The 247,775-nt window shown below is 42.3% G+C and overlaps 1 protein-coding gene and 1 long non-coding RNA gene across 2 annotated transcripts; one reads left to right on the top strand and one right to left on the bottom strand.

The window, feature by feature from the left end:
* The first annotated feature begins 22,721 nt into the window (after nt 1-22,721).
* On the top strand, nt 22,722-30,942 carry LOC106007402. Its single transcript, XR_001182114.2, has 3 exons — nt 22,722-24,566; nt 25,825-25,952; nt 30,300-30,942. It is a non-coding gene; the product is annotated as an uncharacterized LOC106007402 (long non-coding RNA).
* Nucleotides 27,664-129,667, bottom strand: SDC2 (syndecan 2). Its single transcript, XM_004768523.3, has 5 exons — nt 129,098-129,667; nt 41,012-41,123; nt 34,750-34,883; nt 29,855-29,990; nt 27,664-28,941 (listed from the first exon to the last, which is right to left on the bottom strand). The coding sequence occupies exons 1-5, from the start codon at nt 129,155-129,157 to the stop codon at nt 28,778-28,780; spliced, it is 606 nt and encodes a 201-aa protein (XP_004768580.1). The 5' UTR covers nt 129,158-129,667; the 3' UTR covers nt 27,664-28,777.
* Between the last annotated feature and the right edge of the window lie 118,108 nt (nt 129,668-247,775).

The raw sequence follows: 247,775 nt of genomic DNA, 5'->3' as shown, positions 1-247,775 counted from the left end.
GATGGGAAAGGATACACATGAAAAGAATAAACCCTATATCATATACAAAAATCAACTCAACTGAATTAAAAACTGAAGTATAAGACCTGAAGCTATAAAACTCCTAGAAGAAAATATAGGGGAAAAATTTCATGGCATTAGGTTTGGCAATGATTTCTTGGATCTGACACCGAAAGCACACAGAACAAAAGCAAAAATAGATAAATTTGACTTCGTCAAAATTAAATACTTCCGTATAGCAAAAGACATAATCAACAGAGCAAAAATTTCCCCCAGCAGAATCAGAGAAAATATTTGCAAATCATATATCTGATAAGGGGCCAATATTCAGAATATATAAAAACCACAACAACAGGAACAATGGATTAAAAAATGGGCAAAAGACTTGGACATTCCTCCAGAGATAATAAGCGAACGGCCAATAAGCATATGAAAAGATGCTCACATCACTAATTATTAGAGAAATAGAAATCAAAATCACAATGAGATACCACCTCACACCCATTAAGATGGCTATTATTTTAAAAAACAAGGAGTAAGAAATGTTGGCAAGGGAATGGAAAAATTGGAACTTTCGTGTACTGGTAAGAATGAAAAATGCTGCAGCCGCTAGAGGAAACAGTATGATGGTTCCTCAAAAAAGTAAAAATAGAATACCTAGGAGCCAGATACCCCACTTCTGGGTATACATCCAAAAGAATTGGAAGTAGAAGCCTGAGAAGATTATTTGCACACCCGTGTTCATAGAGGCATTATTCACAAGATCCAAGATCCAAGAGGTGGAAGCAACCCACGTGTCCCATCAGTGGAAGAATAAATAAACATGTATACACATGTGGTGTATACATGAAAGGGCTACTATATAGCCTTAAAGGGAAGGAAAATCCTGTCACATGTTACAACATGGATGAACCTTGAGGACCTTGTGCTAAGTGAAATAAGTAAGTCGTCAAAAACAAATACTGTATGAGTCCACTTATATGAAGTATCTAAAGCAGTCACAGAAACAAAGTAGAAATGGTGACTTCCTGGGTCTAGCTGAAGGGGAAATAGGGAGTTGTGTTTAATGTATAGTTTTTCAGTTTTGCATGGATGAAAAAGATCTGGAGATCTGTTGCATAACAAAGTGAATACATGTAACACTACTGAATAGTACTTAAAAATGTACACTTAATAAATTTTATGTTCCGGGCGCCTGGGTGGCTCAGTGGGTTAGGCCGCTGCCTTCGGCTCAGGTCATGATCTCAGAGTCCTGGGATCGAGTCCCGCATCGGGCTCTCTGCTCAGCGGAGAGCCTGCTTCCCTCTCTCTCTCTGCCTGCCTCTCCATCTACTTGTGATTTCTCTCTGTCAAATAAATAAATAAAATCTTTAAAAAAAAAAAAAAAAAAAAAAAAAAAAAAAAAAATTTTATGTTCCATGCTCTTACTACAATTTAATACCTAAAAAATTTTAAATATTTAGACTCACTCATATTATTGTACATAACTATGACTCATTCATTCTCATTGCTATATATATCCCATTATATATTCCACAATATATTTGTCCATTCTACTGTTGGTAGGCATCTGGAAGGTGTGTAGATTGTGGCTATTGTAATTAGTGCGCAGCATTTTAAAATGAGAAAAATAAAAATCTATCAGATTTTAAAAGTTCAGAAGGCACTCATAGAGCACTCATAGTGATTTTAAATGTGTTAAAATATTCTCCATCCTTGCTCTCAGCTTGTATGACCAACTGCTAACTTAAGTTCTTCCTTTGGCTATCTAACAGACATTTCAAACTTAATCATGTCCAAATCTGCTTTACCTGAAATGTTCTTCATATCTGCTGGCAACTCCATCTTTCTGGTTGCCCAGAACAAACTTTGGTAACATCTTGATTCCTTTCTCTCACACCCACATCCAAGGTATCAGTAAATAATGATGGCTCTGCATTCAGAATAAATCTTGAATCTGATGACTTTCTATTATCTCTACTGTTATCCTATCACAACACCATCATCTCCTGCTTAGATTGTTGCAATAACCGTCCCAGTCTTCACTTGGTACTTGACCCTTCCCATCCTGCCCCCCAGCACCCAATCTCTTCTCATCATAACAGTTAGAGGAGGCATTTTATATTTTCCCATTTTATTTTATTTTATTTTTTTTTTTTAAAGATTTTATTTATTTATTTGTCAGAGAGAGCGCGAGTGAACACGAGCACAGGCAGACAGAGTGGAAGGCAGAGTCAGAGGGAGAAGCAGGCTCCCTGCGGAGCAAGGAGCCCGATGTGGGACTCGATCCCAGGACGCTGGGATCATGACCTGAGCCGAAGGCAGCTGCTTAACCAACTGAGCCACCCAGGCGTCCCTATATTTTCCCATTTTAGCCAGAAGAATACCTCCCATCCCATGTACTCTTTTGCAAATGACCTTGCCATCCTCCAGCTAGAAGAGTCTAAAACACCTCTTACTAATCTGGACTGACCTCTGAGACGTGCTGGAACACTAGAATGAGGCAGAAGTATCCTTCTGGGATTTCTATGGCTAGTTCCTGAGAATCCTCACAGCTTTCACTTGGGTCTCTGGGGATGCTTGCCTTTGCAGTACTCCCCCATCATCCCAACGTCCATGTTTGAGAAGCCCAACCTTTATCAGGGGGTCCTAGTCAATGCCTGAGCTGGGGACCCAACCACCTGCCATCTGACTGGAGACCCCAAGGAAGAGCTGCCTAACTGTGCCCAGTCAACTCACAGAACCATGAGAAATAATAACACATTTTTTTTTTTAAAGTCAGGAAGATTTGGGTGGTTTGTTACATAGCAATAGATAATGGGAACAGAACTTTTTACATTGTAAGTCAGGTAATGTCATTCATCTGTTCATAATCCTCCAGTGCCTTCCCACTGTGCCCAGAGTAAGAGCCAAAGTGCTTCTAATGGCTTGCAATATACTGCATGGTGTAACCTCCACCCCTGCCTCCCCTCTCCATGCTTACTCAACTCCAGCCCCACTGCTTTCTCTCTTGCTACTCCCTAAGCACCCCTGCTTTAGGGACTTTGCACTGGCTGCTCCTCTTCCCTAGACATTACTTGACCAACTCCCCTCATTCACTTTCTTCAAGTTTTTGCTCAGAACTCATCTCCTCCATGAGGCCAACCCTGGCCACCCATTTAATACTGCAGCCAGCCCCCCCTCCCCACCCCAGAGAGCCCAATTACCCTTACCCTGTTCTACTTTTTTTTCCCATAGCACTTACTGTTTTCTAACACACTATGTAACACTAGTTATTTATTATGTTACCTTATACTGTCTGAAAGTTCCTCAAGGAGAGGGAGTTTTCTTTTACTCCTTTACAACTACTATATTTCCATCACCTACAATAGTACCTGACACAGAGTAAGACTCAGTAAATGTTTGTATTGTTTGTCCTAATAATAGCTGAGACTGGGCTGACCAAGACAGCCATGAGGGTAAGGTAAAGGTAACTGGCAGAGCCATGTAAGAAGAGATAAGTAAAAATAAGTAGAGGGGAATGGGTTATACTTCTGGAATCCTGGTCACCACCCATTCCCCCATTTCTAGAAGAGAATAGCATCTGGAAGAAAGCATTCAGCTCATGTGAGAAACCCAAGATGGTAACATGTCATGTAAGTCAAAGCCAATGTATGAGTTGAGCTAAACTCCATTATAGTACTGTTCCTAATTACAGGGAATTGCAGCCAAATTACCCTCCCCAAAACTAAATAAATATACAACATACCAGGTGGTGGCCCTGTTTTCCAACATCAGAGTTTCAAGTGAACTGCCTGGTATTTGTTTTGAATGTGCTGTTCTGCAATTATCTGATTAACAATTCAGTTTTCTCAGAATTATAGGACCAAATCCAGTTGTTTTTTTCCTTGGTCTTATGGGTTGTGAAATATTACTTAATATATCTTTAAAATACAGTCATAGTTTGGGATCCTCTAAAATATCAACCAAAAATGTAAACTTGACTTTTCAGGCCAGTAGAGTATGAATTTCAAATTATCTGTAAACATGTATATTAGAACAATAAAAGGCATCACAGAAGAAAAGACACATTTGAGTGCTTTAAAAAAAATTATACAGTTCCATATTTGAAACAAACATGAAATACCAATGACTAATAAACAAAAAAATTCAACTTCACTAGTAATCAAAAAAGGCAAAGTTAATGATGATAAATCTTTTCATGCAAGGTGCCAAATATATTTTTTCTTTTTTTTTTATTTTTTATAAACATATATTTTTATCCCCAGGGGTACAGGTCTGTGAATCACCAGGTTTACACACTTCACAGCACTCACCAAAACACATACCCTCCCCAATGTCCATAAGTGACTCTTAATCTCACAAAACAAACTGAGGGTTGTTGGGGGGAGGGGGTGCCAAATATATTTTAACTACTGACACTGATGTGGGCTTTTGCATAGAGTGCAGATGAGTATATGCATTCACAGTACATTTCTAGATAGCAGTTTAAAAATAAGTGCCAAAAATAACCCAATATACAAAGATATTTTAAAATGTATATTTGTTTATTAATACTAGCTGCTGAAACATTGACCCAAAAATGTAGTATAATCCTTCAAACAAAATAGAAGTATATTTCTTGTTCAGTTGATATGACAGAACTATTTCAGGTCTCTTGTGTGTGTGTGTGTGTGTGTGTGTAAGATAAAGAGGGAGGTGAGGGACACTGGGAGGGACTCTACACAATTATACAATCATTCAGGAATCTGAAAATAATGGATCCTTGGCCAGCTTCAATGGAGATGTCCATGGGTCATTCTGCAGCAGTAAAAAGAGTACAGAGAAGTGTGCCTGTAATGTTTTATGGGGAAGCCTAGAAGTAACTAACATCCCTCTGGATAGAATTCAGCTATGTATGCACCTTTCACTGCAAGGACACTGGGAAATGTAGTCTAGTTATGAAAAAGAGACAATAGGTCTGTTGAAAAGCTAGCAGTCTTTGTCACACTCTTTTACCTAAATAATGTACTTCTAATGTAATAATGCACTTTTACCTAAATAATGTACTTCTAGATGTCTGTTCTAATCACCATAAACACAACAGATTAGTTTACTATCGCAAAATACCAACAGTATATCATATGACTAATAATACCAAACGGCTCATAAGTTTCAGAACATCTACTTAGGGAAATATGCAGCAATTTATTTAGAAATAATTTTTTTATAACATGGAAAATATCAGCATATAATTTTTAATTAAAAGCCTTAATAGAGGCCATATTTATAGCATTTCAATTATATAAATATATAATTTCTTATAAATCCTATCCTATATCTTCCCTAAACAAGGATATGATTAAGTAGGCGATACATTCATTGCTGTGTAATATTCCTCTTAATATTATGTTCACAAGGATTACAATGGAAAAAATGTTTCTTTTTATAATATTAAAGCCTAAAGCAGGAAAAATGCTTTATGAGATTATAACCATGTAAAATAGAATTATGAAAAACATGGACTAAATTGTACCAAAATGCAACAGTGGTTGTCTGTGATGAGACACACAGACAATGAGATTGAATGTGTTTGTTTCTTCTTTTTCTGTATATGAAATTTCCTTTTTTTTTTTCCTAGAAATAACTTGTATTACTTTTAGATTGAAAATATTACCTCCTCAAACAGACTGATAAGTGAGAGTAAATCCTTTAATAAAGTCGAGTCTCTGCTGGAAAGTGGATGGTGATAATTCTAGAAATGGAAGTTAAAGCTGCTGTCTATGTCCTTTAACCCTTAAGAGGTGACAAAGGGAGCAATCACTAGTCATTGCCATTGTCTCCCTGAAGGGCTGGCTGGCACAGGAACCCTTGAACATGGCCATATGGGGAAGCATCAATGACTGGCGTTGGTAGAGTCCCCCAAGTGTTGGAATAAAGCCTCAGCTGTAAGCATTTTGCCAGGACCCCTATTCTATACGTCTCTATCCTATTCCTGTGACAAGGGGTCGGGGTAATTGAGAAGCACAAAAGGAGAGCACTTGCCTTTTCCTCATTGTGAGCAAGGAATCTGATTTCACAAAGATTGCATGTTACAGTAGAATAACAACTAAACTAACTCTCAGAAGACGTGCACTACTGATAACTGTGTGGTTCCAGCTCCAACTCCAGTTCTAAATTGCTTGTCGTCCTCCACCCTACTACCGGGCTCCATGCTTCTATGCCTTCACTTCCCTAACTTCTGGGAGGACTGCTGGTCAACAACCAGCCCGCGGCTATTAGCCCTCTTTCAGAATTTCCTTCCTTGCAGGTGGTCTTATTCATTGAGTACTTCCATATTTCTTTAGCACGAAAAGAGGGTGTGATGCATTACAGAAATATGGAAGAAATTGTAAGAACACTAGAATTGAGTGGCTGTGCTCAGGCAATAGACAGTGGTCGAGAGTGATTAATTTATAATCAAAAGCTAAGTGTCGAAGACAGCCCACTCCTGTGGTATCATATAAAGAGGCTTTCATCTCCCACACAGGAGAGCGGAAAAGCCTGATGACCCTCCTTAATCATTACAGGAAAGCTTCAAAGCCAGTAAAATTCTCAACTGAGGCAGGTCTGCTATGCAAAGATTAGGGCTCTGGATGCCCTGGGCTGGACTTTGTATGGGAATAAGGGATTACAACCCAAAGCCAATGCAGGATCTGGCTAGTATGTACCAGCAGGAGTTCAGAAAATAATCAGACTGTCCCTAAAGATTCAGGGTCAGGAAGGATGGAACATAGAGATGAATAAGGGAGAGTTTGTTGATATGGTAGCACTTTCCACTGACACGGGATTTAACACCTGGCAATGACCTCAGGAGATGATACTAACATGCAGCTAAGTTAGCTTTTTGGGAATCTGGGGGAAAATGATGCTCCACACTAAAGGAAATGCAAATGCCAGAGCTGCCAAGGCAGATGGCGGAGGAATGGCTTAAAAGTCCAGAGAGATTACCAAATAGATGCTAAAGATTACCAGACAGATATAAGAGATAAATTACCAAAGGCAAGAAAGCCCACCAACCAACCATTTACCCCAGCAGTAAGGTTGTGCTGATGAGAGGGGCACTCTCTCAGGAGAAGCTTAGCAGTGGCTACTGTCTATAGGCCAGGCAGGAGGTGTTGTTAGAGAATTGAGCTCCTAAGAGGGGTGATAGAGACCCAAGGTATCAGTGACAGGCAGCAGTGATTAAATGTCAGAAGAAGGTGGGTACAGTCATCACAAAGTAGAAATTGTGGCACAATGCTAGGCATACAACAAACTGCCAGGAAATGGATACTAGAGAATGATTTGAATTAATTGGACGGAGAAGGAAACCAGACATTCTAGGAAGAGGGAACTGAGTACACAAAGGTGTAGAGGTGTCAAACAGCATGACCCATGTGGAGACCCGACATAACGGGTATGTAAAAGAGGAGATGCTGGGGACCGTCAGGGAAGGATCAGATCCAAGACTCTTTAGAGGTCAGTTAGAGTGTGGACTTCATCATAAAAGCTACAGGGAGCCATTAAGGAATTATATAAGCAAAATAATGGTACCTGTCATGTTTCCATAGTAGCTGAAGAAGTGTTCTAAAAGGTCATCTCAGTCTGTGACAAACCATCTCAGTGTCATAAAACTGTATTCATTTATTCTTGCTCACATATCTGCAGGTTGGCCAGGCCTATCCTAGACTGAGCTTGGCTGGCTGCTCGGCTTCAGTCTGCAAACTTAACCAAGCTCAGTGCCTTGCTGTAGGGTGGGCTCAGATTTTCTCCACATGTCTTATTCTGAGCTCCAGGTTCAAGGGGAAGCATCACTGAGTGGGGCTTCTTTCATCCTCCTTGATGTAGCTGACTATCCAGGGCATCTCCTTCCCATGCCAATGGCAGAAGCCTCAGAGTACAGGCAGAAACTGTGATGTCTTTTAACACTGAGGCTCAGAACAGGCACATTATCTACCCCCCATTCCACTGGCCAAAGCAGGTCAGACAGCTGAGTCCAAAGTCAAGAGACCAGGAAGTACTTTTTGCTTCTAATGAGAGGAACTATGAACTCACTTTTGAAGGGAGAGATGAGAAAGTGGGGCTAATACTTCAATCTACCATAGAGGCCATTTTTACTCAATACATAGAGGAGCTGCATAGTATAATTATATATAGAGAGAGACAGGCTTTCCATAAGTTATTGAAAATTCTTCAGACATCAATTTTCTCGTCTACAAAATCTAGACTGATACCCCTCTCACCTTCTAACTGATTCTAAGTATCACATGCAATAATGTCCATGGGTGTGCATTTCAAGTTTCAGTACTAATTAGGACCTCTCTGGTAGTTACAGCCAGTATGCCATGATTATTAGTAAAAACCATGTAGAGGGAGGTCAGCAGTTGGACTTTGGTGCTTCAAAGTCACCGTATCAGAGAGAAACAAAAGTCCAGCAGAACCCAGAATGCATGCCCCAAGATATTAACCACCCCTCTCCTGGCAACTCTAACTATTCTTCTTTGATGAAAGATGTATCTCCCAAAACAAAGGCCAGCCATTTGCTATTAGGTGTTTGGTATGACAGTTCTTTTACATATCCACTTCATTCTTTGGCAGCATGAATTTTTGGTTCATGAATAAGAGGGGTATTTACCCCAGAAGGATCTAGGACCAAGCTGGGCAGGAGGACACAAATGGAAAAAGCACCTCCTGGCATTGCTTTAGAGTTGTTCTCCCTGAGTCTGCAGCTGCTGCCCGGTCCAGATGGCCTCCCTTGGCTGAAGGATTGTGCCAAAGACAATATCCAAAGTGCTCTTATTTATCTTCTCAGATTGAGACAAAATAGCCCAACATCACACAGCTCTTTGAACCCAAGCCTCCTGAGTCCCACAATGATGCTCTTTCTCCTGTTGGTATAAACTAGACAGGCAAAAAGCTAAGCTGCTGTATAAAAGACACCATAAAATATAGTGGTTCCAATAATACTGACATTAATTTCTCTTTCATATAGTCCAGAGATGGGCAGGCAGTCTAGAATGGGTTGGAAGCTGTGGTCCCTATGGACTTCCAAGAATCCAGGTTCCTTCTTGTTTTGTTTAGCTTTGTTGTTTTGCTCCAGCATCCTCAAGCAGCCCTTCTCAATGGAGTTTTCACAAAAGAATTAAGTTTTAATCCTTTAAAGCATCCATTGTGTTAAAACTTTTTCCCTATGTATCTAGAACAGTATAGCTTTGTACTGTCCTTGGAATAGTGGAGATAAGAGTTACTTAAGTTATTTTCTATAAGGCTTAATTCCCTTATAGGAACCCAGTTGAGATAGGCTACCAGAGTATGGTGCTTATCCTGTGGTCGAAGCACCATATCTGCACATTCCAAACTATAGGAAGGGGAACAAAAGAAGTGAAAAAGGAAATTCTTTAAACAATGTCACCTGGGAGTTGCATACACTACTTCTACCCACACCTGTTGGGGATTCTATTACTAATAAGAAGGAGGATGGAATAAATAGGGAGATAATTATCAACCTTGGCCACATTTGACTATTATTCTCTAGACAGTAAGTTTCATGAGAGCAAGAACTGTGTCTCATTCACTAAGGACAAATAAGTAAGTATATATTTTTTAGTATAGTATCTAGTACACAGAAGACCCTTAATGATTTTGATTGAATTCCATTTACTTACATCACAATAAGGTAATCCAGACACTTAAGGTGTAATTTTAAAAGGCCCAGACACTAAATATGTCAAAGAATACTTATTTAACATTTTCTTCTTTTTTGTGATGGATGAGAGTGATCTTGAGCTGTACTGAGTTAAGTTTGTCTTTGCTAGTTTTAATTTTTGATTACTTTGACTTTCCAAGTCTTCGGAATCAACTTATGGACTTTCATAAGCCTGATGAAGAAAACTTCTCCTCAACTGGGACACAAAGTATACCATTAGGATGTGACGATTATGTGGAACAAAGGAGCTGATATTTACAAAAAGCACATTAGAATGGTGTCTGACACATAATGGATACTGTATCATCATAGATAATAGGAGATAGAGAGATGGATAAAAGGATGGAAGGAAGGACAGAAGAAAGGGAGGAAATGCACTGAGAAACCAACATTTCCTCCATATTTTGGAATAGATTATAACATTTTCTACTACAAGCAGAAACAGTCCCTAAGCCTCTATAGTAGGAAACATCTCACCAGAGACCTGAAGATTCATTTCTTTGTTTGACTGACCTTGGATGTACTTTCCCTACTACATGTGCTATGGCCGAGCTAATTGCTTACTGATCTCTCAGGGGAACACTAAAATGGCAGGCAAAAGTGGGCCAGAGTGGACATTGGTTTAACAGGACACTGGTTTAACAGGGTTTGACTCAGAAGAAGGCCAGTGCCACAGCAAGAAATTCTAGGATGTCTTATAGAATCCTGAGCCCAGGGGTCCCTGTGTGGCTCAGTTGGTTAGGTATCCAACTCTTGATCTCCGCTCCGGTCATGATCTCAATTCAAGATCATGAGTTCAAGCCCTACTTTGGGCTCTGCCTTGAGCAGGCAGCCTACTTTAAAAAAAAAAAAAAAAAAAGAGTCCTCAGACCTGCCTTCTAGTATTAGGGATCATCTAGCACTCAGAATATATCAGGATAGCAGCTGTCTGGGGCATGTAAAATGTGCCCATTCCCTGGTTTTGGTATAGTGTCTGTAATGGATGTGTGGTTTTGCATCCATTCTTCCTTTTTCTGGTGATAGCACTTTGCTGCCCTTCTAGGGATCTTTTCCACATGATTCTGATACAGTTGTGCCAAGCCCCTCCCAGAACCAAAATTACCACTCAGAGTATGCCATCTTCCTGTCCATGTGATTGATTTATGAATGAATATATGACTCAAAGTGTTCTAGAGTCATCCTTAAAATTTAGTAGAGACAATGGAAGAGAAAGGGGAGATTCTTCTGGAGAGACGAAGAAAAGTGGAAGTAGCCCTGTTCATACAAAAGCAGACACAGAGATCAGTGGAACAGATTAGAGACCTCAGAAGTAGACCCTCAACTCTATAGTTAATTAGTCTTCACAAAGTGGGAAAGAACATCCATTGGAAAAAAGACAACCTCTTCAATAAATGGTGCTGGGAAAACTGGAAAACCACATGCAGAAGAATGAAACTATACCATTCTCTTACACCATACACAAAGATAAACTCAAAATGCATGGAAGACCTCAATGTGAGACGGGAATTCATCAAAAATCCTAAAGGAGAGCACTGGCAACAACCTCTTCAACCTTTGCAACAGCAACTTCTCTCAATTTTTGTCTCCAAAGCAAAGGGAAATAAAAACAAAAACAAACTTTGGGACCTCATCAAGATAAAAAGATTTTGCATAGCAAAGGAAATAGTCAACAAAACTGAGAGGCAATCAGCCAATGGGAGAAGATATTTGCAAATGACATTTTGGATAAAGGGCTAGTATTCAAGATCTATAAAGAACTTATCAACATCCAAAAAATTTATCAACATCCAAAAACAATCCAGTCAAGAAATGGGCAGAAGACATGAACAGACATTTCTCCAAAAAAGACATACAAATGGCTAACAGACGCATGAAAAAATGTTCAACATCACTAGCAATCAGAGAAAAAACCACAATGAGATACCACCTTACACCAGTTAGAATGATCAAAATTAACAAGACAGGAAACAAGAGTTGGCAAGATTGTAGAGAAAGGGGAACCTTCTTACACTGTTGATGGGAATGAAGCTGGTGCAGCCACTCTGGAAAACAGTATGGAGGTTCCTAAAGGTGTTAAAAATAGAGCTACCCTATGACCTAGTGATTGCACTACTAGGTATTTACCCCAAAGATACAGATGTAGTAAAAAGAAGAGACCCATACACTCCAATGTTCATAGCAGCAATGTCCACAATAGTCAAACTGTGGAAGGAACCAAGATGCCCTTCAACAGAGGAATGGATAAGGAAGATCTGGTCCATATATACAATGGATTATTACTCAGTCATCAGAAAGGATGAATACCCACCATTTGCATTGACATGGATGGAACTGGAGGGGATTGTGCTAAGTGAAGTAAGTCAGGCAGAGAAAGACAATTATCATACAGTTTCACTCATAAATAGAAAATAAGGAATTGAGCAAAGGACCACAAGTGAAGGGAAGGAAAACTGAATGGGAAGAAATCAGAGAGGGAGACAAACCATGAGAGACTCTGGACTCAGAAACAAGCTGAGGGTTAAAGAAAGGAGGGAACTTGGGGGATGGGTTGCTGTGATGGGTATTAAGGAGGGCACTGTTGCAATGAGCACTGGGTGTTACATGCAACTAATGAATTATTTGAACACTACATCAAAAACTTGTGATGTACAATATGCTGGCTAACTGAACTTAATAATAATACAAAGAAAGATTGGGCAGGAGCTTGAAAAAAATTAAATAATGAGTTATATTGATAGAGTTAAAAAAAAAAAAAAAAGCAAGTTGTCCTATTCAAAAACATTTCTCCTAGCTTCTCCTAGCCCTAAAAAGGTCATATGTGGTTAAAAAAAAAAAAAGAAATGTAGCTAAATCAAAGAGGGAGGAAGAGTTGAGCACACACCAGGAGGATAGTGATAAATTTGAGCCCCAAGATCCAGTTGTGCCTGAGGCTAGCTTGCCCCTTTCAGCTACAAGCACCAATACATTCCGATATTTTATTTCAGCTTATTTGAGTTAGAATGTCTGTCATTTGCTTCCAAGAAAGTTCTAATTTACAAAGTACCTGACTTGGTTCAGTTATCCTAACACTTCCTATAGTTCTAGGATGACTGGACTGCTGAGGACCTACAAACAGCTCCTACAGTTATGTCCCAGTACTTCAGAAAATTGCTCCATGTTCCATTTTGTACTTTCTACTCGAAACCCTCTTATTCTGGTTCCTTATGTCTTCTATCCTGTGTCTGATACCTCAATCTGTTTGGATCAATACTACGTGGTACCTGTGTTCCATGGTACAGTGGAGGCTGATCTTCCATTTCAGTCTCATCTTGAATGTAGTTCCTCCCAGAATCCTGGACTGCACCCTTTTTATCCCATAGGCCAGTGTTTCCAACCTCTGCATTTAACCCAGGACCCCTGAGCCAGACATCTCTCCCAGAGCAAGAGCCTCTGAATCATTTTGTTTCCTTCAGTAGGTCCTGCAGCGAACCTTCCAGGTCCCCTTAACATGTTCACTTTCTTTTGATATTGGTGCCTTTGGCTTTAATTTGCTATTCAGGAAACCCAAAGACCAAAACCTCCTCTCCACCCCCACTAAAATATTCATACATTTTCCTCATATTTGGTAATAGGGAATTTTGATGGGAAATGATAAGAATAAGCTTTTGTCAAGAAGTTAATCCTTCAAATAAGGAAGCCCTAAAAGTCTACATTGCATAAAACACTCTGACCACACAAAGAATGTAAGACTTAGCCTTATGGGAATATGTCCCTGTAATGGGCTAAATTGTGTCCCCTCAAAAATTCATATGTTGAAGTCTTAACCCCCATTGCCACAGAATGTGACTATATTTGGAGATAAAAATATTTAAAGAGGTAATTAAGTTAAAATGAGGTCATTAGGGTGGGCCCCAATCCAGTATGACTAGTGTTCTTATTGGAAGAAGAAAGTAGGACACAGATAAACAGAGAGAAGAAGATATGAAGACACAGAGAGAAGACAGCCTCCTATAAGCCAAAGAAGGAGGTCTCAAATGAAACCAGACCTGGGGACACCTTGATCTTGAACTCTTAGCCGCTAGAGCTGTGAGAAAATAAATTGTTGTTTAGGACAGTCAGTCTGTGCACTTTATTGTAGTATCTCTTGCAAACCATGACATTCCCCTACTAGTTAATAGTAAACTGGCATCTCTCCTCATCAAATCCTTTGGGAAAGAATAATAGGAATCTCTTTCTGGCTCTTTTTCTTGACAAAATACCCACAGAAAAGAAACCCATGGTATCTGTGGAATTACCACTAAAGACTTAGGATTTATCTAGCATCTAAGGAATAGATCTGGGGTCTCAGTTACCAGTAAGGGAGGAAGCTAGTGGTAAAGTAGTAAAGAGTCAAGGATGATCCCTCTTCCTCTGCTTCTTTCCCTTCCTCTCTTCTTGTTGAATAATTTGTGCAAAAGCTATTAGGTGGAGCTGAGCAAACAAAGTGTGTATGTTGGGGGTTAGGGAAATAATAAGCTGTGGTGGCCCAGAGCAGCATGCTAGAGCCTGAGTGGAAGCAGTAAGGTATCCACACCAGGGCTAAGCCTCACAAAGGGCAGCCTGACCAAGAAGAGTGAGAAGAACATTTTTGTAGATGGGCTGCCTGGTGTGAAGAGTTGACACTGAGCAGGGTAGGGTGTGTCTCCATGTGGGTGGGTGACATGTCGGTAGCCAAAGCAAGGTGAGGAGGGTGTCCCTTCCCCACAGGGATTTAACCCAGTATAAACAATGAAGTCTGAGCAGAGTGAGGAAGGCATCCATATGGCAGGGTGGCTCAGAGTGGTGTGAGAGGACTAGGAGGATAACAAAGGCATGGGGGCGGGCAGGAGGGCACTGGCATGGTCTGTTTGGGAACCAATGGGGCGAGGAGGATGCCCACAGCACAGGGTGGGGTGGTGTGAGGTGGCAGGGCTTCAATTGAGTGAATGGGGCATCCATGTGGTAGGTCAGTCCAGTGTGAGATTTTGGAGCCTAAGCAGTGTAAGGAAGCTAGAAGGAAGGAGGCTGGTTATGTAGGGGTGGATTGATTCAGTAAATACATGTATTACAAGCAGTAAGAGCTAGGTGTCTCGTTGGAGAAGGAAATTACAAATATGAAAGGGAGAAAACTAGAACTCTGTGGCATTGGATTAAAATTAGGGATGATGATGTGAACACAAGGGTTTCAGGATGATAGATAAACAGATACTGTAGACAGATAGGTAGATAGTTAGGGTTTTTTGTTTGTTTGTTTGTTTGTTTGTTTGTTAATGTAAAAGTGTACACCCACGCATCTGCCCATTCCCCAGCTCTGTACATGGAGAGGATCTGGGGGCAGTGACACCCCAACAGCAATAAGCATACTGAGTGCATAGATTTTGGTTTCTAAACACTATTCTCCGTGAACAGACATAAGGGATTCTTAGATCAATGGCTGCCAGATAAGGCTGATAAACTTTTGGTACCAAAAACTACAAAAGCGATCAGAGAATGTAGAGACGTGTCACATCCAAAGGATACTGAAGCCAGCTTAAAGGGACTCCCACTAGCCAAACAGGGAATAATATAAGCACAGAGATAAAGATCGTAGCTGGTTAAATAGGATCTAGGAGTCCATACTGGTATGAGTAAATAGCAAATATCAATAGCAGATGGGATAGGGTATCAATCATGTCAGCAGCTTACTCTCACCTACTTTGGAAAAGAAAATCATATTATTTGTACTGCAAATTTTCTGCAAATTTGGGATCTTTTCCAAATTAAAAAAAAAAAAAACCAACAAATAAAGTTCAAGAATGCAAGACAACTGGCTCAGTCTCTTTAACAAATTTGTGTCATGAAAAAAGGGATAGATTAAAAGAAGCTTATGGGACATAAGAGGCAGATGCAAACATGGTCCTGGATGAGATTCAAGTTTGGATAAACAGTGATAAAGCACATTTTGGAGACAGTCGGGCAATGTAAATATGGTTTATTAGATAAGATGAAATGTGTTGAAATGGAAAAGTAGAGATCATCAATCAGAAAAGGGGGGGAAGCAGACAATAAAATAGAACAGTAGTATGTATCACGTGATCTCATTTTAGTGAAAAAAATAGAAATACAAATAAATAAAGAAATACAAATAAAGTTCTGGAAGGTTAAGTACTTAGCACTAGTACTCATGGGAGGGTAGGGTTATTTTTTTATTTTGTGATTTTCCCTGGTCTTTATTTCATAATGTATGATAATGTACATGCCCTGATTCTGTAGTAGTGAAAGATCCTTTTTTCTTTTTTTTTTTAAGATTTTATTTATTCATTTGAGAGAGAGAAAGATAGAGAGAGCACACAAGCAGGGAAAAAGGCAGAAGGAGGAGAAGTAGACTCCCCACTGAGCAGGGAGCTTGATCCCAGGACCTAGAGATCATGACCTGAGCCGAAGGCAGATGTTTAACCATCTAAGACATGCAGGTGCCCCAAGATAATTTTTTAAAGTAAAATTTAAATAGCAGAATTGGAGAAAGAGTCAATGGAGTTGGTGTTCACAACCTTGAATAACCATATATCAGCTGGGACATGTTAATGTTACAGAAAACATTTGGGCAAAGTCCTTGAAGTAGGAGCCTAGGGTCCCTAACTCTGCTCTAGGTATCTGAGAGGAGCCAGATGGGTGTGCATGGCTATATCCATCCATTTTAATGCCATATAATTAATGCCTCATTTTAATGCCATATAATTTTAATGCCTCAGTTATCTCACCTGTAAAATGGGTACTGATATGCTACCTCAGAAGATTATTGAGGAGTATTACATGAATTAATATATTTGTAAAATGTTGAATAGATTAGTAATAGATATCAACACACCTCACTTCTACAAATAGAAAATTTTGACCATCTCTGTTTTTTGCTTCATAAAGATATAGCCTCCCAGTTCCTACTGGAACTTGGTACAGCAGTCCCCCTTATCTACGGGATCTACCTTCCAACACCCCCCACAACGGATGCCGAAACTGCAGATGGTACCAAATCTTATATATTGTTTTTTTTTTCCTATCTATACATACCTGTGGTAAGGTTTAGTTTATAAATTAGGCACAGTAAGCAATAAACAACAATAAGGAATCTTTAAAATCGAAGAATTACAGTATACTGTAATAAACATTATGTCGATGTGGTCTCTCTCAAAATATCTTCCTGAGGTGTACTTACCCTTCTTTTGACGATGTGAGATGATAACAGTGCCTAGTGACGAGATGAAGTGAGGCCAGTGACTTGGGCATCACGTTAGGGTACCGTTAACCTTCCGATGATACATCAGGGGAGAATCACCCACCTCCAGACCAGGGTTGACCATGAGTAACTGAAACCACGAGAAGTGAAACCATGAATAAGGGGACTGCTGTATTTATTTTAAGAACTCTTATATTGGGGACACCTGGGTGGCTCAGTGTGTTAAATCCTCTGCCTTCGGCTCAGGTCATGACCTTAGGGTCCTGGGATCGAGCCCCGAGTCAGGCTCTCTACTTAGCGAAGAGCCTGCTTCCTCCTCTCTCTGCCTGCCTCTCTGCCTGCTTGTGATCTCTGTCAGTCAAATGAATAAATAAAATCTTAAAAAAAAAAAAAAAGAGCTCTTATATTGTATCTTCTGTGTGCTAGGCACTATTCTAAGTGCTTTATAAATAATACATTTTTAATCATCATAATAATCCTATAAGGAGGGTACTCCTATCACCTTCTCCCTTTTATAGGTAAAGGAAGTAAGCCACAGAGAGGTTAATTAACTTTTGTAAAGTCACACAGCCATTAAGTGGCAGGGACAGGATTAGAACTAGGCAGTCCAAACTCTCAGTCTCAACCTATGTTGCCGCTCTCACAAGCAAACAGCCATGTACAGGAGAGGGCTCCTATTTATAGATCAACTGGTTTCCAGAAGTTCACGTGTAAGCTACTGTTTCAAGTTCTGATGCATCTTCCACCCAAACAATATTCCAAATTAGGTTTGGTTCCTAAGCCAACCTATTTAAATAGACCAAACTTACTTAACGCACACCATGGCTGACTCAGAACAGCTATGGCTTCAAGATCAGTGTCCCTCTGGGCAGAGGATGGTGAATAGATTGCATCTTCTGACCCAGTTTTGATCAATAACCTGTGGCTACAGGGAGTGCTGTCTGGACAGGAATTCTGGGCTTGGCCTTAGCAGGAGAGCATACTGGGATCAATTAATGGTATCTGCTGTGAATGGAAAAGTAGGGAGAGAGGCCCCAAAGCTGGCCATTTGCCATCCCTGCTTCAGATCCTTTTAAACCCCGACACGATGCTGTAAACTAAGGCCTGCAAGCTGGTCTCTGGATGCTTCTCAGTCTTGAGTCCTGAGGAGTCCAGGAGATGGGGGAAGGGTATCGGGCAGGGATTCAGGGAGGCCAAGGTGCCTGGGGCTTCTGTGACAGTGTAGGAAGGCCTGGTGAAATCAGGGGCGAGGGTGGAGCTACTCTAATGGGGACGACAGCAAAATGATGGGTAACTTGTAAGTTGAGTATTCCTGTGTCAGCCCAAGTCCTTCCTCCGGTTGCAAGCATCACCCCAGTGAGCCACACCAGCAAGCATAAGGGAAGCAAGGTCTTGACACTGGATAGTCCCGTGGCATTTCAAGAAGTTGCCAGAATGGTTAAATGAGTCATTCTGGGTCACACAGTGAGGTCAGAACATCTGTCACCAGTTATATATAAAAGCAATGTCAGAGTAGAATGCAAATGCGTACATACAACCCAGCAAGATGATCCCACAAACCACCAAACTTGGGTACACTCTCCACTAAGGTTTGGAATGGGCGGATCCTCGCTCCTGCTGCAGACGTTTCCAGAGAGGGACACTGGAACGCGAAGTCAATTTTGCATGTGGTTTGCCGAAGACCTATTTCTCAAGATAAACGAGGAAAAAATAATTACCTAACGCTGAAAGTGAATCCCAAGCTCAGTCGCATTTGAGAGAGGACTGCCGCCCAGCAGACCCACAAAATGTCACGTCAGCTTTCGGAGGCCCTTCACAGTCGCTGCAAGAGTGCTGATGGAATCCAGCCAGGCAGCTTTAGAAGCAGCCCAGTCTCTTAGACATGGATAACACTGCCAAGAGAAAAAAAAAAAAAAAAAGGGGGACCATTGCCTAGCTTGGCATCTGGGCCCTGCAGCTGCCAAATCATATCCAATAACCACGCCAAAGTCATCCGTGGAGAAATTCCCAGCAAGAGGCCCAGAGGTCCAGCATGCTAGAAAACTGCCCCAATCCAGGCAAGCAGTGGGTTCCAGTTAGCTAGTGTCTGCCAAGATCACCGGGCAACTTGAAGCAAGTCCTCACAAAGATTTCCGCTCCCATCGTGTGTGTGTGTGTGTGAGAGAGAGAGAGAGAGAGGAGGAGAACAAAGAGAGACAGGGAGGGTACTGGGAGATGATGATGCAATGAAGCCTTTTTTCCCAAATTGTCCAGAAGACAGTGTCTACAGGACTCAATGAACTAAAAAGAGGGGTGCGGAATTAAAAAAAAAAAAAAAAGACTCTGGTCACTTCCTAATCCCTTCTCCCAGGAGGACAGGAAACTGTTGCACAGGGACTAAAGTCCCACCCTGTAGCCAGGAAAGTTCTGCCTACTCTGCTAGTGAGAAAAAAGGAAGCCAAGCAAAAACTCAGAAAAGTTGGCCAAGCCAGGCAGGCGCTCTCTGTTCCCTCCTGCACATCTGCCTTGGGCTTTTCTTCTTTTCAGATCAGTGCAAGAAAACAGATGGCTGCAGAAGCCTGAATTTTAAATTTATGAATGGAAATTTGAACAGATGTTAGCAATCAAGATGGCATATAAGAATTCTTCTCATACCATGTTTACAGCCCAGCCTCCTTCACATAAATGGGAGAGGGTCATAAAAAGGGTAGTTTTTGATCTCAGGACAGCATGGATCCAGCATGGTGATTATGGGGAGCAATAACGGAAATGTTGAAAGAAGAAAGAAAGAAAACACTAATCAACGGCCTGTATACATGCTAAATATTTATCTCCAAAATGATAAAATGTATCTGCAAGAAAACCATTAACCCATTAGAGCACTTTCTGTATTTTAAGCAAGTGAAAGTTCAAGGCCAGGGTTTTAACAAATGTCTGTGAATGCCTGCTTACTTAGGCTTTTGGCAGGATATACATTGTTTGGTGTGGTTTGGTTTGGTTTGGTTTGGTTTGGTTCGGTTCAGCTTGGTTGGAAGTCCCTGACATATGGGGTCTTACTAGATTTCGAAAAGAAATTGAGTAAAAAGCTAGTCAGAGAGCTCTGTCTGTGTGTGCTTGGGTCCATCATCCAGGGACTGGGCTAGATCCTAAGGGCAGCAGGGGAGTGGCAAAATGAATCAAACCTGATCTAGGTCCTCGACACACTTAGAACTGAAGGTAGAAGCAGGCTGGAACAAGGCATATGTTGAAGGTTACAGGAGTGAAGAGAAAGTTTTGGGAGTTAGTGAGATAGTTGGGGAGTCAGGGCCAGGGGCCCCAACAAGAAAATATGGAGTCAGGACAGCTAAGATCAAACGGCACCAACATCCCATTTTGCTGCTTAGACAGGACCTCACTAGCATTGCTTTGCAGTCTTTGCAGAAATGACTTCTGCAAAATGTCCTAAAATAAGGCAGTGACGCACAAAGCATTTGTCACCATCACGGGCAAGGGGCAGTTAAGACATCAGCCCCCAGATGTCAGCAAAAAAGACCCTCAGCATACAGATGTTAACCTAATAGGTAGACAGATACATGACCAAAGCCCTAATGGGCATGACTCAGCACACCCTGATCGCTTAAGATAGTTCTGCAAAAGAAAACCCCCTAAACTTAGAAACTTAGAAAGACCCTCAGCATACAGATGTTAACCTAATAGGTAGACAGATACATGACCAAAGCCCTAATGGGCATGACTCAGCACACCCTGATCGCTTAAGATAGTTCTGCAAAAGAAAACCCCCTAAACTTAGAAACTCCAAGGCAACAAGGGAAGTGAGGTTCACTGGGGACTGGGTAATGACAGTGGTTTTCAGTATCCTACAGGAAGAGTCTGGAGCTTGGGGCCATCTGGAAGAAGAGTGTTGTTGACAATTCCTGCTGGCTACATTTTCAAAGTATGGGGTGGCCATAACATTTGGAAACATGAATCACGTTACGTTATCAGGTAGTACTGTAGAAATGTCAGTAAACCGTTTACTATATATTTACCTGGATTTTCAGACGTTGTGGCCATCTTGGTTCTCCAGACTCCCTTTACTTCTAGCCACTTCCATCCACGATGATGGTCTCTCCTTGAGTACTGCAATCGCCTCACAAATCCTCCTGCTTGTGTGTTTGCCCACATCCACCATCCATAACCAGTCTATCCTCAACATGATAATCAAGACACTCCCTTTGAAGCAGTGGTTCTCAAAGTGGGTTCCGGGACTAGCAGCAGCAGCTACACCTGGGAAAGTTGGTGGAAATGCAAGTTCTTGGGTTCTACCCACCTACAGAATCAGAAATCCTGGAGGTGGAGCCCAGAAATCTGCTCTCTCTCTTTCTTTTTTTAAAAGACGTATTTATTGATTGATTGATTGATTGATTGATTTTAGAGAGAGAGTGAAAAAGAGAGCCCGTGAGTCAGGGAGGAGCAGGGAAAGAGGGAGAGAGAGAATCCTCATGCAGACTCCCCTCTGAGCATGGAGCTCAACTCGGGGCTTGATCCCAGGACCCGGAGATCATGACCTAAGCCCAGATCGAGAGTCGGCCACTCAGCTGACTAAGCCAACCGGGCACCGCCAGAAATCTGTGTTTAACAAGAGCTCCTGGTGATTCTGATGCCTACTAAGGTTTGAGAAGGAATTGTAAGCACAGGCTAGAAAATATCACCCTTAGTTCAAAATCCTGTAAAGCTAAGGTCATCACAACGGCTGCAAGGTCACACACCCACCATCTGGCCCATGGATCTTTCACTGACCACCGACCACCACTCTGCTTTCTAGCTCATTCACTCCCTCTGCCACACAAGGCCTTGGCGCTTGTTCCCTCTGCCAGGAATTCTCCCCAGCACCTCAGCTCTCCTTCCCCACCCACCATGGCTCAGTTCCCTCACCACCTTCAACTCTCTGCTCACGTCTTTTTGTTAACATATTACCTATTAATTGTCTGTCTCTTCCCATTAGAACTTAAGTTCCTTGAGAGTTGGGACTTTGTTCTGTTGGTTCCTGTATTCCGAAAACCGTGAATGTGCCTGGTACATAGTGAGTTCCCAGGAATCACTTGGTGGAAGAGTGTATAAATAATCTGTATGGAGGTTCTACCGGATGCCAGATAACGTGCAAAGTGCATCACTCACTCAATTCCCACAAGCCAGTGCATGGGATGTTTTTATTGTACATGCGGAAAAAAGGAAGTAACAGACACTAGAAAAGGACGTGACTGAGATACATAATATCAGAGGAGGGGATTTCATGATCCCCAAATACTGGGTCAGCCATGGAGCCAAGTCCATCAACATTTTATATCCTCTTTCCTGCTTTTCCTTGCAATTGGTCTAGACAGAGGAAATGCAGGCTTACTCTGGCATTTACCTAAGCAGAAAGTAATTAAGGAGGCAAAAATCCTGCTTTCAATGACCCCAGGACAAGGCTACAAGCAGGAGGATTATCATTTGGTTTGCTGACATTTTCCTACTGCAAACACAGCTAATAGAGAGATTTCCCAAATATTCTTTTTTTTTTTTTTTAAGATTTTATTTATTTATTTGACACAGAGAGAGATCACAAGTAGGCAGAGACACAGAGAGAGAGAGAGAAGCAGGCTGCCCGCTGAGCAAAGAGCCCGATGCGGGGCTTGACCCCAGGACACTGAGATCATGACCTGAGCCGAAGGCAGCGGCCCAATCCACTGAGCCACCCAGGAACCCCAGATTTCCCAAATATGCTAATAATACTTACTCCTCTGCCCAATTACTTTTTTCAGTTTAAAAACAGTTTTTACTGTGTTGTTATTAAGGAGCTGGTAGAAGTAGATGCTTTAATAGGCTTATTCATGTGATAAAAAATGAGTTATGGTGCATTATGGGGATTTTCCCCCCTCTTAGTGAAAGATGGTATTCCTTGCTAGGTATCTGAGAAAATGAAAACCCAATTCTGTGACCAATACTGAAAAGTGAAACTGGTAGTAGTTCCTCTAGAAAGACTGTGCTAGAAGGCAGACCTGGGGGCCATCCTCCCTTTTACCTACTTACCTCTCCAGCTGATCTCATCTGGACCCATGACTTTTAATACTATCTACCTTGTGTTCACTCCTGTGTCATCAGAGTCCAGGAAGGAAACTAGAGCCAGGCTGGATAATGTAATAGAGGCAATTCGGTCCAGGGAATTAGGTGTGAAGATGCCGGAAAAGCTGCAAGGGCAAACTGGGGAAGGCTAGATAACCCAGAGAACAACAATGGCACAAAGCCACTACCCTCCTTAAGGCTGGGGAAACAGGGGGGGAAAGTGGGGCTCACGAGAGTTAAGGAATGGTGGGAACTGGGAACTTGATGGGTCAGTGGGAATTCAAGCCATTGGGCAGATACATGAATGCTGGAGATGCTGCCCAAAGTTGGGAGAAGAGGGGCAAGTACTCGGGCTTTTCTCTTCCACCTGACCTCTAGTCTTCTGCCAATAATCTTCCACCGGCCAAACTTTCCTAGAAGCCAGCTGGCAAGGAAGCTTGGGAAGCATCGTTTGCATGAGGCATCCTTTTCCCTGCCCTCCAACTGCCTTACAGAGCAGAGCAGAGCAAAGAAGGAAAGGAGAGTGCCAACAGTCAAGTGACGGGGCACTATTCCTAAGTTACTATCTCCGGCTCAGACCTCTTCTGTGATTCTTACATTCAGTTGTTCATCTGCACTTGAGTGTCTCAAAAGGAACTCTTACCAGCCAATGCCTTGATAGTCCCCCTCTAAGAATGGGACTCACTCAGCTTAGCCAAAAATATGATGTCGTCTTTGATTCCTTTCTTTCCGTATTCCCCACTCCTTCTAACCTTTCAGCAAGCCCTGTGGATTCCACCTCCCCAAACAATTCCTCTCCCGTCTTCTCTGTTTCCACCATTACCACCTTAGGCCATCGTTTCTCCTCTAGGTAACAATAATGATCCCTTAAGTGGCCACACTATCCCCACTACTGTGTCTCCTTATAATGTCTTGTCCAGGGATCAGATCCTGAAGATCTTGAGGGCGGGTGTACAGAGTCAGGACTTCATTCAAAGTGCGATAGGAGCCATTGAAGAGAATATGAAATAATGGATATCGTAAAGAGATCAGCCTCACTTCACTGTGGGAATAAATTATAAATGAACAAAAGTAGAAGAAGACCAGTAAGGAGGCAATTAACGCTTCTCAGCTATTCTTATCCCACCTTTTCTACCATGGTCTACTACCAAGGTCCAATACTGGCCTTGTCACAGTTCTTCTAAGGGGCCCAAGCTCCGTCCCTGTTTAGGGCTTCCCACAGCCTGGAATACTTATCTTGATTTTAGCACACTGGCTCTACATCATTCCTGACCAGGCTGTAGTAATTCTAGCCGTTCACAAATACACCATCTCTCTCCCTACAGGCACAAGTAGAATCGTACCTCTCTGCACACTGGAAATTAGGTGTGGTCACAGGACTTGCTCTGGCAAATGAGGTGTGGGTGGGAAGTAACAGGGGTCACTACTGGGTAGAAGGCTTAAGGGCCACTGTTTGGTTACCATGCTTTTCTTTATCCCACAGTGACCGGCAGCATTCCAGGTAACAGGTACTCCAATGACCGGACACTGAGGCTGAGGATATCCATTCACAGCAGAACTCTGCCAACCGCTGGACACATGGCATGAGTAAGATCCAAGTAAATCCTCACTATTGCAAGTTGCTGAGATTTTGAGGTCATTACCGCAGCACACCTAGCCTAGCTGGGCCCATCGAGTCCTTCAGTCCCTTACATCAGCCTGCATGATGTCCATCATGGAAATTACTACCAACTAGCAAGTCCTCCTTGCTAGTTTTGTTTCCTCTATGCACCCCTCTCGAAACCTTGTGAGAGCAGGAGCTCTATCTCATCACTATACCCCCGGCCTCCAGAAGAGTACCCAGAACATATTCAGTAGTCGAGTATCTGCTGATTAAACCTCCTACGCCGTGCACATACAACCATTTGTTGCTTGAATGCTACTTTGCCAAGGCAACAAGAATCAATGACTTGTGTTCATACACCGGAAAGATCAAAGCCTACAGCTTCACTCCATTTGTGGGTTAGAATTATTGCTTGGGTCACATATACCCTCCCACCTAACTCACAGAAAACCAAGTTGCTTCCGAAGCCACCATGAGTCCTTAGTCAGAAAATGCCTTGCCAGAAATCATATACAACAGATAAACAAAAAGGAATGAAATCTTAGAACAGTAAGTGTAAGAGTGAAGTTGCCCAAAATCAGGAGATAGAGTGGGACAAAATTCACTTTGATATTCTTACCACTAAATGGCAGGGTTTTTCATTCTTTTTAAAGCTTCCCAATGCCAGGGTGCCCGGGCTCAGTCAGTTAAGCGTCTGCCTTTGGCTCAGGTCATGACCTACAAGGTCCTGGGATTGAGTTCCTGCCTCCAGGCTCTCCACTCAGTGGGTGGGGAGTCTGCTTCTCCATCTGCCTCTCCTCCTGGCTTGTGCTCTCTCTTACTTACTCTAATAAATATTTTATAAAAGGTAAAATCTTTTTTAAAAAAAGTTTCCCATGCCTGCTAAAGCAGATTTCCCCAAAACAGCCAAATCTCAACTTTCAGTATTGTAATAAAATATCAGCACTGAAAACACCTTTGTGGTTACTCAATTCAGACTACATTTATCATCTGGCTTGGTTAATTTTAATTGAAAACTTCTTCGGGTCTCACTGATGTCTGCCAGAGGTTTAGAACTTCAGAAATTCAAGTTAGAGGTTATGTTGCTTTAAGTCATTGCCTTTTAAAACCAAACATTAAATTTTTTTCCTACCATCCATTACATAATTATAATAAAGTTGTAAAGATGATTGTGATCGTAAAATTCACCCTGCAATATTTTTAGGTTTTCTATTTTTGCTCCTCATTTAAAATTTTCCATAGGTCTTCAAAATGTCTGAAACACTAAAGAAGCAAGCTCCATGAAAATCATGAAAGCTGTTATTGCCCGTTTTTATAGGACCCAGCACCCTTTGCGGGACATTCAAGTTCCTTTGGGAAACCAGAGTAAGGTAACTATGTTCTACTTATTATTATTAAGCTTAGTCTTCTAGACCCTGTACAAACACATTATACCCTCAAAAAGCAAGGGGCTTTTACCTCCTTTGCAGAAAGATTACCAAAATACCGTTTCACTAAATATCCAATCCAAAACTATCAACTTTGAATGTGAATAAGATGGCAATTATGCTGTCTTGTCCAACTTAAGTTCAGTTTTATTAACCAGGTCCCAATCCTGAAGTTCAGGTATGAGGCACCTGTAGCTGAAACTTAAAAACACACCATGAGCTCATCCCACCTTCCCACCCACTGAGAACAGGGCAGCTGGAATACTGCACGTCTTCCAAACACAAAGCCATATTCGCACAAAGGAAATCATTTACATGTGGCTAAGGAAACAGGAAATTTTCATGTTGGCTTTAATGTTTATATTTTGCCAAAATTTTCCTGAACTCGGTAATCGTTACTAACACTTCATATAGCAAGATTGACTGCATCTTAAAAACTAAAAAGAAAAAAAAAAAACTCAGCAGAAAACATACAGTTGAAGAAAACTGGATGTCAGTCTATACAATGATTTTTTTTTTTTTTAAACTTTCAGCATGACAGACTTTATTTTGGCACTTTAACAAATATTTTGCTTTACAGCAGTGACAAAATATTTGCCAGAAACTTTCTTTTCTTGGCATTCTATTGCAAGCAGTTATTCTATGAACTGAATTTCACTATGCTTTGCACAGTTAGAGGTATACCCACTACATTCTTTACCTCTGTAATCGAGGGATATTGTGCAACTTTAGAAGGTGCTAGAACTTTCTTTTAACCACCCCAAAGTGGATTGACTCTGTAAGTGATGGGACAGGAATTTGAGAATTAAGGCCATTAAGAATTTAAGTAAACACTGTTCCGAGTGCTGCTTAAATTTTTTTTTTTTAATGAGTTATGTGGCAATTCCAGGGAACGTTCTCTAAATGAAGTATTCATACTTTATTAAAAGTACATTATGGATCGAAAGGGTTGCTGTTTTTGCAGTCTTCTTCCTACTTTGGTGGCTCACACAGTAAAACAAAATTTATGGTGAAAACAGAAAAGGAAATGTTGTTAGAAGGAAATACCCAGGCAGGGTACCCTCAGACTTCCATCTCCTCCTCAGGCACCCCCGCTTTCCAGCAATTTCAATCCTCAGCAGGGAGGCCCTCCTTTTAATGCACAGAGCCACCCTGCCCCGCTTTCCTTCCCTACGGGGTAAACTATGGCATTTCCATGTACTGGTTCTTTAGTGAAGCTTCAGGAGAGATCTGGAGCACAGTTTCCAAGGTACCTCAGTCTTCATCTGTCTACAGGACAAAACCTTAGATACTGACATCAGGAAAGTCCCTTTCAGTTCTTTAGAATTTATCCCAAGAGTTATTTGCAAAAGCACGCAACCCTCTCAATGTTGCCATCAGCTAGCCTACAAAGCTTGCCAACTTCACAATTCCCTCCCTGGTAGTCTTCCAATGTCGACACCCAAACACAAGCAGGAGGCTACATTCAGATTTTCTCTGGCCAGTTCAGAAGGGAGTCTGGTAAACAGCCTCATCGATGAGCTCTTTGGTTTTGATTTACAGACACTACGGAACGCTCAGAAATCAAACCCCCATCATCCTCGAGAGCAGATGGTCATTTGCAAAGGGGAGATGTACATTGGATCGAAAATGTACAAAATTTATAACAGTGACATTTTCAATATTAGGCCACATGATTTATTCAGTAGTTTTTATGTTCCCAAATGACAACTGATGTCTATTCATAAGACTACAAAAGTTACCATTAGAATTGTCTGTGCTTATAAAATACCGACTTTTTTTTTAAACTGTTATATATACTCATTAACACCAGTCTGCAACAAGTTACATAGAATCATAGGCACTTCAAAGGCTTAAAAAGACGTGTACAACTTAAATGCATTTTTAAGAACAAAAACTGATTTCTCCTTAAACCCCTACTCGTACCTTCAAATTGCAAGAAATTAACAAATACAGTGGCCAAAGGAATCTGCAGCAACTTCTCAAAATACTGTTAGCATCTTTGGGTTTGCTGAGGCTTGTCAGTTAACTCACATCAAATCCTCCCAAAAGAAGATGTGATTACATAGCTATGACTGAACAGTTTTGTGGTAATCGTCCGATTTTATACATTAATTTGCTGTTGCAAATCTGCCTGAAGCTACAGGTAATGAAAAACAAAGCAAGTGTAAAATGGATAGTCTGACACTTAAAAATTTATACAAAGTGGAAGTTAAAGTTTACATATTTGGAAAATCACATATACACTAAATTACCATTATCTGAATTATCCAAAGACAAATTGCACCGTAACAGCTACAAAAGGCATAGAGTTTTGTTTTGTTTTCAAGGGGACAAGAGGGGAAGAGTAGAGGAGAGAGGGGAACAACAGATAAATTAACAAAGTTAAGACCAACTTGGTAAGGTCCATCAGAGACATGCGGACACAAATTAAACAGCTTTCATCTTCGAACCAGAGGATAAAAACAATCATTTTGTATCTGCCCATAAAAGTTTAAACCGATTCCATGAACATAGAGCGCTTTCATAACATAATATTTTGCCACTGCTATTCACAGAACACTGCAGATGTTAAGTTTTAATTTTATGTCGTTCTAAAGAAATACATGAAAAGTTTTAAATACAATGGGATTTTATCATTAAAGTGCCAGAATGGCCCTTTAATGGAAAAAACAAAAAACAAAAAACAAAGATCTTCATTATTCTATGCAAAAGCTTTATTTTTAAAAGTTCAGTGATCTCATAAATAGAGACACTAAGTGGGAGTTTCAGGCGTAAAACTCCTTAGTCGGTGCCTTCTGATAAGCAGCACTGGATGGTTTGCGTTCTCCAAGGTCATAACTTCCTTCATCCTTCTTTCTCATGCGATACACCAACAGCAGGATAAGGAAAATCGCAAAGAGAAAGCCGATAACTCCGCCAGCAATGACCGCTGAAACATGCCGAAAGGAAGATTACTTTCAGGAGAGATTCAAGGGTTGCAGAAATTAACTTTGTCAAGCCCAATCTATTTATACTTTTTAAAAGGCTCTACTCAAAAAACCCCCAAATGCTGAAAAAGTGGATTTGATGAGGCATCCAGGTGAATTACCCAAATCTGACACTCCCAAGAAGGGACGATACTTTCTTTGATTAGAATTAATCCTATCAGCCAAAAGCCTCAATAAGAAAAATCTGACTGGGGCCTCAACTAATTCCATACTTTAAAATTCTTCAGTTTTCTCACACTTCATATCTAATCTTCTAGTTGCTTTTTCAGTGAAGGCACAAAACAGGATATAAATGACTTATGTTTTGTAAGGGTAAATGCAAAAAAAAGCAAGCAAATGTCCTTTCTCGTCTTGGCTTTGGTACTGTCCTTTCAAGGACTCAGTGCTCTTAAATCGCACAAATCTTCCCCTTTAAAATCCAATGGAGACTGCTTTCGTCAGCTAAGTTACAGTTAGAGACAGCATCCTTAATGCCTTGGGTCTTACTGGCCTCAACTGCCCTCCTCCCCCTATAAAGGACTTTTCCTTCTCAAGTTGATTTTGGTATCAGGAGAACTTGGAACTGGACGGATTGAGCTTCACACCCTACCATCTCCTCCATACCCAGTTGTTCTGGACCAATTCAGGTCCAAACTTTCCTCTTCTTACACCAAGTGGTAGGATGAGGAAGCAGAGGGAAAAAAAAAAAAAGAACATTTGCCTAACTCTTGTCTCTCCCTCTAGAATGAGACAGGCCCTCAGACTGCTCTCCACAGGAAGGTGACATTTAATAAGCCTGCTTACACCTCTGAATATCACTTAGCCAAATAGGCCTATTTAAGGACCCTGCCACCAGGTCCCCACTGGGCTACTCACCTGCCAGGACTTCTGTTCGTTTAAACAGATTGTCTGAGTGCTTCTCAGTATACACATTTGTATCCTCTTCAGCGGGGTCCATTTTCCTTTCTGAGTCAGAGAGAGGAACTTTTTCCTTATCAATTTCTTCAGGTGACTGATAAGGGAAAAAGAGTATAAAGATCATTTTTAATGTGCTAGAAAGAAGAGAAAACAGAAGTACATTTCCAGGGTTTACTTTTTTTTTTTTTTTTTCCCCAACAATGAATTTGGGAAATAATTATGATGTTTATACCAACGGGTGAGTCCTGGGGTAGAGCCATGCTCTCCATGGTTCTGCAAAACACCATCACAGGTAGAGGCAAGATGGCCGCTTAGCGAGTTCAAGAGAATCCAAATGACAAGTTTAGGTTGTTTTAGTTGACGTTTTATAAGGTCTCTTTTCTTACCACTCCTCTGATTTCAGGTTCCAGCTCTCTCTGGCTGTGCCAACCCAAGAACATGGTCCCAATTCTCCTTATTCCTTCATCTCTTTGCTACACCGGGCACTGTGATGACGACAGCTTCCTTTCAGGTTCTCCCTCCAGGTGTTCTCCAAGGACTCTTCCTGCTACCAACTCTGTGCAGTAGCCCTCCAGACTTACTCAGCAATGCTCCCCTCTACCTACTCACTTTTACAACTTCAGTGTAAGTTCAGTTCAGTGAACCAGAACGTCAGGGGTCTGGGCTCTAGAAGCAGCTCCTATGTGATCCTGACCAAGTCATACCACTTTCCTGCACCTTGGTGCCTACCTCCATTTAACGAAGGGCACTGTGAAGTTCTTGGGTTTTCCACAATTCTAAAGCACAAATCCAAGATGGCAACTCTCAGAAGCTCATCTCCAGTCAGCATGAACCCCAAACACCCAGCAGTGTGCAGGACACTAACCCTTAGCTGTATCACTGAATAATATCAACCTTCTTTTCTATTTCCATTAATCATACCAGCTATTCTTTTGGACCCCCAAAGTTATTTGAGCACATTTCAAATTGTATGTTTTGCCATGTCACAGTCCTATCAACTTGCCTTCCACCAGTCTCTCAAATAAAGTGCCTTCCTTGGATTCCCATTTTCACAGCCTAGTTCAGGTGTTTATTACATCACACCCATGTTCTTACAGCAACCTTTAACTGTCAGGCTGAAGTTCTTGTTGACCAACACTATTGAGGGAAACACTGTCAACTCCCTTGGCAATAATTAGTGTAGACAATAACCCTTATCAGCTCTACTAGTCTTTCTATAAACACCTAAGTCCATTTTCATTAGGACTCTATGCTTTGGCCAAGTGATTGCTTTCTGGAGGCCAGGATTCATCCAAAATGTCAGGGTGATACTCAAGCCTAGAGGGTTAAAAACATAAAAAGACCTCACCTTCCTGGAGTGCCTGAAAGTATTCCCAGGAAGGATCACTAACTAGACCAGGCAGGCCACGTGGCTCTGCTGAATTCTGGAGTATATTAGGTCATGGGTCCCTGCCTCAGTGAACAGAGCACTAAGCTTCCAATGAAGATGGCATTCATATCATCAAGTGGGATAAAGAAGGTCTGTCAACGCTTCCCCAAACTGCAAGAAACCCTATACCCTTAAACCTCAACCTGGCATGACTTATAGAAAGCACAGGCTGCAGAGAATTATTTCACTGCTGTACAACACGCACCCAGCATGCACCCATTCACTACGATCTACATTACTGAAACAAGAAAACATGAAAGGTCTTCCCAGGTCTTTGTGAACCAAAATACAGCAGAAAAGAGAAGCTCACTGGCAGCATTTTGCCTGCATTTTCTTCATTCTTCCCATGGAAAACTTGTTACTAACTGGCACGGTGAAGGACAGACCGCTCAAGAGCTGAGCGGATGGATTCTCTAGGTTCTCACGTAATATCCTTTTCACTGCTCAGTAGCACTGCTCCCAGCAGTTAGGAAAGGGAAGCAAAAACTCAACCAGGTGGCTACTCAGGCTTATCACTAGGGAAAAGGGTAAAGGAGTTCTTGTGGTGACTAAGATGGATATAGCAGCTACTGTGATATGAGAGACTGAGTTTAACTTAGCCACATCTTTGTGTCCCATTACTATGATGAATCCCATGAATCCCCTCAGATTTTCTGAGTCTCTATAATCATTTGTGAGACTTGACACAATTCCCTCTGACTTTGCTTCTGCATTTTGGGTGTCTGTGGGTATGGGGACAGGCAGTCTCCACAAGCTGGGGTCACCATGCACGAATAGGGATACTCCATCCGTGCACAAGCTTCCAGGTGCTCTGGATGCAACATTCGTTCTTTACACTGAAACACTTTATTGTACAGAAGCAAGGGTTTGACCAAGAAGAATTATTTCTACAGTACAGAGCGAATCTGAAATACCTTAGCTCTTGTATGTATGTGCAAGATGAAATTATAAAAAGGCACCATAGATGATTAAACGAAGTCAATTAAAGATCTGTCACATCCATGTCTGGTGTTTTTGATGCTGTGGAAATGTATGAGAAGTCAAAGACTGCAAGCAATGCTCTGCTTCAACAAACAACTGTGTTCTTTTTATTTCTGTCACATAAATTTACAACAAACTAGACAGAATATCTGTGACAGTGACACTGATGCCTCTGTCAGACCCATTTGAAAGCAGTCTATGTTAATGGCATCCTAGAGGCAATGTTTAATTTAGTTGTACCGCCATGTAACTATAAGATAGAAAATGAAATCACTTAATAATATTCACTATCAATATTATCATTATCAGTACCTAGAATAATGTTTGACACATAATGAGCAGCATTTAATAAACCTCTCATGAAGAGATGAATGATGACTCCGTTGAATACAAATGATACTAGGCAGATAAATATGTGTTAAAATGTTTGGGGATTCTGAATTTCTCAGCTCATCTGCCAAACATCTATCTTCTTTATCTAGATCTCACACAATTACTTCCTTAAAGCCAATTTTTAAAAATTTAAATCCATTTTCAATCCACTCCTGTCAACTGACCAGAACACTACTGTCACATTAGGTTTTGCTTAGGATGTAACTCTTGACCCCTGAAAGCCAAAATGGAGTTTCCTGCCTCAAGCTACTGGATCCTGACAGTCACTGACTTCAAGAGATTCAGTCACAAGTGGTCAAACAAAACTGTGGTAATACCAAATGCGTCCTTCAATGGCCACACTGGATAACTGCCGCACAATTTTGAGGACCCTCTCCCCATCCAACCATCAATCACACCCATTACTTCTCATTTCTCCCCTTCTCTTATCCTTCTTTCATTCATTCAACTTCACATGTTTATGGAGCAGCTACCATGAGTGGAGCCAGAACATGTGAGGTACATCTGCCTCAGGGTTCAAAGGGCTTCTCCTTTTCCCCTATGACCTGGCCCGGAAGTTCATCTGCCACCAACAGGAACTGGCCCATCTTATTAACCCTGGAGAGCACACTTCAAGCTACAGAGGACAGAGCATGGCTCCTTCCCTTCTGTGGAAACATATGTAGCTCTGTCCCTCACACTCCTGTTCACAGGTCCTGGGGGTACACTGGGGCTGGGAGGGAAAACCAGTGCCCTCTGACAAAGGGAGGAAAATGAAAGCGTGCGATGGCCCCCATGTGTTCCTACCCTTTCGGGGGGGGCACCTCTTCCTCCAGAGAAGACACGTCGCTATCGACAGGAGATGGCCTTCCATGCCCTCTCTCCTATGAAAACCTGGCAGTGTCTCACTTCCAACCAAAGGATGAGTGAGTTCTCAAAGTGGACACTTGTGTTTCTGGGTACTGGGTCTCAGGTGACATGCTCTATGCACCCACAATTAATCCTCTCAAGGACCCATGAGGAATGGCTCAGAGAGATAAGAAATTTGACCAGATGCAGGATTTAAAGCCTAGACCTTCTTCAGACATTTTTTTAAAAAAGATTTTATTTATCTGGGAGAGTGTGCATGAGGGACAGCACACAGAGCAGGGGGAGGGACAGAGGGAGAGTGACAAGCAGACACCATGATGAGCACTGAGCCTGCCGCGGGCCTTGATCCCAGGACCCTGAAATCTTGAGCTGAAATCAAGAGCCAGACTGAACCACCAAGGCACCCCTTCTTCAGACTTTCATTTGCATTTTCCAACTTCAATAGCTCACCCAATAGTGACTAGTCAACTAATTACAATATCATGACTATACAGCCAAAATTACCTGTCTCAGTTTTCACTAGCTAGTAATTTTGCTGTGTTCTAAACCCAAAGAGCTTATTTCTTAATAACTCAGCTCTTAAAATGAATATACTGGGATGTAACCACAGGCATCATTATCACTCAAAGAGGGCAAAGTCTGTAGGCCACTGATGATAGGCCTAAGGGAGACGTTCAGAAATAATGAGACAGGTACCTGGAGTGTCCTTATTCCATAACCCGTTTTAGCACACATAAAAGTTCACAATGGTTTAAACTCAGAATAAATTCTTTATGAAATGAAAACAAATTTTCTTGGCTGAAGCCCAAATAAACAGAAAACATCCTAGAAGGAGCATCCTATAAAAGATACCCACATATAAGCTAGGCCTGGATGATAAAAGCAGTAGGAAGAAGGACCTCCCAAGCTAGGAAGAGACACGGAGGAACCTTAAATGGAGGAGCCTTAAATGTGTATTGCTCAGAGAAAGAAGCCAGTCTCAAAAGGCTACATATTGTATGGTTCTAACAAAAACAACGAACTAGTAGGTGGGTAAATGTCAAAACGATCATGCAGAGTAAGGAAGAGCCATTCACAGCAATATAATGAAAAGACCATGCATCCTTACACCACTTTAAACGGGGCATCCCAAAAGGAACATTCTGGGCAATTTAAAAAATCATTTACAAGAACCTGCTAACACAATGCCAAACAAACACACCTTCGTCTGAGCAGGTATCTTGTTCTGTATCTTCAGTGTCGTGGTTTCCACTTTCGGAACAGCACTCGTGAACCCTGTCTTTGGAAGTGGTCGGGATGTTGTCAGCTCTGGGCTCTCTACATCCTCATCAGCTCCTGGGAAAAAACCAGGCAAAGGTGAGCGGAGCACAGGAATCCCAACACAGGTTTCTCTATGAGCAGAGAGTGCTGTGTGGGGTGGACGCGGACAGGGTCAGGTGCTTCCAAACCACCCACTCCCCAAGGATCCCACACTACCTTCCCGCAGCTTCCACTGCGACAAGGTGATTTCAGAGTGATCTGCGGGCAGCCTGGTGTTTTTCTGTAATACCATCCCCAATGCTCTCAAGCAGCTTTCTTTTACTTCCATGTTCAAATCTCTCCTGCCCACAAGATTTCTTCCTTTCCTATGCTGAAATACGCTACATTTCTCATTTTCAAACACGACATAACAATAAGAAAGGCAGACTCTCCCGCAGCAGACCCTTTATTCTTTGCCCTCTCTTTCCCCTCTTTTATAGCCAGACTTTTCCAGTGGCATGGTGGATCCTCACGAGAGCTCCCTTCCTCACCAGCAATGCACTCTGCTGGCCTCCTTCTAGTCAGATTTCCCATGTCATCATGCTATCGGTGACATTTGTCAATAAGGTCACCGACGTCCTCTGTGCTGCCATATCCAAAGCCGTTTTCCAGAGTGGCTCTCCTCTAACGAGACGCCCCTCGCACCACTGGACACCGGTCAATGATCATCTCCTTCTTCATATGTTCTTTGGACTTCTAGAACTTTGACGTCACAGTTTCCCCCTATACCTCTTGGGCTACTCTTTTAAGTGTCCTTTGCAGGCTCATTCTCTCTCTCTCTTTTTTTAAAGATTTATTTATCTATTTTTCGACAGACAGAGATCACAAGTAGGCAGAGAGAAAAGAGAGAAAGAGGGGGAAGGAGGCAGGCTCCCTGCTCAGCAGAGAGCCCGATGCGGGACTTGATCCAGTGGTTAAAGCCTCTGCCTTCAGCTCATTCTCTTTAGACCTGGATGCTAGATATCAGAGTCCCTTAAGGTTCTGCCCTAGGCTGTTTTCTCCCTCCCTCACACTCCTGGCTTCAATTACTATCTAAATACAAAGGAAACCAAAGTTTATAACATTAGCTTAATTAACACTCTGAAATGGAGACCTACATACGCCACTGGCCTGCTTGTCCACCTCTCAATGTTCAAAACAGAGCTCACAATCTCCTCTCCGCCCCCCACCCCTCACCCCCATCCTCCCACAAACCCGGTTGTCGACCTGTTGTTACCTGGCAGTGGACGGAATCCTCCAGTCTTATAAATCACAACCCTGACTTCTTCCTTACCCCACCTTGAACTGATCACCTTAGTTGGGATTTTACTTTAATAGGTCTTCATCCCACCACCTTTCCACAGTTCCAGAACCACCAGTCTGATCCACTCCACTGTGATCTACCCATAAGCCACCAGACCTGCCTTCTTCCCAAGAACCCCCTCTCAGTCCTCTGCCCACAGACCAGCTGTGACCCCATCACCCTTCTGTTTAAAACCATTACAACGGTACCCCACTGCTCCTGAGATGAAAAGAAAATGCCTCAGTCCAGTCCTGCATGGTCCAGCCCTGGCTGGACCTGGTTGGGCATTGGAAAGTATGTGTGTTCCATCTACCATTTTTAACCAGAACTCTTATGTTTGACTTTCTAGCTTCCTTGAGCATCACTTTCCCCTCTCGCCTGTTCCCTGATGGCCTGTTGGAAGCCCTCATCTGACCAACTCCTCATTCACCTCTAGACTTCAGCACAATGGTCATTCCCCAGTTTGTTCTCCCTTCCATATTACAGAGTCCTCTGTTAAATGGCTTTCTTAGCCGAAGTACATTTACCACAGATGTGTAATCATGTATTTATTTCTAGGCTACTGAATGAAGTAGTCATCTCCCCCACACGACCCCCCCATAATGAGACTGGAAGGTCTGCAAGGCTCTGGCCTCTCTGAAGCCTCTGTTTTGCTCTGGTTTGCTCTCTGAGTGCCTGACAGACTCCCCAGCACATACAGGCTCCGATCCAGTATTTGTTCAACAGTGACTAACCACCAACTGCCACCTGGACACTCTTTTTTGCTTTTGGCCTTTTGACCACCAGAATAGCATCTGAGAATTTCTCACATTCAAATACAACATTCTTTTTAAGTGATCATTTGTCAAACGTATAACAACTCAAACTCTCTACCTCAAACTAACCCGCTTCCTCAGACAGGAACGAGTAATGAATACCTCCGAATTCCTCACAGAATCAGGTAACGTAATAAGCAGTGCAGAAGAGGTAACATGCTAGAAACAGGGCAAGAGCTGTGACTGTGTTGCTTTTATTTCTGTTTAAAGTCACATTTTTAAAAATATTCTATCAACTCTCTCCTTTAACTTGAGCACGTACACTCATCCTCAGAGAAGAAATGGTAGGGTATATTTGAAATAAACACAGGATTTGGCATTAAAAACAAGTCCAGCACTGATTCCGACATATTTAGCTGTGTGACCTTGGGCGAGAAATGTTGGAAGTCTTAGTGTCTTCAGGTGTAAAATGGGGATAACTCACTCTTAGACGTCTGCATGTGACAGATATCAGAAAGCACTGTACACATAAAATAGCAGTATGTAAATACATCAATAACAATGACGGCTCCAGAAACACTGCTCTTTTCTATCGGCCCACCTGATTTTCTATCAAAGTCTTACACATAATACGCTTGATTTGTTCCTGCAATGAATCATTTCCTTACAAAAGATTTTTGCCAATGCCAAATGAAAAATTGTCCATTAAGGGCTTTCAAGACGCCCTTCGTTCATAACAGTTACAAATACGAATCACCAAAGTAGGAGGCTCTGTTGTGAGAGAGAAGAGATTTTTGTAAGGTCGACAATTCCCTCAAGCTAGCCTTCTTCCATCAGAGACAGAGGAGCGATCTGCCTTGGCTAGTTCTTCTACTGTATTTATCATCTTTATTCAAATAGATGGCCGCCCTGCCCAAACCAGAGACCTGGGAGCCCCCAGGATCATATCTCCATCATCCCTGACTTGCAAGCTCTCCTTGTTTCCCATGGCCTGAGACATCCCACCCCAGAGCCTGTTTCCAACTGGGAAATTGCTGCTGGTGCCATCTTGCCCAGAATCAACATCATCCCCTCTCTCTCCATTACAAGACCATCTGCTTCCCAGCCTTCAACACATCATGGCTTTGGTCTCCTCTCCTGTTTTATGTGTCCTTGTGAGTTTAGGACCAATTCCTTTATTGACAGCTTAGTTGGGCATTGGAAAGTACGTGTGTTCCATCCACCATTTTTAACCAGAACTCTATGTTTGACTCAAATTTTTGTTGTACAGCACTCTCCATATTACGTCACTCAGGACATTGTGGTGCAATTATTTTTTCTCATTTCTGCATTTCTCTCAGTCTCTTGGTCCCTTGAAGACAGGGACCAAAGTCCTTTTCCTCCCTATGTCCCAAGAAGATGGTATAAGTCTGGCATACAATGAGTGGCTGGAGTGCTCATATTCATTAATGTCCATTCTTGAGTCCACCAATATCATGGCCCATCTCCTCACCTGTGAAGTATCCTCTAGGCCTCTGACCATTTTCCTCCGGTCCATTTGCTTTCCCATTAGATAGCTAAGATAGGAGTGAGGACAGAGGGCACACTAGTCAAAACCCCGAGGAATCCCAGTTTCCAGCTGGGACTGGGCATCAGCTAGACAGGGTGCCCTAATTCTAGAGTAACTTATTATGACATACGAGGCAGGTCAACAAAGGAGGAAAAAGGAACTCTCGAGTCTGACTTCCCAGCCCTTAGTCCAGCTCCATTACTCTCCGATAGTGTGATCTGAGGCAAGTTACTCAATCTCTCCGTGTCTTGGGCTTTCCCACGTGAAGACTGAAGAGGGTAACAATCTGTCCTTATAGAGATATTTGAAGTGTAACAACAGACACAGTACAGGCTTTACGAATTCCAGTTACAACTAGAACTACTACCGTTAAGCTGTGAATCAGTAGATCTTTAAGCAGTGCCAGGGGGTCTCCAAAGTCTAGAATGATGCACTTCTTTGCTGCAATGCTCTGCCCAGAGCTGGAGCCAAGGCAAAAGCAATGTGGATCTCAGTGAAGGCTTAGCTCTATCTGATTAGTGTATTCTCGATTTCAAATGACCCATTCCAAAGTCCTTTCACCTGCTCCGGTGGCAGAGAAGCCGGATGATGTACCTGCTTTCTTTCTATTAAACTTCAGGACAATCCTGGCAGAAGTCAGGAAAATGACTTGGACAATGTCTGCAGATCTAACAACTCTTGGATTCTAAGATCTATGAAATGGGGAGGAAAAGGGGGTCCATATTTATGATCTCTTGGGACATTTTGAAGATAGTTACAAAGCACTTTTGAGGTGCTAAAGGAAAAAAAGAGGTGCCAAGAGTGAAAGATATTAATAGCGTTGTGGGCTACGGAGAACAACTCTTTCCACACTTATTCTGCATGTGTGGTATATATCACTTCCCCAAGAATATCTAGGGCTATTTTTACATTCGAATTGCACCGTAAGCTCACTGTTACTAGGTCAGCCACTACCTCTCTCGCCTTTCTCAGACTTGCTGGTTTCCAATTTAAAACACTCACTTCTATACAGGTAGACCTCAACAACTGATTTCAGTCTGCTCTGGGTCATCCTGAAGCTCAGGCCAGTCTGATTTCGGACATCTACGTTCAGCATAACTTTTACCATCTGTTGAATCTACAGTGAAAACCAAGCAAGAAAGGTCCTGGATAAGACTTTCCTAGCACACTCCTGACCTCAAATTTCTGACTTGATTATTTGCTGAATATATGCACAAGGTTTTCTTCCTTTTCACCTATTGGCGGGGGGGGGGGGCGGGCATTCCTGGTACAGGTGATATATTTCACGTGTGGTAGATTGCAGAAATGCCAGAATCCTTTACTCCCCCACCTTGTGTCCATATCCCTCGGTAACATGAGTTTGTACATCCTTTCGTCAAGACTTAGAGTCTGCGGGGCACCTGGGAGGCCTTAGTTGTTAAGCATCTGCCTTCAGCTCAGATCATGATCCCAGGGTCCTGTGATGGAGCCCTGAATCGGGCTCCCTGCTTTCCCTCTCCCACTCCCGCTGCTTGTGTTCCCTCTCCCTGTCTCTCTCTTCTGTCAAATGGATACATAAAATCTTAAAGAAGACTCGGAGTCTGGGCTGCCTGTGACTTGCTCTTAACTAATAAAGTGTGGTAGGGTTGCTGTGCCAATTCTAAGCCTAGTGTGCAAGAGACTTTGCACACTTCCATGTGCTCTCTTATGATCTCTGCATCCTTCCTTCAACAAATGGCTGGCCGCTAGAGGAGGAAGAGACTATGCACACCAAAGCCAAGTCTGCCCAGAGCTGGGACAAAGCACAACCAACATCAGTAAAGCTGCAAACCCAGCCTACAGATGACCATGAACATGCAAGTGGGTCCAGTTAGCCCAGCCTAGGCTGCCATCCTCAGAATAATAAGCTAACGAACAGCTGTTGTTTTTAGCTGGTACATTTTGGAGTGTTTTGTCATCCAGCATTACTGAGGTCATAGATTACAGATATACTAGGGGAACGAGGATATCACTGTATCCTCATTTTGCTGGGCTGATACATTCTCCCTCCTCCTCTTGAGTAAGCCAGCACAACTCTTTTTGGTTTCACGCATACTCTGGGAACACTGGGTTGGTGCCTTCAAGAAACTCATGTCTGAGGGATTTCTTTAAGGGTGGCTTTCCACTTTTATCGCTCTGAAAGCCTTCGTAATAAAATTAAAACTAATGTTAACAGGAAAAGGACTACCTGCCAAGCACCAAACTCTAAGAGCTCAAGAGGTGTTAACCCCTTTGAGCCTCGCAACAACCTAGATGACAGAGACTATCCCTACTTTCCATTGTATGAAGGCAGAAACGGAGACTCAGCCAAGTCCAACACAGTCCCGAGACCTCACAGCTTCAGTGACGGACGCTAGAATACTAGAATATATCCAGGCATTCTGGCTCCCAAGGTGTGTCCTTACCCACCATGCATCCTGCCTGTCTCCTTGAAATAAGCCCCAGGAGTGCGTGTGCGTGTGCATGTGCGCGTGTGTACGTGTGCGTGTGTGTGTGTGCATGAGCACGCGCACACGCCAGCATGAAGAACAGAAGCGCTCCCGGCAGGAGCCGGCCTTACCTGAACCTGATGCAGAAGCATAGTCGTCATCATCGATAGGATAAACTCCCGAAGCGTCTTCGATGGAGCTGTTGTCGAGGTACATGTCTTTATCAGAGGTCAGCTCTGCTCTCTGAGAAAAGAACGAGAAGGGATTCAGGATGGTGAGAGATCCAGAAACACGCTCGTTTTAAGCTTACCGTTCAGGTTTACGCCACAGTGGCTACCCCTTGTCTCCTCCAGCCCTCCGAACCCACATTTCCGGCCCCTCCGCTTCCTGAGGACATCCTGATAACGCAGACCAAGTCCCCGGCTGACCACAGGCAAACCTCTCGCCCCCAAGGGAAGCTTCCATAGCCTAATCCAGGAGAAAGAAACAGCTCAGAGACCTAAGCACCTATCAGGGGCTTATTTCATTATATTCCACTAAACCTGTCTGAGTTTCAGTGGTCCCAATGCTAGTTATAAAGCCAGCTCAGGCATTCTCTCTGTCACAAGGTCACTGTGGGGCTCCCTTGCTGGAGAACTACCAAACACCCAGATTATTTAAGACTTTCTTGGGGATGAATACAACAGTATTATCCCCACTCAGGCCAAATCACCCAGGGAGCCATCAAGGCCCACCAAACGTCTGCAGGCCTGGCCATCCTCAGGGCTTTGTCACTGTGGCCAAGAGCTCCCCAGGAGTCCCGGGAGCCTGGACCGTGCAGACGCCAGGCGGGAGGGCACCCTGCAGGCAGCAGTCCCCAGGGGGCTCCTCTGACAAGAGCCAAAGCCCTCCCGGAGCCCATGTCTAGGGTTCACTGGCTTAGCAGAGCCTTAATGACAAATGCAGATAAAGCCACATGAGCACATTCTTTTTATATTACTGGCACTTGGAACCAGCAAATCACACACTTCATATGAAGAGAGATCATTCTCAAAGTAGGCCAGCTTTACAGCTTCTGAGCTCTTCAATAAGCGTTTTTGTATTAAAATTCAACCTCATCCTGGCCAGAAGAGTAACTCACATGAATGGAAGGCAGAGTAGACATATCATTTTTTTTTTTAAAAACGATTTTATTTATTTATTTATTTGACAGAGAGTGATCCCAAGCAGGCAGAGAGGCAGGCAGAGAGAGAGAGGGAAGCAGGTCCCTGCCGAGCAGAGAGCCTGATGCGGGGCTCGATTTTAGGATCATGATGACCTGAGAAGGCAGAGGCTTAAACCACTGAGCCACCCAGGCGCCCCTCATTTTTTTTTTAAAACTGGTTTTAGTAAATTGGTATTTTCCCCACCAGTATCTCAGGAAAACCCAGAAACAAAGCAGACAGTCAGATTCTAAACATTTGCGCTCAAAAACAGGCAACACTCATTATTGTCCTATTTTTAAATATTAATAAAACTGAATGTTTGCTCCTAAGATGAATTATAAAAAGTCTCCCTTACTACATTGGCTCTCATTAGATTTCCTCTGAAAATAAAACTCTCTTGTTCCAGCGGTTGCCCTGACTGGAACCTTCCTAGGAAGACAGACGGGTCCAGCTCTCCCCCACAGCCCTCCTTTATTCTCTCAGGTTTCAGCAGCTGCTTAGAGAAGCGAAGCCACATAAACCTGAGCCCGTGTTCTCCACAGGGCCTCGGTGCCAACCGGCAGAAAAGCACGGAAGCTTCCTTTGTGTGAGCTTCACTAGCACGTTGAGCACAGAGATCCTTAGGACTGGTTCTCCAGTGGCTGGCAGGCATCGAGGGACCACCCTGAGCCAAGAGCCTGGTGGCAGTTTTCTGCTAGAATGGTCAGAGCTGACCTCTGCGATCGGAGGCCATCCTGCATCACATGGGTTTCCAAGGTTATCGTCACCCTTCCAGGCAGTAAGTCCCAAAGCTCGTGAACCACATCAGGATGGTTCCGCAGCTCAACAGTAAACTTATCTGACCCCTCGCCAACTCCCTGCCGCTCTGAGGGCAAGGACTGTACCTCCCCTCTAATCCACCCCCGCTCCCCGCAATCACAGTACTTAGTGTATATATATAGTAGGTGCTTAGTAAATGCTGTTTGGGCCGTTGGGGCTAGCACTGGAATGCACTATCAGTCCTGCTTATGTTAAACTCTGTCCCATGACAGTCATCTGGGGGACCGTCTCATTCTTGCTCTCAAATCCTACCTAGGAAATAGGCTCTGACGTCCCCAGTCCCTGGAGGTCCTGTAGTTGTACACTGCGATTTTGGACTTTATAGCACATGAACAGTTTAAGCCCTAAATACCTACTGTTATTTCTCATCATTTCATGTGTATTTTCTCTTGCCCCTCAGCTGGGTACAACTTGCTTAAGGCCAGTCTTCAATGACCTAGCATGCTCCCTGCCTCTCTCAAAGTGCATGGCTACAATAAATATTTGTCAACTGATTGAGATTGCCTAAAACAAACAGGCCTTTGACTTGGGTTTCAGAGTCAGTACATGGCAGGGGACCTCCAGGATTCCTCCAGTTAAGATCTCTCCATTCTAAGCCTGGGAGATGGTCTGCCCCAAACCTCCCCTACGCATTGCATCGCATCATCTTAAATAACCTAGAGTCTAAGACGTAAGTCAATGTATCTTTTAACATATGAGAAACCTATTTGTCTTTTCTTAACATTGATTTCATTTTCCTCTTGGCTCTGTCCAAGACGTTGGAGGTGGCATGGTAACACGAAGATATTTTAATCCCTATGGGTAAACTGAATTTCTTTTCATTAGGTGAGTTCGTTCTCGGTTCTGACACATCTGTCATGACAGACAGGCAGAGGGGCCAAACACGTCTCCCAGGGAATTCTGGCCACCGCAAAGTCCAACCACACTGGGTAGGTGTGACAAGCAACGGACTTCCACAGGACAACCCTCTGACAAAGCTGCCCGGTCTAAGCAGCTACAGGACTCAGGAAGGAAGCGTGGGTGTGTCGGGAAACACTGGCTTGCCCTCAGCCACTCAGGGTCTACCGGGCTCCAGCATGGCTGTGGTGCGGACAGGAAGTTTCATGGGTTCGAGGGCGACTAGAGGTACCTGGCTCCTCCATCCTCCAGTGTCATGCAAATAATTGTTACATCAAACCCACAGTTATCTCCTGCTCTGACGTCAGGGGCACCCAGCACAGAGGAGGAATTACCAAAATCCTTCCACAGAGTCTAATATCGTAACAAGCTGGGCCCTTTTTCACCCTGCAGCAGACAATGCTCAAAGAATACCTCCACTGTCTTTCCTTTAAATAAAAAAAGGCCTTTCCAAATATGACAAATGCCTTTGGTGGGGGTACCACATTCTGGGCTGAATTTCTGCACTCGCCATGCCTGGAGAGAGAAATGGATTATGCACACACACTCCCCTGGGGCAAGATACGAAAGCCATGGAGAGGGGTGACTCAAGACTCCTGCTTTTACACCTAGCCGAGTGTGACCTGCCTCGCTAAGCAGAAAACCCCAGGACACACTCTGAGCACCCTCTTGCTCAATGAGACACAGCCAGTGGACTGAGGGAATGGGGAGAACATTCACAGGCACAGCCCGGCAGCCTTGAGCAGCAGCCCAACTAGAGGATTTCATAACGATGTTGTTGAATTTGGGACCGACCCTTTCTGTGAGGCTGTGCCAATACTGTTAGCTAACAGGGCTGAGTACGAGCTGGAAGGAAAATAGAGCTGGTTTTTCAGACCTTGTCCCCCTTGGCTGATGCAAGATGTGAATCCAGGAGAGCAGAGGGAAGTTGTGGAAAGCTATTAGGTATAGCGAGGAGGAAAATCTCCTGCAAACCAAGGTAAAGGCGGACGCTTCACACCACCTTCAGCCACAGGACCTGGAAAGCACTAAATTAATTGCCTCCGAGGAGGCGGCAGTTCTTCCCAGAGAACGCACCACTGCCTCAGTCTGGTATCCCACAATGCCTCAAGGCAGGCAAGATACATACCTGCTTCTACCCTAACTGCTCCCCTCCTTCCGGAGCCCCCAAACTGCAGCAACCACACCATGTTGGGCCTGGACCGTGAATTCCCAAGGTCTCCTTACTTGGCCACCGGCTAAGTCTTTAAGTTTGAGACCATACTTCTTAAATGCCACCATATATCACCTCAGCTAAAAACCTACTGTTGGTTCTCTGTCACCTACAGGATGAAATTAAAAGTCCTCAGCTTTGAAAGTGCTTTCACGCGAGGGTCTCACCGGCACTTCCGGTGTCGGCTGCTGCCATTTCCTCTACCCAAACCCCAGTTTCCACGACAAACTCAAGGGACCTGGTCACACCAATTTCCTTTATGTAAGACCTCTGCATGGAAATAAACTCCTTTCAGAATGGAAAATTGAGGCAAGCAATGGTGACCCAGGCTTTACATACTTGAGGATGATAAAAACCAGTATTTTGAAAGAATGATTTAGAACAAACTCTTATGGTATCTGTAATATAAATGAAGAGAGGAACGTTAATTCAGTGTAACAGTATAAAAGACCCATGCACCGATCTTGGCTTTAGTGCCATCCCCAACCTGTCTGTCTGTGAGACAGCAACTGTACAAACCTACATAGTCCGTAGAAAAAGTAAACCTCAAACAAATATTGTTTCAAACTGTCAGTGTGGTAATCAGTTATTTAGGAATCTGAGGTCTTCCTTGAAAGATACACTGCCTTATCTACTAGATGAATGTCCTCTGACTGCCTTAAACTAGTGCAAGCGATAAACAGTGGTCAAGATAATTAAAGCTCAAAGCAGCAGGTGTTAAATTCACTTTACGCTTTCAACTTAGGTTAATAACAAAGTCAGAAAGTAGAAAATCTAACTATTTATGGACACCAGATATCCCTGCAACTGACCTTCAGAAAATCACCCTTTGGATATAAAAATAAATATTCATGTGGCCTAGTATTACATTCTGGACCACATCCTAGAAGACAAACACCTACACAATGCTCTTAGTTTTAGGATAAAGGCACATCTAATCCTGATTTAGACTGAAATGTATATTAATTTTTATGGTGATTACAAAGTGTCAGTCAAATTGGCTATAATTTTAGCTTATCTTTCCAGAGATGACTTAGTAAACTATCTTGTTACTAGCTAACATACACTACAAATAAATAATAATTACCTAAAATTTCCACCCATATAGTCATTCAGAGATGACACATGTGTCCTTCAGATGAACTTGACAATTCTGGCTTAGGTAAAGCCCAAAGGAACATTAATCTTAAAGCTTGACTGGACATGACAGCCATCAAGATCCCCTATTTTAAAAGTAAACAAACAGAGCAAAACAGTTTAAAATCATCCTGTTGAGTTGGTGCTCAAACTTGAGCCCAGGACTCTGGACACTTAATTCTAGGCTCTTTCTGTTACAATGTAATTCCCCAGAACATGAAGATATCAGAGCCATTCAGCCTGGGGTTCCAAAGGATTAGTTGTAGCTAACTGTTAAGTGTTTATTATGTGCCAGGCATTTTGTGCTAAGTGTTTTTTATAAGCACTGGCACATGTAGTCATCTCAGCAATCTCCAATGCAGACCAAGGAACTGAGGTTTGCCCAAAAAACATACAGATCAGAAGTGGGGAGCAGAATTCATATTGAAGTCTGAACTTCAAAGTGTATGCTCATTGAGAGTGCTGGCCACGCTGTGACTACTTCCCTGCCTGCTCTTCCTGTGATTCACACCTCATCATCATAAAGGTCCCCAGAAGAACTGCAATAGAGTCACACTGACCTGCTGGATCCAGCACTTACAAACTCTGGCCATGGAAATTCTCCCTCCAGGATACCTATTTAACATCTTTCAGAATTAGCATTCTTGGCATCCTAGATAGGAAAAAAATCTACGTTAAGAGTCAGAGTTCTAGCTTAAAAGTTCCTTCTCTGCCTCATGTCCGCTAAATTCCCCATATGAAGGATGCCTGGAGTCATGAGTATCAACGGCCACTCCTTTCTGTAATACCTTCCTCTCTACCAACTATCCCATCCCAACCAAAGAGGTAACAGAAGAAAAGGGCCCTATGTTTATTGTTGGAAAAAGATACTGTTGTCCTTGAATACGCGACCTTTGCTGGTTATGTAAGCTTATAAGCAAACACTGTTGTATTTACAAGCATGTATTTTAAGGGTTTGTTTACAGCCAACTACCTGGTACCTTATCACAATCCCAGGCTTACTCTAACATCCTGTATAAAATACATACAAAAGCCAAGGTCAAAGGTGAGGTCATACGTGAAAGAAAATTGATAAATTCTTTACTTAAGAAAGCTAAAAGTGTTTTACTTTTTCTTTTTTAAAGATTTGAGAGAGAGAGAGAGAGAGAGCGGGCACCTGCTTGAGTGCACAAGTCGGGAGAGGGGCAGAGAGGGAGAGAATCAGACTCCCCACTGAGTGGGGAGCCCAATGTGTGGCTACTTCTCAGGACCCTGAGATCATAACCTGATCTGAAATCAAGAGTCAGACGCTTAACTGAGCCACCCAGGAAGCCCTAAAGCCTTTGAAGAAACACTTTAGGGTACCTTCCATAAAGTGGGGAATGGATTTACAGGCATGCCTCAGAAATATGGCAGGTTTGGTTTAAGTGGCAATAGCATTATATCCAAAAAAACCAATCTACGTAACTTAATTATAAAACATTGCTAAAAAATGCTAATCAGCATGCAAGCTTTCAGTGAGTTGTAATCACTGATCACCGTAACAAGTATAATAATGAAAAGTATGAAAGACTCCAAGAATTACCAAAATGTGACAGGAACACCAAGTGAGCAAATGCTGTTGGAGAAAAAATGACGCTGACAAACTTGCTTGATGCAGGGTTGGGGCAAACCTTCAATTTGTTAAAAAAACAAACAAACAAGAACCAAAACACAATACCTGCAAAAAGCAAAATGAAACAAGGTATGCCTCTAAATTATCTATTTGCACATATTGGGAAAAATAAATCCAAATTCTGAAAAAAAAAAAAAAACATTCGGTTTCATGAAGGAAGAATCGCATGTAGGTACGAAGCATGAGGGAGAAGGACTAGTCAGGGCTGCCTATAAAAATGGCAAATTAAAAAAAAAAATTGGGGGAGCACCTGGGTGGCTCTGTGGGTTAAAGCCTCTGTCTTCAGCTCGGGTCATAATCCCAGGGACCTGGGATAGAGCCCTGCCCTGCATTGGGCTCTCTGCTCAGCAAGGAGCCTGCTTCCTCCTCTCTATCTGCCTGCCTCTGCCTACTTGTGATCTGTCAAAAAGTAAATAAAAAATCTTTAAAAAAAAAAATTCTTTTTTAATGTAAAATTACAGGCGAGTCTATAGAGAAATCCAATTTGTTCTGTGAACCTTTTGCAACAAACTGAGGCACGGCAAATGAGGGAATTCCTACAGTTCTTCAAGTTTGAACCACTCATTTGTAATTAACACTCAGGTGGGGTTTTCCTGTTGGGATACAGAGGGGGAATCTTATCTTACCACTCAGAATGCACATTCCTTGAAGAGGTCCAAGAATCAGGACGGGGCTGATATTTTCCTGCATCCTCTATCAGACCTAGCACTGTGCTCCATGAGCCAGCACAGGATAAAGGTACAACAAAGAGTGGAAGAGGTCACATTTCCCTGAAAGGCTGAACCCAAGCTTAAAGCCATTTGGGGAAAGGAAAGAACCATCCTGTCTAATGAAGTTACCTGGTCACCTCACATCTGGGAAAACCAGATCAGTGTCGTATCTGATCTCTTTAAAAAGACAACCAGCAACGAGGAGCCTGGGTGGCTCTGTCGGTTAAGTGGCTGCCTTCAGCTCGGGGCATGATCCCGGGGTCCTGGGATCGAGCCCTGCATCGGGCTCCCTGCTCAGAGGGGAGCCTGCTTCTCTCTCTCCTCCCTGCCTGCTTGTGCTCTCTCTCCGTCTCTCTAATAAATAAAATCTTAAAAAAAAAAAAAAAAAAAGACAACCTGCAATTCTGCCTCTACTGCGAGGAGAAGCCATAAAGATAAGTGTTGACCTTAGAAGAAAGTGCCAACTCATTAAGGATGCCTCCAATGAGCCAGAGACAGTGTTAGTCTTTGGAGAACATTTAAATGGCTGAAGAGCATTTAAAAAACAACACTGAGTTAAGTTGTACTTAATGGTAGAAACGCTCCTCTTTGTTTAAAAAAAAAAAAAAGGCAAAAGAACAAAAAAACCTAAAAGTGGTTCACAGCGGGTTGATTTCCTAGCTTTTGGATTTTGAAACATTCGAATTACAAAATTCAATCAATATGTCTTTTAAGAAATACTCTTCCTGAAATTGGTTTATTGCTAATGCTAAACAAAAACCAGTCTTCCTCTTGGGCAACGTGGAAGTCAAGTTGGGGGGAGGGCAGAGGGAAGCAGGACACACGGATTTTTTTTTTTTAAGTTTTTATTTTAATTCACACACTAACAGTTCTTACTTCTGTCTGTGGTAAAAGGTTCAGATTCCTAATCCAGAGAGAGAAGGGAAGAACCTGAATTATATTTGTTGGCAACAAAAATACGACTGTGCAAAGCAACGTACATTAAAGCAATGCCTGGGACTTCTGAGTGGGATAATGTTGAATATGCATGACACACAAAAGGAAAATGTTCATTACTTACAGATGTGCTCCAAGTTGTGCTTTTTTCCTTTTTTGGAATATCAAACAGAGGAAGGCAATAACATGTAGCCATGTTATTATAAGCATTGCTGCCTCTCCCCCTCCCAAACGAGAATATTCCAGTATTTATTTTGTTATCCATATGACCACAGTTTAGACTGGAGTAAATATAGAAGCCGTGTGAGCCTAACCTGAAATGTCCCAAGTGCTGGAAAGGGTCAGTATTAACATAGTCTAACTGAAATAACGAGATTCTGTGTCCTGGTGGAGTGCAGCAGGAGTTGGGGGTGGAGGGGAAGATTTGGAATTTCTTTCTTATTCAGAAGTGCTTTGTAAAAACTACCATAATGGAACAGAGTCCAAGTCAAGCACAAGAAGCCAACAGGCTCTGGTTTAGATTTAATAATTCACTCTCAGGGTTTTCAACTGTGACAACTTCAGGCCCCACGACACAAACATGTATATTCTCCACCCTACACGGGGGCCGACAGAATGCCGTGGGAAGCCTATGGGACTGACAAATGGGAAAGACCTTATGTCCAAAGGGCAGACCACACCCTGCCAGGCTCCAGGGGGTGCCGGAGAAGGGACCTGCGGGCTGAGGCCAGCAGTGGCTGATGGATGCAATTTCCAGGGGAGACCTTACTTGGAGGTCTAGCACTGCGCTTGAATGCTAATAGGAATATGAGACACTTTACTACTGGCCTGTAAAGAGACACCTGGACTATTTAAAAGATGCCAACTAACAGAAATTGGCACAGGCCCTTGGGGTAGCACACTGCTAAGGTGTTTTAAGAAGATACAAAATCTTTTATACCATCTGATCAGATAATTCTACTCTCAGGAATTATCCTAAGGAAAAATTCTAACAGAGGAAGAGTTAGGGCTTTACTACCACCCTGAAACAAATTCACCGAGACAACCTAAATGCCAACTATGGGTAGGTGCAGGGGTGGGGGTGCTCAGTAAATTATATGGGATGTGTTACCTTTCTCAACGGAGCCATTAAAAAATCATATACCACAAAGCAACAAAAAAAGTATTTAGACAACACATTAAATTTAAAAAGTATATATTGTTTTACTTTCTCCTAATATTACAACTCTATTAAAATCTCACATCATTTGGCCAAAGGCAGATAGGGGGATGGAAAATGAAGAGAGTTCTGAGACACCCGGATGGCTCCGTTGGTTAAGTGTCTGACTCTTGATCCCAGCTCAGGTCTTGATCTCAGGGTCGTGAGATACACACACACACACACACACACACACACACACACAGAGAGTGCACTGGTGAGGATGGTGGCTTATGAGCGATTTCTTTCCTAATTAATTCTATCACTGCATTTGTACACATATATATGGGGCTAAGTACATAGGAAGCACAAAGCCATTGAGTCACACAGTCACATGGGACCAACTTTTAACATCAACAGTACAAACAAGTTTTCGAAGTTCAACAACAGCTCATGCATTCAAACATGGACAAGTGCCTATAGAGAGACAGAGAGAATCTAAAGAAGGCAACATGCAATTATATAGGTGTGTAAGTGACAAGCATTAGAAACAAAATAACCTCACACTTGAGCAGAATGCCACAGAACGACCCCACAGTGCTTGGGCCACTTGGATTCATTTCATATAAGATCACAAGAAAAAAAGGTCTAGCAGAATGGATATTCAAATCACAACATTCCAGGTTCTAAAAGGTCCTGGGTTTCATTACCCATCTTCCTAGCTACTCTTGGCTCCTGGGTTATTTAAAGCAAGGAAGCTGCTCCCTGTCAAAGTCAGAATGCCTGGGTTTCTCAGTGAGCAAGTTTCCCCTTCCAGTTTAGGCTCTGCTTGTGGAGGCCAAAACCTGAACTTGGGAGCACCATGCCCCGACAGGCCTACAGGGCTGACATGCCAAGGGAGCCCCCAGATGTTCAGCACTGCTCCTGGTTTTCAGAGTCTCTTCTGTTACACTCATCTCTCTGAAAGGAGAGCCTCCCATTCTGTGTCTCCTACCAATTCCAGAAAGCCTTGGTCTTGACCCAGTGACTACCTGACCCAAGAGGGCTTTTTCAACAAAGATGACATTTGTGGCTTGTTCCTTATCCTGGAAGATTGAAAGTGTGTCGGCCTTTACCCACATGAAAGTAACAAAACAAGAAGGAAGGGGATAAATACAAAGGGGATAAGACCACTGATTGGGTGTGTGTGTGGGGGGGGGGGGAGTCATTCTGAATAATGTGAACAGTGGACCTTTAGGACCTAGTGCCAGATATGCCCAAGTGATTATTCACATTCCTGATCTCTGCTGGAAAAAACCACCCTGATTCTGCCCTAGACTCATAGCCCCAGGCCCCATATTTCTTTTTGTTATATAAAGTAATTGCTCTTGAGCAAACTTTTTAACTAAGCGGGGTTAAACTTTTTAACCAAGTGGGAACAAAACAAAACAAAACAATGAGGGCCAAGCAGCTTTTAAAGAAATGGTTTCCTTGATAGAGAAACCAGGACAAGACTTGAAGATATCATTAGAATCCACTGCGAAATCCGTCACAGACCCTGCATGAAATTTCCCAAAAGCTGGAGCCATCCCCAGGCTGCATCCCAACACTAGAGACAGGAGCAGGAGTTTCCGGAGAGAAGCACATGCTTCACAGAAAGGGTGTTTATGTGTGTCCCATGACCTGTGCCGTCTTTAAGCGAATGCATTTTAGAAAGTGCTCCTGCTGGCGGGCCAAAGTGCTATATTTGACTAATTTACGTGAAGATAACATTGATGCATTTGCCATTGGTGGTGTAAGCTGCCACGTGGCCAAAGCTTCCAAAATTCCAAAAGGTAACCTAACCCATCCTGGCATTGCCTTCTGTCTTTCTGAATCAGATGTCTGCCTATTAGAATCTAGATGTGGAGACATTCGGACACCTTGCCGAGGGAACTGTATATACTGTTACGAGAGTGCAGAGGATGAGAGGCAGGAAGGAGCCTGCAAGATGGTTCAATTACCTGCTCAATTAAAAAATATTTAAGGAGTGCTCTGGAATATCTATTTAAAGGAGCACTTCATTACTTTTTTTGCCCCCACATGAGGCTGATTCACAGTAATTCACTAGCGATAATTAAAAATCCCAGTTGGAACACACATTCATAAGCACCGTTTCATAAGAGACATAGCACTTAGTCTTCTAAAAATATGGGGAAAGAAAAGCAAATCTTTATGAGTCAAAATATATCAGGCCATCTCAGGGAGATTTTGCATTTTTCTCCAAGTGAATCCAGTAATAAAAGCAGCTTGCCAGCTGATTCCATCCATTCCGAAGCAAGCCATACCAAAGGCCTCTGCCGTGATTTAGCACTCAAGAGTGCTAAATAAAACTTGATGATGCTAAACCTAACACTATTTTCTAAAAATTCCCACATTCCCTGGGATCTTCAATTCTGCCCAAAGTAACGGACCACTGCATTCCTGCAACTGCCTCCGTAAAATAACCAACGACAAAGTCTCGATTAAAAAGCTTCCTCCATCCCTCCTAGGATGCAAGCCCCCTGAGCTGTGGTCCCTCTTCATTTCCTGGGGAAGCTCAGAGTCTTACTGACAATGCACAACCCTAGGAGTCCGGGCCACGGGAATGGTTTCTCACTTGGGTTCCATCTCATGCCTTCCAAGGTGGAACCAATGTCTAGTAGATTTCACCCTTCCAGGCATCCTGCCCCAGACCAGCCCCTCTGCCCACAGAGTGTTTATTATTTAATTGGGATAAATCTGAGATCCGCGAGCAGTCCGAGAACTCGGTCACGGCACACGCATGTAAGACGCCCACTGAAGTCTTGTCCCCAGGCTGCAGACAAACAGCTGGGGAGCCCTAGGCTCTCAGATCCCTCAAGTCAGCTGGACATAACCTGCCTTTGGCCAATGCTCTTGAATAAAAGAACTTCGACTCTCTTCCTGCTGTTTAACCTTGCACACCGCTTGTAGAAAAATTACTCACACTTCGGGCCCCTCCTGCTTTGGAGGCTGAAGAATGCGGGGCTGAATGATCGCAGCTGCCAGGCAACCTCTTTGGCATGCAGGCCGCCGACTCCTCACCTAACAGCCTTCCCCTGCCTCGCTGGCCCGCCCGGGGACGGCCACAATCTCTTCAAGCGGCCACATTGCAGCGCAGCCCCCATGGAAACCCATTTGGAACTGTTCAAGCTCGTACCAAAGATGATGTTTTTAATACAGATTGTTCTTTTTAAATCTCTTACAAAAGCAGCTGTAATCAATCGTGCTGGGGAGGGGTAGGTGGGGGGCTCTGTAGAAAGCTGCCACTTGGAAAGCCCTAATATTGATTCCTTCCCCTTTCACGGCTTTTAAGAAAATAGTCCCATGCTAAGAAACCATAATCAATTTCTCTAGACTTTGCAAACATGAAACACCATCTAAATTGTAATACATTTACTTTTTAATTCAATAACAACCATAGCCGATATAAGAAATCCATCTGTGACCCTGCCCTTCATTCTAGGGAAAACATGTTTGTTTTTGGAAAGGAAAGTCAACTGAACAAATTTGATAATTATTAAACACTGATTAAACCTCAGGAACTGAGAGTTGTTAGGCAGGTGACACTCAAAGATTAAAGGGAAATCAGTCTTCATTTGAGATCCAAGGCTTCTCCAATTCTTCATTTGCAAGACAATATATGCTCCCCCCCCCCCCCCCCCCCCGTGCCTTTCTTAGAGAAAACTATCCATTCTGAGCCTGTGTTTATAGACCGTCATGAGTCCAAGTGGTCACATCCTGACTGAACTTCCAAATACCAGAATATTTTAAGTCGTTTCCCAGGAATTATGGCAGATATATTATTCTGTCAAATCTGCTTCTCTGCATTAGGCTTCTCAGAAACACAAACATTTCCAAAGGGGAAAAAGCCCATGTTTAAGACTGTGATGTGCAGATGGAGCAATTTGGCATTTTCATCTAGAAAAATTATATGAAAAATCCTCACCAGCCTCAACAGCCCATTTCTAGATTAGACATTAAGGAAAAGCACGGTTTAATATAATGTCTGTACCTGTACTCCTGTTTAGAAGGGGAGAAAAAAAAAAAAAACAACAACCCTAAGACTTTATTAAAATGCCTTACATAAAAGGAACACAGAACCGGAATCTAAGTAGAAAGACAGCCCCTGCCACTTTGTCAGCGTGGCACTTCCCACGTGCATGAAAGGAGATCTGGTCAAATCCGAGAGCTGGCAAAACAGCAGAAAAACGAGAAAACTCAGCTGCCCTTTGCTTTGCTACCAAGTAAGTATAATTTCAATTTCAAGGGAGTGAGCTATGATTTCTGCGGTAAGGATCTGATCCTCATTCGGGTTTCCTGTTCCCAGCATCCAAAGACCACAGAAGTTTACTAAAGGGATGGCTAGACGACTGGCAAATGTATTAGTTGAGAAGTTTAACTCCCTCTCCACACCCACCCCAACCCTTCAAATTAGAGAAGGCCCCGGGGTTTTTCACCAAACTAAATAAGCAAGAGCTGAGGGTTCTGTAAAACTCCTTAACACAAGCTGATCAAGGGCCAGAATCTTTGTCAAGCCCCACCTCCTGGGGCCGCCACACAAGGAGGATCTCACCGCTTCAATGGCCTGGGCTGCCTCTGTAGCCCCAGTACGGCCTTTAAAACAACTTTCCTCCAGCAAACAAGCCTCTGGCCTTCCTCTCTTCCATTGTAAAACTGGTAACAGTACAAAACACCCAAGCATTAAATAGAAACCAGAATTAGGATCAGCCTGGTCAGCCAAAGCCAATTCCATCCTTCTCGCTGGATGCCCTAGATCAGAGCTGTCTGGGGAAATTTACTACAGGGAGCAGAAATGTTCTATGTGTGTCTTGTCCAAAATGGCAGCCGCCAGCCACACAGGGCTGTCAAGCAGGTAAAGTAGGGTCCGTGCAACGGAGGCACGGAGCTTTTTATTCTATTTACTTTTAATTCATTTAAATCCAAATAGCCACATGTGGCTAATGGCTACCATATTGGAGAGTGTGGTTCTGGAAAGAATTTTTAAACTGCTGCTGGAAGCCGTCGACCGCTGCCAGGCTAAGCCACCCAGGGACAAGTGCTCTCCTTAAATAATCACTGCACATTAGCAGGAACCGGTGCCTAACAACATAATTACCTTTTCCATCCCAACGCTCCCTGGGCACCACACACCTGTCAGAAAAATTAAGGATTCCATCTAAGGAGGCCCTTTAATGACCATTTATCAAACACCTACTATGCACTGAATGTTTTACCCTCTGTTTAAAAATAAGACACCAAGGCTTGGGGATGGATAAAATATTGTGCAGCCAAACAATGAAACAGTATTTACCAATACAACGAGGTGAGCCAGTTAGCCACCAAAAGACATGGAGGAAACTTAAATGCATATTTTATTAAGTGAAAGAAGCCAGACTGAAAGGCTGACATACTATAGGATTCCAACTATCTGACATTCTAGAAAAGGCAAAACGATGGAAACAGGAAAATGATCACAGTTGCCAAGAGCTCAGGGGACAAGGAGGGAGGGATGAACAGGTGAACGCAGGGGATTTTTAGGGCAGTGGAACTATCCTGTATGGAACTGGAAGGGTAGATACACGACAAATGATTACCCATTTGTCAAAACCCACAGAAATGTACAACATAAAGAATGAACCTGTGAGCTGTGGACGACAGCTAATAAGAGCCTATCGACGCTGGCTCAGTAATCGCAGTGTACACAAATATAACAATAATAAAGTAAAAGGGGAAGCTGGAGGAGTCTGTAACATGTATTCTATAAATTTTCAAGAGTCCTCCCCCTCCCCACCAGACAAGAAAGTCTATTAATGATCACGAAGTCCAAATCCCTGGAGAACTCCTGAGGTCTGCCCAGAGCTAAGCCTCCTGCTACAGCGACAACAGGTTTTTGGCAAACGAGCCCAGAAGAGATGGTTCCTAGTTGCCGACAATTGTGTACCTGGCTGCCTCACCCCCGTGGTATCAGACTCAATTAGCTTCACCAAACAAATGAGACAGTTCCAGATTTCTAGATGTTCTACAGGGCCCGTTCACCATGGTGAGGGTGTTAGGAATTCATTCCCACCCATTCATTCTTGCCTACACTGCTCCATCAAGCAAGGAAGGAAACTGCTAACAGCAGCCAAGTGCAGTCCTCTCCTGGGAAAATGGCCTGCGTGTACTTAACACAGATCAAGTAATGAGCTGCGCCATTCATGTCCCCCTCCCCACTTTGCCTCACCATCATCGGGGGATTCTCCGATGTATGAGTAAATGGCAGGAGATAAAAATTCTAGTGCCTTCTGGTGTAAAAGAAAGAACTAAAATAGACATCCTCTCTTAGGACAATGCTAGAATCCAAACTGAATACTAGAAAATAACTCAGAATGACCATTACCTTAGGAGATCATTAGATAATATCCCAAGATATCATCCTTACAGGGGCTGGGTGAAGTATTTAGGGCTGAAGTAACCTCAGGACCAAAATTTCCCATCCCCAGCACAACTCAGAAGAACCTATGAAAGAGAATCAAGCAAATACGATAAAATACTACCAAATTATTAAATTTAGGGGGAAGAGATGGTCCTAGTCTTTCAGCTTTTACGCATATTTGAGAATTTTCATAATGAAAAAACTGGGGAAGAGAGGAAATGCCAGTTTTAAAAAACAAAACAAAAAACATCCAGGAGACACCAACGCGGGTCATAAGGCAAATTTCCTCACCAATGGAACAAGACAGCAAAGTTTTCATACTGGAGAGAAGAGGGAGCTGAGCTTCACTGAAATAATGCAGCCAGCCTGGGGTTAGGTGCTTTAAGCTACCCAGACCCACAAAAGATGGCATGGGGCGGCGGGGCGGGGGAGGTGATCAGACGATCTTGTAGAAGAAAATGCAGCTATGAACGTGAAAGACAAACTACAGCCCCAAAGAGAAAGGGTTTCCACCTTTGAAGATGTCAGGGGAGAAAGCAAAACCAGTCAACGTAAGGAACTTTCCAGAACAGCATAGCTAGCTAGACTCTGAGGCGATCGGTCACTGGATGAGTAAGCATCTGACACACAGGGATGGGAGCAGGCCACCTTTACATGCGGGGTTTTAATGGAATTCAACTTCCAATTAGAAGTAAAAATCACAGCTGTGAATAGGCTCAGATACAAGCAAAAATTTGCCTCCCTGAGCAGATGAGTAACAGGATATTTATCAAACAGCTGTGTCAAGATAACAGCACTCTGATCTTCCCTCCTATCCCCACCCCTCACCAGCCCCTCCAACAAGAAATTGGTGGTAGCACCAAAACCTAAATGATTAATGTATTGTAGATATATATATTAAAAGGATAACTTAATAGGGCACCTGGGTGGCTCACTGGGTTAAAGCCTCTGACTTCGGCTCAGGTCATGATCCCAGGGCCCTGGGACCAAGCCCCATGTTGGGCTCTCTGCTCAGCACGGAGCCTGCTTCCCCCGCCCCCGCCTGCCTCTCTGCCTACTTGTGATCTCTACCCGTCAAATAAATAAATAAAATCTTAAAAAAATAAATTAATTAAAAGGGCCACTTGAGAATTCAGGCTGCACACTCATGATTTGTGTACTTTTCTGTGTTATACTTCAGTAAAAAAATGGACTACAACAGAGTCTCCTAGAACCCTTTTCCGTGGTCACAGCATTCTCTAGAAGACAGGTTTGCACTTACACACATTTACAAGACACAAAGCAGGTGGATCATGTGGCTCTTTTTCAGGAACACCTACCAACCTGAGTGCTGAAGTGAGACACCTCGACACTCACCCAGGAAGCACTTAGCAGGCACTGCATCTGAGGGGAGCAAAGCAAATCCCCACAGTTTTCAAGACGGAGAAAGGCTTGGATTTCTAGTTGTTTAGAACATACATGTATTGCGGTAATTTTCCCATGGTTCTTGAGTTTCCCAAAGAAGTAAAGCATAAAGGTGGCAGGTGTTAAATGTCTTTCTCACAGAACAAGAGTTGAGACCAGACTAGTGCCTCAAAACCTTCCACAGAAAGCTGTCAGGTGACCACAGACCGGTGTGGCTCCTATCTGCAACAGGATGAGATGCTACAGCCTGTGTGGACAGTAGATCTGGCTTTGCTACTTTTCAGCTAACGGAGATTTTGCACCTGGTAACCACGGATAACCCCTCTTAGTTGTCTGCAGCTTGGGGCCGGGGTGGGGGTGGGGTACGGGGAGGACGGCTGCTTTTGCATGGGGGCCTTTAGGGGCTATTATAGTTTAAAATTCTGAAGAGTCAAATGGCAGCTCTAGATAAATTCCTGAGGGGACAGCTGTTGCTGATAAAGCAGAGGAATTGTGGTGACAGTGATCTCATTTCTCTTTACCCCAAGTTCCCAGGTGACGATTCCACAGCTCCTGGAAGCTCAGCCACCTACCCAGGGTCTTCACCCCAAGATCCAGCCTGTGTCCAGGCCTGCCGACCATCCAGAAGAGCTAGAGACTTGAGAGGCCCCCGGGGCTAAAGATGCTGGCTACTCTGTATCTGCTCAAGGCCAGGGTTGTAAAACTCATTCAGTCACTGAACACCTGCCACGTGACCCCAGCTAAGACCCCAGAGCTGCAGGTGAGCCAATCTAGCCTGGCCGAAGGGGGTAGGCACAGGAGAAAGGAGAAGGAGGAACAGGCACAGGAGACACTGGCATTTAGGGGTCTGAGACAGGACGGGGAATTCAGAGGAGTCCTGGTCCTGCACAGTGGAGGTCCGGGCACAGACATGATGGTATGAGATGAGGCCGTGAAAAGGGTCAGGTCCTGAAGGGCTCTGGGGGACAAATGGGGGAATTTATATTTTTTCCGTAAAAGCAAATGAGGGACTTTGAGGAGAAGTGCAAGTCTGTGTTTGTAGAAAGCTCCACCCGGGTATAGTGTAAATGATGCACTGAGGGCCTAGATTGCAGTCAGGGTGATGAAGCCGATTATGCCCATCATTACGTCAGAGCCTAAGGCCGAGGGACTGCGAAGGAGAGGATGACGTCAACAGTACTAAAGTGGGCCTCCAAACTGGCAGAGTAAGGGGTGAGTGAGAGGATGTAAGGCTTTTTAGAACAACAAAAGCTGCTGTCCTTCTACAGTATTTGCATGGGGACAAGACCCTGAAATATTCTCGACACCCAAAAAGGCAGTACGATAATACTACACCCACTCTCCAGCTACCTGAGCCTTGGTGATGCCATGCTTTCCCGCCATCACCCATAGGGTTAGTCTAAGAATGACACCCAGGGATCTGATTTGGGCCCCCTGAGCGAGTGGTTAAAGCCCTTCACAGACTCAGGAAGGTAGGAAGCAGCAGCACTGGGGTCAGAGGTTAAGGTGTGATTGGGACATGAGCAGTTTAGAGAATGAGCAATTAGGATGGGCTGGAAGGAGTTCCTAAAGAAACTGGAAAGGATATGAGGAGATGATGGTTATCTCTACCGCTGCTGAATGACAGGGTTCTTGTCCCCTTTGGGCCCCATGCCAGAAAGTCAGGCTACGTGGTAGGAGTTGGGAGGTGTCGTGAGGAGAATCCACGCGGACTAAACTCTGAAGGCCAGTTTCCCAGGGAGTCAAAGGAAAAAATCATGCCAGTCATGCCAACAGTGCCCGTCTTCACAAGAAGACTAAGGAGATGTGCTGTGTGAGAGTCAGTATCTGCTGTCAAATAAAAACCCAACACAAATGTTTGTATTTGTGTAGATGTACTCACACTCTGAGGCACGTCAGGAGCCATGTTAAAAAAGCTACTGTCCATCGAACTCAAGGCACTTGCAGGAATGTCACACAGCTTTGTTAGTCTGTCTCACAGCTGAGCCACTGGTCACCACCACCTGGCAACCCCTGACACAAACACAACCAAACACACAAATGAAACTGATCAGGGCAGAGAAATGAATGAAGAAGAGATTTGTCATCCAGCCTTCGTCTCACCCCCCCTCCACACAAGCCTGTCGGAATAAGGAGTTCTTCAGGAGATTAGGAAGTGCTGAATTAATGTAGGTAATGCTTAGACTGACCCTTTGACAGTAAACACAGATAGCCCAACGAGCGACTCCACAGAAATGGATCAGTATGTGCAATAGACAGATTTCTGGTTTGGGGCTCAGACACCCTAATGGGATGGAACACACCTGTTTTTAGGAACATACATGTTTTTAGGAAATCAGCCTACATAACACCTAGGCTCTCAGGAAACAATGTCTAGTCATCCCACAGGAGCACAAAAGTATTCAGTCCATTTTTAAACCCCAAACAGCCTCGGGAAGCCACAGTCATGGCCGCTGCACCTCATGCCCCTCAGAGATGCCCAAAGCCACCAGAACCATTTCACTGAGGAGTTCAACATGGCACAGAATGCCTCCACCAAAGAACAGAGAACAAGGTGATAAATCGTTATCACTGGCTGCACTCACTTCCCAGCAGGTGGCCAGAGAGGTTTCAAAGCCCAGAAAATCCATGAAAGATTTGAGGCATTCACCACCTCCTCCTTCAATATGAAGAAATATTTTCCACCAGGGGCTCTGGAGTCAAAGACCATTAAGGAAAAGATTCATTCGGCAGCACCTCCTGTGGGGTCACCTCTCATTGTCCCAGGCACCCTGCTCTGCAAAGGGCAGTAATAACCCACAATGAGGCTGCCAAGGTGGCCCCAGGAAACAGATCACAGTCACAAGACAACCTGAGCCAGCACCAATGGCCTTTAGTACAAGGGCCCCCCCCAACTTACCTTCCTAACAACCCTCCCCTGCTGAGAAGGCCAGCCCGTCAATTTGTTTGTCCTGAGCCAAGACCTTTCCAGAAGGCAAAGTCTACCTGTGCAAGCCAAGTCCCAAAGGCGCTAACAATACTGTTCTCTCTCCCTCTCGGATCCAAACACCACCAAGCCGACAAAGAGGAAGGTTTATGACGTAGAAAATGTTCAAGGTACTATAAATTTTTTTTTTACGATTTTTGACGGTATTAGTTTGTGGTCCGCTAGGTTTTCTTCCATTTCAACGCAGATTTGTTGCCAGGCATTGTGATTCGCAAGCCAACGGGCAGGGTGCCGTCCTCAAGGCACCCGGCAAAGCACGAATTACTAGAAAACAATGAGGTGTGTTCTAAGCTAGTGGACCAGGCACATCACTGGGGAACAGCTCAAATCCCGGAACTAGGAACAGGATATCAGGTTCAGAAGAAACGGCCATTTTGTAGGTTAGAAACATCAGCAATTCCAGATGGTTGAGTCTATGTAGACTTTTATTGCTTTGTGTCTGTTCCCAAGTTGACCTGAACCCTTCCCCGAGCTCTGGAGACTCTGCATTACCTGCCCCTCCCCATTTTCCATCCTTATCTCACCCCATCTCCTCAAACACACAAACTTGCTCCCACCGCACGGCCTTCATCTACCCCGCACTCTTCCCTCGAGCTTCTCTGTGCTCCATTCCTTCCCATTTCAGAGGACTCATTGGTCTTTTTGGAGAGATCCCCCCAAAACCCTTTCCTGACCATCTTACCCATCACTCTATCCCAGCATGGTCTAATGAAAACATAACACAAGCCACATACGTATTTTTTTTTTTTAAGATTTTATTTATTCATTTGACAGAGAGAGATCACAGGTAGGTAGAGACGCTGGCAGAGAGAGAGAGAGAGAGAGAGAGAGAGAGAAGCAGGCTCCCCGCTGGGCAGAGAGCCCGATGCAGGACTCGATCCCAGGACCCTGAGATCATGACCTGAGCCGAAGGCAGCGGCTTAACCCACTGAGCCACCCAGGCACCCCACATACGTATTTTTAAGTTTTCTAGAAGTCAGATTTTAAGTTATTAAAAAACAACAACAACAACAAGAAAATGAATTTAAGAATTGTGGGTAAAACATAATGTTATTTTTACCATTTTAACATGCACGATTCAATAGCATTATTAAGTACATCTGCATCCTTGTAAAACCATAAGTACCATCCATCTCTGGAACCTTTTACATCTCCCCAGACTGAAACTTTACCCAAAAAGTAACTCTCCACTCCCCCCACCTCCCTCCACCCCACCCACCCAGCCGGATAACCACCATTCTCCTTTGTCTCTAGGAATGTGACCATTCCTCCCATTAGTGTCTCTCTATGTCTAGCTAACTTCACTTAGCATTCTTACATTTTATTTAATCCAATATATAAAAGTTTATTTTAACATGTAATACATGAAAAAAATGCAGAGAATTATAGTTTTCTTTTCATCCCAAGTCTTTGAATTCCAGTATCTATCTTACACTTATAATAGTTTCAATTTGGACTGGCCAGATTTCCAGGGTTTACTGGACACGTGTGGCTAGTGGCTCCAGTGGCTACCACAGTGGGTAGCATAGGTCTATCATGTGACTTTACTTTTTTTTTCTCTAGATGGATTTTTTTTCTTTATATGCCCATCTGTTTTTCTGTGTCCCTTCAACAGAACAGAAGTTCTTCAACGGAAAAGCCTGTCTGTGGTTTTCTTTCCTCCAAATGAAGCACAGATTAAATAAAATATAATCACATAAATATTTCTAGACAAAGGTCTTTAGAGCAGATTCTTCTGGAAATGGAGAGATCGGTCTCCAAAACATCCCTGAGATCCTGTACCGCTGGCCACAAAAACGCCACCAGGGACTGCTTCGTAACCGTTCCCTTCTACAAGATGACAGAGAGGCTGCGTGAGCAAGTGGGTAGAAGCCTGGACCCCACTGGCACGGGGATGTCTCTGAACTTCAGGTTCCTCATCTACAAAACGGAAGTGATGGTGATCGTGCTTATCTCGGAAATCGGCCATGAGCATCGGACCAGTTAATATTTGTAAAGTACTTTGAACAGCATCTGATGCAGATTAAGTGCTTGGGCGTGGTTTAGGTCAATAAATCACGCTAAAGGGGCTTGTCCTTGTCATTTTAGGAGTGACAGCCCTGCTCCAGACATCTCTCTTCTTTGAGCAGAATGAAGATTACTTTTCCCAGGGCACAGGTGCTCACCCACCGTCCTGCTTGCAGCACTAACAGCGCAGATACCTCCCAGAGCCCGACTAAATTCCCCTGCAGGGCAAGCAGGAGGCAGAGCGTGAAGTGAGGAAGAGCAGAGCTCCAGACTCCAGCTCCAAATGGGGAGGGCTGGGCCAGGCTCCCCTTCAAAAAGCTGAGTGACCTTCAAGAAGACGTTCCACTTTCCATGCCTCAGGTTCTCCGTCTATAAAATGGAATAACAGTACCTACTTTTCCAGTTTGTTTAAAAATATATATATATATATTTTGAGTTAATACCTGCCAAGCACTTTTTACACTGCCTGGCACAAAGTAAGCAGTCAATCAACATCCATTATAATTACAGGGCCCTCCACAGCTAGTTTCCACCCTTTTCATTTATTTATTTTTTAAAAATAGGGTCGGGACGCCTGGGTGGCTCAGTTGGTTAAGCAGCTGCCTTCGGCTCAGGTCATGATCCCAGCTTCCTGGGATCGAGTCCCACATCGGGCTCCTTGCTTGGCAAGGAGTTTGCTTCTCCCTCTGCCTCTACCTGTGTTCGCTCGCTCTCTCTCTCTCTCTGACAAAAAAAAAAAAAAAAAAAAAAAAAAGAAAAGAAAAATAGGGTCCACACCCAGCGTGGAGTCCAACATGGGGCTTGAACTCACAACTGAGAGATTGAGACCTGAGCCGAGATCAGGAGTTGGATACCTACCTGAGCCATCCAGGCACCCCTAGACTCCACCCTTTATAGCTTCGTTTCATTTTAAAAACATTTAAGCATCTACTACGTGCTGGGTGTAATGTCAACATGGCTCTTTCACTCATGGGAACTTACAGTCACACAGGAGACAAGGAAAGCCAGTCATAATCTCGGAGGGGTAGATAGTCTGCTTAGGGTGGTACATTGTATGCTCAGGGAATTTTACCCAGTCTTGGGGTGGAGGGTTCGTGGAAGAAAGAATACCAAGGCTGACACTATAAGGGGGAATGGACACAAAAGAACATTCAACAGTTCACTAAGCACCAGCCACGTGAAACTTCTCACTCTTCCCTGATCATATGACTTTTCACTTCTCATCCTACACCTTACTTATATTACACTCTGACTTAGGTCTGTCTACTCCAAACAGAGGAAGAGTTCCCAGTGTCACCTATTTCTTTACTAAAGCACAGAAAATGTTCAATGTTCCAACTGAATGAATTCACTATTCCCCTGCTTTCCCTCATGGTGAAAGACCCAAATCTCCAGAATGGGGATTTGTGCTATGGTCAAATCCTGGCTTCAGCAGACCCTGGCTCACAGTCTATCGTCCCTAACCAGCTTACATTCTGTAAACTTGCAGACATGAAAAGATGGCTCTAAGTCTCTGTGGTATTTACTTCCCACCTAAGAACCAGGAACTCCATGTAGGAGTCCCACCTCCAGGTTTTCCCTTAGGCAAGTCACTGAACCTTTCTGACCCAAGGAGGTCATCTACCCTTCCAGCCACTGTGCCTGTCTAGCCAATACAGGCAGAGCTTGGGCCCCTTCCCCAAGCACTAAACTAACCACTTGAGAAACTGGCCAACGGTCTATTATCTCCAACAGGTTCTGGTTAGGTTTTAGATTCATCTGACCTGCTCCACCTCCCATTTTAAAACCAACTCTTTGGGCTGGCCAACAAGTTTATTCGTTACAGTGAACATTTCATTTTCCGCCCCCACAAGGTGTATTCTTTCACCACAAGATGTGCCAAGAGTAATTAAGAACTTCTGAGGAAGGGAGGAAAAACCCACGTTTCCCTGCACACAGAAGGGTTACCTGGCTCCAACCTTGGTAACTCCGTAAGACAAAGCAAAGCAAATGGAGGCAATTCGCTTTTGTGGGTAGAATAAGCTCTCCTCCTATGGGTTAGATAAGAGTCAGTAATTATGCCTCTGCAAGGAAGTGGTGGGGAAAATACAGACTTTCCAATATGGTGGCAGATTTAGGTTCGAACAACCACAATACTGTACGAGTTTCTCCTTCTAAAGAGGGAACAGTATACCACCATTCTAGTGATTACAATGACTACCACACATAAAATGTCTAACAGCCGGCACACAGTAGGTGCTCAACAGAGATTATTCCCACTCCATTCAACAGAATGCATTTGGGTAATGAGGCTTTATGGTAAAAGTAGGGTTAGGAAAAAAATTTCTAAGACAACTAAATTGTCCTCATGAATACTCTTAGATTCAAGATGACAGAACATGCCAAAACACAAGACTTTCACGAGACTGCATTTTCTCTTCAAACTGCAACTGAGAAACAAGAATTCTTCCCTATTGTTTTGCTACCAGAATTCTTGGAAGTCAGACTTGGAGGACATTCGATATGAAGTGTTACAGTCATGAGATCTTACTAAAACATTTTCACCTGTGTAAACTTCAGAAAATAAAGACATACTTAAACACGTGTGTGTACACACACACACACACACACACACCCCTCTCCCAAAATATAAATGCTTACAATGGGATTAAAGTATGAAAATAATGCATATGTTCTCACACTGCAAGATCAGAATGACAAAGAAAAAAAAAGACCACCAATCTCAGGGAAACTAAGAACAGCCAGCAAAAATAGTTTTTGGTATGCTATATATGCTTGTTAGTTGTATTTTACATAAAACTAGTGAGTACAATAGTGATTATAAGAGCCTCTTTAGACATCTAAAATATGCCCAATTAGAGCAGTTATGGATTTCCATTTCATTATTTTCCCAGAAATGTTGTGAGTAGAACGCTTGAAACCCCTTCACAGTAGTCCTTATCATTCTAGTGAATTAGCTGTAGCCTCTGCTTCCAGAGCTAAATACCATTAATGGTTTCATAACTCCATAGCATTAGGACAAATTAAATTCTCTTAATCAAGTAATATTCAAAGACTATGAAGAGTTTAAGCATTTAAGTTCATTTACCAATGTCAACTCCAATGTTCTTCTACGAAATGTGTTTTTAAATCAAAATTCCATATTTAAGAAAAGCCTCTAAGACACCTACAATAAAGTTGGCCAATATCATGGTCAAAATAACATATCCATGATAATAATCATGATCAAACAGGAGACATTTCCTTTTGCTGCTTTATGTCTATGACACACTTTCACATCCTCTAGTGAAAGCTGATGCTCACTGCACCCAGGTAAGGTAGAACAGGCAGCAGGAATCATCAACAGGAAAAAGAGTGAGAGTTGAGAATCCTACCCAAGATTACACAGCTAAGGAGTGGCATCAGGGGCAGGAAAGAAGATTCGAGTCCAGGTCTTGTGGGTGGCAGGCCCACTGTACTTTCCACTAACAACAGGAATCTTAGGGCAATACCTCAAGCATGTCAACTGGTTGCAGAACTTCCAGATTATCAGTTCCTCAATTATCCATCCCTGGGCCCTTCAACTCCCACCCACAGGGGAGACACCATGATATTCTCAAGGTCGACCATTTCTTCATGGCAGTTGGCTATGTGGCCTTTCTAATCAGACATTTCTAGGGCTTGTTGAGGGAAATGCAGTCCTCCTTCCCAATCTCTGTGTGATGTAGGTATGACTGGTGTCAGGGAAAAACGGAGACACAGCCAGCCACAATGCACCACTCAACACCCCAGTCACAGAAGAGACTGATGTCAGTTTCACAGATGTTCAACTCTCTACCTTCCCCACTGCACTCCCCACCATGTTCCAGCCCTCATAGACAAGATGGCTTATGCAGATACTGAAGACTTACATGTTACGTTTATACATATATGTATATCTATCCAAAACTTATTAAACTAAGACAATGTAAATTCATTCCTCCAACACAGAAAAACAATGAAGATTTGATGGTCCCCTAAGACCTGAGATTATCTCTAAACCAAAGATTAAGTCAGATACAAGGCGGTTTGGGTGGTCGATATGATTTATCGGAAACTCTTTGAGCTCACCTATAAAATAAGAAATTGGGCTATAACATCTCTAATAAAACTTTCAATCTAGAAAAAAAGTGGAGACTTTTTTAAAAACTGATAATTCACAAATGGCAAATACAGACTCACTGAACCAGACTGACACCAAATGGACATCTCATTTCTAAAACAAACTTCAGAAATCAGAACTTAGTGTATTCATGCATACTATTCACTCTTGTAATTCACTCATATAGCATTCATTATTGATAACTAAAATACTTGACATATCTCATACTTTTACTGCATATGCTTAATGTATTAAAATTTTCCTAAAAATTCCCTTCCTCAACGTATAACTTGAAAAGAACAAATAAATACACCTGGGGAAAAAAGAATATCCTACTGCTCCTTTACCAAAGCTTATGAAGCAGAGTGAAGAATGTACAGAGAATGAATTAAGACACAACACCATACAATTAAGTCAGTGTTCCAAAGGACCACAAAATTCAACTCCAAAAGCAAGGGGCGAGGCACTTTTCTCAAAGCCCCAGCAGGGCTAATTTTGGAACTTAACTACCAGCAATAATAAAACTTAAAAGATGAACCACAGAAAAAAGAAAAAAAAAAAGTAAAAGAAAAGAAGAAGTAGAATCTCAAAGTATTTCCATGGGAAGTTTTTATTTCAGTTAGGTATCAAAAGTCTGGGTGTGTAAGGGAAACGGCTCAGGGTCCATCACCAGTCAGAAAGCATGCTTCAGGCTCTCCCTTCAGAGTCCCTCACAAAAGCAGCCCCGATGAGTTACAGGTCCCTTGCCTCTCTGTGAGGCTAGGCGCCATATAACCAACATGGAGGGCCCTGTGCGTAAGGGGCTGCAGTCCAGACCAGCAGAATGCAACTATAATGAGAACAGAAGTGAAAACTCTTCTAAGAAGTACTGATTACTTTCTGAGGAGTCCCAAATGCCCTACTCAAATCACATTCGTGCTTGAACATGCCCTTGCAAAGTTAAAAAGCATTAAAAGGCCCCTAATGGCCTATAGGCCTGAGCAGAAGCCATAGACCTGTGGCCAAAGCACCTCCCCAGCCCTCCTCCTCCCTAACCCCCACTGAAGGTCCAAGGGACCTACATTTCCATTTTGAATGAGACAGGGAGAGGATCCCTACATTTAACAATAAAACTCAAATGTCAAACCTTCTCTCCAGGACAACCGGCTACACCGGAGTGTTTCAAAAGGCTGTAATTACCAAGTCATCAAGCTACAACAAGCTACAAGACTATGCCTAGGCTGGACACAAAAGGAACAATGGAGATGCTGGCACAGGTTGGCTAAACCACTCTTGGAACGCAGGCCTGTGGTTTGGTAACTAGCAGCTGACTGGCTGTCCAGCCCACTGGTCTGTAATGACAGAGTGTGGCCATTGGTGGCTCATGGATAAATATGGCAAGTGTTCTCATCCAGTATGTACAGGGAAAACAGAAGCATAACCCTCAATTTAACAGCGCTTTTTACAGGCAAAGGGCCTGTCACCTGGCATAGATTAAGAGCTTAAAGTATACTATATATATATTTTTTTTTTAAAGTTCAAAACACAAAGTTATTAGCACTTTCATACATAAACGCCAATGCATAGATCCGAGTAACTGATGGCCCCCTTCTGAATTCATCTCCGAGCCTAAATGTATTAAATATGGACTGTCCAGCTTCTACATTCAGCTTTGCACATTGCTTAGGAGAGCGGTTCTCAAGAAGCAAGGTAGGGTTCCTGGAGCGCGAGAATCAGCATCGCCCTGACACCTGCCAGGGCTGTAAATTCTCAGACCCTACCCTACACCTGCCAAATCAAACTTTGACCTGCGCAGACAAGAGCCCTTCACGTGGGTATGAAGGACCACTAGCTTAGAAATCGGAGAGCAAAGATAAAAAGTGGAAATGTAGAAGATATTTACAGGAAATGAACGGCCTGAGAGAACACTCTGCAGAGTTAGAAAGCCCAGAGCATGAGGGGGTGTACTAGAAAAGATGAAGGTCAGGTGAAAGCCTGGAGGACTGGGTGTCAGCCCGGGAAGCCCAAACTCTAACTGGAAATTCTGAGCTCTTGAAAACTTGGGGGCCAAGAAGAGAGACCCAAGGTGGGTGGCTTCTGACGCCCAGATGGAAGACTGTCTATAAGGCTAACCCAGAGCAAGGCAATCAACTATGAACAAGGGAGAGATTTATAAGGTTTCAAGAAGGGGAAATGTCCATAAGGCTTCGCAACAGAGGCATCTATTACAGAAACAGCAAAGGAAAAGAGAAGTTTCAGAGAAGAGCTGGGTTTTGCTTTCAGTATTTGAGATACTCACAGAGTGTCCAAGAGAAGATGTCAATCAGGTGCTTGGAATGGTGCAAGAGGAAAGAACGCAAAGCCAGAAAAACAAATGAGGGGTGGCAGTGTGTAAAACCAATCAAATGAAGCCAAAGTTGAGTGGTATCACCAGAGGGGAGGCCTGGGCCAGGGGGAATCTAGAGAAAGAAAGAAAAGAATGAAACTCTACCGTGAATGTGTGTGTCCCCTCTCCCACAGTCACTAAGGCATCACTCAATTAACCTTGGCCTCCACAGGAGAACCATCCAAGTCCTCAATGGGAATGAGGGAGTTTAGGTTAGCCTGCAGCTATGGTGAGAGGAATGGGGTCATTTAAGCACAAAAGCTCTGCTTGAAAACATCCCTAATTTTATTTGAGGTTTCTCTAAGGAAGAAGAATTGAAGGTGAGGCTTACCAATCACATGCGTTTCAGTGGAAACCCTCGTTCCAGTAATTAAGATAATGAGAGCAAAATTGTGCGGATCAGTTAGACTGCGTGGGTTCGGGATGCGGAGCCCGCAGAAGAGACGGTAGGGAGGACTGGACTTACTCTAATTCCAGGAATGCAGAGCCTCTCACCTGCGCACCGATGACAAGGAGGCCCTTCCTCAAACTCCCAGAGCGACCGAGACCCACAGGGAGTGCGTTGCATGCTTTCCCCCAGCATCCTGACTCCGCAGGCTGCCCATCACCTTCAGAAACCCTGCCAAGGACAAGCAAGGGGAGCAGCTCTGGTGGAGACACCAGCTCTGTCCAGTTACATCCCTGACCTGAAAGACTAAGGCCCAGGAGCAGACCTACAGAAACACAGTCAACTCATCTCTGACAAAGAGGTCAAGGCAATATAATGGAGAAAGAGTAGTCATTTTCACAAATGGTGCCAAAACAGCTGGACAGGCACACGTCAAAAAAAAAAAAAAAAAAAGGAAGAAGTAGTCCAGATAGACCTTATACTCTTTACAAAAACTAACTCAAAATGAATCACAGACCTAACTGTAAAACACAAAACTATAAAACTCCAAGAGAACACAGGTGAGACCCTAAGTGACCTTGGGTAGGACAATGACATTTTAGTTTTCATTTTTTTATTGGAGCACAGTAAAAAAACAACAGTACATTAGTTTCAGGGTAAAACCCAGAGATCTGACAAATCCATATAACATTATGCTGTGCTCAGCACAGGCGTAGCTCCCACCGTCACCATATGATGCCATTACAACACCATGGACCCACGGACCATATTCCCTGCGCGGCACCCTTTCTTCCCATGACTTAGTTCTTCCATACTGGGGAGCCGTATCACCCCCTTCCCTTCAGTTCTTGTGCTCTTCCCTCCACCAACCACCGCCCCCCTTCCTTCTGGCAACCGTCAACTGATGGTTCTCAGTATTTATAGGTCTGATTCTGCTTTCTGTTTGTTTTTTTAGATTCCAGAGGCGTGAACGCACATGGTCTAGAACAATGACTTTTTAGATAAAACACCAAAAACACAATACACAGAAGAAATCATTGATAAAGTGGACTTCAGCAAAATTAAAAACTTCTGCTCTGCCAAAGACACTGCCAGTAAAACAAGCAAACAAGCCACATGCTGGAAGGAAATACTTGCAAAACTCATACCTCATACAGGACTGTTACCTAAAGGTTGTGTAGTGTGTGGTCTTCCTTCTTGTGGACAGAGACCCCCTGCCCACTCTGAGCTGACTCCTCTTTGGCTTCTGCCCCATCTTTTCTCCCTGTCCCAAGCCTCTGAGAGCTATTCTTAGCTGGATCCTTTACCACGGGTGCCCAAGTAACAATAACGGATGCCCACAATAATGCATTTCAAATTAAGGGAAGTAAGGAGGAAACCAGATTCGGTAACGAAGAAATCTGCTTTGCAGACGGGACAAGAACGTCTTTGTTAAATCTGTTGGGGGATGCTGCATGGTTGGGCCATTTAACTGCGATGAAATAAACAACAGGGGTGATCAAGTGGCCTGGGAGTAACCGCTCTCTGGAGAGTAACTGCACTCAATGCCATCCCACTCCCTCGTACAGGAAGGCTGCTGTGAATCCCCACCGCTCACTGGTCCTTTGGGAATCCGATGCTAGTGTGTACAACGGTTCTAAAATGTGCAGGCCCGAGGGCCATTGCTTACAACATGAAAGAGGCCCCGGTTGCTTGTTCTTCCTCTCCCCAGCTCGTTCAAGGATAATACTCTTCATTTCTTCTCTATGTGAGATGCGTGTAGATTTCTGTACCTACAGGAAGATCTACCTTACTTGGTCAAACGCATGCTGGGCACACTTTTACATGGCTAGTGCAAACTGGAAGGTAAACAGATCCACTTCTGGATGACGGCCGTGTTTTCCCGCCAATGTGTTGAATCGCTCACTCCAGCTTTGAAGAGCAATTTTACCTCTTTTAAAAAACCCAGGGCTCTTACCCTGGTATATAGGGACTGTATGGGTGGTTTTAAAAGGATCCATGAACCTCCTGATTTTTTTATAATAAAATCAAGTGTAAGTGCCTAGCTTTTATCACATTCTCAAAGGGGCTTATGATCCAAAAATAGTCTAAGTACTACCATACCAGGTTATACAGGGAAACACAAACACTTCGGTCCACAAACCCGAAAGTCACGTGAACCAAAAATCCATAGTTTTAAAAACATAAAATCTGTCCTGTCATATCCAAACATCTGTTATGCCTTCTATCATGTTCCGCCAATTATTGTAAAGGGTTAATATTTGGATTCTTTTAAAAAAGATTTTATTTTACAGAGAAACACAGAGAGTGAGGGAACACAAGCGGGGGGGGGGGGGAGAAGGAGAAGCAGGCTTCCCGCTGAGAAGGAAGCCTGATGCAGGGCTTGATCCCAGGACCCTGGAACCATGACCTCAGCTAAAGGCAGATGCTTAATGACTGAACCACCCAGGTGTCACAATATTTGAGACTCTTTAATAATTCAGTGGGACAATTCATTAACTGGAACAACTAACTCATACAGCACTTAACAAAATACTTCTACATATGGGGCGCCTGGGTGGCTCAAAGCCTCTGCCTTCAGCTCAGGTCATGATCTCGGGGTCATGGGATAGAGGCCCAGGCCGGGCTCCACATTCAGCCCGGGGTCTGCTTGAGGATTCCCTCTCTTCCTCTCCTTCTGCCTCTGTCCCTCACTGCCAGACGGACTCCTTCGTGTGCGTTCTCTAAAAATACATAAATCTTTAAAAAATACAGAAGCAGACTTTACAAAGTTAAGAAATTTTCTCAAGGTCACAGTACTAGTAAACCAGGATTTGAACCTAGGTTGTCCGATGCCAAAATCCACAGTAACATTTGGTATAATACTGGTTTTAAAAAAAATCCACTGGACTGTAGAAACCAAAATCGTATTAGTGGCTGCCCAGAGCTGGAGGGATGGGGTGGAGGTGGGGGAGATGTTAAAACTGCAATACATATGGGTGGTAGAGGAGTGGTTTGGGGGGAACTTTGATGGAAAAATTCTAAAATTAGGCTGTGGGGATGGCTGCACAGCTCTGAATATACGAAAACCATGGAGTTGTATACGGTCTAAATGGCTAAGTTGTATGATATGTGAATTCTATCTCGAGGAAGCTGTTAAACCAACTGAAAATTAAGAGAGGAGTGAATGATGTTTTGTCATCTTTAAGATCAGGACGAATACCAACTCAAAAACCTCACATTTGGTCCTATATGAAGCTATATGGGCTTCACAGAGATCCAGGTGTTTTGTTCCCCCCAAATATCTGATTCATTCCACATGAGAAAGTTTGGTAGTAACTGGAAGAGAAAAGTTGGCTCAGTATTCCTGAATTGATGCCAACTCGGTTAGACTTCAGCTGAAGAACTCTCGAGTTTCATCAATCTCCCCACCTCTAAAACGCGGATGATTGCACGATTTATTTGCACTCTAACTCAGAGCAGTATGAAAATGGAGACAAAAACATAATATACACGAAGCTCTGAGCACCAAATCATTACCGTTGCTTCTCTTTAGGCTTTAAAGGTAGGGGCAAAACCAACCGCAGACAATACGTGGTGTCCAGCTACAGAGAGCAAATTACAAAAGCTCTCAGGAACACGGCGTATCAAGCTTATCTTTAAACCATGGGTTCATTCTTCCATTTCTCTCTCCAGAGATCTTCAGCAGCCTCTTCTCACTTACTAAATCCACAACCTTCTGCCTGGCCCCATACCCCACCTCACTTCCTACCTCTTACCAACAACTCCACGAGATGGTCACCCTTGTCACTGCCCAAACTCCACTCCATCTCCAAGTTCATGGAGATTTTCTAGGAGTCCCTCCTTTTCTCCCCTCTAGCTGTCAAGAGTCCTAGATCTCTTAAGCCCCACCTCAAATTTTACCTCCTCCTTGGCCACTCAGCCTTGACTCTGCTCTCCTGTCATCACATCCCACCTCAACCCTACTGGCCCTTGCACCGAATACTGAAACCTTGTTTCTACCATTATTCCCTGGCGAGATGCCACGCAGCAGCACCCAGTCCTTTCCGGAGCACAGAGTGGATAATTTTTGCTATTAAATTATGGTGAATAGATTTATTCTGCAGTTCTGATAAGGCATGCAAAAACAGTCTAAAAAATAAAGCAGTTCCTCCACTAGCAATTCATTAAATAATCTGGACATTATCTTCATATGGGACTTTAAAGACCATGTATTATTAGTGGAAAACTCTTATCACCTTAGTTTATCACACAGGTTTCATCTGACTTAGGGAAAAGCTTCAAAAACGGATATTTGAGTTATATGGACTTACCCCATTTAAAAATGACATTCAGTCATTAATTGACTAAATGTTTCAAAGCACCCATTGTGTGTCAGGAACTTCGTCAACAAACCTTAAGCCAATCTCAGGAGATGAATTTCAGAAATGTTCTGTCATGTGTACTATGACAAGAACTCTTCCACATCAAGGATGTAAGTGAAGACCACAACCAACACAAGTGCCCAGACAGGCAACACACAACAACACGCCAAACCAGACCACCACCAGCCATCTCTTTTGTTCAAACACTGTTCCTACTCACCCAAATCTTGAGCTGGAATCACAGATCCCTTTCTCCCTTCCCAAGCACCAGGGCCTATCTAGTTATTTTCCTCTCAACCCTATCTCCACCCACCAGAAAAGCAACCTGTCTAAACCCTAGCAAACCATTGCTAAATGACACACAGCTCTACCCTACACTTAGAATCTCTTCAACCGCCAAGAACAGAATGGATTCTTCTCTCAGACGGGTTTCATGCAATTAGAACTGCTCTAACTACTCATGCATACCAATTATGGCCTTTATTTACAAAGTACACTGAATGTAGACAAGGTTTAGACATGCCCCGACATCTATCCTCCGGATCAGTTTAATGTACTTGTGTTCCTCCTATATTTATGTATCTTCTTAAAAAAAAAAGTCCAGCCTAGCATTCTAGGACCTTCCTAGTACACAACACAGCTATCATGTCCTTGGGTTTGGGGCAAGTATCGAACAGAGAAAAATTCCATCCAGCAAGAAATGGCACCATTCTTACATGAAGACACCAACTGATAGGACACGTGGCAAAACTGATACCAAAATAATCCTAAAATTGGTTAAAATGGTGGGGGGGGGATTACATAACCAAACAGAAAGGATCGTTTTTCTTTTAAACATAATAAAATGTCTTACTAAAGCTGGTTTATATATAGTTAACTTCTCAAATTATGCCCCGAAGTGGTGAGCATAATGGTGAGAAATCAGAAATAACATCACAAAAATAACCCACATCATAAGCTTTTAGCTCAAGTTTGACTTCCACACATATCACTTGATCACATCTGAATATATATGTGTGTGATATTCTAAGAATTCACTCCAAATGAACTATTTTAACAATCAATCCCAAGAGGAAGTTGAAAGGTCTAGCTTTTGCTAAGTTTGACAATTTATTATAGCTCAAGCTGGAAATCTATATTCTTAGACCAAGAGAAAATTTATACGATCTCAAGCCTTCTTTGCAGCAAAGAAGTACGTGGATTTGTATGGATGCCTCAACTTGTAGGGTCAATAAAGAGAGTTTGAAAGAGAACAAAGGAAGGTGACTGGTGCAGAAAATGCTATTAAATCTGAAAAGTTTTGTTGGGAGTAACTGAGAAGTGGCCTCATTTTTTTTTTTTTTTTTTGAAAACTTCCAAGACAGTAAAGTAGATAAGCCAAAGGAAAAATTTTAAATCTAGCCTACTTTATTAAATCCCATCAGTGACATACATCTGTGTTTAAATGTTTATGCAGCTCCCTTAGGTAAATACTAATATTTGTTATCTGTGTGCTTTTACCTAGAAACTTCCAGTAACAAATCGAGCTGTTCTTATTGCTCTGTAAACATTTAGCAATGCTAAGATTGAGAATGAAGAGCCCCAGCACTCTGTGCCCTGTCCCGCACTCGATAAATATTGGGTAACTGACTGGAGTTAGGACTAAAGAAAACACAGCAGTCCTAATTTGGGCCAATGTGACTGAGTGTTCTACCAGCTACTCTTCATGGATGTTAAGGGAATCTCACAGGCTCCCCATTATTCCAATGGCTTAAGAAAGGAGACAAAGTCTGTATCATTCATCCACCCCTCCTTCCAACCATCCATCCATTCACTCAGACACATAAGAACTCTTATACAGGGTTGACAATATAATGGGTGCATACTGTAAATTTTGAGAACGTCTGTTTTCCTCATGCTTCAGCAACCCCACAAATGGGTTGTCAACATCCTGGCTCTGGTGGCCAGTGGAGAGTGTGATAAGGCTGCTCCCTGCCACAACTTCTTGCACTGTCCTGCGATCTAGTGACATTCAAAGGCACCAATGAAATCCCCTCAAGCCTTTCACTTGTATACTGCATCCAGACCCCAGTGAAGGCACTTGTCCAGGAGACCTCTCCCTCTCCCAGCTCCCCAGCCCCTTGGGTGAGCATGCATGCTGGGCACTCCTTCCCACATGCCCCCCCGCCCCGCTCCCACCCCCCCCCCCCCCCCGCCACATGGCATGCCTGGCCTCCCTCTGCCAGGATCCAGGAGCGTAACAGCTCTTTAATTTCGTACGCGTCTCTGAGTGTAATTGCTGCAGTCATGCTGGAAGGAATCTTTAAAGATCTCACAAAGGGGATTTACTTTCCCATTTACAATACAGAGTGCAAAAGTGGAACAAGTGCCCAAACTTCTCAAGCTTGCTTTAGTCAGGGAGACCACCAGGAGCCACAAAAGTAACCCACAGAAGTGTGTGCTTCCAAGAGAGATGAACAGAGCTATGATGACGTAGTGTGGGGGTGCGGGATGGAAGGGCTGGTCAAAGAAGCCTGTGCAGAGGCCTGAAGGACAACCAGCCTTAATGAGCGGGAAGGGGAGGGAAAAGGTTGTGCGAAGTGGGGAGAAGAAAGTTCCACGCAGACAGACCCACCTAGGCAATGGTCTCCGAGAGGAGAGGCTGAAAAGCTGCCATGCTTCTGAAGGGCGGGAGGGCAGAGGCCAGACCCCCAGTGCCTTGTTGACAATGTGTTTTTATCTTAACATAAAAAAAGAGGAAAATCAAAACCACAGAGCTTTGTTTGGTGCAATGCAAAGTGGACTGGATCTCAAGTCAGACAAGTGAACCCAAGTCCCAAGTTCCAGTTCAAAAACAACCTGAGTGGCATTCAACCTTGGGCCTGGCCTCTGTCCCACTCAAAGCACCAGCTGAAAATACTAACAGCCATCTCTGAGCACCCTTGCGAGGAATGAACAGGTAAAAGTATGTGAAACTGCTTTGTGAAGTGTTCGGAAAATTAACAGCATCGTAAGATCATAAAGTTTTTTTTTTTTTTAAAGATTTATTTATTTACTTATTTGACAGACAGAGGTTACAAGTAGGCAGAGAGACAGGCAGAGAGGAGGAAGCAGACTCCCTGCTGAGCAGAGAGCCCTATGCGGGGCTTGATCCCAGGACCCTGGAATCTTGACCTGAGCAGAAGGCAGAGGCTTTAACCCACTGAGCCACCCAGGCGCCCCGATCATAAAGATTTTTAACTAAATGCTGGAACATAAACCATGATCTGCACAAAATCTAGCTTTTCCTTTTAAATGGGAATATCTGCCCCAAGATGATTATCACTTTTAAGAGTAATATACTCGCATACGTGGGCTTCCCTGAAGGGAGTAATAGTCGCAAAACTCAAGACTTTATTAAAGTTTGAATTATATCTCGCATTTTGACCCTTTAACAGGTGGATGACAGGCTGCTCGGATACTTCCATATTGTATTTCAATACACCAGACTCTTGTAACCTCAAAAAGCACCATGTAAAGCTCCTCAGAAAATAACATCCCCGGTATAAAACTAGAATTGTATGTCATCAATCAATTACACCTTATTATATAGAGAGCTTGGAGTCAAACCAGACAGATGATGAATCTTTGTATAAAACTAAACACAAATAAGTTGAAGTTACAAGGGACTCTGAAGAGTCTGAAGGCAATATTCTGAAATAGAGCAGTAAAGCATAAAGAATAGCATTTGTGATTCTTTATGATGGATAAATGACTGTATTATCAACTCTGTTATTGGTGTGTACTGCTCTTGCTGCCCAAAAAAAAAAAAAAAAAAAAAAAAAAAAAAAAAAAAAAAAAAAAACAAACCTACCAAGACGAAAATAAAGAGAGCAAGGTGCTTTAAAACTGATGTTGGTCTAAGTGTAGCTTATCTCTCCAACTTCCTATTACCCTTATCTCTTCCGAAAAGGAAGTTACTATAGCAATCAAACTTAGCAAGAGTAATGACTCAGCAAACAAACAAAACAAAAACAACCCCCCAGAAAAACTGTTTAGGCTGTTTGTATCTTAAAATGTATACCTTCTAGATCATCTATACCTACAACTGTAGATACAGGTATCTACAAGATTTTTTTTTAAAAATCAAAATAATAAAACAGTATACAATCTTTAAAAAATGTATTCTTATATACAACCTGTAGATTAAGTATATTTATAGATTAGTTATACCAAATTTGAATGCCTGTAGTATTTTCTGAATACTGGTTTAGAAGGCTTGAGCACTTCCTCACAAAACACATTTTTCTTCCAAATATTCAAATGAAACTAATTTTATGTCTTTTGGCAAATTCCACTTCAACCTAAAAGAGTTTTGCAAAATAAGGCGGTCAGATGTTTGCATCATGTTAAAATCTGAAACTTGTATTACACACAACCCCAAGACGAAAACTGCTTTCTTTTCATCAGTCTGATTATAAAAATAGCTAATCAGGAATTCCTGAAATACCTACAATTCTTTTTCATTCAATACCAGAAAACTCTTACAAGCTTAATGACTGGAGAAGCATTACTCCCTAACAAAGGCAAGATGCTTCGAGACTCCACAGGAATTTCATCATTGTGGGTCCTTGAACGTGGCAGGGAGGGGGGACCACGCTCCATGAAAAGGTCACTAAATACACTAGGCAACTGTGAAGTGTCCCTTCTGAGGAACAAGGGAACAACACACAAAATTGAGAGGGTTCAAAAAAGTGTAACACTATTTTTAATCCCATTAGAATTTAGTGACAAAAAGCCTTAAAACTCCTTTGTCCTTTTTGGTCTTGAATACAGAGGAAGACCGTGTCAGTGGAACTACTAGAAAATTCTATCCAAGCAAAACTGAGGATTTTATGAGGATACTGAATCAGAATAAATTTAGATATGGCAAACACCAAACGGACTGAATGAATCAATTTTAAACAGGCAAAGTGCAAACTGACTTTAGGTCAGAAGACTGGCTTGACAGAATTTTCTTTTGAGACATTGTTTAGAATTCACACAAATACACGATAACAAGACAGCATCATTTACTTCTCTCTCAATTCTGAACCCACATTTGCCAAGATCAGTAACATGGGATATAATTCAAGAACTTTAATATATCAAAAAAAAGAGGGAAAGAAGTTCCTCGGGGCTTCTGGATAGAATATAGTCCCAAGACGGAACTCAGAGTAAAAACAAGTTAGCGTTATATATTAGATAGCAGAAACTATATTTCATTCCTCATTTCACCTGGAGCCTGAAACATTAACTGGAACAGGTCTGGGTTTGGCCAAGCCTAGTGGGAGAAGAGCAGCCTCCACCCAGAAGCCAGCTGAAAATATACCCCAATGTGTCCCAGCTACTGAAAAATACAGTGTGCAATTTGTTACTTTTCCCCAAATCAGGAGACATTCAGTCCCTCCAGAGAGGCAGCAAGAGCTGGCATCTCCCCCAGCCAATCAAGTCCTGACTCATGGGGCACAGACCCTCCGCCCCCAAGAATGAACACAGGCTCATCTTGTTCAAGAAAAAGGGAAGAGGAAGAGAGAAGAAAGATTTGAAGGAAGATGAAGATATCAGAGAAAATCTATTCCAAGAAAAAGGAAATGGGCACAAAAAAACTTGGGCCTTGGCACCCAAGTTCACGGGGTTGGAGTCAGAGGGCAAGGAGAGAAAGTCCCAGCCCCTGGGAGCCTGCCAATCGCACGGTGCAAATCACCTCTCTTTCCTGGAAGCTCTCCTCTGCAGATTCAGAAAATGACCTGCCTGCTCTCATTAATGATCAAGCTCAATCACCAGAAGAGCCCACCAGAATCCAAAATTAAGCACCCTGAAACTAGCCACACTTGACCCTGAAACCAGCATGTACCCGGTGAGGGGTACAGTGGGTTAAGGGACTGAACTCTGGAGCTAGATGGGTTAATCCCTGCTTCCACCAGCCCCCAGTGACCCTGGGCAAGATACTTAACCACTCTGTGTCTCTCCGGTTAACTCATCCATAAACCGGGGCTAATAATAGTACCCAGGCCTCATAAGACGGCCCTGAGGACTCCCTGACTTAACACACACAGACCGCTTGGAACAGCAGCCTGGCTCAAAGGAAGTAATACATCAGGTTAGTTAATAGTGATTACTAACTGAGGAAGAGGTCTGTTTTAAAGTGTTTTATGCTGTCTTAGGAAGAAGAGATGGGTTTGATTAGGAAAATTATAACCACAGGCAGATTTTCTCTTAATCCCATTTAGTGGGGGAGGTGTGAATTTCTTGGGGTTTGGGGGAGGGAGGTACTGCATCCCCAGGGCAAGAGGATGACAGGTATCTTTGCACCTACATCACCTGCGTGGCCAAAGAAACCCTCCCCTGGGAGAAGGGGCTCGAACCAAGTGGAAGGTCCCCAAGGGAGAGTTACCTACTATTCAAGGAGCCCTGCTCACCCACAGAACTCAGGTGAGCAAGCTCATTGCTGGCTGAGCAGGAGGAAGTCCCAAGGTTTCTTCGACAGTGACCCCTGAGCTGAGTACACCTGAGGGCCTTGTTGGACAGGGGATCATGGAGACTGCGGGTAGGAGCCAGGAGCTGAAAATATTAGGACTAGAAATAAAAATGAGGGCACCCACCAATGGGAAGCAACTGCAGTCTTGTCGCGCCAGGAGGGAGCCCTACACCATAGGGGACTGACTCTAGGGGCTGACGAGAACTCATCACAGAACGGGATCTACCCAGACTCACGACTGACCTGTTTGAATAGGAATTGCTGTAGCTTATGTCAGTAGGACAGTTTTTATTTTCTAATAAAACATGCTTAGAAAATGGACATCAGGGGGCTTGTTTTGGGTTGTCTTACTAACTTCTTTCCCCAGGGTCCTGGGGTCTGGGAGTTACAGGCCAAGTTGGCACATGTGTGTTACATACATAACAGAGCAAACTATCAAAACTCCTTTCTCACAAGCACCTTCGACACAACTGTTGTACCCACTAACGATGAACGGCCAGCCATTTCCAGGAAAATTCCATTTTCAGTGGAATTTCTCTCTGGAAAGGACTGCTTCAGTTAGAACTATATTCTACCCCAAATCCCAGAGTCAGACTGAGATAACCATCCAGTCTTCCATTCTGATTTTAATTTTTACATTTTACAGTATACATTACTTGGAAATATGCAGTCTTTGACAAATCTTTTGAGTTCCCTAGACTATGCTGCCTGTATCTAGAAGTACTATGTGCTACTGGGGAGACCCAAAAATTTGTGTAAAATTTCAACCCTAAAAGAGACAACAGTCTCAAAAAGGGGAGCTGGATTTCAAAACTGCTGAATTAAAAAGGTTATTCTAACTATAGTTTAGCTGACTATCCTTGGCTAAAGGAAGAGTGTACATGTCACCACATAACAATTTCTAGGCTCTGGTTCCACTTAAAGAAATAAATTTTAAACAACACTCATTAAATTTTAAGAAATCAAGTTCAGTGGTGTCTGGGTGGCTCAGTGGGTTAAGCCTCTGCCTTTGGCTCAGGTCATGATCTCGGGGTCCTGGGATGGAGCCCCACATCGGACTCTCTGCTCGGCCCCTCTGCCTGCCTCTAAGCCTACTTGTGAGTCTCTCTCTGTCAAATAAATAAATAAAAAACCTTAAAAATATATTTTAAAAAATAAGAATTTTTTAAAAAAGAAATCAAGTTCAATAATACTTCTTGAATCCCTACACAAAGGCGTTTCAGGGTGTGCAAATGCAGGAGTTATTGTTCCAGCCCTCAGAAGAGAAGCTGATATTAAGATTTCCAAAGCCATATTTCCTTTGATGGGAGGCACAAAGATCAACCCAATAGGATCCTCTAAACAAGGAGAAACAAAGGGCCAATAATAAACATTCCCCCAAATTACTGGCTTCAATGACCTACTAGGTAAAGGACAACAGGGTCTATCTACCCACGAGACTAGTTTTATATCTGTAATTGGCTATATTACAGACCTATAATTGGTTCTATATACCAGCTGTATTAAGCTGCATTAATGCTCCTCCGTGCTACTGTTACTAGGAAGGAACTTTCCCCCTTTCTCAACAGCTGACCGGCCACTCCTGGACCGTTCTCAGAAAGACTTCTGTCTCCTTTTCAGAGTTACCAACAGGTACAATTTTTGTGATTCACTTCGCCCTCTCCCACATCCTGCAAGACAGCCTCAAAGCCACAGGAGCATCTTGGGGGCTTGTAATTCAAGAGTAGGAAACATAGGGAAAAACCCAAGGGAAAAAAGGTTTTGTGATGCCCCCCACCCTCCTCTGCCCAAATCAAGTTGGCTCATTGGGGTGGGGGAGGGGGCTGGGTAATGCAAAGAAGGAACACAGAAGAAAAGTTTGGAATTCCCCAAATTGTTCTTAAATAATGCAGTTTCCTAAAGTTTTCTTAAGAAAATAGTATCTCCGTTTCAATATAAGGGTGTTCTGTTAAACACTCAGTTTTTCAATTCCTATACTCTGCCCAAGAAATGTTTCTGACAGATAGAATTCGCCACACACGAGGTAACAGGTACACAGGCACATCTGATTTCTATTTACCAGAATGCTGATAAGAGAAAACTTTACACAAACATAACGTGCTGCGAAAACTCCTTAAGGAGGACGCCGGCTGCTTGGGCACACTGTTTTCTACAAAGTTCTGTCTCCCACGCAGAGTAGGGGTCAGAGCTCCTTTATCGCTATCGTCCTACACTTATCAACTGAAACTGACAGGGAGCCAGTAAAGGGTGCGGATCTCGAAGCTGCAAACCCCTTGTCACGCATTCCCTGCAAAGCAGAGCGTCTAGATGTTAAACCTGGCCGTTTCAACAGAAGGCTCAAACCGGGAATTTTACTCTTCCAATGCTGCTCGTACGTACTGCCAGCAGCTCCTCAATATTTAGGAATATTCCTGCCACTTCAAGAAGAAACAAAGGAAGCTGTAAAGAGAGAGGCTAAAACAGAGGTTAAAAACAGGTGGAAGGTGGCACCTCGCTGGGCTCCAGCCTGAACACTGCCTGAAGGTGAGAAGAATTCCTCCGCAGGGATGAATCCTATCACAAATCTGCAACAGAAAGCACCTGGGACTCCTGGAACTTTCTTCCCCCTGGACCCTTCAAGTTTGGGGAAACCCAAATACTATATACCTCAACTACCTTTATTATCGATGTTCGTAATAAACGTCCATAAAAGCTGCATTAAACGTTAGCATAGAAAGTCAAACCAAGACCCACACTAGGTACACTATGATAATTAAGAAAGTCTCGTTTAAACCCAGACCCCACACTTTGGCACGACAGTTCATGATGATACCCTGAATCAGCAGGCAAAGGCCAGACTCTACCCAGGTACTCCCCAGTGTGGCTTTATTACCATCTACGACTCTTTTTTTTTTTTTTTTTTTAAGATTTTATTTATTTATTTGACACAGAGAGAGAGCACAAGTAGGCAGAGCAGCAGGCAGAGAGAGTGGGGGAAGCAAGCTCCCTGCTGAGCAGAGAGCTAGATGCAGGACTCGATCCCAGGACCCTGAGATCATGACCTGAGCCAAAGGCAGAGGCTTAAGCCACTGAGCCACCCAGGCACCCCACCATCTACAACTCTTAATGAAGAGCCCAGGCTCGCTTCAGGACGGGATACTGTGATGAGGCCAATGAACCCAGACTGTGTTGTCTTGGCTGACACCTAACAGTTGCCAGTGGCTTCTTCCATTAATAGCCCAGTGGAGAGCGTTGGTGGGGAGGTGGTCCCCAAGTTTATGGGCGAGCTTGAGTCATAATTAGGGCTTCTAGATCCATATTTACTGACAGTGACTCACACTTCAAGTGGGGCTGTGGAAGTCTTTTACAGAGTAAGCTAGTGAACCAGATTTTCACATGCCTAACCAAAGCACGAGATGCCGGGAGACCTTTGCACCACCACCGAAACATCGTCAACTCAAACCTCTAGATGATAACAAATTGAAAATGGCCTGCATTTTTCCCCTTCACGCAGACAGACCAGTCCATCTAACACAAAAAGATTTCGCAAAGCAAAAGACCATTTAGGATAGGCCCGTTTGCATTCTGGCACTATGGCTTTAAAAAAAAAAAAAAATGGTCACACCCAATATAGCAGCCTACAGGCTGTGTGGAAAGTGCCCATTCAGAAAAAGGCAGTTGCTCATTGTGATGGCTCCTGTCAGCAGAGGGAATTCACAGCAGGACGCTTTGCTGGGCCTATTAATCAATATATGGGAATTCAAACAAAGGGCTTGTTTAGCCCTTCTTCCCAAAAGCATTTCTTAATTCCACAAAGGAATCAGAAGGAAGAAGAGACTCTAGGATGGTTAGAGGGCTAACCATTCAGATGAATCTTTAATGAAACACTTGAGAAATCCATTCACACATAGCTCTGTTTCACACGCCAGCTTTTTTCCTCAGCTCCAAACTTGATAGTAATAACTAGTAATTCACCTCCTTGCTGTTAAAATAGCCCTTCTTTTGTACTTCAGCAGAGACCACTGAAATTGCTCCATGAGGAACAGGAAAAATTCATGACACATTCTACAAAAAGCTCCCTGTTCCCTTTTTCCTCTGATTTATTATTAATGATGGCATGCCCACCCACACAGAAACAAATGGGAAGGGCTTCTGGAAGTCAATCTAGGGCTCCAGTATCCCTCCATCCAGCGGACTGGAGCCTTCTTTGTTCTTCTGGCTAATTTTTTTGCACTACCAGGAACTGATTTCAGATTAAAAAAAAAAAGAGAGAGAGAGACAGGAGAGAGAAAGCAAGCCAACCAATCAGCTAAGTATTAAATTATCTTACCCAAAATCTCAGTAAGGGCTCCTTTGAGATGTGATCAAGACTAGGGACACCCTCCCCTGAAAACGTATGTCCACACAAAACCCTACAGTTTCTGGGAATTGACTCGCAAAATCCTCAGGGCCATCTGGGGCTCATGGATTCCAAGTCAAACCCCAAGACTACACCAATCTTTGACCTTGGGCTAGTTTGGAGGACTGTAAGGAACTACTTCGAGGGGGAGAGTGAAAGGCTAACACTTAAAAAAAAAAAAAAAAAAAGGAGAAGAAGAAGAAGAAGAAAGAAAAAGAAAGAAAAGGCTAACTCTAAATCATTTCGAAGAATTATATAAATAAAAAATTTCTCTGCAGTGTCTTAGTCTTTTTCAGCAGTCTATACCTTCCTGTGAGGAAAAGTTTTACCCTTTCATTCTTAATCCTCCCTTTTCCCACTCCCCACGCATGTGTCACCTCACCAGAAGCACTGGCGTCCAGCAGCCTTGGAACTGACCTTCTAGCTAGAGCACTAGTCTCTCCACCATAAATCCAAAAACTTCATCCGAAAATAGGAGGATTGTCAAAACGTAGTCCCTACCACCCTGTCAGCTTATCCTCTTACTGGGTAAAGCAGAGGTTCCATCCCTTGGGGTATTCAAGGTCAGCTGGAAGCTTGCCTGAAATGTAGATGCCCAGGCCATGTCCTACCCCTCAGAACAGCCCAAACTCACAATTTCAGGCTGGGATGGAACACAGGAGTGTGAACATTTAAGAAGTTCACTGGACACATTAAGAACGACTGCTCTCAAGTAGTCTTCCATGGAAACCTGGTTTAGGATCATCCTTGACAGGACGCCTAGGTAACTCAGCTGGTTAAGCATCTGCCTTCCACTCAGGTCATGCTCCCAGGGTCCTGGGATGGAGTCCCCCATCAGGCATCCTCCTTAGTGGGGAGTCTGCTTCTCCCTCCCCACTGCTGGCTTGCCCTCTCTCTCTCAAATAAATAAATAGAATCTTTAAAAAAAAAAAAAAAAAAAAAAAAAGAAAGAAAGAAAGAAAAAGAAAGACCCTCTTTGCCTGCCTCCTAATAGGACAAGCTCATTCTCACCGGAGGCTTTGTTCTATTTCTTATATCTACGTGGAAACACCCACCTCTCTACCTAATCTTACACACTTTAAAAGGTCTATCTCCAAGTCCCTCCTCTCCTAATACTGATCTGTTCTGGTGTCTCTCAAGGTGAATTCTTCTCAGACCTCAGATCCGAATCACCTAGTTCTTAGGAATGCCAATTATTAGACCAATCCAAGTTCTACTGTATTAGGAGAGCATGGAATGAAATGCAAATACGTAAACATTAAAAAAACAAAGCATTCATGGGGCACCCGGGTAGCTCAGTGGGTTAAGCATCTGCCTCTGGCTCTGTCATGATCCCAGGATCCTGGGATCGAGCCCCACTTTGGGCCCTCCCCTTGGTGAGGAGTCTGCTTCTCTCTCTCCCACTCCCCAGTTGGGCTTGCTCGCTCTGTATCAAATAAATAAAATCTTAAAAAAAAAAAAAAGTATACATAAAACAGAAGGAACTCCCCAAACCATCTAAAGGTTGTCCACTGAGTTTTCTGAAAATCCGCTGACGCATTTCTGAATCCGAGGCCAGGCAGAGAGGAGTTAAAGTCTTCAAACTTGTCCTCTCAGCTAATGAATGAATGCCCTCTCTAAGAGAAGAGCTGGTCAGGTGGGGACAGCCTTGCCATGGCTTAGCCGGACAGGATATTCGGCCTCGGGCTTCGGAAAGAGACCTCAGCTGCACACCTCCTCGCCCCCTTCACAGTGGTATTCTGAAAAACACCTATGCAATTTCATGAAATAATAGGCCCATAAAAACGAGGGCAGACTGAAAACTGTACGCGATAACCTACTACACAAAAAACACCCAATTACTTTTTAAAATAATGCACAAACTAGGTGATAATTATAGCAATAATAAGGTTCCACATAATAGCCCTGTGTTTTAAATTTCTGCAGTCCTCAAATCTCCTCTGTGGGAATAACCATCTCTAAAACTACTCATTCAAAGAAACCTCAGTGCAAAGTCTCCCAGGGGTATGGCACCATGCTCCATGCTGCCCAGGAACCGAGATGAGGGAGAAATGGTCACTGCCCTCGAGGAGCCCAGCACAATCTTGAGGGAGGACTATAATAAAGACAAACAGCTATAGTGCAAAACAGTTGTGTGCCAAGTGTCACAAGAGGAAGTCAAGGAACCACCCCTTTGGGGAGTGATTACCAGAAGAGAGAAAACAGCATTCAGGTGGCAGCATTTCGCCTGGCTCCTGAGGAACGAGGGTAAGTCTGTTAAGTGGAGGTTAGAAGTGACAGGACATATGTCAAGCAGGAAGGGCAAGAGCTAAAGAACATAGATGAGGGGCGCCTGGGTGGCTCAGTGGGTTAAAGCCTCTGCTCTCAGCTCAGATCATGATCCCAGGGTCCTGGGATCGAGCCCTACATCGGGCTCTCTGCTCAGCAGGAAACCTGCTTCCTCCTCTCTCTCTCTGCCTGCCTCTCTGCCTATTTGTGATCTCTGTCTGTCAAATAAATAAATAAAATATTAAAAAAAAAATAGATGAAGAAAAAAATCCCTGTGCTCAGGAGGGAATGGGATGGCCACTGAGACAGGATGGTCAAGAAGATACCCGAGCTGAGGCCCCATGAGCCCTAAGGATGATGGGGATAATTTGGCATTAGTAAAGTGATTTTGCTGATGGGTCAACCACATCCAATTAGCCCAAAGGTTATTTCTTTCCTGACAAGGAACAGTATGGGATTACTGCGAGCTAAGCCTAAACGGAAAGGAAACTAGAAGGAAAACCAAGCTTTTCTGAAATCAACGGGGTAAGAAGAAGTGAGAAAGAACATCATGGAAAGAACATCCATTGACTTCATCAATGAAGATGTGGGCGGAAGTCCAAGTTCACCCTGCCAGCTAGAACGCCTTCAGAAGTCACTCACGCACTTCCGCTTCTTCACATGCAAAACACAAATGTTCATTCCTCCATCCAGTGAGACTTTTTGCTGATCGAAAAAATGGGTGTGAAGGTCCTTTGTAAACTTAGAAAGCTGTTTCAAAATGTACGGTAATATTGCTGGGTAACTGCTGAAAATTTGTTTTAAAAATGTTAAGGACACACGGTGGTCATGATCAGATAAAATTCGGTATGATGCCAGTCCACAGCAAGGGGAATGCTAGACTCAGGCTGCAGCAGAGGCCCAAGATGCTAGAGCCGAGACAGGAAATCAACAGGATGGTGCTAGGATAGCTGGGCTGCTGGAGGGACAGCGCTGAGTGCATCTCGAAGCTAGACTTCCCATTTACTTTAAGAGCTCCATCTCCTTAATGGAAAATCGGCTCCAATCTATGTAAACCGAAACTTGCAACATAAAAGGTTCCTAAATCGTATCTGTTTAAAGAAAAAAAAAAAAAAACCAGAACACTTATTTGGGGGATGCCTGGGTGGCTCAATGAGATGGTCAAGCAGCTGACTCCAGGTTTCAGCTCATGCCATAACCCTAGGGTCCTGAGATCGAGCCCTGTGTGGGGCTCAGCACAGAGCCTGTTTAAGATTCTCTCTCTCCCGGGGCGCCTGGGTGGCTCAGTGGATTAAGCTGCTGCCTTCGGCTCAGGTCATGATCTCAGGGTCCTGGGATCGAGTCCCACATCGGGCTCTCTGCTCAGCGGGGAGCCTGCTTCCTCCTCTCTCTCTGCCGGCCTCTCTGCCTACTTGTGACCTCTCTCTGTCAAATAAATAAATAAAATCTTAAAAAAAAAAAAAAAAAAAGATTCTTTCTCTCCCTCTGTCCACCCCTCCCCCACCCCGTTTCATGCACATTTGTGTTCTCTAAAATAAATAAATCTTTAGGGGGACCACCCCCAAAACCCTTATCTTGTTCAGTTTATATGATGGCTCCTTAACAAATGTGAAGATATTAATATGACCCTACCTATTTCCCTCATTAACAGCTTGGCTTTTCTTAATAGCTAAGGTCCATCAATATTGAATATCCATTGTAAAATTATCAAAGTTAAATACATACACATATAAAACAGGATTTCAAGACTAGAATTCATTTTCATAGTTAGGGAAATGAATGCAAGGTGTATACTCAGATCTGTACATGGCAGTGAACTCTCCTGCCATTAGCCATAGAAGTACTTGCAGCTCTAAGTAAACACATTAACCTGTTAACCTGCACTGAAGGAGTCTATAGGATGACTCATTCTAATAAATCCTCCTTTGATCCTATGCAGTCCTCAAGACTTTCAAATTCTAACATATTTCATTAGCATGGGTATAGTTTAAAAGCCAAATAATTTTTCCCACCCAAAGAATATCTGACATGCCAGACTACACTACCTTTTTTTTTTTTTTAATTAAAGATTTATCTCTTTATTTGAGAGAGAGAGAACGCACAAGAACAGGAAGGGCACAGGGAAAACGAAAATCTCAAGCTGACTCCACCCTGAGCACAGAGCCGGGCTCAGGGCTCCACCTCATGACCTGAGCCAATACCAAGAATCTGTCGCTCAACCAACGATGCCGCCCAGGCTCTCCTACCCTGCTGCTTCTTAAACCCCTCACCCCCTGAATCTCTAGCAGCCGAAGTTTCTCTTCTTTCTCCCCCACCTCTCCCTAAAAACGGATTCTCTACCTGTTCCTTCTTATAAGCACAGTAGCAACAGAATGTATCAACCAAACCCAAATACTTTTTTCAGGGTCGGGGGAGGTGTTCATAGTTAAAACAGGTATAGGGGCGCCTGGGTGGCTCAGTCGTTAAGTGTCTACCTTCAGCTCGGGTCATGATCCCGGCGTTCTGGGATCGAGTCCCGCATAGGGCTCCCTGCTCGGCGGGAGGCCTGCTTCTCACTTTCCCACTTCCCCTGCGTGTGTATTCCCTTTCTCGCTGTGTCTCTCTTTGTCAAATAAATAAATAAAATCTTTAAAAAAAAAAAAAACAGGTATAAAAAACTAGGACATACGGTGACCCTACTGACCACTATTATTCTGGGGAGAAGGAAAAGCCTATTTACTGAGGAACAGAAGGAAAATCTCCTATCTAATAGGCTGAATGAGTACACAACGCTACCCCAGACCTTTCCCAGCCCTGAGCTCCCATCCTTGAACCCTGCACAAGAAACAGAAGCTCTCCCAACACCCCATCACTCCTGTCTGGGACGAGGAGTCCAGGTCAATGTGTAACCCGACTGTGAATTCTTTGGGACCACTGGAAAAAGCTGGAGGGCTCGTGTGTTCTATGCTGGAAACTGAACTACTCTTCAGTGCTAAAAAGGCATTAATAACCTTCAATTAAACAGGCATTAGCAACGTTGGCTTCCAACTTCAGGGGCTCATCCTCACCCAAAACATTCATTAAGTATAGTTTCCTGGGCTGGGTGCTGTGAAGGTCAAAGTGCACAGCCCACGTCCTCTCTGAATTTATAGTCCCCGAAGGAAACCGATGGTGGCTGTAAACAGGAGATACACAGACATCAAATAGGGGATTTAAAAGTGCAGGATGTTGAGGAATGGCAGAGCTGGATTTGGGAGGAGAGCAGAACGCAAGGCAGTTAAAGCAGAAGCTGATTCAATGACCCAAGGCCGGTGGCCGCACTCCGTGATGGGAAGGGAAGCTGGGCAGAGAAGGGAATTACAGAGAACCATTCCAGGTCCTCTTTCATGGCTTGATTCGGGGTCACCTGAGTTTCAGACCAAGCCATTCTTAACCATGACATGACCTTGGATTCCCCCATCTCAGCAGCTTTGCACCCTCACCTTTCATGGACCTATAAGGCTCCCGTCAAGCCTGGGGGCTTTCATGTCAGTCACTGGAGTAAAATCAACCCCCCACCCTAATTAGGTGCCCAATAAATACCTCTTCTTAACTGTAGTAAAATACACATGACATTAGCCAGCTTAGCCATTTTTACGGGCACAGTTCAGTAGTGTTGTTACGCACATTCACAATGTTCTACAACCATCACCACCACCTCTCTCCGGTAACACGGAAAATCTGTGCCATTAAACAACTTCCCATTCTTTCCTCCCTCCGCCCCTTGCAACCAACCTTCCTTAAGTAGGACCATACAGTACTTATCTTTTTGCAACTGGCCTATTTCACTCAGCATGATATCCTTAAGCTCCAGCCAATATTGTAGCATTGGTCAGAATTTCCTGTAATATTCCATTGTATGGGTATACTACATATTGTCTTTCCCAAATATCTTTTGAACCAATAAAATAAACATACCCTGGAGATGTGAAAAGTCTCCAAATCTGAGAGAATTTCAAGTCTCCTGGGTTGGAATATTTAAGATTTCTTAAGAAAAAGATAAATTGGGGGACACCTGGGTGGCTCAGTGAGTTAAAGCCTCTGCCTTCAGCTCAGGTCATGATCTCAGGGTCCTGGGATCGAGCCCCCCATCGGGCTCTCTGCTCAGCGGGGAGCCTGCTTCCCTCTCTCTCGCTCTGCCTGCCTCTCTGCCTACTTGTGATCTCTCTGTCAAATAAATAAATAAAATCTTGAAAAGAAAAAAAAATCGGCAAAAAAAGATCAGGGGTGCCTGGGTAGTTCAGTCAGTTAAACATCCAACTCCTGATTTTTTGGCTCAGGTCATGATCTCGGGGTCATGAGGCTGAGTTCCACGTTGGGCTCCATGTTCATTATTGAGTCTGCTTGTCCCTCTCCCTCTGTTCCTCCTCCCTCTCATGCTCTCTCTCTTTCAAATAAATAAAATCTTTAAAAAAAAAATTAAGAAAACACTTCTCAAGGCTCTCTTCTTTCTACTACTCAAAGAGAAAGCATGATTTAATAACTCACTTGGTGAGCTGAGATTTTTCCACTACCTTGCTTTTACCAGCGTATCTTTTAACACTTCAGTTCCAATGCATGAGTAAAACCTACTTTCATGAAGGTTAGGAGGATAGCCTCTTTTTCTAGAAAGAGAAAAATCAGTATGGAATGAACAAATATTGCTAAAATCTTTTCAAATCCTGACTTCCAAAGCCACAGAAGTTTAAAAAAGAAGGGGGGAGAGGCCTCTGGGCAGCAACTGTCATCATAAGGTGACCTCCCAAGATGGGAAGGTGGGTACAAGAGGCCCCACCAAAACCACTGTGTACAATTCTGATTGTCTTGAAGACATTACTGGTGGGATTTCTAGTTTCCTTCCTCTCGCCATCTCGAGATTCTGAACCGACACCAGAAATGCAGCATCACACATAATTTTCATAATAAACACTACACTCTTTCTTCCTACTCCCTAGAACTTCTTAGGAGCTTGATCTAATGACCTCAGTAAAGCTAAATATAATATATGTTTTGAAAGTGTGTCTTCTATCAACTCTTCCTGTCAAAATGTCCCCAGTTTCTGAACCAAGTTAACTGGTTAGAACTGCTTCTGTTAATTTCTATCATATGATGTCCTAAGGGCAGGAAAGGGTTAATTTATACCTTGATCCAGAAAGGACATCTCAGAAAGATGGAAAACTTGGGCAGTGAAAAACAGGACTAAAAATTCCAGAAATGTTATCTAATAAGAAAACTGAATGAATGAAAAAAAATGTGAGTAGAATGCATTGTAGTGAAAATCTAATTCATGTCATATTGCTTTTTAGTCACTAATAACTGACCAGGAAATTAGACCAGGCAACTAAAGGGAGCAGGGATCATTTCTCACATGTCCTTTTGATCCTTGTAGTATAATGCTGGGTAAATATCTATTCTACTTAATACACATTGATTTATAGAGTGATATTTATTGGACAATGAGTAATAATGCAAGATAGTGGTTTCTCTTCCTTAACATAGTTCAGTAGTTTTTAAAATACAAATTCAATCAGAAAGCATCAACATAGCATTATCCACAAATATTTATGTCCTTTACCACATGTGCAACCCTAGAAAGCAAAAAAATCTAGTGGAGGTCAGTAAGCAAAAGTAAGCACCCCAAAATGTCTGAAGAAAATACTTTCATATCCTCTCACTCATGCGTAGATGTGTTTCATCTTTGAAAACATGTAAGATAAAAGATCTTCCTTTAATGTCATTGCTGCAGGAACCCCAACAGCTCATGTAGACACAGACATGGTCGGTACTGGTTATTACAAGATAATGCCAGGTCCTGCTTTGTCCTCGTATTTTAAAAGGAAAACCAGAAAATGGTCTTTCAACCAAAATTTATATTTTGTGTACTTTTTTGAGACACAAACACGTAGAAGATTAAAGGAGAACATCCTAATGATGTTTGGACGGCAAATTCCAAAGACAGCTCAACTTGCAACGGCCTCTCGTGAAAGCCATGCAGGGATAACCAAAATGGACGGCAAACACCCACGAAAGACCACGTCCAAAGTCAACGCTTTGGTCAGTGGACTGGCAAGGCTGACTCAGCCGGGGACAGTAAGACCCAGCTGTCTGATCTAACGGTACTGAGGGCAAATTAATTTCTTCTGCAACTGCTCTTTGCATTCTGAAGACTTGATTGAATTCTTAATATTTCATTCACAGCTCAGCAAAGAAGATCCTTCTGAAATATCAAGAGCATGGGTGGCTGAAGAAATTGCCATGGCAACTGTCCCTCCAACTTTCAGCAATTAAGAAACTTAGCTGCATTTCTATACTTTTCTTATGCAACAGAATTTGAGGCAGATAACCCCATTATGTGACAAAATTTAAAGATCCTTGAAGCAATGGAAAACTGCCCGTATTTGCTTTAGAGACATTTAACATTGGACTCTCACCAGCTTCAGTCAATTCAGCCTAAACAGAAAAAAATTCCCCAAAAGTAACATTTACAGAAAGCTTTGTGTTTTGTTTTGTTTTTTTAAACTACCTTTAGTATCTTTGGCTTGAAATACTTAGTATTTCAAATTAATAAATACTTTCCAAAAAAAGTACATTTGAATTTTTCTTATTTTTTTTTTATCATAAGATAAACTTCCAGGAAAGGGAGCCCAATACATAATACAAGCTTTACATTTAACACAGCCAACAGAAAATAAGAGTTTGTGTTATGGCCATGCCTCAAGACTAAATGTTCAGGAACCAATTAGGCCTTAAGTCTGGGGTCACTTGAAATAAAGAGTTTAAAGACAAAGCTGACAGATATTTGTAAGTGCATTAGCCCTCATCAAGGAATGAGAGATGGACTTTTTCCCCCCTAAGTTATCCTTAAAATTCATGGTTGTAGGTTATAGCCCCACTACAAAGTACTGGGTTCATTGAAAATAGAAAAATAAATAAATAAATAACCAAAATATCCCAAAGAAAAATCTTTTAGCAATTTTTTTTAGCTTCCCTGAACCTGAAGTCACTGATTCCTAATGCAGTTTTACTGACATAACAGCCTATAACTGCCTGATTTGCTATTTCTCTCAACAAAGAACCCTTCTAGCCCTCAACCATAATCCACTGTATGCATTTGTTCCTTAAGTATACTGCTTTCAGAATTTTCTGAGAACTTTGTGACAGCTCTGAGATACCTAGACACTGACATCCTATAAACTTTAGGCTGGGGATCCCAAGCAACCCATGAAGCTTCTAGAACACAGACAAGATTTCAAATTCCAAGGGGTTTAAAATCAGGTTTACTTTTTCCTCTCTAAAAAAAAAAAAAGAAAGATTAGAACTGCCAGACCATTTGCGGTCTTATTCTGTACCATTTTGATAAGGAGGAAAAATCTGTCATAGTACAATCTTTCAACCCCCTAAAATTCATCAAAAGGTCATTAGAATTAATATTTGGGGGCATTGTGACATAAGATGGAAGGTACCTTCATTATTTCATAAAGCATCATAGATTGATTGGCTGACGGACTGACTAGCTCTTTTATTATAGCCTGCCATTTTTTCAGCCTGGACTGGCTACTGAAGATCCTGGTAGAAAATTCCCCAGCAAGGGACCCGAGCTCTAAAGTGCTTTTCAGAAACACAACGTACAGCCAGGTTTCCAGTTCCCTGGCCAAGCGCAGACTTTCTCTAAATGCCACAGTGGGGAAGTTCATAGGTAATCAATCCTAAAGCAAACTCCAGAGGTCAGGATTCCCTCCAGACCTGGTACATCTTTGTATTTCTCAAAGTACCCACAACGACAGAGCACAAGCTCCAAGAAGTCAGGACTAACCACGGGCCGCTGCCGTACCACATCACCTAAAGCCCTGGCCGGCATACCCAAGGCGCTCAAATAGGGTGATGACCCATACCCATATCCAGGTACTCAAGAAATAGCGCTGAGCCATTACCGCAACCTGTACCTGGGAGCATCCATAACTATCCTTCACCTGAGGATTTCCACCCATGCTGTGGCAGACCCTGTTCTGCATCTCAGAGAGGGAAATTAAAGGAAGAAACAAAAAGAAAAAAATGGAATAAGCCCTTCCATTTTCAAATTTCTCACTCAAATTCCTCAAGGGGCAAAATCCTTATCATCTGATTACTTCAGTACTCCCCACAGACCTTTCTAGAAGTCTTCTTGGTTGACAAACACAAATCATTCCTGTTTGTGTTTTCGTTGCCTTTAAGCTGCATGAAAAAGCCACTTCTAGGTTTCATAAAACTGCCTCAATACTTAACTGGCAGAGCTCATAGTTCAGTCAAGGCACTCGAGACATGATGCCATGTTCTAGTTCGCACTTGGCTGGCAAACACGTGAACGTAGGTAAGGCTGAACCAGGCTACCATCTTACGTGAACTGGGGAATCACATCATGGGCCAGACAGAGAACTTACCAGAACTGAATTATAATACCATGCAGACAATCACAATTTCCTTGTGTTCTTATGGAGTTTAAACAGTTGATGGCTGGTAAACAAAGATGTAGATGGTGGTAGTTCATTATGATATTTAAAACTTTAGTCTCCTTTTCCAACTTGCTTTCATCTCTTCAGTTTTAAAAGCAAAGCAAGTCCCAAGCGTACAGGTTTTGATACCTTGAGTATATTCTTGATTTGTGTAAATGAAGTATCTGACTGTTTTTACATATACTAGGCTGTTTTTAGTTTCATGACCTTAATTCTGTTGTTCTTTAAAAACAACCTTTTATTCTTTTGGTTGTGCAAAAAAAATATGTAATTTACTACTTTTAATCATATTCTTCTCTGTATAAAACATGGCAAACAGATAAACCTTCTGGGAAAACATGCCCTATAAATGTTTTTATGGTTCTTCCTGTCCTGGAAGAAGACCATTAAGAGGCATCCTATGTAAAAGAAAGTCGTAGCACATTCCAGTTTCTGAAATGCTCAAATTGTATCTACTATAACATCACTGGTTCATTGTCTAACCTTGAACAAGCTACTTTACCTCTCTGGGTCTTCCTTATAAACTGGGAGGGTGAGATTGGTTTCCCAACCACACCAAGATTCTAATGCTCTTTGGCCCTCAGGGCAGCTGGACAGAGCCCACAAGGGAGGGAGGCCCCAAATCCACCACCTTTAGCCAAGAGAGGCCATGTGTTTTTCCACAGTGAGCTGTGCAAACCTTCTCGAGGTGTACCATGATGGGAAAATGGCCGGGAGCCATGGGAGTAGATGGCCTCAAGGTTCATGCGAACCTGGGCATTTTCTAAGTCTGTAATTTTCAGTCTGAGCTACTGCCAGAGCCAATGATGTGATTCCATCATCTACACGGCAGAGCACACTGCTTTATAATTAGGAGGCACTCAACAAATTTGTTACAATAGCTCAAACTGCCCTAGCATCACTCTAAGAAATCAACATTACTATAAAGATTAAATATATAATTACAGTGTTGTTTACTAGCATCCTACCGAATGAAAATTTCTATTACTTAAAATCTCAGTTTATTACCTATATTCAGAAGGTCAAGGCATACTGTAAGTTCCTAAGGTATTATAAAAAAAGAAAGCCATATTTAGCATGGTTTTAATACAATGTTAGAATATATCCTACCTTTTATAAATAATTACTATAAGCCATGGCAGCCTCACTGTTGATCTTTCTAATATTGGGGGGATACTTGGGGGGCTCAGTTGGTCAAGTATCTGCCTGAGGCTCGGGTCATGATCCTGGGATCCTGGGATCCAGCCCTGCATTGCTCTCCCTGCTCAGCAGCGAGCCTGCTTCTTCTTCTCCCTTCTGCCTGCCGCTCCCCCTGCTTCTGTGCTCTCTCTGTCAAATAAGTAAATCTTTAAAATAAAAATCACTCTACTATTTTGTTAAAGAATTATAATGGTGCTTCTAATTCCCCATGTGTCCACTACCCCCATCAATTAGACAAAAGAGTTTCCAGAGACTTAAGAAATGTTCAGAGTCAATGAAAAGTACCTGTTTGAAAAGCCGGGGGGGGGGGGGGGGGGGGGGGGGGGAGGGCGGGGTAGGGAGGTTTAACCACCTTTAATGTGTATGTGTTCATCCTCAAAGTAAAGCAAAACCAACAAAGGGCGGGGGTGAGGGGGGGCTCATTCCTCGCCCCTCCCCACCACCATCCATTTGGAAAGTTCTAGGCAACTCATTACCAGAAAGATGTAAATAAGCAGGAGGGACCTGGGAGAGGAAAAAAGAAAGGGCGAACCCAGCAGATGGGCTGGCATATCGGGGACAAGTGAAAAACAATCTCTGTCGCTTAGCTAAGAGGGCACAAGGGACATCTAACTATATACACACACCGGGGATCAAGAAGAACAAAGAAAGAAGAACTGTTCCCTGATTCCAGGATCACCGGGAAGGGAAAAAGAGAAAAGAAAGCATTTGGGGAGAAGAGTGGGGAGCAAGGGGACTTTGGGGACAAGCCAAAAGTCTGAGTAAAGAGAAGGCTTCCGCCTCATTCTACACACAGGCTTCCTGCTCCAAGGTTACTGCTCACCTGAAAGCAGCCTTGAAAAGCAGCACTGAGCAAGAAACCATGAGATGAAAATGCCCCAGGGTATTGCCACAATGAGAAACAAGTCCAGGGTTAGCGTTTTATTTTTGTCATAATCTCAACATTGACTATCACAGTGGCCACTCATGAAGTTTTGGGATATGGCTCCAAGTGAGGTTACCAGTAACTAGTCTTACCTCAAGCTTAACCCACTCATAACCAAGGAAACCGGAAAGATACAGAATATTATAAGAAAATAAAACTTACACATAAGATTACAAGAGGTAGTTACTGACAAGATTTTGATGTTTTTTCTTCTGTTCATTCTTTAACATGGCCATTGAATACTAAGGGGAAGGATGAATGGTCCCTTATATCGGAAATTATCTCTTTCACCCAGTTTTCACCTCTTGAATTTAAAGCAACTCACTGCATGCAGGTTTCATGCATTAAGCGTGACGTGTGCTACTATTTGCATAACTCACTGGGGAAACAAATGGCTACTGTTGGCTAGAGGCCACAGGCCTCCACCCCCACCCTCTGGTCCAACTCCCTGGAGGGCCAAGGAGCACCCAAGTCTTGGCCCAGCTGTACAAGGATGTAACTCAACTCTCTCGTTTTACAGATGAGGACATCAAGACCCAGAGAGTCTTGTTCCTGCCCTGTTCAAAGTCACATTGTTCCAAGTCACAGTGTACGTTATAATTTCAGCATTTCAGAAACTGGAGTCTAACGTGACTTGTCTCTTACACAGGGTACATCATATGATCTAGGATATTAAGGACCATAAATCCCCTTCATAAGTCATGTTTGCCCCCAATTGTTTATCTCTTTGCCACACTGTATATGGAGAAGTGTATAATGAGGAGTGGTAAATTACATACAGCTCAGCTTTTGCACAACCCAAAGGCCAGAAGGTTGTTTAAAACAACAACAAAACTAGATTAAAAAGCAAAGTTATGAAAAACTAAAATTAGAAATATCAGTTTTTAAGTGGTAATATTTCCTCGTACATGTAAAATTCAAACTTTTTAATTTTTAATCCAAACCATTTTAAATACTTTAAAATTTTAAATGACATTTCTTTCTAGAGAGAGTATCAAGGTATACCCTATTTGCATTTTCTAAGTCTGTCCTAGTATGATGAAAAAAATGAATCCTTGTTTGCACTGCTCTGATCCTAGTAATTATTGTTAGTCATTTGTAACTCTTCCATAAAAGGAACAATTTATGTACTCAAGTTGAGCAATCACTGATCACTTCTTGCTTCCAGGCTTAAAAAAATAACCTCCTTCAGGAGATCAAATAACTTCCTTTTTTTTTTTTTAAGTTCAGCATTTTAAACATACAGATTTAACTCCAATTCACATGACCCGTATTTTGGTATGTGACCTGAGGCAAGGATCTATATAGGCCTTTTTCCCCCCCAGGTATTCAATTTTACAACCTCCTTCAGCAGATAATCTGTACCTTCTTCCCATGACTTATCACCTAATTATTATTCTATACACTGGAGATCTGAGAGGTGCTATTTTTTCTGACCGCATATTTTTTTACATTCACATCAGCTTTTATTATCATAGTTTTGTAATATGTTTTAATCTCTAGCACCAAACTTAACCTCTTTCTTCTTCCTAATTATAATGTACACTCATGTGTACATAAAACCCCCTGGTTTTGAAACCCCAGAACTCTAGCTCCACCTGGATTCTAGCCCCCACTTGGAGAGCCAGCAGAGCTGTCCCCAGCACCATGCAGGGCACACAGAGGCTCTAGGATCGGATGGGGGCTTGCAGCGCCAGACCCCAGAGGACCCCGTGTGCTCCACTAGCCCACAGCATGGACTGTACTAGAGGCGCAGGGAGCCACTGAAGGGCCTCTAAGTAGGAGACAGTGCCCTGCTCAGATTTCTGTTTTAGAAGGATAAAGACAACCAGCTAGATTAGTGTTAAAGCAGTCAGGAGTCCTCTGTCGTTCCTGTTCTAGACACGTAGTGACAAGGACAACAGCGAAGGACTCTAGTGGGTTATGCCATTGCAGTCTTGCCTCTCTTGCTGTGCACTCCAGGAGCAGAAATGACGAAGCTCAGGAACCTGTCCCAAGGCATGGTCCCTTTCCCCCACATATCTCTACCTCTGGGGGTTACACTCACTCAACCAGTATTTACTGAGCACCTACTATGGCCAGGCATCATACTAGCTGCTGCAATAAACTATGGTTGGATCAGTGCCAGACAGCGCAGCAGTCACCAAAAATGAAGACAAGGACTCTGACATTAAAGACCAAACCAAGTATTAGGAACTGTAGTGACCCAAACTTCAGGAGAAGACTACTGTCTGGAGCTACCACCTTCTCAGAGGATGCCGGCCTCTCCCCTCTAGGCCAGTTTGCCAGGCCCACAGCTCCCCCAGCAGATCCAGGAGGCATGTGAGTAACCCTCACATTTAAAATAATCATCATCATCATCATCAGCATCATCATCTGGGAATCCAGTTTACCAATAAGGCATGGACTTAGACAAGTCCCCTAAAGTCCATATGGAAATCCAGGTGACCTGTTAAATAATGGTCAAAGTCTTGATCTCACTCGAAATCTGGTTCCATGAAAGATAATAATTATCAGAAAGTTCTCAAACATCACATCATTGCAAGACTGAGCAGCAAACCACACACCAAAAAGAACCACCCACTGGAGGGCAGAAAGGACACGACATTAGGTCCCATTAAACAGCCCAACGAAGTGTCTACTATTTATTAAGTGTGAGCACAGCGGTGCCCAGACTTCTACTGGACAGGAGAAGATGGAAGACGAAAGATTTTTGTATCACTCAAGCATGTCGATAACAAGCTTTGCAGCGTGGTTCATTATTCCCAGCCACCCTGCAATCATTAACCCGGGGGGTGGGGGGGGGCGGGGGGAGCGGAGACAAAGAGACCCAGTTCCTCTGCCCAGCAGACTTCCTGATGCTGCCTTCCACCACGATGTTTAAGGAAGCCGTAACTTTGACATCTGAAACCAAGAGTTAACAGCTTAAACTGGAATAGCTAACTGACAGGAGTTCTGACTGGTTTTCATTAAATCTTTTTAGTCAATTATGAGTGTGCTTCAGAGGGGAAAAAAATTACATATACATGTATATGTATATACATATATATATGTACATGTGTATGTATATGTATGTGTATACACACACATATAATACATATATTTTAAATATATGTAGGTATGTATGTCACATGCTCAGCAGATGTGGGCCAGAATCAAGGCCGAGCTGAGTGGAGTTGCAGACAGTGAACAGCAGCTCCCCCCAAACAAAAGGTCAGCCATTTAGAATGACATCCCCAGAGTGATGTATGTGCACATTAGAAAGTTAGATTTCTTGAAAAGAATGTCCAATAAAGCCATCAATTTTCCTTGGGGTTCATCTGGCTGCAATTTCTGCCCTCAGGCACTCTCTCCAGGAAAACAGCACCGTGCAGGCACCTGGATTCACTTCAGGGTCCCTGGTCCATGAACTAGGACATTCCAAGCATAGTTTCCCAACACAAGCCCTGAAATGCCTGCTCCCTGCCTCTTAGCTCACTGTCTGCAGAACATTCCCCCCACCCTTTGATGTCCAAGAAAAATACTCCACTTTATCACATAACCCTGCACTGGGGCTTTTTCAGAAAGAAGCTAAGACACTGCCACCGTCGAGGCCACCCTGAGTGCCGGTCCCCAAGTGCAGCCACAAGCACACCGAGTGAGTGTACACCCAACTGAATCCTGTTACTCTTTCACGTTAAGGGAAATCACGAGAATCTCCCACAAAGATCCTTGGTGCGGGGGGGCGGGGGCGTGAGGGGAGCCCACCTCTTTTCAGAGGTGGATTCTTGTCCCAAATAGTTAGAAATTCCTCCATCCTTCTAAAGTGCCAAGGTCATTTGCTCATTGAGCGCCCGCACTCTCAAACCCATGTTTTATAACGTTGCTGCTGGTCTCAAGGAGTCTCCGCCCCTTCCTACCAGGCATTCTGGACGCTAACAGCCATCCTACCGTCACCTCCTACCGAATAATTATAACAGTGGCCCAATTAAACTAATCACCTTTCCACATATTTTTATCCGGCTTACAGATGTAAATCTCTCCCAGAATGCCAAGAATGACTCTTCTCTCAAAGCACCTAGTGCTCCTCCCATTAGAGGCCCAGCCCACCGGGGCCAGCTTAACTCAGAGCCCCCATTAACAAGGAACATTTGCAAATAAGGGAGATTCATGTATATTCACCAGACATTCATCTTTCTTCTTCAAGAGCATCGAAAGGATCTCCCGTTAAAAATCCTGAACGACTTCTCCACTTCAAAAGCCTAAACTTCCCATGAAGGTGGCTGAACTCCCACAGCAAAACACCCCCAAATCTTCTAAAGAGATTACAGAGAATGGCCTGGCTTGCTATACAATGCGGGATTTTTAGCAGCTCAGAAATCCATTGTATGCTTTTTTTTTTTTTTTTTGAAGGCAAAAAGATTTTTAGAAGAGATTTCAAATTCAGCGGTTTATCACTGTCCTGTGAGCCATACACTATGGGGCAGCTGAATTAATAACTCCACGGAGAAATTTTTCCTGATGAATTACACAGAATCTTCTGGCTCTCAAAGGAAGGACATATTTCCATTCAAATGCCAAGTGACAAGCAGTGAAAAGGAAAAATTCCAACCCCAGGAAAGAGCAGCAGGAGGGAAATCCACTTCGTTTGTGTAAAACTAATCCAGAAACGGACCTATCTATCGTCTTCCTAGAAAGAGCTACCACCTGAGGAAGGTTCCTTCGGGTCAAGGCAAGGATTTGGAAGCAATACAAATACAGGATTTATCTTACACCTTACATCTTGAAACCGCTCATTTTGCTAAGTGTCCAACTGCAGAGCTTAATCACTATCTCAAATATAGATCAGAGATCCTTAAGCTATTTTCCCAACCATAGTAGTCCAAGCAATTCTCCAAAAAGTTTCATACAAGGTCGTATGAATTGCAACAACTTCTTATCATATTTTTAATTTTTTTTATAATTTTTCTTTCTAAGTTTTAATTTATTTGACAGAGAGAGATCAGAAGTAGGCAGAGAGGCAGGCAGAGAGAGAGAAGAGGAAGCAGGCTCCCTGCCGGGCAGAGAGCTGGATGCGGGACTCGATCCCAGGACCCTGGGTTCATGACCTGAGCTGGAAGGCAGAGAGGCCTAACCCACTGAGCCACCCAGGCGCCCCAACAACTTCTTCTCGTTTTAGTGACCTCCTTTCCTAGCATTACAGCATATAGTACAACATTAAGTGAGTGTTTCTCAATGAGAGCAGAGAGCCATGGCTACCAATGCAGGGAAAAAAGGAGAAAGGGATTCGCCACCTTCTGATATCTTCTCTTTCAAAAGGATCCCCAAAAGGATCATGGATGAAGAACAAAAAAAAAACAAAGGTAGCTTTCTCTTTGGTCCTAGCTTTTCCCCAGCTGGAGGAGGGGGGCATAAAAACACACACACAAAAACAGGTAACTACTTGAAAAATGCACTTTCAAGCAACAGGTACTCCAAAAAGCTCAACCAATAAGCAGACATCGGTATGCCCTAACTGGGCCACTGAATTAAAAAAAAAAAAAAAAAACATAACCAAAAGCACATTTCTGAAAGAAAACTTACAACTGCCTATTGGAGCTCTCATCCTACTGTGCACTCCAGACCTCCTTTCCCCGCTTTATTTACAGTTACAATGTCACTGAAATCTTAGAAGAAATGCAAAGAAAGACATTGACCATATTTCAACAGAGTATCCTAAATGTAACATTTGCTTTTTAAGCTTTGCAGAAAGATTGTGGAACCCAGAGGGATACTGGGCTCACACTCACCTTTAAAAACGAATACTTGGGGCACCTGGGTGGCTCCGTGGGTTAAGCCTCTGCCTTCGGCTCAGGTCATGATCTCAGGGTCCTGGGATCGAGCCCTGCATCGGGTTCTCTGCTCAGCAGGAAGACTGCTTCCCTCTCTCTCTCTCTCTCTCTCTCTCTCTGCCTGCCTCTCTGTCTACTTGTGATCTCTGTCTGTCAAATAAATAAAATCTTAAAAAATAAAAATTAAAAAATAAAAATAAAATAAAAATGAATACCTTTTTTTTTTTTTAACGAATAAAGCAATTAAAAACCCCACTATTGGTGAGGAGGGAAACCATTATTAAAAAGTATAACAGGCTCAGTGGATTAAAGACTCTGCCTTCAGCTCAGGTCATGATTTTAGGGCCCTGGGATCGAGCCCCACATCAGGCTCTCTGCTCTGTAGGGAACCTGCTTCCTCCCCTCTCTCTCTCCGCCTGCCTCTCTGCATACTTGTGATCTCTGTCAAATAAATAAAACCTTTAAAAAATAAAAAATAAAAAAAATAATGAAAAGTATAACATTCCAGACTGACTTGGAATTTTAGTGAATAAGATTATCCTGATTCTTCTATGTTGTTTTATCGATACCTTTTAGGTCAACAATGTTAAATAGGACCATTATATCAAACAACTTCGCTCGCATGGCAAGAAAAAAGAGAACTCCCCCATTTTAGTGATATCCCTGGATTTAATGTATTCTTTCCTACGAGAAATTAGTTTCCCAACCTTTCAAAGGAAGAAAACTGGGGATCCTATTACAACCACAAAGCAGGGAAAATTCTCAATTTCCAACACAGATGTGGAATAAACAGCAACACATTATTCTCAAAGAATGCTAGATTGCCATCTTCCCTGACAAAGCCTCCTGTTACCTGGACAACCTTAGGCTCAAAGACCCCACACATGTTCCTTAACACAGATAATGTGAGCCCACCTACCTTCTTCAGACTGGAGGCCATAAATTCTCAGAGGCTGTGCAGCCCGGCTCCAGACCCCGCCATAGTTGAACAAAAGGTTCACTACACCAACATCCTTCCCAGTTTTCAAAGCCGTCTTCCCAGATTCAAGTTTTCCCTCCCAACGCCTCTCCCATATGCTTGTTCCGCCCTGAAGAATCATACACAGAATTTACTGGAATAACGTATCTGCTGCTCTGTTAGGATTTACACACTGATAAAACGCGACTACTGGAAAGGAAAATCTGAATATGCCAAGGCAGTCTATAAAAGGTGGTTAATACATAATTCCAAAATGCTTTGTAGAAGTTTCTTCTCAGGAGCACCTGGGTGGCTCAGTGGGTTAGAGCCTCTGCCTTTCGGCTCAGGTGATGATCCCAGCCAGGGTCCTGGGATTGAGCCGGCATTGGGCTCTCTGCTCGGCAGGGTGCCTATTTCCTCCTCCCCCTCTGCCCGCTTGTGATACCTGTCAAGTGAATAAATAAAATCTTTAAAAAAGAAAAGGTTTCTTCTCTTTCGTCTCAATTTTCAAAAGAAGAGGATTTGTACTGACGTGAGAACTAGGTCATCAGGAATGGGGTACTTCCTAAAACAGCTCTAACCTGAGAAAGAGGGGTCCTGAATTTTAGTTCTGACTGGTTTCCTTCGGGCAAGTCACTCAACTTCTCCCAAGCCTCTGCTTCCTCAGCGATAAAAGTCAAGGGTCCTGATGGGCACTACTTGCAGGTCCGAAATTCTGCAGTCTCCTTCCTAGATGGTTCTCTCAAATTCCGTCTTCAGAAGCCCCACCTTCTTTTCACCTCCATACCATTTTGGCTTTTGCCCTTGGGTGTCCAAGGGAAGTCTTTCGTTGAAAAGACAGCCCTGACATTCCCCAGGGGCGGGAGGGTTAATGCAGGTCTCCCACAGCAGGAAGAGCATAATCAAACTCAGACAGCAGCTGCTGAGTTGGAGATAATCCTAAAAGGCCTGCTTCAGACCTCCTCTTTCTCTCCCAGTGAAATTGCCTGGCACCAGGCCTGTTCCGGCTGTTGGGGCCTTATGTTTTCGGCACATTGCAAACAACATCTTCTGTGGATTCAACTCTCAAAATGCCAATGGATTTTTCTGTTTTGCTTTTCCAAGCTGGCTCTCCAGAAGCAAATACTTAAGACATAAGCATGCACGGTGTCCACATGCTGATCATATATAAACAGTCTGGGATAGAAAAAGAGGCTCTTTGAGGGGCAGGGATACGGGACTCCTTGTTAGTGGAATTAGGACTTCTCCTCTGTTCACTTGGACAAACAAGATTTCATGTAACAGTACAAGGGAGGAAAGCAAAAATCACTCATTTGGATGTTGCTGAGTTTACAGATCTCTCACCAACAATTTCTAATACTCAGTGTTTCTATGAAGTCACAGCCTCTGTCCACTTAAGTTCTATGGTCTTAAAGTAAGAATAATTCGGGGCGGGGGTGTCTGCGTGGCTCAGTGGATTAAGTGTCTGACTCTTGATTTCACCTCAGGTCAGGATCTCAGGGTCCTGGGATCGAGCCCCACCTCCAGCTCACCAGGGGGCATGGAGCCTGCTTAAGAGTCAGTCTCTCGGGGTGCCTGGGTGGCTCAGGGTCCTGGAATCGAGCCCCGCATCGGGCTCTCTGCTCAGCAGGGAGCCTGCTTCCTCCTCTCTCTCTCTGTGCCTTCCTCTCTGCCTACTTGTGATTTCTCTTCATCAAATAAACAAATAAAATCTTTAAAAAAAAAAAAAAAAGAAGATGGGGCTCCTGGGTGGGTCAGTGGGTTAAGCTGCTGCCTTCGGCTCAGGTCATGATCTCAGAGTCCTGGGATCGAGTCCCACGTCCGGCTCTCTGCTCAGCAGGGAGCCTGCTTCCTCCTCTCTCTCTGCCTGCCTCTCTGCCTAACTTGTGATCTCTCTCTCTCTGTCAAATAAATAAATAAATAAATCTTTAAAAAAAAAAAAAAAGAAGAAGAAGAAGAGTCAGTCTCTCCCTCTCCCCACTCCACTCATACATGCGGGCTCTCTCTCTCCCTCAAAACAGTAATAAAAATAATTCTACTTTTCCTGGCAATATAAGGTGATTCAACAGTTTAACCTCATAAAATAGGTTCCATTTGTAGATTCAAGAAAGCTTTTTCCAACGTGTACTTTTAAAAGTAAAAAGGTTGTCACTGCAAAGTCTTCTTGGCAGAATCCTATCAACCATACCTGGCAAAAGACATCTTGTTTCCAGGAAGTCCCGTGAGAAAGGGGAAGAGGATGTGTTAGGACAATCACTTAGTTCCAGATAATAACTATTTACTCACAGCCAAATTAGTGGCCAGCATAAATTATGAAAGCTACCAATGCGTTCACATACCTAAGGCTATACTACTTCTAAAAATAATACAAAGTTAATGGAGATTTAAAATTTGATCTATGAAATACAAATTTGAGGTTTTTTTTCCTCTCCCCAATTAAAGTTTCTCAGAATACAACCTGAATCCAAATCATCCATCCCCATTTTTTACACTTATTCTCTAATAAATATTGATCATCGTGAAACATTTTTAAAACAGGTCTCTATGATGAAACATTAAGAAACCATGGAAAGTAAATTCCACCAATAAACTGTATTAATACTTTGGAATCTGAGGATTTTACAAGAAAGCAGGGGGGTTATAAATATCTTATATCAGCTTTATGATTTTTTTTAAAGATTTTATTTATTTATTTGACAGACAGAGATCACAAGTAGGCAGAGAGGCAGGCAGAGAGAGAGGAAGGGAAGCAGGCTCCCTGCTGAGCAGAGAGCCCAACTCGGGGCTCCATCTCAGGACCTTGGGATCATGACCTGAGCTGAAGGCAGAGGCTTAACCCACTGAGCCACACAGGTGCCTCCAGCTTTATGATTTTTAAGACTACTACCTGGAGAATAGAAAGGATTCGTCTCATCCCAGGGAAGTTGTGAGTGCCACACCTGGTTCAGCCTCCATGCCTAAGAGCCTCTAAGGCAAACTCTTCCCTACCAATACTTCTTAGCTCCTCCAGCAGGTATGATCCAACTGCAGAGGACCAGGCTAAAAAGCTGCAAGCTCCCCAGACACTTTGAAGCAGCCTGATGGTACTCCTCGTTTCCGGCCAACAGCTCTGCATGAGGATGTCCAGATGAGCTCTGCTGAGTGTGGGTCGGCTCAGTATGCATGAGCTTTTAGGTGGAAGGCATTAAAATCAAACCATCAAAACCCTTGTAACAAATCAGCAAGACAAGGCAGATTCGCACACTTCCTAACTGAAAACTAGGATGGACCTCCTCCAAATGTTCCGCTTGAGGACTCTGCCAGCCTTCAGATCAAAAAAAATTAGTGGATTAAAACTAACAGCTTAAGAGGTGAACCGTATTATTCCTAATTATTATTACTGCTCTATTCATGCACCAGCTGTGAATAATTAAAAGCCTATATTTCTAAATTCCCAGGAACCCAAGAATAACAGTAAGACATTTCTGAAAGAAGTTTCAGCTCTGGATCTGTAGTTAACTGATCTCAAGGTAAGGCAGTCTCTCCAACTATATCCACAAGGCAGAAGCACACAGTGTCACAGCAAAATCTTGGGTTTTCCTTTCTCTCTGTCATGCATTTCGTCTTTACAAATATTAAAATAACCAGGAAACATTAAGAGCACATGACTAGGCTTTTTATACCATTAAACTAAGTAACATAGAAAATCGGTCAGTTCATCTCCACCATTTGTTTGCTTCCCAGCCCCTTCTCACCAGACATCAGCAGGAAAAGAAGAGTAAAATTAATAGGTCTTTATTCATTTGGTTTTATGTACAGATGACAATGATAAAATGTGCCACTTTTTAAGGGATGGTCATGCACACAAATCACGGAATTTCCAGCCCACTGGGAGGAAACATCAGAATCTAGTCAAGCTCCTTCATTTTATAGTCAAAGACAGTTCAGGCCCAAGAATCTATATGCAGGGGAAAGGGCATTAAGAGCTCACGAAGGTCACTTAGTTAAGTCTGTACCAGTGGGGCTAAGCCAAGACCAGAAATCTAAAATGTGCTCCACTCCAAAACATCCCGCAATGTATTTCACTTTAGGGGAAGGGGAGGTAAAAAGTATGAAGAGCAGACCAACCTCCTCAACTCATGGCCAAATCTCCTGATGTCATTCATGTCTGAAATTCCTACTTGTTAATTTGTCCCATTTCCTAACCACCGAAATTAAAGCCAAAGGATCACAAAGTGATCACGCAACACAACCAAGCTGAAGATGCCCTTCTGGGTATGTTTGTGTGCACATATGCACACACATTTATGTACCTAAGTAGGTGTACAAAGTACTGCATTTAGATCATATAAGTGGAATAAAATTGAGAATCCAGAAATAAATCCTTACATTCACGGCCAACTGATATTCAACAAGGGTGCCAAGACAATACCGAGGGGGAAAGAACAGTGTTTTTAATGAAATGTGTTGTGACAACTAAAGATTCCATGCCAAAAAAAAAAAAAAAAAAAAAAATGTATACCTACAACATATGCAAAAGTTAATTCAAAATGAATTATAACCCTAAATGTAACAGCTAAAAACCATATAACTCTTGGAACACCCAGAGATAATCCTTTGCAACCTTCAGTTAGGCAATGGTTTCTTACACAAGACACTAAAAGCAACAGAAGAAGAAAAAAACAATTTCATAGAAGTTAAAAACTTTTGTGCTTCAAAAGACTCTCAAGAGAATGAAAAAATACAACCCACGGAATGGGAGAAAATACTTATGAATTACCTGATAAAGGACTTCTATTAAGAATATAGAAAGAATTCTTAAAACTCAGTAAGAAGATAAACTAATTTTAAAATAAAGGACTAATGGGCGCCTGGGTGGCTCAGTCGGTTGAACACTTGCCTTTGGCTCAGGTCATGATCCTGGGATCCTGGGATGGAGCCCCGCATAGGACTACCCGCTCAGCAGGGAGCTTCCTTCTCCCTCTCCCTGCTGCTTTGCCTACTTATACTCTCTATCTCTCTGTCAAATAAATAAATAAAATCTTTAAAAAAAAAAGACTTAAAAGGACATTTCTCCAAAGAAGAAACAAATGGGTCACAGGAACACAAAAAGAGACTCAACATCATCATCATTAGGTAAATGCAAAACCATAATGAGATACTGCTTCACACCCACTAAGAATGACCACAATCAAAAGGACAGAAAGTAGCAAGTGTTGGAGAGGATGCAGAAAAATGTTATAGACATGTTGGAAAACAGTTTGGCAGAGCTTCCAGATGTTAAGCATAGAGTTACCATAGGACCCAGCAACTCCACTCCTAGAGAAATACCCCGAGAAACGAAAACCTAGGTCTGCACGAAAACTTGTACGTGAACGATCAAGGCAGCAGGACTTGTCATAGCCGAAAAGCTGAAACAACCAAAATGCCCATCGCCTGAACAAACAGGCGATTGTGGATTTGTTAAAAATGTGCATTCTGGGTTCCCACCTGAGTTCCTATTGAACACAATCTGACATATCCAGAAAATGAGAGGTTGTTTAGCAATAATGAGCATTGTAGTACGGATACATGCTAGACTTGGTTGAACCCTGAAAATATGATGCCAAGTGAAAACAGTCAGTCTCAAAGACCACCTATCCCATAGGAGGATTCCACTCATATGAAAAGGACAAGCATAAGCAAACCTAGAGAAACAGAAGGGAGATCAGCAGTTGCCCAGGACTTGCTGGGGACTGGAAGGAGAAGTGACGCTAATGAATACAAGGTTTCTTCGGGGGATGTGAAAATGCTGTAAAGTTAGATTTGGGGAATAGAAGCTTCTGGGAGAATACTAAAAACCACTAAACTATATACAATTTAAGTGGGTGACGTTTGTAGCATGAGAGTTCAATCTCAAGAGAGCTGTTCAATGTCATGGTCATATATGTGTATATTACTGCAAGCAGCATAAAAAAAAATACTGTCTGACCATTATCCTACTGCATGGCCAGAGAAACTACTTTTTTAAATGAAGAGTTTCCCTATTGGAAAATACTATTGCTCTAGGCTATTAACTTATCATAAACCTACTACTGCTAGGTATGTTTTGATCCTGAGCTCAGGGTCAAGTCTTGCAATTTGTAGAGGACCTTAGGGCTGGAACTAAAAACACCAAAAAGGTTAGCATAGAAGCGGGGTCCGCAGAAACTTAGTGCAAGCTTGCCAAAGCAGTTATTCTGTAATTACAGTAGTTTTGAACACATTAAAATATAGGAACTCAGGTGGGAACCCAGAATGCACATTTTTAACAAATCCACACCCCCCCCCCACTATCACCAGCACCCAGAAAATTCAAATCATGTCAGCGTGGAAAGGCTCTTTATCTCCTGCAGCCCAAGGGTCTTCAAGCAGCCCCCGGATTCAGAAGCTGGAAACTGGTGGGTGTGACATGATCACAGGTGGACAGCATTTTTCACCTGCTTTATGCTAACTCTGGCTGTCAGTTTTACAGGCATTTGGGAGATTTTCAAATTTCAAAGTTTGTGACTAGATCACGCTGGATGAAATGTTAGCTTTTGAAAGAGGAGGTCCGTCAAGGCCCTTAGGGCCCCCAGAATACAACAGTTGGGCTACCTCCAGCCTCGTGAGCTTTTTGGAGAGCACTCGTTTCCCAGTTTGTAAGAGAACTACTAGATTCCAGGACAGTAAGACCGCATATCCAGTGTGCTGACAGTCAGAACCCCAAATGCGGGGGCGGGGGAAGGAGGGTGTGAAAATCTGCTGGGAATTATCCACTGAACAAGGAGAGCCACCATTCACACCCCAGTTGTTTCCTGTCCCCAACAGGTGGACAACATTTTCCCCTATTGGGAGAATTTTCCCCTCCTACACCTACTGCCATATTTCCTATATTCAAAGCAACGTCTACCCTCCTCTCTGGGAGGAAGAAATCCGAGCTACAGCAGCTAGTTGGAGTGGCAACTCTGAGAGGAAATGGTCAGTCAGGAAAGAGGACTGCGTTCTAGATGACAACTAACCAATTTGCTTGGCTGGCAGAGGAGGAGAGACGAGACCAGAGCACCATGTAAAAACCCAGGCTGGAATTTTTAAGTCTTTATTCCAAGGCAGTAGGTAGAAAGAAGAAAATGATTTCCTTTAAAAAAAAGGGGGGGGGGGAGGGGAGGAGCACGGTGTAGAACTGTAGTATGCTTGGCTACAAAGATCAAGGAGTTTTACAAATAGGGAAACAGAGGCAAAAGAGGCGGGATGATTTGCCAGAGGTCACAGCTGGCTTCTGGCACAGGCAGGCTAGCTCCAAGAACTCAAGTCTTCTGGCTACCTGTCCAGCCTTCTCTTGGATCACCCAGAATAGAAAAGGACATGCAAAGTAAGGGCTGTTTGGGTACAGAAGTAGAGGTACAGTTGTAACCTCGGGTCCTTGTGCCCATTGTTTGTTTCAGTGGTATTTTTCACCAGGGTTGTAAAAGCCTCATAAGGAAAGCTTGGTGCTGGGGCCCACGGGTCTCACGTGATCATAGCACAACATGACTGCCCTCGACCAGTCGAAGGAGAGCATATGGCAAAATGGCGGAAGGGGAATGCTTGGGAAGACTGTGGCGCCCTTCCCCTGATACTCTTCATGCTACCTTAGAGCACCCCTGCCTCTCCACCCCTAGAGGATCTCTCCCTTCCCCCTCAAGGCCATGCACTGTGACTTTAGCTCCCCCCCCCACACACACACCTCTCTGGCTCAGACCAGTCAAGCTGGCTATCCTACCTGATTAAGTAGCTATCAGAGTCTGGAGTTTACGGAAACCTCAAACCTCAGTCATTACACGGTCCCTTGAATTTGGCAAATAGAGGTTTTGCCATCAGTTTAACAGAAAGTTCGTCCTAGGATGCCGTACTCAAGGGCCATTAATGATATCTAGTTGTAGTCAGACCAGGTTCTCAGGAGAGGAAACCAAATGTATTTTCTGTTGCTCAGCATTCAACTTCAAAATACAGTAAGAATGATAGAATCTGAGGTTAGCAGGAAGCTGTAAAAGTCAGCTAATCTCCCAGGTAGCGGATGTTTTGAAGATGCCAAGTAAATGGCCAAAGACCTGCTTGCTTACCTCTAAGCGTGGAGCCTCACTACTTCTGAGGTGGTCTATTCCTTCTGCGACTGCCTTCTAGAAAGGTCTTCCTTTTATTCAGTCAAAATCTGTCCCCTTAGAAGCTTCCACCCCTTTCATTCCTGATTGTCCGAAAGAACAGAAGAACAGGATCTTCCCGGTGCTTCACAGGTGTACTTCCCAGAAAATCTTTTTATTATTTTTTAAACTTCCAGTAAAATAAAAACCGAACCTCTTGCACATGTAGAATGCTAGAAGAAAGTAATTTTATGTTAAATAAACTAAAGGCTCTCTTGAATGAATACTAAACACATCTGCAAACAGTTTATGGTATGGAATTTGTTTGAATCTTCTGGGTTCTCTGCCTCTATTTATACCTCAGGGCACAAAACAACAAAAGCAGCCTGGTAAAGACTCACAAGAGTAGTTAATGCCCAAGGAGAGAAACAGCAAACACCAGGAGGCAGCTCACAAATGTGCTCTTAATATTTATTAAGCCAACAATAGTGTTTTGGGTAAATCTTATTAACGTAATACACAAAGTTCTGGGCAAATGAAATTTTAATTCATTTACATCAAATGTGCCTGCAATCCACATTTTTATTAAAAGGACAATAAGCATTCAGTTGAGAAGCTTGGAAATGGGAGGTTATTTTGAATATCATGTATTATTTTTCTATCATTTCAGACTGTGTAAAACTTTAAAAAAAAACATTACATAGTATGCACTAGAAAGCTCTGGTTGCAGAAGTATAATTCGACCATTTATACAATTTCTTCTAAAGGTTGTGGGAAAGGTATGCAGTCTTGGAAATCTCAAATCTTCTGTGTAATGAGTAAGATTACACACACACATACACACACTAAAGAAACCAAAACCTTGAGAACGAGAGAGTAAACAGAGCAATTCATCATTTGTGTAACACTCATCACTGTTTGATGTGCTAAAGGCTTCTATTTATTTATATAATCTTTAGCAGTTAAAAGATCCAAACCACTTCATGGAAAATATTTTTTAAAAAAGCACTTACCAATTAGCTAAAGATAAAATTTGTTTAGCTTCTCCTTTATTCATATTCCTGGACTTTCCCCATAACGTTCGTTTTTGTTTCTTATGCCAGTTGGAGTTGGGATATTTGTTACTTGCACCTGGGACTATCTTCACTGAGATCACTCATGATGCCTTACAGGGCCTTGTCACACCTGCCCGTCCCGGGTCCTTCTAGGAGGCGCTACTGTGCCAACCCTTTCCTCTGATCAACGCCAGCTTCCCTGAGTCAACCCCAGGCAGAAGTCACACAAAGCAGCTATGTGGCCTCCTCACAAAACTTTTAAATTAAGGGCATTCTAGAACTGACTTCTATAAAGGAAACTCACTATTTCTCTACTGTTTCACCAGCTTTATGAGTCACTGGAAGTCTTGTTAAAATGCGAATCACAGTTCAGGAGTCTCAGGTGGGTCTGCATTTCTTACCAGCTTCCCAGTAAGGCTCATGCGGGTCCCTTATCCGCATTTTGAGAGCATTTTGAGAATCGAGACCCCAAAGCAATGGCCTTCAAGTATCAGAATCACCAAGGCAACTTGAAAAAAAACAAAACAAAACAAAACAAAACAAAACCCCACTGCTACCTGGGCCCCATAACCAGGGGCTCCCATTCAATTCAATCTTCAACAGCAGGGACGAGAACCCCTCTCAGCATCTCAGAATCTAGATCACAGTACAGTCACCAGGCTGTCAGTCACCAGGCTGTCACCTGGCCAACTCTTGGCCCTACCCCCACATTTCAGATTCCGTTGGGTCAGGCTCAGAACTGCTGCATGTCTAACAAGATCCTAGGTGATGCAGAACTGCTGGTCCAGTCTTACAGAGAGACCTGACCTAATGCTAGGGTTAACAACTAACAGATGTCCTTTCCACAGAGAACAGACACTTCTGTGCGTAAACTGTATTATAATCAACACTCTGGAACATCCATGTATGGTAAGAGGGACACGCTAAGAGGGGGAGGGCAGAATTCGCATTTCCACTCCCTTAATTTCTAATGTTTAACCCTGTTGTTGTCAAATTAAAAAAAAATTTAAAAAAAAAAAGAGATGTTGAATTTTATTCTAAGATATTACAGACTCGTTGGGTTTAAAAGCGTATGAATCATCGCAAATGGTTCATTGTAACAGCGGGCTCAGAATAATCCTTCCAACTCCATTGTAGGACAGACACATGTTCAGCAGCAGTTTCTAAAGGGTCAGCACTTTAATGTTATCCTGCAGAGCAATTTTTAGAAGCTTTGAAAACTCCAGAATTCTTAAACAAGGTTTTTTCTTCTTCCCCCAAGTCAATTAAAGATAGTCCCTTTTATTCGAGGGATGGAAAATTGTGCTTCAGAACTGAGTGAGGGCAAACATGCTCCCAAATTAGATATCCGAACAAAGTAAACTATGAACAGATTAGATAATGGGGCTGCTGCTTTTTCACTGAGGCAAGAACCAAAGACAACTCGGACGTCTTATTCACAGAATAGCCTAGAGCACTCGCTCTTCCCTACTTCAGCCCCGGAAACACAGAGTTCCATGGATTTAATTCGACTTGAACAAGGTCCAAGTAGCTGAGGTGCAGTAATAAAGGATAAACTGAAGAAAAGGACCATCATTAAGATACGTGTGTAGGGTTTATACACGATCAGTAACTTCAGACAAGTTCTAGGACACATTCCCAATCAGTAAAACACAATCTCTCTGTTCAAAGCATGAACTCAGGCAAATCGAATAAGCTGACCAAACATGCTTTTCTGCAACCAGGCCAAGGGGACAAGCATCCTTTGTTCCACTAAGGAAAGTCTTTGAAAGGAAAGGGAAATGTTTCCATTTTTTTTTCTAAGACCTCCTCAGATAGGCTTCGTTTATACATATATAATCTTCTGTGTTAAGAGCCATGTATGGTAACCCATCAACGTAATTATCAGGAAAGTAGGAGCCAACCGAAAAAGAGGAGAAGGCTGGAAAAGGAAGAAGCTGGGAGCAAGCATGCCCTCCTCCACCGGCTCTGGACTGGGGTTGGGGGGCAGGGCAGTCCCGGGGAAGCCACTGCATTCCACCGGGTTTGGTCACAAGCAGTAGGGAACACGGGGCTTCACGAGACAAAAATCTTACCTGCTAGACTTCCCTCGAAGTTGGAGGAACACCAGAAAGCACCCAGAGCACTGGTTCTCAAACCTTATGGAAGCTAGGGTCACCTGAGGAGCTTTTATAGCAGGTTGCCCGCCACCCCAACCGGGATAGAGTCTGATTTAACTGGTCTGGGTGAGGCTCAGGTGCCCACAGCTTTTAAGTTTCCCCAGATGAATTTAATATGCAGGAAGGGGTCAGAGTCAGTGATCTAAAACATGTCCCCCATTCTCCAGAACTAAGCCCTAGAGAGGCTAAAACACCTTCTCTTCACCAACACACAACAGCCACAGCAAGGAAAGAGAGAAAGAGGCAAAAATTCAGCCTCCCCTTTCCTTTCTCATTGCCCTGTCTTTTCTCATCTGGTCACTTTCCTCAGTCTCGGATTCAAAACCTCCAAAATGGATCCTTTCTTCTTTGATCAGCACATCTAATCAGCCATCCATTTCAATCAGCATCAACAGGAGACCAGTGCTGACTCTACACCCAGCATGCTTCTAAGCTGGAGACATGCAGGAACTCATTAATCCTCACAGCATCACCATGAGGTGGCTACTGTGACTAATCTCCTTCTTACAGATGAGAAAACTGAGGCCAAGAGACACTAAGATACCTGCCCAAGGTCATACACAGCTGGACACTGTGTCCAGTGTCCAGAGCTGGGAATGTAAAGAGACCCCATGAATTCCACTAATTTGTTCCCCCATTACCCGACATAAGTTTGTGGTGAGAAGCCATCAAAGCAACAGGCTCCACATTGGTGAAGGAATCAGAACATGGGTGACCTAGAATATCTGGCCAACCAATGCAAAGGAAGGGGTCTGACACTTCACTGTTGGGACCTGCACCCATTATACATTTAAACACTTCATACACTGAACGCATTATACATTTAAACACTTACACTGCTCTCTTGAAAGATGATATTATCATGTCAGAGCTATTTAAAGCTTAAAACAAACAAACCAACCAACCCAAGGATCTAACTTCTGCTAGGTCACATAAATGCAGTCGTGGCCAGTGATCCGGCTAGGCAGTTGAGAGACAATTACAGACAAGAACGGAAAGTGCCCATCACAATTCTAAGTACACAGTAGGACATCTGCGTAGTAATTTTCAATGTCAGTGTCCTTTAATAAAATTCCTTTCTTAAAAACATCACCCCACAGACTTATTTTCTGAAAAACCATGATGCAAATATATTTGCGTTATTACGCTTGGACTTACCAAAGAAGTAGAAGTATTCAAGAGAAAATGTTGGGAGAAAAGACAACCCTACATCCCATACAAAACCAGCAAAAGGAACCATTTTACCTGGACCAGACATGCCACCACCCCTCTTTTCCTGAAATGCAGGGACGTGTTTATTTTTAGTACAAACCTCTAAGGAATGCTCTTCTTCCCTCATAAAATGAGGTATTTTTTTTAACCCCATAAAATGTGGTATTAATTTATGAGGACTTTACTTCTAGTTTTGATTCTTATCTCCAGTAAGATAAGAACCTTTCATCTCCTTTTCTGTCTGCAAGTCTCCACAATCTTCCTAGGATTTGCAAATCAACTGGACTTTAGCCCCTAGTCTCTCCAAATCCCAGGGCTTTCTGCTCTCTTCCCCTAATTAGCCAAAAGGGCAGCAGATAGTAACAGAGTCTGCCGGGGCACAATTTTTGCCGCAAATTGAGAAATTATCTAAACATCATTTTAAATTACTCACCTTGTACAGAACGCATTAACCACACTGATGCAGAGCGTATAATATAAAATGTATGTTCCATTTGCTATTTCATTCACACATCAAACACAGGCCAGGATTAAGCATATTGGGTGCTAACCATTAATGCGAGGAATGAAGAAGAAGAAGGACACAAAAGGGAACGATTTATGGTAAGAAAAAATTACTAACAAATCACTGATAGCCTAAGCCCAACATTTTAACTCTCCCATTAATTATGTGATCCTGGACAAATCACTTAACCTCTCTAGATGTGTTTTTCCCCTAAAAGTCAATTTCAGCTCTAAAATCCATTGTTACATAATGAAAAATGAGAACCCAAAAATACAAGGAAAACCATCCCAACAATTTTCTACCTCTTTCATTCATCAGCTAAGACTACTATCTTAGCCAGACTCATAAAGTCCAGTTCTCGCCTTTCGGAGCCCAAAGTTTATAGAGTATGGAGAATGAGACTGGATGAAATGTAAGGTTTCATTCTCCTCGGATGTAAACATCAATAAATCCTTGAAGTTCTGGACAATTTCTCACTCTTTCTGTCTTTCTTGTGTTTTAATACTCAGAAATGTTTCCTTGGAGCACAGGTGGGGGAAAGAGAAAAAAAATCTGCAAGTCAAGTGTCTTCCGATCATCAACAGAATTCTGCTTTTTCTCCAACACACCATGCTACCTCAAAGAAGGTTTGCCTTTGTTCTGTTGGAGAAGCAGTGACTTTTCTTCTTCAAGGGGTTCTTCTTATCCTTCTCAACCGCAGATATGTAGGTCTTTGGCAGTTCTGGTGGTTAGTATGTCTAATTAGACTCAGATAAAAACAAACTGATGCATATTTTACATATAATGCATGTATAACTCATGGGCCCAACCCATTTTCAACTACCCTAAATAATCAAGAGGTCGGTGATAGCTGCTTGAAGGCAGGCATCATGTCATCATTTCTTTTTTTAACTTTTAAGACTTTTTTAACTTTTAAGACCAGCCAAGAGCTCTGCCCTTAGTGGATGTGCCATTACATGAGTTAAGTCTTAACTGACCATCTTACCAAACATAAAGCCTTGGTCAATAACTAATCTGCACAATGACAAAATCGAATCAAATCTAATGCAGGTTCCCCCTGCTATCCGAAAAGAGAGGGTTCCCATGAAACTTTTCAAAAACCAAAATGGCAGAGAGCACAGAAGCCATTATCAGTAATTTATACAGACAAACTTTTGAGCCTTTTCAGACCCCAAAAAATAACCTCTGTTAGGCTTTTCTGATACCTCAGGACACATCTTGCTAATGGATGCACAAAAGAAATCAAGAGAAAGCACAGATGCTCACAGACACAGGTCAAAGCTATGGTGGCTTGATGCTGAGATGTTGAGTGTGTTACCTGGGGAAAGAGTTTGGTGGCATCGCTCTTTTCAGGTGCCTGCTGCCCCCATTACAGCTCACTGCAAAACGAACACTGAGCACTATTTTGACTTCTTGCCTTTTCTTCACAAAAGCAAAAATTCTCTTCAGATTTCTTTCGGTTATTAAGAACAGGTACTAATGTCTGTCTTTCATAAAAGTGCCCCAGCCTACTGCAAACTTTAAAACAAGCAGGAGGATACCTGAATAATGAAATAAAAATACTCACCACTCTTAACTAAAAGAGTTCAAAAGTGGGACAGAAGTAAGGTTAAGATTTTAATTCATCAGCAAACCTAACAGATAAATTTACAACATAAGATTGCAATGTTGACCTTCTTGAAGCATTTTACAATTATAATCCCAAATCCTACGGTAAATTTTCAAGTCTTAACTGAATTTCCAACTCATGTACAAGTCTTTTTGGTTTTAGCTGAATGTAATTCAGGAAGCAGATGATGGCAGAAAGAAAAAGTGTAATTTAGCATCATACCCTGCCTGGTAAAAAAAAAAAACTGGTCATAAATTTGTGAAAATATATGTCCCTTGGTGTCAAGGGTGAGAATGCAAATAAGAAACACAAAAAAAAATATGCATACATACTTATGCATGTATAATATATTCCAGAATCACAAAATTGAAAGCTAAAAGGAAAGAGAATCAAATGTGTTTAAAACATGTACTATAGGTCAGGTTTTTATGTTAGAAGTTTTCAGTCATTATTGAAGCTAATCTTCAAAATAACCAGAGGCAAAATATTATAACCCCCCAGTGTTACAGTGAAAACACAAACTCAGAAAGGATGATAAACTTCCCCAAGGTCATGTAGATTTCAGGTGGTTAATACTGAAAACCAAATCCCAATATACCTGATTCCAAAACCCTCAAGATCATCTCCTGTGTCATCTTAATTTGGGAGAGCACAACACTGAGTCTTGGCAATGCTAGAACGACACGTTCCTATGGATTACAATCTATATATGTTATGACCCCTACTTTCCTGCACTGTCACACACCTGTCACCCAGGCAACTAGAGACTGTTGCCTAACAACTCAGTAAACAGTGATCATTTGGTTCCTAAACACGTCAAGTGAATTGAGCCATCAGCACACATGTACTAACCCTTACACAGTAAACCTTTGAGTTAACCAGAAACTAGAGAACCTTATATTAACATTTTTATAATCTTTTATTATATATTTTCTGCATCTATTGAGAAGATCATATCATCTCCCTTAAACTTATCTGCACTGCTTTTCTGATGTTGAAGCATGCCTTGGATAAACTCTTCTTGGGTTCATCGTTATTCTTTTAATGAGCTGCTGTTCTCCTTTTGAGAATGTTAAATTTAAAATTTTGGCATCATAAATGAAGCTGCCCTATGGTTTGTTTCCTACACCCTCTTTGTCTGATTTTGACACAGAGTAATGCTAACCTCATAAAGTTAAAGAGAACAGATTCTATCATGCTCTAAGCTCTGTAACAATAATTGTTCCTTCAAGGATCAGAACATACTTGTAAACCCCTCTAGGTCTAGTACCATTTTTTTAAATTGAATTTTTTGTTGACATAATTGTAGATTCACATGCAGCTGTAAGAAATAATACAAAGAGATCTCTTCTACCCTTTACTCAGTTTCCCCCAATGGTAACATTTTATAAAATGATAGCAAATATCTCAACAAGGATATTGATACTGGTAGTATCCACCAGTCTTACTCAGTTACTCAGTTTTACTTGTGTCTGTGTGTAAGCGTATACATAGTTCTAGACAATTTTATCACATGCAGTTCTAGGTATACATATATATATATATATATATAAATCTTTTAATATAACCTTAGTTTCACTATATAGTTTCATATCAGACTTTTTGTCTATTATAATGCTTCCAAATTATAAATATTCTTCAAATACATTTTTAATGGTTATGTGGTGTTTAATGTATAATTTAGAATCTTTAACCAGTTTTCTTTTATTGTATATTCAGGTTCTTTCCATTTTTTTTAACTATTTTAAGTAAATATTCAATAAACACATTTACCCAACTACAGTAATTTCCTTTGGATAGATTTGAAGAGGTAAAATTACTGGGGAAAAAATGGGCTTTTCATATCTTAACCCTCAGAGATTGAGCTGGTCCCAGTAAGGAACCTTTCAGCAATAACCAAGGACATAACCTCTCACATCAGCCACATTTCAAGAAAATCTGAATACAAACATATCCCCACTATCTCAACATAGAGCTAGGCCTCCCCAAATCAGGAAAGAGAACCAGCTGGGAAAGGTCAGGCTCCGTCCTGCAGATCCCAGGAGACTCTCTGGGTTGGAGCTCATCAGATAAGCCCCATGGAGTCCCACTCTTTAAGGAGACAGAAAACCACGGATCAGAATAATAGTAACTGACACATGACATAAAGCATGAATATGCCACTGTGCGAAAAGCTTCCACCAATTCTGTCTCACATCATCCTGAAAACCTTTAGAATATTCCATTTTACAGAGAAGAAAACTGAGCAGAGAGGGATTAAGAGACCTGCCCAAGGTGACACAGTAAGGGGGATTCAACCCCACCTCCAATGACCAGACTCTGAGCCAGTCTGCCATAGTGCCTACTCATTTAGACTCTTGCCGGTGGTGTCCACAGCACTTACACCGGGCTCCAGTACTAAGAGACATGAGCCAGAGGGAAGGCACCACTGAAAGGCCCCTCTCTGCAAATGGATGTCTAGACCAGAAACCAAAGGAGGAGCCTGAGGTCCCTCAGTGACTTAAGCCTTAAAAAGCCCTTCAAATTACATCAACAAGTCATGTTGTTTTTGCCTAGAGTGAAAGTGAATTCTATCACATCCACTGGTCTTGATGCTACACCGGCTTTTATCTGCGAATATATGAGAAAATACTAGACAATGGATCATGGACATTCAGAGTAATGTATGTAATCTCCGTACATGACGAATACTCAATTCCAATGAACAGATTACCATCAGCCATCAGATGTGACTTACCTCTCAGTAATGTGAATGAATTCCCTGCTTCAGTACATAAAATAGTTAAGTATTTGGCAGAAGCTTAATAATTACTTATTGATTGGGTTAATCTTAACATTTCTTCAATCCTACCCTGAAGCATATAGAAAAATGAAATATTAAAGACAGAAAATTCTCCTAGTTCACCCCATCATTTTATAAATGGGGAACCTGACATCTCAGAAAGATTAAGATAATTAACCACATGTGTGTAAAACCTCACTTTTGCCTAAATACCGTGCATTCACTTTTACTGCCTTTATATTTAATCATAGATCATATGAAACTACATATTTAACTTTTACTTGTTCGTGGTAAGACCTTGAAAAAACAATTTTCTCTGAATAATTGGATATCTCATTCCACGTGTCGTTCTTATCATGAGACTAAACTCCATTAACCGCACATACCCCTTAAATATCAGTACTGTTTGTATTTAATATGCTTGTATCATCATAAAAGAAAATAAACATCTAACTGCTTTGTAAAGGGCACATTTACAGTATCTTTGTGACATTTTTGACAAAACAGATTCAGCAGCAGAGGAAAAAAATGTGAAAATCTATCTTGTCTTTAACAACATTTTCCATAGCTTGGAGTCCAAGACCATGAGCTGGCTCTCACATACCAGTTGGCCTCTCACTGCTAATATGAAATTCAAATGGGATATCTTTAAAGACTTCACAGTTTCTCCCCTTCTACTCCTACCAATTCTTTGAGATACCCAAGAAAAACAGACATTCACAATTCTATTTTGACAGTGTTCTTTCCTAATCAGAGCCAGTCACCCCTTTAGCCTTGTTGCTAAAACTAACATGGCCCCAGAAAAGACTTGTCAAAATGCTGTGAGATTTCTTAATAGTAGGAGCCAGAGCTCAAATGGCTAAAAGGAGAAATTTCATGCATTTCTCCCCTTAAAAAATAAGAAGACTCTCTCTCTCTGCACCCTCACTCCCCAACATTCCCTCCTCACCACCCCTGCCACCTCCTTCTAGATGACCCTTGGCGGTCCAGCATCCAATATAGCAATATCTCTCCTGGGGGGGGGTGGTGCTGGGATCTCAGCGGAAGCCCTCAGGAGGGAGCACGGAGATAAGCAAAGATGGCAGGACTTGACTTCAATGTCTTGTTTATTCTTCCCACCAACACAGCAGTGTTGTGGAAACGGAGGTCAAAAGCGAGTCAAAACTGGCCTACCAGCCCAGGTACCCCCCACCGGTGGGTGGAGTCAGTGAGCCCCAGGCCACACTGCTTGCAGCGGTCAGTGCAAAGATGAGCTTCAGCAGGACCTATTGACCCAGACTGCCCCCAGCCACTGGCACTGGCCCCTAAATACGGACCTTCAACAGGTGTTTACAAGCTCAGCACTGCACAGGCGTCAAAGGTGTAGCAAAAAGGGCCCTCCCCTCACGTGGCACCAATCGCAACAGAAGAGAAAATTGCCGTCTTAGAACGTCAGAGGGCTTAAGGGCATTTTCCACTGCTCTTTGATTTCATAGACCAGAAAAGAGGCCAAGAAAAGAAGAGGAAAACCACTTAGTACCTTCTGTGCCTCAAGCACCATTCCTATGCTCCCTCATTACATGCTCACAATAATCATGTTATGAAGGCATTCAGGTCCAAATTATACACATGTACATACGTATTTTTTCAAGTAACTTGGGAGTTTTAGTTTCTCGTCCAAGTGCTACCACATTAAGCGGCAAAATACCAGCACGTGAACCCAGCTTGTCCGCCTCCCATGCCAAAGCCCTCTGTGCTCTATGGGGCCTCCAAGGTCACACAGCTACATACTGCTGGGAGCCCACCAACTAGCACAAAACAGCACAGGAAGAAAGCGGAAAGTATGTGACCCACACCAATGGCTCCCAAATGTGGTTGATTCATTATAGCCATCTGAGATGCTTCATAAAAATACAGATCACCCCACCCCCTCCCAGGGCACTGGCTATGCTGGTCCAAGATGAAGCCCTGAGATCTGTATTTTCACACACTTCCAATGATTCTCATCATTCATCTGCTGTACCATTTACAGAAAGATAAAAAACAAGAGCTCAAACACGAAAGTCCCATCTTGAGCTTGGGTCTGGATCAACAGAATATTAAAGGAGAAACACTGCAGACGAGGCTATGTCCCCTGAGTGTTCATGACCGTGAAAAGTGAGCCAGCAGCAGGAGACATGACATAAACCAATCAAGGGGGGGATAAGGAGGAAGGAGCAATATTATGAGCATCTTATAAATGTGGAAGAGATTTTTAGACTCCATGCCATGTAACAAGAAACACGGGTGGTTTGTGGACCACGGGAACACCATCTGAATGGTACAGGATAAATCAAACAGCAGGTGAGCATCTAGATGAACGGAACAGCTACAAGGCTGCCCGTGTAAAGGCCCAGGTCCCAAGAAAGACAACACTGAAGGGGAAAGCTACCTGGATCACCAGAATGTGAGCTGCAAGAACCCACGGGAGATAGCCGCGTCTGCTCAATGCTTTCTCCCCACGCACTTAGTAGGCGCCAATGTGTACTTGCGGAATGAACCACACACAGGTGGAGTTAGCAGTCCACTGGATGTGGAAGTCAACAAAGTGGAATGAGCCAAGGATGTCTTCAAGATTCAGATCCAAACAACTAGAATTAAGATGATGGTACTGGTCCACCTCACTATAAAAGGTAAATCAGAGTCGCTTATTTCAGCAAAGGCTCTTCATTGCTTCTTGTTTTTGTTTTTGATTTCTGTTTCTCTAAAACTTTATCTTGGCTTCTGCTCCATGAAAGAATCTGGTGATTCTGAGATACTGAACATACCACTGACGGTGCCAAAAACAGCAGGTCTTCTTTCAGGGTGAGAAGGAAATGATGGGTGAGATGATTTCGTCTGATCTTTTGCAATGGAAAAGGGACAGTGTTGTGAGAATCTAAATGCAGGTGACATTCCTCACACCATCTATTGGATCAGTGCCAGCTGACATGCCAATAACATAGTGGCCTGACCAGACTCCTTATAAACCTTAATGACAGAGTTGTCCGTGTTCTGAGTGGCTGACTCAGCCTCGGGGCTTTGCCACTCTGAGGAGACTCCAGGCCACCTGTGGCTGACCGGTCAGGTCTCTGAGTGCTTCTGGAGAGCTGAGAATTAGTTCTGCCCAGGAAAAACCTTGGTGATATTTTGAAATCCTTTCCAAACTAATGATTATTCAAGATGCCATGTGAGTAAGCGTCTTACAGTCCTCCAAAACTACATCTACCAGGTCCCAGAAGTAGGAATCTGTGGGCATACTCTAATTCCTTTTAGGACAACCAACTTTTGCAAAGCTAATCTTACAAGATCTTTTTTTCTTAAATGATGTCTACCTACCACTAATATCCAACTAAGAGAAAAGGGGTTTTATAAAATTCGCTAGCAAATGTAATTTGTTTCATTACCAGCAAAGCCAAATTTTTTTTTTTTTTTTTACAGAACTGAAAAAGGTTATATGGTTCCAATTTTATTTTTCTTACTTGTTTAAAAAAAGATTTTACGTATGTATTTTAGAGAGAAAGAGGAGGAGCAGGGGGAGGGGCGGAGGGAGAGGAGAAGCAGACTCCCAACTGAGCAGGAAGCCAGCCCCAGGGGCTCCACCCTGCTCCAGGACCGTGACCTGAGCCAAAGGCAGACGCTTAACTGCTTAACCCAACTGCTTAACTGACTGAGTCACCCTGGCGCCCCTTATTTTTCTTTCTAATGCAAACTTTCCAAAGTCTGCCTTTCATAATGCACTGAGAGGTAACCCATGAGTCCAAATGCCTTGACAGTTTCTTTTAATTTACACGCACTGAAATATGTGTATAAAATTCCATTAGTTCCAAAACACTTCCTTTTGTTAAACATATTTCCAGTTCAAATTATGTGTTCAGAGAAGCGTGCAATATATTATTTCTAAAGGTAAACAGTCACGTTTAAAAAAAAATGGACAGAAAAACAGCAGCATATCACTACCGCCACACTCAGTCAGTCCTTCTCCTCACATGGTGTTCCTGCAGTGAAAGCCTTAAGGGGAAGGGGGGCCGGGGGGCGGAGTCTGAATGGTGACCACGTTCGGTCCCTACTGTCTCCTGCATCCAGAAAGGAAGGGCCACCAGCTTCTTTTCACACACAGCTTTGAACCTTCGTTCCCAAGAATCTTTGTTCCACCCTCCCCCATCTTCCCTTGTGCTTAGTAGAAAACTCAAGAATTCACTAACTGCAGACATTTTTCCTTTCCTCCTTCTAAACACAGATTTTGGGCTCAGACAACCACCACTTCTAGCTCCCAGGAGAGAGTTGTCATTTTCACATTAAAATAAGAGGTCCTGGAAATAATGTGCTGTAACAGCTAATTGTCAAAAAATGCAGTCTTTCAACTTCACATACATGGAGGGTGCTTGGCATCAAACCGAGACTAAAAGTAATGAAAATGGACTAGTGGCCACCCTGGGCTTTGAAACAGCCTAACAGACTCCCCGTTAGAGTGTCCGAAATGACATTTTTAAAAAGATCTGATCACCCTTTAGGATGATACCCCAATCACTGAAGATAGTATCTACCACAGTGAAGGAAGTCCTTGGGAAAGCATCTAATCCTGGTCAGAAATGAGAAATACTGGAACCGCAAAGACAGAGCTCAGGGGAAAGGTGTGTGTGGGTGGGGGAGGAGACAGTTCAGGCAAAAAGCTTCCTTAAAGAGCATTGTCAGATTTATGCAAAAACCCGGAGAGCCAGAAGACAGAAACATTCTTTCTGGAGAATTCCCCAACAGTAACACTTCCTAGCAAATCCCGAACGGGACTCCGCGGAAAAAGGACTTCCTTAAGCCTATACAGCCTTTCCGACAGGCTTCTCTTGAAAACCTTCAAAGGGAGTTCTCCCTTTGCCCCCCTGTTTTGCAACGAAATGAGCACTCGTGTTTTTTTCTGAAATAAACAGAGAATCTCTCCCTTTCTGTGTACAATGAGCCAAAGTTCATAACTGGCTGGGAGATTACCAGTCCCAACGGATGAACCGATCATTTGCCAGAGAGAGCTACCGATAAGGCTCGGGGTTCTATTTTACAGCCCAAGCACCCAAAGATTCATCTATGCTGTACAGTGTCCAATTCTACCCGCTTTTCAACCTCAAGGACCGTTTGGGGGGACCTGCTGGCATACACAGAAGCTCCCACACTGATCTAACGTTCAGTGTCGAAGAGGTTTTCCGCTCCTAAACTGCTTCAACTCTAAAAAATGGGGGAGGGGACGGTTAACACTCCAAGGGCAAGGGGGAAGAAACTGACAAAATCACCCCTGGGCAAGTCAGGAGGTGACAAAGGGAGAAGATGTGGCAACTAGAAAGGCCAGACAGCTGCGCTCCCTAACCGAAGCCCCAGAAGGCGCCGAGGCTGCAGACAGAATTGGGGATGCTGGGCTTCCACCTAGCGGGGCAAAGCTCGGGGCGCCCAGGTAGGTAGGGGCCGCCACGGACAAGCAGCCCAGGAGGCAGCTCCCTTCAGAGGGCGCTCATTGGGCGACGCAGGGAAAGCAGCTCCGGCCCCACAAACGCAATCCAAAGAAGGAGAACCCAAGATCCCGGGAAGGGAGGCTGGTGCGCGCGGCCCGGCCCCGCGGGAGAAAAGACTCCTCGGGGCCTCAGAAGCGGCCCGGGCCCGCGGGGGCAAGCGTGGCAGGCTGGAAGCTTCGGTCCCCGAAAGCAGGCGCCCCGCGGCCGTGCTTGGCGTCACCCGCACCCCGCCTCGCCCTGCACGCTCCACTCCAGCGCAACCCGTATTAACATGTCCTCCTGCCCCCGAGGGCCAGCGGGGCTGCCCTCCGCGGCTCAGGGAGGAGGGGGATCGCCGCAGGACTGGGTTGCAGGGGCCAGGGCCCCCAGCATTTTCCGGCGCGTTCGGTGCACCCCTCCCCCGCGGGACCCCGGACTGGGCCTCAGAGGGGAGTCAGCCTTTCCACGAAGTGTCTGCTACCTCGCCCCGGCCACCGAAAACATCAAACAAAAGAACTTTTGCAAACTTTCCTCTCCGGTCACTCTCAGATTTCGGGACCCCATCTCCTCCCTCCTATTAGTCAATTGACTAGGAAAGCTAGCTAGCTTGGGGGGAGGGGACCCCAAAGTTTCCAGGGTGTCCCGGGGTCTCGCCGAGAGCGCGGAGGGGGCGGGTTCCCTCGCTGGCCCTCCTCCGGGCGCTCTGGCCACCCTTTTCGCAAGGTCCTTCTCGGGCCACGCTGCAAGACCCCCGCAAGGGCAAAGAAGTTGGGAGTGACTTCAGGGGCCTCTGCGGTTGGACCGAACTGCGATTCTCGCGCCCCCATCCCCGGGGACCTCGCGGCAACTCCGGCGAGCGGCGCATTTCTGCGGGAACCGAACGCAAGGGGGAAAGGGGTGGAGGAGCGAGCGCATTTGTCCCAGTCGGTTCCCCGCGGCCGAACGCCAAGTCGGGGGGGGGGATCCCCCAAGCGGCGCCCCCCGATTCCCCCGCGGGCGCTGCAGACTCCCCTCGGGTACGAACACCCGAAACGGCTCGCACTTCCCCCCTCTCCGAGTCCACTCACCGACTCCGCCGACACGCAGGCCACCAAGCCCAAGGTGAGCAGGATCCAAGCGCGCCGCATATTCTCCGGAGACCGGCTGCTCCCAGTCGCCGCTGGCAAGGAGGGCGAAACGAAGCCTACTGCCTAGCGCCCGGCGCAGCCGGTGCGAAGAGATCCGGACCGGAGCAGCCGCAACGACCGCGGCTGGGGCTCCGGCACTGGGGCTCCCGGCTCGGGGGCGCTCGCTGGCTCCTCCTGCGCCTGCTCCCGCCGCCCGCGGCTGCGCCCCGGGAATGCGGCGCCTTCTCACTTGTTGGTTTCTGCACTCCCGAAGCCGAGTTGGTGCTCCGGGGAGGCTGCTCTCTCGAGCTCTTCTTGCTCTGCGGCTGTTTTACTCCTCCGCGGACTCCTTCCCAGTGTCGCGGTTCCGTTGCTGGTTTTGAGGAATAAATCAGATGGCTTGGAATGTAGCTGCAGCTGAAGTTTGGGGGCAGAGCGGCGAAAGCGCGCGACTCGCGCGGCTGGAGCTCCCGGAGTATCTGGAGGGAAGCGCGTCCGAGCCCGGCTAGTGGCTCAGCGGCTCTGCCCCTCCTCCTCTCCGCCACGGCCTCCCTCCCCCGATCCTCCTCCCCCCGATCCTCCCCCCAACTCCTCTTCTCCTCCCGCTCCCTCCCTCCCTCCCTTGCCTGCTTCTCCCAGCTCCTCCGGGCGTCTGGGGGAGAGGAGGCGGCAGTGTGACTCCCAGCTAAACCCGGGAGAAATTCCTACAGGATTACGCCCCGATTGGCAGCTTCGGGGACCAGTGGGCGCCGGTGGCTCCGCTCTGTGGCCGCTCAGGATCAGCTCGTCCACAGTCAGAGCTCCAGCGCTCCGAAGCTCCTTCATTTTTCCTCCCTCCCTCTCCTCTTTTCCTCTCCACGCTCTTTTCTTCTCGATTTTGTCTCTCCGTTCTCACTTTTCTGGTGAGAGATCGGTGAAACAACGAGACACACATAATTTAGCTTTTCTGCCCGTGAGAATGAGACCAGTAGAAAGAAACTGCTTTGAGAGTTGGAAAACACACACACACAAACTTTACAGATGCCTTCACGCATTATGCACTGGTCATAAATCGCAACTTCATGAAAATTGTGTTTTAAAAGAGAAGAAAATGAATGCAATAAACGTGCAGTGAGTATTTCCCACCCTCCCTAAAACCCCCTTCAAAAAATAAATAAATAAAAAAGAGAGAAGGAAGACCCCTAAAAACCTAAAATGCAACGCTTTCAAAGCTCATAATTTCAGTAAGGACTTAAATACCATTTCTATCTCATACACAGTTTAGGCCCCTAAATCATTTTCTAGGCTCCATTTCAGCATAGGGGTGTTAAAGTTCGGAAGCTACAAATAGGGTGGTTTGATGAGAAATTGAGACCCTGAATAATAACACATATAAGAGAACTTCAAAGAAAAGAAAGTAATTTCTAGTTTGAAGAAAATAAGGTGCATGTGTTTCCTGCATAGAAGTAATTGATCAGAAATATTTTATGATGGAAACTTTTTTTCCAGTTCCGTGTCTATGATATGTATGCTACAGAACATGACAAATACCTATTCCCTTCCAGTTTCTAACACTATTTTTTCTCTCTGATTTATGGAGTAAATGATTTGTGGAACTATTCTGCTTCTAGAATGCCTACTCCAGGAGACCAGGAACCTTTCTGTCTTTTTCACCACTGTATTCTCATTCCTGGTACATGAGGACACACAATAAATGTTTATTAAATAAATTTTGATCTAAAACTTAGTCTGTACTGCATACAAGCTGTAAAGCTTTAAGATGCACAGATGCAGATATATAGATACCAGGCCATTGTAATTTTTGAATTTAGACTAAAATACAGTCATACCCTGAGAATTACAGTGTCTTAGTAAGTTTTCACTGCAATAAATCTCAAAGAAATAAATTTAGGGACCTGGAAAGTTACAGCACAAAGTCAGAGGTATCCAGCTTTTTGGTGTTGGGTGCTACCCACCAAGCTCTCCAGGGGCAAATCTAAGGCATTGACAGGCCAAGAGGTAATGTGGAGAAATAGAAAAGTGGGCAAAGGAGGAAAAAAGGGAAGGAAGGAAGAGAGGAAGGGAGAAAGGGAGGGAGAGAGGGAGGAAGGAAGAAAGGAAAAATCAGGAGAACTGGAAGTTGTTTCATCAAACGCTTCTAATTCCACAGAAACTGAGCTGGCAACAGTGGGTCAATGTGGGTCTATCTTCATTTTTGGAAGGATCAACTACAGCCATGTTTTTAAGATAGGTTCTCTGCACCTTGAAGAATTTCATGAGATTGGGGAGAGAGGGTCTTCTAAAAGGAGTTTTCAAAGGAAAATGAGTAATGTGAGAGAAATGCAAAGAGCCATAAAATGTTGCCTCTACCTTCAACAGAGATCTAGTCTGCTTCTCCGGCTTTGGGAAAGGCTGCACCTTCCTTCTCCCCAACAGTTACAAACATCAAATAAATCAGAACTCCAGTGAGGGGGGAAATGCACTCATTTGCTGCCTTTCTAAGTTATTGCTGTTTATCGAGGCATCTACTTAAACAGAAGCATGGTGGCTGCTCCCTGATTCAGCCTGGGGAGACAGCAATAAAAATAAGTAAGCACATGCACCTGTTCAAGGAACACATACGTCCTTGCACCTGAAGATGTCCCCCAAGCTCTTGGTGTTTTCAAGACTCCCAGTGACTTGTGTTTTATAAATGACTAATGCAGCATTGAGAGTATGTGTAATAAGCGGATGCTACTGTTGTGAAAGTCACACAGTATCAGGTATTTGAAAACAAATAAATATTCAGATCTTGTGTTCAAATGCGTAACAGGTACGACCAGAAGGATAACTCGGAGATATAAAAGACACTAAAGAGTAAAAGTACCCATGCAAGAGCTGGGTGCAAAAAAGTGGCCTATGTTGAGTGGGGGTAGTGGTAGGGGCCAAGGGATGTTCCATGGTGCTAGGAACATGCCTCAACTTGGAAATGACAAAGGTCTGTGTCTTAGTCTATTTGGGCTGCTATAAGAAAAATATCATAGAATGGATTATAAACAACAAAAGTTTATTTCTCACAGTTCTGGACGCTGAGAAGTCCAAGATCAAGGGGCTGGTGAATTCTGTGAGAGCAGGCTTCCTGCTTCATAGATGGCTCTCTTTTTGCCCAGTCCTGACATGGTAAGGGAGTTCTCTGGAGCCCCGTGGATAAGAGCACTAGTGCGATCCATGAGGGCTGCACTCTGATAACCTAACCCTGTCCCAAAGGCCCCACCACTGAATACCATCACCTTGGAGATGAGGATTTCAACCTCTGAAAGGGGGGGTGGATGGGGAGGGAGACGCAGGGGCACAAACATTCAGTCTGCAGCAGCCTGTGTGTGTCTTTCGCTAACTGCAACTTTTTTTAACTGAATAAAATTCCGTGGAACTTTGTGGCATATACTTAATACATGAAAGGTAGTAAGTGATTAAAGCCAAAGGCTCCCCCTTAATGTATGTTTTCAGGTCCTCCATTTGAGGGCTGTGCTTTAAGGGGCACAGTAAGTAAACTAGCAAAATCAATCACTCCTCAAATAGCTCACTGATTGCTGAAGGAATAAACAACCTACCTCAGGAGCCCAGGAGGAAAATACAGAAGACAAACAGAATATAGAGACAGAGATGCAGACATGTAAATAAAAGGGGAGAGAGGGTGAATTAGAAGGAACATAACACATGAGAAAATAGAAATGAAAGGTACTAGAGACACATTTTTCAGCCAAGCTGACGCACTGGACCCTGTCATTAGGGTACCTAGTGATATCACATTATTACCATGGACAAGCAGGTGCTGTGGCCCAAGGTGAGCTGTCACAGTAGGAAACTGCAAAGGGACAAAGATGCCACTTTGTTGTTTTTGGTTGTTCTCCACTTGCCAGTCCCTGGACTGTTACCAGGGGCTCAAGCTAGAAATCTGTTTAGTAGAATCAGCCCTGATTAAATTCACTTGAAAGATGATAAAACCTGAGAATAAGAGGAAATCCTGCCGGCCAACTCTCAATTACCCATGCTAATAATGGCAAGTGAGCTGAGGCCATGACAAAAATCTACAGGCCATCCAAAATAATCTATTCTTAGCCTCAGTATTTCCACTGTTCTCTTCATTCACCTCCATCATTCCTTTGCCAGAGAAGCTGGCTAACTTTTAAATTAAGAGTCATCTTCAAATTGTAAGGCTGTGACTCAAGTCCATCTCAAATTTCATCCTAAAGTCAGAAATGGAAATTTTAAAGACAACATTATGTATCGACTACTTCATTTAGGGGCATCGAACATTTACCTAAGAGTCATACTTGGATACATGAACTTAGCAAGGCTCCACAAAAGTATCTTCAGGTCACTTGCATTGTATTTGTATATATCCATTTGAACTGGAAAATATAATCCTGAATGATTTTATGTAAAATAGTACTGCTCCTGTTACGGTTATCTGCAGGCTGTGACTTTGATGGCAGCTGGCTCTAATCCCACTCACTGTTCTCAGACATTTATTCTCTCCAAGGGCCTGAAGGACAGCCTTACATGCTGTATACTAAATGGTCCCACACCCTCTTGATCACAGTTATGTAGACCAGGGCTGGGTGTGGGGAGAGGCAATTTGTTAGTGGCCACTGGCCAATTAGATCCACCCTTCGGGTCATTTCAGCCAAGGAGCTCAGAGTTGAGCTCAACTGTACATTGACCTGGGAGTCATCCAGAACTGCCAAGGGGTCATCGTGTGATGAAACAGAATAGACTGTTTGGTGTGCAGGGGAAAGAATAAAACAGGTAAACAGAAAGAAGTAGAAATAGAGGACACGTGATTCCAGAATAATGTAGATTCCTGACTTTTTTTTTTCCTGTTCCTTTTCTTCTAGCTCTTTTGAGACCCAAATCAAAACTGTTCCTTTAGGATCTGTGAGATATTTTACTGTCTTTAAGGTAGTTTTTTTTTTTTTTTTCTTTAGGTGGTATAAGAGGGCTTCTGTTCCTGGTCAACAAATGATCCCAAAGACAGAGATGAGAACGAATCAGAGTTTTGACTATCTTCACTCTGAAGAGAATGAAATCCTCACCATTTGGTGATGGACAAGGTATATGTAGGTAGAGAACAGTCTTAATGAAGACAAACTACTATAAAGATTATTTTTAAAAATTATTTAGATTTGTGAGGAAAAAAAAAAAAACACGTTAAGAAGAAGATGGTTTAACTATTGAATTACCTTAGGGGAAATGCTTTCTTTGTTCAGGAGAGCTAGGTATCTTAAAACCTCTAAAAGCAGAATAGAATACATTGATATTTCTCTGACTAGAATAGTATTAATGCTGGAATCGTGACAGATTAATGCAGGAAGTTATTTCATTGAACATTTTTCTAAAATATCTAGAAAGCAAAGTGCACAATGTCCAGATGTGAAAATGTTACCAAATTCTTTCAGGTAGTGAAATGTGAACAGGTAAGACGGTCATGCCGGTCATGCCTGGACGAGCTGTGAAGTAATCCAGCACATGAAGGAGACATAATATATCCTCTTACACCTGCTATTCCGCACACTGTTTGGATAACAGCACAGGCTTTGCTGACTAGACCCAGGCTTGAGTCCCAGTTCCACCTCTCACTGTATTCTAAGAGGCCTTGACCCCTGAGCAGGGCACTGAATCTAAGCCTCAGCTTCCTCGCCTGTAGATTGGACATAACAGGGTGAATGTGTGGAGTTTTATGAACTACATAGGCAAACTGTTTAGTGAGTTACTTTAGTGAACGCAATATAAATGCCAGTTATCTCAATAAATGCCACTTGTTATAAATCCCAGTTGTCCTAAGTAGTATTTCCTCTGCCTGGAATGACCTGTCCACCCTGCTCTCTGCCTGGCTAAGTCCCACTTGCCCCTTCAGTGTCAGTTTAGAAGTATCCTCACTAGCAAATATTTGGTTGCCTACTGTGAGTCACACACCGCCTCCAGGTCGCCTTCCCGGAGGCTCTTAGACTGAATAACACACACCTTTAAGAAATCAGTTCTCGGGACGCCTGGGTGGCTCAGTTGGTTAAGCAGCTGCCTTCGGCTCAGGTCATGATCCCAGCGTCCTGGGATTGAGTCCCACATCAGGCTCCTTGCTCGGCGGGGAGCCTGCTTCTCCCTCTGCCTCTGCCTGCCATTCTGTCTGCCTGTGCTTGCTCTCTCCCCTCTCTCTCTCTGATAAATAAATAAAATCTTAAAAAAAAAAAAAAGAAAGAAATCAGTTCTCACCTATTAATTATAATCTAGGATAGGATATTTGAGTATTGGTAAAACTTACTGGTAGAAACATGTTCTGTTGTAGCTAAAAGTATGAACAACAACAGCAACAACAACACTGAATAGCATTAAGAGGACATAGGCAACCAAAGCATCCATCATTCTCTCTTTAAAAAACCATGTGCACCGTACCAAGTTTAAACCCAAAGTAAAACCGAGTATAAAATTCCAACATGGTAAATTCTGAAATAAAAGTGAAGAGAATTGGATTGTGAAAACAAGGAACCATCCTTTTGAATTCATATGGAAATTTAAAAAAAAAAAAAACGCTTCTGGAAAGGAAAACAAAAAAGCAAAAACAACAAAAAAACCACAACTGTCTATCATGGAGTTAGAACTCCAAATACCTACTGTTGCTCTTCTTACAGCTAATAGTAATGCCAGGACAAAGGACAGGAGGTTCTCTGCAGAATTCACCCCAGTGCTACAGCCCCGCAAGTAGTTCTTGCTTTCCCCTCCTCTACTCCACACAGGCACCCTTGACCTTTGTGAATGAAGCCTCCCCTTTCCCTCCCTTCTCACCTAACCCAAATGGGCACACTCACACCCACGACCCACCCAGGACGGGTTTTCGTTTGTTTCCTTCTTACGTGTTTTACCGTGAAACACTTTCTTCGTCTTGTAGAAATTCCTCAGAGTCACTTGACGGAACTTCTATTCATTTTTTTAAAGGCCGCGTATTTCCCTTTGGTGTGGGTATTTCGTACTCCATCCAGCTGTTTCCCTGTAAAAGACATTCTTTCTGCTTCCAGTTGTTTCCTACAAACAGCCTTACAGGAAATACCTTTTATGTATTTCCTTAATGAATGGGTGATTTTTTCTTTCTCTGGGCTAGATTCCCAAGACTAGGGTTGCGGAGTTGGAGAGTATAAATGTGTTTAATTTCATGAGATGTTGTTTGACAGTTTTACAACAACACAGAAAGTTCTCACACGCCCACCAGTGCGGTTTGAGAGTATCTTTTTCTTTTTTCCAGCCTCAGCCAGCAATCAGTGTTAGTTTTCTTTTGGGCCAGTTTGAGGAGTATAAAGTGACAGCTCATTGCCCGTACTATGGGCATTTTCCTGCCTGCTAGTGCTTTCGCGCCTCTTTTCATGTGTCCGTTACATTTGTAGTTGGTCTTCTGTGAACTGTCTGTTCACATCCTCTCATTTTTCTACAAGACAACATGCCTCTTTTCTTGTAAGAGCTCTTGTATGATTGCTATTAATATCTCCATCTACAACTACAGTATTAATCCATCTTACATGTATTCTTATGCATGGGGCCACCTACTTCCAAATGTGTATTCTCTCTACTGATCTGTGTGTCTATTCTCATGTCACGCCATATTCATTTGATTACCTTGACGATGTAGGACCTTCTGGTGTTTCCAATATCCTCATTCTTCCTTACCACACACTGCTTACTTTTTCTTTTCTTTTTCAGGTTTTTCTTGGGTATGTTGGGGTACCTGCTTATCCATATTAATTTTAGGATATTTGAGACAAGATAAACCATTTTAGAATTCCAGCTGAAATTCAGCTGGGCTTGGAGCACCTGGGTGGCTCAGTTGGTTACGCATCTGCCTCTGGATCAGGTAATGAGTCCAGTTTCCTGGGATCTAGCCCTGCATGGGGCTCCCTGCTCAGTGGGGAGTCTGCTTCTCCCCCTGCTTGTGCTCTTTATCTGTTGCTCTCTCTCTTGTTTGCTCACTCTCTCTCTCAAATAAATAAATAAAATCTGTAAAAAAAATTCAACTAGGCTTATATTTTGGTTTTGGAACAATTCACATTTTTCATGATATTAAGGCCTCTCAAGCCAGAAAGTGTTGTCTTCAACTTTGTTCAGATCTTTAACTATTAGTTAATAAGGTTTTACAGTTTCTTATAGATCCTGTGAATTTCTTTTTATATACATTCCCATCATTTATATACACCTTGTCACTATTATAAGTAGGATTTCCCCTGTTGGCTAGAGGAAAACTGTTTTATCTTTCAATATTTACTCCTTATGCTACCATCTTAAAAATTCTTTAATTAAGCTAGTACATTTTTTTTCCTGGAGTCTCTTGGCTTTCTAGGTGTACAATAATATCATCAGCAAAAAGTGTGGTTTTAATACCTCCTCCAAGGCCTATGCCACTTATTTAACAACAGAAGGGCTATAAACAGTAATGATGATAACAATGTATTCTGCTCTAGCTTCTGATTTTAATGAAAACAATTTAGGGTCCTGTGTTTTATCATTTAGAATGATGGCTGCGGTTGGTTTGGGGGTAATCTCCAGTAGATCAAAAAGTTTTGTTACTTATTGTGCATTTTTATTAGAAATGGTTTTTGAATTTTATCAAAGCCTTTCTAAGATTTATTAAGATGATTCTATGAGTTTTATCCCCTAGTTGGCTGATGTACTAGATTGTGTTGATGTTCCATGAGGGTGGTTTTCTAATAGTGAGTCACTTCCATGTTCCTTTAGTAACACTTGCTTGATCTTAGGGTACCTGTTCTTAAGAAGTTGATAATATTTGCTAGTATTTTGCTTAGAATTTTGTGCATCTTATTTAAAAGCTCTATAATTTTTTCACCACATTTTTTTTTACTTGATCAGGCAATGGCATTAAAGTTGGGCTGATGACATAAAACGAATTGGTAGCTTTCTGTGTTTCCTTTCTGGCCTGGACTGGTTGGAACAGCATTAAAAGAATCCATTCTGTAGAGATTGGATAGTCCATTCTGGAAACGCACTTAATCTTGGTACCTATTTATGTAGTAGCTCTCTTACCACCATTTCTTTTGCCATTATTAGGTCTATTTAAGCTTACTATGTCTTCTTGAGTCAAATCGTTATTTGTATCTCACCAGAACGTCATTATTATCCTTGGGGTTTTAAAATTTGTTGCTATATATTTGCTTCTAGAGAGCTAAGCCTTCTCTTATGACTCTTAAAGTTTCTCCTACGTTCTTCTCTCATTCCTTACCTTGTCTCTGACAGTTCTTTCTCATCTGGCTCTGGAGATTTATCTCTTTTGCTATTCTTCTTCTTCTTTTTTAATTTGACAGAGAGAGACAGTGAGAGGGGGACTACAAGCAGAGGGAGTAGGAGAGGAAGAAGCAGACTCCCCACTGAGCAGAGACCCCCTATGTGGGGCCTGAGCCAAAGACAGACACTTAACCACTGAGCCACCCAGGTGCCCCTATTATTCATCTTCTTTAGGTTAACTTTTACATTTACTTATCTTTACTCTTTTTTGTGCTCTGTAAGTTCATTTTCTTATTCCTTTCTTTTGTTCTTAAAAATTGATCTCTTTCTATTTCTAAATGGATTTTAAGTTCTTTTATTTATTTATTTTTTTAATAATAAAAGCACTCAAGGCTATGCATTTTTCCCTTAGGTAATTTGTTCTTTCAGTTTAAGAGCTTTTAAGACTTTTCCAGTTATCCTTAGAATTGAGGGGTTTTACCAGGATATACTTACAACCTTGTGATTTCTTATCAATGTACCTTTCAGTTTTCAGATTCTGGTCTTTCTGCTCAAGTCAAAGTTTCCTAGTCTGTTTCTTTAATTGCAGGTTTTTTGTTTTGTTTTGTTAGCTTTATTATTTAATGTTCCTCACTTTTTTTCTTTCTGGAACTCCTATTATCTACCTGTTACTCTTGTTACTTACTTGTTAAATATCCTAAATATATTCTCCAAATCTCTTATCTCTTCTGACATCATTTCCATTCTTCTCACGTTTTTGCTTGCTCATGTTCATGAATTTCCAGACCACTAATTCAGGTCTTAACAGCAGCAAGCGTTTCTCTTTTAACTTACCTTCTGAATTTTTTATTGGGAAATCTTATGTTTTATTAACAATTAATATTATTTATTTGCAAATGCAACCGTGTTCTTTAAGTGTAATTTATAAAAACTAATGTTTCCATCTGTTTCCTCTAGCAGTTTTATTTCCTTAGGTATATGATCTAATAGTTTTTCCTCTCTCGGGCTGCTGGATGCCTACTTCTTCAGTTATATTGCATTGTTGGCTGGTTTGGTCTCCTATCTCACTGATCAGAGTGTCCTTGTGATGGAGATCCACTGGTTGGAAGAAGGCAAGGGGATTTTGCTCAAGCGTCCGCACAGATAAGCAGGCATGCTGTCATTTCTCTTGCCTACCTGCCAGAGCACCTGGAGGAAGTCTCTCTCTTCCCTGGTTCTCAGCCTTAAGGGCAGGGAAGATATAGCCCTCCCTGGCCTTTGCAGAAAGGATCAGAAAAAGTTAGCAATGGACATACAGCAGACAGTGTCTTCTGCCTTACAGACATGCTGTGGCCCATTGTTCTTTTGGATTCTCCGTGGGGAATTAGGGTACAAATGGGAGTGTGTGTTAAGGTCTGGCACTTTCAAGCTATTTTTCATGTTTTTCTAAATGGAGATAAACTACTGAAATTAAGGCAGAATGGCTGGACGGAGCTGTGGCATTGGACCAACAGATCTTGCTTTGAAGCCCATTTAAGTGAGAACAGAAAAGGTTTAAAGAGAAAGAGTTATTTGCAAGGCGAACTTTTCAGGGTAAACGTTATACAAACTAACGAACGTCTGTGTCACAGATTAGATATTGTGGTACTAGAAGTTTCCGTCATTTGTTCAAATTGATCCAACTGGTGAGTTTTAGAGCCAGGATTCCCAGCCCAATGTGTCTGGAAGTTTTAAAAGCCTTCTGGAATCTCTTCCATAAATTTGAGCCATTAATTACCTGTGAGCTCTTTAAAGATTTAAGAAAAATTCATAAATATTTCACTGAGGGAGTTTCCAGTTTTGTTTTTGTTTTTAATGTGTTTTTAGTTTCCATAGATGTAGGTTTTTAATCTATCTTTTTATAATCAAGTGCCAATGACTCGTGTTGTCATCAGAAAACATAATTTGGATATTTTTTCTGTCACTAGTGTGTGTCTCAGGTCAAAGAGGACCTCAAGGTAAACTCAGAACCTCCTTGTTGCAATTTTAGTATATGTGCTGCCAAAGCGAGCACTAGAACCTCCTTGTTGTATAATGTTTATTTCCTTCTTGTACATATCCATCCATGGGGGCTCTCCTGGAATATCAGGAGCAGATGGACTTACTATGCTTCAGGAAGAGGGATAAAGGACATTTGAAGACTCTATAGAAAAACAATGACCACGGATTTAGGAGCTATGCAATGAGGAGAGGCTAAATGAAATAGTAGTGTTCAGACAAGATAAAGGATAGCAGGACAGTGACTGATGTTTATATAGACATGAAAGTAATCTTGGAGAGAGGTCAGACTTGTACATGAAATTCTGGATTTGGAGCCAAAGGGCATGACTTAGCTCTTGGAGGAAATAGTTTTAGGACAAATAAGAGAGAACTAATCATGAACTCTTAGAAACTTCTTTTTGTTTTTTCTATATTTTATTATAAAAAATTCTAAACATGCATAAAAGTAAAAAGAATTACATTCTGGAGCTCTTTTTCCCAAATATGGCTTAGAATGAAAATATAAACAGATTCAAGAAGCATTTTCATAATACACAAGTGATGACTGGACACTGGACTTTTAAGGGCCCTTAATAAGGATTTTGGGGGGGCGCCTGGGTGGCTCAGTTGGTTGGACGACTGCCTTCGGCTCAGGTCATGATCCTGGAGTCCCGGGATCGAGTCCCGCATCGGGATCCCAGCTCCATGGGGAGTCTGCTTCTCCCTCTGACCTTCTCCTCGCTCATGCTCTCTCTCACTGTCTCTCTCTCTCAAATAAATAAATAAAATCTTTAAAAAAAAATAAGGATTTTGGGGATTCAAGTTTTGAGATGAATATTTTAGAAGATGTGGATGATAAGAAACCTTGGGGATAGGGTGCCTAAGTGGACATGAGAAGGGAAGCACTGGGAGTGGGGTGGTAGAGGGGGGCGCAAATGTCCCAGAGAAATGTTCTGACACGTAAGAGAGGAAAAAACTTGTAGCCGTTGGGGATGTGACAGCCTTGCAAAAACATGAGAAATTGGATCTCTGAACTGTGAATGTTAGTCATAATTCAATTTGCTTTGCAGCACCATAAAAAATTCAAAGTTTTTATTAAAACAAAATGAAAGCTTATAAAAATCAAGTAATGTCACTTCTTCTTCTGGCCAGACTAGAGTGATTGTTACTGAGTTTGCCCACCTATCATAAACAACTATAAAATTAGACAAAATATATGAGGTAACTGGCTGTTTTAAAAGTATTGCATAACAAGCAGTGCAGGATTGTGATTCTTGGGAGAAAGGAAGCAAACAAAGGGACACTCATGGCTACCCTAACTTTTTGTGCGTGTGTGTGTGGTGTGTGTGTGTGTGGGGGGGAATTTCTGAACCATGACTCAGGGAGGGAAAGCCCAAAGAGCAGTCTTGCTTCGTTGAGGAGATGAGATGAGAGATGGGACTGCAGAATGCTGAAATGTGTGAGAAGAGTACCGGAAAGGTTTTAGCTAGATAGAGGGTGAACTCTGAAGTCTGTGTGGATCCTTGGAGAGGGCTAGAAGCCTAATGGAAGACAGCTACTGTGAATCTAAAAGCAGAATAAAGATACTAGATATCCTACAGTGCTGGTAGATGTTGGAGTCCTGGTCCAGCTAGAGTAGAAATGTCATTGCATTCAGTTAAAATCAGAGAAAGATCACATCTTCAGAGTAAGTTCTAGCCATTCCCTAGGACTAAGGATAAAATCAAAATAGAATCACTTTAATGGAGCATAAAATCAAGCCTGACAGGAAAACAAAGATCTAGCAATATTGTAACTGCCTGCCAGAATAAAGTTCAACACCCTTTGTTATTGTTCTTTTTCTTTCTTTCTCTCTTTCCTCCCTCCTCTCCTTCTTTCTTCCTTCCTCCTTCCCTTCCTTTCTTTCTTTCAAGTGGACTCTAGTGTGAAGCCCAATGCAAGGCCAAACTCATGACCCAGAGATCAAGACCAAAGCTGAGATCAAGAGTTGGACACTCAAAGGACCAAGTCACCCAATGCCCCAGTTCAGCACCCTTTGAAGGAAGGCACAATAATCCAACCTCCCTATGACATATCACCCATAGTATCCAGAATGCCATCTATAATTACTAGACATGCAAAGAAATAGGAAAATGTGACCAATGATTAAGAAGAAAAAAAAAGTAGTCAGTAAAAATAGACTTTGAGGTGACCAAGATGTTAGATTTAGCCAATACGGATTTTAAAATAGCAATTACACATATTTCAAGGACTGGAATAGAAACATGGACATAAAGAACAAAGAGTAAGGAATATATGCACATAAATGGAAATAATAAGAAAGAGTCATGAAAATCTTAGAACTGAAAAGTAAAACATCAAGGAAAAAAAAATCAAAATGACCAGAGCCTCGTAACTTGTGGGACAATATCAAGTGGTCTAACATACAGTTATTAGTGCCCTAAAAGAGAAGGAGAAGAGACTGGTTGGGAGAGGAAGTGATGGGGAGAGAGAGAGAAAGAGAAACTGAGAGAGAGAAGCGAGGGGTGTAGAAAATAATATTTGAAAATATTGGTTGAAATTTCCCCAATTTTGGATACAAGAAACTCAACAAATAGTATGTGGGATGAATATAAAGAAAAACCACACCTAGACAAATTATGACCAAGCGGAAGGAAAACAAAGATAAAGAGAAAATCTTTAAAAAGTCAAAAATAAAAGACACATTAGACACAGAGAACTAATTATAGGAACGTCAGATGACTTCTTTTCTGCAACTTTGGTGGCTAGAAGACAGTGGGAGATTATGTGCTAGAGGGGACAAAAAACAACTATCAACAGAGAATTCAATATCTAGTAAAACTGCCTTTGAAAAATGAGAATGAAATAAACATTTTCAGACAAGCAAAGGCTGAGAGAATTCACTGCTAGCAGACATGCACTATAAGAAATACTAAAAGACATTAGGTTGAAGGGAAATGATACCAAATGGAAACTAAATCCATAGGCAGGAATGAAGAATACCAGGAATGGTAAATATTTAAAAAAAATTTCTTCTCTTAATTTCTTTAAAAGACACTTGATTGTTTATAACAAAAGTAATTATATTTTTAGTTTGGAATTTATAATGTATATGTAAGTGAAATCCAAGACAGCAGTAGCAAAAAGAATGGAGGCGTGGTAGTAAGTGATATTATACGTACGGTTCTAACATTTTATATGAAGAAGTAAAAACTTAATTTGAATTAGAAATTGATAAGATAAGGATGCATCTTGTGCTTTGAGGGAGGCCAAGTCTTCTGGTATGCCTGGGACTGATGTGTTTCCTGGGATGGTTACTCATCCTATTTCATATATGTGGCAGATAAAATAAAATGGGCAAGATCGTAGACTTAAACTCAATTATAGCAATACTGACATTAAATTCAAATGGACTACATACACCAATTAAAAGCAGAAATCAGTCTGGATTTTAAAAAGTAAGACTGGACTATAGGTACTTTATAAGAAATGCACTTTTATATATAAAAACTCAAATAGGTTGTAAATAAAGAAAGAATAAATATTCCTGATAAACAGTAAACCTAAGAAACTATCAGACTGAGTGGACTTCAGACATTGTTACAAAAGACTGAAAAAGACATTTCCTAATGTTGAAGTGTCACTTTCTCAGGAATACATAAATATAGGTGAACTAGTAACAGAGCTTCAAAAGACACAAAGCAAAAACTGACAGAACTTATGGGACACAATCATACCTCGGTATTTTAATACTCTTTTCTCAGTAATTGATACAATAGATTTAAAAATCAATAAGGATATAGAGGATATAAACAAAACTACCAGTAACCTTAACCTTATGGGCATTTGCAGGGGACTATACCCACCAACGGCAGACTATGCATTCTTTTCAAGTGCACGTGGGACACTGCCAGGGTATACCGTACTTCACCAAGGGATGTATAAACTAGGTCATAAAAGACGTTTCTGTAAATTTCAGATTTGAATCTTATAGAATATGTTTTCTGTCTATAGCAGAAATGAACTAAAAACTAATAACAAATAAGAAAGTAATAATAATAAGATACTTAGAAAAGGCCTAGACATTTGGAAATTAAATAACACACTTTTAAATAACCAGTGGATCAAAGAAGAAATCACAAGGTATTTTATAAAGGTTTTTAATTGAATTAAATGAAAATAATGCATTGTTAAGCTTATGAAATATAACTAAATCAGTATTTAGAGAGAAATGTCTGGATTTAAATGATTGCATTAGAAGCAAAGGCTTAAAACCAACTCCCTAAATTTCCAATTTAAAAAGGTATAAAGGGGGGGCGCCTGGGTGGCTCAATTGGTTAAGTGTCTGCCTTCAGTTTAGGTCACAATCCCAGGGTCCTGGGATGGAGCCCCTCACCGGACTCCATGCTCAGTGTGGGAATCTGCTTCTTCTGCCTCTCCTTCTGCCCCTCCCCCTGCTCATGCTCACACACTCTCTCAAATAAATGCAGTCTTTTTTAAAAAAAAGGTATAGAAGGAAAACAAACTCAAATAGGTAGAAAGAAATAGTAAAGTCAAGATTAATAATATAGAAAATAGACAAACAGTAGAGAAAACTAACAAAGCAAAAAGTCAGTTCTTTGAAAAGATTAATGGAAGTATTAACCCCCTAGCAAGATTAAGAAAAAAAGTAACCCCACAGGCAAAAATGAAAAACTCAAAGAACTGTGCATGTTGTTGGTGCTAATTAGGGTGAAGTCTGAACTGGTGTTTTGTTGGATATAGACATAAAAGCCTAGGAAGTCATTTTTCTAGGTTCACTACTGATTTTTGAGGAAAAACATTTAAGTGTTTTCTCTTTTGCCCATCTCTCCAGCTGGAAGTCAAAAATGAAACACTAAGAAGTGACAAAGTCGGGGAGAATTAGATAAAAATCCTGGTAAGTCATATAGAATCTATGGGCTAAAACTTGTAAGGTATTTTGTATCTTTGAAATACTATGAAAGCACAAATGAAACCGATGATGAAATCACTAGTTCTGTTTTTATTTATTCTCTTTTCAGGAATTAGGGAGACCTCATATATACAAAATCTGGTTAATCATACTCCTTGGTTCACACATGCTATCATCCTTGGTCTGGGGGTAGCAATCTTTTCTTTTCATTCTTTCATTTATGTTTTAATTTGTTTTTGTTAGTTATTTAATGAAAACCTCTGACTTTGCCATCCAATCTAAGAATGCCTGTCCCCCAAATTAACTTAGCAATGTGCTATCAACCTCAACTCCAGAAACATTCGTTATCCTGACTTTTGTCTTTGTAACTTTTATATACACATAAACTATATGTCGTTTAGTTTGCTTACTTTATATCTTGGACATGTGATTTCTCAGTATTATGTTACTAAAATTCATCCATACTGTGGGTATAGTTCACTCACTCTATTGAATAAATATGCCACAGAATAATTTATCTACTTTGTTGGTGTAAACATCTGTGTTGTTTGGTTTTGGGGGGTTATTTGGGTGAGGTTTTTTTGGGATACTCTTAAAAATAAGAATATTTGGCTGGTACACAGTATATGCCTGGGAATAGAATTACCAGGTCATGAGATATGACTTTACAAGATAATGCCAAATTATTTTTCCAAATGGATGTAGCTGTTTATACTCCTTCCTGAAATGTACAAGTGATTCTATTGATTCACATCTTTTCCAGTATTTGCTATTGTCTTATTTCTTAATTTTTGTTGATTAAATGGGTATAAAATGGTACTTCCTAGTCTTGATTTGCATTTCCCTTCTTACTAAAAAGCTTGAGCATCTGTCTCTTCAATGTTTTTGGTTATGTATGTTACCTCTTCCATGAAATGCCTCTTCATTTCTTTTGCTTATTATTTTATTGAAATTTTTTTCTTTTTTTAATAAAGTTTTTATTTATTTTTTGACAGAGAGAGGGATCACAAGTAGGCAGAGAGGCAGGCAGAGAGAAAGGGGGAAGCAGACTCTCTGCTGAATAGAGAGCCCCCTGAGATCATGACCTGAGCCAAAGGCAGAAGCTTAACCCACTGAGCCACCCAGGCGCTCCATTTGTCTCTTTCTTATTAACTTGAAAGAGTTCTTTATATGCTCTAGTAACAATATTCTCTATTTTATATGTTACAAATACCCTCTCTTCCTCGTGTGTCTTTTTAATTTTGAAAGTGTCTTTTGATAAGTAAAAGTTCTTCGTTTTAATGTAATTGAAATTCCCATTAAGCAGGGCACGCAATGTGTTGAGCACTGGGTACTAATATGGAGCTGATGAATTACTGAACACTACATCTGAAACTAATCATGTACTACATGTTGGCTAATTGAATTTAAATTTAAAAAAATAGCAAAAAATACAAAAAAATTGAAAAGTTTTAATAATAATTTAAAGATTAAAAAACTTTAAGTATTGCTTAAAAGATCCATAGTCAGAAAGATATTCACCTACAGAGCACGAAAAGTTTTAAAAGTTCTGCATTTGACATATAAATCTTAAATCCACATAAAATCGATTTTTGTGTTGGTATAAGGTAGGGATCCAATTTCTTTTTTTCCCCCCCTTTATTGGTAACTGTATCTGTCTTCACTGTTTTCAGGCAGGAAGAGTGACAGAGAAGCGTAGGAAGACCATCTCTGAAAGTATATTTTTCCTCATTGGGTCAAAGGGGAGAAGGCCTCACCCCACATTTGAGAACACAGCTCTAATATACTGCTTTGAGATTTATCATCCAATCGCAGAAACGGGAAGATCCTTCAGCGTTATATAACCATCACTCAGTGTCTAGAGATGTTCCAACGAAACAACTCAGGACAAATAAATATCCAACTCATTTTAAGATATCTCTGGGAAAATATTTCTCATTCCAACCCTCGACTGTTTTCGTTAGAAAGTTTCCCTCTACCTGGTCATGGAATCATGCTCATTTCCTTTATATCCAGCCCTACTAGGAAATAATTTATTGTAATAATAATTTGCACATAGATTGCAAATCTCCCCAAAGATCATAAACTCAAATTAGTTTAAATTAGTATTGCAGACCAAGGTTTTGAACCCGAGTCTGTGAAATGTTTTATCAGCCTGTAAAACATTTGCCTATCTTTCGGACCATGTCATAGCCCTGATGTGGTAATGCCAGGGGTCTTTAAGAGCATAGAGAATATTGGTAGTTCTCTTTCTCCACTGAAAAAATTATTGCATTAATTTAATTCAATTTAATTTAAGTTTAACCCAATCTATTTCTGTCCCTAATGAGCCTAGGGGAGGGAATAAATATATAGATGAAGTTAGGAATTGTGATTGTTTTAAATAATAACAACAGCAGTGACAACCAAAGAATGAATTACAAATTATAAATTTAATTCTCAGGTTTTTTGAACTTCTTTAGATAACAGGGAAACAAGGGGCAAAAATAATTAAATAGGCTGTAGTTCTGTTTTAGCTAATTACAAGCTAAGAATAGCCCACTAAAAAATTCCTACCTGTAATCCAAATGCAAGATCACACTCTTGGATAGATATTTTATCTAGTAATAAAAGTGATAATTGTCTTCATATTTGTAAAGAATTAGGATAAAAATGAGCAAGGAAACCTAACCAAACTTGGTATTTCTGAGAAAAACCATAACTGGTTTCACTGATTCCTACTATACTCTGATGCTCTTCTCTGATGAAATTTTCTATACCTCTCAGTTTGCTTGCCTTTAACATTTTCACCATGGATCCTTTGTCATAGGCTAAAGGATACTTGCTTTTTAAGGACAAGGTTGGAGTTACAGTTCTCCTGCACAGCTTTCATGCTCCCAAGATAAGTATCTAAGAAATGAGTCATGAAGGCTCACAGGAGTGTTAGGTGGAAGTTGTTGAAGATGACTTTCTTCCCTTAATGGACAATAGGAAACACCAATGTGCATAAGGAGTAGGGTCAGGGAAAAGTTCTATAAGCATTTAATTTCTTTTCAGTTAGAACAAGCTCTTGTATAGTAACGTTGCTAATAACAATCTAGATGAAGGTTTACTCGAGACTGTGCTAAAGCCATCCAAATGTTGAAATCGACTTTAGAACTGGAGGCTGCTTTCTCGGAGAATTAGTAAATGCACTGGAAGTTATATTTGTATTCACTTAATGTTCAAAGACGTGTACTCACAACTTTTCCCCCCATTAAACTGGAAACTATACAAGCTCTCTGGGTTTAGATCAAAGAGTTATTGCTTTCTTGCTTTGCCTCTGCCATGAATGTGATGAGTTTTGAACAAATCACTCCATTTTTCATCTGTTTTCGTTACTATATTAAATGGGGATGACCAGCACATTTTACAAGGCTTTTGTTGGAAATAAAAATAGTTCGGTATGATTAACTACTACATGCTGTATTTACCAGCACAATTCCTCATTTCCCCTTGAAGTAATTTGTAAGGCATCTGGAATCTGGTCTATCTCCATTCTCAGTTTAGAGCTAAAAAGGGTAAAGCAGAAAATTATAGAAAATGCCATACAAAAGTCCCAAAGCATATATTACTGTATATTTTTAAGCGAGAAATGAGAGGAAGGAGTAAAAGTATCTTTCCTGTTCTTTCCTTTCAAGTTTCAACTTAAACCCTAAACAAGCAAAAATCAAAGGATTACATTGGAGACTTTCAATGTGAAAGCATCAAAATATGTATGCCAGTGTTTTTAAGGGAGAAATAGGCATAGAGGGGCAAGTAAGAAGAACCTTCTTTTGTGCCCTTCCCAGACTCACCTTCTCTTGCACAAGCACCTGTGGTCCAGGGGTGCAGTCTCTTAGCAGCTATTGGCAATCAACCTGCTCAAGCCAGTCACCCCATTGGGCTAGAGGGCCTTGTGTCCTCACTGAGTAAACTTTGAGGGAGTTCCCACAGTTCAGTTGTTTTGTTTGGTTTTTGGTGACTGTCCAGAAAAGCTAAGAAGGCAGTGGATAAGAAAAAAGGAAATACAAAAGTAGATGGGTGATGGAGAGGCACTAATTACCATTTTTCTTGTCCTATTCAGTGAGAAATGATTGGTCATTGCTGGATGCTCCTTTCACTGAACTCTTTCATGTCCTGAGAAGACACTGTCCTTTAGATTCACAGGCTTCCCCTGCTTTCCAAAACTAGAGCATTCCTATGAAATGGAATTTCATCTGCCAAATGGGCATAAAGTGAAGAAAGAATGATAATCTATTTATATGGAACATTTTTTTTTTAGCGTTCCCAGACCCCAAAAATAACCTCTTATAGGTTCTTCTGATACCTTAGGACACATCTTGCTAATGGATGCACAGATGCTCACAGACATGGGTCAGAGCTAAGACAGCTTGATGCTGAGATGCTGAGTGTGGTTCCTGGGGAAGGAGCTTGGTGGGGCCGCTCTCACCGCTAGGGATGAACACTGTTCTAGAAGGGCTCCCTGCAAAACAAGAGAGGAAGCAAGAGAGAACATGAGTGGAGGAGGGAGGGGAAGAGAGAAAGGGAGAGCCAGTCTCTCCACTGAGCAGGGGGCCAGACACTGGGCTTGATCCTAGGACCCTGGGATCATGACCTGAGTGGAGGGCAGACACTCAACTGACTAGCCTCCCAGGTGCCCCAGATTTTCACCTTTTTTCATCAAAGCAAAAATCTTCTTTGGATTTCTTTCAGTTAGTGAAAAGAGGTTCTAAAGTAGGTCTTTCCTAAAAGTGCAGAGTTGTAAAAAGAACTTTCAAAAAGCCGGGGAATACCTGCGTTGTCTTCAACTCTCATGGAACACAGAGTGAGTGTCTTTTTCAGTGAATCCATAGGATCTTCTTACAACTCCCAGAATAGCTTGCCAATGGCCATAGTTCTTTTCATTTTTTTTAAAGGTATATGTTCAAGAAGCGTTTGTATGGATGGTGTAGGAGAGAAGAGTTTAAATGGGGGCAGGAGTTGTCTTGGATAGTGGGGAAAGTCAGGAAGGAACATAAATGTGTAAACTACAGAAAATGTAATGAAGTAAAATAAAAAAGTACTGAGACACTATGGCAATAAATGTTTACATATTAAGTAGTATATCACCTAAAGGGGAAATAAAACAAAAAGATAATAGTATGAATTGCTGATATGTCTCAAAATTTAATGACTTATTTGGTCTTTTTTTTTTTTAATCTATTCAGGAAAAACTATAAACATAATTTTACTTGTCTTAGACAAGTTTTATTTGGTTTCTAGGTACAAGAAAAAGTTTGAGCTCTTGAGTATTACTTTTAATATCTATGACATAAGGAGGCCTTAAGGGGTAGAAGTGTTACTGCTTAAAAAAAAAAAATGGAAATAGCATTACACCTTTTGTGTGCACAGGACACAATGACATCTGAAGGTGGCCCTTAGAACAAAGTCTAATGTGAGAGGATATTTTGTGGATTCGGTGTGTCCAGACCCAGTTGGCTCATTCCGTGAGACCTTCCCTGCTCCTCCAGTGCAAAGCTGTGCTTCCCCTGCAATCCCACAGCTCTTCGTTACCATCTCTTGGGTCACCTATCATGTGCTGTAAACAACCCCTACTGAATGCTTAAGGCCTTAGACCACATCTTAGGTTAAGTTCCCTGGATGGAGTCTACCACAGAGCCTTGTGCGCATGTGATATATTGAGGGCATTCTCTCAGGAGGCATTGATGAGGGAAGGGATCGGAACAATCAAGAATGTGGCTTCCACCAGATACTCTCAAGCTCTGGACCATAATTTATGCATAAATTATTTTTACAAATATATAATACATAAGTTATGCTCCAGAGCTTGAGTTGGCTGTCTCCCTTGATTCTGCAGACTCTGTCAAGGAAGACTTTTATACCCTTCCCCAGGGTCCCCAACCTCGAATGAGGGCATCTTAACCCTGGGTAAAGTAGTTTCCATTACCCAAAGGCAATTCTCTGGGTAAGGTTGCAGAGATGAGCCTTCAGCCAAAGCACCAGCAGAAGCTGAGGTGACAAGCACACAAACCAACAAATATAAAGGATTCCAAGGGATCTGGGTGAGGCACCCACATCTTCCGTTTCAGATTGGCATGGGAATCAGCATCATGCTTCCAGATGTGGGGAGCATTCTGGAGCAGAATTAACAAATACAAGCAGAGCTGGGACAGCTTATGGTCAACAGTGAGGGCTTACTTGGCAGAAACCAGCATGGACTAATCGAGGCCTACGGCCAGAGGATACATAATAAGAGTAACCACAAAAATAGTGTTTATGGCATACCAGGCACTGTTCCAAGCTCTTTACTTATATGAACATATTTATTGCTCACAATAACCCAGTGAGGTAGGTATTGCTCTTATTCCTTATTTACAGATGAGGACATTAATTTATAGATGAGGAGGCAGCCATTCATAGATGGGTGACATAACTTCACTGAGGTTACAAAGTAAGCAAGTGACAGCTGGGTTGCAAATCCAGGTGGTCTCTACTCCGAGTCTCTGTGTCACTATTGTCTCCCCAATCCAGAATTTAGATACCCGTGTCAGCAAAGTGATGATGGGGTATGTATTAGTTTCTTAATGCTGCTGTAACAAATTACCACAAACTTTGTGGTTTAAAACAACACAAATGTATGACTTCATGGTTTTGGATGTCAGAAGTCTAAATGCGTTTCTTTGGGCTAAACTCAAGGTGTTAGCTTGGCATTGTTCCTTCTGGAAGGTCTAGGGGATAATCTATTTCTTTGCCTTTTCCAGCTTCTAGAAACCTCCCACATTCCTTGGTTCATGGTCCCTACTTTTTTCTTCAGAGCCATCATCAATGCAGCATCTGCAAATCTCTCTCTTTCTTGGACTCTCCAGCCTCCCTCTTTCACTTCTAAGGACCTTAGTAATTATATGGAGCCACCCAGATAATCTAGGATAATCTCCCCATTTTAAGATTCTTAATCTAGTAACCTCTGCAAAGTCCCTTTGTCACGTAAGGTACTAGGTTCTAAGAATTAGAATGTCATCATCTTTGGGGAACCATTATTCTGCCTACAAAAGGAAGACGAGGTATCTCAGATTTAGTTTTGGCCACCTAATCCAGCAGAATGGACATCCAAAATGTATCTTAATTCTAATTATGGAAGAATAAAATCATATTTCTTCCACATAGGAGTTTGTAAACTGAGATTCCCATCTGGTACTATAGTTTCTATATGTATTTTATAACCTGCATTTAATTATTCATTCATTTAACAAATATGTATTTACTACCTGCCATGGACTGTTCCATGAGAGAGTAAAGAACTTTTATTATATTTGAGCTGTTTTACACTTTGAGGTAAACTTGTTCAGTCTAAGCTACCCAACTAAAAGTCAGTGTGAGAATGCATTTTTAAATGTAAGCACTAGAAGGCAGATTCCTCAAAATCAAGGTTAGCCAAAGTCTGGCAGATTCCTTCTTATTTGGGTTAGATCATTTGTAGTTTTTTGAAACTGTGGTGAAATACATAACATTTACCATCTTAACCATCTTTATGTGTACACTTCAATAGTGTTGAGTATACCCACATTGTTGTGAAACAGATTTCCAGAACTTTTTTGTCTTGCAAAACAAATTCTGTATCTATTAAACAAAAACTCTCCACTTCCTCTTCCCCTCAGTCCCTGGCAACCACCATTCTATATTCTGATTCTATGAACTGTCCTACCCTAGATACCTCATACAAGTGGAATCATACAGAATTTGTCCTTTTGCGATGGCTTATTCCTCATAATATTAACATCCTTCATGTTCATCCACATTGTAACATGTGTTGGAATGCCCTTCCCCTTTACAGTTGAATAATATTCTGTTGTACATAGAGACCACATTTTGTTTATCCATTCACCTGTTGATGGACATTTGAGGTGCTCATCTGGAATTCTCTGAGAGTCTAGGAGTCTTGTCTACAGGAGGTGTGCCTCAGAGCTAACGTTTTAGTTCAGTTCTTTATTTCCCCACTTCCTACTGACCACTCCCAACCAGCCTCATTCTAATTCTGAAATGACGCATTCAAGTACTTGCAAAACAGCTGAGGCAAAATACATACAGTTGCAAAAGAAAGTAAGAATAAAAGCACTCGAGGATTCACAAGTACATTTCTCCCCATATTTTGGTATTCTGTGTATTCAAAACAAATCTACCAAAAAAAAAAATCTGTTGAAAATATAAGTAATGAAAAGCATTACTAGAAGATGTGAAGCCTGAATTTGACATCAAAACACCCCAAATTATATTCATTATTCTGAAAATTTTTATTTGCCTCATGCTGAAAAACAGAACAGAATTTTATAGCTGTGTTATGATTACACATAACTTTTTGGTCTATTATCTAAAATAGAAGGCCTATAATTTATACCTCCTCTCTTAAAAAAAAGATGTTTTCCAGCTTTACATTAAAAACAGAAGAAGAATGTTTCCAAAGCCCATTAAGGCCAGAAGTTAGAGTTGTTTTGTCAACTCCAACAATTAATAAAGTTTGGATTTTTAGTTTCATTTTTTTAAAACGACAACACTCTACTTTGATACCTATCCTCTGGTAACACTGGCAGATGTACCCAGGGTTATGTGAACAAAAATATTCACTGGATTATTGTTTGTAGAAAGACAATAGGAATGTCCTAAATATCCCAAAATAGGAGACTGGTTCTATACATAGGTGTACATCAATACTACAAATATGTATGGCCATTTAAAGGAATGCAGCAGATTCTAATATCCTTATCTAGAAAGAGCTCAAAACATATTGGTTGTTTTAAAAAGATTTTATTTATTTATTTGACCGAGAGAGAGAGATCACAAGTAGGCAGAGAGGCAGACAGAGAGAATGGGGAAAGCAAGCTCCCTGCTGAGCAGAGAGCCCGATGTGGGTCTCGATCCCAGGACTCTGAAACGATGACCTGAGCCAAAGGCAGAGGCTTAACCCACTGAGCCACCCAGGCTTGTTATTGAAAATAAAAGTTTCCACAGATTAATACAGATAGTACTTATTTACTCAATGCATTTTGTTGTGAGCCAACCACCTCACACCCAGTTGTAAGGCCTTAATGAGAATTTATTGAGAATGCAGCCTGACAGGTACATCCAGTCCTCCAAAGTGTTAGCTATTTTGCTATTATACTGCTATAACAAGGTAATCAGAATAACCTCCAAGAATAAGTCTCCAACACACAATTCTTTACTTCCAGTTTTAAAATTTATTTATTATTTATTGTTTATTTGAGAGAGAGTGAATGAAAGAGCACAAGCAGGGGGAGCAGCAGAGGGAGAGGGAAAAGCAGGCTTTGAGCTGAAAAGGAAGCCTAGTGCAGGATTCAGTCCCAGGACCCTAGGACCATGACCTGAGCCGAAGGCAGACACTTAACCAACTGAGTCACCGAGGCACCCCATAATTCTTCACTTTCTTAAGCAGGGCCAGTCCCTGGTGAAATCGTGGGCTTTATCTCCACCATTCTAATGCCCATTCTGCAGACTTTCAGAGTCCTTGGGTCATAGTACTCCCAACCCCTTACTTCTCATCACGCATCTACACAGGACGTCTTACATGGCCCTCATAAACACCTACCATGTTTGGACAGAACATAAAGTATTTATCTGTCCTGTGTCCCTTGTTCCTAGGATCCTAACTGAATTACGATTAATCTGGAAGAGCTTGTTGGTAATAGATCGACAAGTCTTTGCTAAGGATTTTCATTTTCATAAAGATGTCTCCTTTTAGCAGTACATTTTGGAAACACTCTCCACTCATGGCATAAATGCCAGATCTCGACAACTCCAGGTTCAGAGTACATAGAGAATGGGGTTTGTGTTCTGGGTTCTGAAGTCCTGTGACCTGGCTTAAAGGAGCCCCAGTCACCATTTGTTCTTAGCTCTGAGATCTAGCACAAATTACTTGCTTTCTTCTGGTTAGAATTTCTTCAATTACCAATTGAGGATGATATGTACTCTTAAAAGATCATTGGAAGGACTGTTAATAAAATGATGTGAAGCACTTAGCACAGTGTGGGGCATAGAGAGTACATTCACCCACTGATGGGTTATGGCTATTTAGATAAATAAGTGGCTATCTAGACGGGAACTATCATGTGTCTGGGTCATGCTCAGTAGTATGGATATGGGTCCTATCTCATTGTAACTGTAACCTCCTTGAAGATGGGACCCTGTCTTCTATGAAATATCTTTTTCCCCATAGCTAAGGTGACCTGGTCCCTAGATTTTTTCAAGGAATCTTTCCTGTATCCTTTGAAAGACCATGGCCTGGACCATGTATCTGCTTTCCAGAGTGCTTGGACACTCTGGAAGTTAAGACTATGTTTCCTGGAGTCCAACATATGTACTTCTTCTGGATACTCATTGGACAGTATTCGGCAGATTATTTTACCCCAATAAGCCTCAGCTTCTTAGGACGTGTGACTATAGAAATTCCGGCCCCATAGGCTCGTGTGAGGCTTTAGGAAGATTGTGTGTTTAAAAGATGTAGCAGAACCTGGGGTACAGTGAGTGCTGGTGTCGCCATCTTCTTCATCCTGCTTCTCCTCATCTGAATACTAGAAAACTCAACCCCAAATCTGAACATGTGGGTTCTTAGTCCTTCATGTGGACGCTTGCCTAATGAATGCCAACTCTACCGGGGACTGTGGTGGACGCTTTAGAACATAAAAATGGATGAGTGTGCTCCTAAAGTCATGTTGCTCACTCGGTGATGAAGGAGACAAACATACAATGAGGTGAGTTCAGTGGTGGGGTGGGGGGTGATGGCAGGGAGGAGGACAGAGGGAAATCGATATGTTTCGTGGATGAACTGAGTGGGCATAGATGTGCTCACTGGAAAAGCTGAGCCTCATTGACATTTCTCCCCAGATCATCTAAGTGCATCTTGTCTGGGGCTGGGGAAAGCAGGCTACCTTCCCTGCCTGCCTGCCTCTTAGCAGAAGCTGCCTACGAAGGCTTTCAGGGCAAGTGGGAAGAAAATGTGACATCATGTCATAGGAAGAAATGTTCTGGAACAGATGGAACTCTGTGGTTACCTCTGACTTCCTATGCTGGCAGTGGCTGCTTTGCCCCGATCTAGGGCAAGCTCTCACGCATGCACACATTCATTCATTCATTCATTCATTCAACTCTTTGTGAACCTTCTCCACGTGGATCCCTCATTAGCGTGGGTGGTTGGGTTCCTATGTAAACATGTATATGCCTAGCATGTTCCATGTTCACAAACACTCAAAACCTTCTGTCAACTATTTACTTATTGCAAGGTTTGTTTATCTTCTGTGTTTACTTATTATGATGCTATGTATAGGCTTTCATGTATAGAGAAGTGAGCCCATGATTTGAGTCCTAAAACTTGGATTTTCCTCACAGTTCTGTTGTAGATATGGATGTCACAATAACTTCCTAGGCCCCACTTCCCTCATCTGTAAAATGGGGATGATAACACTGGCCCTCACAGATCCATTTCAGGACCAAAAGGAAGCACATTCCAACATAAAGAGAATTATGTATACTTAAGTGAACATTACCATTGCCGCTACTGAAAAGAAATTTTATATTCATAATGGATGCTTTCCTTAAAGAAAAGAGAGATCAGGAAAAAATCAGCAGAAAGAGAGTGTTGACTTGCCAGCTGCTGGTCAGTATGCTTGTCTAAAATACATCAAAAATATCTTATACAAACTGAAATGCTCTAAAATGTTCAAGGGGATGCATGTAGAATATCAAAGTGCAGTGATGGTTTTGACAGTCAATAATAGACATTGCATAGAGGCCACATCATTTTTAGCACTTTAATGTTAAATGGGAGCATTGATTCAGGAGATTCTAAATGTGGTGTTTTCTTAGAGCAGAAGACAGCTGGCCTCTGTTAACCAGACAGGAGGATGTGAGTGGATGGTGACTTTGATCTCTGAAGAAATTTATACAGAGGACTAAGAAAGGACAAAGAGGAAGAAGCAACAGTATTAAGGAAAGAAACATCAATTAATAAGGAGTCAGGGCAAGAAAAAGACTCTGAGTCCAGCCCCCTCTCTGTGTCCAGGGAAATGGATCGAAATGTCATCAAAAAAGCACTTATATTAAGCTTTATTCATATTCAGATCTTGCCTAAGTGGAAAATTTCTATAAAATTTCTAATTCTATTTACTGTGAGGGGTTTTTGTTTGTTTGTTTTGGAGCAAGGGAGGGTTCAAATTATTTTACACATTTATAATATTATAATTAAATTTAACCATGAAATGAAGTTTGCATTTAGAGAAATCATTAGAGTTAGGATCAGATCATTCTGGATTTTAATTCCTCTGCAGTATTCACACCAAGGCTAGAATTGCCTCCAGGCTGTTCCCAGCCACAGACCATGTACCATTGGTGCAAGAACCTGACAAAGGACTCCTCTAATGGCAAAGTTTTGAATTCTCCTTCCTTCCCCCAACATAAGCCCAGCTGAGACTTTCCCAGAGCTGTGCCACAGTCTGCTAGATCCTCCTTCGTCCTCCCCTCATCGCAAACAGGTGTGAGACCAGATCAGGATCCAAAGCCTTTCCCTGTCACGCCTACTTCCCCTCCCCTTCACTGAACTTCTAAATCCACCTTAACATCTGCTTCTTAGCCACTTGAACTGCCACACACCCTCACAGGTTTGTTGTGAAAGTTAAATGAGATGATTCACGTAAGGTGCTTGGCATATTGGATTCATAGCAAAAGCTCACTGAAAACCCGTTATTGAAATTTTGAGAAAAAAGAATAAAGTTGCAGAAACCACACTACTTGATTTTAAGACTTACATAAAGCTACAGTTACCGAGACAGTGGAGGTACTGGTGAAGGGATATAGACACATAGATCAATATAAAACAGAATACAGAGCCCAGAAATAGACCCACACAAATACAAAAGCCAATTGATTTTGGCAAAGGTGTAAAGCAGTTCATTGGAGAAAGAATGGTCTTTTCAACAAGTGATGTTGGGACAATTGGACACCCACAGGCAAAAAATGAACCTTGACCTGACTTCACACCTTATATATAACTGAACTCAAAATAGATCATAGGTCTTTATGTAAAACCTCAAAAATATGAAACTTTTAGAGGAAAACACAGGAGAAAATATTTGTAACTTGAGGTTAGTTCTTAGACATGGCACAAAAGCATGATTCATAAAAAAATACAATCATAATTTAGACTTCATCAAAATTAGAAACATTTTCTCTGTGAAATATACTGTTATGATAATGAAAGGACAAGCTACAGACCGGGAAAAAATTTTAACAAATATTCCACAAGTGACTTCTATCCAGAATATTTAAAAGCCTGCAAAATTAATAGTAAGAAAACAAACCAGTTAAATCACAGACAAAAGACAGATACCTCACTGAAGAGGATATAATGATATCAAATAAGCATAAGAAAAGATATTCAACATCACTGACCATCAGGGAAATTCAAATGGAGGTCACAATGAGATATCATTACACACTTAGTAGAACGGTTAAAATAAAAAATATTGACAATATTGAGTGCTGGTAAGAATGTGAAGGAACTCTCATACATATCTAATGGGAATGCAAAATAGTACAGCCACTCTGGAACTTTCCTGTAAAGTTAAATACGGACTTGCCATATGACCCAACAATCCCACTCCTGGGTATTATTTGTATAAATACAAGATGATGAAAACTTGTATTTATACCAAAATCTGTACGCAAATATTAATAGCATTGTTCTTAATTGCTAAATACTGGAAACAACTCTAACGTCCTTCAATAAAGACAACTAAACTGTGGTATAAGCATAGCCTAGAACACTACTCAGCACTGTAAAGGAGCAAACTATGAGTACATGCAACAACTTGGATGCATCTCAAAGACATTATGCTGAGCAAAAGAAGTCAGTCTCAAAAGATTATGTACTGGGGCGCGTGGGTGGCTCAGTGTTGTTAAGCCTCTGCTTTCAGCTCAGGTCATGATCTCAGGGTCCTGGGATCGAGCCGCACATCGGGCTCTCTGCTCAGCAGGGAGCCTGCTTCCCCCTCTCTCTCTGCCTGCCTCTCTGCCTACTTGTGATCTCTGTCTATCAAATGAATAAATAAAAATCCTTTAAAAAAGATTATGTACTGTATGATTCCATTTATAAGACAGTATCTAAGACACAAAACTGTAGATAGTGCTATGGAACTGATCAGTTTCCAGGGGATAGGGTGGGGGAGGGCATAACTACAAAGGGGAGCATGAGAGAGTTTTCTAGGGTCAATAGAGTTGTTACATGAATCCCTACATATACTGTACACACACACACACACACAAAAGAGGTGATTCTACAGCATGATAACTTAAAAAATAAAGTTAATCTAAAAATTAGTCATTGGTGTTATAAATATTGATATCACTGAGGGCTAGTTTTGTAAGTAATAGTTGCCATTGATTGCCACCTTGCTGTTTTAAGTATTCCTAGTTTTCCCTTCCACCCCTTGTGAAACCTCCCATGAAGCTCTCGCCAGTGCCTTCTTGCTGGGTATGGGTTTTTTTGTTTGTTTGTTTGTTTTGTTTTGTTTTTAAAGATGTTATTTTTTTATTTATTTGAAAGAAACAGAGAGCATGAACAGAGAGAGGGAGAAGCAGACTCGGCTAAGCAGAGAGCCCAATGTGGGACTCCATCCCAGGACCCTGAGATCATGACCTGAGCCGAAGGCAGAGGCTTAACCAACTGAGCCACCCAGGTGCCCCACTGTGCTGTGTTCTAAAATGTCATCCAATCCTATTGTTAGGGGAGATTTTGTTTAGAAAATTGGTTCAGCAAGGATAGCTATAGAATGCCGTGAAGCTTGCTCAGTCAATTTCCTCAAAGTTAGTAAGGAAGAGAATGAAGCTGCAGCTGGTGGTGGTGATGATGATGATGATCCTGAAACTGGAGCATTTTCTCAATGGCTCATTGGTGTAGGAAGAGCGAACCAGATACTGACAGTAACTCTTCCCCATTAGCATGAGAGTCAGCAAGTTCTGGCTTGAGATGTGGTAAGGACTTCCGGGGGGATCCCCAGGGTGACACATCAGCGTGACTTCAAAGGACTGAAAAGATTCTTCTGGCTTCGTGGGACAGCTCTCATTGGTGCCACCAGAGAGTGAGTGTTGCACAAGTAACCGGGGGCTTCACTTAGCTCCTTTTTGCTTGTCATTTCCTAACCAAGCCTTGGCTCTTTCTTGGTGGCTGACCCTGCTTCTGAGAACTGGGTACTCCTGTCTCCCAGCTGCCTCTGGAGGGCGGGTGGTTGGCCCTCGTGGACAGCCACCGCTCGCCATGAAGGCAGAAATGGGGTTAGCAAGGATACCAGCTTTAGGTGGCAAGTGGAGACAGTCATCTACCTTCTTCCCTTTGGATGGCCAGCTTTTCTCCCAAGCCCACACACCCCACCAGCCATCCACAGGCCCATGCTGAGTTCCAAGCTCCAGATAAGGCCAGTGGCTTTTTAGGGGAATGAAGAACTCCACAAACATTAGTGCATTCGGTGGAAATCCGTCCAATTTTAAAGAAAGAAAGTTCACCAAGGGTAAAAGGGTGATTTCTGTGTGCACAGAGAACACTGTGCGTGTCCCCTTTGATGACGGCAAACCAAATGGAAGATCCCTGAAGTGATTTCTCAGTATTTTCTCCAAAAGGGAAATGTCCAACAACACGAGTAGCAAAGCAATAAAAATTAACAATACTGAGCTATCTTTTTGATTTGTCAGATTAGCAGAGTAAGAAATGCCCTTCCCTAGGCTTTCATTCTCCAAGTTCATGGCTTCTCTGGCCTAACACCCACATCTAGCCAATGCCCTCCTCTCCCTGCAACATGCAGCCTCATGTTTTCATTTAGTTATTTTATTTACTATTATTTAATGAAATTTGCTACTTTTCTGCTCAGTACAGATAATATAGAACATACCAGAAAAGGCAAGCAAGCAAAAACAATTACCCACGAACAACCACTGTTGAACTGCTGATGACATTCCTCACTTGTTTTATAAGCAGCATCTATTCCTATTTTTAAATGGAGGTAGAGGGGTGCCTGGGTGGCTCAGTGGGTTAAAGTCTCTGCCTTTGGCTTGAGTCATGATCCCAGGGTCTTGGGATCGAGCCCTACATCAGGCTCTCTGCTCAGCAGGGACCCTGCTCACCCCCCTCCCCCACCTCAGCTGCCTGCCTCTCTGCCTACTTGTGATCTCTGTCTGTCAAATAAATAAATAAATAAATAAAAATCTTTAAAAATAAAATGAAGGTAGAATGCCATTATATACAGTATTCTATAGCTTACTGCACTTTCGACACATCTTTTTTTTTTTTAAGATTTTGCTTATTTATTTGAGAGAGTGAGCTCAGATGCACATGAATGGGGAGAGGGGCAGGAGGAGAAGCAGATTCCCCTCCCCTCCCTGAGCACAGAGGCCGCCATGGGGCCCTATCCCAGGATCCTGGGATCATGACCTGAGCTAAGGTAGACGCTTAATTGACTGAGCTACTCTTGTGCCCTTCACACAGCATCTTACCAAGTACAGCCTCCTACTTGCACCTACACATTGACTTCATTTAAGAGGACAGAGCTCAGTTCAACAACTCTTGTCCCAAACAACGGTTATAATACCTCATCATAAGAAATTCACATCAACTGTGGTTGTCCCACTGGCTAGTTAATTTCCTTAATTCTGCTGAGACTTTTGGGCTCTCTCTCTCTGTCCCCTGCCACAGGGAACTCCAGGGAGAGAGAAAATCAATGGTTATATGGGGTTTTCACTTCTGGTTAAAAGCTTTATGGCTGACAACACTCGCCCTCCCAGAAAGGACCTCTTGGGATCCAATTCTGTATTTCTTAAGAATCTCCGATGTGTCCTTGCAACACCCTGGCGTCCTCTGGCAACCTCCAAACACAGAGAAGAGATATACATTTGATTCTCGTATTACCACCCTTATTATGTTGCATTTCTCCCCTGGAATAACAGCACCTGTCACCCTTTAGAGGTTTGTTTTCTAAAGCCTGCCTCAGTGTTTCCTGGAATACTTAAGAAAAACAAATACCCATTTGCTACAATCTTTCACATCTGCTTCCTGTGAAATGATGCTCACAGGAGATTTCAGTGGCTTCCCAGAGTCTTAGAAATGACATCAACCTTTTCAATCTTATTCAGAACTGTACTCCAGAATTAAGAAGGAATAAAATTTTAAAACTTTAATATATACCCAAAGACAATGCAGAAAAATACAATGTGTCCTGAATTTACAAACAGGAATCTTAAAGGATCTTCAACGCCAAGTCAAGCATTCTCCTTCTGGGAAGGCTTTCTTTTTGAGGAGATACCTGGGCCAAGGCATAAAGAATGAGTAGGAATCAGGGTCAGCTGGGAGCAAAGCATGGGATCATCTTGGCCAAAAGTATGATGTGAGCAAAGGCAGAAGCAAGAATCAGGGAGACGAAACTGTGCGGTGTTCTGCTATTAAAAATTAAGTACAAGGTGGTGTGAGGGGCACAGGGAGAACAGCAAGAAATCAAACTGGAAAGCTTGGAGAGGACAAATGGCTGAAGGGAAAAGAAAAAAAAAACCCAAACTAGTCCAGGCTGAATTCAAAATGAATTCTAGTGGGCTATATTGATCTAGTGACAGCTTCAGCTTGCCACAGTTTTGTACAGTATTAAAATCCCTATAACTCTTATAAATCAGATTTTATAAAATGAGATTTAAACAACATTTCTTGATGTAGCATTTTAGTTAAGTTTAGCTCATTTGCTAGTTTCACCCTAACAGTAGGAGATAAGGTTATATTTGAATTAGGAATATGTGTATGTATCTCTACAAGCATTTGTGAGTGTGTATAAGGTAGCACAACAGATATCCCTTACCCATTGATCTTTATTCCCTGAATACCTTTTCATATCTTTGTGGCTTGGGCCATAACGTTCCCCCTGCATGAATACCTTTCCTCTTGTGCCTTCCCAAACTGAAAAATTCTTGCTCATTCTTTACCAAGCACCCACTGTGTGAAGCCACCCCCTAGGGCCCAGGCAGTCTTAATGGTCCCATCTGTGTTCCAGAACATTTTCTGTCACTTTTGCAGCACTGAGGAGAGCAGTTCTCAGCTGTGGCTGTGCATTAAAATCATTGGGGCTGCTTTGTAAAAATGCTCTTGCTGGGGCTTCGCTCCTGGAGAGTCTGATATCATTGGTCTGGGGTGGGGGGTGGCCAGGAATCAGTATTTTTAAAAAGTTTTCCAGGGGGTTCAAATGTGAATCAAGATTGAGAATCACCACTTACCTAGTACTTATTTAGCTTCATCCCACAAATTTTGAAATGTTGTCATTTCATTTTCATCCAGTTCAAAATATTTTTAAATTCCTACTGAAACTTGTTCTTTGATCCATGGATTATTTTGAAGTGTATTCTGTAATGTCCAAGTATTGGGTATTTTTAGTTGTATTTCTCCTGTTGATCTCTCATTTAGTTTTAGTATGGTCAGAGAACTCACATTGTATGATTTAAATTCTTCTAAGTTTGTTAAAGTTTGCATTAGAATGAAGAATATGATCTGTTTTGATGAATGTTCAATGCACACATGAAAACTATTTCATGCTTCTGTGGTTGGGTGGAATGTTGTCTAAATGTCAACTCGATGTATTTGGTGGATGGTGGTGGTCAATTCTACTATATCCTTATGGCTCCTCTGTTTACTTGTTCTGTCAATTACTGAGAAAAGAGTGTTAAAATCTCCAGCTATACTTACGCATTTTCCCATTTCTCCCTTTTATACTATCAGTTTTGCTTCATATATTTTGAAATTTTCATGAGTTGTGCACACTTTGAAACTTGTTATATCTTCTTGGTGAACTGACCCCTTTATCGCCATGTAATGTCCATCTTTATCCCTGAGAACTTTCATTCCTCTGAAATTTACTTCATCTGATATTAAAATTGCCATTCTAGCTTCTTTCCATTAGTGTTTGCACTATACCTTTCTCATTCTTTTACTTTTAACCTATAACAATATATTTATTTTTTCTATAATAAAATTTTAATATTTATTTTTTCCTTCTAGTCATTATGAATACATATGTTTTATATCATTTCGATAATATGATTTTTGTTTTTGCTTGTTAACATAATATTTTATATGCATTTTCTAGTTGATTTCATTTTCACCACCAGGCTCAACCAACCCACATCCCCCTCCCCTCCCAAACCCTCAGTTTCTTTCTCAGTGTTCACAGCCTCTCATGGTTTGTCTCTCCCTTCAATTTTCCCCAACTCACTTCTCCTCTTCGTCTCCCAACGTCCTCCATGTTGTTCCTTATGTTCCACAAATAAGTGAAACCATATGATAATTGACATTCTCTGCTTGACTTATTTCACTCAGCATAATCTCTTCCAGTCCCATCCATGTTGATATAAATGTTGGATATTCATCCTTTCTGATGGAAGCATAATACTCCATAGTATATATGGACCACATCTTCCTTATCCATTTGTCCGTTGAAGGGCATCTTCAAGATGGAAAGAAGGGTTCTTTCCACACTTTGGCGACTGTGGCCATTGTTGCTATGAACATTGGGGTACTGGTGGTCCTTCTTTTCACTACATCTGTATCTTTGGGGTAAATACCCAGTAGTACAATTGCAGGGTCATAGGGTAGCTCTGTTTTTAATTTTTTGAGGAGTCTCCACACTGTTTTCCAAAGTGGCTGTATCAACTTGCATTCTCACCAATAGCGTAAGAGGGTTCTCCTTTCTCCACATCCTCTCCAACACATGCTGTTTACTGTTTTGTTAATTTTGGCCATTCTAACTGGTGTAAGGTGGAATCTCAATGTGGTTTTGATTTGAATCTCCCTGATTGCTAATGATGATGAACATTTCTTTCATGTGTCTGTTAGCCATTTGTATGTCTTCTTTGGAGAAGTGTCTGTCCATGTTTTTTGCCCATTTTTTGATGTGATTATCTGTTTTGTGTGTGTTGAGTTTGAGGAGTTCTTTATAGATCTTGGCTATCAGCTCTTTGTCTGTAGTGTCATTTGCGAATATCTTCTCCCATTCTGTGGCTTGCCTCTTTGTTTTGCTGACTGTTTCCTTTGCTGTCCAGAAGCATTTGATCTTGATGAAGTCCCAAAAGTTCGTTTTTTATTTTGTTTCCTTTGCCTTTGGAGACATGTCTTGAAAGAGGTTGCTGTGGCTGATGTTGAAGAGGTTACTGCCTATGTTCTCCTCTAGGATTTTGATAGATTCCTGCCTCATGTTGAGATCTTTTATCCATTTCCAGTTTATCTTTGTGTATGGTTTAAGAGAATGGTCGAGTTTCATTCTTCTATACATAGCTATCCAATTTTCCCAGCACCATTTATTTTATTTTTTTAAAAGATTTTATTTATTTGTCAGAGAGAGAGAGAGGGAGTGAGCACAGGCATACAGAGTGGCAGAGGGAGCAGCAGGCTCCCCACGGAGCAAGGAGCCCGATGAGGGACTCGATTCCAGGACGCTGGGATCATGACCTGAGCTGAAAGCAGCCGCCTAACCAACTGAGCCACCCAGGCGTCCCTCCCCCAGCACCATTTATTGAGGAGACTGTTTTTGTTTTTGTTTTTTTTCCTCACTGTGCTTTTTTTTCCTGCTTTGTCGAAGATTAATTGACCATAGAGTTGAGGGTCCCTATCTGGGCTCTCTACTCTGTTCCAAAATCAGTGTCTGATTTTGTGCCAGTATCATGCTGTTTTGGTGATCACAGCTTTGTAGTTTAGCTTGAAATCAGGCAACATGATGCCTCCAGTTTTGTTTTTCTTTTTCAACATTTCCTTAGCAATGCAGGGTCTCTTCTGGTTCCATACAAATTTTAGGATTGTTTGTTCCAGCTCTTTGAAAAATGCTGGTGGAATTTTCATCGGGATATAACCTTATATTTAAAGTGAGTTTCCTATAGACATCAAACGCAATTTGGGACATGCAATCTGCAGCAAAAATATAGGGAAGTTCAGAGAACAAAGGAGAGGAGGGCTCTTTTATAGAGGAAAGGGGGACTTGGGAGGGGCTCTGCTCTTGTAAACAAAAAGTCCATTGGAGTAAGCAAGGATTTCGAAGTATGGTGGCTTTTCAGTAGCTGCACCATGACTCTCTCTCATTGGCTGGACTGTTGCCAGGTAAGGAGAAGATCTTAATTCCTTCTGCTGGAGTAGTTCTAGTATAGGCTTCTTCCTGTTGAGAATACAAAGCAATCTCCTCCCCCTGGGGTCTGCAATTGACAAGGAGGGGTAAGGCATGACAGCTCCCTCTGCTGGCCTCTGTTTTAAATGAAGTTTTCTTTTATTAATTTGCAAGTCTAATTTGCATTCATTCCTGAAGGGTCTTTTCACCATATACAGAATTCTAAGTCGACAGTTCATTTCTTTAAGCACCATAAATGTGTTGTATGGCTTCCTCCAGGCCTCTACAGTTTCTGGAGAAAAACATATAGTCATTCAAATTGTTCCTCTACAAGTACAGAATCATCTTTCTATGGCTTCTTTCAATATTTTTTTTCCTATTTTCAGTGTTCTGCAGCTTGACTGTGATATGTTTAAGCATGTATTTCCTGGAGTTTTCTCCTGTTTGGGGCTTCTTGAATCTCTAAATTTATATTTTTAATCACATTTGGGAAATTTTCAGCCACTATGTCTTCAAATGTATATATATTTCAAACGTACATATCTTCCGATGTACTATGTGTTGGCTAATTGAATTTAAATTTTAAAAAAGATAAAAAGCAATTTTAAAAAATGTATATATAATTCTCCTTCCTTTCTAAGACTCTGATGACAAAAACATCCGACCTTTGGGTATGGTCCCACAGATCCCTGAGTTTCTGTTCCTTTTATGTTCAATCTTTTCTCTCATTATTGTTTCATTGGTTAGTTTCTGAAATACTAGCCTTCCCAATGGAAAAACTGTGCTAAGGTTAACTCAGTCATTTACTGTCCTGTTTTACCATCTGTTGTGGCAGCAGTGAAACTAGCTTCATTTCTCACCTGACAATCCTGCCATCGGAGACTGGATGATAATTCTTACCATTTATATGGTGACACCGTTTACAAAATATCTTTTCACACATTATTGATCCCTGTAGCCCTTGGTGAAGAACCATATATTATTCTAATTTTTCAGGTACAGAGTCTGAGAAGCAAAATAAAAAGTAGCTAACCTAAGATAACAGAACTCGTAGAAGTCAAAATCAGGACTCAAACCAATTGATTGTAGAATGTGCATCTTAGTTCTTTCTTTCATACCAGTGGAATTATCAGCAAGCTTTAAAATTAAGACTGTTTTCAAGCAACCTCTTAATAAAACTCAAATATATAAACAGATATGAACAGAGTTACCCTGGTTGAAGGGCAGGATTGGCCTCTAGGACATCAGGCTCTGAATGGTTGAATATGAAAACCACCGCCTTGCATCACCATTAGACGTTGAAGTACTGAAAAATCACCACTGAGGACACAGTTTCTTCTTGCCAGAAGTGAAGCCCATCTGTCATGCATTCATTAGTTCAGCAAATTTCGTCACAGTTCATTCACAGTTTCTCTGTCTGCGCACTGAAGCTGAACCCCTTTTGACTGTTATTTTTAGTCTAAAATTGGAAAGATGGGGGGGTGGCCTGCATCTCGACAGACTACTGTCCTTGGTCTTCTTTGTTAATTTGTGAGTCTCACCTGGATTTACTAGAAAACAGAGGCAAGATTAATCTTGGACAACGTGCATTGTTATCCTAAGGTTTCTCTGTGTCATCTTCGTTGTTGTTATTTTCGGCAATTCTTTGCATTTCTAAAAAAAAGGATGCTTAACAGGGAGACAAAGTTGAGAAGCAGAAAGGCTGTGGATGAGGGCTTCACGCCAGTCAGTGATACCGTGGTCCTATGTCTTGTCCCCAGTAACTCATTAACAAACCAAGTTTGTGCTTTTTTATTGTGACATTGGTGGCCTTTTTTTTTTTTTTTAAGAGAGAGCATGGCACACCTGTATGCACATATGTGTGAGAGGGAAGGGCAGAGGGAGAGCAAAAATCTTAAGCAGGCTCCACGTCCAGCACAGAGGCTGATGTGGGGCTCAATCTCACAATCCTGAGATCATAACCTGAGCAGAAATCAAGAGTCTGATGCTTAACCAGCTGAGTCACCCAGGCACCTTGACGCTGATGGATTTCTGCCACATTTCTGTGTGAGTAGCATCTCAATGCAAGAATAGTACAGATTAAAATGTTTTAAAATGTACAGTGCTATTATTTATAAGTTTTAGATTTAAAATTCAATCTCTACTAGTTCCTGGAGAAGAAAGACTAAGTGGCCTCCACAGCTCCTGTTTTCACTCTACCCCTCTCCACACCTTGAGGTACAATGATGGAGTGAACTTGACACTCATCCGAGCATCAGCTTGAAGAGTCTGCATCTTAGGATGGATACCAGTGCTGGTCTGTTATTTCTGTGACCCTCTCTGCTGGCCATGGGGGCTAGACTAGCACCTATTCCAGCATCAACTGGGAAGACAGGAGCCTTATAGAGTACTTAACCACCTCCCACTGATGTGCGAGATCAAATCCTTCACCAACACAACCTATTTGATTTTTGTCAGAATTTAAAAATTTTCTCTCTTATGTTCTTACATTTCAAATATTCTCTCTCTGCTCAGTATTGCATTCCTGGTAACTGGGTCTCAGCAACTCTCTAGTTCTCTAGTTCCTCCTTCAGGGACAACTGTATCTAGTCTAGTCTAGTCTTTGAAAGCATTACCATTGGATTTTCTACCCACCCACCCCCAAACAATGACTAGCTACTCCCTACTCTAATGAAGACGAAGCATATGGAAGTGTCTACTAAACATGAGTTTATTATTTCAAGACAGAAAAATGTTGTAAGGTGACAATCTTACTATTCATCAAATGAAAAAGTATTAGACAACCATGTATTAGTCTCTCTTTTTTTTCTTTTTTGGGAGACTAATCAATGCTAGTCAGTGCTAGCTAGGATGCATGGAAGTAGGTAGTTTTGTGTATTATAGGTGTCAGTATCAATTGGTATAATATCATGCAGGAACTTAGAAATACGTATCAAGGAAACTTACCCAGTAGTTTAAGCTCACAAGACATGTAGACTATCAGTACTATACGTTGGAAATAACATGAACTTGAAAATAAAATAGAAATTATATATGAGATATGAATTATTACTATGGAATATAAGCTGGAACAAAATATTTGGGATGGTACAACTACAAGTGATACCCTTTCCTGCTTTCTTTTTTATACATTTTCTTGTACTTGCCTTCTTTTTCTAATTGAGTAAAATTCACATAATGTAGAATTGACCATTTTTAAAGTGTGCAATTCTGTGGCATTAAGTACATTCACAATGTTAGGCATCTATCACCTCTATGTCATTACAGAACACTTCATCACCCCAAAGGAAACCCTGTTCTCGGTAAGCAGCACTCCTCACTCCCTCTCCTTCCCCCAGCCTGGGCAACCACGAATCTGCTTTCTGTCTGTATATATTGACCTTTCTGGATAGTTCAGATACATGGAATCATGCAATATGTGTCCTTTTATGTCTGGCTTTTCACTTAGTATAATGCCTTCAATGTTCATCCATGTCATAGTATGGAATAACATTCCAGTGTATGGCTATACCATGCTTTGTTAACCCATTCATTCATTGATGGGCATTTGGGTTTTTGTTTTTTTTTTTTTTTTAATCTTTCGGCTATGGGAAACGGTGCTTCCACGAACATTTGTGTACAGGTTTTTGTTCGAAAACTTATTCTCAATTCTTTGGGGAACATACCTAGGAATGTTTTTAGAAAGCCAGACCTAGTTACTTGGCAAAGGCATATTTATTCACTTTTTCTCTCTGAATTTGTGTGCAGCATTTTGGATGTGATGGAACACAGAAAAGGAGAACCATAGGGTTGGTTCTCCCACACCACAGTTCCAGGTGAAGGTCATGGTAAGTGTGTGAGCCCTGGTGGGCTGCCACAGAGGTCCTAAGAAGTAGGTGCTTTAGTTCAGTGCAACTCAAAATGCAGGCTGGGGGCCAGATACCAGTGGGTGAACAATGTAGCCCCACTCAGCAGGCTGGCATTTTGAGCAGTGTTTGCTTAGCACTGGTGATGTGGTAAGCACTGATAAGAGTCAGGAGGAGGTTTTGTGAGAAGACTGATGGAGGTCTGGGGCGCCTGGGTGGCTCAGTGGGTTAAAGCCTCTGCCTTCGGCTCAGGTCATGATCCCAGGGTCCTGAGATCAAGGCCCGCTCGGGCTTTCTGCTCAGCAGGGAGCCTGCTTCCTCCCCTCTCTCTCTCTGCCTGCCTCTCTGCCTACTTGTGATTTCTCTCTGTCAAATACATAAAATCTTAAAAAAGAAAAGAAAAGACTGAGGGAGGTCTAAGAATCTTTGAACAAGACTAGGAAAAGAGAGGTCTTTTAGGTCTTTAGGGATCTGACAGGAGGTTTCTATGTACCTTGTATGGCAGCCTTAGGCCATAATGGGAGGTGAGGAAAGGATGAGAAGTTTGCACTGCCCTCTACGCTAGCAGACCTCCCCACGCCACTTATGGCTCAGAGCTGGCTTCCTGGATTGATGGTTACCTGGGCAACAGATGTTGTACGGCTCTCATCGATAGTTCTGCTCTGTGTGTGACAACTTGGTCAGGACCACTGGGCTTTGCAATGTTCTTCTGAAACAGTTGGAGCTCTTATCTGGGATTTGCTTCCAGTTTCATTACAGAAAGCTGATCCCCAAATTACACACATGGCCTGAATGCACCTCTACTTCTGTTTCCTGCAAGAAGAATAAAATCATGGGAAAAAAGATTATAAAGGGAGAAAACAACTCCCTCAATGTAATGGATGGAAATTCATTTACATATTATTTTTTTGAATGTCATATATTTAAGCTCACAGGAGCCCCTGGAAAGATATTACAAAGATATTGCAGCCATGTAAAGAACCCAACTACCTGAGAAATAGTTGTTCCTCTTAATAGGATGTGGAGATTAATCCCAACTGGGCGTCAGACATTGGCCAAGTGCTCAAAAACCGTTGAGGCAGGAAACGCTGCAGGTTTTTAATCAAAGTTCTGGCTGGTCACAGTGATGCTCCAGGTTAGTTCAGCCTCACGTTAATGCTCTAGCCCATGTTGGGCAAGCTCTACCATTTTCCTTAACTACAGAGAGCTTTAATTAAAGGGAAAAAAAGCAAGCAGCTGGTGTGAATCTGTTTGGCTGTTCAGTTTTCAAAGCCAAGGCCCAATTTGGGGTGCTTCTTACTCAGCTTTCAGTTATCATTCTGGAGTTTGACTTTGGAGTGGTCAACAAGTGTCTACCAGCAATGAACGGTGAGACACCAGCACAAGACCATACCCATCACCGCACACCACCCTGACCTGAACTCAGGTCTTACCCTGGGGAAGCATTAGCTTCAGTTTTTCAGTGGTAAGATTTTCAGGTTCATTACTTCCTCCCCTAAGTTCTCTGACTAAGGATTTGAGAAAATTCAAATCATGTTTCCTGAAACTCTGGCTCTCAGAGATCCTTTTAGAAACCCTCGTGGCTCTTCCAAATCTGTTTTATTCTTCTATGTGGCAAATAGGTTTCACAGTGATTCATGCCGGTCCTGGACTGCTGGAGTGAGAAGGATTTTAAGGCCACTTCAGGGTTCTACAACAAACCATGCTGTGGGCCTGCCTCAGACGTGGGAAGAGATTTCCACACTTGCCCTTCTGTCGGATGTCAAGTCTGTGGTGGATTTCCACACCTTGAGAAGGTGATTTCCTTGGCGTGGGATCCCAGACTTCAGCCAGCCACCCAGGCCTGCCTGCTTCCTCAGCAGTGGGATGGAGTGGGATGGTTTTGGGTTCAAGTTGACCTAGATTCAAATCCCAGCTCCAATAAGCATTAGCTTTGTGACTTTGATAAGAGAATTACTTGGAAAAAACCTAATAGGCTATCCAGAAGAGGACCCGGCTTTAGTACATGCTCTGTAAATTATGCTTCTCTTTTACAACTCAGCTTGCTTTTAGAAGCTACTTCTGGTTCTTTTATCTGCTCTGGCCTCCCAGGTACCCCTCCACTCTGTCTTTTTCCATTTTCTCAGTGATTGACATTATCTTCTTCTCTTGCCCCCACTAGACTGAGCCACTGAGTGTTTATATTTGTTGTCCAAGAAATGCTGCTTGCTTATTGTTAAGTGCTTCTGAACTACTGCTCCTTACCCATCTGCCTTATAAGTGGAGATATTTGTGTCTGAGAAATGAAAAGGATCTGTTCCTAATGCTCCTTCGGGAGCGTCAAGGGCAAGGTAAGCCTTAGCAGCACCAGCTCTTCCCAAACAGAAATGAGCCAGCAGCACAGAACATGAAGAGAGTCTTACTTGTTTCCAGGCCATCAAACTACAAAGGAGCTCTTCTGCTTGGCCATATGGCCGGCGAAGCCAAATGCATCCAGCAACGAGCGTCGCAGCGACACACTGTGCCCAGCTGCTCACTGAGTCGCTGGGATGATAGGACCTTCGGTGCTGCTGGCATCAGAATCCCAGTGGGGGCAGAGGGTGACGCTTCTATCCAGCGGCTCTTCTGCAATGCGAATCCTTCTCAACCCACCTCAATTCCACTTTAGGGGCTTAAGCTTGGCATTGGGTGACCTTATAAAGAAAGCTATGGAATGTTCTTCATGCCAGACTTGAGAGTGAGAAATGGAGTAGGAGATTCCTTAATATATTTTCTGTATGTTCAACACTGTGTCCACCTCCATTGTCCCTCCCTGCTCTCCCTTAGAGGGGAGGAAGTTTCTTAGGATCAAATACAAATTATTCTATGGGAGGTGATTGGTTTTAAATGGAAAGAGGCTGCCTTATGTGGTGGGTGCCACATCAACACAGGCAAACAGGACCCCAGTCAAGGAACAGTGGGAGCCCCGAGAGATGACCTTCGCTAGCTCCGCTCTGGGGGCCAGGAGAGGATGGGGCTGGGGCCCCAGGAGATGAGCGTGGAGATGGTGGGCGGGCAGGTGGGTGAGGAGAAGGGGCTTCTGTGTGGCCACGTGGTACTGAGGCAGCCCTTGCTGAAAACTGGCCCAAAGGAAAGGTGAATCAATATTCACACCAGCCTTTGGCAACCACACGTGTTTTTGATAAGCTGTGAGTAAGACTGGGTTCTTCCTGGGGATAGACTAAGAGGATCCATCTTTCTAGACTTTGAGGGGCCCAGTAGCAGCCTTACATGAATGTATCTAGTTAAAAAGCAAACCCAAACAAGCCAAAAAGCAAAGGTCTTGATAGCTTATCTGTCAAAAAAAAAAAAAAAAAAACACCTCTCTCTCTTCCCATGGTCTAACAGTAACTTTTACTACAAGTTGGATGCTCTTCAGGGCTTCATGGGTTTTTAACTCATTTAATTCTGTGAGTATTATAATTTCACCATTTCCCAGCTAAGGAAACTAGGCATAGAGGGACGGAGTGACTTGGGCAAGGTCCCATGAGCTCACGGAGGCAGATCTGGGACTGAGAGCATCTGCTGTCCCCGACTAGACCCTGCTGCTCCTCCTCAGCCAAAGAACTGCCTTCCAGATTCCCCTTTTAGCCCTGAACAGCCTCCCTGCCCACCCCAACCCTGCCCCTGCCCCTGCCACCCCCCTCTCTAGTCTCACACCTGGGCCAGGAGGCCTCCAGGGTGGGTCTTCTGTGACTTGGTGGGTCTACCAATCACCTCCAGACTAGACTGGCAAGATGAACTTCATCTTGTAATTCTTTTTGAATTCCTGTGTCCATTTAGTAATAGACACAAAGCCAGCGCTGGCAAATGTTTGCCAGGTGAAATGAATGAATCAGGATATAAACTGAGGGATATGGAAGGAAATTGGGGCCTAAGGGGGTACAACTGCCCCTCGTAATAACATCATGTTTGCTGACCACCTGCTTTGTCCCAGGAAGTGTGCTGAGCACTCTTCATGCATTGTCCCTTAATCATTAGCACAACCCGATGGGGGTAGTTCTGCTACTCTCCCCACTGTAATTTAAGGAAAGCAAGGCTTAGATACTCAAGTGCACACAGGTAGTAGTCTACAGAGCTAGGATCCCAACTCAGTTCTCCCTGATGCCAAAGCCACTGATGTTGACCTGCTCAGTTTGTCACTGCTGTTCAAATCCGCCCCTGCTTGTCTGATCTTGCATAGTTGTTAGGAACATGGCAAAGGGTTTTCCAGCTGCAGTTTTGAAGTCCTGCCATCTTTGCTATGGGTCTCCCCAAACCAATGCTGCATATGATCATCTTGAAAATCTCTTTTTCTTAATTGATGTTACATAATCATTGCGCTATTACTACTGCTGGCGGACTTGAGTAGTGTCCCTGGGCACTTTTAGTATTTAAATGTCTTTAATCCTTTCAACAACTACAGGAAGAAGTTACTTTTATTAGACTCATTTTACAAATGAGGAAACTGAGGCCCAGAAAGGCAAATTAAAACTCGGGCAAGTTTCCACCATGTGGTGAGAGACATGTCGGTATTTAGCCCCAACCAGTCGCGTTCCAGAGCCCATGCCCTCCACCAGCAGTACTGGGCGCCCCACATCTCCCACCTGTGGCTGCCAACTCCTTAATTAGCTTGTGGTCTTCAAAGGCCAAGGCTATGGGCTTGATCTCGGGAGAGGGGTGGTCTGCACTTTAAAGCTGGCCAGATATCCTGCAAACACTCACAGATCTAGGCCCTTGGTTACCAAGGAGACCAGGTGGGGATGGATCCGTGCTAGTCTGGCCAGGTCCACTGGGAAAACTGTGCTTTTGATAAAAGGTCAGGGCTAGCTTCTCTGTATCATTAAATACCCATTCAGACCTCTCGTAGTCAATGAATTTGGCTTACTCGTTACTCTGCGTGCTCCAGCTGTCCCCACCTGGCTCTCGGTGCACAGAACGTTGGTTTTCATATCCATGATTTGCCGAAAGGGTCAAATTCCATCCTGGCTGTTTCATCAGAAGGGTGAATCCTGTATGTTCAGATATTTGATGTGCTTAGACTGAGGCTGTTTTCCAGTGCAAGCTTTGGAGGTTTTCAGGCAGATCCTAGAGTAACAAGGGATGTTAGAGCTGTGGGGGGCTTTAGGGATCAAAGTCCAGGGCCATATATATATATATATATATATATATATTAATAGATAAGGGAGGCCAGATTGCCAGCAGCCTGCATCCATACAGCTAATAAATAGCAGAACCAGGACAAGCCATCCCATCTGAAATAATCTGAAATTATGTTTGCTCCAAACTCTTTGGGAATTTCTTTTGGGCTCATCAGCAAAGTCCAGGACCTGAAAATCACTGGAGAGGAAAGAAGGATGCGCCATCAAGGCATTAGCGTCCCTATAGCCAAACTGAAGTGAAAAATGGATCGACTTTCTGGCCAATCTGATCAATCAGGGTAATCAACAGGAAGTTACTTCCTCACATATCCAGGTTCTGTATTTGAAGTAACTGCTGTGTGTATGTTCATTCTATGTAACTCTACGTAAATACTCTGTGCATTCAATATGCTTCTATGGACAAGACCATTTTGAAGTTTTGGGCTTTTTATCCTTGACTGCTGGGAGAATTGTCACACCATTTAGTAGATCGCATATACCATTAGCTTTTCATAAATGTTTGCATGCGAAACAATTCTGTCATTTAAAAAATAAATTTGTGTTATCCATTTGAGGTAATGGAAGAGTTCTGGGACTAGATGATAACGGTGATTATACAACATCATGAAATGCTTAATGCCACTGAATTGTACAATTTGACATGACTAATAAATTATATGTTATGTGCATTTTTCCACAATAAAAATTTATGTATAAAGCCTAATTATTGTAAATAAGAAAAAATTAGCTCAGTTGCAAAAAATGTATTTCATTGATTTATTCAGTAAATATATATGGAGTCACCTGCCGTGAGTCAGGTGCATATTAAAAGAAATATTTGAGGGTGCCTGGGTGGCTCAGTCTGTGAAGCATATGCCTTCAGCTCAGGTCATGATCCTGGAGTCCCAGGATTGAGCCCCACATCCATCTCTCTGCTCAGTGGGGAGTCTGCTTCTGCCTCTGCTCCTTCCCCTGGCTGGTGTTTTCTCTCTCTCTCTGTCTCTCAAAAAATTAAAAAATAAATATCTTTAAAAATTTAAGAAATATTGGAAAGTACTTGCTATCTGTAGGATGTTATGGAAATGTAAGCTATGTTTGTGTCTAGTGCATGTGCTCACCTTTCTCTGTCACTGTTCACCTTTCTCCACCTTGCTTTGTGTTTGGGGAGCCTCCTCTGAAGGGACTGCAGCGATGGATTTCTTTACCATTTGGCAGCCTACACTGGGTTTGGCGAATGGAAGGTACCAGAGGAAGGAGAGAGAGAAGACAGAGTGTGAGGTTGGGATATAGCTCTCTGTGTCCATATGTAACTCCCTTCCTGGCAGGTCATTGTCAGTTGGTTGTATCCTTCTACCAAAGGCCAAATGTCTTTCTGGTCAGCCTTCTCTTGTAGCTACCCTCAGAGAGTTTCAGGAATACATGACCCTTTTATTAAGCAATCCTCAATTACCATGAATGAGTATGCCATCAGATTCCTGCCGGAGCTCTGGCCAATATAGGAGGGGAGCATTTGTGTGTGTATATATGTGTGTATTTATGTGCCTGTGTGCCTCTCTGTGTGTGTGTGTGTGTGTGTGTGTAGCAAATGGTAGACATTTTCTCTGCCCCAACTCAGTATCTAAGGCCACTGGAAGTGCATAAATCAAAATTTGTCTGTCTGAGGAATCCAGAAGAATTTGGCATAGTAAGAACTGAGTTTTAAAGACACTTTCCAGGCGTGCCTGGGTGGCTCAGTGGGTTAAAGCCTCGGCCTTCGGCTCAGGACATGGTCTCAGAGTCCTGGGATCGAGCCCCACATCGGGTTCTCTGCTCAGCAGGGAGCCTGCTTCCTCCCTCTCTCTCTGCCTGCCTTTCTGCCTACTTGTGATCTGTCAAATAAACAAAATTAAAAAAAAAAAAAGACACTTTGCACTTACGGTTGCTTCTGTGTGATTTTGGTTTTTTTGTTCTCAATCTTTTTTTAGCACCATGTCTCATGGTTTAAAAGGTGACTATACTCCAAATGGGTGAACATTCTCTGAAACTCCCATGATTTTGGGGGAAAAAAAAAAAAAGGACTTTGAATTAACAGAGTTTTGAAGTATTCAGTATCTTTTATTATAAAACAAGAAGGCACCATTTCAACTAGGGACTACTGATTGCTTAAAACCCCACTCTTTTGAATAAACCTATATTAGTTTAATGAAGTTTTCCTGTGATTAGTATAATTTACTGCAATTATATTCAAACCCCAAATTATGGACATTATACACATGAAATACAGCCCTGGTTTAAGGCAATTAGTGTAATCACTTTCCTGAGGTGAAATGGAACAGGGATGCTATGGAACAGGGCTACCCAACAGCACACTGTGAAAAGGCCAGCCCTCCTGGTTGGTTCTTGCAGGATAGAGCCTTACTTTCTCAGGACTGCTGCTGCCCTTTCCTCCCACAGCACATGGCACTTTACAAAACAACTCCCCATACAGTTGTGCCCTGTTACTGCTCATTGACATCCTCAAGCTGTGTAGTTCAGGCTTTCCCCATCGTGCGCCTGGACGGTTGCCACCATGCTTCCTTGTGCGCACAGGCATGGTAGTCACAGCAGAGGGTGCTGGGCCAAAGCAAGGCGTAAAGCCAGCCTGCGCTCTGCTCAGCAAGCCTGTTTCAATTGTTTCAGCAAAGAGGACATGGTTTATTCTAATTTGCTCAAAAGTGGGAATAGCAGCCCAATTGCTAGTGTCTCCTGACTGGGCGCTCTTCCTCTGGTCTTGCTCTCCTTTTATTTATCCTTCTACTAGAATAAACTTCTGAGATGCAGGTTTTGACCACAATGGGATGCCACCTCCCATTGGTCAGAAAGGCTAAAATGAACAACTCAGGAAACGACAATGTCGGCCAGGATGCAGAGAAGGGGGAACCAACCCTCTTGCACTGCTGATGGGGATGCAAACTGGAGCAGCCCCTCTGGAAAACAGTATGGAGGGCTCTTAAAGAGTTTACAATAGAGCTTACCCTATAACCCAGCAATTGCACTACTAGGTATTTATCCAAAGGATACAAACATAGTGATTCAAAGGGGCACCTGCACCCCAATGTTTATAGCAGCAATGTCCACAATAACCAAACTATGGAAAGAGCTCAGATGTCCATCAACAGATGAATGGATAAAGAAGATATAATACACACACACACACAATGGAATATTACTTAGCCACCAATAAGAATGACCTCTTGCCATATGCAATGGCGTGGATGGAATTATGCTAAATGAAATAAGTCAGTCAGACAAAAGACAAATACCATATGATTTCACTCACATATGCAATTTAAGAAACAAAACAGATGAACATAGGGGAAGGGAAGGAAAAATAAAATAACATGAAAATTGACTGGGAGGCAAACCATAAGGGATTATGAACTCTGGGAAACAAAGTGAAGGTTGCTGGATGAGAGGTGGGTCGGGGGGATGAGGTAATTGGGTGATGGGCATTAAGGCAGACACTTGATGTAATGAGTGCTGGATGTTATATGCAACTGATGAATCACTAAATTCTAAGCCTGAAACTAATAAAAATAATTAAAAATTAAAAAAATAAAATGCAGGTTTTGAACACATGATGAAGGAGTTTGAAGAAGACACAAATAAATGGAACAAAATCCTGTGTTCATGAATTGGAAGAATTACTATTACTAAAATGTCCATACTACTTAAGGGATCTAAACATTTAATGCAATCCCTATTAAATTCTGTAACATTTTTCACAGAAATAGGAAAGAAAATCCTAAAATTCATAGTGAATCAAAGAAGACCCTGCATAGCCAAAGCAGTGTTGTCAAAGAAGGACTAAGCTGGAGACACCACACTTCCCAATTTCAAACTATATTACGGAAACAAAGTAATCAAAACAATGTGGTTAGTGGCATAAAAACACAGATAGAGACCAGAAGAGAGAACCAGAAACAAAACCGTGTATAAATGGTCAAGTGCTCTTCAACAAGGATGCCAAGAACACACAAAGAGAAAAGGACAGTTTCTTTAATAAATGATCCTGGGGAAATGATATCTACGTGCAGAAGAGTGGAATTGGACCCTTACCTCACTCCATACACAAAGTCAACTCAAAGTGGACAAAAGACTTAAATGTAAGACCTGAAAATGTAAAACTCCTAGAAGAAAACAGGGGAAAATCTTTTTGATCTTGGGCTAAGCAATGATTTTTTGGATATGACCCCAAAAGCACAGGGAACAAAACCAAAAATAGACAAGTGGGGTTGTGTTAAACTAGAAAGCATCTGCATAGCAAAGGAAACCATCAACAGAGTGAACTAACAACCCACGGAATGAGAGAAAATACCTGCAAATCCGATAAGGGTCTCACTTAAAAAATATGTAAGGACCTCAACACAATAACAAAAAACAAACAGCCCAGTTAAAAAAAATGGGGAAAGGTCCCAAACAGACATTTCTCAAAAGAAGACATATGAATGGTCAATAGATACAGAAGTATATGAAAAATGGTCAGCATCACAGATCATCAGGGAAATGCAAATCAAAACCACAATGAGATATCACCTCACACCTGTTAGAGTTGCTGTTATCAAAAGGTAAATCTTGGCAAGGATGTGGAGAAAAGAGAACCTTTGTGCACTGTGGGAGGAAATGTAAATTGATAAAACCATTATGGAAAATAGTAGGGAGGTTCCTTGAAAAATGAAAAAAAGAACTACCCTGTGATCCAGCAATCCCACTTCTGGGTATTTATCCAAAGGAAACAAAGTCAGTATTTCCAAGAGGTACCTGCACTCTCATGTTTACTGCAGCATTATTCATAATAGCCACTATATGAAAACAACCCAAGTGTCGCTCAATGGATGAATAGATAAAGAAAATGTGATGTATATATTATTTAGCTTTCAAAAAAAAGAAGGGAGTCCTGTCATTTGCAACAACATGGATGAGCCCAAAGGACATTATGCTCATAAGTGAAGTAAGACAGGCACAGAGAGAAAATTCTATTCTACTCACAGAGACAGAGAGTAGTTTGGTGGTTGTTGTTGTTGGTTGTTCAGAAATACTGAATAGAAGGAATACAGAATTGAGATACTGAATAGAAAGAATAAAGAAAGAGGTGCTTGGGTAGCTCCATCATTTAAGAGTCGGACTCTTGGTCTCAGCTCGGGGCTCGAACCCATGATTTCAAGGTTGTGAGTTCAAGACCCGTGTTGCACTCCATGCTGGGCGTGGAACCTACTAAGAAAAAAAAAAAAAAGTTGAAAGAATAAAGAGGAAGATGAGAGTTTGACCAGGCTGCTTCTGCTTAAACTGTTCAGTGGCTCCCCATTCCAGAGAGCAGAGTGCCTCAAACTTCCATGTACATACGAATCCCAGAGGGTGGGGTGGGGGAGGAGGGTGTAGAACTTGTTAAAGTGAAGATTCTAATTCACTAGGTCTGGGGTGGAGCCTGGGACTCTGCATTTCTAACAAGCTCCATGGGAGGCCAATGCTTCTGGTTGGCTGGCCGCTTTGAATAGCAAGATTCTAGAGCAGTGCTCTCCAATCGAACTTTCAACAATGATGGAAATATTCTCTACCTGGACCGTCCAATATGGTAGCCACTAGTCTCATGTGACTATTGAGACTGGCTAATGAATTGTGGTTATTGAAATGTGACTTGTGTGACAAAAGAACTGAATTTTAAATTTTATTTGATTTTTAGCTCCTTTAAGCTTAAATAGCCACATGTGGCTAGTGGCTACTGTGTGGGACAACACAGTGGTAGAAGGAAACATCCATATTATCACTGTGACGTACAAAGCCACCCCTCCCCGCCCCCATCTGTCTTTTGCCTACATCTTGCTGCTCATTTCTTGCCCTTTCTTTTTTCTTATTTTATGATATAATACCATGAAGCTATGATAACTCTCCAAACAGACCAATGGTTTCCACACCCCCACTTTGCACATGCTGTCTTCTTCGACTGAATGCCTTTCTCCATGACTTGTGCCCCAAAATGTCCCATCTGCTTTTTTGGTTCAGCCTCGGCACCTCCTCTTCTGTGAATCCTTTCCTGACCTTCCTGCTAACAGCAATCATTTACCATCTACAGCTTTCAAGGGCCCTTCACACACATTATTTCATTCAACCTGCACAGGAAGCCTGGCATAAGAAAACAGAAGCTTGAAGCAGCTTGCCCAGGGTCATAGAGCTGGAAAGCAGACAATCATAAATTCAGATGCAGGGCTGCCTGATTCTGAAGCTGATGCTTCCCCTGGCCCCTGCGTGCATGCACACACACACACACACACACACACACACCATGGCACCTTCTGCAGGCACCATGCTGGTACACGGACAGCACTGATCCCACAGTGGGGAAGTAAGTTGTCTACAGTCTCTCTTCTTCATGGGATTATGAGCTATTACAGGTCACAGACTAGGTATAATTTATTTCTGTAGCCCATGAGCCCATCTTGAGCGGTTGATAACTGTGGTTACATCAATAGGCAGGTTTCCACTCCCCAGCTCCTTTGTAAAACCCACTCTCGCAGTGATGAGCTCTACATTACTGATAAGCTCAGTAGGCTGCTCATGAGGGTCTGAAGGAGTGAGTTAAGAACTGAACGAGTATGTGGACCATGGGCAATGTTGGTAAGGATTTTCTTAGAAGCCCAAGGGGAAGGATTCTTGCTAAGCAACATTTGGACTTCAAAATAAAACTACCCTTTTTATTCTTTTCATATTTTACAGAATGCTGTTGGGGTTTTTTTCCCCCTATAGTGTGTCACTTTCTATCTCTTGAGTTACTTTGGATCTAAATTATACATTTGAATTCTGCTCGTTTACTTGAGCTAATATTGAACATATCAATCACAAACAAAAACAAAACTCTGGGCTAGGCCCTCGGGGTTCTAGACTATAAATCGAATCAGACATGTTCTTCACCCTCACACGAGCTAAGCCTCATGCAAGAGAGAGACAGGTACCCAAATAAGGCCAAGAAGAAAGCAAGGAGAGAGAGTCAAGGGGGCGTGGAGAGCTGAATGGGGAAGATATTCGATAATAAAGTGTTGATGTGCGCTTCCCTTCAAACCTGCCTAATTAGTGGGGCGAGTATTCTCCTAAATTAACATCTTGTGAGGCGCACTTTATTAAGAATGTAAGAAAATGGGGATGCATGTGCACTGCTGGCAGGACCCAGGGGTATAACTGGTATAACTGGGACAAACTTTATAAAGGGAATTTGTAGTACGGTTCAACTTCTTTAAAAACACACATGCCCCCTGTTCTAGCCCTTCTACTTGCAGGAATTTATCCTAAAATAATCATCATGGCTATATCCTGAGTTTTACCAGCAATGACTTTACTGTAATATTGTTTATAAGGACTAAAAAATGCAAAAAGACAAATTTCCAACCCAGAGGGAATTAGAGAATTTAAATCCATATGACTGAAAACTATTCATTCATTAAAAGTGATACGAACTACGTATGTATTGATATGAAGCAACACCTTTACCTATTTTTAAGTGAGAAAAGCAGGTCACAACATGGAATGTGTGAGATGATTTCCTCATAGGGAAGGGAAAGTTTGAGGGTGTTTGTACATGTACAGATGAAACAAAGGCTTTTGTATGTAGCAGAAGCCTTCCTGTCCTCAAAGGCTGGTGGCCTTTGAGGCACATTTCTCACTGAATGAGTTCCTTTTGTTTGCTGAGCATTTTGACAAATAACTTCCAATCTTCACTATCACCCTGGTCTCTTGCTCTTTTCTTTTCTTTTTTTTTTTTTTTTTTTTTTGAGTGCTTGTGGAGGCTACTGTTTTCTCTTCTCTCTTCTGCTGTGTTTCTCAAGTTTCAGAGATGGTCAGGAGTGGGGCTCATATGCTAGGCCTTCAAGAATTGTCCCACGTGTCAGGAGCTGATTAACCACAAAGGAAAAGCAAGAACTAATGAGAGCCTCTTCCAGCATCTAGACATGTCTTGATCTGTAAACAGACATGTAAAATGAAGAAAAGAACCTAAAGAGTAGGGTTTGTTTGCACAAACGCAAGATAGATGTTAGAAGAATTGTACATGAGCTCCTTCAAGGAAAACTCACGTCACCATCCGGAAGAGTTGTTCAGCCTTGCATAAGGTAAGAGAGAGCTTTAAAAACAAAATTTGAAAATGATTCAGACTGATTTTTTGCTACATAAGGAGTGTGCCTTAAGCCACCTGGATGCATTTTTCACAGAATTTTTATAACAGGTCCTGGCTCCCTGATACAGCTCCGCATTGCAGATCGTGTGATGGGAGATTCAGGAGGCAGCTGAGTGCTGTAGGCAGGAGGAGAGAGCTGTGTCCTAGGATGCACCAAGACTGTGGGGCTGGAGTCAGAAACTGGGAGCTCACATCCATGAACCAACTGGACTAAACCAACAACTATTTGGCAGGTTGGTAGGGGAAGCAAATGCCAAGAGCAAAGAGATGTTACTCCAACTCCCCAGCTGGTGTGGCAGAGGCATTGGCCCTGACCTTAACCCCAGGGGTAGGCTGGGTTATCAGTCAGCATAATGTCATCTCTTTGCCTCAGTAATTCTTTCAGAGATGAGGAGGGACCAAATGTAAGCTCATCAGTGGTACACATTCCCATTATGGTGGGGATTGGTTCAGGCTTGCAAAGTGCAAGATTTTGTGTAATAGTTGGGGAAGAAAAGACCTGGGGTTTGGCACCTTATTCACCATCCTTCTCTCTACCTTGGATCTGTAAAGGTACCTAGTCCCCTTTTCTTTGACTGACTTCCCAAGAAACCAGTACCACAGGCAGAGTTTGTGCAGATGGCTACTGGAAGTTGAGGATAATGGGAGTAGTTACAGACCACACAGAATAAGAAACAACATGAGATGTTAACCTGCTCTTCAAAGTCTTCTGTGCAGCCCCTCCAACCTGGTTCTCTTTTCCCTTAGTCACCAACTCCTACCATCATACTCAACTCCTTCCTCTGGCCCTAACTCCCTTACATTTCTTTATTCTCCCTCATCTTCCTGGGTCCCTCTTGTCTCCCTCTGTGCCTGTCCTGTTAAACTAAAACACTCTCATTTTCTTTGCAAATAAGTTCAACCTTTCCTTGCCCTGTCGTCTTCTTCATATCAAGGCCTATATTTATTCTCTCCACCCCCACCTCCCCATGAATGACTGGAGATGTTTCCTAAACAGAAATTTCTTTGCTCTTCAAGAGGAATTCTAATGTACCTTTCAGCTTTTAAGATTTATTTTCTCTAAGTTCAACTGTTAAAGGCCATATAATCTGCCCGATACTCAAATAGACTTCTGCCTGCATTATACTACATCCCATATCCCATATCCCATCAGCCTGGACATACTGTGGATTCTGCAGCAGAGTAAGTTCTCAAATTGAGCCCTACCTCTCCTACCCAACACTACTCTAAAGGTCTAGTTCAGGCCATCATTGTCTCTCTCTTAGACTGGAATTTCCAAGTGTCATTCCACAGATTCTGGTGAAATGTGTACCAATCTAAGGGACAAATAAAATTAAGGACTATACAGTAATTTTCCCTCCAAGTCAAAATTAATTTATAATGGAGAATTCAAAACTGAATATCCACATGTTAAAGAATGAGGTTGGACCCTTACCTTATACCATGTACCAAAATTAATTCAAAATGGATTAAGGACCTAACTATAAAAGTAAAACTATAAAACGCTTAGAAGAAAACATAGGGGGGCACCTGGGTGGCTCAGTGGGTTAAGCCTCTGCCTTTGGATCAGGTCATGACCTCAGGGTCCTGGGATCAAGCCCTGCATCGGGCTCTCTGTGCAGGGGGGAGTCTGCTTCCCCATCTCTCTCTCTCCCTCACCTACTTGTGATCCCTCTCTGTCAAATAAATAAAAAATCTTAAAAAAAAAATAGGAAAAGCTTCACGACATTAGATTTGACAAAGATTTTTTTTTAGTATGATGCCAAAGGCCCAGGCAACAATGGAAAAAAATAGATACAAATTGGACTTCATCAAAATGAGAAACTTCTGTGTATCAAAGAATGCTACCAACAGAGTGAAAGGCAATCCATGGAACAAGAAAATACTGGTAGGTCATTTCTCTGATAAAAGATTAATATCCAGAATACATATTAAAAAAAAATCCTGTAACTCAACAACAACAAAACAAACAACTCAATTAAAAATGTACAAAGAGGGCTTCCTGGGTAGCTCAGTGGGTTAAACGTCTGACTCTTTTTTTCAGCTCAGGTCACAATATCATGGTCTTGAGATGGAGCCCCACATCGTGGGTCCTGAACTCAGTGCAGAGTCCACTTGTCCCTCTCCCTCTGCTTCTCCCCCCACTCATGCGCACTCTCTCTCTCAAATAAATAAATAAAATCCTTTTTTAAAATGGCTAAAGAACTTGAACAGTCATTTCTCCACAGATGTACAAATGGCCAATAAACACATTAAAAGATGTTCAGCATAACAACACATTAGAAAGATACAAATTAAAGCCACAATGTGATACCATTTCACACTCTTCTGATGACAATTGTTAAAAAAAAAAAAATAAAAAGAACAAGTGCTGGTCAGGATATGGAGAAATTGAGACCCTGTGCATTGCTGGAAGAAATGTAAAATAGTGTAGCCAGTGTGGAAAACAGGATGATGGTTCCTCAGAAAATTAAACATTGAGTTTCTAAATGACCTAGCGAGTCTACTTTTGAGGATATACCCCAAAGAAGTGAGAGCAGGGACTCAAGTAGATACTTGTACATCCATGTTCACAATAGCATTATTCATAATAGCCAAAAGATGGAAACAAACTCACTGTCCATCTACAGATGAATGGATAAACAAAACATGTGACATCATTCAGCCTTAAAAAGGAAGGAAATCCTGACACAATCTACAACATAGATGGACCTTGAAAACATGGCACTAAGTGCCATGCCAGACCCAAAGGGACAAAAGTTATATGGTTCCATTTCTAGGAGGCACTTAGAGCAGTGAAACTCATAGAGACAGAGGGGAACGGCGGCAGTCAGGAGCAGGGAGCTGGGGGAATAGAGTCAACATTTGAGGGTGACGGAGGTTCAGTTGGGGAAGATGAAAAAGTTCTGGAGAGGGATGGTGATAAATGTTGCACAATGTGTGAATGTACCGAGTGCCATAAAACTGTACACACAGAAATGGCTAAATTATAAATGTTATGGTATGTGTATTTTACTACATACATGTTACTATGTGTACTTTACCATAATAAAAAAAAAGCTATTAAAGAAAAAAAAAGAACTCACTTCTAATCTGATTGTCCTTCATACTTTTTTTTGTTTGAAAATGTGTTTAATTAAAAACAAAATCTTAAATAATCTTTTTTCCCTTTAATCCTTATTTGGCAAAAACAATAAAGTTGAAAAATTTCAATAATACTATTATGATGATGATGATGTTACTATTAAGAGTAGTCTATGAAATCTTAGAAGTTCTAAGCTACATGTTAGCTTTCCTTCTTGTCTCCCCAACATCACTCCAGACTGGTATTATGTTACTCCTCCTTGTTTCAAATCCCTCAGAAACTGTGCGTTACTCACTCTGGTGGTGGGAAGGGACGAGGAAAGATATCACCCTAGAATCTTCGGAAGGAGTGCAGCCCTCCTGACATCTTGATACCAGACTTCCAGGCTCAGACCTGTGAGAGAATACATCCTGTTGTTTAAAGTGACTGAGTTTGACTTATGAATGGATAGAGAGGACACACACACACACACACACACACACACACAGAGGAATATTACTCAGCCATAAAAAAGAATGAAATCTTGCCATTTGCAACATAGTTAGAACTAGGGAGTATAACGCTAAGTGAAATAAATCAGTCAGAGAAAGACAAATACCATATGATTTCACTCATATGTGGAATTTAAGAAACAAATCAAACGAGCAAAGGGGAAAAAAGAGAAAGAGAAAGAGAGAGAGGGGTAAACCAAGAAACAGAGTCTTAACTATAGAGAACACACTGATGGTGACCAGAGGGGCGGTGGGTGGGGAATGAGTGAAACAGGTGATAGGGATTAAGGAGGACGTTTGGGACAAGCAGTGGCTGTGTACAGAAGTGTTGAATCATTATCCTGAACACCTGGAACTAATATAACACTACATGTTACTAGTTGGAATCTAAATAAAAAGTTAAAAAACAACAACAACCAAAATGGCCGAATTTGTGGTGACTTGTTGCAGCAGCCAACTAAATACTAAATTATTATCCTTGATCTTAGTAGTAGCACAGATCCTGGGCCATATGATATGTTTTAAAAGGAAATTAATTAATAGATTAATAAGTGGGGGTGATGAAACAAAGCTTTACATTGTTTTTTAGTAACTTGGATGGAACATTATAAAATGGGACTTGAGAGAGTTCCAGTTCGAGGGTTATCAAGGAAAAGAACATTTCCCAAGTGCCTGCTGTGTACTAGGCAGCGAGATAAGTGCCATTCATTAATTATATCACGGTGGGGGTAAGTGTTATAAATGACAGTGGCAAAAGCAAGGTCTTTGGAGTCAAATTTGAACTCTGATTCTTATTAGCTGTATGACCTTCAGCAAATTACTTGAACTCCTTTACCCCAAATTTACTTATCTGAAAAGTACGGGTATGATTCCTAACTCCCTGCCCTGTTTTCAGGGATTAGAGGAGGTCACGTTTGAAATAGCTGAGCACAGCACCTAGCACACAGAAAATCTCAACAAATATTAGTTATCATGAGCGTAAGGTGGTGGCAACGGGTGCTAAGTACCCCACTTCTCAAAGTGCAGAAAACTCCGGTGTTTGAGGTCAGCCGAGACCCTGCAGGTTTGCTGCGCTGCACAAGACCGTGGGATTTCAGTTATCTTGCCTGTATCCATTCTCTTGGGAGGTTCCCCTTTTGGCGGAAGGGACTCAGCGGGAAGAGGCTGCCGGGGACTTACTTGCAGCAGAGGGCTGATTTGGAGAGGACAGACTCAGATCTGATTTCTACACCAGGGACCAGGCAGAAGAAAGACCCTCACAGGACCCGCCCAAGAACCAAGCCTGCTTACACCAGGCAGTCCGGTAAGACGAGAACTGCCTCCCCTTTCTCCTCTTGCAACACCCAAAGCACTGCATGCTGGGCCGGAAGAGGTGTCCGTAGGGCAAGAGGAGGCCCACCACCCTTAATCTAGCAATAATTTCAACCCTGGTTGCACCTTAGAGTCACTTGTGGAATTTAAAATAAAATTCTTGATCAGATGTAAGATGTTCTGACTTAACTGATCTGGTCTGGAGGGGAACACAGGTATTGATATTTTACTTTTTATCTCCTGGCTTCGACTTTTAATGGAATTTGCCCCGCTGAATTTAAAACTTGCTTGGGACCAGTATATTCTTTATTTCTTCCAGTTTCTCCCTTTGGGTATAGCAACACCTGTCCTATACTTATCGTCTTTTGCAAGATCATTTTTTCTTTTTCTTTTTTTAATAACTTTTTAAAAAATGTTTATTTATTTATCTAGAGTGTGCACAGTGGGGAGGGGTAGAGGGAGAGGAAGAGAGAGAATCTCAAGCAGGCTCCTTCCCCAGTATGGAACTCAACTAGGGGCTCAGTCTTAGGACCCTGAGATCATGACACGAGCCAAAACCAAGAATGGGTCACTCAACTGCCTGAGCCACCCAGGCGTCCCATTCATTTTCTTTCATAAAAAAATATTTTATTTGAATATAGTTGATGCACAATGTTCCATGAATTTCAGGTGTACAACATCGTGATTCAGCTTCCTCTATGTTATGCTACGCTCACCACAAATGTAGTTCCCACCTGTCACCATACAATGCTATTACAATATCATTGACTATATTCCATATAGGCATTAAAATGTTATATTTTCATATTTATATTATATATTTTATATATTATTATAGTATAATATATTATTACATTATCTGTATTATTACCCATTTCATATTTTATATTATAAATTTAAATTTTACATATTTCAAAGTATAACCTGTGCCTGGGGGAAAGTATAGAGTTGTCAGGTTTATCAAAGAAAAATAGAAGTATTATATGAGACATCCTTATACAAAAAATTTATTTGTCTAAAACTATAATTTGCTTGGGGTGCCTGGGTGGCTCAGTCAGTTGAATATTTGTCTTTGGCTCAGGTCATGATCCTGGGGTCCTGGGATCAGACCCCACATCTGGCTCCCTGCTCAGTGAGAAGTCTGCTTCACCCTTTTCCTCCTCTCTCCCTGCTTGTGCTCTCTCTCTCTTTCAAATAAATAAAATCTTTTTAAAAAATAAAATTATAACTTACTGGGCATTCCATATATTACCTGACAGTCCTAAGAAGAAAACTATTTGAAATGGAAGGTTGATATCCAGGATCTATAATGAACTCCTCAAACTCAACACACACAAAACAGACAATCATATCAAAAAATGGGCAGAAGACATGAACAGACACTTCTCCAATGAAGACATACAAATGGCTATCAGACACATGAAAAAATGTTCATCACCACTAGCCATCAGGGAGATTCAAATTAAAACCACATTGAGATATCACCTTACACCAGTTAGAATGGCCAAAATTAACAAGACAGGAAACAACATGTGTTGGAGGGGATGTGGAGAAAGGGGAACCCTCTTACACTGTTGGTGGGAATGCAAGTTGGTGCAGCCTCTTTGGAGAACAGTGTGGAGATTCCTCAAGAAATTAAAAATAGAACTTCCCTATGACCCTGCAATTGCACTCCTGGGTATTTACCCCAAAGATAGAGATGTAGTGAAAAGAAGGGCCATCTGTATCCCAATGTTTATAGCAGCAATGGCCACGGTCGCCAAACTGTGGAAAGAACCAAGATGCCCTTCAACGGATGAATGCATAAGGAAGATGTGGTCCATATACACTATGGAGTAATATGCCTCCATTAGAAAGGACGAATACCCAACTTTTGTAGCAACATGGACAGGACTCGAAGAGATTCTGCTGAGTGAAATAAGTCAAGCAGAGAGAGTCAATTATCATATGGTTTCACTTATTTGTGGAGTATAACAAATATCATGGAGGACATGGGGAGTTAGAGAGGAGAAGGGAGTTGGGGGAAATTGGAAGGGGAGGTGAACTATGAGAGTCTATGGACTCTAAAAAACAATCTGAGGGGTTTGAAGTGGCGGGGGTGGGGGTGGGAGGTTGGGGTTACCAGGTGGTGGGTATTATAGAGGGCACGGATTGCATGGAGCACTGGGTGTGGTGAAAAAATAATGAATACTGTTATGCTGAAAATAAATAAAAAATAAATTAAAAAAAAAGAAATGGACAGATTGAAATTTTAAAATGAACAAGGCAGAATCTTAATGACTAAAAGTTACTGTTTAATAATATAAAGGTGACTGAAACATTAGGGAATTGGGCTGATCTGTCAAAGTAGCTGCTCCTCAGTCAGAAAAGGGGGGCGGCAGGGTTGACATAAGTACAGTTTGGGAGCCTTTTAAGGAAAAATACAACCATTTCATATTTATGCCCCCAGTGAATTAGGATTCCCAGTGAACCAGTCATATCATTCTAACCAAGAACCTTGCCCCAAAGATGAACAAACAGAAGCCTGAAGAGCTTATGTGATTTGTGCACATTCAGCACGGTTGGTAGATGAGAGAGCCAGGTTCGGAAGTCAAGTCTAATTTGACTAAACAACAACAACAAAAAGGAGCAGAAATTCTTTCTTTAGTATAAAGAGCTTTCTACTGTGCTATGATGGCTTCCAGGAGTTTTCTCTGATACTAGTGCTCTGATCCTAGTACTCTGTACTAGAGAGTGATTCCCTAAAACACAGCTGACCTTCACAAATAGCCTTTAAGGCAGCAGGAGGAGAGGCAGTGGTGGAGTTGTACATTCTGGAACCTTGGTGGGCCCAGACCATCGGACCGGCCCTGGCCCTGCCTTCCTGCCCTGTGGTGGGGGAGCAGGCTGAGGGCTGAGCTGGGGACACTTCTACCTCCTTGTCCTCTCAGTTGCTGAGCAGCCAAATGGCAGTGGCCGCTTGAATGTCATTTTGTGGCAATTTGCTGCTCCCTCATGATGTCTACCGCTTATATGTCTCTGTTTTAATTAAACGCCACCTCACTGTGCCTGTACTTGTTGTGCTTGCGCTCTGAGGCTCTCTGAGTAAAGGGTACGATTTTGTATCTCAAATGGTGAAAAATAAACAAAACCACCTGTTCTGTAGGCCTGTGTGCTGCCAAATGTGAGCTCTCCACCAACCGCTCCCCACCCAACCCCTCAGAAAGGGCTGGAGGTGCCCTGTCCCCATCCAAAGTCATACACGGGGGTCTCCCAGTCTCAGGGCCTTGAATTTGGGGGTGCTGAGAGCAGCTGTAGTGACAGATGGGGGCCGCGGCTTAGGGTGTTGGTGGGGGAGAAAGACTGCTGAAGGCAGCCTGTCCCCAAATTACCTTAGAGTCACAGATGAATGTGAAGTGGGACAGAACTTATTCATGAGTAATTCCAGCCTTCCCTCGCTGGTCCTCACCACCATTTAAGGGGAAATGTGTCTTTTCCTCCTGAGCGTCCCTCTGTCCTCACCCGCATGGAGGACTCCATGTTTTGCCAGCCCGTGTCCCAGAGTCTGAGATCTGGGACAGGGAGACGGGCTACAGAGACAAGGGACCAGAAACATGGGAAGGAAGAGAGAAGGGAACGCATGGGCAGGGCATGTGTGCTGCTCTGGGAGGAACATCTCTGGTACAGTTGAGAGTGAGATAGAAAAGTTTCAGGCTGGGAGACAAAGGGTATTTTTTTTTTTTTTTAGATGCTTAATGGAGGTGAAATTCACATTACATAAAACTGACTATTTAAAGTGAATGATTCAGTGACAGTTACATACACAGTGTTGAGCAACCACCATCTCTCTCTCTTTTCTAAACATTCTCATGTCTCCAAAGTGAAACTGCAAGGAAGGGGAGTTTAAGATGTGATGACATGGGCTGTGAATTGGAGCCTTAATGTTCTCTAAGAGATGCAAGTGAAGTAAACTCTTTTTATCTTACTGTTATTTATCATTTCTCTGTTATCTTTATATATCTTCTCCCCCACCGAAACCTATCATCTGGCTACTGTATTTTGGGAAGCATTTTTAACCTCCGTAGGTCAAATCTGTCTTTTCTTTCAGAGGTTAAGGGTTTCCTGTCCTGATAAGCAGAACTCTGATCCATGTCTTTACTTAGATTTTCTTCTAAGTTATTTATCCTTTTATTTTATATAGATGTGAAAATCCCTTACCGTGTCTAGAATTGTTTTGGCATATGACGTAAGATGGGATACAATTTGTTGTATCAGAGAATGGTAAGTTGAGCTAGTGTCATTTAAACTGTTATTTCAGGGCTGACTTAAACTATCAACTTTGTTATGTATTAAATGCTGGCCTATACTGGGATGAATTTTTTTTTTTTTCAATCCCCTATCCTATTCCTCTCCTGGTTGTTCTCTTCCTGTACTAATACCCAGTGATTTGATGACAGAGGTTTTTTTCATGTCTGGTAAGGTTAGGCCTCCTTAACTGTTACTCTTTTTTTTTTTTTAATTAACATATAATGTATTATTTAGCCCCCGGTGTACAGGTCTGTGAATTGCCAGGTAATTACACTTCACAACACTCACCATAGCACATACCTTCCCCAATGTCCATAACCCAGCCACGCTCTCCCTACCCCCATTCCCCTGGCGACCCTCAGTTTGATTTGTGAGATTAAGAGTCTCTTATGGTTTATCTCCCTCCTGATCCCATCTTGTTTCATTTATTCTTTTCCTAACCCCCAGCCCCTCCACCATTGCCTCTCAACTTCCTCATATCAGGGAGAGCATATGATAATTGTCTTTCTCTGATTGACTTATTTCACTCAGTGTAATACCCTCTAGATCCATTCACCTTGTTACAAATGGCAAGATTTCGTTTCTTTTGATGGCTGCATAGTATTCCATTGTTTTTATATATACCACATCTTCTTTATCCATTCAAACTGTTACTCTTTTTCCTATTTTCTTCTCTTCTGGACATTTATTCCTCCATGTAGATTTTAAGTGCATTGTATCCAGGTAAAAAACAAAATCTGTTGGAAGCAAAGTCAGTTTATGGTATTAGAAGTCAATTTGGGAGATCCCCTTGGCAGGAGATATGGGCCAGGAGGAGGCAGAATAGCGGAGTTCTGAGGGACTGGGTATGTTGTCTTTCTTTACCAAGATGTTAGTTATACAGGCACATTAATGATTTGAGCACTTTTCTGTATGTATGCTATACTTCAAAATAAAATTTGCTTACATCAAAAAACCTTCTTGGATTATAATTAGGATTGCATTGTACTTCTATTTGGGGGAAAATAATTTTTTATGATATTAACTCTTCTGAACAAACTGTATGGTGTTAGAAAATTTATTTAGGTTTTTTTTCTTTTTTTATATATAATTTTTTCACATAGTTCTATACATTACTTTTATATTCATCCTTCAATATTTTAAAGACTTTGCCATTAAAATTAATTGAATTTTTTCCCTCTTATCTGTTTTTTGGTGAACACGCTAAATAGTATAGAAAAGTGACTAATTTTTGTATGCATTTCTGTAAGTCTTGCTATCTTGTCAAATTCTTCATTAATTTGAGGTTTTTTTTTTTTTTTTTTTTTTAAACTACAGCTTCCTAGGCTTTCTAATAATGCAGTCAGGTCACTGGTAGAAGAAAATATTGTCAAATATATTTTTTAAAGATTTTCTTTATTTATTTGATGGGGTGAGTGAGGAGGGAGAGAGTAGCAGAGGGAAAGGCAGGTTCCCCACCGAGCAAGGAGACAGATGCAAGGCTCAGTCAAGGACCCTGGGATCATGACCTGAACCGAAGGCAAACTTAACAGACTTAAGCCACCCAGGCACCCCAATATTGTAAATATTTATGCCAGTTACTTAATTTTATGTTCTTACTGTATTTCTTAAAAACATCCAAGGCAATGTTAAACAGTAATGTTAATAGCAGATTTAAAACTGAAAAAAGAGAGAGAGAGAGAGAGAGAGGGAGAGAGAACTGTGAATGAAAAGAAATACTCCAATACCTTCTTTTTCAAATATTTATATAATCACTTCATTTTCTTACCTTATGACATTTGTCTAAGTCTCTAAACCTCTAAGAAAAATGTTGAATTAAAAATGGCAATAACATTCTTATCTGGTTCTTGATTTTGTTTTAGATTTTATTTATTTATTTGACAGAGAGAAAGAGAATACAAGAAGGGGGAATGGCAGGCAGAGGGAGCAAGAGAAGCAGGCTCCCTGCTGAACAAAGACCCCCAAGGCAGGACTTGATCCCAGGAACCCAGGATCATGACCTGAGCGTTGGCAGATGCTTAACTGATGGAGCCACCCCGGCGCCCCATGGTTTCTTATTTTAATTGAAATGCTTTTGGTATTTTGCTTATTAGAATGATACTGGCTATTGATTTTTGACAAAGACTTTATTATATCTAACAACTATCATTTTGTTCTTATTTTCCTTAAAGCTTTAGTAGAGATGCTGCTGAATTTTATCAAATGCCTTTTCAGGAACTATTGATAGGATGATAAGCTTTTTCACCTTGAATTTAATGGAAATATTTATGTTGACAGATTTCTTGATGTGGTACTTTGTAATCCTATACTAAATTCTGCTTTGTTACAGTATATTATTACAATGTATTATCCTTTTACCACATAGCTAGCTTTTATTTGTTAATATTTTATTTAGAATTTTTGCATCTATAGCTGTAAGATTGGCCTGTTGTTTCCTTTTTTGTATTATCTTGATCAGATTTTAGTCTTAAACTTATGCCTGTTTCATAACATAAATCAGAAAGCTTTCATTTTTTTCCATGGCCTATAATAAGTTAATTAACATTGAAATTATCTGTTCTTTGAAGATTAGAAAACTGAGCTGTAGAACCATCTGTCGTGATGTCCTTTTTAATGGTAGAACTTTAATAGCTTTCTTCTCTCTCGCACTCTAATTAGTTATTCAGGTTTTCACTTCTTGGATTGATTTTGGTAATTTCCTCTAGATCTTCAAATTTATTGTCATAAGAATTAGCATATAATCAATTATTATAATTATTTTCTTATCTCTTTGTATCTGTGATGATGGCTCTTTTTCTTTCCCTATCTTGCTTCTTTTTTGTTCTCTCTTTCCTTTAATCAGACTTGAGAGGGGGTTATCCATTTTGTTGAACTCTTGAATTCTTTAAATAAGACTTTCAGCTTGCTGTCCTTTGTTCTCCGAAGAGATGTTAGGCACTAGCTTCCAATATGCAGAGTTGAGTGCCAATCTAATTGTCTTTCCTTGTTCTTTTTACCTGTGAACCGGAAAGATTCATTGCTTTGCCTCTGGGATTCAGAAGCTTACCAAAATATGTTTGGGTGTAGAATTTGTTAATATTTGCAAGATAGTTATTGCTCTTTATTTATCTGTAGGAAATCTTGCTTTATTGTTTAATTATGGCTTATTTCCCAGCCGTTTCTCCTTCTTCTGAAATCTCTGTTTTCCCTTACGGTGGCCATCTCTTTGTGTCAGCTCTGTGGTTTTGTTTCTTCCCCCTGATCGTCCACGCCCTGGGGCTGGAGTCTCAACACTGACTATCCTACTCTTCACCTAATTCAATTTGTTATGATTTGAAAACCATATTCACTTTTTAAAATTCCAGACTGTCTTTTGAAGGCTTTTCTTAAATCTCATCAGCTTCCATTATTATCATTATTATTATTATTTTGTATAGGTTATAGACTACCTCCTCCAGTAGTGCTAATTTTTTATGTCTTTATTTTTCAAGTTCTGATTGCTTTGTTATCTCTCTCTCTCTCTCTCTCTCTAGCTGGTCCTTCTCTGACATGTAATTTTTCTTTGTTCCTTGGAGCTCAGGTATAGCTGCTAAGAACCTTCTGTGGTATCATCTCCAGGAGTGCTAGAAGGTCCTGTGGTCTCTGTTCCAGGGGCTGGCTGTGGAGCAAATGTAGTTTGTCAGATACCTATGAAGTCACCACAGGAAGGAAGCTTTCTGTTTAATATCTTCTCATGAACTCCCAACTTCAAAGTTGGAATGGCTTCAAACTCCCCTTCCAGCATTTGAATTGGGATGGACAGTGGGTACAGACATTCCTGTAGGGTGGACAGTCCCCTGGGGCTAGCTCCCCCAGGATACTCAGTGTTCACATTCTTACCTGAGTCCCTCAGACACTAGTGGCCGGGCTGTCATATGGCCCAGAGGGGAGAAAGCCACTTAACTGCCAGTTACTAACATCTGTCTAGATTAGGTAAGATAGACCAGCTGGAGTTGTGACTGGGATGGAAAGAAGTCAGGACACCTTCCCCAATTCCTGCTCATTTCTGCAAATCAAAACTCTATCCATCCTTGAAAGGATGTTTACAAAAAACACTTCCTTGATGAATCCCTTCCTGATCTCACTGTCCCAGTGGGTCTCAACTGAATGAACTCAGAATCTCCTGAGGAGCTTTAACAATTAGCAATATTTGGGTCCATTCCCAAAGACTCCGATTTAACAGGCTGGGCTCTGAGAACTTTCAAGACCTTGTGGAGACTGTACCACACAGCCAGGATTGGTTATCCCTGACCTCACTTGATGTGATTGTTCCCTCCCACTTCCTGACAGCATTCAGTCTTTTCTGTATCATTCCATTTGTGTATTCCTGCATCCGCCCACTGGTAAGCTTCTTGAGCTCACATTCACTTATTTGCTCAATAGTTCAGTCATTCACTTCCTCACTTCACTCATTCATTCCTTCATTTATTCATTCAACAAATATTTAGTGTCTACCATACTCCAGGGAGCAGGCTTTGGAAGATTCAAAGATGACTTAAAGTCTTTGTATAAATATGTTTACACATTTGTGTGGGTTCAGTGTATGTTTTTCAAATGAAGATGATCTTTTCCTTATGTTTTCTCTAACATAAACTGAGGAAAACTTGCTGTGGACTGTTCAACTATCCTGCCCTGAAAAGGGTTTTTTTGAGGGAAGGTGCTATCACAAATCCAATTTCTAAAAATCCAGATGAAAAAAGACTGCAGTGTCAACCAGTGACAGAGACAAATGGGAAAAGCTAGAAAGATCTGTGAATAGGGAAGCCTCAAAAGTCACGTAGCAGGCAGCCTTGCATCGCTAGCGTCTGTGGCTTACTAACCTAGAATTTAAACTCCCCAAAGAAATGGATGGCAAAGCTCCCTTTTCTTGCCATCAATTTCTCTTTTTTTCCAGAACGGGGTATATTCATAGATACTATATGAATAATGGTTGCTCTGAGTCATGGAAATGAAAAAAAAATTTTCTAATGACTAAGTTTTTGGCTCAGTCTCCTGCGTGCAGATCACTGCCTACACTGGTTTGGAGGCAGTCCCATGGTGAGGGGAAAGACCACCAGACCGAGAACTGCGTGATGAAGTTCCAGCATCTCAGCATTTCTCTCCATGTGTCACGAGTACCCCTCACACACAACAAGGAGCCCGGGTGATCTCTGTCCATACTCGGTGAGCATTTATGTGGACAGAGGCTCAAAAACATGCAAATGGAATGCCAGAGGAAGAGTTGTCTACGAAGAGAGGCTGCTTTGAAGCCAAATTCTACAAGTGCCAAAAAGAACAAGGAAAATTGGCTTCTGAGTTAGAACAACACATGCCACAAAGTTAGAGTCGTTCACCACCACCCCCCAACTTAACTGCATGTAAATTCACATCCCACCTATCTGGAGCCTAGCCAAGAGCCAAGACAGAAACCAAAGATGCTCTAGGAATCGCTGGTAATAGTGGGGCTCCACCACGAGAACACTCTTGAATTTTGCATGTGGGAAGACCCAGCTTTCATCCAGCATTTTCTCTTCTTTACACACAGTTAGCCAGTTGGAGAAACGGATGATCCAAACCTAAGTGGATAGTGATATGTTGGAAGGGAAGTAGAGGATGTTACAGGCGTGCATACTGAGAGCCACGAGAAGCAAGCAGGAGACAGAATAAAGGAAATGTGCATACAGTGGCATTTCTCCAAGTTTCCAACCCATTCTATTTTCAGTAGGTAGGAATGGTTGGCCTCCCACAGCTTCTGACACCTGGCTCAGGATAGATATACCCTCCGTCCTTGGCACAGGTTTGGTTGCCCAGAAAGCAGACTCTGAGATGGAGTTTGGCAGATAAACGATCATGACACCCACGTCGTGGAAGAGAAGGAAACCACAGTGGACAGAGGGAAAATGGAGGCTACAGTGTGATTTCAACCATAGACTTGGCCAACTCCATGGGGAAACCTGGAGCTAGTCCTTCTGAGTTGTCATCAGCCGGATCAAGATTCGGGTCCCTTTATATTCCTGCATTAATAGTCACTGACTACAGATTGTCTGGGTTCCTTAGATGAAGAGGCTCTTCTGGACGTGCTGACAGAGGAAGGCTCTCTGCCAACAACACTCACTTCAGCTGAAAAAAGTCCTTCATTGAAGGAGCTCTGGGGGGCACGTTGAAATGCCCACTGTGCTCCTTGACACATATCCTGGAAGACTGGGACATTCTCACCTTCTCTGTGCTGCAGAGATTGACTGATGGCTGTGACAGAGATGGCTCATTATCCTGCAAATAACCATCCTACATATTGGGGTAAGGATAGCAAGGTACGTGGCTACAATGTATTATTTCCCTTTCTTCCTTGTTACCAACAGTAGGCATGTACTTTGACCAAACTAGAAAAAAACAACAATGTTGTGTGGATGTTCTGAGAAGAATTTTTTAAAGTTTCAGACTCCTTCCTTTCTTTCTCCTTTCTGCTGTTCTGTTACCTGTAATGTGGATGTGATAGATGACTTCTGGCAGCAATTTTGGACCATGAGGTAGCTCTAAGAATGGGAGCTATGCCCTAGCAAAGTAGATCAGAAGGACAGAAGGAGCCCGAGTCACTCTGGAGCTGTCATACCCTACCTGAACTGGACTATAATAATAATAATAATAACCCCTGTTATTTTGAGTTTTCTGTTTTTGCAGCCAAATTTGAATTGACCAGATTCAAAGGTCAGGCTCTCTTGGGGATTTCTTACCATTAAAATGGTAGTTTTTGCTTCCTTCATAATTCTGAAATCCACCTCCTGTCCATTGCCATTGCCATGTTAGTAGAAGTCCTTATTTCCCCTCCATTCTCTCTTCACCCCCTTCAAAAAATTGTCTATACTATTGCCAGAATGATCTTGGGAGGGACACATTTGATTATGTCAGTCCCGTAGTTAAAAACGTTTCAGGACGCTGTAAAGTCTGATTTGTTTGTGATTGCATACTCTTGTCTTACCAATTGAATATTAGGATCTAAGCACATCCTACTCACTCTTTGTGTTTATTTTGCTATGCAGTTTATATTGTGTGTTTGTAAGTGTTCTTAGAACATTGCTAGGAGAAGCACCGGCAGGGAGGAAGCACTGGCTGGCCCCATATCCCTTGCAAGCCCCTGGGAGAACATGAGTTTGTGAGTAAGCTGGGAGTTGGGCACACCTAGACCTACCTTTGCACCAAAATCCAGCTACTCCCTCTTCTCCCAATCACGCAATCTGGCTTTTAATAGAATTTCATTGTCCTCTGAGCTATTCCTTTGTCCCTTCCTCTGTGACTGCCCTGAGCATGTGTGACTTCCTGTAGTGACATGCAGGTTACAGATGCACCCATGAGCCTCCAGCCACATCCAAAGTGCCTCAGGAGAAGTTGGATTTTTTATTTTTTTTTTTGGTTTTCAGAAGTTACCAGTGAGTTCCACTGGTATGGTATTGTGTTACTATATCATTATTTATTATATCCATCACTATATTTCTCCCCCTGAAGATCTCTTTGACTTCATTTTTTAATGTACGTTCATTTAAAACAAACAAACAAACAAACAAACTTTTGTTTTGAGGTCATTAAGGAGCCCCAAACAGGGGAAAGTTATCATTACCCTGCTCTTCACCCAACTTGCCCCGGTTGTAACAACTTGGCGTAAGTTATGTGCCGTATCACAACCCAGGAAATCAACATCGACATAACCGACATCGATATATTTCTTTTTTAATTTATTTGATAGACAGAGATCACAAGTAGGCAGAGAGGCAGCAGAGAGAGAGGGAAGCAGGCTCCCCGCTGAGCAGAGAGCCTGATGCGGGGCTCCATCCCAGGACCCCGAGATCATGACCCGAGCTGAAGGCAGAGGTCTAAACCACTGAGCCACCCAGGCGCCCCCCCCGACATCGATATTTTTAATAGTTATTGTTTTCCTTCTTTTTAGACACATCATATACTTGTTTTTCTTTTTTAAAGATTTTATTTATTTATTTGAGAGAGAGCATGAGCGAGGAGAAGGTCAGAGGGAGAAGCAGACTCCCCATGGAGCTGGGAGCCCAATGCGGGACTCCATCCCCCGACTCCGGGATCATGACCTGAGCCAAAGGCAGTCGTCCAACCAACTGAGCCACCCAGGTGTCCCCATCATATACTTATTTAATAGGCAATAACTTTGTACTGTGAATTTGCCATAGAAGATGTGTATTGCACTCTTTTTACTTCTGATGATGTCTATCGTATATACCTCGTGTTCTCCTTGTGATGAAAATAAACTTTCTCTTAATTTAAAAGATAAAAACTTTTCAAGAGCTCCCTTTCCTTCTTGGGATAAAGTCTGGAATTGTTTCTGTGGACTTCAAGCTGCTCCGAGCTCTGGCCCCAACTCCCCACCCTTATCTATCACCACTCCTCACCTGGTTCCCCCAGAGCCAGCCTCCCAGAGTGACTCTCCTGTCTGGAAACCTTGCTCTAATGGGTCTAGATAATTCCTACACATATTTCAAATTAAGCAAAGTCTATAAAGCCTAAGCGTTAGCTACCCTCTCTCTCTCTCAGTCTGGGCTAGATGACTTTTTTTGTTTTTTCCTTTCTTAGTGTCTGGCACAGAGTAGATGCCCAGTAAGTATCTGTTGAATGAATCAATAAATAAATGACCCTCTGAAAGAGGTTGGGATGAACTGGCTACTTGACTTCTTCTGTTACTTAACTCTAGGCTCTGCCTTTGGAAGAGATCCTGCCTAATTGCCTTGGTCTGGGCAGCACCAAGCCCAGTGCATTGTGTATATTAGGTGCTCAATATGTGGTAATGGATGACGAGAGGGAGACCAGTGTGAGCACAGGTCTGGAGATAGTGGGTTCCAGAACAGTGGGTAGACCATTTGGCTGAGAAGAAAAATCATTTTATGGGCCATTTACTCCATTTGAGCAGTAAGTTTGGCTTATATCACTGGGCAGCTCAATTATAGGCATTTACTGAGTCCCTCCTGCCCCTACCCTGTTAGAACAAAATATAAAAGAATCTGCAGCTTCTGCAGCCCTCTATTCCGTTAATGTCAGTCATCCCTGGGGGCTCAGCACCGAAGCTCATCAGTAGCTATTCACGGAAACTCCTAGGATCCCAAATTGAAGGGAGTTAGTGTGTTAGATGGGCTTCGTTCACCTCCAGAAAGGGAGGGTTGCCTGAGTGCTCATGTAGACCTAAAGTGATCTCCTGAATGGCTATGTCATCATTAGCAACTGAAAAAGGAGAGTTTTAGTCTTATAACACAGTCTCTTCTTTTATGGGAATATGGAACTCTTTTTTTTTTTTTAAAGATTTTATTTATTTATTTGACAGAGAGAGATCACAAGTAGGCAGAGAGGCAGGCAGAGAGAGAGGAGGGAAAGCAGGCTCCCTGCCGAACAGAGAGCCCGATGTGAGACTCGATCCCAGGACCCTGGGATCATGACCTGAGCTGCAGGAAGAGGCTCTAACCCACTGAGCCACCCAGGTGCCCGGGAATATGGAACTCTTGAAGCTGGAGTTCACATACCAGCTCAGAGGAGTGGCTCCTTCATATGCCTGCACCCAGGGCACACACTCCTGCCTGTGAGACGTTTCTGTTCCGGGGAGCCAGGGGGTACCCCCCGTGGACCAGAGCCAGGGTCATAGGGAATGGACACCTGCAATTTTGGATCCTGGTTCTGCCTCTCTCTTTTTAATTTAATTTTTATTTTTTTAAAAGACTTTATTTATTTGACAGACAGAGTTTACAAGTAGGCAGTGGGGCAGGCAGAGAGAGAGGAAGGGAAGCAGGCTTGCCGCCGAGTAGACAGGCTGATGCAGGGCTCGATCCCAGGACCCCGTGACCATGACCTGAGCCGAAGACAGAGGCTTTAACCCACTGAGCCACCCAGGCGCCCCCTGCCTCTCTCTTAACATGGATTTAGTATCCTCCACTTCCACACTGTAAAATAAAGAAGTAGGATGGCCCTACCTGATACAGTAGTTTTAAGGATTTTGTGAGGCAATGTACTCTGGGAACCTAGAACAAAGACAGGCGCATGGCAGATGCTCAGGAAATGTTATCTCTTGTCACCATCATCATCATTATCAAAGAATCATAACTGACCATGAAGTATAAAGGCCGAGAAACAGGAGCAGATGTTCTTGTAGGCAGCTCTCTGAGTTTTTCATTATGTTAGGTCACTGGTGCATGGCTAGAGTTAAGACAAGCTCACCAATTGTGATAGGCAGCAGAATGCCTGCCACTCCCCCTCCACTCAACCATATCCACGTCCTCATCTCTGGAACCTGAAAATGTCACCTTACATGGCAAAAAAGACTTCATAGATGTGATTAAGTTAAGGAACTTGTGATAGGGAGGTTGTCGTGGAGTATCCTCAGGACCATAAATGGCATCATGTGTACCCTGATAAGCAGAGGAGGGAGATTTGGCACACATGGAAGAGAAAACCATGTGGCCACAGAGTGATGAGGTGACAAGCCAAGGAGTGCCATCAGCCATCAGGAGTTGGAGATGACAAAGAGTAGTTTCTCCTTTGGAGCCTCTGCAGAGAGCATAGCCCAGCCGACACCTTGATTTCAGCCCAGGGAGACTGATGTGAGACTCCTGGCCTCCAGAGCTATGAGCAAATACATTTCTGTTGTTTTAAGTCACCAAGTTGTGGTGATTTGTTACAGTTGCCATGGAAACTAATACACCACTTATCTTAACTATTTGGTTCAAATATTACAACAGCTGTTTATAATTTTTATTTTTGCTGCTTGTTTTTTAAGGTTATTGCCCTCATCTTTTATGTCATTTTGGGGGGAAAAGCATGCAAAATTAATGAACCCAAGATTCTGATTACAAGTAGCAAATTTTGGTGCCTTTTTCTTTGCATTTACTGAGCGGTAAAAAGTTGTTTTGTTCAATATCAATCTTGCAAAGAGTTCCTTGGTGCTTCAGTACAATTTATATTTTAATACTTAATTTGTATTTTGGTCTTTAATAAAGAATCTGAATTTTGAGTATTGCAGAGCTGAGGGTTAGGTAAGAATTATTTTGTTTTTATCAGAATAAGTTGTTTGAAAAACCAATTACACATTACTGACATGTCTGATAAAGTGTTGAAAACAACTGGCTTTTACTTTACTATGAAGTTTAGATTTCCCACATTAAATCATTGGCTAGAAGGCAGGAAGACCCCTGGTTGCTCTTTTTACTTTTCTGGAAAAGGTTTTAGGGACATTTGAGCAGAGTGTTTTAAACTGTGTATACTCAGGGCAGGAACATGGGCCCAGAGACCCTAGGACTGGCCACTCCCTCTACCTTCTTTGTCTACCAAGTAAACCCCCTAGTTTGTGATGGTCAGGGGATTTCTGTAAGAGATTTAGGCCTTTCCTCCTTATAAAAATGATGTGCAGTTGATTCTCATTATTCATAGTATTTATATGCTATAAAGTCAGCATGAACACTGAATTAGCAAATAGTGAACCCTGGCTCCTAGGGGAAATGCAGGGTTAGGTTCCTGCAAGCCTCTGGTCACAACATTTTCATCAACTGATCAGTACACAACCTTGTTCTATGTGTATTCTATTGAAGGACACTTTACTGAATACATATTGTTGATTTGTTAACACTGAACTCAGCCAACAGCACTATGACTCGTGCCTGAATGAAGCTTATCTAATACACGTGTTTTCTTCGTAAGGTGCGTCACAACCTTCTTGCGCTGAAGAGCACTAGACAGCCCTTCAGCGCTATACTTGAAGATCCTTTCAAAATCACCAAAAACGGGCACCTGGTGGCTCAGTGGGTTAAAGCAAAGCCTCTAACTTCGGCTCAGGTCATGATCCCAGGGTCCTGGGATAGAGCCCCACATTGGGTTCTCTGCTCAGCAGGGAGTCTGCTCCCCCCCCCCCACTGCCTATCTCTGCCTACTTGTGATCTCTGTCAAATAAATAAATAAAAATCTTTTAAAAAAATAGTAATAAAATAAAATCACCGAAAAAAAAGTACAAAAATGCAAAAAACCCCTACAAAACCCATGGTGCTAAATACACCACACACACACAAAAGAGACACTATTTACAATACTGAAACAAGCTGAAACATAGCTGAAACAAGTAGACACAGGGTTGGTTTGCTTGGCCTCAGCTGGGGAGATGGGTTTCAGTGACTCAACCTCTATGTCACGCTGTACATATCTACAAATGTACTCGAAAGTGTTGGTGAGGTTGCAAATAAATTCCAGTGGGTAGGAAAGTTCGAAAACACAGAATCCGCGAATAAGGATGGCATGTCCTCCCTGGCAAGCTGACGAAGTAGATTTTACCATCAGTGGATGGTTAACTGTGAAGTGACTTTATACAACGTTGTAAACTAAGCCCATGCTTAGAGCACGAAGTGGTTGTTTTTTAAGAAGCTTAGAGTGCGGTTAGGGAACCAAGCATGGGAGCAGACGCCTGTATCTCCAATGAGGTCCCAGAGCCAGTTTGAGTGCCTCTGAGCCGAATAGATTCTTCTGTGACTGGAGGAAGCAAGCACGTCCTGGAGAAGGACAGCTCTCTCTCCTGACAGCAGGTGCCTATGAAGGCAAAGGCAGAGTCAGGAGGTGCTGAATTTCCTAAAGACAGAAGTGGTACTAAGAGAAGAGAAAGAAAAAAGGGAACATAGCCATGTTTGCTTTCTTCACAATTTTGTTTGGAGTCCACACTCTGTGTGCTATGAACAGTTGTAGAAAGGTTTTAAATATGGTTTTAAGCAGATGAATTTTCCTGGACAGAGTCATGGGAGAAAATCAAACGCAAAGAGGATTCAGCTCGGCAAAGGCAAAATGCTCTGTGGAATGATCTGACTATATCTGAATATAATTGTTAGTACACAGGATCTAGAGCTAAAACGAGTATGGGATCTTCTCAGGTCTTGTTTTGCATTTTCCAGAAACGATAGAGAAACTGCCCCAGGTCTAAGAGCGGCAGAGCTAGAACTAGGGTCTCCTAATGTCAGTTTCCACAAGGCATCGTTTTAAAATATAGACTTTGTTTTAGAACAGTTTTAGGTCTGTGACAAAACTGAGCAGAAAGTGCAGAATTTCGCATCTACCCTGCCCCAATCCTCCCTCTTTACCCACACCCCCCACCAGAGGGGTCCATTTGTTAAAATCCATGAGTGCACCTTGGCACATGGTTATCACCCCAAAGTCCTTGCTTTATATTCGGTTCACTTTGGGTGACACATACTCTATGGTTTTTGACAGATGTATAATGACAGGCACCCACCATGACAGTACCATCTGGAGTGGTTTCACTGCGCTAAAAACACCTCTGTATCCCAGACCCCTAACCCTTGACAACCACTGATCATTTGCCATCTCTATATATTCTTGGGTGAGGTGTCTGTAAATGGTCTTTGGCCTATCTTTTAATCAGGTTGTTTGTTTTTTCATTGTTGAGTTTTAAGAATTCTTTGTATATTTTGGATCCAGGTCCTTTATCAGATATGTCTTTGGCAAAAATTTTCTCCCAGTCTGTGGGGTGCCTTCTCACTTTCTTGAACCTGAATCCTTTTTTTAGCGTGGTGTTTCATGGGTATTAGTTAAAGAATGAGTCAGTTAATAGCCCTTTATCTCTGAAATTAAACTAGAAACCTATGATTCTGTTCTAGGTGCTAGCTACATGTGGGTGTTCATTCTGCTCATTCATCAAAATGTATACATTTTCCTCTATGTAGGTTATAGACCTCAAAAAAGAAAAAAAAAGCAGAAAAGTAGAAATCCTCAGAAAAGTACAGTTTGAAAGACAGAGTTCCAGTTTATATGAAATGTCTCCCCTTCTGAAGGAAAGGAAATTAGAATTTTAAAGGAGGCTTTGACATAATCTTGTCCAATTTTCATGTCTTGCAGATGACAAAACTGAATTATAAAGAGACAATCTGACCTGTCACTTCAACTTGCGCTTCTCAGTGAGAGCAGAGTCTGAACACTGGACCAACAGACCTGGGACTAGAGGGACCCGCACTTTGAGCCTCAATGTTCTCCTCGGGATAATGGTGATGATAACGATACACCCATCTCATGGAGTTGTAAAGAGGTTTAAATAAATAATGTACCGGAAGCAGCAGCTTGTGCTATTGACGCAGCAAATGGCTGTTGGTGACGTCTGTTCTCAAGCACAGCACTTTGCACGTAGGATTTGTCTAATAAATACATGCTGAATTCTAGGCTATATTTTCACTTGGTAAGAGGAAGGGAGGGGAGAGGTGGTAGTGATTTCAGCATTCATACCCAGGTTCAAATAGGATGGCACCTGCTCAAAAAATTTCAAAGTTCTGCCTGGAATCTAAAATAACAGTAAGCTACAGGAGCGTATATTTCCAAATAAATGGATGATATTATCTCCAGGATCTTAAAATGCTAATATGTACTTAGTGAATGTTCAGAATTTGCTTTGCATCCCAAGACCCCACCAGCCACTTTCATGCTTTTTTTCCTCAAACCACCGCTCTCATTCCAGCCTGAGACTCCAAAGCCACGTCTGGAGGTCTGGTCCTGGTGCAGATGTGCCGGAGGCAGGAGCTACCAAGGGAAACTTGAGCAGGGGCTGATCTCCTGTGTCTATTGTTCTGAGGGCACTGCGGTTTCGTATTTTAAACTACTGAGGCGCCTGGGTGGCTCAGTGGGTTAAGCATCTGCATTCAGCTCAGGTCATGATCCCGGGCTCCTGGAATTGAGCCCCACATCAGGCTCCTTGCTCAGTGGGGAGCCTGCTTCCCTTCCTCTCCCTGCCTCTCTGCCTACTTGTGATCTCTCTCTCTCTCTCCCCACCTCTGTGTCAAATGAATACATTAAAGAATCTTTAAAAAAATAAAACAAACATCTACTAGTGTGGCTTTATTTAAAATATTTAAAAATTTAAATATTAAAACATTTAAAATACACTTCATTTTTTAAAAACCCTCTTGACATTTCCTCCTTTCTACCAAAAGCTTAAAAGACAGAAAGCGACTTAGAGCCTCCCCCAGCCTCCAAAAGACCCTGTCCCAACCCCAACAGTAGAAAATAATAATAATGCAGCAACCGGGGGCACTTACTGAGCAGGAAAGCAGAGGGGTGGTGAAGAATGTGGGCTCTGGGACCTATTACCTGCATTCAACACCAGCCTCATTCTGGCTAGTGACCTCTGAGACGTTCCTGCAGGTCTCACTTTGAACTTGAGACTATTAGTAACAAAATATCCTTCATAAGGCGGTCACAAGGCTCATAGGTGTTAAAATACAATGCACTTAGGCTAGAGCCCGACACTTAATCAGCACATAATAAGCAGTCATATATAGCTGAATAATATTTTTTAACTTCCAAAAGGTTTCCCTGGTCCCTCACCACCACTGAAGGAGCTAGGCTGCATTGTCATTCTAATTTTATAGATAAGAACAGAGGCTTGAGGAGAGGAACCAGCCAGCCCCGGGTGACACTGCCCGTAAGCCGTGAGAACGGCCTTTTTGACGTCAAGTCCATGTCTACGACAGCTCTGCCTTGCTGCATTATTGACAATAGTAGAAAATTGAGAAACAACCTAAAAGCCTAATAAGAGTGAAGGGTTAAATAAACTATGTGCATCTGCATGATGAAATGCAGCAATAAAAACCACATTTGTAAACTGGACCTGGTGGCCTGGAAAACCCCGCCCGCTGGCACAGCCATTTGCTGCCTCCCCTGCAAGGCCAGGCATGCACACTCGGGGACAGCGCTGAGTACCATGGGGACTCCGGTGTCCTGGGAGACCTACTCCTCCCCCACTCTGACCATCGTCTTGCTGAGATTCTGAGAACGGAGGCCCCCATGGGCAATGCCTTCTTCCCTTCCATGCTGTCTAGAATCTCCATTCTCTCCGAAATCTTCCCCAGCCTTCCTCTGCCTCCAGGAAACGTCTGGAATGACCTCTGCCCAGGACTAGCTCTCCTCCTGCTGCTCCAGTTTCGCAGTTACTGGATGCATTTGCAGTTAACTCCGGGACGAGTGTCTTTACACGAGGACGTCAGTGCTTGGAGGACAGGAGGAATTGTGTCCTATATTCTTGGCCCACTCCCAGGCCCTAATACAGTGAATTCAATAAATAATGAAGAATAATGAGAGCTAACGTTCATTAACAGCTTGCTATATCCTCAGCCTTGCATTTTAGGTGCTTTCAGGAAGCCAAGACAAACGGAAGAAAACATGAGAAGGGGCACGTTTTCCCTCATCTCTCTTCCTTCACCCCTGCGGGAGAGGCCAGCAGAGCGCTTAAGGGACAGCAGATTCCAGCCAGGTCCCAGGCTACAGGGGAAGCTTATGAGGAAGGGCTACGACCTTGCCATGTCGCTTCAATTCCCTAAGCCATATTTAACCTCACTTGTAAGAGAGGGATAGTATTAGTGAGTTACCCTCTCATGGGATTCTTGGGAGGATTAAAGAGATAATACAGATGCTCACTGTTTAGCATAGGGCAGGCACATATTAATCAAACACTAGCAATATTTCTGGGGAAAAGGGTCCCCCATCAGGGCTGTGGGGCAGAGATATTAAGAGTGTGCGACTCTGCCATATCTCCAATCCTAATAACGGCAAGAGAGTACAGGACGGATTCTAACCAGCCTCCCCCAAGTGTAGGCTAGTGGAGCAAGAGGGAGCAGGTTAACCAGCAACGAACAGTCTAGAGCTGTCATGCCTCTGCTCCTACTCAGGGATCTCGAGAATATTCTGAATAACTTGGTGACTGAGGTAAGGGGGCTTCTGAATAGTCGCCCTCCGGCCCGGTGGCAACTATTTCATAAGCCTGGAGTGATGAGGGGGCGTGGTAGAGTTCCTGGCCGCCCCACCCTTCTCTCTGCCTTTGGCCCAGGCTGTTCGGAGAGTTTTACTGGCGCTGGGTTGAGGCAGGCCAAGTGCGGAGAGGATTCAGAATGGGACACCCGGCAGCTGGATGGATGGAACAGCGGTGGGACTTAATTCTATGCCAGCAGTGAATAGGTAACTCGCGGTATTTATTTCATCCGCCGGGCGATGAGCGTGAAACAGGTACCGTCATTTCTATGAATGTGCTCTTTGGAGAAGGAGGAAACCGAGGCACTCAACGGGCTTGATGACTTGGCTGAGGTCATCACATTAGGAAGTGGTAGAGTTAGGATCCCAATCCAGGCAGAATGGTGCCAGAACCCGTGTTCCTATCCACCAGGAGCGCGCATGCGTGCGTGCGTGCGTGCGTGCTTGCGTACGCGCCTGCGTGCTTGTGTTTGCGGGGGCCGCAGATTACAAGCCTATCACGTGTGAGAGGCTGCGGCCGGCGGCCCAGCCCGGCGGTGCCTACTGAGTCTGGGCGGCCCTCCCTGTCTCCTACATACAGCTTAGCAAAGCCGCTGTTCCCTTCCCCACCCACGTACCCCTCCTTTTTCACTTTGACCTTCATACTCTTCCCCACAGCTTCACGTTGGAGTTAGGGCTGCCCCGAGGCAAGACAGGTAGCAGAGAGCTCATGTTACACAAACTTTTGGTGACTTTCCCTGAGATAGATATCTATATCTATATCTATATCTATCTATATTTTATTGGCCACAGTATCTTCCACATCCACAGGATGTGGATCCCACAGCACACCGTGGGATGGCAGCTCACGCCTTACAGAGGGACCCAGCAGTCTTACCCCGGAAGGATAAACCAGCTAAGGTACGAGCATCTTTCCCAAGCCGTGGGCTTGGTTAACTATAAAGTGTTTTGCCAAAATGTAGTAGATTTGCCCTGTTTTAGGCATTGAAGTTGGGTTGGTAAGGAGACCAGAGAGCAGGGTCTGAGGTTTATGCACAAGAGATGTTGGTTTGGTCCGGCGTTCAAGCTGACGGAAGCTCAAGAAATTCCATACTAGTAGCAACTCTCTGGGGCTAGTTTGGTGGTTCCAGACCTGTCCTACCTTCATCATAGGCCCGGGTTCATTTTGTCTGGTGTCTGTGATCTCTATGTTCTTCCTTGGAAGGAGCAGAGGGCTGATGGGACAGGAGATTTCAGAAGCAGACCTTGTGTGGACATCTTATTGGCAAGCTTATCGTCAAGAGACAAAACACCCTGCTGATTTATGATGACACCCCCCCCCCCTTTGGCAGCTGCTGAAAGACAGGTGCATTGTGTGGCGTGGAGGGGAGATAGAAGGTGATGCAGCTTTTGCCTGCAGGCCTTCGGGTAAATTGCTTTTATTTGCATAGCTGATGTGAAGACTAAAAGCCCTGTGTTCCTCCTGGCCAGAACAGTGAAAGCTAATCCACAAGAAGGCCTACCTTTGAGCGAACTTCAGATCTGTTCGCCCCATCTGCTCTTTTTAGCCCCTTCTCCTGCCAGCACCCTATAGGAGTGTGAAATGTCTTGGTCCTGAAGCCCAGAGCTGAAGGCAAGACACCTTTCAAACCTTTTGGCCCAAGTACTCATTAGGGTCCATTGAGAATATGCCCAGGAGAGATGGGGGACCTGAAGGCACAGCAAAGATGGTCAGAATTCACTGGCCCCTCCACGCCCAGAAAGGGAGAGGAAACACAATTTAACACAACTTGGGGGACATACTCAAGAGCCACATCAAGTCCTGTGTGGCTGCTGTTGTTTTAAATTATTTCAGCCATTCAAAAGAGAGTAAATTTTGGGGGTGCCTACGTGGCTCAGTCATTAAGCATCTGCCTTTGGCTCAGGTCATGATCCCAGGGTCCTGGGATCAAGCCCTGCATCAGGCTCCCTGCTCAGCAGGCTCCCTGCTTCTCCCTCTTCTGCTCCCCCTGCTTGTGTTCCTTCTCTCACTGTCTCTCTCTTCCAAATAAATAAATAAAAATCTTTAAAAAATATATAGTAAATTTTTAAAATTATGAAATATGTAAAAAGGTAGAGAGATTGTTATCATGAATAGCAGTTCACCAACTATCCATCTTTAATAATTAGATATTCTGACATGGCTGAAACCCCCTCTATGTACCGTATTCAGATGATATTGACTTCATTCCATTGTGGAGGCAGCCCTGTGCTGGCTTTAGTGTTTACTCGTCCATCAATGTCTTTAAATTTTTATTACACCTATAAGAATCCCTGTATGACACATTTTGTGCTTTCATTTATTTAAAAACATTATATCAGAGAGATCATACGATAATTCACAGACCTGTACCCCTGGGGCAAAGAATACATTATGTGTTAATTAAAATAATTAAAAAACATTATCCAAATGAAATTATGGATCGTATAGCCTTCTGAGACTTGCTTTTATTATTAAGCTTCAAAAAAAGGACCTATCATGCTAACACATGAAATTCCAGTTCATTTATTTATCCTCTTTTACTGCTATAGAGTATCCCATTGGATGACCATACTACTTATTTATTCATGTTTCTGTTGATCAGTAGTTAGGTTATTACGTTTTTCTTTGTTTGCTCTTCCAGTCATTGATCTGTGCTGGGCGAAGGGGCAAGGGTTTCTCTGGGGGTGTCTACAAGGAATAGAATCTCTGAGTGACAAGGTAGGGGCCATCTTGAATTTTGTGAGCCAGAGTGACCTCAAACATGGTTGATACTAGTTGGAACTCCTGAGAGTGAAGACTTGCATTTTTCATATTCTGGTCAACATACAGTTTTGTCAGGTGTTTTAATTTTGCTGATAGGATGGTTGGAAACTGGTATCTTACTGAAGCATGAAGTTATAGTTCCCTGATGACTGGTAAACAGAGCATGTTCTCACATGCTTATTGACCATTTGGATTTTCTCTTTTGTGAATTGCCTGTCCGTTGACCTTGCTTATTCTTTAACTCCCTCATTTGTCTTTCTGTAAATATATGTATGGCTTCCTATATATTGTGGACTCTTTTGAAAATACCTTTTTTTCAGTTTCTAACTTGTCTTTTTAATTTTTTCATAATGTTTGAGAATTTTGTGTAGTCGTGCTAAAATACACAGAACATAAAATTTACTATTTTTACCTTGTTGAAGAGGACTGTTCTGGGGCATTGTTGTGGGTCATCACCATCATTGACCTCCACAGCTTTTGAATTGTTTCCAACTGAAACTCTGTGCCCATTAATAATGTTTGTGATTTTGATGTACTCAAATTTATCAGTCTTTTCTTTTCTGGGTTGAACTTTGTGCATGTTTTTTAAATCCTTCATAAAAATAGTCTCCTATATGTCCTTCTAAAAGTTTTAAAGATTTGCTCTTCACTTTTATATCTTGAGCCATCTGAAATTAAATTTAGAGAATTGGAAGAAGTGGAGATCTATTTCACATTTGTTTTTTTTTTTTTTCCACACAGATAACCAATAGTTCCAGCATCATTTTATTAGTTAGACCTTCTTTTTTTCTCTGATCTTCAATTTAAATTCTGTCAAATATTATTTCTGTATATGCAAGGATCTATTTCTGAGCTCTTTATTCTTTTCTATTGGTCTGTTTTTCTCTCCTGGTGCCAAACCACATTGTCTTATTTGCTATAGATAATTAAAAGCACCTTCTTTCCTCCATGACTCCCACCACCTAATTCTTTTTCAAAATTGCCTTGGTTATTCTTAGCTCACTGGTTTTTCATAAATTCTAGAACCAGCTTGTCAAAACCCATAAAAATTTCTCTCAGAAGTTTGATTGAGTTGTATTGAATTCAAAGGTTAATTTGAAGAAAATGAAGTATTCTTATCCATGAATATGGTCTATTTCTCTAATTATTTAGGTCTTCTTTAATGTTCTTCTATAAAGCTCTATAACAAATTCTTATATAACTTTTGTTATATTTATTCATAGATACTTTATACTTTATATTTCACATTGCTATCATAAATAACATCTTTTTAAAGTTATATCTCAAAGAAATGCAGTTTTATGTAGGTTGGGCTTATATCCTGCCATCTAGTTGAACTCTGCTAGCTCTAATAATTTTTATAATGAAGATACAGATGTTAATCTGTCCCAAATCAGAGAGTGAATAATCATCTACCTTTCTGTGGGGGCACAGAAATAATGTCAAGATAGGAATTTGCATGGTATTTAGTTCAAGTTTAGTTTTCTACTTCTCTGAGTTATTTGTTTGTAAGACCTTAAGGATTCATTGAAAGTCTCCTGTGGGCTCATCTAAGTGCTGCAAGGTTTGGAGAAGGAAGAGGGCGTATGCAAAGAAGCGTGGACTCATCCCAGAGAAGGAAGGGACCTTGGAGTAAATCTAGTTCTCTCCACCTTAAGTATCACAAAAAATGTATTCTGAAAGTGTCCCCTATGAAGCCATTTATCCATTCAACACATGTTCTTTGAGCACCTTCTAAAAGGCAGGCCCCATACGGAATGTTGTGAAACAGCAGCGAGCAAACCCTTCAAGACCTTTATACTTTACAGGGACAGAGTGTAATAATCACACAAATATATAACTGTGAATGGGCACAGTGTCATGAAAGGATATAAATGAGACTGTGAGAGTATGTAGGGTGGGGTGGGGCAACCTGACTTCCTGAGGGGGTGATAGAACATTTCTAGACCCTGAGGTGAAAAGAGCCTGTTTGGTGCAAGGAAGAAGTCTGCTGTGGCCATATAAAATCAAGCTGGAAACCCACTGGAGTTAATTCAGTGTTGAGATGCTCTTGAGTCATCTCATTGAACCCTGGCAGCACAAGGACTACTGTCATCACCTGTGGGGGCCCCATGAAGTTGAGGGCTGGAGAGGTTAAGAAACTCACTCAAGCCTACACAGTTGGTTCAGTGGCAGAGCTGAGATTCCAAGCTGGCTGGTGTAAGTTGCAGCTACCATGTGTTACTGGTGTGGGAGAGGGAGGGAGAAGAGAGTTGAGTCCCTCAGCCACAATGTGGAAGATCCCAATAAAAGGAACAGGATGTGGGATGTGGGCTGTGAGCCCTGAACCAGGAGGCTGGCATGTCTTCTTTCAATCTCAGATCTTCTGCTCACCTTCTCTGTTTAGAAGACATCCTTCGTCTCCTCCAAGACTCTAGGATGATTATACACAGGATTTTAGAAAAGTCATTTGATTTCTCAGAATCTCTGTTTTCTCCTCAGTAAAACCAGAATAATACCTCTCACTGAGGTGATACCTACAGAAGTGTATTGCAAACTTTAAAGAGATTGGCAGACACCAGCTGTCTCTGGGATTATCTTCTCATGAGGCGGTCCACTCATTTGGGGCAATTCTCCATGTCGGGAGGTGTTTCTTCATTTTGATGTGAGATTGGCTTCCCTGTATCTCCCTTCCACTCTGATCAGAGCTGTTGGACACTAAACCTCACCATGTTGCTCTCTGTCTCCCATGACAGAGCTACAAGGATCCTGGATGGCTGTCCAACTCCCACAGGGGCCTCTCCCCATGCCGGACACCACCAGCCCCTTTAAGTACTCTTCAGATGGTGTGCATTCTGCCCTTCAGCCTCTCTGGAGGTTGCCTGGATTGATAGTAGCTGGGTTAAAATGTGGCCCACAGAGCCCAACTCAAGACTCCAGGTGTCATGTGACAAACTCTAAATACTATAGACCTGGTTTGTCCTTAACCCCAATTTCCCCATAGTTGCCTGCAGTTCAGGCTACACTCTGCTGGGCTGGCAGAGGGCCCCAGATGTGCATTGGAGGAACCAGTTCTCTTAACATGACCTCTAGCACCTTCCCAAAAGAATACATCTTACCTCCTCTTACAGGACTTGAAGAAAACAAAATGTATTTAAAAACCCAGGGCATTTTAGATGATTCAAAGAAGTCATAGTGAAAAGTCCCCAAGTGGACTTTTCCCTCACTGCCAAAGTCACGTGGCTTCATTTCACTTTTAAAAAGGCCTCTTAATTTGGGAGAGGTTTTACTTGAAATTTGACAAGTTTGAATAAAAAGGTAAATTTGGGGCAAGGTGGAGGAGTGAAGGATGGCAGGAAGAGTTTCCGCTGATTTTTGTGGATCATGGAAAAAGTTCATTCAAATGATATGATGCTGTTTTCCAATATCACCTCAAAAAATGAGTTCTGACACTTTTGAAACTTCAGACTTAATGCCAAGAGCCTTTGATAAAGTGAATGTGTTATTTAAGTAAGTCGAAAAATAAAAAGTGAGAGAACGCATTTCCACCTGTCTCCATCAGGGAATTCCTTCTTTTCAATTTGAATTTGAGAAGAGAACATTTATTATGTCCAAGGTGGGAATACTTCAGGTGGGTTGTTTTGTGTGTGTGTGTTGCGGGGGGGGGAGGTGTTTATCACTGATGCTTGCCACAAATCTACTAACTAGAAACCAAGAGATTTGATTAAATTTTAGCCCAGTGGGGTGCTTAGGTAGTTATAGATGAGGTGTACATAAAACCAACTGTAGTAGCCAGATACTTTTCCATAACATAAAACCCAGATACAAGTAATGAAACATTCCCTTTGGCTTCATTTCCCAACACACTGTCCTCACATTAGTAGATGCTGTGCGTGCTTTCTCTTCTCCACTGGTAGCATTACAACATTTTCTTTTCCATGCGATCAAGATTTAATAACTTTAAGCACAGTCAACATAGCATTTCTGAGAGCTCGGGCTCCATTTCATATGCTTCAGGGCGGCTGAATAGACTTCTTGGGGGAGATGCCAGACATGTGTGATGCTAATTTGGTTGAAATAAAATAAGAAGCTCAGAAAAATGATTTTTGCTTAAACCAGTCCTTCTGGCCTTAGCAATTCCAGTTGTCCAGCCACTGACTGCCTTGGAAAATGGGCTGGGGCAGGCTGTGGGCCTTGGCCCTTGGAGGGGATCTTCCCCAGAGATTCCCAGAATGGGACTCATCAGGGAGAGAAAGCCGAAGCTGGATTTCAGATGACCCCAAAGCCAGGTGACCCCATTTCACATAAAGGCATGTTCTCACTAATAAATTGGGTACTGGAGACTCAGGCTGCATTTTTCCCCCAGAAGTATAAGGGCCAAATAACGAAGTTTTAAATTAATTAATCAACTAAGTAAATATTTACCGAGAACATATCGTGGTCATCCTTTCAAAGCCCATGACCCACAGTACATCTCAGCTAAAGTTGGAAAGGTTTTTGGAAGCTGCTGTTTCCATGTCCACACAGCTAACCGCTGGCCAGGGCTCCCCAGAGGCCCAGGTGATATTTGAAGAAAGCTGCTATGCTCCCCTTAAACCTTTGCCTTTTCTAAACTAAACATCCAAAGGGAGCCAACAGGATGGTAGTTTTCAGACCCTTCTCTAGATAGGGATGTCAGTCCTGAAACGTGGGGCTTTTGATTCATCATAAAGCTTGAAATGGCCTGGGCTAGCTGGCTGGCTGTTAGCTCCCTTTCTCCTGGGATTCTGCTCTGACGCAGAGGAGAAACATACTTGCTTTGGGAAGTCACATCTGACCGTGAGGTCACCTTTGGTTGGGCAACCCACACTCAGGGACACATGAAAAGCGAAACGTCCGCGATGGCCACACCACCCCTGATCTTTACTGGGAACAGGGGCAAGTTCATAATGGGAAGACAGAAAGGAAGAGGGATGGGCTACGCATGTATGGGAAGTCCGCTCAGCGCTGGGCATCGAGCTCTGTCCTCCATAAACCTAACTACTTTCTACTGTCACAGGGAACCTAGGAAGCAGGTATCATTTTATTTCCTGTGTGTATTTACTTGGAAAGAGTTTGGCTACAAATAACAGACAAACTGGAGGAGGAAACCTAAAGAGATAAGGATCTACTTGCCTTGTGATTTATTTTGCAAGTCTAGGGTGGGCAGCCCAAGGCTTGCTGGGAACCCTGTGAGGCCATCAGAGACCAGCCATCCTTACAGGAGAAGCCTTTGTCTTCATGTGTCCCCTCACAAACACAGGATGTCCTGTTGTCCCTTTCGGCATCATGCACGTCCACCTTCTGCGGGGAAGAGGAGAAAAGTCCATAAGGCAAGGGGCGCAGTTCATGCCGGCCCAGGCTGTCCTTCTAAGAAACAACCTTCTAATTTAGCCACACTCACTGATCCCTCCTTAACAGCTCACAGTCCAGAACTTACCAAATAAATGGGAGAGCGAGATGATGAAAAATTTATCTGGACACATATCAGCTCCAAACAAAATCTGGGAGGGTTTGAAGGGTAAAGAAAAATGGGAAAAGGCCGTGGGATAAACAACAGCAGTCTGCCACTCTGTGCTGCAGATGAAATAGCGGGCCCGGAGACATGCAGTAACACGTTCGCGTCCACCTGCTAGACAGTTAGAGGACGGCTGGGTGGAGACTCAAAGCCAGGCCCCGCAAGGTTGAAAGCTCTAGCTCTTTCTACTGGGCCGCGTGGCCTTGGAACATGCCACAAATGGATGTCCCTTCCTAATGCTGTCAGGAAGCAGGTACTTTCTGGTTCCAAGTCATCTTACAGACGGGGCAATAGAGGCACAGAGAGATTATGAGACTTCAGCACAGAGGATTTGGACCCAAGCAGTCGCTATAAAGAAGAAACACAGCAGTAGCAACATCAGTCTGAACACTTAATGTCTGCAGTACAACGAGGGGCAGAGAATGGGAAAAGGAAGGGGGGCGTGGAGCACTCTGAAGAAAAGGGAAGACCTGTGAATTAGCATGAGCAGGAAAGAGAAAGCAGATACGAAGAAGACTGATAGTAGCTGTCTCTGGGCCATGAGCTGCTTCCAGCCACATACCTGGCATGGGGGAGGGGAGTGGGCAGAGACTGCCACTCACCCTGACACTTGCCGGGAAGGACTGGTTCGAAGATACAGACCAATACATTAAAAATATAGGTAGTCAGGGGGTGCCTGCTGGCTCAGTTAGTTAAGCATCTGACTCTTGATTTCAGCTCAGGTCATGATCTCAGGGTCCTGGGATGGAGCCCTGCACAGGCTCTACGCTCATCCCACGATCTGCTTGGGGGTCTCTCTTCCTCCCTCTACCCCTGCTGCTGTGAGCACGCTCTCTCTCTCTCTAAACAAATAAGTAAATAGAATCTTAAATATATATATATTACTATATATATATATAGAGAGAGAGAGTGTGTCAGTTACTGAAACCCTGTGAATGGTTTCAAAGTTCTTCAGGTTGGATGTCTTTAGTTACTCTGAAGAAACTCATTTTGGCTTCAATATTTTCAGTGTAATGACCATACAGATTTAATTTATATCAGAAGTTCCTCTTTGTAAAATTAAAAAAAGAAAAAGAAAAAGAAATACCCATTTGTCCTCCAAAGAGGTACCTAGGCAGAGACAGATGACCCTAAGATCACCAGGCTTTTATTTAGTGGCAGCTTGAGAGGGACCAGTACTGTGATAAATGCTTCACATTTGTCATCTCATTGAGTCCTGGCCCATCTCTGGGGAGAGATTTCCTGTTTTCCTCTCTTCTCAAGTGAGAACCGTGAGGCTCAGTGAAGTGAAGTGATTTGCCCCCAAACACAGCCCTATGTAAGGGGCCAGGCTGGGGCCATAATTTGGATCCTTCCGTGTACCCTGTGGCCCTGTTTGGGTGTGCACTGGTGACAGCAAGATAGAGATAGGGTCCAGGGCTGGCAGACTGGCAGGTGGATAGCCCCATGCATGCACCAGTGCAGCTGAATTTTTGAAGCTAAATGAGAGATATTATATTAGTCTCTCCTCGTTCATATTTTAATTCAGCCCAACACATTAGCCTGTAGAGATATTTTTAGACTACCAAACCAGTACAACTCTGAGGATTAAGCTGCTTTAATTCTTGCGGACTTCCCTCCATCTGGCAGACAGGGCATATCTTTTTGTAAAATTAAAAGCTAATAAAAGTAAAAAAAAAATTTTTTTTTGTTTGGCAGTAGAGTTGCTTTCTTCCAGTTGTTCGCAAAGGAAACACACTGTGCTCGTCTCTGAAAACCAGGAAGCCTGGAGAGAAATTTATGACTTTCCAACAAAAATTTAGAGGTTGAAGGATTTGGCAGTTTGCAAGGAACACAGAGCTAACTAAGCCTGTGAGAAAAGCTGTTCCAAAGGTCCTGGCCTCAAGTGCCAAGGTCTCTTTCAGGAGTCTCTGAAGGAGCTCCCAGGTGTCTGAATGGGCCAGGGTGGGGGGTGGGAGAGAGACCCGTCTCCACCAGGAGCTAGTGTCTGCGAGACTGTGGCTTTCCCACACAAATGTGCTCAGCTAGTATGGGAGCCAGGCATTTCCTGTGCGCCACAGGTTCTGTGAGCCTTCTTCCCACCCCCCCACCCCCATCCAAGATTTGTAGCCAACAGCCTCTGCCACATTTTCTCTCAGCTCTTAGTCACACTCCCATATATGGAAATCCTTATCACATAGCTAACTCCCTGCTAGGACAATTTTGTAGGAAGTGTTCAGTGAGCTATGGGCTTTACAAACTAAGTACTGCTACGGGTGGAATGGCAACGGCAGTAACGTGTGTGTGTGCGCGCGCGCGCGCGCATGTCTGTGTGTGTGTGTTTAAAGAGCCTTGATTGCTGCTAGAATTTATGTATCAAACTTAAGCTGGAGGTTTCATCCCCTTTAGTAGTTGTTCGATAGCAAAGTGAATTTTAACTATTTAGAAAGTCATGCCCTTGGGGCACCTGGGCGGCTCAGTCGGTTAAGCATTGGCCTTTGGCTCTGGACATGATCCCAGGGTTCTGGGATCGAGCCCCGAGTCCAGCTCTCTGCTCAGCAGTGAGTGTGCTTCTCCCTCTCCTCTGCCTGCCACTCTGCCTGCTTGTGTGCTCTCTCTATCTGTCAAACAAATGAATAAATAAATAGAAAAGAAAAAGAAAGGCATGCCCACATATTGCCTAGAAGCAAAGCAGCATGATAAGAGATTTCCCCCACAATAAAGGATTTCAAATCCCCTCCACGTGTGGGCATTTTCTCAGGCTAGGCAGCAACAGCACAGGGGCAGACAGAATTACTCGGTCACAAGGTTAGTCCAGCTTAAATAAACAGACAAAGAGGAGCCCTGTGCAGAGTGGACTTTGAGCAGATGCTCTCGCCTTGCAAGGAGTGTGCTGGGGGGCTCCGAGCACGCGCCCCTCTGGCTGGCTTACATTTATGCAATGAATTATGTGGTTAGTTCAGAGAACTGTCACATCTTTTTGCCCTCCTGCAATTAATTCCTCTTACCTGAGGTGCCAAAGGACAAGCTGTTTGCTTGAGAATATACAGCTCATACTGCTCCTGATTCAAAAACTTTCGCTGTCTCCCATTATTCAAGTCCAAACTTTCCTTAGAAACAGAATTTAAAGTGTAACTGTTAATAAACATTTAGATCTACTAGGTACCTGAGGGTAGGCACCAAAGGGGGCAAAGGTGAATAAGAGGTAATCTTGCAAAACTGCAGGATAAGCAAGGGAACCTGTCACAATACAAGTAATTAGTAATAACAATGATAATAATTGCAGTAATATAAGTATCTTAGCTCAGGCTGCTGAGACAAAATACTATAGACCAGGTGGCTTAAATATAGACTTTCATTGCTTATAGATCTGGAAAGTCCAAGATCAAGGTGCCAGCCAATTCCGTTCCCGGTGAGAGACTGCTTTTCCCTGTACCTGCGTGAAAAGAGAGATGGAAATCTTGTTCTGCTTCTTCAAAGGGCACCAAGCCCATCTTGAGGATCCTACTCTCCAGACCTCATCTAAACCTAACTGCCTCCCAAAGGTCTCACGTCCAGGTACCATCACATCGGAGGTTAGGGTTTCAATATAGGAGTTTCCAGGGGCACAAACGTTCAGTCCTTCATAATAAGTGAGGGAGGAAGGGAGATGGACCAGACCTGGCAGCACTGAGGTGGGATTAGATTTGAAAACGCATCTTTGCCAATGGTCTCTTTTCCATTCACTTGTTCGTGGGTCCATGTGTAGCTTCCTCCTGCAACCCCTGGTGCTTCGAGAGAAGAGGTAAGATGTGTTTGTGATCTGTGGCAGACTTTCAGTCGGAAAGGCTAAAAGGAGGCGGAGTTGTGGGTGAGGCCATGGTTTGGGGGACTGAGGTTGAGGCGGGGCTTGTGGAAAACCAACACAATGTCATTGAATGGCCCCGATGGGATTTTCCAAATTCCCTTCAGCAAAGATGGGCTACCGGTACATTTTTACTGGACCCAGAAAGTACTTTTTCTGAAATGTCTGAAATCTTTTTTTTTTTTTTTTAGGTTAGCCCTTTATTTATTTTTTATTTCTTTTCAGCATAACAGAATTCATTGTTTTTGCACCACACCCAGTGCTCCATGCAATATGTGCCTTCCATAATACCCACCACCTAGCTCCCCCAACCTCCCACCCCCGCCCCTTCAAAACCCTCAGGTTGTTTTTCAGAGTCCATAGTCTCTCATGGTTCATCTCCCCCTCCAATTTCCCTCAACTCCCTTCTCCTCTCCATCTCCCCATGTCCTCCGTGTTATTTGTTATCCTCCATAAATAAGTGAAACCATATGATAATTGACTCTCTCTGCTTGACTTATTTCACTCAGCATCATCTCTTCCAGTCCCGTCCATGTTGATATAAAAGTTGAGTATTCATCCTTTCTGATGAAGGCATAATACTCCATAGTGTATATGGACCACATCTTCCTTAGGCATTCATCCGTTGAAGGGCATCTTGGTTCTTTCCACAGTTTGGTGACTGTGGCCATTGCTGCTATAAACATTGGGGTACAGATGGCCCTTCTTTTCACTACATCTGTATCTTTGGGGTAAATACCCAGTAGTGCAATTGCAGGGTCATAGGGTAGTTCTATTTTTAATTTCTTAAGGAATCTCCACAGTTTTCCAAAGTGGCTGCACCAACTTGCATTCCCACCAACAGTGTAAGAAGGTTCCCCTTCCTCTCCAACACACGTTGTTTCCTGTCTTGCTAATTTTGGCCATTCTAACTGGTGTAAGGCGGTATCTCAATGTGGTTTTAATTTGAATCTCCCTGATGGCTAGTGATGATGAACATTTTTTCATGTGTCTGATAGCCATTTGTATGTCTTCATTGGAGAAGTGTCCAGATGTCTGAAATCTTGAGACCATCTTCAAACCTGGATCCCCAGAGCTAGTAGGGTACTTAACATACAAGTGAGGCTGGTCTCCCAGATGTGGTAGGAGACCTTTGATATAATCAGCACCATGTTCTTGGAGTCCAGCTTGCCTTCTGGCCTGTCTACCATCGCCGGGGGGATGAGTGTTTCTGCTTTGCAAGAGGGGTCACTGACTCTGGGTGTTCTTCATCTGTGGGGGGTCCTGAAGTAGGCAAGTGACTGTGCTCAGGACAAAACAGACTGAGAGAATAGCCCCAGTGCTTTAGTCTGAAGCCCAGCCACATAAACATCCTCTGGGGCACCCAGTGCCAACCTTTGGTATGGGACTCTCCATATGTTGTACCTCATTGGCTTGGAGAGTTTCAAACATAATTGAAATCACCTTACGCATTTTTTTTGTCCTAAGTGTTGGGGAGGGGAAGTGAAATCCTAAGAAGTTGTTGATATAGTTTAAAGGTCAATCAGAATGACACAAATTACTTGTTTTCTTTTAAAGGCCCAGTACTGTGTCCTTTCCCTCTCTTTCCCCCTCTTTCCCTCCCCTTCACTTTGATTGAACACCCTGGGCTGGCACTGTCCTAAGCCCAGAAGTACACAAATGACTAAGGCATGGGACGGCACCTGGCCTCTTTCTATAAATATCTATCGTATGTGACGCACACTATGCTAGGTTGTGGGGACACTACATTAAACAGGAAACACAGATTTTGTGTCATCTGTATAGAGTCTAGCAGGAATGATATTGACTAAGCAATTAAGAGTGTTGCAATGGTCATGAGTGAGAAGAATGGAGTTCCATGAGGGTGTATAACAGGGGGACCAGATTGGGCCTATCAGTGGGATCAAATTGTTCATGCTCCCGGAGAGGAGCATGCCAGAAGTGGTTAGGACATGCTACTCACTAAGTAAGCTCTGTTTTTAGTTTACTAAAATTAAGACAATTACTAAAATTAAGATAATTCGATTAATAATAAAAATCGATGCAATCAAATTATTTTTATTTTAATTACATGAGCCAAGCAAGCAGTCTGATAAATAAGTTAGTTGCTCAAGATTTAAGTAAACTTCCTCTAGGGATGACTGACCTTTTGATATATATTTACTCAAGATCGATTTAAACTTCTAAGCTCCTGTAGCAGCTGTGGTCTGCAGCATTCTAAGATGGCCCCAGTAATCACATCCCCCTCATCCCCAGTATATGTCTTCTCCCAGTTATTCAATCAAACACTAAGCTAGGTAATCTTGCAAAGGGATTTTGCAGATGTAATTAAGGTGTCAAATCAATCGACTTTAAGATAGGGAGATTATCCTGGGGCAGAGGGCTGATCTAATCATGCGAGCCCTTAAAGGGCACAGGGTTCTTCTTGGTGAAGAAGATGCAGAGAGCGAGCCAGATTCGGCACTGTCTGATTCTGAACATGGAGGGGCCATGTGGCAAGGAATGCGAGTGGCCTTTAGTAGCTGAAAGCAGTCACCAAGGAAAGGGGAAACTCAGTCCTACAACTACATGAAACTGAATATTGCCACAACCATATGCCTTTGGAAGATGACCTTGAGCTTCCAAGGAGAACAAAACCTTGATAACACCTGAGCAAGACCACAGCCATGCCTGGATAGCCTTCTAACCTACAGTACTATAAACTAATAGCTGGGTGCTGTTTTAAGCCAATAAATTTTTAATTTCCTGCATAGCAATACAAGCTTAATACAGCAACTATTCTCTTTCCCTGCTCAGCACCGTTCCTTTCAACTCCTTCTAACAATAGCCTCCACCCTTCCTGACAGAAAAGACGGGGCAAGTGACCAGGCTGGCAAACCATCATCCCTCTTGCCTCTGGGCATAGCGATTTGTTCAGACATTGCACATATGACCAGGGCTGTACAATCAACATCTTTACGTATGAGTTTTCGAACTTGAAGAAGAGAGCTAGTTTTCTTCCTGATCCTCAACTGTAGGGAAGTGAGTCCCTGAATCCATTGTCCTTTGGTGATCTGACCCATGTCCTTTCAGTGATGTCATTACATGAGCCAAGGCACACCTTTCAAGTTAAGCTAAGTCAGGTAGTAGCTTTTGTCATTGGCATCCAGAGCCCTGAACAATGCAGCCAGAGAGGAGTAAAGAACCATCAGCTGGAAGACGCCAGTTCTGCTTATCAGAAAATATCAAACATAGATGAGGCTCTTTGCATATAACCTGGGTCTAGATTTTTTTCTTTTTCTTTTTAATCAGTGAAGGACATCAAATGATAGCAAAAATAAATGCCAGCTCAATTGTCGTATTATTAAAGCTGCAAGGGACCTTAGATGTCATCTGATTAAGGTCCCTCATTTTCTACATGCCAAAGCTCTCTGTGCCAGAGAGGCACAGCTAATTAGTGAACAAGCTGGTCATTCTAGAATGTTGATAAAAATGACCCAGGTTGGATGAAAAATGATGCTGCTTGCATTTAATTAGTTTTTCTCTTCTACTTCTACTTTCTCTTCTCTTCCAGCCCAGTATATTTTCCTCAACTTTTCTGAAATCGTTTCTTTCAGTACTGTGACTTTCAGGATTCCTATGGTATATTTTCAGGTGAAACCATCCAGTTTCTGGCACTCTGATGGTACCTCGAGTTGTCAGGATGATTTTTATTTGATTCTATCAAAAGTGGTATATTCCACTGAAATATAAAATAGTATAAAACTATTTTCTAGTATACACTGTTAGAAGCTTAGCCTGGGCATAGTCTTATCTTTGGGAAGACTGCATGAAGAGAAATTCATAAATGATTATCTTCCTTGAGTAAAAATATAAGTAGTTTCCACAGATATCTATAAATACTAATGAGATGAGTGTTTCCCAAAACCTTGTTGAGTGACATCTTTGATATATGAAATTATCAACTTCTTATGCCATTTGTACATAGAATCACAGACTGTTAGAGCTGGCAGTGGTTTTAGCGGTCATCAGACCCAGCCCCCCATTGTTCAGACAAGGACAGTGGGTTCCAGAGGGGAGGAGGGTCTTGCTCAAGGTCAAGGTCTTGCTCTCTATTTTAAAACAATATGCCATCTGCAATGCCTTTAAAAGAGATGAATGGATAGAAATTTTTTCTTTAAAATTTGCATTTTCTGCATGTATGCAAACAAAAAAAAGGTAGCAAAAAGTACAAAGATCATTCACTATCCGGATTTTGGTGTACCTTGGGATTAAGATTAAGAAAAATCTTACCAATGAGATAATAAAATGATGTATTTGTTATAAATCTAAAAACTGAATAATTGGGAAACATTTATTATGAAAATTGGTGCCAACTTATTTTTAAATATTTAGAAAACTTCAAACTGTAGAGAAAAATAAGAAGGAAAAATGATCTTTTCACTACCCAACAGAACAAGTCTTTACCATTTTGGGTGATTTTCCTTTCATATGTATAGGAAGCATATGAGGATGACAGTCACAAATATTTTCCCATGTGATTGCATCTTCTTTATAAATATCTACTAAGTGCATGTGATATGTTTTTCCTCAGTAACTAATAATTCTATTATGGGAATGCTGGTTTTAAAATAACCTTAAGTGAGCATCTTCATGTATAAATATCTTTTTCCATTTTTAGGATTATTTTCTTCCCCATAAAAGGAATGCCTGGGTCTTATAGTAAGTGTTTAGCTCAGTAGAGGTTCATTTAAAAAATGACATAAGTATATGAATCAGAACAGCCTAGGTGTGCTTCGTAACAAGAGGCTCTAATATTTCAGTGACCTGATAAGGTCTTCTCAGGGGTATCAAATGATCTCTGAAGTTGTTGTCTTCTCCATAGGGACTCAGCAGTCCAGACTGTTCAGTCTTCAGGTTCACCGTCTCAGCAAAGGCCTCCTCTCTGACTCACATTCTCAGAGGAAGGTTCTCCAATGCTTCAGTGCAGAAGTGACCCACAGCACCCCCTACCCACTACCCACTGGCCGGAACTAATTACATGGCCATGTCTGACTCCAAGGGAGCTGAGGTCTGGTCAGGAGCTTTCTTCTTCCCGTACAGTGGAAGGAGGGGAGCCCTGAAATTCTCTTTTACATAAAGCTTAATATCATCAACAAACTGTTTCCCTGAAGAGTCACACCAATTTACATGACCATCAATTCACGGGAGAAAGTCTTTTTCACTATATAGTACACATATGTGCTATACTCATTGGATGTTACTCCTTTATAAAAAAAATCTTTGCAACAGCAATGGGCAAAAATATTTAATTTGGTTGACTTTTTGTATTCATTCATTCATTCATTCATTCACTTAATCAAATATTCAACAAATATTTTCTTCATAGGCAAGCGGCATTGACCCAGGCAAAAGGGCTACAGTGGTGAATGCACAGACATGTTCCCTTCCTCATGGACCTTATAGTCGTTGACTGGTGGTGGTTTCTCTTTCATGACCTGTCTGTACATTCTTCCGTGTGTATGGTGAGGGTTCTTTGCATTTTTCTCACTGGGCCGCTTGAGCTCTTTCTACAGCGAAGAGAGAAGGTCTTTGTTGTATTTGCTGCAAATTTTTCCTGCAGTTTCCCTTTTAATCTTACATTTGGTGGTGCTTTCTTTTTTTTTTATAGAATTTTGAAATAATCTATTCAAATCTACTGATCTTTTCCCTTATGATTTTTACTCTTGTTTTTGACTTTAGAAAATGCTAAAAATAGTTATTTCTGAGGTTATTTTACAATGTTTCTTTTGCTGGAAACCACCTTGTGAGAAAACACACACACATATATATGATACATACAATTATGTTACTCTTTTAATAAACTAATTATACATAACAATTATACCTAATTATACATAATATATTATACAATATATACATACAATGCAATATACATATACATATCTGATTATACATAATCATATATATCATATATTATGTGTATGTTTTCTCACAAGAGAAAAATCACAAGAAAACTCAGATATACCCATTATATACATACTAAGAAATACACACATATACTATACAATGTGGGTTATATGTAACTTACACTATATATGTATGTATGTATGTTTTCTCACAAGGTGTTTAATATACATAATTATATAATACATAAATGTACATATGAAATTCAGTGAAGAATCCAAGACTCCATATGCAGATTATGAACACAGAAGTCATTTCAGTAGGTCTTATACTCTTCCACATCTCCTGTTGGTACAACCTTTTCTCCTCTTCAGGTTCCTACTTTCTCTTACCTCCAGCTTCCCCACTATATTTCTACAGTGTTTTCCTTTCAGCAACCGGTCTCCTTTGAATATTAACTCACAAGAAACAAAGACCTTGCTTCTGTTGGGGTAACTGCATTTTAATTGGAGTCTTTAGTCCCTTAACCAACCGGGATTAATTTCAAAGGAGAAATTTCAGGCACCGTGACAGTCAGTAAGGGAGATGTGTATGCCAGGAAATGCCTGACCTGTTCTCTTCGAACCACACTACATCTGGCTTACAGACATCAGCCTTGAGTGGCACCCACCCAGATCTTGTGTTGTTCTTTCCCCAGGGTGATGAAAATCCAGAGCCCAGCTATCATTTGCTTGCCCTGTTCAAGGTCAGCTCTACAGAATGGCCTCTGTTCATGTTTTTTATCTTTTCCCTGAAGCCTGGTTTCCTCTCCTGGCTACCCTACTTTTGTCATTGACTCTAACACCGAGGCTCAGAATCTTGATCACTTGTAGACCCGTGTTTTATCCACTGTCCACCAACACAGTTCAGACATCCCTGTTTCTGTACTCTGGAAGAATGCTGTTCCACTTTCCCAGAGCTTTACAGGCACAGCTAATAGTAACCCTTGCTCTTCTGACCCCAGAGAACTTGTCTATGCCGGTGGTCTCCAAAGTGAAGACCTCCTTTGAGGTGCAACAAGAAAGTAGTAGACATTTTGCTTATAAAATTTCAACCACTTAGAACTTCCATCTTTGTGTGTTTTTAAATAGACCTAATATATTCATTTAAAAGGACATGACCAATTCTCATCAATTTTAAGGCATACATTGCTTCACGTTTTGATGTCTCTCATACTGAGATGTATTTTACAGCAGATGCCTGAAGAAAGCCTTATATCCCAATAGAGTTGGCAGCAATATTTTTCTCTCTTCATGAGACATAAGATAATGATGTCATACACAACTGATAGTGTCTTGAATTCTATGAAATATACATATATTGGGTGTGCTTGCTCAAGAAATTTTTTAACTAATGGGATTGCAAAATGATGAATAAAAGTTTGGAGGCCACCCAATCTATACAACTCAATTGTTTCTTGTTACACACTGCCTCAAATTAATGATTCACTCTTGCATTTGTGTGGCTGTGTAGTTGTACACACTCTTATTATACACTTAACGAAGTACCAACAATGCACCATTCTTTTTCATAGTCCTTACAAAAACTTGCACAGTCTGGGCCAGTAGCTCTCAACCCTATCTGACCCAATGCCTCTTTTGTAGCTAATATTTTAAATGTCCTCTTTACTATCTTAAAATGAGGTTCATTTATAAGTATTAGAAAAAGAAGACCATGTTGTATTAGTTAGGGTATACTGATTGCTAAAGCAAATGGGCCCTATATTTAAAGGCTTACACTGATAGAAATTATTTCTAGCTCCTATCATGGGACTGACAATAAGTAATGTGTGGGGAAGAGAAAGGGACAGGGAGTGTGGCGTGTGGGAGGTTTTCATGGGCCAGACTCCGAAGTGGCAGGTCACGCTTTTCTCATATGTCATTGGCTAGAATTCAGCCCGTGACCATACTAAATGCAAGGGTGGCTGGGAAACCGAGTCTAGCTGGGGGCCCAGAAGGGAAAGGAGAACATAGCTTTTGGTGGGTATCTAGCTGTTTCTGCCATGAATATAATACTCTGTTATTACAGAGAAATAAAAGAAAAATAAAGTTAAGAAAATAATATGCTTTTCATGATGCATATCCTTAGGGATGGCCTCACTAGCAGACATGAAAGTGAGATGTGTCTTTCCATATGGCGAATCATGTGACTGTGAAGGCCTGGAATGCAGTTTGAGACAGGTATGTCGTCTTAGTGACTAACGTGTCCTTCCCATTTTCCCATTACTATCCAACAGTAGTATTGCTACTAGTTGTGAGAGTTCACGAAATGATGAGCAGCTCTTGGTAGATGTCCAAACAAAGAGCAATTTTCTCTTAATTTATACAGCTGACACATTCCTGGAAAATCCAGTGCATATGAGAATTCTGCAAAAAAAAAAAAAAATGCTTTCCTTTTATGTGTAAAACAAAAATGGCCTCTAGGCTCAGATCATTATAAAGAGTTATTATTTTTTTTAACCCACATCAATATCCAGTGGAACACTAGGAGGCCATGAAAGATGAGGGACCATCCTTCATGGTGAACACTCCTCTCTCTTGCAGATGTCCAGCATCCCTGACCTCTTCCCACTAGGTGCCAGTAGCAACCGCCCCAAATCATTGTGACAACCAAATACACCCTCATAACTTTCTAAAACATCCTCTGTGCAGAAGTACGACTTCCACTGAGGACCTCTTCTGCTCAGTAATGCTTACCCAGTTCACTCACAGATGCGTGAACCAGTGAACTAAATTCGCCAAGCCTGGCCTATGGCTGTAAGGCAAAGGATGTGGAAATATGTGGAACGCCACCTTTGGTGCTTGGCTAGATGACTTCATATATGCTATTTCATTGAATCCCCATAAACATCTTGGAAGATCAGTATTAATATAACATGAGCAAAGTGGGGCTTTGGAGGTGAAATGATGTGTCTGCCTTCATGCGGTGACTAAGTATGTGAACAGCTAGGATTGAGATCTGGGTCCGACTAGAGAATCAATCCTCTTTCCACTGATACTGGCTGACCATCTGTGGAAGCCTGTTGTCCAGGAGTGATGATTATGAGCATCCCCTTTCACTCTCAGAAGGCCTGCAGCTTGGGTCATAAATTACATGGTCACCGTGAGTATAATATGCTGCTATTGTCGTCACTATTTATTGAATGAAGAAGTTCAAGGGTGAGAGTGGAAAATGGTATTCTTCTGCCTCAGGCATCAGGAGGGTGACAGAGGATGCAGCATGGGTTCTCCTCTTCCCAAGTCACTGTCATCGCATTTCTTAAATCATCCGTGGAGGCTTACATTTGTTTATCTTCTAGTGAAACAATTTTTTAAACAGTGGGAAAACAAACGCTTCCTAGATTTCCAGTCTCGGCCCATCAAACAGGATGGTGCTCCTCACCTTCAAGTAAGATGTGCTGCCCATTGAGCAAGTGAGAAATTAGATGCTCCAAGTCTGAAAAACAGCTGGAAGTGTGGGAATATGAGCTGAGACATTCTGAGCGAGGTAACGCACGGATGCTTGCTTTGTTTCTATTTACTGGTCACAGTCCTGAGCCAGAGAGACACCCTCTTCTCCATTTTTAAAAGTCAGAACCCATCTCTATCTGTTCCTGCTTCTAACACTTTTTAAACAAATCACAGGTTTAGAAATGTCACATGCACACATTCGGTCTCAGTGTTCTGGAAAAGGCCTGGGAATTCCTGGGGTGATTTGAGCATGCAGAGACAATACAGTACTTCACTGGGAGTACTCAGCCCTTGTGCCTTTCCCATCTCACTCCGGCAATGACTCCTTTGCCTCCCTCCACATTGTTATCCCCCAACTTTTGTTTTAGCTTTCCAGGTATTTTATTATTTTCTCTCCAGATCTGCAGCCCCCTGTCAGGGACTGGTGAGGCAAAGTGGATCGTATTATCGTCTAGGTTTTGTGCTAAACATCCCCAGAACCAACCTAAATCCTTGGGCCCTTCCCCAGCTACATCACCCATGACACTTATGGGTGCTCTGAAGAGCCTTCTTGGTTTCCCATCAAGAGCTCCAGTATCGAGGGTGTCCCCGCTGGGCCAAACTCCCTCTGGGGCACTTTTCAGACCCAGGTGGGGCAAGAGGTAGGGAGGAACAATCTGGACTGTTCCTGGTTTATCTGTTCCCATTGCCAGTGCTTGGGAATGATGCTTAACAGACAGCACAGTGTCCCAGGACAGGCTCACAATAAAACTCTAAAAAAAAAAAAAAAAAAAAAAAATTGAGTCAGCGAGAAAATACCTTCCTGATGCAATTGCTTCCTTCAGCTTAGCTTCTGTTATATCTCAGAAGAAAAGAAATCACTGGAAATGGATACAAATTATTAACATTTCCCACTCCTCAAGTCTTGGTAGTGGAGGAGCAGGTGTGAAGACGACCAAGGGAAACCTTCAGTCCTTAAACGGTTCTTATGACATAAATCCCCCGAGTGTGGATCTTAGATTTTTTGTTATATAAAGGCAGGTTGTCTTGCTGAGGCCAGAAGCAAATACACTTCATAAATGCTTTCCTTCCTGCTCACCGGACCCAAGGCAGTCGCTATTAATTGATTACTTATTCCTTCTTGCTAATTCTCAATTTTCCCTTCCCACCTAGATTAAGTGCACACCCCTAAAGAGAGGACAGTCCCAGAATCTGTTAACCAGGAAAGATGCAGCCCTTCGTGTCAGAGTCTGGAAAACTTAGAGAGTGGATTTCGAGCACCAGGGAGTGGATCTCCTGTCTCTCTCTTACCCCGTGGGTCTGTCTTGAGAAGTCTAGCTCTGCTGGAGTATGCCACGTGGGAAGGGAAAAAGATGTGGAGATATGTTGGGAACTGGGCAGGGAGACCCTGGAGAGGAATACAAGCCAGAGATGAGTAAGTTACACTTTGTAGACCCCATTCCTTAGTCAGAACTAGTTTTCTGGGTCTGTTTTCGCTTTTGCCATCCGTGATCCTCAAGCAAAATTCATTCATCCAACAAACATAGCGAGCATCTATCCTGTGGCAGTCCCCAAGCGCTGATCTGTAATATGGGGATGGATGACTCAGATACAGTCCAGGAAAGGCAGACCTATAACAGCCACTTATTCTCAGTTATGTTTAAATGAATCTCACTTTCGGGAAAAGCACAGGCTTGTTTAGGGGCTCATCTGATTAGGCCAGGCCCACCCAGGACATCTCTCTTTTGATTAACTCCAAGTCAACCTATTAGCAACTTGATCATGGGTGTTGATAACCCATCATACCTCCATGTTCTGCCTACACTGAAGGTAAAGGAGTTATATAGGGTGTGTACACCTGATGGCAGGAATCTTGAGGCTATCCTGGAATTCTGCCCACTGCAGACTAGCAGGCTCAGCATTTCCTGTGGGATAGAAAAACCGAGGCTCTCGTTAGGATTGCATAACATTGCAGTTCTCCCCTGTGCCACTCCTACTTCCTTTATGCCCCACAGATGATAATCTCAAGATTACTAATTAAATTTTTGAGCATGAATCTACATCTGTGAGTCTGTTTCCCAAGGAACCTGACCTAAAACATGAGTGCTACTGTACCACTGGATTAGAGGGTGTGGAGAATGCACTGGTAACATTCAGAAAATCTCTGAGCTGGTTGTCCTCGACACTTGACTGAAAAGGATATTGACAGAGCTGCGGGGCTTATCTCTGGGCTGCCCAAGTCAGGAGTAGCACATGGGTCATCACCGACAACCACATCACTCAATAGTCCTCCAGTTTCCACCTGTTTTAAAGTTTGGTTCTCCTTTATCATCATCCTCACAACGACATCACAGATACTTACACTGAGAGCTCGTTCTGTTTCAGAAACCATGCAAAAACATTTCCCTGACTGTCTACCGAGACAGCCTAGCAGAGGAGTTAAGAGTCCCACGGGTGAGATGACTTACTGAATGCCAGCTTCTCCACTAATTGCAAGATGGCTCCAGTGACTTAGCTTTCCTGAGTCTGTTTCCTCATAAAATAAGCCTCAGTTTCCTCTGTTTAATAGAATAGCCCTTCCCAGAGAACTCTTAACATGTGCTTGGTACAGAGCAAGCATTCTGTAAGTTTCAGTGATAACCTCAATTTAACTCCCAGGACAACCCTGTGAGAGGGCTTATCGCTGAATGAGCTGGAGTTCAAAGAGGTTAAGCAGCTTCTTAGTCTCCAGCTAACAGCCAAAGAGTGCCAGGGCTAGGATTTCAACTGCGTTCCTTCTGACCACAAGTCTTAGCCCTTAACCGTGATTTTGTCTTAGTTCACCTTGGTGGGTATCGACAGGAGAGATGGAGACAACATGGCCTGAAGCACAACGCAGAAAGAAAGAGGGAATGAGAAAACACACACAGAGTCTCCAGATCTCTGGGAAGAAAACACAGGTGCAAGTGGGTTGGCGCAAGTTCACCTGAAGGGTATCAGGATTCTGAGCCTGAATCTGTGAGCTGGTTTGTGGTTTCCTAAGTGAGGGAGTGGAAATCCGAGTTTCTCTTCCTCAGAGAGCTACTCTAGACAGTAGCCCCTCAGGAGAATGTTATTACAGGTCTATCATCCACTCCTGAATTTCCTTTCTAAAACCTGAAAAATTCTGAATTTTGGATGGAGGCTTTGGAGCTATTGTAAATGGTCTCTGACCATTTTTTGCTACTTACCAGAGCAAAGCATACAAACACACCAGATTTCATTCACAGAATGACCTTTTGTTGAGAGAACCTTTATCCAAGAGCTCTTCAGAGGACTCTTTGCTTACCACAAGCCCCAGGCCAGCCGCATCCTCCCAGCTCGACCCGAAGGCAGGCCTCGGGATCCTTAGTGGCTGGCTACAGTCTTTCCCCTAGAACTACGGTTTTCAGCTCTGCCCTGTAGAATTCTCCCGCATTGTTTTCCATGCCCAGAGTGCTGATCCTGGAGTGATTTTATGGCATTATGGTATTTGGTAGGGCTAAGAGCCTTGAGGGTCCAGGGGAATACTGGGCCTGTGGGCAGAGGTGCAGAAGAGAAACGGGTGTTTCTCGGCCTCCAGTTCCTTTCCTGGAACCTTAGGGGACAGCAATCATCCACTCATCATATCTTCCACATAATCCCCAGATATATAAACTTTACATATTTTGAATGCATAAAGTCCACATCAGCCTCCCTTCTTCTTCACTATTTATTTAAATGAGATGAAATGGTCAATGAGATACAGGCCTGGTCTTATTTAAAATGACAGATTCAGAACTGTAAAAGGAAGAGTACCTCCAAATAAATGACCGGTGTCTCCATATTTCTGCCAAGTCTATATTCTAATATTCAAACCCTATTTAGCTACTTTGATATGGGTCTGAATGCATGAGCTTCACTTTACCACCATTTGTTTAGCTGTACTTTGGCACATGTCAAGTCCAAGTCCGTGTATTTGGACTGTGGTGGACAAAATGAGGTCAGCAGCCTCCCAATGGGCTGTCGGTCTGGCTGACCTCACTGACCTTCACTCCATGAGGAATTACATGACCCAGAGGGAAGAATCAAAGGAATAAGGCCTCTGGTTACTTTCTTCTCCTCAGGAGAAATAACAATGATCAGCCAGCACAGAAGATACTCACCACTACTCCTGCTCCAGAGCTCACCCTGAGAGCAAATCAGCGAACATTTGGAGCATATAAAGTGAAAGCAAATTAAAAATTTTTCTATGTTTAGTCACTTGGAAATTATTCTCAAGCTTGTGAACTATTCAGGGTAGTGTCCCATTCAACCCCCTTTTCACTGGCAATCTACATTTGGTCAACAAATAATCATTGTTGATTCCTTTTCCAGTACACGGATGGGAAGCAGGGGGGAAGGAAAACAAAATCAGTTTCTCCTTTGAGTTAAATTCAGTTTTACAAACAAACCAGGTATCTACTAATGGCCAGGCATTCTGCTAGTTTTACGGAGAAGGGGAAGGGACAGACCGGTTGATTGACTTTCAATGACAAGAAGTTAGCACGAGATGCTACAAAGATATACAAGACAAGGGATAGTCACTCAACTTGGTCTTGATGGGGATGGTAGAGGATCAGGCAAGGCTTCCTGAAGGAGGTGACAGCTATTTCAAGTCCTGAAGGTAGAATAGAAGTCATTCAGGCAAATGCGGGAGTAAGGGATGAAGACATTGTGTGTGGAGAACAGCTTATGCAAAGGTTCTGAGGCAAGCACATATATTTGTATATATATTTTATATGTCATTTATCTTATTTATAGATTAAGAGTGTATGTGTTAGTTTTAACCTACATCCTAGGAGTACTTTGTTAATATCTGAAGTACCCCAGTCAGCGATACACATTCCAGAATGTTTTGTAAGCTCTGATAGACTAACTGGAAATCTACACTCTAGGGTAGCTTCTACAAGAGCTTCAGCAGTTTTTCCCTCCACCCCCAGCTTTATTGAGATATTACTAATTTATATTCAAGTTTAAGATGTGCAATATGATGATTGATAAACATATACATTGCAAAATGGTCAGTTACCACAGTAAACTTATCCCCTCACATAATTACCATTATTTGTGATGATAAAATTTAAAGTCTACTCTATCAACAACTTTCACATATATAATACAGTATTGTTAATTATAGTCATCTTGCTGTACATTAAATCCCCAGAATTTATTTTTCTTATATCTGGGAGTTTATACCCTTTGACCAACTTCTCCCATTTTCCCCTTGCACAGCCTCTGGCAATCACCATTCTAGTCTCTATTTCTGTGAGTTCTATGAATGACTTAGTTCACTTAGCAAGATGCCCTCGTGGTCCATCTGTTTGTCACAAAGACATGATTTCCTTCTATTTTATGGCTGAATAATAAATTCCATTGTACATATATACCACATTTTCTTTATCTATTTATAAATATTCATTTTCTCTATCTAGTCAACTTAGGTTATTTCCATGTCTTGGCTGTTGTGAATAATGCTGCAGTGAACATGGGCATACAAATTTCTCTTTCAGATAGTGATTTCACTTTCCTCAGATACGCACCCAGAAGGGAGATTGCTGGATCATATCGTAGTTCTATTTTTATCTTTTTGAGGAACCTCCATATTGTTTTCCATAGTGGCTGTTAAATTTGCATTCCCACCAACAGCATATATGGGTTCCCTTTTCTTTACTTCCTCATCAACCCATGCTATCTTTTGTCTTTTTGATGTTGGCCATTCTTTTTTTTTTTTAAGATTTTATTTATTTATTTGACAGAGAGAGAGAGAGAGAAAGATCACAAGTAGGCAGAGAGGCAGGCAGAGAGAGGAGGAAGCAGGCTCACTTGATGTTAGCCATTCTAACAAGTGTGTGCTTTGATTTGCATTTCTCTGATGATTAACGATATTGAGCATCTTTTTGCATACCTGTTGGCCAGTTGTATGTCTTCTCTGGAAAAATGTTTCTTCAAGTCCTTTGCCCATTTTTAATTTTGGAAAATTGGATTTTCTTCCTACTGAATTGTATGAGTTCCTTATATATTTTGGATACCTTAGACCTTATCAGATAGATGATTTGCAAATATTTTCTTCTGTTTGGTAGGTTGCCTTTTTATTTTAGTGATTATTTCTTTTGCTGTGCAAAAGCTTTTTAGTTTGATATAGTCCCACATGTTTATTTTTGCTTTTGTTATTTGTGCTTTTGGTGTCATATCCAAAAAACTCTTTGCCATGAACAGTGTCAAGGAGCTTTTCCTCTTTATTTTCTTCTAGTAGTTCTACAGTTTTGTATCTTACATTCAAGTCTTTAACCTACTTTGAATTAATTTTTGTGAGTAGTATATACATATGGTTATCTAGTTTTCCTAAAAACCACTTATTAAAGAGACTATCCTTTCCCCATTGAGTCTTCTTAGCTTCCTTGTCAAGTATTAGTTGACTTCATATATGCATGGGCTTGTTTCTGAATAGAACTTCAGCAGTCTTTATCTTCCACCAGCCCTAGAGGGTCTGCTCATTGTGTGATGGGTTTAGAAATTTTTTTTTGTTGGTGAAATAACTGGTGCAAAAGATATATGGATAGCCCGAAATACAATACACTTCCATGCTTATATGAACACAGTGTAAGAATTTTTCAAGTTCAACAGCCTACACCCTTCATAATGGCCTGCCCAGCCACAGACTCCACCTTATCTGCGTGCTGCAACTAACAGATGAGGCTACTGCCTGATTTTGACTATAATTCTGCCCCTAGAATATTAACTCATCATGCAAAATGCATGTTACAGAACAGAGATTTTATCAAACTTAGAAAAAAAGATTGTGATTATAAGGCCTGTTTATTAATAAATGTTTGTATGTATAACAGAATTTGGTCTGGGTCTTGCTTTCAATGCAACCTACCTTACCCTTGAGTTGGGCAGTCTCAGTAGAGGACATCTATAATCCTTATCATTTTTAAACTATGGTAGGCTACAGAACCCAACATGAAGAACCTAATAGTTATAAGTAGCCAAATTGGCTGGAGTCAGATTTCCACAGCATGATTCCTTTGTTTGTTTTTAACAGTGCTAGCCATCCATCCCCACCACTCCGGGGAGGAAGTTACCCAATGTCGTTCAATTCAGCTGAGCAGCAGGAAGGACAGAATCTCATGGAAAGGAGCCTAAGTTCTACCAGGAAGGCAATACCAGTTCTGACAAATCTGCAGGATGATGCAAGGACAAAATAAGGCCACTTGGCGACTGGGAGAGCTGAAAGCAGGGTGGGAAGAGGCATGAGGCACAGGTTAGGGTGAATGACTCAGGACTGTGGCTGTCGCCAGCAGATGATTGCCAGATCACACCTTTGTCATGGTGCCAAAACACACTGTGTCAGCTTAAAGCGGTCGCACACAGCTGAACACCAGTCAGCTACCCATGGCCAAGCTTATTACCTATTGCTTCTCCACTCATCCCTTCTGAGTCTGCTCTGCCTCCTGGGCTTTTCTGTTGGGCTAATGGCAAAGCCATCTACTTGAGAATCATCCTGGGCATCACCTGTGTCACCTCCCTAATTTTAATCAATTGCCAAATCAGAAGACTACTCCCAAGTTGACTCCATCCCCAATTTTGCCTTGGTTCTAGCCCTCATCATCTCTTTGAGGGACCACTGATACAGCTTACACAGCAAGAGGCTCCTTGATGGTCTTCCTGCTTAAAGTGTTCCCCTCCTCTCCTGCCTCTCTCCAGTGCACGTTAAAACCCTTTAGAAGCTCTGCATTGTCCTTAGTAGACCAAATTCCAGTGTAAGGTGTTTTAGTGTGGTTTTATCACAAGTAATAGAACGTCAAGTAGGACTATTTTGGGTGAAAAGGGGAAATTTATTTGCTTACATAGCTGAATTATAGGAAATATAAGGGCGTGCCCCCAGAAATTTGAATCAGGGGCTCAAATGCCATTGGATTTTTTTCCAGTACTCTGTGTATTATCAAGCATTATCTTCTTGCCCTTCTCTACAAGCCTGGACCATGATCCATGGCCACTTAGAGCTTTTATCTACCTAGTTGCACCACTGGTGTAAGAAAGGCTTTTCTTTTTTTTTAATTTCAATTTGAAAATTCCCAGGGAAGGCCTCTTATTGTTCTGGCTGGGCCAGTAGGCCCATCTCTGGTCTGATGAATATGGTTGCTATGGGTAAGGAAAACTATGATTATCGTATATGCCCCTGATCAGAAGCCAAGAGCATGATGTGCCACCCATGTTGATAAAAATGGGGGTCCTTAGATAGTCTAGATAAGTTTGGCCACAAAAACATGGCCCAGATAATTCCCTTTCTGGCTAGCTCACCCCTAACAGTATGGCATAGGAGTTCAGCCCTTAGACTATGGATCCGGAGAGAGGTAGGTTCAAATCCCAGCTCTCCCAATTACATTAGTTGCGTAGTCTTGGGCAATGGGCAAAACCCCAGTGAGCCTGTTTCCGGATCTGTGAAACAGGGAGGGAAGTAAAGTAATACCTATGTGAAAATTTAAGGAGACGGGTTTCAGGAGCACTTAGAATGGACCTGGCTCATGGTGTGAGCTCAGTCAGCCCTTCCTGTTCCCAGTACCCCTGGCATGAGTGGGCAGCCTTCAGAAGGCAGCAGGGCCTCAGGGTACTGCCTGCTGCCAACAAAATGAGATCAGGGTAAATCAGAAGAACAGACTGACCTGATTCACAGCACTCCAGTGAAGTGACCCATCTGACACCCCAGAGAAGACAGTGCCAGGAAGATGAGTTGCTTGGCAAATGACATTCTCCAAAAGCAACAATGAGGGGTCCTTTCAAAGCACCTTGTCTCCCTGCCAGAGGAGGACAACGTCAGGGAGAAAGCCCTTCTCTAGCTCCATGGTTATGATGCTGCCACCCTTGTGGGTCACAGCCTGGAATCATCTCTTTATTAAATAATAATTAGGAGGCCCCTGTAAAGGGAATCTGGGCATAATTACCTGACTTATGAAGCCACCCAGTTGAAACTGGGAGGCTGTTCTACCCGTGTGGCCACACTCTTTGGCAATTTTTGTGGTTCTGGAAGCAGCAAGTGGTGTCTCACTTTTGTGGGGGGCTCAGAACTCAAAGTCACATGTGTAAGTATACACGCCCCTCAGGAAGTCTCCAGCCAAGACTCCTATTCAAATGGAGAGTCCTCCCCTTTCCTGCTCAGCAAGACTGGTCTTGGAACAGAGAACACAAAGAAGGACCAGGGGACCAGCTGGGCAAGGAGTCCGCTCATTAGTAGCCTCCACGGAGGTGTTGAAAGGAAGCAAGTTAAAAGCATATTAGTTTAAATGAGATTTTTCATCAGTGAGGGGTGGTGTTTAGATAGGAAGCAAGTGCAGTCATTTTGTGACAGTGCATAATTTAATAATTAATGGGGAAGTTGTCAGCGTAATCTTGATGGAGTCCCAGGAAATGAGAAATCTGTCTTTATTAAGGAGAAGCCAGAGAAAGTTATTGGAATGCACACAACTCACCAGCAAGGTCCTGGTAGCAAGTCCTTATTAGATGCATGAGTTGGGACAGACTTTCTGTCCCTTCTGTGTTTCATCTTGATTTGCTCAGACCACTACCTCTTTTAATAGAAATACAGAGAAGAATAGAGGACATTGCTGGGGGCTATGAAGCAAGCACAGGATTTCTTTCTGCTTCTCAGAAGGGCTAGCCAGTGCCTCTGCCATGCTCCTCGGGAAGGGCAGGGAAAGATGAGCCAAACCAGCTCCCTGGGGGCTCAGCCATGTCCCTTCTGCCCTCCTGCCTATCAGGGCTACTCAGAACCCCCAGTGGGCCAGTGAGGGAATCCTAGGGAAAAATCCTACAAAGGCACCCAGTGTACAGTGGTTACGGGACGGTTCTGGGGCCAGAACACCTGGGTTCATCTTTCCACTTGGGGACATAGTGGTGTGTGATCTCAGACAAGCCACTGAAGGTTTCTGGGCTTCAGTTTCTTCATGTGTGACAGGAACAATAACTGTGCCAACCTCATAGGGCCGTTATGAGGATTAAATGAGTCATTCTATGTGAAGGAGTCACAGCAGTGGTTGGCACTTAAAGCCTACTTGACAAGGGTTCTATTGTTACGATTCTATTCTCTAGAACTTGGCTGTCTACTACAGTAATCACTAACCGTATGTGGGTATTGAGCACTAGAAATGTGTCTAGTCTGGGCTGACAGGAGCTATAGGTATAAAATACACAGATTTCAATGACTTTGTACAAGAAAAATAATATATAATATGTCATCAAGAGTTGCTATATTGATTATATGTTGTAGTGATAGCACTTTGGATATGTCCAGTTAAATAAATATATAGTATTAAAGTTAATTTCATCTGCTCCTTTAAAATAATACTTAGTAAAAAAAACATAACACAGATTCCTCATTTTAACCGTTTTTGAGTGTACAGTTCAGCAGTGTTAAGTATATTCACTTTGTGTGAGACAGATCTCAAGAACTTTTCCATCTTACAAATATGCAACTTTATACCCATTAAATAATTCCCCTTTTCCTCCTCCCCCCTGAACCCTTGGCAACCCCCATTCTATTTTTTGTTTCTAAGAATTTGACTACTTTAGATACTTCATGTAAGTGGAATCATGCAGTATATGTCTTTTTGTGACTGGGTTATTCCACTTAGCACAATATCTTCAAGTTTTATCCATGCTATAGCATATGACAGGATTCCTTTCCTGTTTAAGACTCATAGTAATAATCCATCCTCTTAATTTTTTTAAGGTGACTACTAGGAAAGTTAAACTTCTTTTTGTGTCTTGCATTATATTTCTATAGGATGGTACTAGTCTAGAACCAGTAGTTCTCAACTCCATTAGTCTCAACCCTCCCTTATAATGATTAACTTGTAACAACCCCTTCACTCCCCTGACATGAAAATAATACATAACTCACCAAATGCCTAACTTTAAAAAAGCCAACATAATGGCCTAACTATAATGTGAAGGATCAATAAAAAGAAAGGAATCCATAGGAAAAATGTATTTCAACTTATGATTAGATTGGTCAAGTTCCAATAAATCAAAGTACAATTTTTTTATTTACATGGTTACATTCTTTTGAAACTGAGCACAAATTCAAACGGAGCAAAATATATATGTATATATGGAAACTTAGTTAGAGTCCAGGCTGAGAGACTTATAAAGAGTTTTCGCCTAAATGAATGTCCAATGGGACATTTAGAAATGAAGAGGACCCCAGAATGATTTTTCACTGTACAAAACTGTCCCATGCATTGTAGGACATCTTGTATCCTATATACCTTGTATGTCTACTGAAGACCAGCGGCATCCTCCAACCACTGCAACAACCAAAAACAACCCCTCCATTTTCCAGTGTTCTGCATCAGAGGTAGCAGAGTCCCCACTGAGAAGTAGAGATACTGAGAAAACAGTGTGGTGGTCCCAAAAGTTCTTGTTCAGCAGGCTGCTCTGTTTCCTTGCCTGGCATCCCATCTGTGTCCTTCAGTATGTCAACCGGAGGCTAATCCTCCAGTCCAGCCCTGACTATTCTCCAGCATAGATCAGAAGCCTAGACTGCAGTTCTTCCAGAACCTCAAACACAACAGGCTTGGCATCTTTCCCTTCAAACCCATGCCCTCCCTTGACATCCAGGTTTCAATGTCACCAGTGTTTTCTCTTCTGTCCTAATAAGGACAGAAGCTTCTTTTCCTCTCCCTCCAAACTCATTCCCAACCCTCAAATATGGTGGTCACTACTATGAATATGCCCTTTTTCTAGCTCACTAACCCTTCCTTTTATCCTCGGGCTTCTCAGTGGCTCCTCATTGCTTTTCCTGACTCTGCTTTTCACCCAACCACCCTCCTCCCCCCTGCAAATCTATCCTGACCTTATATTGGGTTTGTATCCAAGCATCTCTCCTTATCAGCTGCCTATGGGCAAGCATATTAGCCTCTATGTATCTCTTTCCTCATCTACTAAATGGGGTCACAACACCTGTCTTGTAGTGCTGTTATATAGAATGAACAAGAACGTGCTTGTATGACATCAAGCACTAGTGTGGAACAATGCTGGTTCCCTAGACCTTATTTTCTCTTATTCAATCTTATTCCTTTTCTCTATGCACTGAGGTAAATATTTGCCCATATCTCATATCATCCCAAGCAGAGAGTTGTCCAAGAACAGTCCAGAAGGGTTGCTAAAGCATCATCAGAAATGGTACAAGGTAAAGAATTATGTACTTATTAGAACACAAGGGGAGCAATTTCAGTGGGCTGTGAGATTCCGAAGGGGCATTAAAAAGTCACAATTGATGGTCCCCAACAGGCCAGTAGCAGACCCCGTGGCTTGGGTTTGCTGGGTGGGGTGGATGGGCTTGGGTAGTGTGGAACTGCAGAGGCAATAGAGACCGTGAGTCCTGCCACCTTTGGTCCTGTATGCTTTACACACTCTTCAGTTTTGCTTCCAATAAACATCAAGCAAATATTTTTCACACATCAGTTTGAAGGAGTGTCTGACTGATGCCAGCCCAGGGTACTTGCACTTTGACCTGGCTATGGCCACATCAATACTCAAGGGTGTTATTTCTAAGCCCCCAGGGTCCAGCTGCCCTGGGAAGCTTTTCCTGCTCTGTGTGTCCTTGATCATCTTTCCCTTCTTGGAAGTCCTGGAATACCCACCAAGCCCATGCCTGATAAACTTCTCACTTGGATTATTTTGTGTCTCAGTGAAAGGATGAACCTCTCAGCCCTCAGGATCCATGGCACCTCTTTCATCATGGAGCTTTGTTCTTTATAACATACATCTTGGGACTCTCAGAAGGATTCATCTTGCCTTGGGCAGATTTTGCCTCAAGTGATCAGACAGAGATCAAAATTAGCTGTAGTTTCTTCTAACGAAAAAGTTGAAGACCAGAAATGCCTTAAGATGGACTTCATCTATCTAATGGTGCCTACCAAGAACAGCTGAAGAGCAAATTGTTTTGGCATGAAAATCCAAGCACCCATTTGAAGGCCCCTCCTAAAAAAATTTTAAAAGGAAAAGAGCTCATTCCTAAAGTCATCTCTTCCCAATAGAGAACCTCCTTGAAACAAAGTTTAACCTTTCTGGGGTTCAAGTTCATTTATTCTTTGCATATAACAACTTCAGCAGCTTCTTTATTTCTAAGAACAAAGGCTTGTTAAAAAGAAAAAAAGTCTCTCAAGTCTCCTTGGACATCAAATAGCTCTTCAGAGGAAATGCTTTGATGAGTTAAGTGTAAATGAGTCAGAAACATATGGATTAGATTTCTCCTATAACACACATGGATTTAAGAATTAAGAGGGAAAATCTTTTTGGAAAATATGGTTTGGATTTGGGTTCCGCCTACTCCACAGCTAAAGAATATGGATTTTCCTCAGGTCTCACTCTGCCCCCTCAGCCTTGGGCATTTGGCGTCATTCTTTCCAAAGAGTAATGTCAGATCAGGAAGATTTTTAAATGGGCGAATTTCTAGATCGCTAATGTTTAAGATCCAAATAGTTTTTGTAACAGATTCTCTTCCCATCAGGCTGGTCCTGAAGCATTTTTCAGAAACATCTCTGTTTCTGCTGGCCAATGCAACTAACCAGAAGGAACCCCAAGCCCTGTGTTTTGGTGAACTGAAAACACTACCCTCTGTGGGGTAACCAGACTCTGTGGCTGGTAATCCCATTTCAAGGAGGCCTCCTCCCACCCTCGGGTAGAAGATTTTACCAGTTGTGGACTTGATGGGACATTATGCATACCTCACAAGCGGAACCCAACTGAGAAAGTTTCTTTTAATCAGCACATGCTTTCATACAGTGTCCAAAAGGGATTATATGGCATTAGGGCTGTGAGAGGAGTTGACACTGTATATGGCTCATGGAAGGTGCTCATTATATGTTGGTTCTGTTGGAAAACTCTGAAAATAGACTCCTACTGCCTCTGAGGATGGGCACTGCTCATCCCACACAGCCCTACTAAGGGGTGGCCTGGCTGGGGCAACAAGCCTCCAACCAGGGGTACTTAAAGCTGGGTTATTACAGGGATTTCTATAGTACGAGCATGGAGGCCGGATGCAATGTAGAGTAAGCCCTCAGATACCACTTTTCTCCTTGTGCACAGAGAAAGCCAAGCCACAGAGAGGAAGGGGAACAAAACAGAAGCAGAGGGAGAGAAGAGAGATGACAGGCTGCACACTCCTCTTCCAAGCCAGGAGCTCATCCTGTCAGTTCTGCCTCCCAGGTGTGAGTCTCTTTTTTCTACAGTTTTACAGAGAAATAATTCACATACCATACAATTTTCCCATTTGAAGTATATCATCCAATGGTTTTAGTATATTCATCGTTATTTACAAGCATCATCTCAGCCAATTTTAGATTTTCATTACCTCCAAAAGAAACCCACTACCCTTTAGCTGTCACCTCCTCTCCTATCACCCCACCCCTTTGTCCTAGGCAACCACTAATCTACCTTTTACCTCTATAGATTTCCCTCTTCTGCACTTCTATAAGGATGGGATAGAATAAAATGTGGTTTTTATGACTGACTTTTTTTTTTTTAAGATTTCATTTATTTATTTGACAAAGAGAGAGAGAGAGAGATCATAAGTAGGCAGAGAAGCAGGTAGAGAAAGTGGGGGAAGCAGGCTCCCTACTGAGCAGAGAGCCCAATGCAGGGCTCAATCTCAGGACCCTGAGATCATGACCTGAGCCAAAGGCAGAGGCTTAACCCACTATGCCACCCTATGACTGGCTTCTTTCAATTAGCACAATTATTAAAGGTTTATCCACACTGTACCATATGTCAGTATTTCCTTCCTTTTTATAGGTGAATAATATTCCACCGTATGGATATACCACATTTGTTTATCCATTCATCTTTTGATGAGCATTTGGGCTGTTTTTACTTTTTGGCTATTATGAATAATGCTATTATGAACATTCATGTACCCCAAGTATGTCTTGACCCTGGCCCCTTCTCTCTACCTCCCTGGTCTGGACCTAAGCCACTGTCTATGAGATTCCCATTCCTGCCTCCTTCTCCCACTTCCCCCCTCTCAAATCCTCTCTCCATCTGACTTCCAGAAGGATCTTCTGGAAACATAAATCAGATATTGTTGCTTCCCAGCTTATAACTTGTCAGTGAATTCCTATTAAACTAAGGAAAGAAATTCATTCGATAGTCAATAAGGCTCTGTGTGATCTGGTGCCCACCATTACAATCCTTTCCCTCTCCGATTCTGCTACACTATCCCTTGCTCACCTTTCTCCTGGCTCCTGGCTTTCTCTCACTTCATCAACACAACATCTATTCTGCCTGTCATGTGGCTGTCACCTCCTTGTCTTGCCCGTTGTAGCTTTAGTGTTGCCTCCTCAGAGCAGCAGTCAATGGTCAGCTAAGACAAAGTCAGGTTCCTCTACCACCCTCACCTCCCTGTTATTCTTTCTCACAGCATTTGCTTTTTTCTTCACATAATTTACAGAATTTGGAATTTCTTGTTTACATAGTTACTAATTACTCATCTTCCCCAGTGTAAAGTTGGTTTTATTTACTATTGAACCCTCAAATTCTAGAACAGTAACATCTTCAGTTGAAAGAACAAATGTGGGTTCTGTGAGATGAAGAGAGGAGTTTGGTTTTTTACTCTAGTTTCTGGATCCAGTCCTTCCTGGGTTTCCACCTTAGGTACCATGAGACGCTCCTGTGTTCTTATGACAAGCACTTCTCTTTCCTTGAGCTAGTACGAGTGGGTTCTGTTTCTTACAATTCTAACAATCCTTGACTAATGACTTTTTTTTTTTTTGCCAGCTGTTCACAGGTATTCTTTCAACATTGCCATTTTTGGGCGTGAATTGCTTTTTGAGTGTCCTTGTCTCTATGAATTTATTTCCCTAAATTTCCCCTCCTAACTTTCCAAACCTTCACTTCTGTGTTCCTTTAAAATCATGTCTATTGGCGCAGCCTTGTTCATGGCAACGTTATTCACAATAGCCAAGAGGTATAAGCAACCCAAGTGACCACCAATGGATAAATGGATAAACAAAATGTGATCGGCTGATTGCTCTCTCTCTCTCTCTCTGCAATGGAAATAAAGGAAGAAAGTCCTGTCACATGCTACAATGTGAATGAACTTTGAGGACATTATGCCAGTTAAAATAAGCCAGTCACAAAAAGACAAATACTGTATGATTCACTGGAAAGGAGGTATTTAAAATACTTAAATTCATAGAAACAAAAAGTAGAGTGGTAGTTGCTAGGAGCTGGAGAGAGTGGTAAATAGGGAGTTGTGAGTGTTTTAGTTTTACAAGATGAAAAAAATTTTGGAGATCTGTTGTTCAACAATGTGAATGTACTTAATGCTACACAATTATACACTTAAAAATGGCTGAGTTAGTAAATTTTATGTTTTTTTTTTCTTTCTATTGCAATTAAAAAAAATTTCTTTAAAGAAGCAATTCTGAATGCTTGGGTGGCTCAGTTGTTAAGTGTCTGCCTTCAGCTCAGATCATGATCCCAGGGTCCTGGGATGGAGCCCTGCATTGAGCTCCCTGTTTGGCAGGAAGCCTACTTTCCTTCTCCCAGTTCCCCTGCTTGTGTTTCTACTCTCACTGTATCTCTCTCTGTCAAATAAATTTAAAAAAATCTATGAAAAAAAAAAAAGCATTTCTACTTCATTCTCCTTCCCTTCCTCCCTCCTTTCCTTCCTCTGTCCCTTCCTGGTTAAATATCTCTAGGTCTAGGCCA

The sequence above is a fragment of the Mustela putorius genome, unplaced genomic scaffold (assembly GCF_011764305.1).
Source record: "Mustela putorius furo isolate JIRA1106 unplaced genomic scaffold, ASM1176430v1.1 tig00000228_pilon_pilon_pilon, whole genome shotgun sequence".
NCBI classification, from domain to species: Eukaryota; Metazoa; Chordata; class Mammalia; order Carnivora; family Mustelidae; genus Mustela; species Mustela putorius.
This window is presented reverse-complemented; position numbering and strand designations above follow the sequence as displayed.

What these genes read in the sequence shown, in the direction of transcription:
- SDC2 (XM_004768523.3), bottom strand. Translation starts at nt 129,157, where the DNA reads ATGCGGCGCGCTTGGATCCTGCTCACCTTGGGCTTGGTGGCCTGCGTG. An exon ending in CCTGCGTGTCGGCGGAGTCG is followed by an intron (nt 41,124 to 129,097) that starts GTGAGTGGACTC and finishes TTCTTTTCTCAG; the next exon opens with AGAGCAGAGCTGACCTCTGA. An exon ending in AGATACCTGCTCAGACGAAG is followed by an intron (nt 29,991 to 34,749) that starts GTGTGTTTGTTT and finishes TTCCCTTATCAG; the next exon opens with TCACCTGAAGAAATTGATAA.